General features: G+C 49.1%; 7 protein-coding genes across 19 annotated transcripts in view; 3 read left to right on the forward strand and 4 right to left on the reverse strand.

Annotated features, from left to right (window-relative positions):
- Positions 1-20,759: 20,759 nt before the first annotated feature.
- DRG2 (developmentally regulated GTP binding protein 2) lies at positions 20,760-33,652 on the reverse strand. Its single transcript, XM_084641097.1, has 13 exons — positions 33,466-33,652; positions 32,337-32,497; positions 31,727-31,816; positions 29,897-29,957; positions 28,689-28,779; positions 27,793-27,865; positions 27,545-27,635; positions 27,124-27,221; positions 26,342-26,418; positions 25,747-25,835; positions 24,097-24,155; positions 22,234-22,287; positions 20,760-22,143 (listed from the first exon to the last, which is right to left on the reverse strand). The coding sequence occupies exons 1-13, from the start codon at positions 33,527-33,529 to the stop codon at positions 22,057-22,059; spliced, it is 1,095 nt and encodes a 364-aa protein (XP_084497223.1). The 5' UTR covers positions 33,530-33,652; the 3' UTR covers positions 20,760-22,056.
- A 2,138-nt stretch (positions 33,653-35,790) lies between these two features.
- On the reverse strand, positions 35,791-47,875 carry GID4 (GID complex subunit 4 homolog). Its single transcript, XM_084641523.1, has 6 exons — positions 47,583-47,875; positions 43,573-43,632; positions 42,465-42,572; positions 41,435-41,536; positions 40,544-40,674; positions 35,791-38,580 (listed from the first exon to the last, which is right to left on the reverse strand). Exons 1-6 carry the CDS (start codon positions 47,772-47,774, stop codon positions 38,517-38,519), a joined length of 657 nt encoding a protein of 218 aa, XP_084497649.1. The 5' UTR covers positions 47,775-47,875; the 3' UTR covers positions 35,791-38,516.
- Positions 47,876-48,414: 539 nt separating this feature from the next.
- Positions 48,415-58,507, forward strand: ATPAF2 (ATP synthase mitochondrial F1 complex assembly factor 2). 2 transcript variants are annotated; one of them, XM_084642058.1, is made up of 9 exons: positions 48,526-48,654; positions 50,533-50,608; positions 51,645-51,689; positions 52,120-52,265; positions 52,899-52,996; positions 54,509-54,589; positions 55,166-55,278; positions 56,996-57,111; positions 57,770-58,507. In XM_084642058.1, exons 2-9 carry the CDS (start codon positions 50,602-50,604, stop codon positions 57,905-57,907), a joined length of 744 nt encoding a protein of 247 aa, XP_084498184.1. In that variant the 5' UTR covers positions 48,526-48,654; positions 50,533-50,601; the 3' UTR covers positions 57,908-58,507. The 2 variants fall into 2 exon arrangements, with proteins under 2 accessions (XP_084498183.1, XP_084498184.1); XM_084642057.1 differs by lacking the exon at positions 50,533-50,608 and having other exon boundaries at positions 48,415-48,654.
- A 1,535-nt stretch (positions 58,508-60,042) lies between these two features.
- DRC3 (dynein regulatory complex subunit 3) lies at positions 60,043-80,848 on the reverse strand. 3 transcript variants are annotated; one of them, XM_084640660.1, is made up of 14 exons: positions 80,653-80,848; positions 79,093-79,152; positions 78,524-78,700; positions 76,752-76,868; positions 73,788-73,954; positions 72,768-72,914; positions 72,305-72,424; positions 70,477-70,592; positions 68,841-69,012; positions 65,940-66,071; positions 64,681-64,751; positions 63,604-63,727; positions 60,591-60,722; positions 60,043-60,332 (listed from the first exon to the last, which is right to left on the reverse strand). In XM_084640660.1, the coding sequence occupies exons 3-14, from the start codon at positions 78,681-78,683 to the stop codon at positions 60,165-60,167; spliced, it is 1,626 nt and encodes a 541-aa protein (XP_084496786.1). In that variant the 5' UTR covers positions 78,684-78,700; positions 79,093-79,152; positions 80,653-80,848; the 3' UTR covers positions 60,043-60,164. The 3 variants fall into 3 exon arrangements, with proteins under 3 accessions (XP_084496786.1, XP_084496787.1, XP_084496788.1); XM_084640661.1 differs by lacking the exons at positions 68,841-69,012; positions 70,477-70,592; XM_084640662.1 differs by lacking the exons at positions 64,681-64,751; positions 65,940-66,071; positions 68,841-69,012 and having other exon boundaries at positions 70,480-70,592.
- A 506-nt stretch (positions 80,849-81,354) lies between these two features.
- TOM1L2 (target of myb1 like 2 membrane trafficking protein) lies at positions 81,355-145,842 on the forward strand. 5 transcript variants are annotated; one of them, XM_084641795.1, is made up of 16 exons: positions 81,355-81,465; positions 104,815-104,899; positions 105,676-105,754; positions 107,887-108,036; positions 112,210-112,344; positions 113,481-113,639; positions 115,641-115,757; positions 118,452-118,585; positions 122,160-122,208; positions 122,741-122,864; positions 123,725-123,842; positions 126,992-127,067; positions 129,566-129,631; positions 135,907-135,966; positions 137,695-137,731; positions 139,867-145,842. In XM_084641795.1, exons 1-16 carry the CDS (start codon positions 81,414-81,416, stop codon positions 140,013-140,015), a joined length of 1,590 nt encoding a protein of 529 aa, XP_084497921.1. In that variant the 5' UTR covers positions 81,355-81,413; the 3' UTR covers positions 140,016-145,842. The 5 variants fall into 5 exon arrangements, with proteins under 5 accessions (XP_084497921.1, XP_084497922.1, XP_084497925.1 ...); XM_084641797.1 differs by lacking the exon at positions 81,355-81,465 and adding an exon at positions 82,096-82,120; XM_084641798.1 differs by lacking the exon at positions 81,355-81,465 and adding an exon at positions 102,807-102,874.
- A 7,139-nt stretch (positions 145,843-152,981) lies between these two features.
- On the forward strand, positions 152,982-177,336 carry SREBF1 (sterol regulatory element binding transcription factor 1). Of its 4 annotated transcripts, none has more exons than XM_084642358.1 (19): positions 152,982-153,333; positions 164,840-165,271; positions 165,989-166,161; positions 166,268-166,408; positions 167,198-167,416; positions 167,824-167,938; positions 168,393-168,589; positions 169,000-169,201; positions 169,814-169,983; positions 170,888-171,149; positions 171,495-171,661; positions 172,093-172,261; positions 172,727-172,865; positions 173,204-173,313; positions 173,665-173,797; positions 174,112-174,274; positions 175,013-175,198; positions 175,412-175,523; positions 176,161-177,336. In XM_084642358.1, the coding sequence occupies exons 1-19, from the start codon at positions 153,228-153,230 to the stop codon at positions 176,382-176,384; spliced, it is 3,420 nt and encodes a 1,139-aa protein (XP_084498484.1). In that variant the 5' UTR covers positions 152,982-153,227; the 3' UTR covers positions 176,385-177,336. The 4 variants fall into 4 exon arrangements, with proteins under 4 accessions (XP_084498484.1, XP_084498485.1, XP_084498486.1 ...); XM_084642359.1 differs by having other exon boundaries at positions 165,992-166,161; XM_084642360.1 differs by having other exon boundaries at positions 152,983-153,333; positions 172,757-172,865.
- Positions 177,337-184,279: 6,943 nt separating this feature from the next.
- Positions 184,280-284,343, reverse strand: part of RAI1 (retinoic acid induced 1) — a 133,719-nt gene continuing 33,655 nt past the window's right edge. The window contains exons 2-7 of one of the 3 annotated variants that reach the window (XR_014713352.1): positions 267,737-267,836; positions 193,058-198,641; positions 188,741-188,834; positions 186,606-186,655; positions 184,639-184,980; positions 184,280-184,527 (exon numbers count right to left, since the gene is read on the reverse strand). Coding sequence is in view for 2 of the 3 variants with exons in the window: in XM_084641524.1 (XP_084497650.1) it covers positions 184,966-184,980; positions 186,606-186,655; positions 188,741-188,834; positions 193,058-198,625 (5,727 nt within the window). In the remaining variant the exon portion in view is untranslated. Of the gene's footprint in view, positions 184,981-186,605; positions 186,656-188,740; positions 188,835-193,057; positions 198,642-202,849; positions 202,982-267,736; positions 267,837-284,343 lie in introns of those variants that run through there. The other 2 variants (XM_084641524.1, XM_084641525.1) reach the window with 2 other exon arrangements.

A 284,343-nucleotide genomic window follows, 5' to 3' on the forward strand; every position in this document is an offset into this window, starting at 1 on the left:
CAGCAAACCAAGCATGTGCTTGGGGTGGCACAATTCCAGGGGCAGGATTTCGGGTGGGTTGTTTTTCTGGGTTTTCTTTCTTTTTTTGTTTTTTGCGCTTGGGGCGGTAAAAAACCTAGAGCCAGCCCTAGCCTTTCTATGTTCTGGTTGGCTCCGCCCAGGAGTTCAATTGGCCCACACGTTTCCGAAGCACCAACGCGCCATGGACAATTTAAAATAAAGGTCCAAATTTAATTCAAACTCAATTTAAATTCCATGTCCAATACCATCTTTTCTTTTTTCCTAGGGGGTGGAGGAGTGGAGAAGTAACTACACAATGGAGGTAAATCAACTCCCCTTAAAGCCAGACTGAGTTCAATTCCATCGAACCTCTCCAGCCAGCAACACCTAATATGCAAACCAAGATGCAATCACCTTGATGCTTTAGGCTGATCACAATGCAGGGCAGATAAAAGTGGCCTTTGGACTGCTTGGGTTTGAGAAGAGGACAGAGTACCCCCTTCCTGTGCTAGATGGGAGAGGAAGAGGGTGGAGGGCTATGTCAGCAGATATAGGGGACACCAGCCACTGGGCAGGGAACAGAGACTATTCCACCTTCCCCAGGTCAGATGTCGTACTGATCAATTGCTGAGAACAATAAGTGCTGCCCTGCCTTGAGAAGCAAGAGGATCATTGCCCATCGGGGCAGATTAAGGCAGGGAAACTCTAGGCCCATGCCTAGGGCCCAGCTGCTTGAGTCATGTGATCAGTTCAGACTCTCAGCTTTCATTTAAAGAAAAAATTTTGTTTCTATCCGTCATTTTAGCAAGAAAAACTAAAATGTGAACAGAGTGTAACAGACACCTGCCTGAGGCTGCAGACAGCCACTCCAACTGCTCCAAGAGACGTGAAAACTGCCCAATTCAGTTGAACTCTGTTGCCATCCTAAGAAGGGGCGGGCCACAGCAAGGAGGTGGAGCCGTAGGGGCTGGTGTGGCACGTGCCTATGGCACCAGATTGCCTTAATTCTGCCCTGGTAGTGATAACTAAAGGGGGAAAGGTCTGACAGCCTGCCTAGTCAGACACTGAGTTGTCAGCAGTGATGTGTGTGACAAGCAGGCTAAACCCAGACCAGCATATGGAGGGAAGGGAAATGCCCTCTCTGCAATCTAACAGCTCTGTTACTTTCTTGCACCTAACCATATGGAGCTTGATCCAAAGCCCACTAAAGTCAATGCAGAGATTCCCCTGGAGTCCAAGGGGCAGGGATCAGGTGAGCCATGGCTGGGGCTCAGGCTGGATTTGTTCTGCATATCCTCGCTGTGACGTTGCACTCTGTATGATTTTATGAAAGTATGATGATGAGTGGGAATATAATGTAACTAAAATATGCTTCATGCAAAAGGTCTCTTGTAAGGTATCATTACAAAGCTTCAGAGTAACAGCCGTGTTAGTCTGTATTCGCAAAAAGAAAAGGAGTACTTGTGGCACCTTAGAGACTAACCAATTTATTTGAGCATGAGCTTTCGTGAGCTACAGCTCACTTCATCGGATGCATACCGTGGAAACTGCAGCAGACTTTATATACACACAGAGAATATGAAACAATACCTCCTCCCACCCCACTGTCCTGCTGGTAATAGCTTATCTAAAATGATCATCAGGTTGGGCCATTTCCAGCACAAATCCAGGTTTTCTCACCCTCCACCCCCACACACAAATTCACTCTCCTGCTGGTGATAGCCCATCCAAAGAGAACCTGGATTTGTGCAGGAAATGGCCCAACTTGATTATCATGCACATTGTGTAAAGAGTTGTCACTTTGGATGGGCTATCACCAGCAGGAGAGTGAATTTGTGTGCGGGGGGTGGAGGGTGAGAAAACCTGGATTTGTGCTGGAAATGGCCCAACCTGATGATCACTTTAGATAAGCTATTACCAGCAGGACAGTGGGGTGGGAGGAGGTATTGTTTCATATTCTCTGTGTGTATATAAAGTCTGCTGCAGTTTCCACGGTATGCATCCGATGAAGTGAGCTGTAGCTCACGAAAGCTCATGCTCAAATAAATTGGTTAGTCTCTAAGGTGCCACAAGTACTCCTTTTCTTATTACAAAGCTTATAATCTACTGAGTGTGATCATCCTATCTGTATAAATGTATCACTCTTTTATCTGAAACTAGAAATATGAAATATAACTCTGAGGTCCTATTGTAGTTCTGCAAAGTGTGGGCCATTAATGGTGGTTTGGAATCTTAATGGCTCCCATTAACCAGGACAATTGACTGTAGATGGCTCTGTTTTATGAATGCATCCGATGAAGTGGGCTGTAGCTCACGAAAGCTTATGCTCAAATAAATCTGTTAGTCTCTAAGGTGCCATAAGGACTCCTGTTCTTTTTGCGAATACAGACTAACACGGCTGCTGCTCTGAAATCTGTTTTATTTGTAAGTCATCTTGTATGCTGGCAAGTGAGTAATGAAGTCTTACAGTCACATGTGATCATGTCACCTGAACTGGAATCCATCTTAACGTGGTGCTTTTCCATTGAGGAGGAGTGGGAACCCAGAGGGACAAAGGATTCCCACCTTATGCAAAAGATATATAAGGGGGTGGAACAGAACAAAGGGAGGGAGAACATCATGAGAAATCCCCTAGCTACCACCTGAGCTGGAACAAGGGCTGTACCAGGGGAAAGGATTGTGCCCAGACAAGGAAGGCATCCAGTCTGTGAAAGAAACTTACTGAAACATCTCTGAGGGTGGGATTTTATCTGTATTCAGTTTTATTACTGTACTAGACTTAGACTTGCGTGTTTTATTTTATTTTGCTTGGTGATTCACTTTGTTCTGTCTGTTACTACTTGGAACCTCTTAAATCCTACTTTCTGTGTTTAAGAAAAACACTTTTTACTTATTAATCAATCCAGAGTATGTATTAATAATTGGGGGGCAAACAGCTGTGCATATCTATCAGTGTTATAGAGGGCGCACAATTTGAGTTTACCCTGTATAAGCTTTATATGGGGTAAAATTGATTTATTTAGGGTTTGGACCCCATTGGGAGTTGTGCATCTGAGCGTCAAGGACAGGAACACTTCCTAAGCTGCTTTCAATTAAGCCTACAGCTGTTAGGGGATGTGGTTCAGACCTGGGTCTGGGTTTGCAGGAGGCTAGCGGGTCTGGCTCAAACCATGCAGGGCACTGAAGTGCTAAGATGACGGGGCAGGAAAGCAGGAGCAGAAGTAGTCTTGGCACATCAGTTGGGAGTTCCCAAGGGGGTTTCTGTGATCCAACCCGTCACACTCGCTCTTCTTAACAGATCCCACCCAGCAGTGGGAGACCCATTAAAATGGGGAGTGCCATGCAGAGCACTCCAACAAGGAAAGGCCCTCGATCCCTGAGGTCAGGGAAGGAAAAGGGGACTTAGACCCTCCCACCCCCCTCAGGGCTCTGGGTCCAAAGGAGCCTCTTCCCCCTACCTAAGTTGTGTTGCTAACAGGGCTGCCTCTAGTGGCCCTCTCAAACTGAGCAGAAGTTGGTGGAGGTGGCTGGGGTGAAGAGATGCATCACGCCAGGACAAGACCACTTCCCCACCTGCAATCCCCGGTAGCATTGCATTAATCAACCCTCCCCAGGCAGTTGGCTGCAGTGGAGATTAGGGGACATCAGCAGGGTATTTGGGCTGTAGGACAGAAACCACATGCTGGGCTGTCTAATCTGCTTAGCACATGGGGCTAGCTAGCAGGTGTCACAGTAAGGATACAGGGGGGACAGGCAGGGTTTACGAAGAGCTGTTTCTCACTGGATCTTTGCAGGTGTGAGAATTGGAGGACACAGGTAATTCAGAGGGATCAGAGGTCACTACAGGCCACTTTGTGATGGGCAGGGTGGGACTTGCTGGATTGACCAGTGCCTAGAGTCAGGGATAGTCAAATCAGGGTCTCTAACACCTCACTGCAGTACCACAATGATGACATTCATTAAAGGGTTAATTTAGTGCCCTAAATTGCTAGGGCACAGGGCACTGCCCTCAGGGTAGGTCCGGCAAATGAGTGTTTTCTAGCTGTAGTGATTCTACCTTGTGCTTCATAGGTGGAGGGCAGCGTCCCCCACAAACTGTGGGTGGAGGTCTGGGACCTGCTCACACCTGGAATCAGTCTCTCCATGCTGCTCGCCTAGTGGAATTTAGCTCCTCCTAGAGCAGCTGTTACTTTTCTAAATCACAGCTGGATCCTGTTCTACTTCGCCTCCAAATGCAAAACACTGATCAGTCATGCTTCTGGAATCTGATTGGCTAGAGCAGCCAGCCTAATGTTATTCCCAATAACCACCTGCTGCCGTAGCCAATGAGATTCCAGGCTCTTGAATGTGCCATAATGTATTGCATCTTATGGAACAAAACAAGCTTGCACCAGCCCATAAAAGACACAGAGCTGCCCACAGCTTTCACACCACCAACAAAAATCACACCAAAAAGTTTACATCTGACCGATGACCTCATCAGAGGCAGCCTTGACACGCGGCCTTGCAAAATGTAAATAAAAACCTGAACATCTTTTATAGCTGTGCCTGAGATCCCTCTCTGGGCACGGTCCCGGCAGCGAGCTGTTCACAGCTGACTCGTCCTCATGAAATCTTGTTCTGCACAATCCCTCGTGAAAAGGGCCGTGCCTGAGATCTACCTGATGGGATACGCGCAAAAAGAAAAGGAGTACTTGTGGCCGCTGAATTTAGCCGTATGGAGTGGAAATCCATCTCAAATAAATTGGTTAGTCTCTAAGGTGCCACAAGTCCCCCTGTTCTTTTTGCTCATGGGATAGCCGCCGTAGGCAAATACATGGGATCACGTCACCCTCTAGTGGCCAAGCTGTGTTGCCTTCTTCAAATGAGGCCCTTCCAGCTGGGTGAGGAATGCTGCCACTGGGCTTCCACGGGAATTCCAGCTACTCTTCCTTTGCAAATCCTCATGGGTGGGCTATGGGCTAGCGGAACTATTCTCCAAGGATACCAGGGACTCCTCTGCCCCATTCCCCACACCCTTCCCCCCCACAAGAAACCCACACACTGGTATAAGTCTCTAGCATCGAGCGCACAGCACAGTCTCTGCCTGCCAGGCACATAACCCCTGTGCTCTCAGTCACTGTGCTGTAACTAGGTCTGTATGCTGATGCCATCAAATATCTGTTCCTGCAGGGAAGTGCCTCATCTCCTGCGAGCAATGATTCACTTCTGGGAGACCCCGGCCACAGGGCTGTCTCCCACCTGGCTGCAGACTAGCAGGAAGCCCTTCCCCTGGGTAGCCAGGCCTAGAAGCCTTCTCCTCTAGTTCTGTCCAGTTGGATGTGATGCAGATCACTCCGTTGCTGGCTACAGCCCCCTGAGATCTGCTAGAGACCCAGCCTGAGCCAGTCAGGAAATGCTAAGACTTACCTTCAGGAATCAGAGCCACCGTGCCCCTGCCAGCCACCACGAATTACACCCCTGAGCCAGATACACAGTCCCCATAACAACTCCCGGCAAATCCACACCGCTGGAGAGCACAAAGTCAAGGGCCCATCAGGTGAGTCAAATCTGACCCCAAAACCAAGGCAACAGGAGGAAGCTAAAAGCCCACAAGGGGCTGGGATCTTAAAATGGGTCCAAGGTGAAGGGCAGGGTGAGGCCAGCTAACCTAAGGGAGCTCTTCCTGTGCTCTAGCTTCTGTCGCAGGCTGCTTTCCGCCACCACACCTGAGCTCTTAACAACTGGTGCTTCCCCTCAGAAATGCCATCTAATCCCCCCAGCTGGGCACGGCCAATGCCAGCTCGCCTGCTGAAAGGGAGCTCTGGCGTCACAGCCGGCAGGAGTAAATAACAGAGACAATGAACTCTGACAAGCCGTGCTCTCCAGCCCACGCTGGGACAGTCCAGCCATTAGCCTCCTTCTCCAGCAGCCGCACAGATGAGAGGGCTCTGGGACAGCATGGGAAGGCAGCCCTTGCTAGCCAGCCTTTCACGGCTTCTCCTTCGGGGTGCAAGGATTTCTGTTGTGCGTGAGACCAGTCCCCGGGGTAGATCAGATCAGAGGTCCCTCTCGCCGAGTATCCTGTCTCTGACAATGGTTAATGCCTGATGCTTCGGAGGCAGATGTATGCACGCCGCTCCAGGTCGCTGTGGGATAACCTAGTGCTTTTAGCGCTGCAATTGGATTCTGTCCGTGCTTGTGGCAGCTGACCCATTAGAGCTGCGAAGTGTTAACACCTGAACCAAACAGGTGAAGAGCAGCCCCCTCTGCCAGGCTTTCCTCCCCTGTGCATTCACACTGGCAAACCCTCTGGGTGACTCTCCCTCCAGCAGCAGTGACTGCATGACAGCTGATCCACACAGGAGAGAAGAATCATAGAATCATAGAATATCAGGGTTGGAAGGGACCTCAGGAGATCACCTAGTCCCACCCCCTGCTCAAAGCAGGACCAATCCCCAATTTTTGCCCCAGATCCCTAAATGCCCCCCTCAAGGATTGAACTCACAACCCTGGGTGTAGCAGGACAATGCTCAAACCACTGAGCTGAGACTTTCCCCTTTGGGCCCGGGGTGGACAGCTCCTGCAATCCCAAAGAGTTAACTCACGGGGATGGGGCATATGGCTACACTGCCCTGCCTAGGGCATTCTCGTGTCTGGCAGCTCGGCAATCCACAGCGCATGGGCTTCGACAGAGGAGTCACTCTCTGCAGTCACTAGAGCCACTTTCAACAGCTGGGAAAGGGTTAACTTACCCTGGGGTCCAGTTCTCCCTAGGGCTAACAGTGGTGGCATGCCTCGGGGTATGGTCAGCCTATGAGAGCCTGTTCTGACACTGTCGTGTCTGTATTTTGATCCCGGGGTGCTGAGTCTAACTTGGCTGGGCAACTTGGGCACCTGGGGAGTGGCAGGGGGTGGTGTATGAATGGAAGCAGAGAGAACTGGTGTCAGCCCTCGCCAGCTGGCTCCCGCGGTTTCCACTGATCTCAGTGGAATTGGTCTTTTTCTTAATAAAATTTACTCTTTATTTTTTTATTTATATCTTTGCTGCACTGACTCCAAACGCACCTCTCTTGCTTTCAAAAGTAGGAGAGACCCTGGTTTAGACTCGCTGACTAGAGAGGAGATGGGAGCCACCCCCGTAACCAGGTTGCCTGACACTTTCCATTATAAGAGATCCTGTGCACTGAATGAGGCAGGGGTCCTGGGGATAAAATCACACATGATCATGCCATTAAAGACTGTATTGTAATGCATACGCGCTAGGGGACTGAATTAAGGTTGCACAGACATAGAATCATAGAATCATAGAATATCAGGGTTGGAAGGGACCCCAGAAGGTCATCTAGTCCAACCCCCTGCTCGAAGCAGGACCAATTCCCAGTTAAATCATCCCAGCCAGGGCTTTGTCAAGCCTGACCTTAAAAACCTCTAAGGAAGGAGATTCTACCACCTCCCTAGGTAACGCATTCCAGTGTTTCACCACCCTCTTAGTGAAAAAGTTTTTCCTAATATCCAATCTAAACCTCCCCCACTGCAACTTGAGACCATTACTCCTCGTTCTGTCATCTGCTACCATTGAGAACAGTCTAGAGCCATCCTCTTTGGAACCCCCTTTCAGGTAGTTGAAAGCAGCTATCAAATCCCCCCTCATTCTTCTCTTCTGCAGGCTAAACAATCCCAGCTCCCTCAGCCTCTCCTCATAAGTCATGTGTTCCAGACCCCTAATCATTTTTGTTGCCCTTCGCTGGACTCTCTCCAATTTATCCACATCCTTCTTGAAGTGTGGGGCCCAAAACTGGACACAGTACTCCAGATGAGGCCTCACCAATGTCGAATAGAGGGGAACGATCACGTCCCTCGATCTGCTCACTATGCCCCTACTTATACATCCCAAAATGCCATTGGCCTTCTTGGCAACAAGGGCACACTGCTGACTCATATCCAGCTTCTCGTCCACTGTCACCCCTAGGTCCTTTTCCGCAGAACTGCTGCCTAGCCATTCGGTCCCTAGTCTGTAGCTGTGCATTGGGTTCTTCCGTCCTAAGTGCAGGACCCTGCACTTATCCTTATTGAACCTCATCAGATTTCTTTTGGCCCAATCCTCCAATTTGTCTAGGTCCTTCTGTATCCTATCCCTCCCCTCCAGCGTATCTACCACTCCTCCCAGTTTAGTATCATCCGCAAATTTGCTGAGAGTGCAATCCACACCATCCTCCAGATCATTTATGAAGATATTGAACAAAACCGGCCCCAGGACCGACCCTTGGGGCACTCCACTTGATACCGGCTGCCAACTAGACATGGAGCCATTGATCACTACCCGTTGAGCCCGACAATCTAGCCAGCTTTCTACCCACCTTATAGTGCATTCATCCAGCCCATACTTCCTTAACTTGCTGACAAGAATACTGTGGGAGACCGTGTCAAAAGCTTTATTAAAGTCAGGAAACAATACATCCACTGCTTTCCCTTCATCCACAGAACCAGTAATCTCATCATAAAAGGCGATTAGATTAGACAACTTAATTCTGGCATTTCCTAGCTTCTGAGTGCTTGACTTTGCAAGCTTAATAACCGTCTTTTAACATCATTTTTAACGTACTATTAATTTCGATGTATAAAAAACCAGACCATTCCTGAGCTCCGACTGCCTCTTCAAATACTTAATGTTCAGTGATCAATCAGATCACATTAACCCATTCAAACCCGCTGCCAGGAGATTCCCCACAGCTCTGCTCCCGTCAGCAACAAGAAAACCTTTCGGACTGATGGCCCTCTACCGTGAGCAGCTCCCAGGCTTCGTCTGCTGTTCAGATCTATATTTTTTCAGAGCATTTTTGCTGGGGGATTTTCCCAGGTGTGGCAAGAAACATTTTCCCTCAAGGAAGAGAGGGCATTTTCATGGTGCTGAAGATTAGGATTTTCAAAGAAACCTAAGGGAATTGCGTGCCTAGAGATTCTAACTCCCTTGGACTCTCAAAAATCCCAATAAAATGTCTCAGCTGTTGCTTAATCAGGAGACCGTTAGCAGAGAACAACAACGTTGTTGACCCTACCAGCTGATGAATTACGCTGCATATCCTGATGAATCAGTAGTTGGTGCACGCAATATCAATTCTTTCTCTCTCAACACACACACACCCCCAAAATCCCCTGTTTTAATTAGCACTCCTGTAATGGGATGGAGGAAACCATCAGTTTCCTTTTGAATTCAGAAACCTGGGCGAGGAACCAAAGGCACTGGAAGGAAAAAAGAAAGGGGGAGAGAGAAAGAAACCGTGGTAAGTGATGGAGATTGCCTTTGGCACAGCTACCCGAGCAGTTGCCATGGTTTTCCCCAGAAGAGCCACTTTGCTCACCCGTGATAAGGGCCCTCCAAGAGGGAACCAGCTGCCCAGAGATAGGGAGAGGCCGTGGGCGGCTGGCACAGCGCGAGCTCCCGGGCATGCTCCCCGCAGCTGTCTCTTTCTATGCGCACACAGAGGTTACACGTCTCTCTCAAACCCACCCACCCCTCACAGGTTAGACACCCATCCCACGCCTGTTCCCCCCATCACACACACATGCACACTTCACCCACCCCTCCCCTACGCACACACACACATGGGCTGAATGTTGCTCTTCCTCTGCTTTCTGTGGCCTTTGTAGTTTCCGTTCACACAGGAAGCTGGAGGCCCAATCCCACCAGACCCCTTAGACGCCCCTTCTCCCGGCCCTTTATAAATGTAAAGCGCTCACGTGATTTCCTAAGCTCTCCAGTTGCTTTTCCTCTGGCCTCCATCCCCACAGCACTGGGCACCTGACACACCCCAGTGATTTACCCTCCCCAGGCCCCGGCAGGAGGCACGTCTCATCCTCCCCCTTTCGTGACATCCCCTAGGGCCCAGCCCTGGTGTCACTAGGCTCCCACTCACAGCAATTGTGCTGTCACCGTGTAAGGTGCTGGGTACGATTCAGGCTCCTAGTAACTCAGATGCTGTTGTTTCCCCATCTCTAACATGCAGCCCCAGCTCCTACGTAGATTTAAAATGCTGTGGAAATGCCTCTGGGGTGAGTGCCAACTAGTTACACTAGGGGTGAGGAGTTTGACTCAGCAGGCCACATTCTGAGCTCACCGCTGTCAACCCCAAGTAACTTCATTGACTCTTCTGGAGATGCTCTGGATTTGCACCCGTGTGACTGAGATCAGAATCCGCTCCCGTGCTCTGAAGTACAAATGGTATTTCCGGGTACTCTACAGGATCAAAAGAACATCCTCCCTCTCAGCTAGCAGCCTGGAACATCCTGTTCCCAATTCCTGTAACTCGTCTTGTCCACCCAACAGCATCTCCCCAAAAATCCCCCCCACCACTTGCTAACCACAGTGCACCTCCACCCAGGAGAGTGCGTGCTACTGTTATCAGGGTAGGGGTGATAAGATGGGGGACCAAAGGGCCATTGCCCCCCAATTTTTAAACAGGAGTCCACGCTCCCCACTTTTGAGAACCTGAACTCAGCATGGGCTCAAATTTGGCCCAGTTTGGTTGCTTGGCCCCCCATTTTTGCAGTCCTTCCAGTGCCACTGAGTCAGGGCAGCAGGCCCTGATATGGAGTTAGATATGGAGTTATGATATGGAGTTAGAGGGCCCCAAGCAGCCATCTAGCAGTGTTAGAAAATGACAGGGAACGTGCCCTAGTGTAGACGGAGCCATTCCTTCCCATGGCATTAAGGCATCAGCCACATGGGACTCAAGGGATAATCTCGGCGAGGATGGAATTAGGAGTGGAATTACTCTGGCTGCTGGCCTCTGAGTCTGCTGTCCAGGTGGAGCCAATAACGACTCACCCCATGGGGACACAAGGTCCTCGGGCTGAAATTGCTGGGAGGATGATCAGGGCGAAATGGGCCTGCGTGGCAGCTGTATTTCTTCTGTACACACCTCTGGGGAGTGAGGAAGGCATAGCGCTGCAGAGGCTTCTCCCACAGCTGGCCACCTCCCTGGGGCAAAGCTTGTTGTGGTTATCATAGACACACGTGTCTGCCACGGCCCCCTTAGCAACAGGAGCTGAGACCTCATCGGGGGACGGCTTCCAGGACCCTTGGTTGAGCCTCGTGGTGGGAGTCAGCACCTACACCAGCAACGCTGATGGGTTCAGAAGTTCAGGAAACTCAATCCATGTGTGCACCTGCAGGGTGCAGCTATTTTCAGAGCTGTCTGGATCTGGCCATTTATATCAGACTAAACATGGATGGAAGCTAGATGGAGACTAGGATGGAGCACCAAGCCCCTGGAAAGCCACCAAGGCAGCCTTAAAGCTTAAACCTCTGGCTACACAGGCACTAAAGAACAATTAGAAACCCGATGGGTGCTCGGGCATAGGTTCTGGAACTAGGGGTGCTGCAGCACCCCTTGGATTGAAGTGGCTGCCATTATATACAGGGCTTACAGTTTGGGTCAGTGGCTTTCAGCACCCCCACTATACACCTTGTTCCAGCACCCCTGTGCTGTGGGAGAAGGTTTTACCCAGAGATTCCCCTATGGAGCGGGTCCACGAAGGAAAACAGCTAAAAAGTCCATTTCACGCAGAACAGTCTATTGCACAGTATTTGCATCATACTAAAGATTTAAGCTGAGGAAAGGGCTGCTGGTGGGGAGCCAGGGGTGGTTTTGGAAAGGGAACTTCCCCACTGGAGCAAACAAAAGAATGCCAGTACTCAGCACTCCTGGCTCCCTGCCCTGTACCGACTGCTGGATCTCCCTGCCTCTCCCAGGAGAGGATGTCTTGCCACTTAAATTGACAGGTGATGTTTCTTGTGTCTCCCATCCCAGTAACTGCAGATATTTGTGTTTGCCCCCAATGCAGCACAGCTTCCCCTCCTGCTCGGCCCCAAGCAAAGCCCTGCTCTTGTCTAAGTGACATCCCAGCCGGCAGCCATGGAACTGACCAGCATGGCCCAAATCTAGCATGCATTGTGACGGTGCCCCAGGATCAAATGGGAGAGATCAGGGATGGGCAGGAGAACAGTCTCTACCAGACATTTTTAGCATGTCCAAGCACAGGAGAGAGAGCCAACCATGGACAAGTCAAGTCACCCCCTCCCACCACCGCTTGGCATCACACTCAGCACAGTGGGGACAATGTTGTTGCTTGATTAGAATACCTCAGAGGTAGCAGGGAGATTGATTCATAAGGGTTTGAAGGTAGTAAGTTATAGATAGATAGATAGATAGATAGATAGATAGATAGATAGATAGATAGATAGATAGATAGATAGATAGATAGATAGATATATACGCGCTAAGTACAGTTACTGGCCACAAGATACTATGCTGAAGGGTGCCTTAGAAATACAAATAAGTGTATCAAGAAAAATGACAAGAGACAAGTGAAAGCCATGTTGGTTTATACCTGAAGGCTGGTGCCCACAGGTGTTGGAACTAGGGGTGCGGGGGGTACTGCAGCTTGAAGTGGTTTCTATCATATACAGGGTTACAGCTTGATTCAATAGCTCTCAGCACCCCTGCTGGTGCCACTCACTTGCTCCTCTCCACAGCTGTAACAAAGCTCCCCTTTAATTCAGAAGAGGGCCCAAAATTGCCTCCCAATAAATACACAGGCAAGGCCCAATCACTTGAAGTATGAAACATGCTGTGTGGGCTGCGTGCGGCTGCCGCAAGGAGGGAAAAGCCACCAAGCACACACAGAGCACAAGCAGTGCTGAGAGGCAGAGAGAAAGGAAGGAGCCTTGTAATACAGTGGAGCTTGCCTTGTCCCACCCCAGCCAGGAACTGACACATTCCCCTAACATTGTACCTTTCGCTGTAGCTGTGGTCCTTAGAGTACCTGTAACCCACACACCCAGTGGCTGCATCTATTTCTTGAATGGTTCCGAAGCTCCCCGTGTTACAGGCGCAGCCGGGTGTTGTCTCCGCTGTGTGCATCCAGGTCAATGGTTACGCGCACACACACCCCCATCGTTTGTTCGGTGTCCGCTTGCAGCGTGTTTCATGTTACACGGAGAAGAGCACACTCCCATCTTTGTCTGTGTCCTCTGGCTCCACGGAAAGGATCCTGCTGAAAGGCTCCATTCCCACCTCAATGACAAGCCAGCCGACAAGCAACATCTCAGCATGTCCTGAGCTGGTGGTTTGTGCTGCAAGTGGCTTCCCAGTCCCTAGAGGCCACTGTGTAGCCAGAGGTTACAGCCATGTGAGCAAGCTGGCAGGTTATTCAGGAGAAGTGTTCCTGCACTAACTACTGCTAACCCTCTGAATGCTAACCTGGTCCAGAGTGACAATCCAAGCAGACATCAAGGGACAAATTTTTAGCAGGTCACCAAGAAACACACCCACAAACCTTGCTAACAGTCACGTCTCACACACTCAGAGCACCCGCATGCACCCGGGTGACTTGGGTAACTGCAGGGGCAGTTCAGCATTTGCACATGCAATTACCCGAAATGTGAGTGCCCAGTACAGCCCGCACCTCCGCAGGTACCGGTTTGGACCCCTGCTGAAAATCCAGCCCTGTGTACCCTGACAGTCTTGAGAGGGAACCCGCCGTTAGGGGTTTGTCCAACACCCTCACGATGCGATAATACTGCAGCATCCCCGTGAAACATCATCAAGGCACAAGGGCAGCAAGATCGGATCATTCACTGACATGCCTGAAGTTGATGCAAGCCAGGAATCTAGGGGTTCCCTAACCTAACACCAGCTCTCACTGCCCCAGAAAGGAGAGGAGCAAAGGGGGTGCTCTCCCTCTGCCCAGCACCATTCAAGAAGTTTAAAATTACACACTCTGGCCTGGCCTGTGCCCAGGCGGAATTGGAACCTGGGGTCCAGGGAATCTAGGATATTCCCCACCACTAAGCCACCCCTCTCTGGCTTGAGCCCGACAGCCACCCTCATGAGTCTCTTTCAAACACCTAGCTGGCCCAGCTTGGAGCCAAGGGAAGGATTGCCCTGGCTAGGCAGGAGCTTGTCCAAACACTGGCTCAGATTCATTTTCCGCCCCTGCAACAGGGAAGAGGTGGGACCTGGGCACTCCTTAACCATTTCTCGGGGTGGCTCCATTAATGTGCAGATCCCCGCCCCACTGGCATGGAGGAAGGCAGGTCAGACATCTGCTGCCCACCTCCCAGCGACTGGTGGGAGCCAGGCCACGGGGAGAGGTTCCTGGGACAGGGAGGAGAAAAGCAGCTGGCGAGGAGCAGAGATTTAATGGCCAGAGGCGCCAAAGAGCAGGATTACAGCTAAGCCATCTGGCAAATGGTCATGCCAGCGAACGCCCCCACACGTACCTGCCCTCGCCTCAGCTAGCCGGGAACCAGGCCACGGGCGCAGGCTCTCGGTTTCAGGCTGTGGCCCACCACGCTGGTTCCGGGGTGGGACTCCAGCATTTTCTACAGACTTGAAGGTTTCCTTTAAGCAAAGGCTGGCCTGTGGGAGGAGACAAGCTTCTAAGGGGACAGAGCTGCAGCCGCCAGGGTGACGTGTGCTGGGGGGCATGGGGATGGCGAAAGGGTTCTGAGATGTGGGTTCAGCCAGGCCATTTGGGTGGGAAAGGCCGAGCACCTGCCTTACGAGGGACTGCACAGAAATGGGGAAGGGTGGAGGGCAGCAAAAGCAGAGATGAATGAGGCGGCCCCATAAATTAGAGACAAGCCCTTGGGCATTAGACGGGAGAGGGTTCAAGGCTGCAATGCCATGGGCAGGTGTTCAGGTTACTGCAGGCCTGAGGCCCAGCAAGCTGGCAGGTGGACGCACACAGGGGGAACAGAAGAGCTTAGGACAGTGCAGGGGGAACACTAAAGTGCCGTGACCCAAAGGCATCTGAACCTTGCCCAGTCGTGCAGCAGACTGTGTTACCCGGCCTAGAGCATCCCTGGGCCTCCGGGACAGATCCCTACAGCATCCTGAGCTGGCTCAGCCTGTCTCCATCGTTCCATGCTTCAGCCAGGACGGACATCACGCACTAACCACCCTGCCCGCCCCCAGCTGTCCATCTCCTTTGCTCCGGGCTACGCCACCCCTTCCTCCAAACCACCCGCGGCCGGGCAGAGGGTAGTTGTGACTGGGCTCCTGTGTGATACCGAGAGAAGGAGTTGTAATTCCAGCACACAAAGCCCCACAGCCCCGGCGGCTCGGCTATTGCGACGCCACTCACCTGGGTTAAGCAGCCTTGCTTGCCCACATGCCGCCAGGTGTGACAATCTACACCTTCCAGATCTGCACATCCCCTGGCTTTGCAGACATGGCGCTTTGTCAGCCTCTCCTCCAAGGAACCTCACTCCACCGGACCCAGGGGAACCACGTTTGCTGCAAGGTGGTTGCCGGCTGCTGCCGCTGCCACCCGATGCATATTTGATGACAGCTATTATTCTCATCTCCACTCATGAATGGAGAGCGGGGAGCTAACCTTTCCTGCAGAGGAGCTGGGGAACAAATGAGAGGCAAGGGGCAGCAAGCACAGTTCCCCCGACTGTGCTGACGGATAGAACTGCAGCTACCTCCAAAGAGGGAGAAGATGGGTGGGACAGAACCTGTTAACGGGGACCTATGGGGAAAAAGGAGGGAACGGTGTAGCCAAAAGAGCAGCTACCTGCCAGGGGCACTAGAAGAGGAAGCCAAACAGACTAGCGTGTCCCACTGCACCTCCTACTGGATGATGCTTGAAACAGACACAGGTTTTCGAACTACAGCGCAGGGGGATACAGGTACGTGCAGACACTCAGTACCCATCAATACCTGTCACAATGAACTAGCTTCTGTATGTCTGAGGGCCAGAGGGGAATCATTTGGGAGAACTCAGACCAATACATAAGGGCGGCTATAAAGGCAGATGTTATATTTTGCCAACATAAAATTAATCCCTCCATATGAACCAGATGTGATCTTTAAACCACTCACCGAGGGCAGGTGTTGTCCAATGGGTTTAGCACAGACCTGGCAGGCAGAAGACCTGGGTTTTTAACCCCAACAATAGCACTGACTCATTATGTGAGCTCAGGCAATTCACTCCCCCTCTCTGAGCCTCTGTTCTCCCAGCTGTATAATGGGTATGTTACCTGCCTTTATAAATAAGGCTTTGGAAGTAGCACTGGCAGATGACAGCGCTACAGAGGCATTATTATTCACTCACTCCTAGCCCTGGAGTGGTGATTCATACCAAGGGCTGAGTGACCTGTTAGCCAGTTGTGAGAACTGTTTGCATTAACAGATTGTGGTTTTTAGGTTTACGGGCTTGGAGTGTGGTGCACCAAAGGGCCTGAGTTCAAATCCCACAAAGGGCTAAGAACCTTTGCAGTTGGTTGCATTGAGACCACAAGCTCATAGACTTTCAGGACAGAAGGGACCATCATGATCATCTTGTCTGCCCTCCTGCAGGTTGCAGGCCACAGAACCTCACCCACCCACTCCAGTAATAGACCCCTAACCTCTAGCTGACTTATCGAAGTCTTCAAACCTTGATTTAAAGACTCCAAGTTACAGAGAATCCACCATTTCCTCTAATTCAAAGCAGCAAGTGCTCATCCTAGATGGTCTTCTCTGCACCTGTTCCAGTTTGAATTCATCTTTTTTAACCCTGGGAGACCTGAACTGCACACAGTATTCCAGAAAAGATCTTACAAGGGCCCTGTATAACCGTACAACCACTGCCATCTTTGCTGAAAATACCTCGCCTGACGTAGCCTAGGATTGCATTAGCCTTTTTCACGGCCGCATCACTTTGGCAGCTCATAGTAATCAACCAATACGCTCAGGTCTTTCTCCTCCGCTGTCATTTCCAGTTGATATGTCCTCTGCTTATATCAAAAAGTCTTGCTGTTAGTCTTTAAGGGCAGGACCTTGCATTGTGCATTATTAAATTTCATCCCATTTCTATTACTCCAGTTTTCAAGGTTGTCCAAATCTTCTTGTGTGATATTCCGGTCTTCCTCCATATTGGCAATACCACCCAACTTTGTGCCCTCTGCCAATTTTATTAACACCCTCCCACTTTCTGTGCCATGGTCATTAATGAAAGTGTTAAATAAGGTTGGCCCCAGGACCAAACCTGAAGGAACTCCCTTGAGATGGACAGTTCACCTTTCAGCATGATCCACTGAAGTCTCCACTTTCACCAGTTCCTTACCCATCTTTCAAGACTCGTGTTAATCCCCAACATCACCAATTTCACTAATAATTTAGTGAGGGGGGATTTGATAGCTGCTTTCAAATACTTGAGAGGGGGTTCCAAAGAGGATGGAGCTACACTGTTCTCAGTGTTACCAGATGACAGAACAAGAAGTAATAGTCTCAAGTTACAGGAAGGGAGGTTTAGGTTGGATATTAGGAAAAACTTTTTCACTAGGAGGGTGGTGAAGCACTGGAATGGGTTACCTAGGGAGGTGGTGGAATCTCCTTCCTTAGAGGTTTTTAAGGTCAGGCTTGACAAAGTCCTGGCTGGGATGATTTAGTTGAGGACTGGTCCTGCTTTGAGCAGGGGGTTGGACTAGATGACTTCCTGAAGTCCCTTCCAACCCTGATAGTCTATGATTCTATGAATTTCCCAGGTGGAAGCTGTTACACTCACACTGTCACGTAAAGAACAACAGGGACAAGGTTAAACTGGCAGTTTTGTGCTCCTCTCTCGTTAGTGAGCCTGCACCAGCTTGCACCTGCTCCAGACTAATGGAATCTGCAGTCTTAGCTCTAATGCAGTGGGTATTTATTATGTCAAGTCTTCAGAAAGCAAGGGCTTAATTGCAAATTACAATCAATAACCCCCACAGGGTGACCTCCGCATTTAAAACATGTCACCAGAAGAATTCAAAAGTATGTGAAGGCAAGCAATCCTCATCTCAGCAGCCTCCTGAGCCACCTCTGCTACAAAGGAGGTTCACAGGCCTAGCTTGGTTGGGGTGACCTTGTCACTGTTTGAACAATTAAGTTGGCACGGCAAGACCATGACTGTTCTATACTGCCCCATGCAGCACTTTCAATCTTGCCAGGATGGCAGGAGCGAAGATAGCAGAGGAGAGCCCATAGCTGTAACTGTCTCTCATTGAATTAAACAAATGTTGCTGGAGTCAAGTCCTGTTTTATTACCTTGCAAATGATTCCTGGCTAAATTAAATTATAAAAGGAGTGTTTGGCCAATCAAATGTGCCTGATTGCCTGGAACATGCACAGGCCTCTAGTTTTGAGCAGAACATGCTTCAAGCCACAACCATTTCTAGGATGACAATCTCGAGGGAGTAACTGCTGGACTGTCTAAAACTGAAATCACACTCATCAAAATATAGGGTTAGAAGGGACGTCAAGCAGTCATCAAATCCATCCCTGGATAGCGTAAACCTAAAAAATGCTGGAGTTTGTTGACTTTGCAGGGTACATAGACCATCCATCCCCTTGCGCTTTCTTCAGACGAGGTGGTTGCGAGCTGCGTTTAAAGGTATAGCTTAACTTTATGTTTGAGTTGTACTTAGTTTGACATTGGGCAGTTGTATTTTGCAGATTACGTACATACACTGGGAGACAAATGGTGGGAGCATTCTATTACAATTAATCTGCTACTCCCCTCGACTTGCTGTATGGCCTTGGGAGTCATTTAACTCTCTGGCCCTCCACGATCTCCTGTGGCAAGAGGGCTAACAATCTCTCCTTTTTGTGAAATGCCACACTTGGCCTTATAGCAACATGCAGCAGCAACTTGTGAAGTTGTATTTTAAACACACAAACCTAATCTTTCCGTGAAGCAGGTAAGGGATGTAACAGGGATCCTCTCACTCAGCCCTGAAGTGCAGCTGCTTCTGGGGTGGAACGCAGCGCTAACATCCTGTAATTGGGCAAGACACTGAGGAATACCACATCCAGTTGAAACTGCAAGGAAAGGACGCTGGGAGAGTGGAACTAGCCCTGTCATTTGGCCAGAAGAGCAGGGCTAACACCCTTCTCTTGGAAAAACAGGGTGGTGTCATTAAGCACAAATAGTAAGATTGCAGCTGTACATCTCATACAAGAGACAGCATAGAAACACAACACAGCCCTTCACTGTTACAGGGTATGAAGTTCTGCTGCTTCTAACCCGAGGGTTGTAGTTCAAATGTTCACAATTCCTCACAAGAGATTTTAAGTAAACTGCCTCATGAGTATCTACCACTCTATATGGGTACAGGCGCACAGAAGCGGAGCGTGTGCTTCCCAGCTTGGACAGACACCAGAGTGCAGCCCCAAGGGGTCCAGTCAGGTTTGGACTTAGGCCACACTATTATTTTTAATGCGCGAGGTGAAGCAGAGTTAGCCTGTGTCCGTGTACTCAAGATGAGAAGCATGTTCCCAGCTTCAGTGCAGAAATGCCCAATCCCCACTTCACAAAAGCACCTCCTTCCTCACTAAAGGTCCCACAAAATGTTCTTGGAATGTACTGGGTTTGCCTTTGATCTCCATGAGCAATAAGGTAACTAGGGGTCTGATCCAACTCCCATTGGACATCAATGGAGCCTTTCCATTTCCTTCAGCGAAAACTGCTGGATTGATGTTAAAGTGTTTGCAAGAATTTGATCTTCCCATGCAGATAATCAGGCACTTCAGGATCCCCAGTAAAGGTTCTATATGTAGATCTTCAGCCCAACATGCTCTCACCGCTGATACTAAACTGTACTGCTTGCAGCGTGTGCTGCAGTTAATCTGAAAAGATGGAAATGTACAAAAACCTATTTCCAGATGTAGCTACAGCTACCCATGCTTACCCAAGCTACTCATGCATGCAGAAGAATGAGCTGCTCTCGATCTGTTTCCATTTTCTTCCCTGCCAAGTTTAATCAAAGTTCAGCTGCTTTATACACTTGGACTATGATGGGGGGAAAAATCGTTGGCTTTCCAAACTACTAGGGAGAGCAGCTCAGTTAATTTGACAGTGGTTCCAATATTGATCCACCAGACTATTAAATTTGAGACAACCAGCTAATCTAAGACAGCTGTAATGACCAGCCTTGTGTTAACCAGGGCAAATTTGCATTTTTTTTAGATTTACAATGAGTTTTAACAAGCTATTTTGAATATTTTTGTTCCCCCTCCCTCTCCTGTTTGAGGAGGATGTACAGTTCAGTATTCTGACTATCAAGTCATGCACGGGCTTTCCTCCATTGTCCTTGTTTAGTAGTTAAACGCCAGCACAGTTAAAAATGAAACAGTTAAAAATGAAACACAAAAAGCTTTGTCCTGGCATCTTGGCCTGCACAACCTTCATGGGAAATTTAAAGGGCGAGTCAATGTGCTGGAACAGCATCCCACTCAATTAGCAGAGAGAAGTGCAGGCATTAGAAAGCCAGCTCAGGCATAATGCAGCTAATTTGGAGATTATTCTCCAGTAGCTTCTACCTCAGCCCTGATTCCCTCTGCATTCCAGCTGCGAGCAAAATCATTAACACCAAAGGTAACCTACAAAGCTCAGTGTCACCTTTTTTGGCTTGGTTCTTGTGTAATTTATCCAGCTCATGTCATCCGAGGAAGCCCTAATGCGTCCAACTCTTCTCCATCCTTAGCGCGCCCTTTGTTCACTCTTCGCAATGCCACTTTAGTCTCATTTCAGGTTTGGGTTAGCGTGTAGGTGCTGGATGGTGGTGGTAGCCTGAGAGATACAGGTCAGACTAGATATCTAGTGGGTCCCTTCTGGCCTTAAATTCTATGACACATTACCATCAGAATCCACTCCACCACACAGCTCCTTGCCACGCAGTTGGCCAAAAGGGAGGGAGAGGGATGACAAAGCAAGTGTTCCCGTGTCTGTTTCGAGGGGCAAGGGCATAATTCACATGAAATAGCCACTTTTATTTTCTTAAATAAAACACTCCCAGCCATTGCAGTTCAGGAGGAGCACGAAAGAAGAGCTTGGGGGCGGAGGAGCTAGCCATCCAACCAGGCTTCATGGTTCAGAATTCGGCATTGGAGGCTCTTGCTCATGGAAAGAAAGAGCCTGTAACTATCAGACACTATAAACCATTAGCAACAACATTAAAAAAGCATGATTAGAAAATCCAAGTTTTCTGACGGAAGATCTCCATTAAGAAGCATTATTGTTCATTTATTTTAGCCAAAAAAGGCCACAGCTTAGAATGGGATTTGAGCCTGAATAGCTATTTCTGGGGTTTAGGAGCCATGGATGCATGATTTAGAGACAAGTGGTTTCCTGACAACTATTCCTCAGGTACTGTGTCAGAAAAGGTGGAAGAAGGCGGCAAAGCAGAGGTTTCCCCCTGGGAAACTCCTAATGCCACCTCTCAGACCTGTGACATGGACGGAAATGAATCCTCACCAAGTCTTGGAGCTCTTCTAGGATGTAGCTACGGCACCTGTGGCTTGGCCACGTATCAATCCCTTTGTTAATAGGGTTGCACCTTCCAGCTCTCTCAAGAGTACTAATGGGATCAGGACACCCTACAGGCTGCGTCAGAGGGTTAAGAGGCATGGGATGTTGGTTTTAAATTTGATAGAGCGGGATGTTCAAAAGCTCAGCCTAGGGCTGTCTTGGATGTGGGAAACCCGCGGAAGCTAGAAAGGCTGTGAATTCTAGCAGCCCTCGTATTGGGCGAGTGGGGGAGGGAAAGGTTTGCTTTAATGACACTCTTACATTAAATGACAGGAATGTGCAACGAATGGCAGGTAACCTCTCTCAGTGCTGGTATCAATGGCACCAAGAGAAGAGTCACATTTGCGTGGACAAATCCACAGATTCCGATTGGCCGAGAAAGCTGCTGGCAGGTATAACAGACAGACATGTATGGAAAATCTGCAGCCGTACAGGAGGATGGAGGATTCTCATCGCATCGTAACAAATGGGTTCCATGATCCAACTTTTAGAGATGTTGTGCAAACAAGCTACCTTGCCTGAAATGTCACAAGATGGGAAACCCCTCGTCTCCCTGCTCCCCACCTGTTTATAGTGTATCCTTAGTCTCTTCTCGTCTCCAATGGAACAAGCTTCATGGAAGCCTACGTGGCTTGGAGCACATCTTCCTTTTTTTGGCTTTTATATGGTCACAATAAGTCAGTTCTGATTCTACAGCCTAGGGCAGGGTCAGGCACCAGTGAGCAGTGGCTAAGAGGGTTACTTCTTGACAATCTGGATGACATCTTCGTGCTCCATCAAATGAGTTAATCCTACTCTTTGAGGACTGTATTTTGTGCTGGTTCCCTTTAAATCAGGAGAAAGCAAGTTGAAACGTGTTAGGAGTGGACACTTCAAATACAGGCAAATCAAATTCAGAGAGTATTAGTCACTTACCCACACCAAGGCATATTTGAACTGGCTGGCTAACGTTCTGTGAATTCGATGGCACTGCAATAAGACAGAGTGTGAGACAGTCAAATGATAATGCTTCACTATATATCAGCCTCTATTCTATTCAGGTTCTTATACTGTGCCCCTCACCATGGTGTCTGAGCACCTGAGAATTAGATATGAAAACACTGTTTTTGATGATTAGCTCCAACTAATCATGTCTCCCAAGACAAGAAGTGGAGATTTTCCCCAGACTTCCAGTACCCACTGCTGTCTTCAATTAACATCTAGCCACTACAAACAGGAACACCTTGGGTCCACGCTGTTTACTGCGAAGGCAACTTCGGAGCCACATTCAAAAACGCACAAAGAGCATAAAGTAAATGTACCAGAATCATGCTTTCTCCATACAAAGTTCCCAGGAATAGCATCACAAAAGTCTCATCATTTCCATCTGCTTGTTCGCTGAACTCTATTAGGTTACCTTTGTGATGTTACATGCCACATTCTTTATAGAAATATGGTTATGATATGAATATGGCCTAAGATATATTTTATGCAAGATGGGTCTTGTAAGGTATCATTGGGAAGGTTATGATTTACTGAATGTGAATAGCCAATTTGTATGCCTGTATCATTTCTGTATCTAAAGTTAGGAATATTGACTATGTAACAATTACAACTGTGTGGGATTCAGAGTAACAGCCGTGTTAGTCTGTATTCACAAAAAGAAAAGGAGTACTTGTGGCACCTTAGAGACTAACAAATAAACGCTCAAATAAATTTGTTAGTCTCTAAGGTGCCACAAGTACTCCTTTTCTTTTTCCTAACTGTGTGGGAGACACCCACCAGACAACCGGCCATCGCAGCCTTGATGGGCCATTAGGAAGGAACAATAAGACTGTGAAGATACTAATCTCTCTCCTCCCTGAGAGGTGTCCTGGGTCGTAGCTGTGACACAACCAGGTCAGGTGGTCCTGTCACCTGGTACTAAATACCACTTTGGACACTGCTGGTACTTTTCCTCTGCAGCGGGATGGGGATCTAACAAAGGTTTTCTGCCTTAGGTAAATAGCTCACGAAAGCTTATGCTCAAATAAATGTGTTAGTCTCTAAGAGGCCACAAGTACTCCTTTTCTTTTTTCTTGAAACCAGTCTCTTTAAGATCCTAATCTTAGTATGTGTGTTGTTTTATTTGCTCAGTAATCTGCTTTGTTCTGTTTGCTATCCCTTATAATCACTTAAAATCTGCCTTTTACAGTTAATACATTTGTTTTGTATATTATTAAACCCAGTTTGTGCATCTCTCTCTTCACACTGAGGGAGAGGGCAATTTTTTATGAGCTTGCGCTGTGCAGATCTTTCTATATAGTGCAAGACAGTATTATTTTGGGTTTATTCCCCAAAGGGGGTGTGCACGTGAATGCTGGGTGAATCCTCTCACACAGAGCTGACTTCAGTCTATGTCTGCAGCTGGGTGTGGCCCTACCTGTGTGTGTATGCTGCTAGAGGCTGGAGAGCCTAATTCAGCAAAACAGAGAGAGAGAATCCAGGCTGATGGAGGAGGAAGGGCTAAGTGAAACCCCAGTACATCAGGTAGCATGCCAGAAGTGGGGGTCCAACCCGTCACAACCTTCATCACCTTTTATCTAGTAAAGTACATAACCAGAAAAGAAACATTTGTTTCTATACCTCAGTTAGACCAAGCTAAGGAATGCTAATGGGCAACAAAACAGCAACATGTGTTTTTTCATAGGACAACCTGAAATATTCAAAATCCTACCAACAGTTTGGGTAGGAAGTTTGCATTGGACTGAGTGCAGTTCTACCACCAGAGAAAGATCTTTCTTTGTGTTATTTGCTTACCACATGCTCTACAGAAGCCCCTTTCCGGAGAATAATGGCATCTGTGAAGTCCGGTCTCTCTAGAGAGAGCACAGAAAAACAAGAAGGGAAAAGATAGCATCGCTTTCCCGATCGCTGTCCTTTAACACAATCTGACAATGCATTTGATTATGTACAACTCCTTGAATCCCCCCCGGTCCCCCACGCCAGTTACACCTGACAGCAGGCTGGCATACAAATAGCCATTCACCTGAGTTATATTGCCTACTTAGCTCCATACACACTCCAGTGGCAGGAAGTACAAATTGGCTACTTACCCTGGACTTTTAAAGATCAATACAATACATTGAATCAATTCATAATCTTCAAAGACAGTACTTCCAACTTTTGATTTACTCTCTCTCTCTATACCACCCTTAACATTTAAAAGTCAAAGTCAACCATTTCCTTAGAATTCACAAACCCATCCAAGCCCAATCTTAATTCAATCCACATGACAGGACTTATCGCAACAGTAAAAGCCAAAGTCTAAACACACGTTTGAATAAAAGGGAATCACTGCTGCAGTTTCCTTGAAGATCCTAACATTTTAGGATCTAATAAGCTACCACAAAAATCTCACTGACGTTTACCCAAAATTCAAGCTTGCAGCCCTCCAATGCCAAATGCAACAACGGCCTTTACAAAGTGACAGGGAAAGTGACAGCTGTATAAGGACCCCCAGTAAGGCGTTTGGGGAGTTAAAGCCAGCTGAGGAGTGCTGCTCCTGCTCATCCTCAGCCTATGTGACACCTGTAAGCAGCTGCTTGGGAGTTCTGTCTCAGGAGGGGATGGTGCTAAGTGCCCATCCTTCCCAACTCCCCTGTGGGCTCCTAGTGGGACTGCTGAAAGAATCTAAAGGGACAAATTAACTAACCTGAAGGGAAAGGCAGAGGTGAGTCCAGACAGTGGTCCAGTCTGTAAGAAATAACTGGAACTCTGAGCTACAGAAACCCTGCATCCTGCCTAATTCAACATTTAGGGTGAGAAATTACATTTTGTAACCTGTTTCTTTAGTGAATCAAGCTTAGTTTGCGTGTTTTGTTTTATTTGCTTAGTAATCTGCTTTGTTCTGTTTGCTATCCCTTATAATCACTTAAATCTGTCTTTTGTAGTTAATAAACTTATTTCTTGTTTATAACATAACCCAGTTTGTGCAAGTCATATGGGGCGGAGGGGGAGAAGCTGTGCATCTCTCTCTCCACATTGAGGGAGAGAGCGAATTTTTATGAGCTTGCGCTGTGCAGATTTTTCTATCCAGCGCAAGACAATACACCTTTGGGTCTGCACTCCATGGGGGGCGGGCACCTGAGTGTTGGGGAAAGTCCCTTAAGTGGAGTTTTCCCAGAGCTGATCTCAGTGTCTGTGTCTTTCTGCAGCTGGGTGTGGCCCTGCCTGTGTGTGTGCTAGAGGAGGCTTAAGAGCCTTGCTCAGCAAGACAGGTTAAAGGGGGCTCAGGATGGTGGAACAGGTGGGCTCAGTGGTATCTCAGTACATCAGGTGGCACCTTGTCACACCAACTGCTCACTGACCACCAATGGGAGTTGGGCACCTAGTGCCCAACTCCCATTGGCTGTATTTCTGAAAATCTCCCCCTTGGACTCTTCTTTTGCCTGTCAGTGTTTTGCTTACGTCCTCTCTTCTTAGTGAAGATACAGGTAAGCGCCAGGTACTCCCACAGCTTCTCCAGTAAATAGTCCAGGTTCAGCTTCATTCCACAGCTGCAAAACACCATGAACATCTCGGCTTAGTGTAATTCTATTCCCCAAAGAGCAGCCCAAATTCCGTCTTACCTGGAGTCCACAAAGAAGTGTGATCGAGAAGCTTATTAAGTGCTAGATGACAAGGTGAAGCTTTCTGATGGGTCAGTATGATGAAACAGACAATGCTTTCCAAAGGTACACCACCTTCAAAGTGGCAGAGCCCATCAGTTTAACAGAACAGATAATAGAACTACTGGGAAGACCTGGTTTATTTCAACCTGGAGATGGTGCGAGGCAACTTATAGCAGATTTGCCTCTCTCTGTGGATAGAGGCCACTGAATATTTTGTTAAAAATGACAGGGTACTTGTTGAGTTTCACTCTCAGCCAGAGCACAGAGCAGCTAAGTGGTGTGCCAAGGAGCGTGCCCATCTTTGGGATAGCAAAGGAAGAGGGTATTAATGAAATGTAAACCAAGTGCAGAGCCTGTAGAAGGTGTGGATTGACAGGCTTGCAAGCTCTTACCTGATCACAACACTGTTTGGTCTCCTAGCCAGACGATCTACTTCCTCCATAGATATCTGGTCAATCTTGTTATAAACCTAAAATCAAAAGGGAAAAGAACATATCCTTTACAAAGTCAATTCAAGTGACACTGCAAGCAAATTCGATACATGCAAGTAGTTACGAGGTTCTGCAGCTTCCAGTCCTCGTAGGCACACAATAATGAGATGCTGGGGCTTGTTAAAAAATGTGGCGCTTATCAATATTGATCAAAGATTTTTGGTAAATTGTTAAAGTTCATAAGCCTCAAAATAAATGACAAGTTTTCCCATTTTAACGTTCTTTCCTTTGGGGGTCACCCTCTGGTGTTTTGTTCTTGGACCGCATTATAAAAATCCAAAACATCATCAGAAAGGGGCCCCTGAAACGAAAGGTGCATCTATAGCGCACCAAGGCTGTGCACATACAGACACCATGCTTGTTAGAGGAAATCAGCCATGGAACTTTCAGCACCAAAACACAAGTCTCTACCCCAGCTGAGAGAAAAGAGGAATGATCAGCTCTAGGTAGCCTGCCGCTATAGTCATCGGGGCCAGCCACAAGAGGGCGCTGGAATCATGTGCTAAACGAGCATACTACACAGGTACATGTGCAACAGGTTAACTAGATGTTTAATGACAAGTGGTGGTTTTCACATACAGAGTGATTCTCTCAAGGCAAGAGGTCAAGATCATTCTGTATTTAGGACCCCAATCTTATGCTGTCCCATTATACAGAAATAAGGCTGTTTCCGGGATACTCACATAAAGGCAGGGCATGTAGACTCTGTTACCGACAATCACATCGATAAACTCATCAGGAGAACAATCTTCTCTAAACAGAACCTCTGCATTGAAGATTTCTGAGGTGGCATCATTAAGGCCAAACTTCCTCTCTTGGCTAAACACACCGGACAGGCACAATGGGCTGGATTTGTTTAATCTTGTATAATGGGGGCTGCTCAGATGACACCCCCCCCACAAATTCCTCCTGCTTTTAACTTCACCGTCACCCTATTGGCATGAACACCTTGCTCTGGAATTAGTATTGAAGATACAATCCCATTCTAGTTCGAATGGGACCTTCGCCGAGTGGGCTGCTGAGGCTCTGAGGTGTGGGACGGGGGTCAAGAGAAGCGGTTTCTGGACGTTGCCCCTTTCTGGGCTCTCCTTCAAAAAAGGATACTGTACTCATGGAGGATGAGCTGCACCAGCTTCTCGGAGCACTGGGTCAGCGTGACAGTCGAGTTAAAGGAGATGCCCCCACCCTTCTTTGGCTGGATGAACAGAACAAAGAACCTTAAAACAGTCTGTAAAATGTAAAGTCCACGTTATCTGTGGCATAACAAAAGGGACAGGCATAGAGGAATTCGTGTTTCCATTGGATGAGCACACGCAAACCCATGACTGTGCAGGGCCATTGGTAAGTCTCACCTTGAAATAGATGTTTGGTTTGCATTTGTTCAGCCGGATTCCTACAGATTCCAATTCCTTTTCCAAGAGGGACCTGCGTAGACACTGCAAATTAGTCGTTGGTACACTGGACTTAGTGCAATAAGAGGAAAAAATGGTCAAAAGCTTGGCCGGCACCTTGACGTTTCCCAGCTCCAAATCACCACCCTGTGGATCTTCTCTATACCACTGACTGGGGCCCTCCCATTCAGCAAGGCCTCTAGTTGGGACCTAAGAACATGGCCATGGGAGGAGGAAGCCTCAAACAAAGACACTACCATGTAATATATTATCCTTCCCTGGAGAGGCCATATGTTGATGTTCTTCCCCTCAAGAAGCCAGAACTGAGATTCCTGGCAATCTTAGTAAATGCTGCGCCTACCTAGCCAGTAGGTATTTCTGTTGAGCACAACTAAGTCCATTGCCCAAGCCTGGGCTGCTTGCTTGGAAGCTACCAACAGGCCATCCAGCCCAGGCAATAATCTGCAGTAACAGTTATCTTGCTAGCAAAAGCAATGGCCAAAAAGCCCCAGTAGAAGTTTAAATTTAAACTGAAACACATTAATAGAGTGGCCTCATGATGCACAGATTTTGAGACGAGCCAGCTAGAGTGGAAGAACAATTTAGCAAAAATCAGCAAAGGCGGTTCATTTTGGAACGTCCATGGAGAGCAGGACTGAAGTGAGAAGATGATCCCAGGAATATTAAAGAGTAAAATTATTAGCCGACTATAGATTATATTAGGACATTAGTAAATATCTAGTGTGCTGCATACGGGGTATGCCTAGTTAGCCTCCACAGCTGGGAAGTAGCAAGCCATCGGGATTCCTTCATTGGCTTATCAGTCCAGAACTGACTAACCTGCTCCCTGTGCTCACCTCTGTACTTCGCCCTTAGTGGCATCCAGCATCATGATAACGACATCAGCGGTCCTAGCCACAGCTATCACCTGACGTCCTCTCCCTTTCCCTGCAAAGGAAGGAGATGGCGTTATCCGTGGGAAGGCAGAATAGTTAAAAGCTCCCTCGAACCAGGAACCGTCCCATGGGACTTCTTCGAAGCAAGAAAGAATTTCATTCCTGCTTTGGCTGCACTAACCTGTTGGGAAGGCGGCCAGGCTAATGCGGTCAAGGCCCATTCAGAGCTCTTGCAGGCTGAAATATGTGCTTGTTCCCAAAAGAAACACCATATTTTGAAGGCCAGTCCAATAGAAAGCACTACACAAACACACAAGGACTTGGCTTTAAGCAACCGCAGGATCCATTCCCCTAGTTGCATGGGGCTGGGATGCGACCCACTCAGCCTCTAGTGTGAGGGCATGCAGTTCTTGATGAGCAAGGACTCCTCTGCAGGCAGACAGTGGAGAAGCATTGCAATCCCATCAGACCGCCTTCTTTCCAAGAAGCAATGTGTGTGCAATTCTCTCTCTCCTCTGCACTGAAGTGAGGATACCCAGAATAGCGAAGAGGAAAACCCCGAGATCCCAGTTCAAATCAGCTAGACACACTTTCTGATCAGAAGTGAAAGGAGACGTTTATTAACCAAACTACACTCTGCTCAGAATGAAACATCAGGAGACTCCTACGAACCTCACGAGACTCCTCTTGCCACAGCTGAGCGACTGGCAGACAAAGCGAGAGGAAAGAGGTAGAATGAATTCCTGGCTCCCAAGTCAAGGAGCCACATCAGAACTCTCAGAAACACCCAGGCGATCGTAGCTGAACAATATTTCTTGCCTTGCTTAACCCTCCTCCCACACATCTCCAGTTTCTTTCTCTAGTGACCAATACCAAAGACCTCCCCTTGTACCAGGAGAACAAATGAGCAAGGCCATGATTCCCTCTGAATAGGGAGGTTTGCTTACTTCTGCTACCCACCTCCAGAACAAGCATCTTCTACAACATAATATGCCTTTTTGTAATTCAGGGACTCTTTTACAATTGTCTCCCACATTCAGGACCTCAGGTTTTAAGTCTAAGGTGTTCACACAATACATGACTAGGCTGGCAAGGTTGGTACCATTTAGAAACTCCACACAGTACTGAGAGCAATGGCATGTATTAAATTAATGTAAGAGCTAACCAACCTTGTGCAGCTCCTTCGATGATTCCAGGCAGATCCAAAAGCTGAATGTTTGCTCCTTTATACTGCAAGATAATCAGAAAGGTGGAAGATTATGAGGACCTCCACAAAACCTTTAAAACTGCTTTCCTAACACAGGCTAAGCACTCAATGTATTGTACACAAAGGGCCAAATTCTGAAATCAATGGGGCTGCACAGAGTATAGGGCAGGGCAAAACCTGGACCAGTAAGTTGAACATCCCACTGAGCTGGAAACAATTTGCAGAGTTTTTACCATGAAGCTCTTTCGCTAACCTTCTGAAAATTCCTCCTTCCACCTCAAGATACATTTTACTGCAGCAGTTAATGGCCAAAGCTACAAAAATTCTAGACCATCTTGGTTTGACTACAAAATGACAAGACTAGAGCACACTTTGGCTGTAATATAATTTTGGTCCTCTGTTCACCAAAGAAACTTGTCCACACGAGTAATAAGTTTCTTATCTGGTCCAACAGGTGAAATATTTTAATGATAAGAGCACTCTCATGGCTGGATTCAGAATTACTCAGGTGTGTATCATAGGCATAATATTACTCCTGTTAACAGAGATTCTCCTTGAAACTCAAGTGGTGAGGGTCACTTGCTTATGGAGCAGGAAGATGAGAGTTCCATTCCTGCAACGGCAGTGAAGTTTAAAATGACGACATCGTGCAGTAAATGAAGTTGCAGGTGGCCCCAGATTTGTGACAATATTTATGCTTGTTTTGACATCAATGTGTTTGTTTTAATTATTTTCACTCAGCCTGAATTTTGACCCCAAAATTTCACATTATACTAGGATGCTTTTCACTTTGGTGCCTTTTATAAATTTGCTTTACAGATGGATGTACAGGGCACAGATAGCAAAAACTCCTCAAGGATAGGAGTTGTCCTATTTGCTGTCCAAATTGATTACTGCACAGATTGCCTATTTTAAAGCTTCATTAACAACAAATCTGTCAAGGCTTCCAGCCATCTGGTCAATGGTGTCAATAGCTGTTATACAAAAAAAAAAAATCAATTGAGAATTATCTTGTTGCCTGGCCACTCAAAATGCAGAGTCAGATTCCCAGTGCATGCTGCCTGTCTCAGAGGAGCAATGCTGCCTGTAAAAGTGCCAGGCTCCACAGACCTAACTGCAAATGCTTGAGATCTTCCAAGAGTTCAAAACAGAAATCAGCTGGGAAGCAGGGACCTTTGGATACAGCTGCTTCTGAGCCCTACCATAGACCTACCTGTTTCTGAGCCCTATCATAGACATAATTAGAACACACACATCAGGAACAGCACATCCCTACATACTAAGTTGTGGGTCTTGTTGCTAACAGCTTATGATTAAGGCTATGTTTTAGTCACAGGTATTTTTAGTAAAAGTCATGGACAGGTCACGGGCCATGAATTTTTGTTTACTTCTTGTAACCTCTCCATGACTTTTACTAAAAATACCTGTGACTAAACCTTGGAACCGCAACCAATGGGAGCTGTGGGGGTGGTGCCTGCAGGTGGAGGCCGTGTGCAGAGCTGCCTGGCCACGCCTCTGCCTAGGAGCTGAGGGAGGGAGATGTTACTGTTTCTGGGGAGCCCCCCAAGGTAAGTGCCTTCACCCTGTCCCGTACCCCAACCCTCTACCCCCTCCCACACCCAAACTCCTGCTGCTGCGGGGGGAGAAAAGGCAGTGGCTCAAGACTGCCCCTGCAGCAGCCGGTGCAACTGGCCAGGCACACTGGCTGCTGCAGAAGTCACAGAAGTCTATGACTTCTGTGACAAATTCGCAGCCTTACTTATGATGTAGAATCCAGCCAAATCACACTTACTTCTATGACACCTGGAATACACGTCAGCGTTGTGAATTCATATGAGGCAGCTTCACTGGCTGTGGAGGTCATTAAGCTCAGAAATGTGGACTGAAAAGCAAGATATCATAACATGAAATACATAAACAAATGACAGCACCACTGAATATATAAAGATACATGGAAACAATGCACATCGACGACTTCTGAACTGGAATGGGGAGAAAACTACTCTAGTTTTAACAGCCATGTGCTCTTGCTATGCCGGCCATGGCAGTTTTAGAGGTGAAGAGGAATACTTGGCATGTTCTCTTGAATGTCAGTTATCAGGCTGCTTTTACAGACCTTTCATAGTGGTGTTGCTGTCAGATGGGAACAAACGAAAGGTTTTGGTATGCACCAAGTGTGCTTTGCATGCAGGGATGATGACAGACTTTCCCCAGTTTTAGCCTTCAGGTCTGGGTGCGCAAGCAACATTCTTTCCTTTCATTTTTGGAAAACAAACACTTAAGTTGTGGAAATACAGAAAAAGTCAGAAACATTAGCGGTCAGATCACAAAAGCATATTTCAAAAAACCGAAAACAAACTTAGGAACTGCACGTGCTAGAGTCAGCTCTGATAGTCACTGACCTTACCCACAGAGGGAAAGCCAATCAGTGCCACTCTGGCATCTCCAGATTTCATCACATCAAAACCTTCTCCTTTAGCAGCAGCAGATTTGGAGGGTTCTAGTAGCTGAGCTCTGTACTTGGCAAGCTTTGCCTTCAGTAGGCCAAGATGGTACTCGGTAGCTTAAACAAAATAGCAACAACAGTTATTAACCAAATAGCCTGCAACAGCATGGGAACATGGCACCTATTTCCCTCTTAGTTCAAGTGACTTGTTTCTAGTTTGGGAATTGCAGCAATTAGGACATTACTACAAATTAACATTGTAGATCAAGTTTGGTGTTTTTAACTATTTACTCTTTATGCCTGATGTGGCACAAAACACGGGAATAAAGGTAGCTCCCGCCTTAGGAGTGTCCACTCTGACAGAGAAGGGAGTGGATTCCTAGGGAGAGAAAACAACAGGGTTTTGTATTTTCTCCCCCCTTAATTCCGTTATTATAGACTCACTTCTTGTAGTGTAAGTTATGCCTTGACATTTAATCTATTCCCAGCGGCATATCAAGACACAGGTACACACCACGCACGAGGTGCAAGTGGTATTTCTGTGCCCCAACACGGCATCCTGTAGGTGTGTAGAACAGGGACCCACTCAATTCTCTGGGGTGCAAATGGAGCCCCCACAAAAGGATGAAAAAATGAGTGTAAGGGAAGAGGCTGACAGAATGCCCCCCCCCACATCCCACCCCTCCCTGCTGCCAGGCTCCCCGCACCCCACCTCTCTCCCCCCGCCTCCAGGCCTCCCCCGCACCCCACCTCTCTCCCCCCGCACCCCTCCCCTCTGCCAGCCTCCCCAGCACCCCACCTCTCTCCCCCCGCCTCATCCTGCCTCTCCCTGCTTCCGGCCCCCCCGCACCCCACCTCTCTCCCCCCGCCTCCAGGCCTCCCCCGCACCCCACCTCTCTCCCCCCGCACCCCTCCCCTCCCCGCTGCCAGCCTCCCCAGCCCCCCACCTCTCTCCCCCCGCCTCATCCTGCCTCTCCCTGCTTCCGGCCCCCCCGCACCCCACCTATCTCCCCCTGCCCTCCACTGCCAGCCCCCCACCTGTCTCCCCCCGCCGCCCCCCGACAGAAGGGCGGGCCGCCCCTGACCTTTGTTCTTCTGGGTGCGCGCGATCTCCTTCTCGATCTCCGAGATCTTCTCCAGGATGCCCATGGCGCCGGCGGGCGGGGGCGGGGGCGCAGCCGGGCTCTAGGGGCTCCGAAGCGGGCGCCGGAGGCCTAACGCGCCGCCCTCCAGCCACCCCGGCTCCTCGCCCGGAAGCTGCCGCCGGCTCGTCCGTCGCACTAATCACCCCCTCGGCGTGACGGTGTGGCGGCCGGTGCACTCACGTTCCAGTCCGGCCGGGACACGCAGCGTGCCGGCCCCCGCTGCAAGCGTTCCGGGAGCACAAACGTCCCACGCACAGTGGGCGGTGGCCCCTGGAAAGCGCCGGGTCCCCCTGATGGGCCTGGCTCCCTCTCCCTACAGAGGAGCCCCGGGGCTGGCCCTGCTCCTGCAGCACCCAGCCCTGGCTGGCCCCAGCAATCCCCTCCCGCACCATGGTTCCTGCGGGGGGAAGGGGCAGCAGCCTCACCCTGTCCTTAGCTGCCCCCAGGCCCCTTGCCCGTGCGCTGCAGCCCTCCACCGGGGGAAGGAAGAGCCCTAGCTCGGGGGGCTGTGTAAGGAGCTTGTGTGTTGCAACCCACACAAGGGGTTGGACTAGATGACCTTCTGGGGTCCCTTCCAACCCTGATATTCTATGATTCTAACCCCGCCCCCCCGCACTGTAACAGGAGGAGGCCTGTGCTCAACCCCCACTTCAGAGCCTGCACAGGCCCCCAGGAGAAGGGGGGCAGACAAACGAGGCAGGACTCATTTAACTTCCACAGCTCCTCCTGCAACCGCTCAGCCACCAGCGACACTCCTGCGACAGACAGCGCCCAGGGAAAAGGCTGCAGCAGCATTTCAGATTGCCTTGCACGAGTCGTATCCCCCCACCCTTGCTAAACCAGAAGTTTCCCCCAGTCTTCTCAAGCAGAAAGCTCAGGCTTCTGCAGTGGTTTGTCCTTTTAATGTGCAAGCCGCTTTCCTTAGATGTATCGTTCCGTTTTCCATGCCCTTAGCTACAAGGGCTCTGCGATTCTGTCCACAGATTATTTTGAGACGAGAAAGGGCCACTTTGGTTAATGATATAAAGCAGTGGTGATTTTTCATCTGTACAGTAGATAAAAGAACGGAAGGGGCATTTAAATAATTAGCACTTAAGCAGATACATCAAGGTCCCTCCACAAAACTCTTCTTACCCTAGTCTAGCAAAGAGGAACATGCTTTTTAAACAGATTAAGGCTGATGATTACAAGAGGAAAAAAAGTTGATTTCTATATTATCTATTGGGGGAATGCCACAAAATGGTAACAAATCCTACCTCCTTTCCTAATACACCAAGGTCAAAATATATACTCATGCCATAATTACCACATTGAGCCTTTAGAGCCTGTAGCAAAAGTACAGATTGAGCATGCCAGGAAAGTTGGTTACAGATATAACTACTTTGATTGTTGCTTACAATATTAAGCCTATTTAGATTTAGACTTGCCAAACATTAACCCCTATGTGTACAAGTAGCCCATTGTCAGATGTGTCCTTCAAACAACATAGCTGTACTCCAATATGAGGCTATATAAGAACTAACCTGATTATGAATGTGTTAAAATTAAGTATTTTTTAACTGCTAAGGGTTTAGATAGCATCCCATTAACACTTGGATTCAGTCACAAAGCTCTGAAACCTTAAACAGGATGCCATGGTGGGGGAAAACCAACATTTGTAGAAAAGTGACCATGGGCTTCAAGAAGATAATTTGTTAGCACAACTCCCCACAACCACTAAAGAAACAGCAAATGCAAACAGATTGATATTGTTATACTAGTCAGCAAACATGACTCCATTCCTAAGACACACACACACAAAAAACCCATCCAGGCTTTCCAGGAAAGGGAAAAAAAAATTTAAGCCAGAACAGCAAGACATGTAAACTAACCACAGAGCTGATTTTCCTGAAGTGACCATGTTCTAGGTTTGATGTGTGGTGCTGTAAGAGCTGTGTTGTCAGTATTGTACCTTTAAGGCCTGGACCACGGTGTGTGGGAGGGGTCAGCTGCTACTCTGAAACCAAGAAAGGAGGGGGCTTAGGTGCTCTGTCTAAAAAAGCTAACAAATCAGAAAGAGTTTTTCAGAGAACTTTCTCACTATAATTTGATGGTTAGCTTATTTTCTGCTTGCCATTCTATTCCAATTAAAGCCAGGGTAATTCACTTAAGACAATCAGTAGCTTATTGGATTCTCCAGCCATAAAGCTTGATCAGCAAGATGCAACTTGCTGTTCCTATAAAACAAGAATTGCTTTGATTTACAAACACACACACAAGCGCTCCTTAAAATACATTTCTTTTTAATTTGGACGTTGATAGCTCTGCAAAATACTTCTCCCAGTCCCTTTTCCACAATTAATCATAAATATACTCACTCTGCACCCACATTAGGTTTTTTGTAAAACTTTCACAAGACTCGAAGATCCACCCTCCGACTTACTCTCCCCAAGAAGTCTCACCTTGTTAGTTTTCTTTCACCACAATGCAACATAATTAAGAGCATTTCCTCTTAGCTTAAACAGTTTCAGAAGAAAAAAAACCCAAGCAAATCAAGGCTTTAGAGAATAAAAGCTTCTCCTTTCCTGAATGTAAGACAATCCTTTAACATTTTTCCATTCCTTTGCAACTTTTGGATTTCAGCTGAAATATGCTTTATGTGAGGGGGAAAGGAGCCCCTTCCATCCCAAATCCCTCTCAAAAACATCAAGTCTCAGTGGTTTAGGAAACACATTAGGAGAGCTTCCTGATTATTAGATGACTCCAGGGACCTCCTGCAACCTGGTTTCTGCATGTGGCCACCACAATGTTTAGAAAGTTAAAGCCTAACCATAATTGCCACAAAAATGTCATAGTGAGGGGTCGGGTATCAGTGACAATATTGCACACCGCTCCAGAGGCACAGAAACAACTAACGGATTAAAAGTATTTGCAAATTTAATTTTTGTTAAAAAGGGTCTAAGGAGGCATTAGCGCAGATGGGCCTGATCAGTTTTAGTTTGGAAAACTGAGAAAAATGTTCCATTCATATTTTGTGGCCAGAACCACCACCTCTGAAATAGGACAAACCCATCCCAGTGCACAGGAGTAAGCCAGCAGCCCTTGTACTGCCAAGGTGCCTTATTCAAGTCATTGTGTCATCAGAATAGCAGACCTAGACAAGACACCTCTCACCCACCCTGTCCTCTGGCTGTTATCGGAGATCATTTCAGCATTTGTCTTCTAGCCATCTTTTAACTCCATCATTGCTATCAATCAAAACCTACAAGAAGTTCCCTCATCCTTCACCTTTTTTTAATACACCAGGTGGTTTCCCATCTAACCTTTAAGATGGAAACCGACTCCTTGCCTGTTTAGGCAACTTTTCCCAAATTTGTCTTCAAGATGGGGTACAGCTAGGATAAACAGGGCAAAGCTTTGAATACTATGTCACCGAGCAGGCTAAACCGGTTCATTTTCTTAAGCAAAATAAACCAAGTTCCCAATGTAGAATATACAAAGTGAGCCCACTGAGACCTGAATGCTTTCCCATTAAGGCTTGAACAATCAGCTCAGCCTCTGCAAAATACAATACAGATACTGTGAAAAGGAAAAGTTAGTTAAAAAAAACAGCTTAGCACTCAATAAGTGAAGGGCTTTGCTTTTTGATTGCAAGTGGCAAACATTCTTAAAAAATGATCTGCTCTCTTGGAACAAATCTCCCTTTTCTTAATAGCTCCCCCCCTCCCCATAAAACAGCCAGAAAAAAGCATGGTAAGTTGTCCCACGAAAGCCCTGCACGCATAGAGCGTCATATTAAATATACAACTGATGCCAACTTTTAAAATGTCTTTAAAAAAACCTCCCCCCACACATACACGCGTACACTTTGGCACACAAGCCGTAAGTTATTTCACTTGAACGTTTCAAAGTTGTAGGACAGCCACTGTTCTTTTTGTTGTTTTTCTCGTTTTGCCTGGTATAAAGATAGCAAGCAGTGATGTTGGTGGAGCACGAAGAGTAGGTACAAATGCTAAACAGTTCACTATCATTTCTGCAATGCTGCTAAACACTTGTACCAGGATGATTTTTCCAAAGCTGCTGGTTAATTACATACATATATATAAAAACTAATGTAGACATTCACTGTTTTCAATGTGAAAACAGTAAAATGTAATTCTGAATAATTGTGCATTTGCCATAGGGTCCTTGGGAAGAGGAACCATAAAAATATTTTTTTTATTAAAAGTCTTTTTTATTTTTTTACCCTTAAGTAAAGAGCAAATATACACTTAGTAAGCAGAGCTCAGATCCACTTCTACTGAGGGCCTGGAAGTCTTTACGTTTAATCTATTCCCCGTGGCATATTGAGACAAAGGAACAGCTTGCAGCTCAGAAGTGGCTAGCGTTCCTGAGAGATCTACAGCTCCGGCTAACCTCATTAGCCAGTACGAGCTGGAGATTCATTAGGTCTTCAAGACTTGTCTGTCTCAGCCAAATGCTTCTGTAGAGGACTCTCCAGATCAGTTCTCTCCGCTAGGCAAAGCCTCGCAAATGCATCGACACGCCCAGGCTCTGGAAGCGGCAGCGCTGTCAGAGCGACAAATGTGAACGGCCACCGTTCTTTGTATTTCAACCCATACTAGGACGTAACACGAAACCAAAAGTGCTGAGCTTATGTTTTCTTATTACTCAGAGGAAAAGGTCTTGATTCCAGCTAGGACCAAACTTCCAGAAGGGGGTCAGGAGGAATTTCAGTGATAAAGAAACTAGCTGTGCAAAAAGAAAGTGCATTTAAAGGTAGCTTTAAAACCAGATTAAAGATCAAATTGCCACTTGGCAGGAGGGAGACTCCAGCTCCTGCAGCCATGCTCCTTGGATCAGATGGGCTGACATTCATGCTTTCTTTCACAAGTCCGTTGGGCAGAAGAGAAGTGCGTGTCCCCCCCACTCCAACAGGGACACATCTCTTGTGGCAGATCACGCTCTCTCCTGCCCGTGTTGTTTTCACTTGGTATCATTCTGTCCACCTGTCATCGGAACTCATAAATGGGTGCACTGTGCTCAGGGACATGAGTTAGATTCAGAGACTGATACCTGAGAGGAAGGAAAAACAGGGAAGATAATGATAAGAGACAATGAGCCATTTCCCCTTCCAACCGTTCCCTGAGCCCGGCATCCGTTCAGCTGGTTACACGTTTTAAGGATCTGACCATTCGACTTCAGAATGGAAGCAAGCTCTAAAATGTGCCTCTTCGATTGAATTCTGATTTTCAGCCCCATCACTGTGGATTGTCTACAGCTGGTTGTATTTTGCTGCAATTCACAAAACGCTTTTAAATTAACGTTGACGCATTCATTACATCCGGAGAGAAAAAGCTGCACCCGCATCAAGGGCTCTCAAACTCTTAGACTGTTCCATTCATCGCTGTGCACACTTCCCCACCCATTTGAAATCACTTAACAGCTCTGGCCGTTGCTTACTTTCCTAATATTGCTAAAAATATAGGGCTAATAGTCTTTTCAAGCTATCTAGCAAAGGAGAGGCAGCGCCTTAGGACTTGCCTGCTCACCATGGGTCCTTGGCAGAGGCTCTGCAGACTGGGAAGCACCGACCTGAATGAAACCTGACTGAAGGTTGTAACAGCAGAACTGTTAGTTACAGGAACACTCTTCACTCTCTTTTCAAAAGGTCCTCCTCCACAGATGCCTGCTTTGCAGTTGGTCCCACCCAGGGCAGATGCAGAGTGTTGAGTGCATGGAAGCTCAAGTTAGAGGAGACTAGCAGAACAAGAATTATAGGAGAGGCCAATCCTGCAGCGGTGATACTGTACTACTGTTCCCCACTCAGCCCTCCCCCCCCACCCAAACCTCTTTTACCCTAGCATGGGAGCAAGTATGTGAGAGGCTTGTGACTTGCTAATGCCGAGGACACAATCTTACCAAGCCCACAGGCAGCCTCCGCCCCACTGCTCAGGAGAGCACCTTACTCTGCCCCTTGCTAGATGCATGGTGGACCAAGGCCGCAGCAATGCAGCACAGCCGTGGCCAGCAGTTTGGCTCCGGAAAGAATCCCTTGCACGGTGGTTCCTCTATTCCGTCCTCATGAGCTACAGATTTCTCGATAGTAAAGATGGAGGGGGGCTAGCTGTTCAGGAAGCCCGCACCTGCTGTATGTGTGGAATTACTGAAGGGGTCAAGTTAGCAGCTACTCACCACCAGGCTTGACATCAGTTATTGGGATGGTGTTACCAAGATGGGGGTATTAATGTAGGGACAGCTCTACAGCCAGTAAGAAAACCCTATTCACAGTATCTAACTGTGCCCCCAAAGCCTCAGCATTGAGCAAGAGCCAAGTCCAGGAAGCAGCCATGAGCCCATGACTTTGACCTGCTCGTGAGCCCTGCAACCAAGTGACTGACACTGGGCGTCAGCACACCATGCTAACAGGGCAAGTGGGGAAGGGAAAACATTCAAAAAGTCAGTCCTGAAGAGGTTAAAAGTGAATCGCCAGCATCACAGAGACAGTATTTTAATCTCAAGATGCCGAGTGTTCTTCGCTATACTATCATGTGTAATACAAGTCATGGCTTCCTCTCAACAGCCAGCAGCTGAAGAATGAGTCACTCGTGTAGCATACAGTAAGTATGATGCCAGACAAGCAGAAGGAGGGAAAGAAAAGCTTTTGACATGTAGCAATAGCACTTAGCAGCAATTCACCAGCAGCTGCCGGATCTCTCCGCTTCAGATCTTTTGACCTTGATTTTACCGTGCTCCATGGCTAGTGACAGGTGTGTGAACGGGCAGAGCTGTCAGACAGAGCGACAAGCATGACACCACTTTTGGTGCGGGCACCTACAGCTGACCTAACCACACACCATATAGAAACTCTCTCCATGCCAGCCTGAGTTTCAGATGCCAGGGGCTGTGAGTAGGACTGGTGGAACATTGTTCTTTCATAGCACAGTAAGGTCCTACCTCCAATCCCAGGGCTGTGAAGTGATAGCCCGGACACCACTAGCATCCTTCAGCCTGAAGAAGGGAAGGAAGCTCCGCTTACCATTCTGAACTCCTGTGGTAGTAATAACCCTCTATAGATGCTGCAGACTTCTGGAAGCTGATGTAATAAAACCCAGCAAAAGAAGCTCCGCTGATGTCTTTGATCGTGTGATCTGGGACTAGGAACTGCTCCTGCACAAAAGATAACAAGGGTTTGTATTTAAAATGGGTTTGAACCTTTGCCTCCCAGAAGTCCTGGGGTGCACATCTGCACTTGTTATAAGTCAGAGGGGTCGAGCTCTGGAAATCAATAGAGAAAGATGTCAAGTGAGTATTTTGTAACTGTGAACTCATGTTAGTCATACCAGCATGGACCAAAGGGACTATTCAGCAGGTATATAGTGACCATTGTACCCTTTCAGAAGATCTCCATTACGACAGTCTTAAAGGGACATTGTCCATTTGCAACCCAATGTTTTTAAAGAGCACATTAGAAGTCATTTCAGCTTTCACCTGCCAATTTGTGGTTTGACAATCACATTTTCCTGTTTTTAAAGACAGTGGTTTTCTCCCCCTGTAACAGCATGAAAGACCCACATAAATGGGAAGGAACAGATTTAGTTACCCAGTGGAAACAACGAAATTGGCTATACAGTGCGTCAAAAAACACACAGCCCAAAAAGTCTCTCTTATTCCTTCCAGCTACCTACATGTGCTGAGTGGTGCAGAATAACTCGACAGAAGTGCCATTTTAAAGATGTTTATGTCTCTCTCAAGCAAGGATGGACAAATCCTTAGTGCTGCTACAAACACCCCCTTCCCAGAAGCTCATTCTGTATGCAGTGCCCATGCATTTCATGTTCTAAGTGTTGGCAGTTTCATACCAGCTGGCGGGGGCGGCGAGAGAGAGAGAGAGAGAGAGGAGGAAACACATCCACAGGAAGTTTTTTACCTTCCACCTCATGAAGACATAGTCCCCGTTCTTCAAATCCTCGTAATCAAAATCATCCGAGTTAAATGTTTTTGCATATTGGTAAAAGGCCTGGAATTTCCCCTGAAAGCACAGGAAAAACAAAAATCAATTCCTAGAGCACAGCTGGCTTTCAGTTAGCAGAGTTTATGAAGGGAAGAACGTGTTAGCAGGTAAGAGTCTCTGGGAACTGCACCCTGCAATGTCAGGAATAGGAATTGATGATCCAGTAGGATTTTTTGTTTTGTCTCCAGGTTTGGCAACTGCAGTGAAGATGGTAAGGGATTGCTGCTGTGACTTGCCAGCAGAGGGCCCAGTAGAAGTGGTGGCTTTTGATATGGGTGCCTGCCCTGGATCAAGGCAAGCTGGCTAGTTAGTCTGGCTTGAATCTATCACACAATAAGGCCTTACTCCAGGTGTGGTCCCATCAGCCCAGAAGATCATATCATTCGTTCTCAGGAACAGATCAGAGATTTTGGCTGGCAGCACTTGTAAAGTCTGCAAAGAAATCCTCTAGCCAAGCCACGGAAGGTCAGAACTGACATTCCTGATCTATGGGCTTGTCTACGTGGGTGATTCTTGCACGAACATAGCAGCACAGATGTCACTGCACTGCTGGAAATCACTAGTGCTGCACTTGGGTAAAGAGCGACTTTTGCCAGAGGAGCTTCCCCTAGTTTCAAACCAGCTGAGTCATGCTGGTGCCAGTCACTTTTTTCACCAGTTCAGTGTGTCCACACCAGGGCTTTGCACTGGTGCAGCAACATCAGTGAAGCTACATCAGTAGGGGTGAAAAAAAGCAAAGGAAAGAATCCCTACAGGAGAAAGCAACCAGGAGAAAAGCCAAAAGAGAACTTTCCAGGCTGTCTTTGTATATCAAGAACAAAGATACATCACAACAAAGCCTTAACTGTTTCTTCTTTAAAAAAAACCCTCCGCATATCCCCTTTAAACAGGTAATGTGTTTGGGGTGGTTTTAGATCTCTAGTTGGTTGCCAATATGTTTAATTACCCAGTGTTTACGATCGACGTCTTCATCTGCATCCCATTTCCGCGTTAAGAAGGGGTGCTTTTTACTGATTATTTCCCCTTCAAAGAAAGTGGTAAGGGTCGGGTATTCCTAGGAAGAGGGTAAAAAAGATTAAAGATTAAGGAATTTTGCCAACAAAAAAACAAAAACCCGGGCCCTATACAGGAGAGGACACACTCAGATACTGGCGAGCATTTCAGCAAAGAATGACACATCAGCACCAAACCCCCTAAAGTGGTCGGAGAGTTCGGTCTGATGTCCCCCCTCTCTCTGCTTTGCATCTTATTTTATCCCGCTCCATACACTTCTAACGGGGTGCCCCTTCCCATCTCTCTTCCATAGCTCATTTCTTCCCTTCATCTCTCCTACACTGGTCCCCTTGCCCACAATCTGTCTGCTGACTCCCCACACCTTTAATTTGCTCCTTGAGAAGGGATCAGAGGCTATGGTGAAATTAAAGAAAAAGGTGACAGATCAGCCAAAGACATACAGAAGAATTAGGCTGGATGGGCTTCCCCTGCTCGCGTACATTGAAACTATGGTCTATTTTAGAGTTTCACTGCGTGGAAATGCTTAGTAAGCTCTACAACAGTGGTGAGCCAACGTGTATCATCAGCTGAAATAAGGAGCCTGTGTCAGGAAAAGCTTGTGAGGAAAGGAATGCAGGGGTAGAACGAAACCGGACAATCTGTATGTAAAACCAGTCATCTTGCTGAATGCCTGAGAGGTCAGCTGTTAATACAGGCAGGTCCTACATGAAAGGTGTGGAAAGAAGAACTTCAGGAAGATCTGGCTTGTCTGGAGGTTTGGGGCAACAAAGATACACGCACAGCCAATTAACTGGTGATGGAAAACTCAGGGCCGCTTCAGCTCAGCCCTTACAGCGCTGCTATCAAGTTAAAACAATTTTTAATTAAGTTGCTACAAAACCATTGATATTTGGTTTACACTGTGTAAAAAAAAACAAAGGAAAGGGATGAAGGTACCCAACGGTCCTCTTAATTATGGGCTCAACCTCTCAGACCTTCATACCTTTAGCCAGAAATAGGAGAATGGAGTATAGAAAAGGAGTTTAGTAACAAGTGCTCACCTCTGTAAGGCCTTTAATCTTCAAGTATCCACAAAGATAGGAGTTTTCCATATCCACATGCTAGGATGGAGAGCACAAAATCTGTAAGTGTGTGTATCCAGGGACAAGATACCCAAGTTGGCCCAATGCCAGAGCATTTTGAGCATTGGGCCTTAAAGTCTCAGCTCTGTTAAGGATGGTACAGAACTGCATTGCCCAGGTTTGTTCATAAGTCATTTGTGCTGATCACACAGTGGTATCTGGACTCAGGAGAGAATCATTTAGAGGTATCCACTTTACCTTTTCTGAAAGCGGGCTGGGGAATGTCTCATGTGCTTTCAGCTAATTAATAATATGTTCTACTTGTATAGCACCTTCCACCCAAGGACCTCAAAATGTTTTATGAAGATGGGTAAGCATCCCCGTTTTACAGAAGGGGAAGTTGAGTTGGAAGTTAAGTGATTTGCCCAAAATCACAACACATCAACAGAGCCAGATCTTCTGATTTGTCTGTCACCTGTTCTAACCACACGCTACCAGCAATCTAGACATCTGCGAGTGACAAAAACAGAGGGAACATCCTCAAATAATCAGATCTTTCTCTCTCTCCACCTGAAACTCTAGTTTCATCCTTGGCTTTGAGGACAAAACTGTTTGTGAATCTGTCTCCCACCACTTCCATAACATGACCTACCCCAATGAGTTCTCTCTACTTATCTGGCACTAAGGCCTAGTCCCTTCTAAACAACTCCATCACTGCTGCACACAAGAGCCTTCTCTGGAACATTTGCCATCTGGAAAAGTCTGCGTGTATCTCTCTTTAAACTGTATCTAACACATACCTGTCTCCCAATGCCTTTGTTTCTCCCCCGCCCTTTTCTTGGGCTTCTGACTGAATGTTCCATTTACTCGCCATGCAGTGTCTGAACACTGGGATACTTCCATTTCTAGAAACTTCTGCTCAGAAACCCACCAATCATCAGATCAGCTCTCAAAGCCAAACAAAGAGTTTGACAAACCCAGTCATCAAAGGTAAAGATGCATCTTTCCCATCTGTAGCAAATTAAGCGCAATCTTTCACTGCGCTTATGCAGAATAATTGTAGTTAACGCTGCCTTTCAGATGACATGCAAAACATCAGTGTTTAAGCTAAAAGACTGGGTAGTCTTTGGGGGAAGAAGAGCGGTAACGAACCTGATCACCCATAGGAGGACTCCATTGATGCTAGCTGTTCCAGGTACTCTTGTGCTGTTGACAAATGTAGCACTGTACGTGAAGATTGACAGTATGGTTTAAATGCTACTCATGTCTGCTGACCTTAGGACTTTGACATTGTTCCACAACACTAACCAATGCGTCAGGCTTCATCATAGCTCTTGTTATATAAGCCTCCAGATCTTTTGCAATCCAGCTGGAAACAGAGCTGAAACATGCAGGATGTTTTATAGCAAGAGCGTAACAGATATCTGGCTTGCCACTTACACACGACCCTACATCTCGCCAGCTCTGTCCAAAGTGATCATGCCAGTGCCTACAACTAAAAATAAAGCACAGAGAAACAATCACTCTAAATAGGAATGGGAGGGCTGCAGAGACAAGTGCTCAGTTAAAGAGATCCCTGCAGCACAGCTGGGCCCAACAGCTGCTCTTGCTTCATTCTGTTCCAGTACTGATTGCTTGGATTTGCTCTAATGCCTGGTCTACACTTACAATTGATCAACCTAGCTACCTCACTGAGAGCTGTGAAGGAATCATCCCTGAGCACCGTAGTTAAGCTGACCGAGTTCCCAGTGTAGAAGGAGCTAGGCTGACAGAAGAATTCTTCTGTCAGCTTAGGATATGCCTATACTTAAACCACTACAGTGGTATGCTGCACTGTTTCACTGTAGACACTCACTACATCGATGGGAGGTTCAATCCACCTCCCTGAGTGGCAGTAGCTAGGTCAATGGAAGCATACTTCCATTGATCTAGCACTGGGGGTTTGGTCAGCTTAACTATATCTCAGGTGTGTGGATTTTTCATACCCCTAAGCAACACAGCTGGGTCGACCTAACGTTTACTATAGACCTGGCCTCAGCTACCGCTGCCTGCAGAGGGGGATTAACTACAGCACAGAAAACGCCTGTCGGTCGCAGTAGGAAGGGCCAACCCTATAGCACAAAGGCACAGCTGCAGCGCTGGAGCTGTGCTGTTGAAGTGTCAGTAGACACGGCTGTTGTTCCCTTGTCAGCAGGAGATCCAAATGCTTCAGAGCCAGGAACTAGACATGCACGGATTGTGAATCTCAGGGCTGGAGAGCTGAAGTCCCAGTGTGAGCCTCTCAGGGACAAACCACCTGTGGTGGCTGGAAAACCCGATGTCTGGGGCATCTTACGCCCAGATGACTAGTATGGAGTAGTTTCCTCCCCAGCCCTCCTCATGCAGGCTGGCCTGCCATGCAACTACCCACTCAGCCTATTACCCACCCACTCAGCCAGTCCCAGCTGCTTGCTTCTTCCTCGACTGAAGCTGAGGGAAGAGCCTCCAGACTAGCAAAGGGTTTTGTTCATTTACTACGTTCTACCCCCACTGCTCCATGAAGGATGAGGGGGAGACATCATTTGCTGAGCAGATTTGCTCTAGCTCATGCCGGGGCAATCTGGGGTGGGGGCCTGGTGGGTCCCAAGAGAGGTCTCACCTGCCTCGCCCAACTCAGAGGCTGTTCTTGTCTGTATTACAGCTGCCCTTGTGTTGCAGGCCTGGATTGGGGGAGCCACCTGCATCACCTCCACCTCACAGGTGCTGCTGGCCCCAGGTACATTTAGAGCCATGAAGACCTTCCTAGGGTGGGAAGGGTCCCTAACCTCCCCTGGACATCCACCTCACAGGCACTGCCGATGATATTTGGCCTGGGGTCCCCTCCTGATCTCTGTGAATGAAGTGTCCTACAGGCAGGGAGCTTCATGCGGAGGTCTCAGGAGGCAGTAGGTCCGGATCTGAGGAAAGGGATGCCCTGGGAGGGGGGAGTCGCATGGGTGCATGAGTGTGTGTGTTTTGGGGACAATGTAGATCCCAGTCTCTGCTAGAGAAGGTATGTGAGAGAAGGGGGTCCCTGTGGAGATCTCAGGGAGCAGGGGTCCCCACCTAAGAGAGGGACATGCTTTAAGAGCAAATATTGCATATATAAATGTTGGATCCTGATCTTGTGAAATGAGGGGATTAGGGAAAGAGGTGCCCATGGTGTCTTTGGGGGAGGGCTCTCAGGGGGCAGTGGGTGCCTGGGCTCAGGGGGGCTAAGGTGCATGGGGGTCCACACTCTGGGGGACAGGCATCATTCTAGGCCCTGGTGGGGCAGGGGTGCTCAAGAGGATCCCCAAGAGGTGCTCTAGGAGAACAGGAAGGATCTCAGGAGAAAGGACTCTAAGAGGCAAGACAGAGTACTGGGGCGGATCCCGGGGGGGCAGGCGCTCAGGAAGGTATATGAGAAGCACTCTAGGGTGAAGTGAGGGGCCCCAAAAGGGAGGATGATCCCAGGGGGCGCTCTCAGGGAGAGGAGCAGCGGGTGCTCTAGGGGGGACCCCTGTGGGGAGGACCTCAAGGGGTGCTATGGGGGGTTCCAGAGAGGGGCACGGTAGGAGGACGCAGGGAGGAACCCAGGAGGGGGCAGGGATGCTCTAGGAGGTCCCCAGAGAAGGGGTGTTCTGGGGTGTCCCCAAGGGGAGGAGCCAGGAAGGGAGGCAAGGGGCACTCTGGGGATATCCGGGGAAGACCCCAGGAGGAAGTGCGGGGGGCACTCTAGGGGGGTCCCAGGAAGGGAGCAGAGGGTGCTCTAGGGGGGCCCCCTGGGGAGGACCTGGGCGGGGGGAGGACCCCGGGAGGGGCTGCAGGGGGCGCTCTCGGGGGGGGGTGCCCCAGGGAGGGGGGACCTCTGTGGGGCCCCGGTGAGGCGGCGCGCTAGGGGGAGCCGGGGGAGGACCCAGGGAGCGGGCGCTAGGGGGAGCCCGGGGGGGGGTCCCGAGAGGCGGGGCGGGGGATCCCCGGGGGCTCACCTGCATCACCACCTCCACCTCGTAGGCGTTGCCCTTGCTGCGCTGCTGGCCGCGGAACTTGGCCCCGCTGTAGAGCAGGGAGGTGGCGACCCCGGGCTGCGCCGTGTTGATGGGGGGCGGCGGCACCAGGCTGGCGGCGGCCCCGCGGCCCCGGGCTCCCCCCGGGCAGCAGCACTCGCTCCGCACCGGCATCTCGGGGGGGTCCCCGGGCGCCAGCGTGACTCGGGCTGCGGGGAGCCGGCCCGGCCGCCTGACCGACCCGGGAACTCGCCGGCTGCCCCCGCCGCCCGCCTCAGGGCCTCCCAGCGGCGCCTCCGCGCACTCTGATTGGCCCAGCGGGCTCGGCGGGGGGCGGGGCGCCGTGCCCATTGGTCTAGTGGCGTCACGTGGGGGCGGCTGCAATGCCCCCTGGGTCTCGTAGTTTCCTGTAGGTCCGGGTGACGGTGCAGGCGGAGGGACAAAATAGCGATTATGATGCTGATTGGACGTGGGTGAGCAAGATGGCGGCGCCCAGAGGCAGGGCGGTTCGCCGAGTCGCGGGAGTGAGGGGGAGGCGGCTGTCCCTCCAGCCGCGTCCCTGCGGCCCCTGTCGGGAGCGGGAGACGGGCCCAGAGCCCTTATATGCTCTATAGGGTTGCACAGGGGATTCCGCGGGGTTCTCCCCTCCTCGCTTTGGGGCCCACTCATCCCGGCGGGGGCGCTGATCCCGGCGGGGGCGGTTCTTTTTTTTGGGGGGGGCACTGATCTCGGCCGGGGGGCTCTTGGGGGGGGCGGCGTTGACCCCGGTTGGGGGGCTTTTGGGGGTGGGCATTGATCGCAGCCTGGGGCTTTGGGGGCGGGGACGGGCATTGATCCCGGGGGGCGGTCCCGAGTCGTGAGGAGCCCAGGTCTTTAACAGGGCCGGGTCGTCCCCATCTTGCGGTTGCTCGCTGCCTCCCCAGAATGTGGCGCAGTTGTCAGCGGCTGTTCTGCGCCAGGTCGCCCCAGGCCCCACGGCTGTGCCCGGCCCCCCCTGTTGGGGGCCCGAGCCTTTCACTGCCGGGCACGGCACGGACGTACACGCCACCAACAGGTGAGGACAAAGCCGGACAGCGATCCTGCTGCACACGCGGCGGATTTCAACACGGTTATTTCCAGGTGGCAGGGACGTTCATCAGGGGTGGATTTAGCCCGTCCTAAAAGCTGGCTGTGACCACGGTTTATGAGAGGGGCCTGATCCCCTATTTACAGAGCAGGGCAGGCCCAACATTTGAAGCAGTAGTTGTGGAGACCCAGGTTTTTCAAGCCTGATGATGAACATTTATTATTCACGTATGTGCAGGCTGCTGCAGGGGCAAAAGAAAACCACAGCCCTGTCCCAGAGAGCTTGAAGTCTAATGCCTCATGCCTGTTGCTGACCGTGTGTGAGTCTGCGGCTCTGCCTGCCTAGGGCCTCACAGATGCAGCAGTTCTGTTTTAGGTTCTGCTGTGACCTCAGTCACCACAGCAGCTGAGTACCTCACATTGTTTAATTTATTCTTTCTCACAACCCCCCTGTAAGGCTGGGCAGTGCTGTGATTCCCCACTTAAAAGACAGAGAACGGAGGGACAGAGAACCTGAGGTCACACACAAAGTCTGTGGCACAGCAGCAAATCAAATCCAGGTCTCCTGAGTCCCAGGCTAACACCTCCACCACTAGTCCATCCTTCCTTAGTTGTGGAAGTGACGCTTTAAACATTTTTCCCCTGTGGTTTCAGTAGTTTGTACAAGGATGGTGAAATTTGACCCTTTGTTTCTCACAAGCCAAAACCCTGAACTTGCAATGAAATGCATGTCTTGGAGTCCCATTAAAACAGGACTAGGGAGGGTGTCTTATTGCAGGATGAAAGCTGTGGGCGCATGCTTTTATAGTCCTAACAACATGGCATTCTTTAAGTCCCTTGATCCTGCAACTGGCTTGGTCTGGGCAGACTCCCTTTGCCTTCACTGGGACTCTGGAAATCCAGGGGCCTGCGTGTGCAGTCAGATGTAGGAATGGAGCCACAGTCCAGGCCCAGTTTGTCACTACCGTAAGGGCAAGGGTTTGGAGAGGTAGCCCATTCTCCCTGCTTTGTGTGGGAAATGGGTCCAGGTGTCTGTCTATCTCTGTAAGTGGCCCAGTCCCCGTGTTAACACAGCCTCAGAACTGGATCCACAGCACAGGCACGTAGCTCCCAGTTTGGAACTTGTTTACCTGCTGTTGCTCTGCATGTCCTCAAAGAGCCGGTCTTCCTATGTTAATTTAGTACTACATTATAAAGCCAGAAGGAACCACTGTGATCATCTAGTCTGGCCTCCTGCGTAACACAGGCCCTAGGATTCCCTTGAATTCATTCATTCATTAACATTGACCGTGGTTTTTGTTTGGGACGGGGAATACTGTGGGTGTGACGGCTGTTAGTGCAGGGATCTAGCTGTGTTACGTGTGGGCGCAGTCAGGGAATTAGCAGGTGCCATTCATGCCATTTCAAAGTCTATTGGTTGTGCCTGGCAACAGTGCAGGTGCCAAATGGAAACGGCTTCTAAAACCGGGGCCCTGTAACCCGTAGCAGTAGATTTGCTATTGCACCAGATTGGCATCAGACGGGTGCAGCTGGGAGGGAGATCCTCAGTTTAAAGGCCTGGGGAAGAGCAAAGAGATCATTGCTTCCCCAGTATATTAAATTGCACGCTGCAGTATACATCTACATGAACGCAGGTTTGTGCGTTGTGGGCAATGCTCCTGGATCCAGCCAGAGAGCATTCAGGGCAGAATGACAGGCTAGCTTGTTGCTGTAATTTAGGGGCTATTCTAGACTCAGGCACATCGTCGGCTTCCGTCTGAAATCACACCCGAGGGAGCTGGTTTAAAAGCTGGCTGGATATTGGTGACCCACCTAAGCTACATGGGAGTTGTAGCTCCGGCTGATTGGAGTTGCTGCATCTCTCCAGCAGATGGAACAGCTTTGACCAGCTGAGAAAAGCTCCTGACAGGTCACTGGAACACTGGGGTGACAGCAAATGACACGTTAGTGCCGTGGTTTTTTTTTGTTTGTTTGTTTGTTTGGGGTTTTTTTGGTGGTGGGTTTAGTTAGGAACGGATCAGCTAACTGGAGAGAAAAGGGCAAGGGAGAAGAGGGGCCGGTGTGGAGGGAAGCAGGTAAAGAGACTGGGAGAGCTGGTTGGAACAGTTGATCAGCACTGGGCACAGATCGTCCAGTCAAAATTGCTGCAAATTCTCTGAGTGTCCTGCTTTGGCTTCTTCTGCCCTGATCAGCTGGAGTCTCTGGCTCCTCCTCCTTGCAGGTGTCCCCCAAGGCCACCTGGTGTAGAGAGGAGAAGCAGCATCTGGTCCTAGTGCCCCAGAGTAAACAGCATTTGAAAGCTATATGTAGAAAAAGATCAGGAGTGTGTAATATGCCGACACCGTATTCCTCTGTTCAATACATGGGACAAGGATTGCTTTTACATGGGACATGGGGGGTGGGAGGGAGGGATGGAGGCGAAGAATGGTGCTATAAGTTGGGTGTCTCCCTTCTACCTGGGCACAGTTGGCACTTAGGAAGTGGGTGGGGGGAGGGGTTAAAACTAGAATGGATGACCAAGATGTATCTCTGGGGTGACTCTTTGGCTTCAGTGGGCTCACAGCAGGGCTGAGCCTGGCTCATTACTAAGCCAAACGAGCCATAACACCCTTGTCAAGGTCATGCCCATTGCTTTGTATATGGGTGCCGCACAACAGGCGTGAGGCTACAGCTGGGCGCAGCATGCTAAGGGGAAGCAGCTGCTCTGCTTAAAGAGGGGCCCCTGGTTCATGGTGAGCCCTCTCCCAGGACAGGCCTCACACCAAAGCCCTGAGGCAGGTCCAGAGGGACTCAGGCACATGGGCTAGTTTAGAGGGACTCTGAACCAGCAAGGTTCCGAGATGGGAGGGAGGCCAGCTGTGCCATGCTCAGCACTGCCGAGGAGAGCCGGTATGTCAGATCTGCAGTGAGCGGGGATGAGGAGAGGGGCTTGACTGTTGTTCTTGCTGCTTTCTGAGTATATTAATTCCCCCCCCCCAGAAAGGAAGAGGTTTTACCAGAACGTTAGCATCTCCCAAGGCGAAGGTGAGTGCTTCTGCCAGGAGTCTGGCCGGGTGTCTGACGCGTTGCCGTTTGTGTGACAGCCGGGCACAGGGAAGGGTGGTTATGGAACGCGGGCCCTGCCTTCCGGCAGATGCTGGCCAGGCCTGGAAATCAGACCTTGAGAGCTAGCTTTGTGCCCAAACCTGGTTTGCCCTTTCCCCATTGGCTGGCAAAACCATGGGAAGGGAAATGGCTTCCAAGAATGGTTCTTGGAAATTCTTTTCTGGTAGAGCGGGGCCCCTAAGACCTTCAGTGGGGAGACTCCTGGGCCAGGTGTATCACTGGCATTGCCTGGGGATGAGTTTGCTCCCCTCAGCTTTATCTCTGAATCTGCCCCCTGCCTGGGGGTTGCATGTGAATCCCTCGTGTGCTTTACCCTGGAATCCCGCTGGGTTTCTAATCTGATCCCCAGGTGGCTTTGAAATAAACCTGGACCACAGGAAGCTGAAAACGCCCCAGGCCAAACTCTTCACTGTCCCCAGTGAGGCCCTGGCTATTGCTGTTGCTACGGAATGGGATTCCCAGCAGGACACCATCAAGTCCTACACCATGCATCTGGTGAGCGCTGTGGGCTTTGGTGGAAGGGGAGGCTCCATAGTGAGCCTTGAGGTGGGAAGGAATCTAACATGTGGTTTCACTGGGGCCACTGCTATGGACAGCCTCATCTTGGATAAAGATGGAGCATAGCATGCTGGGAGCTGTAGTCTGTGCAGGCCCCATCGCTGAGCTAAATACATAAACTAGATTGATGTATAAAGGGGCTAAGTCTAGTTTTTTTTTTACACATTCTTGGCTTTTGCCTGACCCACAGTGCTGGGGCAAAGCGCGCCTCACCTGTTAGCAGCTATTGGGTCTAACGCTAGGGTTAAAAACTTCCCCCTAACATGGGCCAAACTCCCATGTGAATGGAACCTGACTTGCAGCTGGAAATGCTTCTCATCCAGATTATTTTACCCCAAGGCCTCCAGCGTGCTCCCGTCCTGTCATAGCTCATGGGAGCACTGTGTTTATGGGCCTGATCCAAAGCTGGGAAGATTCCCGTCTCCAGTGGGCTTGGACTCATTAACCTCCCGGGCTAGGCTTTGTGTCACTATAGCTTAATCAGTCACTAGCACGATAAGGATTCTTTAGCTGTTGTCTGGGACCTTGTAAAATCAGAGCTGGCTGGTGTAACTGCCTTTTGTTTTGCAGACCACATTGTGCAACACAGCTTTGGACAACCCATCTCAGCGAAACAAAGAGCAGATAATCAGAGCAGCTGTAAAGTTCCTGGAGACAGACACTGTCTGGTAGGGGACTGTCTGGGCTTGCATTTCACTAGGGAAACCTCTGGCTTAGAAACCAGGGCAGTCTCATTGCCTTATTATGGGTTATTGCATCTTCCAGCTGGGCAGACTGGACGGGTGTCTAGAGGTTTGGAAACACATTAAGCTGGGTGACTAGTTGGCACAAATGCAGCCTTTGGGACAAATGCCCTGGCTTGAACAATGCCTCTGCCCTTCTCTTTCTGTAGAGGTGCAGCCCCGGCAATGACTCCAGTGTGTAGTATGTCCCCTTGAGCCTAGCAGCCAACGTGGATCAGAGGACGGGCCCCTTCTAAAAGGGGACCAGCACAGAGCCACTCCTTAGGGGTAGAGAAGCACAGCGCACTCATAGTGTCAACACAGTGCCACCCCCTCTCCTCCAAACTCATGAACCCCAGGGAGATTTCACCCCCTGTACGGGGGTGCCAGTTCAGCCTGGGCGTGATGGGGTTCAGCTCCATTGAGACTTTACCCTAGGCCTGAATTGCTCCCCACAAGATGTTGCTCTCTGTAAGTATTTGGCCGTGCAAGCGCCTTGGATTTAGCTATACGGAGCATGCCAGTTTCTGTGCTGGGCCTTAACACCTGGTTTGCTCTAGAATTCCTTTCTGCTGTATTTTATTTTTTCACTGAACCCATCGGCCTGCCCAGTTGAACTCCAGGAGCTCCGACTAAGGGATCAGAACTGTCTTTGGCCTTTAGGGGTATGTCTACACTGCAAAGAAAAACTTTGGTGCCGAGTCTCTGAGCCCAGATCAATTGACTTGGGCTCATGCTGCGGGGCTACAAATAGCCGTGTAGTTGCTCAAGCTGGAGCATGGGCTCTGAGACCCTCCCCCCTTGCCAGGTTTTGTGGAAGTGTTTTTTAAAACAGATAACTAACAAGTTCGTGCTTCAGGGGTCAGTGTCCCTGCTCTGACCACTGGACAGCACTTAATCCCACTGCCAATTTAGGGCCTGATCCAGTGCTCACTGAGGTCAACTACTGGCCCATTTGATAGTGGACAAGTCTATGGCCTTCCCTATGCCTCAGTTTCCCCATCTGTAAAACTGACTCGCCTTTGGTCAAAGTGCTTTGCAGCCTGTGGCTGCAGAGGTCTCTCGTGGTGTGAAGCAGAACTGTAGGCCGGCACTCCGCCCTCACGGTTATTTCAGGAGGGCACAGGCACAGACCTGGAAGTGATATCACAGCATCAGGCCCTAAATGTGGGCAGGGCTGTGGGAGCAGCATCCCTCCTTACAGGGATCAAGAGCTGGCTGGTGGTCTGTCCAGCAGAGGGCTCTGGATCCGTGGGAGGGTCGTCAATGGAAGCTCTTCCTTTCCGTAGCCGGCAGCATACGCATTGAAGCTTATGGTCGGTACCTGCTCTTCAAATACTGGACTCCCCTTGCCATCCCTGAAACAGGCTTAGCTGCCCGGTAGGTTTGCTCCACGTACTGCGTGAAGAAGGCCAATGATTTGTTGGTGAAGGTTGTTTTCTTGTTGCAATGTTCTAGCTACAGGGTGGAGGAGCCAGCCGGCCTAGTAGAACTGCAGAAGAATGAGTGGGATCCCATGATCGAGTGGGCTGAGAAAAGGTAAGAAGTCAAAGACTTTTCCCTTCTCGTTGCTAGCTGCCCTCTCTGTGGTATTCCGAGGGTGCTCGTCACTGCACTATCCGAAAACCAATCATGCTGGTGACAGTTTAGTTCACGAGCTATTCTGGGGCCAGCCCGTTGGGCTATGGAAAGAGGCACTGAGGAGGCTTTGGAGGGCAGAGACTGTACCTAAGGGGTGTCAAGTCTCCAGCAGCGAGGAGCTGCTGTTGGCCAGTCTCCAGCGTGCTGTCTTGGAGATCCTTCATGGTGTTTCTCAGCCCATTGAGGAGGAAGGGAATTAGGCTTGTAAATTCCATAAGCAAGACCAGATGTTGCTGCACATACACCATTGCACTGACTGGCTCTGTGAATGAATTAGAGCAGTGCAGTGTGGGTGGAAAATGTCCCCACATAGACCCCCCAGGGACAAAAGCAGGTATAACCCCAGCCAACATCAGTGAGGGTTGTATCTGCTTACGCCAGGGCTAAATTTAGCCAGAGTCTTGCTTCATAATGATACTGAGGCTCCCGTCTCGCCGACCAATCGTTTGTCTGGTACCATCTAACTCATTTCAGGTACAACGTGGAGATCGGCTCCTCTACTAGCATCATGGGACCCAACATCCCAGCCAGGACCAAAGACACTTTCACCAGCCATTTGGCATCTTACAACATGTGGGCACTGCAAGGTACTGAGGACGACTTATCTGGTGTGTCCATCCGTCCTGAGTACACGAAGCACCGTTAGCACATACACGCCTTTTCCTCTCTCGCAGCAGTGACCAGCACAACACAAACATTTGGGGGAAGGAAGGGAGACTTTAAATCAACAGGGGGAAAACAAAGGGGGAGTGTAGTTTAAAATAAATGAATCCAAGCTAGACCTTTAGTTCTAGCTCTGTATGGCAGGGGCTCTCTTCGTTGTACAGTGTCTTGTTGTATTAGGCCCTGATTCTCTCAGAACTGCTGATATTTATTTTTTTCCTTAACGTGACATTTTCAGGTGATTTCGGTCCAAAATTTAGGCTTTGTTACCAAGAAAAGGGGTTTGAAACCCCAAATGCACAGAAACAATTTTATGGTTTTGTGACTCCCCCTCCCTGCCCCCCAGTAAACAAAAACCCCTTGAGTTTAAATTTAAAATGTAAGAGCTGTGGTTATTGGCAGCCCAGTTGTTTTTCTCTTGTGAAACTGAAGGAGATCCAGAAAGTGAATCTGACTGGAAATGAAGGTGAAACTAACTAATCTGTTCTCATTGCTCATCCTCCTTGAAGCACAAGATGTGAATAAACAGCAAAAATGGTGAAAAGCACCCAAGACTTTAAAAAATTCTTTCAGTTCAGTGGTAAATATTTTAAAACAGATTTTTACCCCGACACGTCCCTTCTTTATTCCTTGTGTCATTCTCCTTTCAAAACAAAAGTGTTTTAAACAAAGTTGATTAGAAACAGCTTTGGAGCTGTGCTCCGGCTCCGCTCCAGCTCCAGGCAAAAACCTGCAGCTCCACTGCTCTGGAGCTGCTCCACAGACTCCGGTCCAAAGCCCTGACTAGAAACCCACCAGAATCCCTGGCTACCTCGTCAGAAGACAATGAGACACTGAATTCCTAGTAGAAAAGTGTGCTCTCTGTTCTGATTTCAGGGCCTCCTCAATCCTTCCTGCAAACATTTCTGGTCGCCTTTTGTTTACAGCTTGTGTTTAGGGTAAGGTCGGGGGTGCTTCTTTTAGTTGATTGGTTGGTATTTTGGCACATCTGTCTTCAGCTGGGGACGGCAAGGCCACAGGCACCAGCTGTTGTATTCCTGGGCAGTCAGTTGACTATCAATCCCCAATCTGGCCTTGACTCTAGCTGATCACTTAGCTCAGATTGAGCATGAATCATGCTTCGTCTCCTCCCCTTGCCCTGTACATGGCCCTAGTTTTTAGTGGCGCTCAGCACCTCCAGCTGTCACAAATGCTCATCATCTCTGCAGATCAAGCCCCTTTTTCTCTCTCTATCTTTCCTGGATGGTTGTGTGTGTTCTCTGATCTCATCCCCAGCTCTTCAGCGATAGGATGTGAGCTCTACCATTCTGCAGAAGGGAATCCTTCCAAATTTGTATCCAGTGGTGTGGCATTATTACATTACAAGGGTGTGTTTCAGAATGAGAGAAAGTGGTTTGCAGTCAGAGATGCAGCCATTTGCATCACAGTAACAATGGATCCTGAGTAGCAACAGAAATTTCATGTGTATTAACTGTGGACTTGACTCTGTCGAGTGCATTGATCCAAGGTGAGGGGGATCATCTACCCATCTGATCCTGCCGAACATGTTATGCCCTGGCTGCGCCTTCAGAAGGTGTGAAGAATCCGACATGATTTTGTATAAATACCGTGGTTCACGTTTGCTATTTTCCCCCCTCCCAGGTATAGAATATGTGATCACACAATTGAAATCTCTGATTCTGTCCATGGGACTGATTGACAGACACATTCCGGTCGAAAAAGCTGTGCTGTTGTCTCGCCTGGAGGAAGAATTCCAGGTAAAGTATGTTCCAGAGCAACCCTAGGATTCAAATAGCGATAATCTCAGCGGGAGAAGTGATCTCCTAGCACAAACGACTGGCCACAGAACTGCCTGCTATTACAGGAGACAGTCACTGCACCAGGCTGCCTCTGGTCAATACAGTATGAGTGGTCAGCCACGCAAGTCACATGAGGAACAGCCGAAGGCGCTTTGAGTCCAACCTGCTGAGGGCTGTGGATTTCTTTTGCAGAAGCTGGACTGCTCTTTTTTGGCCCTCCTCTAGCCTGCAGTGCAAAGCCAAGGAATGGTCTTGATTCTTTGTATTGGCCAGGCCTAAGCATTTTGCCAAGGACTAAGCTAATGCTAATGCGATGGTTGTGAACAGAAAAGGTTCTGTCCTTGCACCAAACCATCCTTGACCCAAAGTCCAGTGAAGTTAATGGAAGTCTGACTTGAATGAGCTTTGGATCAGGCCCTAATACGTTGCCCTCTGCAGCCCCTTTCACCTGAGGGTCTCCAAACGCAGGGCAGGCACTGGTTACTGAGGCTTTGTGCCACTCCTGGGAGGTATTATCTCTGTTTTACAGACAGAAAAGTGGAGGCCAAGACGTTCTGAAGTTCAAACCCCTTTCTAATTAACTCTTGAGTGAGCTGATTGTTCTCTCTTCTCTCAGATCCAGCATTGGGGCAACGTGGAGTGGGCCCACGACTATGACCTGTACGAGCTGCGTGCCCGCACGGCCGCTGGGACCCTCTTTGCTCACCTTTGTTCAGAGAGCTCAACTGTAAAACACAAGCTGCTTCAGGACTGAGGCTCTGGGGAGTGACGCGTCAGGCAGAGCCGGAGAACGCCCAGTACAGATTACAAATGCAGCCTGGTGAATTGGAGCCATTGGCCGGCAATCAGCACCTACCAGCGTGGTGACTTAGCACTGAGAGGGCCATGACTTTATAATGATTCCTAGCGGAGGCACTTCTTCCCTAACTTGGCTAGTGCTGGAGGGTGCCAGTGACTCTCAGCAGCCCTGACTTTTGTTACAAAGGCAGTACAGTCTGAGCTCCCTTCAGCCCCAATTCAATGCCGTGTCCCTGGCTGTAGCTCAGCCAGTGTTTATGATCACTCAGAAGGGTCTACATTCTAGCTAGTCTACATTCTACCCTCCAAGGCTCCCAACCGTGGGACCAGAACCCCAGCAAAAGGGCTTCGGTAAGGCTAGGCATACACTTTAGCATAGGTCTCATCTTGGCATCTGCCTGCCCATGGCCCACGTTTGTTGCTAAAATCCAAAGTCATATCCCTGGAGACAAGACCCAGCTGTACCTGTTCCTCGCGCAGTAATGTGCTTCTGCCCCTGTGCAAAGCTGGGCTCAATCCCAGTTTGATTAAAGGCGTCTCTTGCTAGATACTGGAAGTCAGTGCATGTGGTCAGTTATTTTGTACTTCCCCACCGCACTGTGGGATGTGCGCTGCCTCTCTGCCCAAGAGCGCCCAGACAGCAGCAGAGCCATCTGCTGGGGGGACACAGAGCCATCGCTGATTGACCTGTCTGCTCCCTCGTCTGTGTCCCTCTGCCTGAGGATCTCCATGCTCTGCTCTGTCGCAAGCACCGGCCTGCCCGCCCGCCAAGGACCAGACGGGAGCTCCCCCTTGTTTTTGGACTAATTCTAATTCCCCAACTGTCTGAGGCACTGATCCTGCAAAGGCTTATGCACATGCTCAACTCTGAACTTGGAGCAAACCCACTGACTTCAGTGGGACTCCTAATGCATAATATGTATTGAGCAGGCACGTATGACTTGTGCGATCAATGCCTATGCCTCACCCAGCAAGCCTGTGCTGTAAAGTTCTGATCTAACCTGCCAAACACCCCTGAACGTGGGGGAGAGAGGCCCCTGGGCTTTCATTTAGGCTGGTCTCTGAAGACTTCAGACTCTTAAAGGAAAAGAAAATATCAGCTGGGCAGTTGTTATGAAAACCTCCTATGAGCACGACCACCCCTGGAATCCTCATTTAGAATCAGTTTCATTTCCAGTTAACACTCGGGGGAATCAGTAGCATCAGGCATTTTCATAAGTGACCACAGACTTGGGGCCCCTTCATTTCTGGGCGCCCAACTACACATGTAGGGCTTGACCTTCCAGAGGGGCTGAGCACCCGCAGATCCGATTGATTTCAATTGGAGCCACAAGTGCTCAGCTCTGCCGAAAAGCCGGAGCCCATGTGCAGCCAGTTGGTGCCATTTCTCAGTGAGCAGGCATGGTGTTAGCAATGACCGGAGGAGAGCCTGCTCTCAAACCAGCCCAAGGGAGGACAGGGTTTTGTCAGCTGAACCAGAGCAACTTCCATCAGCCCATGGGAAGGGCTGGAAAATTTGCCAGGAAAGGAGGAGTGGAAGTCTTCGAGTATTTGGCCCTTTCCCAAACTGTGCACAGCCACATCCGTTCCACAAGCATGGGTTTCCCTTCTTCCCCCCCTTCAGTGCCCTGCCTCCAGCAAGAAAGGAGTCTGAGCTCCCTGCCAAGCAAACGGAGCAGCTGCTGCTGAGCGAGGAGGGAAATTAATGACTCGGCCCTGAGAAGCTTCTGCAGAATCATTGGTCTCCCTCCCTGCTGGTCAGAGGCCACTCCGGGCATGCTGCAGGAAGCTGCCTTAGTGTGGGGCAGAGGAAAGAGAAGGCTACCGGGAGTGCAGAGCCTCAAACCTCAGGCTTCCTGGGCCAGAAACCCACGATTGTTAGAGAGGCGGCGGTTAGGCCAATGGAGAATGTTCTCTTCCCCATCACAGCCTCGTGCCAGCTGTTGCATGACTCCTAACACTGCCTTCCAGGCATGGCCTGGTGTTGGAGAATCGCAGCTCAATCAGGGACCCAGCTGTTTGTGAGCTGGCTTTGATTTGCACCATAAGTCTCAGAGGGCTTCAAAGCAAAATTCTCAGCTCCTCTTTAAGAACTTTTTCAAACTAAACTGGTATTTTTATTTGCATATGATTTGGGGGGGGGAGGGTTCACACCCCAGGATGAAACATCCCCAATCAGTGAGTATTTACATGGGGGCTGTCAGAAATGGTGATTAACAGGTGTGCCTCACCAAGGCCTGTGTCCTAACAGGGGAGCCACTGTTGGCCTCCTCCATTTGTTCCAGGCTTTCCATGTTGTCCAGCTCCTCCTGCAGATGGTCAATGTATTGATTAATCTCTCTCACACGGTTGCGGTTTCTGCTGATCTCGTTCTTGTGAACCTAAGGAGAGTGCAATCAGACAGTGGGTCCTTGGGCTTATTTCAAATCTTCAGTCACCTGCGGTAGCCAAAGGGCCCAGCAGAAAGTTAGGAGATACCTCCCCCAGCCCTTCTGACTCCCTGCTACATTGGCTGGATCCTGGTGCCTCTCTGCCTGCTGCGCTAGGAAGAAGCTGCAGGCCCGTATGCTTTCATTGCCTTGCTGCTTGTCTTTTCCCTGAACAGGGTTTTACTCCCCAAGCCGCAGGGGTTTCCTTACCTCCTCAATCACCGAAGAGGACCAGCTATTGGCTTTGGTGATTATGTCATCCTCTCTGTTATCGATCTTCAGCAGGTGGATATCGTGGGAGGCGTTCACTGCGTTGACGATGGTGTCTTTGTCCACAAAAAGCTAGGGAGTGAAATTGACCGAGCGATGGGAGATGTGGATTTTACATATAAATGCAGCAAAAGCAGCAGGTCTCTGAACTAGATGTGGTTCAGTGCAGCACTTGGCAGCACCATCAGAGAAGAAAATAAAAGCTGTCTCTGGTACATCTCATGCTTTACCTGTTCAAAGCCCTGTACAAACTTAGCCTCACTACAGCCTTGTGTAAGGACTATTTTACAGATATGGAAACTGAGGCAGTACTGAAGTAACTTGCCAAAGGCTGCATAGCAAGCCGGTGCTGGAAGTAAACTCCTAACCCCATGCTTATTCCTCCAGACTGTGCTGCCTTCCAGCATATGGCAAGCCCATTTTGGCAGCTGTCAGTCCCAGGGAAGGCTGCATATGCTCCAGCAGGTATGGAAAATGGAAAACTGCACTCAGAAGAGGTGGCTTTAACTGGTGTCATGCACTGTGTATCTTTGTTCTGGCACCACAACTTGGAACAGAAGCAGCAGCTTCCCCCTGAGATTTTAAATGGAGAATGGCTTCTATAAACCATAATACTATCCTCCTGCAGCCAAGCCTGCCTGTTAAACCCCTGAAGATTACCTCTCTGTGGAGATGGCCAGGAGTGAGGAAAACTCAGTATGGGGCAATGGTGCAGGCTGCACTCACGGTCCATAAAGCCGGCAGCTGCCCCTGCCCCGGAGGGCTATTTTCTGAACATGTGGCACAAAAGTCACTTATTTCCTTCTGACTTTCCCTCCTTACAGCTGTCACTAGTTCTGGAGAAATAATTACCGCAACCTGTCACACCTGGTAGGCAGGGCACCAGCTCAGAGAATCTGCCATGCTAGGCTCTGAGCTGGCAGGGTGTTGGCTCAGAGGGGCCTTGGGCAAGCAGGGCACTGGCTCAAAGGGACACTGACATGCTGTTTTGGATGTGTGAATTTCCATTACAGAAGCTTCTGTGCTGAGCCAGTCCCTAAAGAGTGATAGTAAAATTGGGACTAGATGTCTCCTATGAAAACATGAGAACCCCATTCACTCCTTAAGCACCTGGAGACATTAGCAGCGATTGGAACGGATCTTAATACAAGTGGTGGAAGCCTGGATCTGTTTATTTTTCAGCTGTAATAGAAATGTTAGCGGAGCAGTACATCTGCTCAGTGCTAAAAATGTGGATTTATTTTTTTGGGGGTGGCGGTAAAGATGGGGCAACCCAGACTGACAAGTGTTAAAACTCTGGGACAGGTCAGGTGTAGTACCCACATTGGGAAGGTAGTCCTTACTACTTCAATCCCCACTCCACCAAACCCCCTCGGCTGTAAGAAACTGTCATTTGTTTAATAGCAGTAAAAGGTCCCAGCTAGAGCGACATTAAATGGAGAGCCTTCCCAGGTAAGCTTCCTGAGGGGCCAGAATCCAGAAAACTGATATCTAAGCAACATCCCACCCTGTCTGTTCATCTGAAAAACAGATCTTGCATCTGCAAACCTCTATGAAGTCTTTGCCCATAATTTTTTTCCTTTAGTTATAAACCTTGGTAAAGAGAGTTGAATAATGTAATTTTCAATGTATACAGCAGCTTTTGTTCTGATAGACTGCAACCTGCATGATGCACTACCTCCATCCACTGCCACTGAAATGCAGCCACCTGGGGCAAAGTGCAATAGCAAGGAAGGGGGAGATTTTGGCTAAGGATACCAGACGTAGCACTGCACTCTTACAAGTGCACCATGGGATCTCTGCTATTCCCGTAGAGCAGACAGGACCTTGGTTTTTGAGGTCTCAGATGAAAGACCTATGTGGAATTCAATGTATCTGCTTCAAAAGGACTGATTGATCTCTGTGGGGATATGAAACAGTAGGGCCAAATAAAACCCTAATTAAACAGGTACAACTCTACTGACTTTAAAGGAGTGACAGCCAGGTTACATTTAGCCCACAGGCTCATGGGGTTGGGAAATCTACCAGAAGCGGGAATGGAGTAGCGCACATTGCCCCAAACTCCTGCTGTGTTGGAGGGCTTAGAGATCAGCCCGAGAGAGTCATGCTGACCTGGGAGGGGACAGGGCGAGGCCAGTCAGAATAGACACCACTCCCGGGCAGCTTCCAGCAGCAGAGCTCTGGCCAGAACACAAACAGGTCTTCATCCCTGGTGGAAAGCAGTGCCATCACCATCTTCCCTCCCACATACCGGCAGAGCTGCCCTTGCAGGCCCCGGGGTGAAATTTGGCTAGCACAGCTGCTTTATGGGTACAGGTGTAAGAAAATTCTGGGCTGCAATTTTATGGTCACACACACCATAACTTTTTAACCCACGTGGCACCTTTTTATAATTGCTGCAACTTTGGGTGGCGCTATGACCCTGTGCGCCAGCTCGCAAGGCCCCTCACTCAGCTTTGGCCTGGCTGCCCCTCCGTCATGCTTGCCTTCAAAAGGCAAGGGGTCTCTTCCATGCCACTGCCATGCTTCGGAGGGGAGGCTGCATGCCTTGGAAGGAAGGAGCTGGAGCAAGGGTACGTGCTACTTGTGCAGGTGCCCAGAGGGGATCTTCATTCCTTATCAGGAAAGAAGTTGAGGGGAAGTCTGAGACAAAGCTTGTGAGACCCCAAGGGAGTATCTGCCTAGTGCCATGCTGCTGTCTGACCATGCCAAAACCACAACTTCAGCAAACTTCAGCTACAACCTGTGAACCGACAAACCACAACTTCCTTGCAGCCTTTGGGAGAGGGGTTGAAAGGAAACTACTTCTAGCTTTGGCAAGATAATTCAAAACGATATTGGGTCTCTGAAACCCAATCCTGATTGGGAACATACTGAGCTCCCTTCTTCCTCCATACTAGGGATCCCTGCTTCCTAGAAGAGCCTAAGCTGCATACACAACCGGGGGCCTCACCAGTCGAGCATCATCTGGCATCTCCTCATCAAACTCGCTCTTGACTATCTTCTCCAGCGTGTTGATTGCAATCTCCAGCAGTTTCTCGTGGTGATGATTTTCTAGATCCCGGCATTGAGCCATCGTATGGAAGAAGGTTAAGAAACAAAGAACAGTGGCATTTGACCTGCCTCTGACAGGCTGGACCTGGTGCTAACATCATCAACATCGACAGAGAATGACATTCTACATAAACAAGCACTGCTAACCCTAAAAGGGGATTGGTCCACTTCCTGTGAAGCAGGTGACCAGTAAAAACTCTGCTTGAGTTTGCATTGCAGACCCCCAAAAGGAATTGAGCTGGCTGGTGGAGAAGGTCCTGGAGTGTTCAAAAGCAATCCTTCCCCCTCACTACCCTCATTGTGTTACGTTATCCAGAGCTGATGCTGGGGGCCATTTGTACAGGAAGTTCAATGAGGCCTTTGATTGCATGTACAAAACTCCAAACATGACAAGCACTTGCACAGGGCTGAGAGTTGTGTATATAAAAATCATTTCACCTGCCACTGCAATGCAACCACTTCTGAGACGGAAGAGGGCAGCTGTTCTAGAGCACATGGCTGCACAACGATCTAGGACACAAAGAGACAGTACAGGAGTTGTTTTAGGTATTTCACCTCTTAAAATGGCAGCAATACACAGTCAGATTTACCAAGAGTTTGCTCAGAAATAGAGGTAGACTTTCAAAGGCACAAAGGGCAGCTAGGAAGGCTAACTCCCATTGACTTTCACTGAGAATTAGGTACCTAACTCTGTAATTTCATTACATCCTCATCACTAAGTTGTGTAGCAGTTCCTGTGTTGTCTTGCTGAGAATATGGCAGAAGTATTTGAACAGAGTTTGTATTTCATGAACAAGGAAATGTTCCTAAGAATTAATCAAAGCCTACAACACATTAATAAGCAACAATCCATTTCCACACAGTGAGTGCTGACTTCTGGCCCTTGCACTAATCTTGTGAAGTGAAGCAATACCTTTGCTGTGGGTCACATTTATATTACACAGAGTTCAAGGCCAGTAGACTGCCAAAAGGATATATCCCTTGGACGTTCTCAATAAATGTTGACACCTGTTCAGCAATGTTTCTTTCAAAATCCTTTATTATTTCCTTAACAGGAAAAAGAAAAGGAAAATTTACCAAGTACTCAAACACACACACACACACACACACAACACCGATCAGAACCAGGGAGGAGTCTAAAATGCAGTATACTTTTGATCTGATCCACCAGTTTTATCAGCACTGCTGGGGACTGAAGGTACCTCAGATAAATTAATTGTGCTGAAGCACCGAAAGGCATGTGCTTTTCTGCACTGGTATGCAAATCTCAGGGAAGATTAGACTCAATCCTTTTGGGAAGAGTTGATGGAGCGACGCATTTATAACAGACTCTGGGAAGTTCACTCCATCAAATCACTTCGAACCTTCTATGTACATTATGACTAGAGAACATTTTGTCTCCGATTAGAGACAGGAGTCAAAGTTTCTCATTCGGTTTATGAGGCTGCAGGCTTCTCGCCTTCTTGAAGACTTTGCCATCAGGAGCATAAGTAACAGCTGGGATTATGAGAGCTTTTGTTTAAATCCTGGAAGGTGGGTGCTGCTTCTTGCTGCCTCTCTCAAAAACGGGATAGTCTCTCAGAGCTTCTGCTTTCCCTAACATTCCTAATAAAAGGTTTAAAACATTCCAGTGCCTCAAACAGGGCATGTGAAAAGCACCTCTGATATTTCTGCAAAATCTGTCGGTAACCATTGAAATAAATAAATTAGCCCCCTCCCCATCCCAGATTTGCTAAGCATCCGGTCTGAACTCCACTACAAGCTACCATAGTCATGCTCCCAGTGGGGTGCTCAGGAAAGTGGACTAACTTGGTGTTGGGGCATGAGTGTAATTTTTCAGTCATAGCAATGATCCCTTTGAAAGAATCACACCCCTAGAACCTTGAAAAAGTGTCTTATACTAGGGGGCAGCTTCCAGAGTCAGGTCCACAACATGGCCCAATAACCTCCCGGATGACCCTTTAGCCAAAGCCGATGCCTTCATCCGCGGGAGCAGCGTGTGAATAGTAAGTTCCAATGCAACATATAAATACACTGGGTCCAATTCTCCGCTGCCTTGTGCTTCGTGTATTCACTCCTGTGCAGAGTGAGAATAAAGCCGGTGTCAGACACTACCCAGAATGATAGAGTTCTACATTCATTCTGCACAAGTGGGACTACGCAAGGGTAAGGCAACAGAGAATCAGCCCCAGTGTTCTCTATCTGAGACTTAGCAGATCTATCCGCTTGCCTTACCTCTAGCTGGTCAACCGTCTGCATTTCCAGGGTCATAAGTGTGTCCGACAGCTGACTGATGTCCTCATTGTACTTTACAAGTTTAAAGTCCGCAATCTCAAAATTACTCATGTTTTGAATGACGTCCAACTGCTAAACATAGAGAGAGATATACAATATCATTTGTGCTCACCATTCCATTGCAATTTAATTAACTGTTGTTACATATATGAGAAAACTTCTGGCTCACAATTGGCTGAAATGAAATGTAATGGCTTGCTAAGTGGCTGTGGTTTACGTACTCAGAGGTCAATAATACTGAGGTTCTCCACAATGTTAACCAACAAGATTCCACTGCAGCAAGTTGTGTGAAAATTCTAATGTATTTGCCAGTCAACAAATGACTTTTCCTAGACTTCCTACTTCAACTCACATGTAGAAAGTCCATGTCAAAGGAAAAACTATAAGCCTTATTAAGAAGTGCAGGTCTAAATCCTAATCCCTTGGAAGTCAAGGAGAATTTTGCCTGACTTCAATGGGTCCAGGATTTTGCACTCGGAAGATATGTAATAGAACATCACAAGTAATGAGTTCTTGTTACACTGAGCGACAATAAATCTTGCTCTTCAAAGTTAAATACTGACATCAGCCTCACAGCGGTCAATAATCTTAATATTGCTGAGCAATGTATATGCTAAGCAAAGGTTATTTTCAAGAAGCATCTTTGTAATAAATCTCTCCTACTGAAATCTGAGCATTAAAAATATATTTTGAAGGAGCCTAATGCACCTCACAGTTGGAGCCAATAGAAGGGGCTAAAATTAGGCAAGAACCATTGCAAGAGGGCTATGTGTAAATCAAATAAGATTATGCAGACACTGTAATGTTAAAGGGGCATTTCTTTATATAATTTAATCAAGCCAGGAGGCCCCAAGCAATTAAAACCAGGCTCCTGTTAACAACACCTGCTGCTTTAGGGCTTTGGCATAATTCTTTGCTCCTTAACCAGCTTCAGAGCAAGCTGAGCTGTCTTGCAGTTCATATAGACCTGTGTGATGGAATTATAGCTAGGCAAATGCAGCCTAGCAATGGTTTATATTTTATCACCTTCTAATCTCCTCCTACCCATTTTTAAACTGGTATTACTAAGCCTGCAAGATCCATTTATCAGCATTTCTGACTGACTGACTCCCTCTGTCACCTTGACCAGCTCACTTAGGTCAGAATTTTTCATATGCAACAAGGTGCCTACATTCAGCACCTAAATCCATATCTAAGCTTGTAAGCAGGCAGAGTTCTTATGCTGTTCTGAGAAGCACACAGACATATTGCCTAAAATCCAGACTTATCCCTATTTTGAGTGTGGATTTATTGGTAACTCAAATAAAAATGCTTTTGGGCTGGGACTGTCTTTTTGTTCTGTTTGTACAGTACCCAGCACAACGGGGTCGTGAACATATTCCTAAGTGTTCTTCCCCCAAGGTTGTTTTTCCTCCCCCCCCCCAGGATTTCCATTCAACACCTCTGAGGCCTCAACCCAACGTATACCCTGACTGGAGTTAAGTCCACTTGCTCGTCTGAGTCGGCGTTAACATACACTGTGCCTGCACACAGGATTCAAGCACTTGGTAACAGAATGACTCAGCATCCTGCCACCTTGTTACAAAGCACCTACATAAAAGCAGCCTGTTTTCAGAGGTGCTGAGCACAGGGGATCATGAGCGGCTTGTTCTGTACAGCTGACAAAGCCCTTTACCAGGGTTTAGCCAAGCTGATATTTCCATGAACTTCTAGAAACAATAACTGCCCTGCTATTTTAAATGGTTAGAAAGGGATACAGCTAGAAGCCATGACCTTGCCTTCCCCAGTGATGTGGCTGCAGCTCTCTGGAAAGCAGAGCTGGTTGGAAAATGGTATTTGCTGCCAAAATATTCAAACAAAATGAACTTTTTTTCTGTTTAAAGTTATTTCGTGGATTCTTTTTTTACAAAATGAATTGAAACCAAAATGATTTGAATAAATCATTGTTTGCAGTGTTGTTGTAGCCATCTTGGTCCCAGGCTAACGAGACAAGGAGGGTGAGGTAATATCTTTTATTGGACCAACTTCTGTTGGTGACAGACAAGCTTTCGAGGATCCCTGTTGGGAAGAAGAGCTCTGTGTAGCTCGAAAGCTTGTCTCTCTCACTAACTGACATTGGTCCAATAAAAGATATGTCACCCATCTTGTCTCTTGAATAAATAATGATCATCTTGTCAGGTTTTCCCTTTCCTTCTCCTTTTCCAGTGGAGGCAGAGTATGTGGGTATGGACCAAAAAGCAAAGATAAAATGAAAATTTCTGAATCAAAAATTTTCATTTCAGTTAGTTTCATAAACATTTTCAAAAGAAAAATTTTTGTGACCATTTTCATTTTCTTAAAAAAAAAAATCACTCATTTTTTGGTGGAAAAAAATTTCAGTTAAAAATCTTTGACAGCTCTCCTGCCACGCCTTTAAGAACCACCATTAACATGAAGACTTGTCTGTAGTAGGAAACGACTTAGTGTTATCATTATGTTGAATACACAGAGACAAGGACTGTCATGTTTAAAACCACATCAGCTGGTGTGCTTAGCCCCAGAGGCCACGTTTAACCACTTCCAGTTGATGTGATTTTAGACACACCAGTCCTTGTCTATACTGAGTGCTAAGTCATGCTCGATATTATGTTAGTTAACACAATGTCAATCCCTCCAGTGTAGACAAGCCCCTAGAAACATATACAGTAAGATCTGGGGCCAGATTCTGATTTCCCTTACTCTAGTGTAAACCTGGAGTCATTAAACTGATCTCAGTGGCGTTACGCCATACATCCCTGAGATCAGAGTCTGGCCTCTGATACACAGAAATCATTTCAAGAAATAAAAACTGTAATCAAATACCCCCTGGTTGTCATTTTCAAAATCTAGGATTATTTTTGTGCCCTGCTGTTGACTGTCCTGTATTGCTTCTTGAAGGCACTCGTAGAAGGTTGAGACTTCAGCTTGTCGCTTTTCATGCTCTTTCAGACCATAGGCAAAAAGGTTCTCACAAATTAATACAAATTTACTCTTGTATGTGAAACCAGAGTCAAGGTATATAATCTGTAATAGTTTAAATGAGTCAACACACTAAGCATGGCTGCATGATAATCAACACTGCTCCATTGTATCCAGCTACTAACAACCTAAATGCAAGGCAAAGCATCTTGACGGATAACTCCACTGAGCTGACTGACAGTTGAGGTGCTGAGCTGAGCATTTTTCACCTTGAAGGCTTGGGGCACATCATCTTTTCGCACTGGAGTTTTGCTACCTTAACTGTGTGGAGAGGGCAACATGGTGGGCACAAAAGGAAACTTCGTGTGCATTTGACCCTGACTCTTCTGCCATTCAAGTAGAACAGAGCATCTGACTCTATCTGTCTCCATAGCTGTGAGTACAGCGTTTGTAAAGTTAATAAATCCTGCTCCCGAGCCAAGAGCCAGAGCCCCACACACACAGATTTGGTAGCACCACAAAGATAATGGCCATTGTGGGGAAGGGTTGCAAGTTGCTTGGCAATGGAATGGTTTCAAAAGTCTATTATATTTAGTCTCTGATGAACTTTCCTGACAACTGTGTCTAGCAATCATAAGCAAGGTCACATGTGGGGCCTTGCTAATATTCCATTAATCTGAGCTAGAAAAGGAAAGATACAATGATCTGCTTTTTGATCATTGTCCAGGATCAGTGGTAAGAAAAATGTACTAGCCGTGAATGTGTTTGTATTGGTCCTACAGGGTTAGCGTTTCTATCTGGCAGATTGAGTTTATAAGATCAAAAGCTTGTTTCTCTGACCAATAGAAGTTGGTCCAATAAAAGACATTACCTCATCCACCTTGTCTCTCTGACATCCTGGGACTGACATGGCTCCCACAACACTGCAGATAACCAGCACGCTGTGAGATATTTGACTTGGATAATCCTGATTATTCTTACTGTGCCCTACCACTTCAACAGTAACATGACTTTAGCAATTGCTATCGCACAACTTGCTGCAGATGTAAATTAAATCTCTAGGCCATTTGAAAGGGCGGATGCATTCTGGGCTTTAAGAGACTGCAAATGCCTTGATTTCTAGAGGTTCAGAAGGCATTGGCTTTTAACAGCAAGTCTGATTCAAGTGGAGAAAAAGCAAGATGGTAATCAGAATGATGTGATTGTAAAACTCTGAAATCTCATGACTGTCAGCATTGGAAGCAAGCCTTTTATACAAATGGGATTTCCCAATTTGGGGTTTCCAGTTTGCCAATGGGACAAAGCATTTGTTTTCAGCCCTTGTATTTAATGAAATATCAGACCTTAAAACTGTCAGTGGTCTCACGGTCTAGCAGTATTTTTAAGGCACTGGTCCAAGACTGAATACAGCAAGTCTCCAATCTCAGATCAATATAGCTTTCAGTTCTGCATAAAAAGAACAGATGAAGCATCCCTGTTGATACATATCCTTGTGAACTGAAGTCATCAGCTTTTATCACTAGATTTTCTAACAGAAGGATATGTCTCCAGCAGGTCAGCCATTCCAGGGAGGTAAGCCAGCCTGGCAGCTTCTGTATCTTCTGCATACATACTCTCAAATAAGAAGGATCCATTCAGGTACTCGACGTAAGCAGCCTTTGGAGAGAATCAGTACAATAATAAAAAAAAACCAAAAAACCACAAAACCAAAAAACCCCACAAAGAGCACCAACTTTCTGCAGAACTTACGTAACACCTTGCTTCTTCTTGCAAAGTGCTAAGGAAGGTTCAGTCAGTCAGGCTGAACGGCCCACTGAAATCAATGGCACCTAAATATCTTTGAGGATCTGGGCTGACATTATTAACTCTCCAGTTCTGAATGACAGACGCCTCCTGCTATGGAATGTGAAGCTCATAACAATGGACCAGATCATTATTACTATGTAGTGGGGGGAGGTTTTTTTAGCTTTCCAAGGAAAAACACTATAAAATCATTGATAAGTCCTCTTCTGGAATTAGATTTCAGAGTAACAGCCGTGTTAGTCTGTATTCGCAAAAAGAAAAGGGAGTACTTGTGGCACCTTAGAGACTAACCAATTTATTTGAGCATAAGCTTTCGTGAGCTACAGCTCACTTCATCGGATGCATACTGTGGAAAGTGTAGAAGAAGATCTTTTTATCTTTTATACTATGTGTATGATTATCATACACATAGTAAGGAGAGTGATCACTTTAGATAAGCTATTACCAGCAGGAGAGTGGGGTGGGGGGAGGTATTTTTTCATGCTTTGTGTGTATAAAGAGATCTTCTTCTACACTTTCCACAGTATGCATCCGATGAAGTGAGCTGTAGCTCACGAAAGCTTATGCTCAAATAAATTGGTTAGTCTCTAAGGTGCCACAAGTACTCCTTTTTTCTTCTGGAATTAGACAGTGGCTCCTTCACCAAACAATGTGACAGAGCAGTTCAACTCCACTTCGTGGTCCTGCAATGTGCTATCTAAGCTACTCAGGCATAAACGGGACAGATTTTATGAGGCCCTATGCAAAGGAAGACATGAAGGGCTCCATGCAGGTTCCTCAGCACCTATGACCTTTCCTCCTTGATCCTATCTCCATGTATTCGGCACTCCTCCATGTCAATTTTAATGCACAGGGATCTATGTCATTGTGGGGGTGGCACAGGCCTCCAACAGCCACCCCGTGGAAGTGCTCCTCTGATCACCATCTGCTCCTTGCTCTGTCCATGTGCTTTGAGGGGGAGCAATGCTGATGCCAAGCAGAGTGCGTGGAACAAGCAAGTGGTGTGGAAACAAACCTGCAGCACTACCATATTGCCAGCAGATGAATGGAGGCAGGAGAGCACCACTCAGATAGCCTGAGGGTAGCTGAGGGCACCACTCTGCTCTATCCCATTCTCGCTACATACCTTGACAGTTTCCCCATTGGGATCTTGCAATCACTCGTAAGATTAAATTAATACTGCAATATTATCCATTCACTAAGTCTGAAGGGGGAAAATCACTGCACTGTGAATAATGCTAACAGCTCCATCAGATCGGATATGGTGTTAATCTAGCATGAGGCTGACAAGAAACGAAACTATGATTTACTCTGGAGCTTCCCTAGGGCCGTCATGTAGGTTTCGTTGTTCAGCCCAATGAATTATGTTCCTCCATATCATGCGTATGACATAGCAGCTTCAGTTTTCATTCAAAAGGTGAGATTTACAGACCTCAGAGATTAACACTGACTGTATTTTTATCTCAATCAATGTTAACCTCCCATTAAATCTTCTAACAGGTAAAAGAGAAGCCGTCTGGTTTTTTTGCAGTGCGGTAACAGACAGTCAGCCCCAGAGAACGTACCTTGTGGTGCTCCAACTCTTTCTGCTTAGCCTGCTCTTCCACCAGGTTAGCCAGGGCCTGAGCTTCCCCTTGCTTTAGCTCATCAATGGCATACTGATATTTTATTTCTGCAAGTTCTCGCTAGGAAATACAAACAAAGAAAACAATTGGGGTAGATTACCCTGTCTCCTAATAAATCTGGGTCAGATACAGCTCTCTGTGTAATGTACATCCAGACTGCTGTTGCTTTCCTGTGTTAGGTGTAATCTACGTCCTGTGCATATTAAAAATCAGTCCCAGGGAGGACATTTCTGATGGCTCTTATTTGTCTAGGTAGTATTTCAGTAAGACAGCAACTGAAAAAAGAATTACTCTAACCCTTTGAATGCTGGTATATTCCCAGAGTGCCAGCAAGATGAATGCTTTGGAAAGTGTGTGTCTAGTCTCCAAATGGTTAAATAAAGAGGAAGGTGGAAATACTTACTGTATTGTCATCCAGAAGCCTGAAGTCCAAGTACACCAGATCTGGAAGGTGAGCGGCAATAAACATTGAATATTGTTCATTTTCGCAGACAGGGTTCCCAGTGAGATTCAATGTGCGTAGGTTTTTAAACTTCCGGAGATAGACCACCTGTGCCAAAAGAAAGGAGATGCTGCATTCCCGCACGCCATGGGAACAACAAGCAGCAATGCCTTGAAATTCATGACATTTACCATCTCCATCCTAGCTCAGGACCTTGCTCACATCTCCATCCTTCAGAAAGAGCTGGCACAACACACTGACTGAATGTCTAAGCACAGTTACAGGTTTAAAGCAGTAGCTTCTAGCACAGTGTTGAACCATTTTATTTGAGAAAGAAACCACTTTCTATATGGTTCTTAAATATACAGTATAACTCTTATTGTGGACACACAATCTGTGGGCTTAGTGATGCAGCCTTTATATGGATGGACGATAAGCTTCCAGGGGTCTCAGACTAGTAAAACTGCCCTCCATAAAGGCCCAAGCATAACATCAAAGCACCCAAAATAAATCTTTGCCTCTGTTTTCTATTCACATAAGCTATGTTCCCTTTTTCAATTCCACTGGAGTCAACAGGAGTTTTGCCATTGATATCAATCGTAGCAAGATCTGACCCAATGAGTGAATAATCCAAAAATGGGAAAAGGTAGCTGAAATAAGTATTTCCTACTTGAATATCTTACTAGAACCTTACTTTAGACTATACAGAAAATGACACTTTCATGGAGAAGTCGCCCCTCTAAAAAGGTGTTCCGATTCAGTGAGAGGTGGCAATATAAGAATAACAGAGAGATAGAGGATATATATGTGGATATATTTGGGGAGAAAGGGATGGATGGACGGATAATGGATATATCTGGGGAGAAAGGGATGGATGGACAATGGGTATATATGGGGATGGAGGGAGGGGAAGACGGATATATGGATAGATAGATTAGAAAGGAAGGAAGGAAACACTGGCAAAAACAATGGGATTCTTACATTTTCCAAAGCAGTTAGATTATTGTTTCCTATAGAGAAGACCTGTAGTTCTTGTAGCGTGTCCAGATTCTCAATCTTAGATATTCTATTATTGTAGAGGCTCAAGTCCTGCAGTTTAATCAGAGCTTCCAGACCTTCAATGACTTCAATATTGTTGAAGGACAAATCTAGGGGAAGAAAAAAAAAAAAGAAGTCAAGCAAATTGTTTGATCTTCAACTAAATATCATTGCTTGGGGCCTGCAGTTCAGTTTGTACCTTTCATCTAATATATATATTAAGTGTTTTCCCTGGCAGTGATCAGTATTGCTGATGAAGCCCTAAGAAAGGCTCTGCATAAAACCACCACTCTTTTGGCAAAGAAGGAATAGATGCAACTTTTTGTACCACTTGTCCATGCAACTCTTAAATCAGACAGAGGAATCACTGAAGTCCTCCTCTACCCAGAAGCTGTGTGCATGACCAGCACGTGGCTCCTACCTCTTAGTGACACAGAGAGCAAGAGATGTAGAGAAGAAATCCATCTACGACTCTTATGGAAGTGCATAGCACAGGGGAACAGGTTAGGAAATGCCTAAAGAGATGCAATTCACAAGAAAATTTCTGCAACAAATTTGATAGCACCAGCTAGCTTTCTTTCCCTTAGACTGTTACCTGCATCACAAAGCCATCAGCGTAGTGGTGATGCACCTTGGGCCAACTCCTGCTCTCAGTTCATGCAACCCCAATAAAATCAGTGGAGATACACCAGGGAAGAGTTTGCCCACTGTTGCTATTTGACTCATGGATACTTTCACTCATCTTATTCTTCAAGAACATCCCATTCAGCACCTAAACTTATATAAAGATCTAGAGTAAAAATTTCAAGTGTATAAGTGGTTTAGGAGCCTACTTCCCATTTTCAACAGACTTAGACAATTGGGAGCCTACATCCCATTGACTTTCAATGAGACTTTGGCTCCGAAGTGCCTGAATCACTTTTGAAATTGGGACTTAGGCTCCTAAGTCAGTTAAGCATTTTTGAAAATGCCACCCTAAGATGAGACTTCCTAAGCCAGAAGATAGACAGAGATTCTTCAGGCAGCTTTGAAAATCTCAGTCCCCCCGACAATGTTTTCTTAAATATATATTTTTAATACTTTAGTGATAAACAAAAAGATTTTATGATATTCATGTCCTCCGACATTTGACAGTCAAATTGAGGGGCACTTCAGAGAGCTGACTATATCCCTGGGGAATGTCTCCCTTAGCAGTGTTTGAGATGGGGCATAACATCCTGTTTTCATTGTGAAGCTGCAGATGGTGAGAGACACTTTTGTTCGGAGTAGAACTGAGCTCCACTGTGTTCAAGTTCCAGCTTCTTAGAGCCGCACGATGACATCATCAGGATGGTTTTTGTTTTATTTCAAAGAGGTCGATATGCCCAAAATAACACTCTTTGGAAAGGTTTCAGAGTAGCAGCCGTGTTAGTCTGTATTTGCAAAAAGAAAAGGAGTACTTGTGGCACCTTAGAGACTAACCAATTTATTTGAGCATAAGCTTTTGTGAGCTACAGCTTACTTGTAGCTCACGAAAGCTTATGCTCAAATAAATTGGTTAGTCTCTAAGGTGCCACAAATACTCCTTTTCTTTTTACTCTTTGGAAATGGATTCCTGATACTAGTAAAGCAGCTAGATCATGAATGGAAGCTAGAGTTCTAGGACGCTACTGGCAGACTCAAAATAGTGGCCAGAGAAGGTCAGATTTCTATATCTTAAGAGTTTACTCTCTCTATATTAATTACTTGGATGCTACCAAACATAACAGGCATATCTGGCAAAATGTCCCCTACCACAATACCAGATTTATCAGGTGCATCCTCCTGAACATACCAGCAAATGACTGAGTCTGGGGTAACAGCAATGAAGGAGGTCCAAACCTCTCCTCACAGTGTCACAGCCTGGAGCGTACATTCAAGCAAAACACGCGTTGATTTACTTCAGTGGGTCTTTGCCTGAACAAGGACTGAGTAAGCAGGGCTGGGCTGAAGGCCAAGCTCCAGCTTCATCCTGGCGTACCACCACTGAAATCAATGCAGTAGTGAATCAGGCCCCAAGTCTCTTTGTCATGGGCCTGAGCCAGTGGAGCATCTCGCAACATGAGCTCGCCTAGTCTTACAGCAGTCACATTAATATTTGACTCCAAATGGCCCGCTCTGGGGCCTTACATGCCACAAAGTACAAAACAGGCTTTTGTTGGCTCAAACAACAAAGGCGCAGTCAGAGTTCATCCCTGATCAGGCCAGGCTTCTTGGGTTAAGCCAGATGGACCTCCTTCCTCCTCTGTCCCAGTTTCACTCAGAACTAGTCCCTGGAAGCAGCCAGCCCTTTTTATCCCACCTGCTGGGCCCTAATTAGTTTCTGGCTGCTCCCAGTCCTTCTAGCTGCTGGAGGTCCGATTTTCACTGGTTCCACCCGCAGCTGATCCCAGGTGGCCTTTCTTAGCAGCTCCTGGAGGTCTAAACTCTGTGCTTTTTTTCCCCAGGACACTTTCTTTGGGCAGGGTGCACCAAGGTTGCAGGGTCTTCATCTGGAGGCAACAAATACCTGGTACATCCCATCATATTTTATAACTCTTCCCCGTGCTAGCATGGGGTGATTGTTGCCAGTATCTCCTTCCAAACACCATTACAATAGAATTTAATATCTTGTGTAGGCATTTCAAAGTACAATTCCATTTCATTCTAGAAGTGTAGCATACCCAATCTACAGACACCAATTTCATTTCAACTATCAAGCAAAATACATATAACATATACTAAAAGCTGAGCCATCAATTGACAGTACCACTAACTGCCTTTTTCCAGTTATGACATGGACCTGAATCTGATCTCACTTACACCAGTGTAACTCCACTGATTTTAATGGAATTACTCGTGCTTTACACCAGTACAAGGTGAAGCCAGCCTCATACCCCTAACTCTTACCAAGCCAGATTAGGTGAACCATTGTATCCAACGCCTCTATCTTCTCAATGATGTTGTTGTCTAGCTGCAGCTTAGTCAGATTCACAAACTGCCATAGGTTATCAATCTTCAAAATATCTAAACACACCAAAAAAAAATACTGCAGTTCACATACCCCAGACTTTAGTTGCAACACACACTATATTGTACTAGTGACACATGCCCAATATTACCTCTTTGAGCAGATTATGATGGTGCACTGGTGTGTGAAGAGCACCATGGAGACTGCTAAAAGGTCCTTAGGCTAGATGAGGGTTTAGATTGAAACAACTGGAATAACCTCATTGTCTTGCACCACTGCCCACTGCTAATCAGTACTACCAGGAAGTCATTGAAGGGATGCTGACTGCAACACTGCGGTCAAGAGTGGCTTTATGGATTCACTACAAGAAGGCCTTGACCTTCACTTTGATTTCCAACTTAAAGATTGGGGCTTGGAATGAGACAGTACTTTCCTCTGAAGTTGCAGGCTACTGGTGGGTAGTGGCTAATTGTAAACAGCTACCCTATCACATTATAAAGTTACCCTGCATTCTGTAATGCTCTTCACCTGCTGAGGTTATGGAATCATTGCATGACAACAAAGCGGAACTACTATGAGAATTACAATTCAATTTTTATGCATCATATCGTCTTCTGTCTGGAGTGAAAACAAGAGTTATTGTGTTTTGATTTTTGGAGAAAATTAGATACACGAGGGCAGGCTGATATGGATTACAGCAAAAATTGGGGTCATGGTGATGGAATGCATAGGAAATTCTCATTTCCCTTCTTTTTATACTAGTGGGAGTTGAGATAAAAAGTAGAAATACAAATACAGAAGAGGAAAACCACATAAAAAACACGCTTTTAACCTCAAACAAACATGGCATGATTTTTTTTAACGTTAGGCATGCAACTGCATGTGAAAAATGTGCACACAACTGCACACTCCACTTGCAAGCAAATGCATGCACAAATCAGGAAATGGTGTGTGCAAATTACCAGAAGTCATCAATTGCACACACAGTTACCTCATTGGCATGCACACAATCATGATAACTGCATGAACAAACTAAGTGTACATTTTGCTCATCAATTTATTTTAATTTTTGTGTATTAACTTACTGCTGGTTTGACAGTACTAGGGACCAAATTCCTATATCCACATAGTAATGGGGCACACTTCTCCCACACCACCTCTAGAATGTACCTAAACCTGCAATAGGAAGGGCAAGTGGGTAATTCAGTCTCCTTCACCAATTAAATCCTTGGCCTCTTTGCTGAGCCCTTCAACAAAGCTGTCAATCAGTACCAATTGTGGTGATGGGATATTATTTTAATATAGATGCTCGTCCACTCTAAACTAGACTGTGTCCACCATAAGCTACCAAAGTGCCATCAGATGAGGACAACTTGTGGTCACGAGAAACTTAGGTTGGATTTGATTTGGCCTACCACAACAGGGCCAAGCTTGGTTGTGGCCATTAGGTGCCACCACAAGATAAATATTAAATCATAATAGTAATAATTAATAATAACAGAGCTGAGAAACTTTATAGCCCATTACCATTCAGCTAAACCATCCAGCCCCTAATATTGTAACTATTTCATATGGCTACAGCTAAAAATGTAAATTTAGTCCCTTATTATTTACATGACAAATTCCAGGCTAGTCATGATTATTTAATTACCAGTTTGTCACTTCAAACATACTACTATTATCCTTTAATTTAAAAAAATCTGATACTTACTTCTAAAATCAAGCTGTAGCTCTAAGACATCTTTATAATCAATGCCTTCCCTTTTGGCAAGCTGTCCTAATTCCTCTTGGGGCCCTTGCTCTTCCACAGCTTTTTGAAGCAGCTCTTCATCAATCACATTTGGCTCTATGGTATCGTATAACCGACTCATTTTCACACGAAACAGGCCTTCAAGAGCAGAACAAACAGTATCAGACAGTTACCTTTTTCAATGTGTTCACTGAACTGCATGCAGTATACAAAGAAACAATAGCACAGTGGGATATTCTGAGAGCCCAATCCTGCACCAATCAACTCAGACTTATTAGACTTTACTAAACAGCTACCCAGTGCAGGGCCAGAAGATTGTCAAACTCATGGGCCTAATCATGATACCATGTAGAAACCCTGCATCGAGTTTAAGGAGAAATTTCCATGCAGAAGAACTGCAACGTTGGGCACAATGGTCTCCCCACAAACATCAGTGAGCAGTTGCAACAGACTTCAATCGGAGCAGAAGAGGACCCATCCCACTACAAGGTTCTGTGGGTGAAATTCATCCTAGTGGAGAGGGCACGTACCAGGCTCTGCGTTGGGCCTCCACACAGGTGAATTTTACCTCCGAATAAGACTCGACGTACCTGTCAAGAGACGGTAGAACGTGCATGTGAGAATTACCAGTAACAGGTTTCTAAACTTTAAACGCCCATCTGACGCGGCAAATTCCGGCCTCACTCAGACTGGGGGAAGGGGAAGGAAATCTACACACGCGCGCGTGAGCCTAGCCTGCCCCCCAGCCACCTGCCCAACTGCCACCCATCCTGCCACGCAACCGTCCACTCACTTGCCCCCCAGCCACCTGCCCAACTGCCACCCATCCTGCCACGCAACCGTCCACTCACTTGCCCCCCAGCCACCTGCCCAACTGCCACCCATCCTGCCACGCAACCGTCCACTCACTTGCCCCCCAGCCACCTGCCCAATTGCCACCCATCCTGCCACGCAACCGTCCACTCACTTGCCCCCAGCCACCTGCCCAATTGCCACCCATCCTGCCACGCAACCGTCCACTCACTTACCCCCCAGCCACCTGCCCAATTGCCACCCATCCTGCCACGCAACCATCCACTCACTTGCCCCCCAGCCACCTGCCCAATTGCCACCCATCCTGCCACGCAACCGTCCACTCACTTGCCCCCAGCCACCTGCCCAATTGCCACCCATCCTGCCACGCAACCGTCCACTCACTTACCCCCCAGCCACCTGCCCAACTGCCACCCATCCTGCCACGCAACCGTCCACTCACTTGCCCCCCAGCCACCTGCCCAATTGCCACCCATCCTGCCACGCAACCGTCCACTCACTTGCCCCCCAGCCACCTGCCCAACTGCCACCCATCCTGCCACGCAACCGTCCACTCACTTGCCCCCCAGCCACCTGCCCAACTGCCACCCATCCTGCCACGCAACCGTCCACTCACTTGCCCCCCAGCCACCTGCCCAATTGCCACCCATCCTGCCACGCAACCATCCACTCACTTGCCCCCCAGCCACCTGCCCAATTGCCACCCATCCTGCCACGCAACCATCCACTCACTTGCCCCCCAGCCACCTGCCCAATTGCCACCCATCCTGCCACGCAACCGTCCACTCACTTGCCCCCCAGCCACCTGCCCAACTGCCTCCCATCCTGCCACGCAACCGTCCACTCACTTGCCCCCAGCCACCTGCCCAATTGCCACCCATCCTGCCACGCAACCATCCACTCACTTGCCCCCCAGCCACCTGCCCAATTGCCACCCATCCTGCCACGCAACCGTCCACTCACTTACCCCCCAGCCACCTGCCCAACTGCCACCCATCCTGCCACGCAACCGTCCACTCACTTGCCCCCCAGCCACCTGCCCAACTGCCACCCATCCTGCCACGCAACCATCCACTCACTTACCCCCCAGCCACCTGCCCAATTGCCACCCATCCTGCCACGCAACCGTCCACTCACTTACCCCCCAGCCACCTGCCCAACTGCCACCCATCCTGCCACGCAACCGTCCACTCACTTGCCCCCCAGCCACCTGCCCAGCCTATCCCGCAGCCACCTGTCCATTCCGCCTGCCCCACACCCGCCCGCCCATCACCCACCCAGCCTGCCACTGCCACCTCCCTAGAAGCTCGGCCCGCTCGCCAGCCAGCCGGAGCCCAAGATGCCCAGCAGGCAGAGGGCGCAGAAGCTGGCGAAGGCGGCCACGCGACCCCCCCGGGCACACAGCCCCCGGGACGCTCGGGGGCCCGGCCAGCTCGCCCCACACCGTGGGCACTAGCGCTCGCTGCTAAGGAAACCCACGCCGTTGCTAAGCGGAGTCATGTGATCTCAGGCGCTGGGCGACTCTCTCCGTCACGGGACAGACCGCGCCTGCCAATCGCAGCTCAGTTCGGCGGTTCACTTAGAAGAGCGTGTCTGAAGCTTTTACACCAATCAGAACGCAGAGAAGCAGTGTCGGCCAATCAGAACCGGCTCTAGATGTAGACGGGCTGGAGCGTCAGCGGGCTCGTGTGGCCGTTGCCCAATAGAATTGGAGGCTTAGCGGAGGGCTGTCCAATGGCGGGTATCGGTAGTGGGTGTTCCTGCCGCTCTTATGTCAGTCAACGTGTGGGGGCGGGGGTGTAACTCTGGGGCGGGGGCGCTGATTGGCGGAGGGGGCGGGGAGGCAGGGCTGCCAGTGATTGGCATGGGCTGCCCCCAATGCAGTCGGGGGAGGTGGGTGCTTTGGCCAGTGGGGGTTCGGCGGGCGGGCCGTTGACGGCGGCGGAGCTCCCGGTTGGTCAGTGAGGGTGCCGGTCAGGGCGAGGAGGAGGCCGCAGCTGGATCGGAGGCCGGGCCGGCTGTTTGTTGTCATCCCAAGATGGAGTTTCTGCTGGGGAATCCGTTCAGCACCCCGGTGGGGCAGAGCCTGGGTGAGGGGGGGCCGGGGCACAGCCGGGCCTGGGGAGGAGGGCGGGGAGCCAGGGGCCGGAGCAGTAAGTGGGGGCAGAGCCCGGCTGGGTGGGGGACGAGGGGGTAGAGCCCCAGGGGCAAGGGGGGCCGGGGGAGAGGAGGTGGGGGGCTGGGGAATAAGGGGGCGCAGAACCTGGGGGAGGGTGAGAGGGGGCTGGGGAATAAGGGGGCGCAGAACCTGGGGGAGGGTGAGAGGGGGCTGGGGAATAAGGGGGCGCAGAACCTGGGGGAGGGTGAGAGGGGGCTGGGGAATAAGGGGGCGCAGAACCTGGGGGAGGGTGAGAGGGGGCTGGGGGAGTAAGTAGGGGCAGAGCCAGGCTGGGTGCGGGAGGAGGGGGGTAGAGCTGGGGGACTAAAGGGGGCAGAGCCAAGCTGGGTGGGGGAGGAGGGTGGGTAGAGCCCGGAGGGAGGGGGCAAGGGGGCAGAGCCAAGCTGGCTGCGGGTAGGAGAGGACAGAGCCCGGGGGGGGGGCTAGAGCTGGGCGGAGGGAGGAGCCATGCCTGTGGCGGAGCTGGGGAGGGGCAGATCGACGTAAATGGGACCCCAGCCAGTGGGGTGAGGATGGACTCAGTAGGGTTAGGCTTGGTGGAGATGGGAGTCCCGCCTCAGAAAAAGGTGGGTGTTGGGGGACCCAAGCCCTGGTGGGATCTTGAGGGCCTGGCACTCTGAGGGTGAGAGCTTGTGGGGTGGGGGGAGGCGCGGGCCAGGTAGGTCTGCAGAGCCCCTGTTGAGGTGAGTGCTGGGATGCTCATGGGCCTGTTCATTACAGTGGTCCGTGTTTCCCAGGGTTGTCCCCAGGGCATGGTTTGCAAGGTACGGGTACCTTACTTCACAAACAAAATCCTGCTGAAATCCCCTTCCCCCTGTGGGGTTTCTGTTGACAGCTGAGGTACTGTACTAACAGGGATATAACAGGGCAGGGTACCCTGATGCTGCCGTGGTTCTGCAAAGGGGAACAGAAGTCTCACCTAAGGAACTTGCCCCACTTCAGTGTGTGTTTCTAAGCAACCGGTATTATGGTGTCCCAGGAAGTCAATTCCTTCCTAGACCCAAAAAACCTGTATTTAGGCTGCTGCCTCTTTCCCCTGAATATTTGCTTTGGGGGCTGTATTTTTATATACAGGGAAGGCTGCATAGTTTGGAGGCATAAGCGCAGGCTTAGAAGTCAACAAGTTTCAAGTTTTAATCCTGTCCCTGCTCTTGAATCTCTCTCTCTCTCTCTTTTTAGACCCTGGGCAGACTATGTATTTATGTGAGAGGTAGCCCAGGGTGTTCCCCTAACCCTCCTCCCAGTGTGTACACAGGTTTTACTGATGTTTTTAACCTTGGCTAGCTGGGGTCTGGGTTAAAGCCTAGGTTCTACTTTCACTTGGGCTGTGAACTTGCTCACCTTGCAGTGAGGACACAGACTGAGTGCTGATAGTCCTCCAGTGCCTTCCCACAATTCCCCTGTGTGCTCAGTAGGACAGACACGTTCTTCCACAAGTCACTGGGAAAGAATTCTAGAATGGCTTAGTTTATGGAAGCACAGCACCAGTGAGGGCACAGTAACGTGTGTAACGTGTGTGTGTAACTTTGGTGTGTGCCTGCTCACCCCTGGGCTAGACTAACCCTGGTGCTTAGACCCAGGTGCAGATCTTCAGGGAAAACCTTAGCCGTATCTACTCTGTGTTTCAGTTTCCCCATTTGTAAAATAGGGATAATACTTCTCTACCTTGCCTGGGGGTTGTGTAGATTGTGTGAGTACAAAAATGAAAATACTTTCTAAAGTGGCAGTTCTGGCCACAAAACCAGAAAGTTCCTATACTTTACCTTCCCCCTTCAGCACCCCTTATTAGAACCAAAAGATGTGATCAAACAGATAAGTCTTGCACTGTGCTTTGAAGATCACTGAATTCTGACTTTGGCAGAATACATGTATATCTGTCAAGCCAGCTGTCAATACAAACCTCCCCGAGATTGCTTTCTTCTAGATTATGGTATGAAGTGCTGAGGGTTTCTGGATATAATAATGGTGATGACAGTTAAATGTGATCTTAAAATGGATTTGCTTTGTTGTATTTATCCACCTGATAAGCATCTGCAAGGGCAGCTGTCTGCTTAGCTCCTTGGATAAGGGAGCTACAGGAAAAAATGTTAGAGAAAGGAATAGTGTCTGATCTATTTATTGTCTGATTCATTTAACATCAGTAAGTGATGCAACGGTGGCCTTCTTAAGTCTTAGTAATTTTATATAATAAAATCTGTGTTCCAGCCTTCTTTTTCTTCTGCTTCTCCATCTCTTCCTTGTAATCATGCTCAAGGCATTTAAAGCTTCTTCTTAGTTCTTTCATCCCCTTCCTGCCCCTTGTTCTCTTGGAATTAGTAATATACAGTCATTGCCTCTTCAAAGTCTCTTATGACAGCAAAGCTTTGAGTGAGCTATGTTTAAGTCAGTTATGCAGCTTTAGTGATGTGTACATACTGTAAGATTCTGTTGTATTTTAAGAATTTTCCTCCTCTTTTGGCGGAAGACCTCAGCAGATTTTGTTCTGGAAGAAAAGTTTTGCTGCCTGTCTTATAATTGCCAGGCATGCCTTTCCAAGGTAACAATACAACAAAAGCAAGACTTTCTCCCTTTTTCCGGTGTTCCGCAGTTCTGCTTGAATGAGCTTGTGAGATACAATTATTTGTTTGTTGTATTATTTATATTTCTATTGGTGATTTAAATAAACCCCCATAAATAATTTCATAGTTCCATTTGAGCATACTGTGTTGAACACCGTGTTGGTGTTTGCAGTCGAGGCCTGATGCTTTCCGTATTAGAGAACTGTAGAAAATTATGGAAGGCCGTAAGCGCATGAAGAATGTGTGTTTTCTCTGCCAGGAAGCAGTGGTGGTTCACATGAAAATTTAATTAGGAGTGTACAGAATGTCTTCAGGTAAATGTCAGGTTTGAAAAAGCAGATTTCAGAGGGGGTTTTGAAGAGCGAGGGGAGCTAATATAAAGCATTTCATCTCTCTGAAACTGGAGTGACCTTTCCAATAAACTGTTGCTTGAAGTATGGTTATGATCAGGAAAATACTATTAATTATTTGGATTACTAGGATGGGACTCTGATGGACGCAGAGGTTTAGTAATGGGGATATATAGCACCTTTCGCATCTAAATTGGCCAATCAAATTCCAGCCAAGTTCATGGTGTGTGAAAGTCATTCACATCTGATTTTTGGCAAGTCGCTTTGTTCCATTTCCAGTGGCCAAGTGTCCACTGCACAAAAACCACCACGGCTGCCACTAACTGACGACCACAATGGAAGTGTAGGGGGCGAGGCTATGGATTAGATGGGCTATAAAGAAAATGGACTGTGAAGACTGAGCTATCTTCTCATCTCTAAAAATGGTCCCTGCAGAGCAGGGCTGAGGTGTGTTGGTAGAGCGTTGTGGGGAAGCTCATTCTGCTGTTGTGATACACCTGGATGCTGTGTGTAAATTTATTTAAACAAATAATACTTGGTTCATTTAGTAATGCTTTTCATCCATACATCTCCAATGTGGGTAAGTATCATTATCCCCATTTTATACCCATGTTTTATGGGTAAATAGAAAATTACAGTGTCCCCACCAGGCTGTCAGATGACGAGGAGGTTGTGACCATCCCTTGTAGATGGGGTCCTCACCAGTTTTCTACACTTTAGTAACATTCTGCTTGGATGAATGCAGTACACTCTACACAGGGCTACTTTTGAAGATGACCTGGAAAGTTTGCTTGTTCAGAATGTGGCCTCTCACATACATACTTAACTGTGCTTCTGGCACAGAGCATAACGTTACAGCTGTTGGACTCAAAGCTATAATACCCTTTTGTGATTTCAGCTCTCTATATCACTGTCTCTTACTTCAAATTCTACTCCTGTAGTTGAGACCAGCTGAGTCAAATGAGCTGATAGTGTCTAGATTTGTAAATCTAGGACTGGTGGCAGAGTATTCTTAGTGAAAGGCGCTCGCCTGTGGAATTTACATCTTCTCATGGACTAAAAGTGCCTAAATGTGTTGACCTTCATGGAACAATGCAAAGCTTGTCTATTTATCCAGGCTTTTCTGAAGGGGCTAGGCTAAGCGTGTGGAGGGTCTCAATGGTTGCAGAATGGCTTAGTGTTGTAATATCTGTTCAGATTAATTTTAGGTAGTAAACGCAAACCTAGATTTTTATGATAGGCTCACAGAGTAAATTGGGGAAAATGGTTTTATGTAGAAGGGTGAACTCCAGGTAAATCTATACTCTGAGAATGCAAAACATTGTTTAAAAATACTGCTGACCTGAGAATGGGAAGAATACAGAAAGGTGTGTAGTAAAGTGGTGAAGATAAGAGCTTGGAGAATGGAGATGAGACTACTATTTTCCAATTGCAAGACTCCGTGTGTCCAGGTTGGGCATCCTCTCTTTAAATTGCATGCTCAGTTTTGCTTGCTCAAGAGAATCATCTTTAAAGGGTCACTGCATGATTAAAGGTTATTAAAACAAATATCTAAAACAAATGTCCTTGTGTTGCTAAACTCATTTTAGATTATTAAAACTATTGGATTAGAAGAATCTGAAGTACAGCTGACCTTTTTGTTCATGCTTCTTGTGTATTTTTTGCTCTTCATTCTACTTGCACAAGGAAATCAGTTCTATTTTCTAGATCTCCGGAACTGGTTAGATTTTTGTAAACACTGCAGGGGAATGTTTAAATCCAAATCAAATCTTGCTGTGTTGAATTTTTGTTAACTTTCTCAAGTGGAAAGGGTTGACACTGAGCAGTGATCTGTGAAATGGGCTCCTCACAGGTAGAACAAATAGGGAATGTGCCTATCCACCTTTGGAAACAATGAGGTCAATCACGTGAACTGCTTCAATCAGTCCTTTTCAACAGAGACCTAGGAGGCCTGATTGGCTGTGACCAAAAGGCCTTGCCAACCCAGGTCCAGGATAAAACTTGAATGCACAATTACAACTACCTAAAACTTGCAGTCTGACAACAATGTACTAGAAATGGAGAAGGGAGTTCTGGAGCGAAACCTCGCGCCATGCCCAGAGTAATTTTGGAAGTTGTTTTTCTAATAACCAGGACTCCAAATGTTTGGTGCTGTAGTACCTTTATGGCTGTCATGCTGCATTTATTAGTCAAACACGAACTGATTCTAAGACCTTTGCCTGAGGAAGGAGTACGGGATTGGACCCTTGCCCGGGAATCCTTTTTCAGCAGGAGGCACAGTGCTAACTATTGTGATTTACTAAATAGGATTGTTTAAGGAAGTTACAAAAGCAGTGTTTCAGCAGAGGATACAGAGGCACTTTATTGAAGCAACAGTGAAACCAGACAACCTTTCCATCGATTTTTATCAAAGCACTTGCAGTTTCCATTTCAAGGCAGTTGAGGTGATGATGAATATGGTGCAGAGAGAATCTGTAGAGCTTTTCCATAAAATGAAATATTGGTGCAGGCTTCTTGGCTCTTAACACCTTTTATTTTCTTTTTTTTTTCCCATGGGAAATATTTCGATGCTTCCTTGAAATATCCTCTAACATGTTTTGTGACAGACTTAAACGCATTTGTTCAAGAGCTATTTTTATTTTTAATAGCAAATGCAGGACTAGAAAAATGTATTATGGTGGGCAACAAAAACTAAAAAACTAGAGAAAATTAACCATGTTTCATTGTCCGTGTGTGCAATGTCTCTAAATTCCTTTCAGAGTAAATGTTTGCTTTGTTGTGGTGTAAGCGTGATAAGATTCACTCTTCAGGAAAATGCCTTTTCCCAAGGACAAAATCAGGGCTTTAAAGAGCACGTTTATCTGCTTTAATAGTAAAGTGTTCCATTCTCATGACTTATGTTGTAAACCCCCCACTCCTCCCACTCAAAAAAAAAAAAAAAAAAAGCGCCAGCATATGTCTTGGGACTTTATACAGAGGCACGTATATACTGTGCACTGTTTTGAAGGTGGATTGTCCTCCACTAGAAAATTGGAATATCTATTTAGTGTCAGAATTCTAGACACAATATATGGTACTTGAATAATCAAAAAGATACATGACTGGTCAGCCCACTGTGAATGGGATGGAGATGCTATTTTCTGTATAGGTACCTAAAATAACATGGACTACGGTCAAAACCCAGTCTTCCAGTGTTCATACAGAATTATGTTAGTCATGCAAAACACAGTCTGATGATAAAGTGCTTTTAGTTTTACAAGATTACATGGATCTGCTTTCACTTCATGATAATGTATTGTGTTGCAGAGAAAATCTCTTAGCAAAATTAATATCCTTGCTTTTAAAAGGAGCAAATAAATACTGAGTCATGAATCTGGTAGCTTAGGGAAACTACATATATGTGAGAAGCTGGATAATTACTATAATACCATTTAATACCAGATTCCTAAGGCTGGATTGATTTTTATAGTCACAAAAGCAGATTGCCACTCATGAAAGTATTAGCCTATGTGTTTTTGAGTAATGTAGTTATATCTGCTGCAGCATAGCATGCCTAAATCTATATTCCATTTGTTTCTAAATATAAACCTGTATGTACCAGGTTACAATCTGAGGATGGCCAGCTCACAGTTTGATATTGCTTTAATTCATATATCTTTAAAAGCGTGCTAAAAAATTAATGGACACCCAATGTTTGGTTTTAGTTTTTAAACCTCCCATTGATGTGTCTCTTTATTTGAAACAATTTGCTCATGGTACTATTTCTTGCTTTCTCTACATATGTGTGTGGAATGCTGAATTAAGACAACTTTTATAAAAGGAATGTTAGAATAATTTGAATTCTTAAATTGGGATCAGCTTTTAATTAAACTTTCATTGAAGGTGAATAAGGCATTTGAAATGGTGCTTGGTGATACGTCTGTAAAATGATCTCTTACTGGGAGGAAAGAAACTTTTAGGATTTGGAGAGAGTGTTGTGTCTGGTTGGGTGGTGTTGGACTGGCCAGCACTTCTGCCAGAGTCTTAGTAAGTCACCTTGGGCTAGTCACTTAATTGTGTGTGCCTTGGTTTCAGAATCTTTACAGCATATAGTTGATGAGAGGCTAAAATGTTTGTAAAGTGCTTAGAACTCATTGGAAGAAAGATTCTTATAGAAGCCCCAAGTACGAAATGTACTCGAGGGTGAGCCTGATATTACACCAAACACTAGCCACCACAAACAAAGGGATTTTTGTGACAACTGGTGCTGTGAACCTGCACAGGTCCTGCAGCACTAGCATTCAAACACAGCTTTCTGCTTGCATCCATGCAAACATCTTAGGAAGTATTACATCTCTGCATTTTAAAAACTGGTTTAATGTGGGAGGGCAAAAACCCAATTCTCTCTTAAACAGCCATGTCTGCTGTGTTTTAGTCACATACTATGCTGCTGGAAAATCTACTTTATTCCTGATTATTCTGTTTATTCGTTTCAGTTAGTCTTCCTTGAAAAGGATTCTTTTGAAACAGGCTGGTTCTTGTGCCCAAGAAAGCGTTAACCTGAATGCCTAGCTATGTCTGAACCCCTTTTCCCTTAGGAGCAGATGGTTTACTTTAGTTTAACGAGTTGCTTCTCCACGGTTCCAAATCTTTCAACCAATCGATCTCTGAGAGCAGCCTCTTTTAAAAAAACAGAACGCTACATTACGACTGTCCTGTACAATCTTGAGCAGTATGATGAGCAATGCAGGGATCAAATGCTGTAGTCAATAGTGTAGTAAAGCATCCCCAAAATCATTAGTTTATGCATTTATGCAACCCTTGAAGTGTATTTGTATCAAGACAATGCCGAGGTCAGAGTATCCACACTGGACCATATTTGCCATTGCTTCTGTAGCTTGGGAATCGGAGTAACCCAGGAACCCTCCAGAGGCTCAGCGTATGAACAGAGCCAAACTATGCCACGAGAAGCAAAGAGGAGGCTGACTAGTCACAAGCAGTGTCAGGAGACCGAGAAGACAAGTAGACATTCCAGATAAACCTGTTGTATGCTTTGGGTACAAGCTTGTAAATCTGGTTATTGTAGGGCAAGCATGTTGCAGACTGTTCTCCCATTTAGCTGTTAGACATTCTGTCCTAGAAAGAGTGACTGCCTGGGAAGAGCTAGTCTGTTCAAATTCAGGTCAGAAGATGCCATGCAAAATGAGAGCACATAACTGTTACAAACTTGATTAAAATGTTTTGCCACACTTCTAGGGTATGTCTACACTTAAAACGCTACAACGAGACAGTTGCAGCTGTGGTGCTGTAATGTTTCAGTGTAGATGCTTATCCCTCCTGTTACTGTGGGTGACCCGCCTCCCTGAGAGGTAGTAGCTAAGTTGACAGAAGAATTGTGTTAACTTGGCCACGTTGCATCCTTTATATTTTTATGGAATACATCCGCTGAGAGGAGTATAGTGAACTTTGCATTTGACAAGAATAACGGAAATAAAAAAATCATATTCATGGCATTGCTGAGTTAACATGGCAGAAGGGACCTCAACACTGACTTTTGAGTGCTTGTTTCTCAACTTTAATCTTGCATTCATTACAGCTTTCTTCATTTATTTTCCCAATGGGGTTTTTTATTTTTTTAAAGTTCCCCTCCTCCCTGCCGCCAAAAACCCAACAACTCATGATTAGACTTACAGAAATTGCAAGGTCGTAACAGCTTTGCCAGCGGAGCTTGAAGGTTCCTTTATACCTCAAAGGGTTGCAGTCCTGCAGCGCTTAGTAGTTCTGGGCCACTTTGGCTTCCCAAGCTAACAAATGCATCCTTAGGTCCCCTCGTTCATAACGGAAGCATCCTACTTGCATTCTGAGAACCAAATACTACTTTTAATGTGGAAGTATGAAAAAAAAATTTTTTTCAGCATTTGTAATTTTAAAAAGACTGATCATGGTGATTTCAAAATTGGACCTTTAAGTCTCTATGAGAACAATCCAAGAGGGAAAGTCTGAAGTCTCTACTTTCAATCATTTTTGATCTAGAAAAGCCGAAGAATGATTGTCTTTTCACCTTGTATTCGTATAACTCAAACTATTTAACTGGTTCCTTGTGGACTAAAATTTTGCCTGCTTGGTTTCAGTCCAAAGGGTTTATTTTTGGAGCTGTAGAAGATACATTGATGAGATGGTGGTTGCTGAAGATTAAAATGTAATGGCGTTAAGAATGTTAGGCAAAAGAGTTTGCACTGAGTCCTTTGTCAGTTAAGCCATCTGGAGTTTTGATTGCTTAGTATCTATGAAAGAGCACCCCTGTTGCTTGCTAAATTGCTTATCTGTATGTTAATCAGATGTTGACCCCTACATAATTTGGCTACTTGATTTTCATCTCACTATTTGGACTTTTGGGCTCTGCTAGCACATTTTGTTTATAATCTAGAAATCTGTCGTGTATCATTGTGAGCAGTTATAATCAGAGTGTTCTGGAGTATTTCCCAAGAAATCAAGTACATGGCAAGCGATGTCACAAGCAGAGGAAAAGGTCCAAGCAAGGAACAGGATACATTTGATTTATGGGTGTCATTATTTCTTGCCAGTAGGGCCTGATGTGGAATAGGCTATAATAAATAATTTGGTTGATCTCTGAACTGCCTTCTGTAACGATGACATTTTAACTTCTAAATAAAAGGGTATTTTAGGGAAAAGAAACAGCATACCACCAATATATTTTGCTAAGATTTGGGAAATACTGGTAAACATGAAATCATTTATTAACCAAGAAATTATTGTGGCAGCCATAAAATGAGTGGCTAATCAGAGTAAGATCAGTTTTTATTTACAGGCATAACGAGCAATTAAGTTTGAGCAGCTGTCAGACTTGGAAAGTGATTAAAGTTCAACAGAAAACAAAATGGGTCAGCATTCAGTTGTGATTGTTTTCTTGACAGTGCAGCTCATTAGTGTGTGTTATAGCTATATAATAAGTAAAGCAGCCTTTAAAATCTCTCTCTAATGCAGTGGCTTAACACAATGAGTGAGTGGTGAAAATCTGGTTTCCAACAAAGTTCCCTGGAAGCATTAAAATTTTTTTGATGCAGCTGGATGAGTTGGGAATTTTTGTATGGACCTCTTCTGGGAACGGGGGCAGAGTCAGGCACTGCAATGCAAGACGTTATTTGAGGAACAGACTGTGGAGTGGTCTGTGAAGTCCTTGACATCGTATAGCTCCATCCCAACAGAAAGTGATGACTTCACCCACCTATAAGACATCCTTTCTAACAGATTTTTTTATTTCATTGACCCAATCTGAAACTTTTTGTGGATTTTTTTGGTTCATAACATCTTCAGGATTTTGGCTTTTTGTCCTGATTTGGGATGGGAAACTTTTTTTTAAGTTTGAATTTCTGCAGGACTGGGAAACCATTTCCTTCCCATTTCTAATGAAAGTTGCAAAGAAATTTTCCAGATATAAAATATAGCATCCAAACTCTGTTTTGGCTTCATGGCTAAACATTGCACTGCCATATGAAACCCAAGGGTTTGGAAGCAGAATTGAAATGGTTAACCCGCGGGTCAGTAGAGACTGAGGAGCTACATTTTGAAGGCAGTACAAGAAAGGTTACATGTGAGCATCTTGTTAACCATTGTAGGATTTATGCCCAGAACTTCCTAACAAGTGTTTTGAAAATGTAACCCCTGTGCATTTGCCCTGCTAATGAGCTTGGCCTCTTCGAAGGGGCGGCTTACAACAGACTACCCCAATGGAAATGGCTTTAGTGCAAAATTATTTCTTTCACCTGATAGGGCTTCATTGAACCCAACCCCTCACTTCCATATAAAGGAAACCTTTAAAACTAGTGTTGGTGCTGTACTGTTTAAGCCACAAGAGCTTGAGTGAGGCAGAGATTGTTGCCTCTCAGCAAGGTCTACTGTGTTCTTTTTAGCGGTGTGAAGAAAGGCTATGGATTAGAGAAGCAAATTGATGCACTTCCTGGTGCATATTGCAACTTGGCTAACTCTAAAAGCTATGGATATCTGACTGCCTTGTTTTCTGCTACTTGTTGGGTAACCAGCTTCTTCCAGAGGACACTGAATTCAAGCTTTCTGATGCATAGAAATATTGGAGAGAAGAATGAGGGGAAATGTTATTGCACAATCATAGTAGTGCATGATTTGTTTGTAACGACAGCATGGGTGGGTGGAACCAGGCATATTTTTAATGGTTCCACCCATAATTATTAAGTACATTGTTTTTCTTGTCAATCTGCGGTTGTGCTATAGTTGTGAAGTAAGTCTGTTTTTATAACTAGTTTCTGTGTCGGAATGACAGTTTGCTTCTCTTTCTTACTAAGTATAATTAGTGTTTAAATTTATTTTGAACAAGTGAGAATGCAGGCAATTGACTTAAGCAGTGACCTGCAAAAAATAGAATACTGATTAGGGGTTCTGCAAGGTGAAAAAAATCCAGCAGTTTGTTGTTTGCGGCAAATAAAACTTGTTACGAGTGGGTGGGCAGGCGGGGGAGTTTTAAATATGAGAAGGTATTTTAGCCTTTGAGGCTACAGTGGTTTGGAAATTCTTAGAACAGTTCACCCATGGAAGGTAATTAGTTTAGTTTAGTTTTGTTTTATAAATATGAAAGACACATCGCTTTTAAGTACTGGAGTGAAGTCCCAAATGAGTTATTAGAACTTGCTTTATTCATGTAGTACAGAATTAGCCATCAAGCACCGATGGATTTCAGATGTAGTTCACGGACGCACTGATGGTCCATAATTTTCATAAGGGCTGCTTCTTTACCTGTAATTGTTTGAAACTAAACACCCTCCGATGAGCAAGGAGGTGACAGAACTGAACACTGACACCCATCCTCACTCTTATTTGTGCTTTTAAGCTTGTCATGTAATGTAACTAGGCTGTCAAGCTCCAGAACTTTTAAATGTAATGTAAATCCTGACCTGTGGTATATTCTCCCCTCTTCCATACCTCATGGTTTCATCTCTTTGGTCTCAAAGGTAGTAATTAGTTTACTTTGTATGCATGGTGTCAGTCCACCTGTATTTTTTAATGTATTTTAAACCAGCTTGTTTATATAGTTTTCCCTTTGCCATCCTATGAAATTTTAAGGATAATATATCCATCATTATATAGAGTATTTGTATATGCCTATTAATTGGAAAAAGGCCAGGTTGGAAGATAAATCCTTAGCTTCACCCCCTTGGAATTTTGGGCAAACAAATGTTGGAAGTTCAGTTATGTTTTCTAACAGAAGAGGAAAGTTTCATGAAAGTGAGTAAGAAGCTTATTAAGGCTTTATTGGAGCTTTAATATGGACTCTAGTGGCTTGTCTTTATTAGTAAAGACAATATTTTCTGGCTATTAAAGTACATACTGGAACAGCTTTCCAGGATTATTTTTTAAACACTTTGTGATAGATATTCAGATCTCCTGCCTTTCCTGAATCATAAATAATTTGTATATAGTCAGTCTTTGAATTAAGCCATCTTTTGTTCCCCTAAAGGGGAACGAACACCATATGGTTAAAACACCATGTGATTCACCCTTGGATAACATGAGGAATCTGGTCTGCTCAGTTATCCAAAACAGATGGACAACTGAAAACTATACAAAAAATGTTTTGGCAAACAATTGGTGGAATGTGTATACTAGCCAACCAAGATGCATGACTGTAACTTCATGACATCTGTCCACAAACACAGCTGCCTTGTTGTGGTCAGGGGAAGGAGTGAAAGTCCGCTGATGTGTCAGAATGGATTTGGATGACTAATCTGAACTCAGCAATTTGCTAAGACAATTCTATATGTATCAACCATACTACTCAGTCACAACTGTACTTTGTTGAGTAAGTCACAGCCTAGTACAGAAAAGACAGATCTGAGGGAGAACATTTTGTTATGTTTATACCATCCAGAGGGTTTTAATTTATGCTTCCTTTGTCACTTCCATCCGCAAACAAAAGATGGACGCTCAGGATGTGTTAATACTAGAGCACTGGAAGTGTTGCTTAATAGATCACGGGGGTTTGCACGCTGTAATAATGTATCAAGACATGAAGTTGTCAAAGAACTTGATTTTTAGAGGAGGGCGTAACCTGTCATTTTAAGAGTACTCTAGTTTATTGCCCTCATACAGTGAACTGGACCAGCATTACTTTCTGTATGAAAGAACACAGTAAACACCTATATTCAAGTAAATCCATAGAAGGAGAACTGTGTGTGTATACATACATATACCCGCCCCTGTCCAGAATTCTGATGGAAGGGTTCATCTGCTCTGACTTCTGACATGAGCTGGAACTCACTAGCCAATCCCGAAGTGACAGACCCTGTTGGAAAAGTGCTCAACACTTGCAGGACTTCAGAGTCATGGTGAGGTAGGAATTTTGCAGAGGTCATCCCTGAAAGAGCTCATGTAGCAGATTAGTGCAATATAGGCTGCTTTTAAAGTTCCTAGTTCAGATAAATGCCTCTGGATTTTTGAAAGTGGCTTGATGTGGCAAGGAAACATTTTCACTTGACCTAGTTCTGAAGGACAGCTATTTAGGGTACTTGGGTCAGCCTTAGCTTTAATGTGGATACGGCACGGAGGCAAGGGAAGCTTTTTATTTTCTGAAATGAGTGAAAATCCACTAGATTTCAAATGTTAAAAAAAAAAAAAAGCTACGGCCTCCTGCTTGTCCCTAGCATGAACTACGGACAGGTGTCCATAGACACACTGCATCCCACCCTCAACGAAGCATGACCTCGCCAGCAGTAATTTCAAGCTGATGGGAAGCTGCAGTGAGAAGACTGAGTAAGGATGCTCTTCCTGGCCTGGAAGCGTATTGCTCTGCTTGGGGCACAGACTCCACTTTACCCCTTGGGGCAATGCATTTAAACCATCAAGCCACACCAGAAAAACTTGTTTTTAATTACCTGTTTGGTGTGCCTAGCCTCAAATTTCAACATTCCTTAAGAACATCAGCTTTAAGTTTATTCATAAAACTGGATTGTTGGTGGCTTGAGGTGTGTGTGGTATTAATCCTGGAACCCACATTTAAATCCAGGTTCTTCACTCTCCAAGCTCTCTGGTACCTATTTATAGGTACCTCTGTAGGAAGCTGTATGGCTCCCACCAATATCTCTCTTCCTTTGCCTGTTGGAGAGAGAGCTTAATTGATAGGGGTTTTGTTTGCCATGTGTGGAAAAGAGTTTTGCATTCACTGCTGAAAGGGGTGAGGACTCTGGTCATTCTTGTTTCATGTGACAGAGTTGCTGTGTCTACGTCCAGCTCCTGTGACAGTTCTGTCTCCCACGCTCATGAGCCCTATTTCTCAACACTTTTATTGTTCTAGTGGAAGATAGCTGTCATGGGAGGTCACGGTCATGAAGGAAGAGTAGTGGTAGATAGTATTCAGAGCCCTCTGTGAAACTGGTCCGGAAACCTTAAACTGAGTTCTGCCTTGGTTGGGGAGACAGTGCAGAGCATGAAACAGCAGTTTCAAGTTTTGTACCAAATGAGCATTTCAGGGCATGATGTGAGTTCATTCTGAGATGAGTTTTGATCAAGACTAGCAGTCACAAATGCCTGGTTTGCTACCCCCCTCGTCTGTATCTTTCTCCCTGCTTTTTCTACCTTGATTCCCAGTAAGGGTGTGTTAATTGGCAGGGATGCCTACCTGCTCATCAGGTGCTGAGATCATTGACCCCTTTTGAAGGCAGCTGTTCACCTCTCCTATTCTGACTCTGTGTTGGTGAGAGGAGTCCATGTACACAGGCTGGATTTTACATAAAAGTGGCTTTCTTAAAATGCACATCTTTACAGTTTGAACGAGATCTGGCTGCCACTTTTCATCACAGTCCAAGATTGCCTTGTTGGAGCCCAGCCTATATGAGTTCATACTCCCAGGTTAGTCAGGGTTTTATACACCTGCAAACAAGCTGTGATCCTTATGGGATCTCATAAGCTAAGACATGTCAGAATAAGGTCTCTTTAATCAGCCTGACCTGGAAGTATGTCTATTTTATTCTTCCCCTTGTCTACTGAAATTGGGGTCCTAATATAGGCACAAGGCATTTTTAGTTCTATATAAATGTTAAGTTTAATTAAGTTAATTATGTAATTTAATTTGTATACTGATCCTCTTTGGCATGGATATGTAGGCTTTGCTTCTTGTCCTAACCGTCTGCTGTTAAACAAGTGCTGTGTTCTGCTCCAGAAGTGGCTGGATTTCAGTGGTAGTTAAACAGTATGCTTTATATACTGTACCTGTATCACAGGGATGTTGAAACAACTGTTCGTAAAGCATCTTGAGATCCTCTTAAGAGATGCAGTAGCAGAGCATTGTTTGTAGCAATGCACTGTTTGTTTGTAATCACAGTCTAGTGCCATATGGTGAGTAGTCTTCAAAAAGAGAATCAGACTGTTCATTGGTGAAATGACTGTTCCTAAATAATTTTAACAGACTTCTTTCAAACTTGGCATGTGGGCTAAATATTGTTAAGTTTGAGTCTTGAGCACGTGCCCATTCTTTGGCTATTTTGGTGTTTAGTAAGTCTGTGGGTTCAGTACAAACTGATGATTATTAATTCAGAATGCATGGTGCCCTGGAGACAAGACAGTCGGCCTGCCCCAAATAGCTTTCAACCCAAGCGTAGCTAAAACATGACGTAGGGTGACAGTAGGCAGGCTGCAGCAGTCCAATCCAAATCATGTTTTTTGGGCTGATCCATTTTCTTTGGAGAGCCAAGCTCAGCAGTCTTAGAACAGGGAGAGCAGAGAGAGAACGAAGTAAGCAAGGTGGCAGAGTGGAAAATGTTGGCCTTTGTTTCGCAAAGAAACTGACCTCCTTTCTGAATGACTGACTTAAAGACACCCTCAGAATTGCTCTCTGACTGTGGAATGGTGGTTTGTAGTCAGTTTTAATAGCAGCACTTTGATCAGAAATTCACATCAGCTGCAGGGAGATCTAATAGTTTTGACTTTAAAAAATAATAAGCATGGAGGAGGTAAGATTGAAGATGCAATAGAACAATTTGTTTCTTAGCCCTGGCATCCTAGTTTCCCATCTAGGTGCTTTGAATAGGACCATGTCCTGAGCTCACGGGGCATAAACTCAAATGTGCTGAGCCTCATGATGTCAAATCGTAGCACTGGAAGGGACCTTGAGAGGTTATCTAGTCCAGTCTTCTGCACTCAAGGCAGGACTAAGTATTATCTAGACCGTCTGTGACAGTGTTTGTCCAGCCTGCTCTTAAAGATCCCCAATGATGGAGGTTCCACGACCTCCCTAGGCAATTTATTCCAGTGCTTAACCACCCTGACAGTTAGGAAGTTTTTCCTAATGTCCAACCTAAACTACCCTTGCTGCAATTAAGGCCATTGTTGCTTGTCCTATCCTCAGAGGTTAAGAAGAACATTTAAGAAGAACAAATCCTCTGATTCAGCAGTGTATCTCCACTTGTGGGGTAACTTGCGTAATTCTACACTCCGTTCAGAAGACTTGTAGTCCTTGAAAGATCTCTGTGTATGCTATAAAACCATCACAACTGGCCCCAACTTGACAGCCTTTGCTTATAAGAACTGAACTGAGTAGGGGTGTGACCAGTCAGGGTTAAGGTGAGTTAGGAGAAGGTATGAAGAGGAGCCTGCCAATATTGTAGCTAGTTTTAACCATGATGACTGCTGTAATGACAGGGAGTGAAAATCAAACTGCTCAAAAGTTTAATTTGCTAAAATCAGTCTTGGATCATTTCATTAAAGCACTGCTATATCTACGACCACTGTAGACTAGAGAGTTTTGAGACCTGCTACCTTGTGAACTACCAAGGGTAGAAATCCATGCTTTATACCATTTGAAAGCCAAAAGGGGGTAGGAAACTTGATTCACTGGGGACCTGGGCTTGATTTGAAATAAGAATTTCTTTGATTTTTCATTTCTGGAACAAGGTACACCTATATGCGTTTATCTTGTGTGCACCCAGGAGTTGCTCTTTGGAATAAACCTCTTGGCTCATTTTTTAGTTTGGGATGGTGAGATTATCCATGTACAAAGAAATCCATGGATTTTTCACACCAAGGGCTTATCCAGCTGTTGTCAGAACGTAGATCTGCATAGCAGAATGTTTAGTATTCAGACGGGAGACCACACCTACATAAACACCAGTGTCCCTTTCTCTTTTGTGTTAATTTGTAAACAAGGCAGGACTTAAATGTCCTTGAGCAATAACTTGCTACCTTTGCCCAACACTGGCATTTCCACTTGCGTCTTCCAAGTGTGTTATGCAGCACAATGACTCTTGATACTTGTAGACAGACTAACTGATTGAAGGAAAGGGTGCAGTGTTCAGAGAGCTCTATCCTAGCGATTGTCTTCACTGCCAATGAAGGTGTGTTCTTAACTGGGGTTGGCTAAGATGGGTGAAAATAGCAGTGAAGATATAAATCAGCTTTTAACTCGGGTTAGCAGCTCAAGTTAAAGCCTACAGGGGAACCTGGGTTTGGACTCTAGTGGCTAACTGAGTTAAAGGCCACATTGCTTCTGACCTTAAAGTATCTGAGTCTGAGTCTTCACTGCTATTTTAACCCACGATATGAGCACGCTTTTTTTTTTCAGTGTAGACATAGCCCCACGTCAGCCTGTTGCCTCGTTTACTGCATGCTGTCACCATTCAGCTAGGGCAAGTTTCCGTAGTGCTTCCTAAGACCAGCACTTAATTCTCCAATCTAGAAACATGCATATGGTACATATATTAAATACAATTCCTATCTGAAACCAGTCTTCTCAGTTCAGATCTTGTTGAAAGTGTTCATCAAAAAACATACAGTGGCAGCTGGCATCATTATTAGCAGATGCAACAGAGAGGTCAGATTGAGTATGGAAATTGAACTACCCTCGTATTCATCAGTGGAGACCTCCCAAGTCAGGGTTAAGGTGCATTGTCAGGGCAGGGAGAGGGAAGCTTGCACTGCTGTTGCTTATGCTGTATCTGTCCTGTCTCCAGGGCTCTCCGGCCAGTACCTTTAATCTGCACTGAAATGTAGCTTTAAAACAAAAGTACTAAGGACCGAGTATGAGAGGATTGTGTAGTAGCTGACCGTTTGTGCACTCCATGTCAGCTTTCATTTGTTAGGATGCTACTGAGCAGAGCTTGAAATGAATGCTCCTCCTGAGGGCAAGCAGCTGTTGTGTCTTTGCATTTAATTAAAATAAAAGAGCACTTTCTACCTCTCCTACATAGCCTGTTCCTATGCAGTTTCTGGGCCCTATTTCTTAAGAAGAAATAATCAATTGCACAAATACAAAAAGTGGGAAATGACTGCCTGGGAAAGAATACTGCAGAAAAGAACCAGGGAGTTATAGTGGGTCACAAACTAAATGAGTCAACAATGGAATACTGTTGTGTCCCCCCCCCCCCCCCGCGCGCGAAATGAACATCATTCTGGGATGTGTTAGCAGGAGTGTTGAAAGCAAGAGACAAGAAGTGATTCTTCCACTCTACTCAGCACTTAAAAGGCCTCAACTGGAGTATTGTGACCAGTTCTGGGCACCATACTTCAGGAAAGATGGGGATAAATTGGAGAAAGTGCAGAGGAGAGCAACAAAAATGATTAAAGGTCTAGAAAACATGACTTATGACTGAAGATTGAAAAATTTGGTTTTGTTTAGTCTGGAAAAGAGAAGACTGGGGGGGGGGACATAAGTCTTCAAGTACATAAATGGTTGTCATAAAGAGGAGGGTGATAAATTGTCCTCCTTTCCCATGAAGGATGGGACAAGAAGCAACCATTGCAGCAAGGGAGATTTAGGTTAGACCAGGAGTTCTCAAATTTCATTGCACTGCAACCCCCTTCCGACAACAAAAATTACTACTCATGACCTGGGGGGGAGGGGGAGATGGGGACCAAAGTGTGAGCTCGCCCAAGCCCTGCCATCCCAGGTGGGGGGGGCTAAAGCCTGAGCCCCACCAACCCAGGTGGTGGGGCTCAGGTTTCGGCATTGGGGCTCAGGCTTCAGCTTTAGCCCTGTGTCCCAGCCAGTCTAACTCCAGCTCTGGAGACCCCATTAAAACAGGGTCATGACCCACTTTGGGGTCACAGCCCACAGTTTGAGAACTGCTGGGTTAGACGTTAGGAAAAACTTCTAACTATCAGGGTAGTTAGGCACGGGAACAAATTACCTAGGGAGGCTGTGGAATCTGCATCATTGGAGGTTTAACAGGTTAGACAATCACCTGTCAGGGATGGTCTAGATAATAATCAGTCCTGCCTCAATACAGGGGACTGGAATGGATGACCTATGGAGGTCCCTTCCTTTCCTACATTTCATGATTCTATGTCTAGCTTCATTTCCTTATGGTGACCTCATCCTGGTCATACTTGAGACAGTGGGCATAGGCTTGCCTGGTAGATGATGTCCATGAAGATTGATGCACAGGAGGCATTCTTAGTTGAGCAGCACCTTGTCTGAGTGCTGTAAAATGGGCAGCACATAGGTGATAAATTTCTGTAAAAGTGCTAACAACCCACTGAGGTAGGATGGTATTAACTGTCATTTTACAGATGGGCAAACTGCTTAACCCCTTTGCCTCCATTTCCCCAAGATGTCAGTGGCAGACTGGAATTAGAACTCCAGAATTTCTGGCTATGTCCTGTGACTGGACTTCTCTGAGATTTAATGTTCAACAGCCCTGAGCACCTTAAATGAAAGGTGCTATAGAAGTGCAAAGTATTATTCTTTCCCATCCCTGGCCCTGGGAACTAGAGACTTAAGTTAGTACAAGGTTTTTTTTGTATGTTGCCCAATAAAAGTGTCCCAGAAATTATTCACTTTTCTTCTGCCTGCTTACTTTGTCTTGTCTAGGGTGGGTATCTGAATTAAGATGCCCTGCACTCTCCCAGAGTTGTGCTGACTGTGTCTCCAAGTCCTTGTGTAAACTAATGCTAATTGACATGTGCCTCGGACCTGTTGTGGGCAGTAGGGGAGTTAATGCTTTTCTAATGCATTAGGTGCTCCTACATAAGGGAAATGTGCTATTCTTCCAGGATTCTGGCACCTGCACTAGGTGCTGGAAACAGTTTGACCCTGTCAGTATTATCAGCTATCAGTTTCCTGTCCAGTTTGAGAGGGAGTCTCAGGGAGATTCATGGTTGGCACCTATCCGTTTTTCCAGCATTTAAAACCGTTTCTAGTGTTGCTGGTTCTGCCGTTTCCCAGGCACAGGATGGGGATTCTCTTACTCGGAGAAGCATGCTGCATGACCCCTCGTTTATACTAATAGCACTGTTCTGATGTGTTTCTTGGGGAGCTGGAATCTATCCTTGCATTGTTGGAGCTACTTGTGAACATGGCTGTTTGTTTCAAGTTTTGGTGTACACGCAGCGTTAACGTAATCAAGGGAAGTGCTTTCACAACCGTTAGGTCCTCTTGTCCATGAAACGTGTGCTGCTTTTGAAGTGATTTGTGTTTAAAATCAGAATCTCAACACTCACAGTCAGAAAGTCGCAGCCTCTTCTTTGTGCTCTGAGGGGAAGAATGATCACTGAAACAGCAGGAACATACTAGCACAGTGCCACCGGAGAGAATAGTATGCCTTACATATGGGGTGTTTCTAAGCATCGGCCCTTGACATTCTTTGTAAAGAAAATCCAAAAATGTGCAAAAGAAAATTTTGTTCCCCATAGCTCTTGCTCAGTCCCTGTCCTGATGTCCGCTTTCATACTATGTGACTCAGTCAAAGGCTTGACTTCTCTTCAGAAATCATCTGGGAAAATGCTAACCCTACACATGGCAATGCCAGCAGCCAGTTCATTCCTTGATCTTGTGATAAATATTTGGCCATGGTTTATTTTGGCAAAATCTCCATGTGACACGGCTCTGTGACCTGAGAATCGTGAAATCTTTTGAAACTCTTTCTCCATTTAGTGCAGCGCTGTCTCCACTTGTTGGGTGATGTTATTGGAGGTAGCAGAGGGGTTGGCCATTCAGTTAGGGCCACCAACAATTTGATTCATGTGTTGTTTTTGTTCTCTTCGTTTTTTTGTGGCCAAGCTGGAGAAAATGGATAATGTTGTGCCCCTTTAAATGTTTGGTTACTGACGCTGACTATACTTTTATTTTACAGTTTGGATATTTACTTGGCATAATATGTGGTTCAGGGCTTCTGGTCTGTCTGTCTCTTTTTCTCTCTCTCTCTCTCTCTCTCTCTCACACACACACTGACACAGAGTTGTAATTATTTAAAAAAAACCTTCCTGAGGGATACTGATTCCAGAAACAATTAGAAGCTAATTTGTTTGTTCATCTTTCCTTAGAGAAAAACAGAATACAAGTTATTTTTGTCGTCCCTAATCCTTTGTCTGTTTCGGTGGTGGGACCCAGATTTGCTGCTGTGATGCTTTGTGAAGTGCAGCAAAGGGGTTAAGCTGCTGGAAAGAAGTCTCACAAGTATGCATCTGGTTTGTTTGAAGAACAGTATTAAACTTCAGTGAATAGAAAGCACCTTGAAATCTTAAAGAATGCTACTGTTGGTCAAAACACAGTAGGTCGTAGTCTCTGAATTCCCTCGTTGAATTGCTGGGGAATGGGAGTACTTCGTATGTGAATAGATTTTGTGCTACTTTGAACTGTACCATGAGATAAGGTTGACTGACTTTTCCGAATCTGTGTCCCATACAAAGATGGGGCTATGGCTGTTTTTGTTTTTTTCCTATTCCTCCTTGGACCTGTGGGACCCGCACAGAGATCCTTTGAGTGCCTTTCAACACTCCTTATGAGGCTGAAAGTGTCACTGTTGAGAAATGGAATGATCTCACTTTCCCTATGTTCCTCCCACTCTGGGATTGAACGAACCTCTCTTCAGCGCTTCTAACTTTGGCCACAGAATCATAGAATATCAGGGTTGGAAGGGACCTCAGGAGGTCATCTAGTTGAACCCCCTGCTCAAAGCAAGACCAATCCCCAGTTTTTGCCCCAGATCCCTAAATGGCTCCTTCAAGGATTGAACTCACAACCCTGGGTTTAGCAGGCCAATGCTCAAACCACTGAGCTATCCCTCTCCCTATGTCATGCCAGTCTATGTCATTCTTTTTTTTCAAGTTGCTACCATTGGTGGAACTGCAGTGGTGGGAATACTGGTTGCTGGCATTTTCAGCACAGTGTTATGTGGCCCTTGCTCTGAGCTGGCACTTGGTCTGTGCTAACATTGCCACGGTTACTGCTGCCAGGGGAGCTGTATCCTTGTCTCAATGGTAGGAATTTTTTGGGGAACAATGTTACCACAGATGTAGCTTTCTGGTCCAGGAAGCATAAGGCAGAATTATAGAACTGGTTCAGTCTTCTAAAAGTGAATCTACCCTGTTCAGGCAATTTTTTCCTTTGAGACAAATGGGTTTGATTTGGGGAATTTGATATAAATAATTCAAGGTGACTACAAAGGGAACAAAGGAAACTGCACTTCTGCTGTTCTTGCTGCTTTATAATGTATAAACTATGTCTGAAAGATTTATTTAGGAAAGTTTTGTTTGTGTGTTGTACTTTTTGTTGATCGGTTGGGTTTTTTGTTTTGGCCTGTTTTTTTTTTTTTGGTCAAAAATTCAGGTCTTGTTTACCCTGTTTTCCTGGAAGAATAGGAATCTAGTAGTAGGTCTGTAATTTCAGATGAGAAGGGATCTGAAGTAAAACCTGATTAATTGAAGAGGGAAAGTGATGTTTATCCAGACAGCTGAGATCGCTTTCTGTTTGTAAGCATATTTAACTCAAACATCTAACAAACAGATGGAAGAAAACTCCTCTTGTTAAAGATTCAACACTACCACCCCTTCCGTTAAGGTCTGCGTGCACTCCCAAACTACATCTCTGGGTCCTTCAAGAGACACTTTCCGCAAAATAGGGAAGGCAGGAATTTTGCATTTGACACTTCTAAGGTAAAAAAACAAGCAAGGGAAAACCCTTAGTGTACAAAAAGGAGCCAGGTCTTCCCCATGAAAAGAGAAGTATGAATTCTGACTCCACAAAAATAGGGAGGGTTGACAGAGGTGTTCAAATATAGTAAATTAGAACTTTGAATGATTAACCCCTTCTCCCATCAAAATATCACAGCTAAAGTAGGGAGTTAGCTAAGAAGATAGAGCGGGAATTAACTGACAGCCCTTCTGTGGTCTGTGGATATTGAGTAATCGAGCCCACAGGATTAATTTTTATTCCGGAAGCTTTTAGATTGGTCTCTAAATTAGGAAAAACGGTATGATATAGTCCAGAGTCAACAGGAAAATTTGTCCCTTCCTGATTTGGGGAGTGCTTAAACTTGTGTACAAAATTGAAGATAAGATGGACTATAGTAACTTAATCATGGAGAGGTGACAGAGATTTTTGTGTTGGCTTCACAGAAAAGGCGACTGATGGCTCCTTGCAGAGTGAGGATTGGACACTTAACATGGAGATCTGCGACATTATCAACGAGACAGAAGAAGGGTATGTGCATTATAGATAACTTGGGTGTTTCACACGTTTTGCTGATACTGATCTTTGTTCTTCAGCATGCTAGGTGGTGCAGTGGGCTAATAATGCACAGGTGTCCTCAGATTAAATCCCATTTTTAGGTAGCAAATGAGTTGTTCGGTCTCCTCATCCCAAACTGACACTGATCCACTTCAGCCAACCAGCACATCTCGTGGCACTTGCTAGTGTAAGACCTCTGCTCAGGAGAGTTGGAAGGTTAGAATAACATGGGATGTGGCATGTCAGGATTGAGATTCATTAGCAGAGCTCTATGTTGGCCCAGCACCAAAATGACAGCACTAGATTTTCATGGTGCAATATCTAATTCCTGGGTGTATCCAAAAAGCACATACTAAATGTGCTACAATAGGGATTATTGAGCCTGTATTTTTAGGAGACATGCTTGTAACTTCCAAGCCTCCAAATGCTGCATTGCTACCAGATCCTAACATTTGAAGAGAGGGACCTCTCTGGTATCCTCTGCCACTTCAGCACTCAGGCTGCGTTGCTTGCGCTACACAGCAGGCCTGTTCTCAATGGTATTACGCCTTTGGCCTCTTTCTGAGTGTCTGTCTGCTGTCTCGTTCATACATCGCCCTTGTATATGCATTCTCATGCTGAGCTTTCAGTGATCATAGCTGGGTTATCTAAAGTGAACGCAAGTGCTCCTGCCCTGTCAGAAAGGGTTAGGGAACACCGATGTTCCCACCTTATGAGGCGTGAAAATGATATGTTTGTTTCTCCTTCAGTCCAAAGGATGCTATCCGAGCACTGAAGAAGAGGCTGAATGGAAACAAAAATTACAGAGAGGTGATGCTGGCTCTAACGGTGAGTGGGATGAGCTGGGAAAGTGCCAAAGAAAGCTACCATAGTATCGTTTACCTTCAGAAAGGGGAACTACACAAAAATGAGGATGCTAGTTAAATGGCAATTAAAAGGAACAGTCACAAGGGTGAAATGCCTGAAAATTGCATGGAGACTATTTAAAAACACCATAATAGAGGCTCAAATTAAATGTATTCCCCAAATGAAAAAAAAAAAGCAGTAAGAAGACACTCCCTTCCCCCCCAAAAAGCCACTGTCACTAAATAGCGGAGCAAAAGAGACAGAGGCAAAAAGGTGTCCTTTAAAAATTGGAAGTCCAATCCCAGTGAGGGAAAATAGAAAGCAGCATAAACTCTGGCAAGGCAAGTATAAAAGTATAAGGCAGGCCAAGAAAGAATTTGGAGAGCAACTAGCCAAGGGCACACACAAAATTTTTACTGTTAGTTTTTAAGTACATCAGAAACAGGAAGCCTAAACTAGATCAGCATAAATTACTACATTGTGCATTTGCACAGCCCCACTAGAGCGTGAGGTAATTTGGCAGTGACCTTTCCTGCTGATCATGTCAGCAAGGCTATTGGTTGAAAAGGGCCTACTGGGTGACATGGCAGATCAGAATGTGTTTTGGTGGGTGAAACTTGCACTTCCTGAATGTAAGGGACAAATACTATTGACTAGATCAAGGCATAACGTTGTAGGTAGGTGATCTGCATGTTTCCCCTGCACCCTGCCAGCATGGTTTAGTCCTCCCTTGCTATATCCCATGCTGCTCCCTCCTTAGGATACATGGTTGCCAGTTGTACTGACCTGTGAGGTGGTTGTCACTTGTATGAAGATGACCGTTCTAAATTCTTTTTCATGCTTTACCTATCTGGCTTTGACTCAAAGTCCTAGGTTGTCATTCAGATAGCTGCCAGTTAAGGGGTTTGTTGGAGAGAATTAAAATAAGGTGCTGGTGTCCCAAGGAGTAAAATGAGACTGCTGTGTCCATCTTAATGTGGATATGGAATTATACATTGTCTTGAAAAGAGGCTGAAACCTGGACTTGCAGGCTTCAGTGCCCATGGTGTCAGGTGTGAGGACATCACTAGGAGCAGAAGCTCCTCGGCTGTGAGGTCATGGCCGTTATTAGCCATGGTTATATGTAAAAGCTGTGTGTTGTATTTCTCTCCATGTACCTCATGTTCTTCACAGAAAACAGTCAATAGCTGCTGTTCCGTGGTAATCGAATGTCTAAGTGAGAATGACTCCAGCTAAGTTATGGGGGAAATGTGGATATAGCCTGTCAAAGAATTCAAAAGCAGAGTGTTTTGAAGGATTTAACATAATTTGGCATAATACCCATGTAAAACTCTGTAACATGGATTGTAAATTGGGGTGTCCTGGTTCAGTCACATTTCAGGAGCGTGGAAAATGGGTGTCTCTAAACCTGACCCTGTGACAGGATATCCATTTGACATGTTCTTGTTGTAACAACCTATGTGCTGAAATTTGGTGTACAAACAGCATAAGTGAGCAAACTTCAGTGAAAGTGGCAGAAACTTTATTTCTTCACCTTGACAATAACAAAAGTTGGATCACAAAAGACTCGGGGGTGTTAATAATAGAGATTTATTTTATCACAAGACAAAAGGTATCCAGAAAGGAGAAGACTTTAATATGAATCACATTTTGTCAGCATCTTTTGGTGCCCAAGGCATTATTTCTAGTGATATTGTCTCATCAGCTGGATTACCCCCTCACTGACTAATGTCCAAAAGCAAAGGTCCAAAATTACCAGTGAAAATTAAAATGAGAAAGGGCTACATGTTTGATCCAATTAAACGTCAGGGTACATCTAAAGGAAAATTGCTACACTTTGGCTATTAACCAGTTGACTGGTTTGCATGGTTCCTGGTAAAGGTAACTGAACATATAAATGAATTCCTAGGGTTGTATGTAGAGGAGGAAGCTCTGTAGGTATACTGGGAATGGTGTGCAGGGGAAAGAAGCAAGAATAGGGTACTAAGCCTCCTCTTCCCCTCTCCTTCCCCCCTCTTCCCCCCAATGCTGACACTTTGTACCAGGAGGATTCTTCCTGTTGTGAACGTGATCAAGCTTTGTTCCATCAGAAGTTCTTTGTGTTTCTTGTGTAGGTATTGGAGACCTGCGTGAAAAACTGTGGTCATCGCTTCCATGTCCTAGTGGCAAACCGAGACTTCATAGATGGTGTTCTGGTGAAAATCATCTCACCCAAGAACAATCCTCCCACCATTGTACAGGATAAAGTACTAGCCCTGATTCAGGTATGCAAGTCAGCTCTTCAATTCTGTATGCTATCTCTGAGATAGGGGCTGTCTCTCTGAGCACTGTATAGTGCTGAGCATGGTGTTAGTGTTAAATGTATAATGTCAAACCCACAATGAAATTGGAGACACTAATATATGAAGTTTAGGGGCAGAACTTACCTAGGGAAAAAATGCCTTCTCAATTCTGAATACACAGGATTCTTTAAAGTCATCACTCTGGTAATGAGTGGTTTTTTTTAAAGGCAGCACATCTACTGGTTAGACGGGCGACCTAGAAGTTGATGACCTATATTCTGTTACCAACCCTAATTGACTCACTGTATGAGGTTAGATAAGTTGTTTTAGCAGCACATTCTGCTCTCAGTAAAATAAATGGGAAAACTCCTGTTGATTATTTTTTTAAATAGTGCAAGATCAATCTCTTAATCTCTCTCTGCTCCATTTCCCTGTCTGAAAATGGGACTACTTTTCCACCTTTAATAAGCCCTTTGTCCTTCTATAAGTAACATTCATCAAAAGATCTCATTTCCTCTGCTTGCTCTGCAGCAGCAGTTTACTCTCATACCATTTCCTGAACTGTCAGCTCCTTGCCCAAAGTGGTAAAGGTCAGAAGTGCACATCTGCCACTTACTTGTATGCTGCACAAAAGGGTAAACAAAGCCATGCTAATTTCATGTCCCATTAGAATTGCATGAAGAAACATTGGTGCTGGAGGAAACCTGACAGTCATAGGAAGCTTAATTTGCAAGCTTCTACTAGGCTATTGCAAACACCAGACAGTTAAAAACTCTCTATATTAAAAACGATATAAAGGTTCTGAGTTGGTTCTTGGTGGGAATAGGTTTACAGGCACATAATGCAGTTTTCAAAACATATTTTTAATTTGAGCAGGGAAATGGTCTACTGAATTTCCAGTTGTTTCTTGGGCACACCAGGTGGTACGTATTTAAAGCATATACAGGAACATAAATGAAGCCACTAACACTTACTAAATAAGATATATTTTTTTAAAACAGGAAATAAACTGGGTGGAAGACTTAGGAGTGGACTGCGTAGGAGCTTCAGGAGCCCCTTCGCCCTCCCTTCCAACCCACTGCTTCTTCCATAAATAATGCAACTTTAATAGAACTGTTTAAAAGAGACTCCTCTTAGTCCAAGTGAACCTTCAGACGTCCCCTCCCTTCGGTGGGAAAGCCGATGGGTGAGATCACAGTACAATAATCTGTATTATGTGCTATTAATAGAAACGTCTTAACACCAAAGTGTGTTTATTTCCTTACTAAGGCTTCTACAGTGGTTTTTTAGGATGCTGGCTAACTTGATGCCCAGATCCACGTCGTTTCCACCCATTAATAGAACAAGAGTGGAACAGTGGTTGCAACATTACCGTGAAGCCAGAGTCATTACTCTGTATAGTTACATATATTTATATCTGACTAGATCTAGTGCGGTGGGGTTAAAAGCCTTCATTGGTTTCGAATCCAAAATGCCTTTTGGCATAAACAGAATGGAAATTGTGAAGAGTTGCCTGCGGTTGGCTCCTCTCACAACGTCTTTGTTTTGTCAGAGGTGGTGAGTGACTTTGTTTTCTAGATTGTCTGATAATTCAGAGAAAGGGACTACAGAAGTACTTCTCCGCTCCCTGATGGGGGCACACAAACATGGAATATCCTGCATCTCATCCAGCTTTCCTCAGCTTTAAGACTCTGCTCTTCTTGTTCTGTGATCCAAGGGGTTGCTGTCTCTTCCCAGCTCCACTCTATTATAGCGTTTTAATGGCCCACACTTCCCCTCTTCTGTAGACTTATGATTTAATAATAGGGAATTTTAATGCCTATACAAGTGAGGACTAACAGCATAAGATAGAAGTATGGGAATGTTCTGTGCAAACATCTCTTGAAGCAACCCTCGCTGTTATACTCCTGTGTCTTTCCTGAGTGTGGATTGCTGCGGGATGGTGGCTTTGTGTCTCCATCTTAAAACTAGTTAGGTAGTTTGTGCCCCCTGCTGCTGTTAGGAAGCTGTTCCAGAGCCTCCCTCCTCTGATGGTTGGAAACCTTCTTCTAATTTCTAGCCTAACTTTATTCATGGCCAGGTTTATTTGTTCTTGTGCCAGCATTGTTCTTTAGCTTAAATAGCTCTTCTCCCTCCCTGGTGTTTACTCCCTGATGTATTTGTCAGCCTCATTTTGCAAGGCTAAACAAGCCAAGCTGTTTTAGTCTCCACTAATAAAATTGGCTTTCTGTTCCCCCTAATCATCCTCCCAGCCCCTCTCTGAAGATGTTACAGTTTGAATCCATTTTTCTTGAACGTGTGTGACCAGAACTGTACACAATATTCCAGATGAGTTCTTCTCAGTGCTTTCTACAATGTCATTAATAGTACAACCAGTATTACATTAACTATCCCTGTCAGTGCTGGAAATAGAGCATCCAGGTGAGCTAGGTGCTACAGTAATACAAATAATGTTGTACTGACTAAGTTGACCATAACAAGAAGGTCATGTAGTATGGCCTCTTTCGTCAACCAACAGATTTCACAACTTTTTTAATTTGTTCATATAGTGTCAATTACAACTGTATTTTGGAAATGCTTTTATAGAATATGGCTCTCGCCTGGATCAGGTGCTCACAAGTTCAAATCTAGCAGGGTTAGGGCCTGCACTATGCCACGCTGCAACTTTTGGAAATAGGAGTTCAGTGGTTCAGCTATTTGGATGTGAGGTGAACCGAAGTTCCTTCTGCCCAGCCGTGGCACTGTCCAGGTGAAAGCTGGACCCCGCAAAAAAAAAAAAAAAAAAATCAAATCAAAAGGCAAGATTTAAAGACTGGAGATGATTCAATGGGGAGGGAGATCCACACAGCCAGAACAGCACAAATGAGTGTGTCTCCTTTCTGTAGAGGTGGAGAGTTGCAGAGGAGAGGCCAGATTAGCAGGTAGAAGAGTAGGCCAGTGAAGCATGGGTGCAATTGTTTCTCCTCCTGGGGAACCAAACCATAGTAACAGCTCTGTACAGCAATGCGGTGCCCCTGGGGTGGTACTCAGAGCGTGAGTCATTCTGTGCAGTGGCTAAACAGAGCTCACCTGGGACCACTTCAGTTTCACTCTATTAATAGAAAGGCAGAGTGGAAAGTGCTATTCGATAGAAATGGGTTTAAACTGCTGCTCATGTAAATTACAAACATCAGGACAGTACAAGATTAGTTACTTCTGCAACAAGGATGCTTCTGTTGTAATTAAGGAAGCTTCTTTGAAACTGACCTTTCAAACCTGAATGGCTCTTCTCAGTTGGAGATAGTTTCTCCTGCTGAAATGGGATTGATGGAACTCCTATTGCTTCTGAACAATCAGTGCAATTAATTTACTGTAACAGTACTGGGAAGCAGAACTGTTAGCCCCCAAGAAATGATGGATTCTTCCCGAGGTATACAGGGTACTAAATACAATTTCCTAGAAATGAGCAGAGTAAGAGTGTAAGTAAAATACTTAATCTTATTTTTAATCTGTTTTATCCTTGATTGAAATGATGGCTGAAAACTTTTTTTGGGTGAAAATAGTCAAAGTATTTTTTTCAGAATATGATTACATGGTGAGCGTTCGTGGAGAACTTATTCCAATCTTACCAACATTTCTCTGAATAGCTCTCTAATTTAACAGTAATACTTTACCTTCCATGTGACTTCTTTCACGTGAAAAGCCAAGTGGACCAAACTTTTAATGAAAGTATGGTCTTTTGGAATATGACCTAAGAGATCTTTGTGTGTGCACTTACATTTTCCTTTGCCTTTATTGTGAAACATCTTTTATTACATTTCTTAGGAATTTTACTTAAATTGCTTCTGTCTCAAAGCTTATTGCAGGGCTAGAATTAAGTATGAGGGCAGATATCAACGTACCACCAAATATAACTAAATGAGTGAATTACCCACTTCTGCCTATGTAATTGTTATGTGGGACTACTATACACTGTGAATCCCCATTTATTTTCTGTTTGATGCTTGACCATCTGGGTAGAAACCCAGAATCTTTCAGATCAGCTCTAATATTGAAAGTCTCCTTTGAGCCTGAAATGCATGAATGCGTTTCTGGTTTGGCTCTGAGTCGTGTGATAGAAGGGAACTTGCAGATCATATGGAAGTCTTATGAATAATCCTGTATGTTGTTTTCCAGGCTTGGGCAGATGCATTTCGAAGTAGCCCTGATCTAACTGGAGTAGTGCATATTTATGAAGAACTCAAAAGGAAAGGGATAGAGTTTCCTATGGCAGATCTTGATGCTTTGTCTCCAATACACACACCACAGAGGGTAAGCTGCAGTGAAGGATTTTCCAGGGCCATATGAATAATTGGATACTATTCTTCTAACTTCTGCTCTTTTCCTCAGCTGTTGATTTATTAAAGTTGCCCCAAACTTTCTCAAACCTGGATGGCCTTTGTAATAGTAAAAGGGAGTGGAAAAGAATAAGGGAACTGCGTTGACAGGCTGATAAACTACTGGCATCCCCTTGAGACAAACATCAGCTCAAGAACAGAATGAATCTGAAGGAGTTTTATACACTTGTTCTGTACTGAATATTGTGATCTATCACCAAACTGCCACACAAACATAACTAATCTGCTCAGGACCAGCCCGGGCAGGATCTATTGTTGAGTTAATTATCTCTCCCCCAGAGAGGACAATTGTTTCTGTTGATGATATGGCGGAACTGCCTTCAATGAATCTTGTGCAGATGAACAAAGAAGGCCTGACTTTCAAAGGTTGCTTAGCACGCAAGCCAGTGTTCTGCATTTTGTGTACTTTTATTTTGCTTTACACAATTCATGGGGGACATCACAAGAAACCAGTAGATGTCCCCCACTTTCAAAGGTGCTAAGCAACCACAGCTCCCGTTGACTTTGTGTGAGCTGCAGGTACTCAGTACCTTGGAAAGTCAAGGCTTACAAACTCGACTCGGCTATTACTGTTGAAAAGTAAACTTGCTGATCACAAATATTCAGACTGTTCACTGTGAAACTATATGGCAATGCAGTAATATAGCTGCAAATTTAAATACACAGAAAAACAGGAAATGCACTTAGGTTGTGACAGCAAAATAAATTACCTGCAATGTGTGTGTAGCAAATGATTTTGTAAAATGTGACTTCATTTCTAGGCTACATTTCTTTCACTCTCTGACCCTTGTTTTTATTTTCTGTCTTGCCTTTCTTGTGGAGGAAAACTGGAACTAAAAGTTATGGATTGGGATAGAAGAGATGAATATAGCTTGTCAATGCTATTCCACATTTATGCTCTGATATGTCAGCTTGTATTCCATAACAAAAATTGACCTTTTCCTGAAGGTGGAGCTATGGTCTGTACTTGGGCATATTGCCTTAGGGTTGATGCAAACCAAGCACTGTCAGCATTCAGCATTTGAACCCTTTCTTTTTCTGATGTAACAGAGTGTTCCTGAAGTAGATCCAGCAGCAAATATGCATGTGTCCCAGTCCCAGCAAAAGACGAGCACGAGTTCCTATTCATCCCCATCTCCAACAACATATTCAGCTCCTCAGGCCCCACCTCTGAATGTGACTGGTCCCATCACTGCTAATTCTGAACAGGTACTGGGATAAAATTCTGGTTATTTCAAGTAAATAGATGAGTAAGGCTCTTAGCTCAGTAAATCAGCCTACTGAGCTGTCATCATAGTCATCTATTTTAATTTTTCTGAAGGTAAGTTTCAGTTGCAACCGAGACCTGGTTTTGTCTAGTGACCATTTCTCCTGTTGTGGATTGTGAAATCAATCTGCCTTTAAGGCTGTAAGAAAATTGTGACTTTTGTTGTTCAAAAGTTGTGGCCACAATTGGTTAAAGTTGCAGTTCAAGGCATGTAGCCTGCCTTCCAAAGCAGGGCAGCAGCACAGAAGAGACATCATGTGTCCTGCTTGGTTCTCGAAGGCAAGCATGACAGTGGGTGGAGTGGGCCAAATTTGAGTGGTGGTGTGACCCTGTCCAACCGGTTGCGACACCACTTGCTCAAATTACGCCTAGTCATCCTTCTGCCATGGCGGGAAGGGAGGGCAGGCCTAAAGTGATGAGTGGCTTTGCAACCTGGTTCATGGGATCGTAGCATCACTCAAATTTGCAGCAGCTGTAAAAGGTTTTAAAAGGTATTAAAAGTTGTGGTTTCCACAACAAAATGATGGGCTGCAATTTTCTTACAGCTGTATCTGTCTTGGATACACACAGTATCGATTACTGTAGTATCTGAGCATCTCAGTCTTTTAATGTATCCATCCTCCCAGCCCCTGTGTGGTAGGTATGTCTTACTGTTCCCAACTCATGAGTGGGGAACTGAGGCACAGAGAGACTAAATAACTTGAACAAGGTCACAGAGGGAGTCTGTGCCAGAACTGGGAACTGAATTTGGGGCTCTCAAGTCCCAAGCTATCACCCTAACCATTGGCCCATCCTTCCTATGAGATGCAATGAATGCAAGTCCAAAGAGGAAACGCCCTGATCCAGAGGTCATGTCTCCTTTTCCCCTCATCCATATCCATTTTGAGAGAAGAGGGTAATGTTTTATAGCATAATTCTGTTTAATTTAGCTGCTCTTCTTGTTTACTTCCATGTTTCCATCTGAGTGTTAGCACAGCTGGCTTTGTCATGGTGATGAATAACTAAGCTTGGCAGGATTTGATTTCAATCCACAAAGGTCAGTAAACGTCGATTTCAGCTGACACTGAAATCGACAGGAAAAAAAATCAATTGGTAACAGTTGGTGCGCCTGCAGGGAGAGGGTTCCCAGCCCTGCAGCAACACAGGGAGCTCTCTGCAGTCCTGCTGTCATGGGAGTGAGGGAGCAGGGCCCTGACAGCACAGCTGCAGAGGGCTCCCTGCACTGCCACAGGGCCAATGAACCCAGACTCTGCAGGTGCAAGGTGCAGGGAAGTCTGCTGTCCTGGCCTGGAGGAGCAGAGACCTCCTGGCCAAGACGGCAAGGAGGAGTTGTCCTCTGCCACTGCGGAGGCAGCCTTGCTGCTGAATGGCTCCATCCCCAGGCAGGAGCTATTCAGCAACAGGAATGTCTCCCCTACAGCCAGGAACTCCTTGTCATCCTTGTAGCTTTGGCTTGCAGTGTCTGCTCTGCCCAACCAGGACCACAGCCTTTCCCACACCTTGTGCCTTGTGATTCAATGTCACCAGCCTTTCGGCAGCACAGGGAGCCATCTGCAACCCGGCTGTCGGTGGAGCCCTAATCCCAACGCTACCACCCCTTAATTTCGAACAACTGTAAAACTTAAAATTGTTAAAAATAAAAAGTCTTAAAAATAAAACTGAATATTAATTGTTGAAATTAGAGAAAACAAAAATCGAATTCTGCCACGTCCTTCATAGCTTCTTTCTTCAGCACCGATCTGAAATGTTACTTATCTAGAGTAATCTATCTTCTTTATGATGAGATGTAGTAGCCTCTCTGTGATCTCCAATGACAAGCATCAGATTTACTGTTCCCAAGTCAAATCACAGAAGCAGGGGAGTTGCAGAGCCAGTACTTAAAAATGTTCTGCTTAACACTGAAAGGTAATATGGTCCTTGCTTTCTCTCCTCCCCAAAAATAGATTGCTCGGCTGCGTAGTGAACTGGATATTGTTCGTGGGAACACAAACGTGATGTCTGAAATGTTAACAGAAATGGTTCCTGGACAGGAGGATTCATCGGATCTTGAGTTGCTACAGGTAAGTGTGTTTTCCAGCAAATCTGTTCCTGGAGCCTGGCATGATGGGGTTTCCTTTTCCTGCGCTCCACTTCAGTTCCTTGGTTTGTCTGGTTCTGTATTGGAAGTGTGCTTGTGTCTGGACTCCTTAATTGGGCAATAGTCATGCTTTTTGGATGCTGTTGTGCAATTGAGGTATGTGATGAAATCCTCAAGGCGACTTCAGTCCTGTTCTGTGAACTTTGCTTGTTCCTTAATCTTTCGCTAATGCTGTGGTATGGAACCCGAAGAAAGAATTGAAATTGGAGGAAGGCCAATGCAATCCGTACTTCAGCAAACACTTAGGATCATCTTTATAATGGCAAAAAGACCCCAAATCCTGACAGAGCACAAACCTATTCTCTGTTCCAGGATGGATTAAATTTTACCAAGGGATACTGTCAATTCTTCGTCACTTGAAATCTTTATATCCAGACTGGATATCCCTTTCTTAAAGGTACTCTAGCTCAGCCAGAAGTTATGGGCTTGATGTAGGATACTGTTCTTTGTTCTCTGGCTTGTGCTGTGCAGGTCCAGACTAGATGATCATAATGGCCCTTCTGGCGTTAAAATCTATGAATACATTGAATCAGCAGTATTCCAGATGAGCCAGCCTTAATGGGACTAAGTTCATCTCCCAGGCTTCATGTCTTGTTCCCCAAGCCAGCAATGGCTGAGGGTGCTACTGGGGCAGTACACTCAGTTGCGGGCAGGCAGGTAGCCATTCGGCAACAGGAATGCTGAAGTAGATAAGGTCTCTGCCCTGAGAAAGTGATGAGCTGACTTTCCAGCTTCTGTCCCTGTTCGTTACTTGCCTTCTCTTCCAAAGTAGGCTATCGTCTCATCACTGGACCAGTGGAGGATGTGCCCCCACCCCACGTGGCACAATGGGAGCAAAGCAGGGAATTGCTTTCTGTGATGCACCAGAGTTCGAAATTGGTCCAAAACCTGGTCTCTCCGATGCAGCAGCAGTGTCTTGTCTCGAAGCCATCATGGCAGCTGATGGGAGACTTTACAATAGATAAGGAGCCTTTCAGCTACTAAGCCATTTGGATTGGATTGATCAAAACAAAAGCAGCTTCCAGGACACTGTGGCAGACCAAAACAGCACAGAACCATTTGTTTATATTTATAAACAAGCACGAAAATCCTGACCCAGTGTAATGCCAGTCTAGCTCTGAGGTTAGAGAAATGATCACACAGTGAAGTGTGACAGTAGTGATTCTTTATTCAGACTGGTTCTCTCCAGCTGATGCAGCCTAAATCTGGGTCACCGAGGAGAGAGACTATTTTTGACTTTAAAGATGGAAAGGTGTGAGCTGGATACTTATATGTGAAGGACTTCTTGCTTTGAGGTTTTATATCGTCGTGCTTCTTAAATAGTTCCTGACATTTTCCTCCACAATTAAATGTAAACAGCCTGCCTAAGAGCCACGACTGAGCAGAATAGATAGGGACTGTCAGCCCTATCCACTATGGCAGCAAGCAAACCTCTGAAATGTCACAATCTGCTTCTAAAGTGACTGGGATCAAAACTGACATTGGAGAACATATTCCTCAAGCTGTTAAGGCAGCTGGATTGCATGAAGTGAAATTTATCCAGAGCTTAGAATGTCAGAGCAAGCAAAGAAAACAAACACGTTTTGCTTTCATCCCAAAGGTTATGTACCAACAAGTCATCCTTGTTTAGTGCTGAATTTCCTCTCTGGGGAGGGGTGGGAGAAGAGGCGGAACATGATTTGGTTGAAAAGCTTATTCTCATTGGAGTAAAACTGGGGTCTCGCCAGTGGCATCAGGCAGCTCTCCTGACATGTCAGTTTTAACCTCTGGTCCATACAGTTGCAACCCTGTGCCCTCTGAGACTGCCAGAGGTGAAAGAATATACCCATTAATTGGTGATGGCAGAGAAAGCAGATCACTTAACTAAGGCAAACTTGTCTTTCACCTCAAGGGATATGGGTTCATCTACAGGGCACACCTCTATGCAGTCTAGCCTTTAAGGTTCTCTCCTTAATCATTCAGTGCCCTGGGTTACATCTTATCAGTGGACACGCTGACCCCGGTGAGACTCTACTATTTGGTGTTGTGTAGTACTACTATCCAGAATGTTTTAGCGTTTAGTTCTGCAATGTGTGTAGTTTGTATTTGTTTCCATAATACATGGTCACGCTTTGTGCTGTGTGCTTCCACTTTCCCAGCTGCTGGGGTGTTTCTTTTTCACTGTGTCTAGCCAAACCAGTGGCAAATACCAGTGATCACTTTCCCATGCTCCTAAGCCCGACAGGACAATACCTTTGGTGCTTTGTGCTGCTAGGCAGAAAACCTGGGTGTGTCCATTCTGGGAGGCCCTGGCTGTCGTATGCTTACTCCCAAAAATATTTATGAAAATAATCCATAGGTATTTAATTTTTTAAAAATCTTTGCCATGTATTTATGATTAAAGAAGAACTAGACACAGAATCATAAATAGGCCGTCAAGGTTTTAGGCCATGGTCCTTCTGAAATGTGTGTTCTCTTGGGTGGCATTTAATCTTCCGTAATCCACATTGCGTTGGTGCTTCTCATCTGATTGAGAATGCTGAGCCAGTGATGCATGTGGCTGAAAACAGAGCCCAAGCAAATATACTTGTTCTTCACTGGTTATTGTAATACATGCGTGTACAATTTATTTCCTTAGGAACTGAACCGAACCTGTAGAGCTATGCAACAGAGAATTGTGGAACTTATCTCCCGAGTATCCAATGAAGAAGTCACGGAGGAACTGCTGCATGTGAATGATGATTTAAATAACGTCTTCCTCAGATATGAGAGGTGGGACACCTTTTCCAGTAGTCCTATTTACTCCCACATTTTGGGTTTCCTCAGAAATGCAGGACAAATTATTAAGCAACCAATAAGATGAAATGCAAAGCAAATTGGAGGAACTGGACCAAGAAACTGGTATGAAGAATTCATATGTTCTCCATTGTGATTGGCCTTAAATTCATCCGTGTCCCCAAGAAGGCTTACAGATTCTGGTTTTAAAAGATGCTGAGATTTTTTTCATAGCCACTGAGTTTTGGTTTCTTTTAGAATTACAAAAAAGAGAACTGATTTGAATGTAGCTATGACTTCTCAAAGCACTGGGTTGTAAAAGTTGCAAATAAACGCTGGGCTCCTACCTTTTAAATTCAAAACCAGAAATGTGTTTTAAAATTAGAGACTGATTGCTGTTACATTACATATCCTACTAAATGTAGGACTCTTGGGAAAGTTTAATCCTTCCCTGAATGATTGGAGCAGGAGTCAAACCTATTAAAAAAGGGTGCTTGTCTCCCCTACTGATAACACAAGCCTTGTTTATAAAAAAAGCTTTTTAAAAATAAATTAGACTCTAGCTGTGTGATTTTGTGCTGTCACAGAAAAACTGCACATTGATGCAAAAAATCCGTATCCCCAATCCATTTCACCTAGTCTTTTGCACCAGATTCTTCACAATTTCCAAACTAGAATTGTTCCTCATGCTATGAATTGGGACAATTCAACACCTGTGAGCAGGATTTTACAAGTAGCGAAGTGTAAATGTCTCTGCTTAAGGCTCAGAATGAGACTGATTACCCGTAAAATGGTGAAACTTGAAACATTTTTCTCCATCTCGAATCTCACTGAATGGGGTTAAGCTTATTATTGTGTTTTACACCTAAAGGGCAGCTGCACAGTTAAAAAAAAGTTTGAAAAACGCAAATAAATTGCAGAGTCACTGCGTAGGTTTGACTATTTCAAGCATGTAGAAACCAGTTTATCCTCTTCCTCCTTTACCTCCATTACTCAGAGTTCAGAATTCCAGATGTTGGTTTCTGGTGCCACTGATGACATAAAATGCAGTCAGTGGATGCAAGCAGGAACTGACTTCTTGAATTTGGAGCTTGTTGGTTCACAAGAGAAAGTGGCTTGTAAATCTTAGTAGCACATATTTCTCAATACAATGGGGATGCTTTCATTTTTGGGAGCACGCAGAGTGGGGCTTGATATTTCAGAAAAGCTGAGCATGCACAGCCTCCACAGACACTTACAGAAATTTGGGCCTAAACTTCCCTCTATATTTGCTCTTAATTGACAATGTAGATTCCACTGTTAGTTTAAGAAATCTTCGCAGTTCACTCTGACATTGTCCTGCTGGCAGAAGGCCCATGGTATTGAATGAACGTGCACAGGTCCTGACTTTCGTACCGGGTGGAGAGGGTTGGAGTTTCTAATTGATCTTTATTCAGAAACAGGCTGACTTCAAAACATTTTGTTGTGTTTCATAAGGAAAGAGGGTGATAGATGGCTTTTGTAAAGGGAAATCATGCCTCGCCAATCTATTAGAATTCTGTGAGAGGGTCAACAAACGTGGACAAGGGTGATCCAGTGGATACAGCGTACTTAGACTTTCAGAAAGCCTTTGACAAGGTCCTTCACCGATGGCTCTGAAGCAAAGCAAGCAGTCATGGGATAAGATCGAATGTCCTCTCAAGGATCGATAACTGGTTAAAAGATAGGAAACAAAGAGAAGGAATAAATGGTCAGTTTTCAGAATGGAGAGAGGTAAATAGTGGTGTCCCCCAGGGGTCAATACTGGAACCAGTCCTATTCAATATATTCATAAATGATCTGGAAAAAGGGGTAAACCAGTGAGGTGGCACAATTTGCAGATGATACAAAGCTACTCAAGATAGTTAAGTGCAAAGCAGACTGAGAAGGGTTACAGTGAGATTTCACAAAACTGTGTGACGGCAACAAAATGGCAGGTGAAATTCATTGTTGACAGATGCAGAGCAATGCACATTGGAAAACATAATCCCAACTATACATATAAAATGATGGGGTCTAAATTAGTGGTTACCAGTCAAGAAAGAGATCTTGGAGTCCTTGTGATAGTTCTCTGAAAACATCCACTCAATGTGCAGCAGCAGTCAAACAAGTGAACAGAATGTTAGGAACCATTAGGAAAGAGATAGATAAGACAGAAAATATCGTATTGCCTCTATATAAATCCACTGTACGCCCACACCTTGAATGCTGCATGCAGATCTGGTTGCCTCATCTCAAAAAAGATATATTTAGAATGGGAAAAGGTACAGAGCAGGGCAACAACAGTTAGGGGTGTGGAACAGCTTCCATATGAGGAGATATTTAAAAGACTGAGATTTTTTCAGCTTGGAAAAATATAAAATCAGGTCTATAAAATCATGACTAGTGTGGATAAAGTAAATAAGGAAGTGTTATTTACTCCTTCTCATAACACACGAACTAGGGGTCCCCAAATGAAATGAATAGGCAGCAGGTTTAAAACAAACAAAAGGAAGTATTTCTTCACACAATGCACAGTCAACCTATGGAACTCATTGCCAGGAGATGCTGTGAAGGCCAAAACTATAACAGGGTTAAAAAAAGAACTAGATAAATTCATGGAGAATGGGTCCATCAGTGGCTATTAGCCAGAGTGGCTAGAGATGCAACCCCATGCTCTGAGCGTCCCTAGCTTCTGTTTGCCAGAAGCTGGGAGTGGATGACAGGGATGGATCACCTGATTATCTGCTCTGTTCATTCTCTCTGAAGCACGTGGCATTGGCCACTGCCAGAAGACAGGATACTGGGCTAGATGGACCATGGATCTGACCCAGTATGGCTGTTCTTACGTTCTTAGATCTGCATGAGGGCAACCCTAGAGAGTGGGGAAGATCCATTTTTAGTGACTGTTAAGGCTGAGTCTGGGCCACAGACATACAGCTAGTGGAAACAAATGACCCTGCCCAGTGTTTTTCCTCTAATCAATCTATTTTAGCTGAAGTGGTTTATTTTGTGCTTGGGGAGTGTCTGCCTGGGCATTGGCCCTGAGCAGCTGCTGAGAGCCTGGGAGTGTTTAGACAAGGGGACAGACCCATGAAATGTTGAGAGAGATGAGGTTTGCAGAAGCACTGAATGTACTGTAGCGTGCTCCTTGGGCAGAGCTGTGCTAGGGTGCTGCTCTGCAAAGTGGGAAATGCTTGGGGAGGGGGAGTACTCAACTCTCTGGCCAGGGGCATTACCCTTCTGGCTCCAAGTTCTCCTACCCCATTTCTTCAGAAAATCCTGTCAAGTGGCGGTTTATGAAGGGAAGCTGTGCAGCCTCCTTCACGCTGCAGACCCTGGATGTACTGGCCTCCATGTGCTGTAAGAGCCAATTAGTCAACACCATCCCTGCTGGAGCCCCGGAACACAACCTCTGTAATAGTTTTCTTTCTTCCTTCAGAGCAGCTGGGAGATCTCACCAAAAGCCCCAAAAAGCTATCTTCACTCCGACGGACATGTCCTGGCTTTGTCTTGAACTTGACTTGCTCCGAGTGCATGTGTGGGTTTGATAGTCTCTTTTGTTTTATAACAGGTTTGAACGGTACCGATCAGGCCGTTCGGCACAAAGCGCCAGTAATGGAGTAAGTATCCAGTTCACCTTCTACAGTCGTGGTGCACTCAGGAGACTTTTGCCAAACACACGCTGAGTGTCTGCGTTGTAACGCTGGCTATGGTGAAGAACGTTTCCATGACTGATTGGTATTGAATGTACAAAATGAGGTGAAAGATAGAGGCCTTGCGGGGGCTCAGCTCTTACCATTACACGGCTCCAAAGCTAAAGGGGATGAGGAAACAGAAGGCAACTTAACTAATTCTGAGGTGATAGGGGAGAAGTGAGAGATTTTTCAAGGCTGTGTTGGATGAGCTAATACCATAAAAGCAAGCCAGATGTTGAGCCTATACTGCTTTTTGGACAGTGACCCAGCCAAACAAATATCTTTTCTGTCTACTTGTGTTGCATTCATAATCTAAAAGCCTAATTAAAATACTCCCATTTGCAACAGCTTTCCACAGAGGGCTTTTTTAGGAAGCATCCATCATTCTCATTTTATTTTGTCTCTGTTATAATTGCTCGGCAGGAAGTATAACCTACCATCTTGACTGTCCCAACAGGTGCTGAGTGAAGTGACGGAGGATAATTTAATAGATCTGGGCCCTGGTTCCCCAGCTGTTGTGAGCCCAATGGTGGGGAGCACAGCACCTCCAACTTCACTTTCCTCGCAACTTGCAGGGCTTGGTAAGTACCTAATTTTTAAAGGACAGATCAGCATGGAACAGTAGCTGCATGTGACTTGTCCCGAGCCACTCCGTGGTGAGCCTGCATTTGGGTCACTGGGTTAACAAGTGCCTGTGTTTTGTTTGAGGTAGTAGTTACTGGTAACAGCCTGGTGACATTAAGAAGAGCTGTGGGTAAAAAGCATTGTCCAGCAGTTAGAACAGTGGAAAAGGAGATGGATATGGGCTTTAGTCTATCACCGATTCACTGTGTAACCTTGGGTTATTCGCTTAACCTCTGTGCTTCCATTGTCCTATCTGTAAAGTCAGGATATTACTGATTTACTTGCTCCAAAGGGATTTGAGACTTAGAAGCACTTTTACAAACTTTAATTGAAATCCTCGGATGAATGGTTCTATCCAAGGACAAATCTTGTGTTTTACAATAGATGAAAGGGCTCTTGATCTGGTCATTCCTTTTGACCTCTGCATTGGATTCCCAGCCAGTTTAACAATGGGGAGAAGCACAAGGACTAAGAACTACAGCTGAGAAGACTGGAATCCTTGCGCAAAATAGCTGTCCTCTTCTTTTGTGTCATCTGTGTCAAAACAACAAAACTGGGGGCTGGGAGGAGAGAAGGCAGCTTTATACTACTTAGGAGGTATAGTCTATATCATGGTTCTTGAGTGATGGGAAATCTCTATCCAGGCTACTCAGGGTAAAAATCCAGGCTACTCAGTGCAATATTATGGCTCTCATCTACTTTTCACTGTAACTATCCTATATTGCTGCTGATTTCTTGTGTATCCTAGGTATTCCTGACTGGTACTTGATCACAGTTCACTATTCTATTGGTCCCTTATTCTCTGTTGTTGTTGTAGACTTGGGCACAAACAGTGTCAGTGGAACACTCAGCTCCCTTCAACACTGTAACCCTCGAGACGACTTTGACATGTTTGCACAGACAAGAGGCAGTTCCTTGGCTGATCAGCGGAAGAGGTAAGTTGGCATTTGGTTTTAAATGCTCTTTGTTCCTAGGGAACAAAATTTGAGGCCTCTTCAGGTCAAAGTGATCTTATAGCTCAAATTACATGGATTTTCATCCTCTGACCTTACTTAACGTAGATTTTCTCCTGCTGGATTTCATTGGATTATTTGGTAGGTGGAGAGGTTGTTTTTATAGGCGAAGGTCCACTGTAGATTGGTTCAGTAATTTCAGGTGCTATCTTGTTTCACCTCTGAATTTCCAAGTCACCTAGAAACTTAGGAATGAAGTTGCTTAAATTCTTTTTCTACACAGTGGGTCTGGGAATTAACCTTCCCCTAAATAACCCTGAAGGTATCTGAATATGAGAGTAAATTTTGGAAGACTAGCAGTGGCTTAGGGTAAGTCTATACTGCAGTTAAAAACTCGTGGCTGGCCCATGCTACCTGCCTTGGGCTCGGGCTGCGGTGCTATTTATTTGCAGCATAGACATCTACAGTCAGCAAGGAGTGCGGGCTCTAGGATCCTGCAAGGTTGGAGGGTCCCAGAGCTTGGGCTGCAGCCAAACCAGAACGTCTGCACTGCAATTAAGTGGTCCCCGTAGCCTGAGCCCTGCGAGCCCAGTTCAGCTGGCCTGGGTCGGCTGCAGGTGTCTAATTGCAGTGTAGACATGCCCTTAGAGTCTTTCACATATAGGTCATGGCTTCAACCTGCACAGGTCTGTAAAGACCAATCGTGATCACCTGAGCCTGGGAACTGAATTACCATCTCACCCTTAGGGCTGATTCCTGCTGCTCCAGATCAAGGTATGTTGGCTGGGCAGCATGAAGAAGCTCCCACACTCTACCTAGTCTGTAGAAAACAAGACGTCCGAGGGCTGCACCTTCCCAAGCACTGAATAGGAATGATTTTTTTTAATGAAAAAGGAACCCATGCTCTTATTCTGAGAGCTTTTGATCTCTCTCATGTGAGGCTCATTAGAAGGAGACTGTCAGGTATTTTTGTTCGACGTAACCCTTCTATAAGGCCCTCCCTGGTTTCAAATTCAAATTCAAACTCCCTGGTAGCTACCCGCTGCATTCTCTCTCTGCCTGGTTTTCTCAAAAAAAAGATCCACATCAGGAGAGACCAGGCCTGGAAAATCACAGCTAGGAAGCTACAGCTCAGAGGTCCTGGAGAGCAGGAGGGCTTAAGCAGCCATAAGTACAGATGTCCATGCTGCTCCAGGAGTAATAGAAATATATTTGATCAGTTTAGCATTTTAATTTAGAGTTGCTAAATTAGCACTAAGGGTGACTGAATTCACACTGGGGTGCTAAGCCTGGGGTAAACACATCATAGTGGGATCCAGATCCAGATCCCTTACAGGGTTTCCGTTATGCCTGTTGTACTAAATGAAACGTGAAACTGCTCTTCTCAGCCTGCAACTCCATCTCCATCATATGGGAAATAATGGAGCAAAGAGCACACTGAAATCCATCATTTCAGAAGGGAGGATTATTGTACCTTCATTAGCTCTTATGCTGTTAAAAGAGAGTGAAGCAACTCCCTAGAGACTTGGCTGTAGCTTATTCTGCTGCAGAAGCAAGGTAGAGAGGTGCCACAAGGACTCCTCATTGTTAAGGCAGAGACTGTGGCTCGCCGTCCTCAGGCTGGTAGAAGCAGGCATGCCAGGGAGAGGTGTTTCACCAAGTCAGGCATGTAGCACCACCCAGTGGCTAATTTACAGGTAGGTGTTGGTATCTGCTTGAGAGAGCTGATTACTAGCCCTTGTGCATGAAGGAGAAGTGATGGTAGTGTTCCCTTAGCTAAATAACTATGGTTATGATCCTTTTCAATAGCAATTTTGCATATCTTTTTAAATACCCAGTAAACAGGCAGCAGATCTGGTGAACCGAGCTAGTATGTTTTCCTGTATCTTTGTTTCCTTATACCACTTGTTGATTACTGTGGCCACCTCCATCATGGCCTTCTCCATAACTGGTAGGACCTTCTTCCCTCCCCGTTATCTGATGAAGTCATATCTCCCCTTACCTCCACTGGCTCCCCCTTCACCACATCATGTTCATGTTTCTTGTCACCACCTTTTAAGGCTTCACAGAAACTTAACTGGTCTCTATCCAGTCCCAGCTTTTTGCGCCCCCCGCTCTACCATTGATGACAGCTTCCAAGCCCCATGTGCCTGCTTCTTCCCTATCATCTTCATGCATTCTTCTGCACTGTCCTCTGCATTTGGAATGCCCTTTCTGAGCAGACCTCCAAAGCCACCTGAAGGCTCACTTCTACCATGATAACTGTAAGAAACTTAACGATTTAAATCTCATTCTGTCTAAAAAAAAAACAAACAAACCAACCCCCAACAACCTGTTTGCTCCATTGTGCTATGTCCTAGCCTTCAGTGAGTAACTTGGTAATCATATTTGATGCCGGTCCTGCCTCCTCGCCCGCTCCCTACTCTGTCTCTTACACATCCCATGTCGCATCATATCTGAAATCTATTTGTAATCACCTCGGGTCAGAGAATGTTTTTTTTATCTGTACTGAGAGGCTCCTACTGCACTCATAAAAATGATAAAAATTGGAAAATGTTCAGCGGAGGGCAACAAAAATGATTAGGGGACTGGAACACATGACTTATGAGGAGAGGCTGAGGGAACTGGGATTGTTTAGTCTGAGGAAGAGAAGAATGAGGGGGGATTTGATAGCTGCTTTCGACTACCTGAAAGGGGGTTCCAAAGAGGACGGATCTAGACTGTTCTCAGTGGTAGCAGATGACAGAACGAGGAGTAATGGTCTCAAGTTGCAGTGGGGGAGGTTTAGGTTGGATATTAGGAAAAACTTTTTCACTAGGAGGGTGGTGAAACACTGGAATGCATTACCTAGGGAGGTGGTGGAATCTCCTTCCTGAGAAGTTTTTAAGGTCAGGCTTGACAAAGCCCTGGCTGGGATGATTTAGTTGGGGATTGGCCCTGCTTTGAGCAGGGGGTTGGACTAGATGACCTCCTGAGGTCCCTTCCAACCCTGATATTCTATGATTCTATATGCTCCATGCTAGTCTCAAATAAAACAAGTGGCAGACTAGTAGATTAGTGCTTAATGCATTTTGTTCTGGCATTCGGGGGCGGCTGGATTTGCATCAGTTCTGTTTGTTCCTTTGTTTCAGCGTGACGTATGAGGATCCGCAGGCTGTCAAAGGACTGGCATCTGCTCTGGACGTTCGAAAACAGAACACAGGAGGGGTACGTCATTGCTCTGAATTACTGCCCTCTGAAACAAGCACTCCAGCACAAAGCTGGGAGCGTGACATGCAATGCTGCATCTGTGTCTGAGTTTAACATTTCATTTGGTATCCCACCAATGATTCCGAAGGTAGCATTGTCCATTGCATTTAGTGTGGATGCCAGTGAGGGCCATGTTGAAATAAATATCAAAAGAACACGTACTTGCTTGGTAACCATTCCTAAAGAGAATTGCTACTTAATATATTCAGTATAAATAACATCACAAAAACACAGTGGGTGAATGCTTCTGTAATCTTGCAGTCTGCCTGGATGTCTAGCTTTCTGGGAGGAGCCACTGCAGAACTGAGTGGGTAACCTTCTATGAACGCTGATTAATTCTTGTCTATGAAAGTTAATATAGTTGTTCAGAAAGAACACAATCTGTCTGAAGTTATAACAAACTAGATATTAGTGACCTAGAGTGAGAGCTCACATTGGGGATGCCTTTAACTCCTTTGGCCAGTCCCATCTAGGGATGTGAGCTGAATAAAGAGCAAGTGAAATTCCCAGATATACCCCCAACCCCCTTTTAGCACTTTGTACACTCATGGTTGTCACTATAAGTCTAGTGATGGCTGAAGGAGTTCAGAGCCCCCAACCTGGCTCTGTATTGACCACTAGGGAGCATGGAAGAGCCAACGCAGCACACATCCTTCTCCATCAGCTGAGTTGCATCTTCCCATCCCATGTTGATCCCCTCTCGATTCTCTCACATGCTGGGAGGTTGCAATATATTCTGAGGCATCTGGCCAGCCCAACAAACTTTCACTCTGAGCCAGTGAGAAATGGGAATGAATGTTTGTGGGTGAGTCAGGCCAGGTGTGCCCAGCTGCTTGCTGCCACTTAGACTGTTGAGAACAGAATCTTTAATCCCTTCTTTGTTGCTGGCTCACTTTGGAATTACCAGTGGTGAGTGTTGATGTGAGACACAAGCCCTTGGCAATGGAGGCTCTATTCCGCTGGTGGCTAAGGGGTTGTTATCCTGAGCGGTCTTGTTCTTATTTTATACCTGCTTCGGGCACTGCCGCCACCTGTCACTCACACCAGCATAGATGTTACTCTGCCTGAAGGGTTGTCAGTTCAAAGGACCATGTCTTGAACTAATCTGACTGGTCAAAGTATTTGAAAGCAGTCGCTCTTCTGGACTATTGAATTTGGGCTGTGGGATATCATTACAGCTCAGATCTTCACCCTCTTTTCAAAGGTCCTGATAGCTGTACCGCATAGTCCAAAATAGCCCATTTTATGATTGGTTAACATAAGCACTGCTTGTCTGGGAGGAAGCGTAAACCCCGAATAGCTAGGAGACAAAATACACTTTACAAAATGATGCAAGGCTGTTGGGCACTGCTGGTTAGTGGTGATAAAAATGCTAATAACGTCCGAAAGTTATCAACCCCTGTTGGTGTAGTAGGAGTAAAGTTGTTGGTAGCTTCTTGTTCTCTCTAAACTAGTGCGTGGTTTAATTAGGACAAGGCTTAACTGAAGGATATTTCCCTTGTAGGTAATCCAGGGAGGGGCCAAAGTCTATTACAGCACATTCTTCTAGGACTTCTCATTTTAATGAGGTTCTCTTATGTTAAAGTTCTTCTCACCAAACTGAAGTAGTGCAGTTGTTCTCAAACGGTGTGCATGGAGAGATGGCTGGTCATAGGCAGTTGACTATCCTTGCTTCCACCTGTTAAATCACATGACGACAGCTAAAAATATATTACTTTTACCCTTCCATGTTGGGAACTGCTGTAGTTGCCAGCGAGATGTTATAGGATGGCAACTAGGAAGGGCAGTGCCCATGGGATAACCTTTGTTATCCACACTGTGGAGAAGTTGAGAAGATTGAGTGATTCCACCTCGTGATACGTTCCCCAGCCAGACTCCTGAAATGAGATGTTATGGTTTTGTTCCCCTTAAACTGTGAAGCCCTTAAAGATGTGCAGTTTGAAAGGCGCCAAACTATTTCATCCAGTTATGGTTATTTGCTCTCCCCCGGCCACTATCATCATGTCCTTTGTAAGGCTGGCGTTACCAGGCTAAGCCTGGACAGTCTCTCTGGAGACCAAGAAAAACTGGAGGAAAAATAACGTTTGCTGTGAATTATCACCTCCAGAAAGGGAAGTTCCAGAATGGCTTAAATGTAGGGATTTTTGTGAGGCCCGACAGATTTCAGAGTCACCTAGTCCACATTCCGACGACTTTTAAGAAAAATAAACGTCAGCCTCACTTAGAAATTGTGAGCTCTGTAACCTGCCCAAAGGAAGCCAAGAGGCCAGGACTCCTGTTTCTGATGTACAGATCGCACAGAAGGGAGACAGAAACAGGTGGTGTCTTTAAGTGGGTATTACCAGAAAGGACCCTATGCGTAGTATATGCTTCTGATTTACTGCTGTTGTATTATTACCTTATCACGGGTGTTGCTGTGGTTTCTTTCTTGATGGGCATTTCTGCTCTCAACGCAGAGGAGAGGTAAAGGTGGGAGCTCAGACATGGAGCCCATAGACAAGTGGCTAATTACACAAGGAATGGTGAGGATTTCACCAATTACAATGAACCCTGTTCCCCATTCCCGTTCCTTTTGTAGAATAACCATCCTGTGTTTACCTCTCACCCAACCTGCTGAACTATCACAAATCAGACAGTACAAGGATTTTATTCCACACCTGTATAATTGTCTAGGGGATGGGGAAAGTTTAATATTCAGGGGGTAGGTCTCCAAAAATTCCTTTTTATATTGCCCAGAGACCTGCAGCCCCGTAAGTCTCTTGTTGGCATCAGTTGTAGCAGTTTCTACTGTCCATCTTTACCTTCGAAACAGGGCTGGGGATCCTGTTAGTTCCTTTTACTGTCTCGATTTATATATGCAGTATCCACTTTTCAAGCATAAACACAAGCTCCATGTATTTAATTCAGGGATGGGTCATTTTCTCGGCTCCTTTTCAAACTCCTTTAATAGCAGCCAACTCCTGCGGCACTTAACTCCATGGCAAGCCCAGCACATGAAGTTTGCAGGATCAAACCTAGTTGGATTGAGTAGCATAGGAGAAGTGTACTTCTCTGTGTCTCTCTTTTTCTGCTTATTCTAAAACAAGGGAACCTGAGTGTGCTAGCTGGATTGACATGTTCCATTGGCACTGGCAAATGTCCCATTTAAGGAATATTTCCTGCATTAAGGCTTTCAGGATTGGACTTTATTGGGAGGACCTGGTGCAGGGTTTCCAACTCTGGCAGTTTTATTGTGAGTCTCATGATACTGGTGTTTTACTTACAGCATCAGGTCCTGGAGACAGCTGAGCACATGAGAATCGCAGCATGCCTTTAAATAACAGTTCTGTGCTCTGATGCTTATGATGAAAAGTTTGAAAGTGTGACCTGAGTGTACCTTTAAAGGCTCAGAAACCAGAGGAAAATAAAGAGAACGCAACAATTGTTTTAAAATAACTCATTTTTAAGTCAGTCTCGATTCAGAGGAGGGAGGAGCTGACTCATGTTTTAATGTTTGAGGTTTCAATACTGTGGTGACCTGCTTTCAAGTATAACCACACACATCTTTAGGAGGAATGGTCAAAGTCCTGACATGAGACTTATTGCGGGTTTGTAGGGGTGTGTGTGGCTTAGATTTTTTGAAGGGGCGGGAAGGGGATTTTTTTGGAAGCGGGCTGAGGCTTTTTACTATTAAACTTAAGAGCTGGGACTATCGAAAGAGCTTACAGGGGCTGGGTATCCAATTCCTACTGAAATTCAATGGGGCACCCAACTCCTGGAGGGGACTTTTGAAGATCCCAGCCTAAAGGGGACATGTTGAGAAAAAAATTAAGATCCGGAAAGTAAAGGGTATATGGCATCAGAACACATCCCTGAAATGAAACTGATGGATCCTAAATCGAAAAGTATAACACAAGCCCAGGTTTTTAAGCAAGGTGTGTGAAACTGCACGTCACCAACAACATGCATGCCAGTGCCCAGTGGAGACACAGCAATTGAGTATTTGGGCATGTACATAGCCAGTAAGGTGCCTGACTTGGTCACATTCATTTGCAAATGCCTGAGTGCGTGCTGGGTACTCTGCATGTGTCATGGGCACACTGTGTGCCCAATTGTATGCACCTAACTTTGAAATGGAACTCTGGTTCCCAGTGTTTCAGACCCACAATTACTAATATAAGCTCGAAAGAGCCGTAAAAGGAATGGCACCTGCTTCTCCGCTGATGCCTTTGGATGCAGTTCCCTGTGACGCTGGCTGGTGTGTGGAGCTGTAGCAGCCACTGATGATCTATTCCATTTTGTTAGAGGCTCATCCATTATGAATAATCCTGTGATTGAGTTAGTTCCCCGTGTTTGCTTTTCCACTGTTTACAAGTGCAGGGAAGCATGAAATTGGTGCCCCTGCTGTTCACTCCATTCAGGCCACTGCCTTATTGAAAAACCAAACACAATATCTGCTTATTGGCTTGTGGTTATTCGGCCTGGAAAAAAGGATACTGCAGCATTCATGGAGGCATACAGATTTTGGGGGGGGATCTGGCTGCCCTAGTATGAACTAGGTGCCAGTTTCTGCCCTCACAAGGTGCTCACCCTTGTTCGTATTATATCCCTAAAATAAAACAGGACTAATCATTAACTCAGTTTCTCTCAACCGGCTGTAGTTCTTAACCATATTTATTAATCCCACTTGGTAGTATTTACAGTGTAAATGGAATAATTAGCATCCTAGTCCTGAACTACTGGGTGTTCAAATTCTTTGCAAACTTTTTGTACTGTTGAGATGTGGAAAAGAGGGATGATATTGACACACCTCTCAACTGTGTCTCTACAACGTTAGGAATGTTAAAGGGGAGGGGTTTTGCCTTTTTAAAAAGCAGCCAGAGCATCATTTAAACTTTTTCATAAACCGGCACTTGACTTCTTTCCAAACTGTGACACCCTTAATTTAGGTTTAGTTCCTTCCTCTCTCTCTGTCTCCCACTCCCTTTGTGCCACCCCCCACACCGTACCCGCATGCATAAGAAATTCACTCTAGGACTCTGTGCACGCTGTTCTAGTGAACTTGGCACTATTTTCTCCTGCTTATGGTGCTAGCCCATTGGGAGCACCAAGCAGGAATATTTGGGGGGGGGCCGCCCCACACAACACACACTAATAATTAATAGGGGCCCACCTTGAGCTGCATGGGGCCCTAAGCATTTGCTGGGTCTACTTATGCCTACCACGAGCTCTGACTGAAGGTAGGGCCACAGTACTTTAGTGCACGTATTCCAGTTTCTCTCTCCTAGATTGGGACAGCTGCCAAAGTGTAATGAAGATATTGGTTTGTCTAAGTTATCTACATGCTACCTAGCAGCATGCCAGCTAGGTGCCTGTTGCATAAGTCAAAAGCTTACATCTCGTAAACCACCCACTCTACTTTAGAATTCAAAACCACCACTGTTGCCAGCAGGTCAGTGGCCCAATTGTTTAAAAAAACAAACCAGAATTCACCAAAAGCTAAAACAAACTGCTCTCCGCTGCACGTCCTAAAAGACACCAGGCTGGCAGGGGAAAGGGCAGGTTTCTCTCAATAATTAAGATACTTTGATATACTACCTTTATTGTTGGGCACTAACAAATTGGAACGCCACCACATCTGCCTGGGAGAAAGGAAGATTTGGGACTCAAATGTAACAGTGGCCTGTGTGACATGGGACAATTGAGAGGTACATCCTCTTCCCAGAGATAAAATCCTCTTTCCCTGGAGCCTGGTCTGCTCTTCCTTGTGCCACACATAAGCTAGGGAAATAAACTTTTGGTGAAAATAGCTTCAAATGTGCCCAGATGAACTCTCTCAGCCAAAGTTTTTGGATATCTTTTGGAGATCTTTATTTCCCTTAGTGGCAGGATCCCTCTTCCCACCCTCAATACACCAGGGCCAGTTGAGTCACTTCCTTCTGAAGACAATGTCAAGCTCATTGTCTGTCATTTCACTTTCACTTTTCCAGGGATTCTGTAAAGTGCTTCATACAATGTTCTGAAAAGGCTAATTCCCTGTACCCATGATGGCTTCAACTGCCTGGGCTTGCCCGACCCATAAGATGTTGCATCTTATTTACAATGTCTCGGGCACAACAAGCTGTGTTAGTGAACATATTGTACGAGTTAAATCCTCCACTGCAGTAAACACACGCAGTTACAAGTTGCAGACAATCAAGTAGCTAATTAAATTGTTTAAAATTAGGGTACGCTTTAGCTGCATGAGGGTCACTGCAGCCTTAAAAAGACAAGATTGAAGGATTCCTCTGAAATAGGTGTCTTCACACGTGGCTTAGAGCTCTACTGCTCCCATAATATATCCTATGAAGAATTTTTGATCGCCAAGCAAGGGAAGAAATGAATAGCAGCCAAGCAAGTATTGGTGTCAGTTGTATTAAATATCCAGAAAGGAATAGAATTAGCTAAACCAGTACAAGGCTGTAGTCTAACGACAAGTAGCATGAACCTTGTTGGACAGACATTCTAAGAGTATTACTGAGTTCACCTAGAGTCTCGAGGTGTCATTTCATACCTGTTTCTTTTCCAGTGGGATCCTATTGAGTAGAAACATAATTTGTGTTATTAACAACATTGCAGGGCCTTTTTAAGGGTAGAATATTGGATGTTATCAGCACTAAGGAAATGGTGTGGCAATACTTTTTGGTGGGGTCTTTATTGCTGATGAAACCACAAACAAAATCTGCCTTCAAATAATGGTGTCTAACTTTAATTCCAAGTTTCCTTGGATTTTATGGGTTGAAGATTCATCCTCTGTTCTCTTATCCCTCCTTTCTCATCTTTCCCGATTGGACATTTGGACAATAATATGGACAAATGATCTCATTAATTTTGGAAAAACCCTATGAAATCACAAAGAAATCTTAACAATCCATCCTTAGTTTTTGAACTGAAGTCTATTCTTAATGTTGCGTGAATGTTTTATAGGTTAATTCCCATTTTCTGTTTGTGTATAGACTTTTGAAAAAAATTAATTGCAATAGCTTTATAAATTACCCCCCTTTAAAACAATAGGTGCCACATAAATACATAAGAAAGAGAGACAGCAGTTTAAAACTCCTATGATGTTTTTTAAATTGCTGCTGGCTGAATAATTGCACAGCTGGGGCTCGTGTCTGAAGTCCGTAATCTCCAAAGCTATTAAACCAACTAGTCAGCTCTGCAAGACACAACTTGTTCGTGGAGGCTAGCAAGTCAAAAACTGTCTCCAGAATCTATCCTCCTGTTAATGGCCATTTTTGCAAGTTCTCAGCAACTTGGAACCACTGCCTTCAGCATCTTACATGCATGATCCAGTTTATCCTTGCAGATTAAAAATGGAGACTTGTCCTGCACAGAAATCTGGCCTGTTCCAATCTAAACTGCAAGTGTTCCTGTGGTGTTCGGGATCTCCATATCATTACTGTCAGTTACTGGGCAAACTGCATCTCTGCCTCCTCCTGGTTCTGTCAAGTGCACCCTGGCCTCAACCCTCTAGCCATCATCACCTGTCTCTGCGTAGAATCACATGATTCTCCCACTCTCAGACTGGGCCTATCTTACCAGATGTTTTACCATCATCCACACAGGGATCCTGGTAGGACTAACTTCCCTGAGCCTCTTCCATGGAGCTTTGCTCTGTCACCTTGTCCCCCCCGTCAGAGCTTCTCAGAGCTTCGTGACCTCTTCCTGGACAGCCCCTGGCAACTCACCCCCCCTTCTTTTCCTCCAAAGGCTTTAACTGTTTAGTGTTTAGTCTCTCTGCCTGAGAAAACAGCTGTGTCGCTTCGGTTAGAGCCTGCAAGCATGCCATTGTCTTCCAAGCGTGTGCTGGGGTGTCCTTATTTAGGTCTATTGTGTTACTTTCCTCTTTGCTCTTTCCACAGCCCCTCGGTTAAGTTAGATCCATACAGTCCTACAGGAACTTCTAAGAGCCCAGTGTACAAGAACTTTCCCTCGCTGACCAATCATGCTCACCATTAATACAACAGTTACATCCAAGTATCCATAACATTATTACAGATCAGATCTATGTCCATAACCATTACAAAGCAGGAAATGGTGGTTTTTATCATAATGTGTTTGAATAAGTAGGAAGAGAGCCAGAAACAATTAAGAGTCCTCTTTAGGCAAACTACCTTAGCAAGGTTCAGGGAGAATCGCCTGTGGAAGAAATATTTCGGTATAATTACTTTTGATTCTGAAGTTTATCCTGAATGTGGTCATTCTGGGTTACTTTCTCTCTGGAAGGACTGATCAAATTGGCTTCATTTGCCTGTGGGAAGACTGCAATATTTGAACCCCTTTGTTATGTTTGTTACTAACCTTAGACAATGATCAATGTCCATTAAAAACAAAAACAAAAAGCTGGGGGAGGGGGGCAACTGACAAGAATGACCCTCATTTGTCTGACTTCATTGAAACTGAAGTTAGGTATTTCAAAATATAATCCATATCCAATATTCTATCCTCAAAAGTGTTACGTGATCCAGATTAGAGCCATCAGTCCACACTGATGGCTCTAATATGTAATCGGAAAGTTCTCACATCTGGTCACATTCTCCATAATCTTTGTTTTGGTTTTGTTAGCCTCACGGTTCATAATTGACCTTTAAGTGTTGCTTTATTTGCATGCTATTTGTATTTTGTTGCTTTTTCAGTGCATCTTACAGCTTATTTTGTGGTTTTTTTGTTTTGTTTTTTCCATCTTATTTCTGGCATTTTCCATCATTCTGTGGCCATGATTGTGGATGTATTTTGGTTTTGCCTGCCTTGCTGTATCTCTCGCTGCACTCCATAGATCCCCGTTGCACAGTCCTCTGTCATGGATGACATTGAGGAGTGGCTCAGTACCGACTTGGTGAGACTTGACTTTTTATATTTCGTTTTTCATGTAGGAAGTAGGACTTGTGCATATGCGTAACTTTTAATGCAAGCTATTGTTGCTCCTCTGTGGTTACCCATACGGGGAGGGAATGACACCTTATAAAGCATATATTTGGTTTTTTTCCCCAGGGAAGGAAATAAATAAGTAATGAGCTGCTGTTGTATTTTCACTTCTCCTTTCTCAGTGTCACAGAGGTGGTATGATTGTCAGGAATTTGGATTTAAGGAACCCAATGAGGGAAAGCATTTAAGCACCTGCTGAAGTCCACCTTTATTTAACACAGTATTTTTAAGCACATGCTTAAGGCCTATTGAAGTCATTGGGATGTAAGCACATAACTTAATTTTAAATCTATGCTCAAGTGCTATGCTGAATAGTTGGACTGCTGAATTGTGGCCTAAGTTCCTTACAGTTAAACAGGAAATCTTACCTGTCTCCGTTTAAACTGGTGTGAAGAAGGGGGAGTTTCTCTGCTGATTTTTACTTTTCCCTATTTTGACAAGTGCTTAGTTCAGCCTCCAGTTCCCCAGTTCAAGGGAGCCCAAAGTACGTGACTAGGCCTTGTCACGGAATACTTCAAGGAAGTAACATCAGTACGGCTCAGTTGTTGGACACGGTAGAGCAAGTTATAGCATTATACACTAAGCCCTGGCTATGTGCTCATTAAAAAAACTTCTGTACAATAGAATGTTGTTTACACCTTACATGATGCTTAATCTTCAAAGTGTTAATCTTCCCAAAACCCTGGTAAGGCAGGTGGTATTCCCGTTTTACAGATGGGGAAAGTGAGGCAGAGAAGTTACTCCTCACTTCCAAAGGAGACTAGATTTTGGGGGGTTTAAAATACTTGACAGTGTCATTTTTTTTCATGTGGTAATTATTTGAAAATTATGCCACCTAAGTTGGGATTTATTACAGTTTCCTTATTTAATAATTGTGAATTCTCAAATCCTGGTGAAACACATGCTAGATGTCTGAAGGTAAAAATGTACTAAACTTATGGCATGTTAACCTTTGCTACTTCTCCTGGACAACACACTAGCTTCCTATCACTTTATTTCAGCCTACCCATCTTATTCTTGTCTACATTCATGGCATCACCTGCTTTACAATCAGCTTTTTTTTTTTTTTCTTCTCAATCATGAATTCTAAATCCAAAATGAACCATCCATTTTATTCAGGAAAAATACAGTCACTAAACATTTCACTGGGGGTTTCTATATCATTTGATTAAGCTTTTAAATAAGATGCACTATTAACGAAAGCCACAGCCATGATGTCCTAAAGGAATTGTAAAGAGATGAGGTGGCATCTCCTTTAGCTATTCACTTTTGTATCAGGTTATGACTTCTCTTGATAAGAAAAGGTCTGCTGTCTTGGAACTGGAGAAGATGGAGATTACCTGACTGTCACTCAGGTCTAATGGGGAGTGCACTGATAATGGATGTCGCCAATAATCAATAGCACCATCATTTGGACTATTTCTCTTGTTCTGCAACACAGAGAAATACTGGGTCGTTCGTCTGCCTCCTGTCATGAGCACGATGTGACTCATCTAGGTCATCTTGCTCAAATAGTAACTGTGGTTAAGCAAAGGGGCAGAGGCAGTGAATGGTATGGGTTACTTGTAAACATGCTTAGGCTGAAACTGAAAGAGAAGTGAAGTACGTGTTCATACTTGTTTCTTTGTTCCAACTGCAGAAAGGAGAAGAACTGGAAGAAGGCGTGACAAGTGAAGGTAAGCAGAGAAGTCCCTGGCTTTCAGAGCGGTCTCAGTCCAGTGCCTTAGAGTAGAATATCCATATTGCTCTCTTCTGATACAGTCACCCAGCAGAGATCCTCTTCCGATCCACCAAACTCTTGGTAGCTGATGTTCCATAGTGTATCCTTCTGGAGCATCTTCACTGAAATGGGAAGTGGTGGAGAATTTCAGGAGGGATCTTCAAAAAACCCACTTGTTTGTGCTGGTTACCCTGGTAGGGTTCTGTGCTTCACTTCATCTTCACTGTATTTGTGTAGTGCCTCTGTAGCAACATACGAGCCAGTGAACTCTCTAAGCACTTAGAAATGATTGTCCTCTGTTTATTTCAGGATGGGACGTTTCTATTCCCAGTCTCCAGGACTCTTTTCTCTCGCCCACCCTGCCTCCTGGTGGAAGAAACTGAGTTTTCTCTTCCTTTTCATCTCACCACTTTCCCCTTTTAGTTCCAATCTCCCTTCTGCTGACCTAGCTGCCATGTGGCACTTCCCTGGCAGATGGGCGTAACCTTGTATATTTATCCTTCCTGCCTCTAGCAGGAGTGATCAGGCACCTTGAGCAGCTTTTATTAGTTACTTTTAGAAAAACAGATTAATCAAGAGCTGTGTTAACATCCCAAGTGAGCATCTTAAAATGAGCTGTTTAAAAGGGTTAAATCATGAACACAGAAAGCTCCTATTTTAGCCTCATTAACAGAAAAAATAATTCTGCAAAAGCAGCCGCGCTGGCTTCGAGGAGCAGGAGAAGGCAGGCAGACAGCAGACAAGAGAGCTATCTTTTAATTAAAAAAAAAAAAAAAACCAACGCAGTAGCCATATCCTAGCAGTAAGACATGTTGGGGCATATTCTATTGGCTCTGTGTGGGTAGATGCCATGCTTTCAGGGTGTTAATCCTGATGTAAACAGTGCATCTGATTTCTGAACTTTAACGAGACACCACAGTTAACGTATAGGTTGAGGGGTCAACGAAACATGCCCCGGCATGTCATAGAGCTGTAACGAGCTATGCATTATATAGTGCTCAGAAAAAAACAAGCCCAAGAAAATGCGCTCCAAGTTTCAACTCTTTTTTTCCCCCTTGCTGTGATTTTTTCACTTTCCCTGGACGTGCCCCACTTGTACTGTGTGTTCCCAGACTTTGTTCCTGCCCAACATGCCCATACGTGTTGCTCAGAAACCAATCCTGGCACATAGTGTGCCTATGCGCTTTGCTTAGTATGAGTGTGAGAGAGAGCAAAGCTCACTTAAGGGATTCCAAACACCATGAGAATGGTGCGGGAACCTAGCAAATATTGAAAGGTATGACTCAGATACCATCCATTGGAGTGTGGGGAATGGTCATTTCCTCCTCCTTTCCCCACCCACCAGAATAGCACTTGATGGTATTTCTCCCTATGTTCGGGATCGCACCCTTGACTGGCATTTGAGTGTTGATCCACTCTGCTGACTAAACTGTATTACTGTGATGCTTCTTTCTTAGGCCCTCTGTACCCTCGTGAGGAAGTCATATTTGTGCATGTGGCTTGTGTCTATGAACGGTTGGCCCAAGGGATTGACAGTGGGGACAGAGCATGGGTTCTCAACCTAGGGCTCGTAACCCCATATTGACAGCATTCCCCCTCCCATGTAGCAAGGTGGGAGGAGGTCGTTCCAAAGTGGCAAAAATTGAGACCCACTGGTAGAGAGCCTTTCACTTTTGTCAGCGGTTCAAATCTATCCCAGGTTGGATTTGACCGTAAGTTATTACCGTCAGATAGCTGTACCGGGGGCCTTGTGTGAAATGAGTTTGGGTCTCTGTGCTAGGTCTGGTAGTGAATTCTCTGGTGTGGATACCTGTGCTCTGGGAACTGGACTAGCTGCTCACCTTGTTGGCAAGCTCAGCAAAGGGGTAAGAGGTTTTGATGGCCCATGGAGACAACTCTTATCCCTTGCGGGGTCACGGATGGAACACACTGGGGCAGGGGGCAGCATGAGGAAGCTTTCAGTGATACTGCATATGCTCCGCCGGTCCTGTGCATGCCCAGAGAACAGTCAACGCACTGTTAGATTCGTGCAGAGGACGATCCCTGGTTCGACCCTAACTCTGATTCTTCTCCATGTTTTTTGCGTTGCAGAGTTCGACAAATTTTTAGAAGAACGAGCCAAAGCTGCCGAGACACTCCCAAATTTACCTTCTCCTCCGCTGGAGGCCCCCACTCCTCCTACGAATCCTTCAGGCAGGAAGAAGCAGGAACGCTCAGAGGATGCCCTCTTCGCACTGTAAAGATCGCTCTTGGCTACCTTCTCCGTGCTCTGCAGAAGAATGTCTCTGTACAGCCACATTGTCCTTTCACAGTTCTTGGCTAACCATGACCCCCTTGCCATCCTGGTTTCATCAACTGCTTCTCTTGCTTATCTCTAAAACACTCTCTCCCCCCCCACCCCCCAGCTGACTTTTGTATTAAAGGCCAGCTCTGCTCCTACCAGACCACAGTTCTCCAGCACTAGCTTAACCTCCCCCCACCCCCATTCCCATCCAAGCTGCATAAGAGCAGCTCTTAATGCCGAAAACTCCTTTAAAAACGCATGAGTATTTCTTTACCTTGTTGATCTGAAAGTGTAGTGAGAGCGGCCTTGCCTTTGATTTACATAGGGACCATCCCCTTCTGCGGGTAGGTGCTTCCGAATAGGCTGGTCTGAGTGTCAATCTGCATGTAATTGCCTGAAATGGAATGGAGATGTATTTTAATTTTAGATACAGATGTCAAGGTATCCGCTTCTAATAGGTTTAGACAGCAAAGAACAACAGCTTTTTCCCTTTCAACATGTACTTCACAAGTTAAAATTCTCCTCCTCCCCTCCCCCCATCCCCTAGTACCACATGGCAGTTGCTGTTCTCTACTCTGTGGTGCTTCCAGTGTGTAGTCTCATGGGATTTTTTTTCTCTGCGTTGACCTAAGCTTCCTCTGATTTGAAAGCAATTTGTTAGTTTTGTCCAGCAGTGCTGTGAATAGGAGAATGCTGGGATAAATGGCTATTGTAACACTAGAGATCATATGAAGTATTTCACTCACTGAGGGAGCTTTTCCCCTATAGTGTTTTGTCTAGAATGTGTGCCTTTTCAAACCGGTTACATTTCTCCCTAGCTTGAGAATACTTCTCCAGTCATTAGCTCTGATGCTAAGCAGGCTCTGCCTTCATCTCCTCAACTGTTTGAATGACATCCATGCGAATGGATGGGACTGAAAAACGTAATGGGTGAGACTGGCCACACTGGAGGGGCATGTTTGCTGAATGTCCCTGGTATGCCCTCTAGCACTGGAGGGGTAAAAACAGAAATGTTGTTAAGAGGTAGGTCATCAGAAAAAGGGGCCAGAGCTGTGATTGCTTGTAGGAGACTTCCTAGGCAAATGGATACGGGGGGAAAGATTTTAACCGGCACTTTGGCTGTGGAGATGCAGATATTGGAGATGCAGCTCTTTATTTTCCTGCTGGAAGGTTTGGGCTCAAACACTGGCTGGCTGCGGTCGTATTGTATGTCATGTGAAATAAATGTGGAGTGCCCTTTGCAGTCTCTGCCTCCTTACAACCACCTAGTGCTAAGAGGCGACTGCCCCCACCCCTTTTGCCTGCATGCTTGGATTCTGTTCCCTTTGCTTGTCAGAGGAATAAACTAACTATGCTGTCCTCCTGAAGCACTGGCAGCCCAGGGACCGGCATTTCCAGTATAGTCCTAAGCTGCTCTCCCTCACGCCCGCCCCCTCTCTCATACCCTGGACAGATTCCCGGGTAGCAAGCCAGTGGAGCAAGATGGAACAATAGAGGTGAGAGTCCATACACTTCACAGCCGAGGTAACAGAAGTGCTGTTTCTAGAACGCTGTTTCTCCCAACTCACTAGTCGTTGTTCCTGAGGGCATGAGAATTTTTAGGCGGTGAACTGCTTCGTTTTGATTCCGCATGGCATGACTTCCCTGCGTACTGCTATGTGTGCATCACTTTCACCAACTCCTCTCCCCTGTGCCAGCTCCCTGAACGTTTATCTGAATTGGTTTTCTTCTGGTCAGTCTCCATTAGCCTGCATGTGTAGGGTACTTCAGGGTTTGGCTAGGCCGTGATATAGCGTGGTCCGTCCCCTAATGGCCCACTGCAGCGTGTTAGTCTTTTAGAGAGACAACCCCAAAGCAGAATTGTCCATGTTGACTCTAAACAAATGTAGCTTGCCACTAGGGGCAGACCTCGGGACCTTAGAGCATCAGTTATAGAGGGGAGGGGGAAGTGCCATCTCAGCCTGCGTTTGTTAGGATCTCTGAAACAGGCCAGCTGGGGACGGGGCTGTTCAACAGTGAGTCTTGGAAGAGGAGCAAAGCAGGAAGTTGCAAGAGAATTGTTGGGGGGGCGGGTGAGGGGATTGAGAGCGGGGTTGTCAGTGATGGCAGCTGAAGGAATGTGACTTGTAAGTCTTGTTGGATAGAAGGCCAGGCAACATGTGACTGGTGAATGGGCTGCCGAGAAGGACTATACCAGCTTGCTCAAAGACTTTGGGGGAGTGTGCGGTATGATCTCCAGTCATCCAAACATGCGTGGTTTCCCGCCCTTTCATTCTCCAGCAGCCGCCTCGGCCCTCCCTTGCCCCAGGCAGCTCTCTCTTCCACTCCCCCTTTTTCTCTCTGCCCCTCTCCTTCCATTGCTTCACTCACCCTTGGTTCATTCCTCTTCGTTTAGGGGCTGAGATTGTCCTTCCAAACCCCTGCACTGGTCTAATGTTCCTTCCCTGCTTGGATGTGCCTGTTCTCAGCCAGCCCTGTGCTGTGGAGAATGTACGCCTGCCTGCGAGTGGATTCAAAGCTGGTGCCAGGACATGGAGATGGCTTGATTGAAGCAGGGGGAATGAAACCACCCTTTGCCTCTTCTCTGCCACCCCACCCCCAGCTTAAATTCTGTGGCCTGGGGGCAGCTGTGAGGGCTAGATGTGCTGTGCTCAGGTAGAAATCTGGGTCTTATACAGAACTTGAGTTACCTGAGGAGGGGAGGACCAATGGGATGGGATCACTGTGAGGCTTGGAGACAAGCTTGGCATCATGTGATATTGCCATTGGAGATCTCTTGTGGAGTCCTCTTCCCCTAGAGAAAGACAGGTAATCTGCCTGTAGTTGTCCCTGACCTGCAGGGAAAGAAGGGGTTAAACCCCCTCTCCTCTCTACCATGCATAAACTAGAGTTGCTTCCTGGGAAAGAGACTGGTCCCTTGGGCAAGATCTTGTAGAGCTGCTACTTGGCTGACTGCAGTCTCTGATAGGGGGAAAAAATAAAATGGAACGAAACCGGTGAGGCTGAGTGGAAATATGCTGCTGGTTGCTGAGAGTCAAAGGGTCTCTGAGCTGTGCTTCTAACCTTACGAACCTCAGTCTCTGTGCATTCCCCTTTACCATCTGGTATGATCAGGGAGGCAGACATGACATTGGTTTCAAAGGGTAGCAGGTGTTGTAAGCGAACGTCCGTTAGCTAATGGAGTGGGCTAGACATTAGCTAGGAAAACACCCCACCTTGGGAGAAATGAGCGCACATGCTAGAGGAGATTGCGGCTAGTGAGTTCCGTTAACTTGTCGTCATGCTCAGTCTTGCTTCTGGTCGGACCTTTGATAGATTATTTAATTAAGAACCACCAGTTCTCTTGTGCGCATTCACCCCCCACCCCCTAAGGAGCCCTGCTATCCAGGCAGGTCAGATCTGGAGCCTAAAACACTGGGGCCCGGCTCAGCGTGCTGAGCACTCGTGAGGGCTGTAGAAGTCAAAAGGAGCTACGAGAGCCCAGAACATTAGCCCATGGCCTCCGTTGTAAACGTCAGAGCTACTGCTGGAGCTTTCTAATGTCCTGCAACAGGATCTCCCATCTTCTCCGCTCTGTTCCTTATGATTTGCAAGAATGGGAGCAGTTGAATCACTCTGAGGAAAGGAATGGCTTGTTCCATTTGTCCTTGGAAGATGGTTACCTCAATTACTCTTCCACCCCTTTATTGTAAATGCTTCCTCTACACGAGTGAGGAGAGAACTGAGACAGCTCTGGTATTCGTGGGTGAAGGGGAAGGATGTGTCAGAGGAGAGCAACATGGCTCAGCAGAAAGCCTTTCTCATCGTGCTTAAATATCACAGCTACATACTCAGTGACACTAAATTAACATTGGGATCCGTTGCAAGTTCTAATGATACTTTATTCTAGGTTCTAGTATTTATTTTGTCAAGATATGCTTTCCAATGTGTTTAACATCTTCTGTCAACTCCTTGTGTGCTGGGATGTAAAAAATGAATTTTCTATTGAAATATACCTCTTTTGGGTTTTGGTTTTAAATGTTGTGTGTAGATTTCAGGTGCATCTTTGGCGAGTGTAATAGATAACAATGTGCTGTACAGACTTTTGGGATATTTAACACGTATGCAAGGTTCAAGGGAGAAAAAGAGCTCATAAAAACTTAGCGTGGCCTCTCTTAAAGGGCAGAGCATATGTATGCTAAGTGGTCCGAGTTGGACCATCATGTAGCCTCCAATGTCCCTTTCTCCTGCCAACTTTACTAACCCTGTCCCCCAAATTACATTGACCAAATCAGCTCGGGTACCAGCATTTCAGGTTTGTTTTTACACTTCCAGGCAGAGGGAGTTTTTAAGGAATGAAACTAGCTGTTTCCACCTTAAATGGAGGCCTTTACCCAGCCAGACCCAGTGAAGAGACTTGGTTTCCTCCAGTGGTGTAGCCGTAGATCTAGACTGGGGCTTCCAAATGCCCAGAGGGAGTTAATTACCCAACTTCTCTTGGATTTTAATGGGAGTTGTGCACCTCCTCGACTCCTTTGAAAGCCCCAGACAATGTGACCTGTATCTGCTGCTTCCCATTCGCTACTCTTCCGTTTCCATCAGTTAGGATGGTACATATGGTGGTGGAAGATGGGAGCAGATTTGCTCTCATACCATTTTCTGTCTTTTTTTTTTTTTTTTTTTGGCCTTGTAAATTCTAGGGCCTCCTGTGTTGCTGGGATGTGTTGTGGGCCAGGGTGACGCTGGTTGGCTCCATCCCTGGGCTGAGCTGATCGAGCTTGGTCTGTATTTGTGTACCTCCTCAGTACCAACCCCAAGGCTTGAGGAGGCTGCCCTGGGGGGAAAAACAAAACTCAGGACAGTTTTTTTCCATGGAAATAATGAAGAAGCAATTGGTGGGTAAATCATATTCTTCTTGCAGGTAACCCTTCAACTGCCATAGGCATCCTGTTGGCATCTTCCCACTGCCTTTGTCTGACAGGCCCAGTAGAAGAATGCTGGCAGAAAACCCCTTCCTGCATGCATTTATGAGCACTCCGGTGCTGCTACCATCCACTTAATAACCCTCTCCTGTCCCTTTCTAACTGACCCCTGTAGAATCAGTTTGCCCCCGTGTTCACCATTCACAACTTCCCACACATAGCGGGTTGTCCAGATCACAACATGCCCTTTGATATGGGACTTAAAAACCTTTCCACTCTCATCCCTGCCTCACACAAGCAGCTGCAGCAATTGCCCTATCCATCTGGGCTAAGTGCAAGGCTCCGTTTGACTGCGAGCTGGCTTTGGTCCCAACTGGTGATTTACCCACCCATTGCTCCCTCCTTCTGTCTCCACCTAGTCAGTGGCAAGCATATGCCAAATGCACCCCTCCTCCCCCGCTCTGTGTTTTTATAAGTGTGAGTTCTTCCTCATTCTGTAATGTTGTTATGAGCTACCATTAACACTACAAATGTAACCTGTGTAATAGCATCTCTCTGTATATTAAAGCTGTAGGCTTTCCAGATAAAAGTGGATAATATTTATTTACTGAAGATATTGGGTATTTTTTTGTTTGGGGGAGGGGGTAGGGAAAGGGGACTTAACTGTTTAAAAATATTGACTATGTAAAAACAGAAGAAACACACACTAAATGTGTTGCTGTCTTTCTGTAGAAAGCCAGTGCGTTTACGTAAGGATGATCCAAGTGTATTAATCTACTACCATCAATTAACTTACAGAAATCATCTCTCTAGTTTGGCTCTTGCATGTGCAATACTCCAATAAAAGCACTACTAGTGTGAACCGCACCGTGATGGCTTTGAGTCTGTGTCTTAGATACACCTGGTGTCTTGCTTTCCTTGCCTCCTGCTTTTCCTAACCAGACCGCTGATACATTTATTTTTGTCCATAGCTACCTTGAGTTGCTCATCAGCCCACCAAGACTCAACATATTTCCAGTGTTCCTTTCACATGATGCTCGTTATACAAAGCCGTCTTTCAGGTATCTTGAGCACTAAGTCTCAGACTTGACCCACTTTTAAAATTGTCCACTGGTGGGAGATGTTCTCTGCCTTTGTGTTGAGGTGGATCTAGTTCCTGTGGGGTGGTGTTGGATTGACAACCTGGAAACCAAAGGTCCCTGTCCACAGAACTGGTATAATATGGACGACAGCAATGCAGGCTTCTCCTCGCTGCCCAGCCCCAACCCTGACCTATAGGAGAGCATGAGTAGAATGGAGATTGAAATCCACACATCCTTGGCATCTGAAACTGACTGCAAATTGGTGCCGGTTGTGTTGGTGACGCCTGTCCACCTAGTTCCAAACAACACACTCATTTCATAGGGACCACTGAATGGTCCTCAGATGATCACTCATAGACAATCTGATTTGGTGACCTAGTAGCAAGAGGGCATTATTAATCCCTCATCCATCTGGTTCCTTTTGGGTGCCGTGGATTCTAGGTAGACCCCTTCTTATAATGAGTCTTCTACCTTGGCACCCCAGAACTCACAATGCAAATGCTATCAGACACCTATTCTGGGCACTTCCCCTGCTGGCTGTGCAGGATCAGTAAACTGCTGAAAAAGCTGGCTCCCTAGAGCTGCATCCACTTGTCCCCTCCTGTGGTGGTTGACAGCATACTCGGCACAGGAGTAAATGGAAGAGTAATTACTTTGCTAGTGTAGCACTAGAAATGCCATGAAATACGTTTTCCAAATGCAAACAGGCAGGGAAAGAAAGTGTGCTGTCTAGTTCCCAAGAGGAAAGTAAAAATAGGAGTGAGTAGTTTAAAAACCACCTGTTTAAAATTGTTTTTAAAAAAAAGTATAGCGGTTGCTAACTTGACCTGTTCTGAGAATTAAGCATTTCCCTTCATAATAGCTGCAGGGTGGCTTTCAAAGCAGCTGAATGAAAGTGAAACAGGCAAACTTTGAGATACCGCAAATAAAGCTGAAGTGAAGGTCAGGGCTGATTTTTAACCCACATCCTCCACTAGTTAGATCAAGAGTAGGTGAGTGGTGCTAATAACTGACGCCTTTGACAGTAAGCTTGTCCCTACTAAAGAACTGAAATTTCAATGGTTGTTTCAAACTCCTCTATTCTACTGCCAGAAAGGTGTTTAGAGATGATGTGCCCCACACGGCCAATCCACAGTTGGTCCCATCACCTTTCCAAACATTGCACTGGTTTGTTTACTGTTAGTCAGATCATGTGCCTGACTCTTTGTGTGTCAAACGCTCTGGCAGGAGGTGGTGTGTCCAGTTCTATTCAGGACAAAGGGGCACAGCTACCGTTGGCCTGACAGAGCAGAAATGGCATGAAAGGCACGAAGTTGTAAATTCCCCAAACAACAAATGTTGGACTTGCGGTAGCGTGTTTTAGAATGCAAAACAAACGTCAGCAGGACGCTATGCCTGGGTGGAGAATACAGCCCTGTAGGAAGTACAGGGGTCTAACAGCCCTTCGTTCTGAAGACCTGGGTTCGAATCCCTATGTGTATTACAGATGGCCATGAGGGGTGCCATCCTATCCCCATCTGACTGCCTGGCTAAGTGAAGCATGCTTGATAGTCACTGCTCAGGAGAGGCCCACAGTGGGATGCATGGTGGGAGGGAGGAGGGAGTACCCATGGCAACTGAGTCAGTTTGCACTACATATTTTGATTGTGTACATTCTCCTGTAAAAGAAAAGGCACCAAGGCTGTTCTAACAAGGGATACTGTAGATCAGGACTGAGGTGCATTAGCAAAGCCCTCTAGGGAGTTCAGGCCTGCAGCATAGGGATGCTGTATATTGAGGAGCTGTATGGGGGCCCAGAACAGGAATAGCAGGGTGTGCTCCAGGCCAGAAGAGTACCCAGAAGTTACCTACTACAGGACAGGCCCAACAAAGAAAACAACAGAACGCCACTAGCCATCACCTTCAGCCCCCAACTAAAACCTCTCCAACGCATCATCAAGGATCTACAACCTATCCTGAAGGACGACCCATCACTCATACAGATCTTGGGAGACAGGCCAGTCCTTGCTTACAGACAGCTCCCCAACCTGAAGCAAATACTCACCAGCAACCACACAACAAAAACACTAACCCAGGAACTTATCCTTGTAACAAATTCCGTTGCCAACTGTCCACGTATCTATTCAGGGGACACCATCATAGGGCCTAATCGCATCAGCCACACTATCAGAGGCTTGTTCACCTGCACATCTGCCAATGTGATATATGCCATCATGTGCCAGCAGTACCCTTCTGCCATGTACGTTGGTCAAACTGGACAGTGTCTATGTAAAAGAATGAACGGACACAAATCAGACATCAAGAATTATAACATTCAAAAACCAGTCGGAGAACACGTCAATCTCTCTGGTCACTCAATTACAGACCTAAAAGTGGCAATTCTTCAACAAAAAAACTTCAAAAAACAGACTCCAACAAGAGACTGCTGAATTGGAATTAATTTGCAAACTGGACACCATTAACTTAGGCTTGAATAAAGACTGGGAGTGGATGGGTCATTACACAAAGTAAAACTATTTCCCCATGTTTATTCCCCCACCCCCACCCCCGCTGTTCCTCAGACGTTCTTGTCAACTGCTGGAAATGGCCCACCTCGATTATCACTACAAAAGGTTGGTGTTGTTTTTTCTCTCCTGCTGGTAATAGCTCACCTTACCTGATGGCTCTGGTTACAGTGTGTATGGTGTAACACCCATTGTTTCATGTTCTCTGTGTATATAAAATCTCCCCACTGTATTTTCCACTGCAGGCATCCCATGAAGTGAGCTGTAGCTCACCAAAGCTCACGCTCAAATAAATTGGTCAGTCCCTAAGGTGCCCCAAGTCCTCCTGTTCTACAGAGCGTCTCATACCGCGCTCAGCCCTGGAGCATCTGAGCGCCTTTGGGCTGTGCATTAAGCCACGGGACTGACATCTGGCCCCTGGTGTTTGCTCTCACATCCTGCCCCCCCAGTGCCTGGCTTGGGGGGGGGGGGGTGTCAGTCCTTGATGCCCCTCAAAGTGGCTTCTCTAACCCTGTCAAAGCAAGCGCAGGCCTGAGCAGCTGGGCCCTGGGCTGGCTTGTTTCCCCAGCCAGCCCACTCAGGAACAGGGAGGGTGACCCTGAGCCACGTGCTGCTCCAGCCCCCGGGGGATTGGCATGACGTAATCGCAGCCCGACCGGAGCTGTGATGCAAACTCACCCCACTCGGGCCGGGCTCGCCCATTGGCTGCTTCCCACTGGTTCTACAGGCGGGGTTTCCCTGCTTCTCAACCAAACTATAGCTGGGGAGTCCCACCCCTGCTTGTAGCCCATTGGGCGCCTGAAACCTGTCCCCTCCTCGTTTAACCCCTTCTTCTCCGCCTGAGTTGGTAATGTTTTACCCTGGACCCTCACAAAGCTTGTGTGGGTCTAAATAACCATGCAATAGGCCGCCTCCGCATTAGAAGGGGCTGAGCCCTGCAAGACTCTGCTTCTGCAGAGCAGGGAGCTTTCTGAGGGGCAGGAAAAAATAAATACTTTTCATTGCAATTCCTCATGGTGGAGAACCACTGTATATTTTGTGTGTGGACCAGTAAATGTTCATGACCATCTTTTTTTAAGGCAGAGAACTCCTGGATCTTATTAACACCACCAGATCTTTCCCCTGTGCTGTGTAAGTCAGAGATTAGCCTGAAAAGCTCTTACCGCCCCCCGACATACATTTCAGGAACAGTAAGAGATTCTCTGAAAGAGAGCATAAGAACAGCCATACTGGGTCAGCACAATGGTCCATCTGGCCCAGTGTCCTGTATCCAACAGTGGCCACCGCCAGAGCTTCAGGGGGAGTGTACAGAACAGAGCGTTTGGAGTACTCCATCCCTGTCTTCCCCTCCTGTAGTCAGGCTTAGGGTCACTCCAAGCATGGGGTTGCATTGCTGACTATCTTGGCAAGTACCCATCGATGGACCTTTGCCATAAAGACAGGTTTCAGAGTAACAGCCGTGTTAGTCTGTATTCGCAAAAAGAAAAGGAGTACTTGTGGCTTATGCTCAAATAAATTGGTTAGTCTCTACGGTGCCACAAGTACTCCTTTTCTCTTTGCCATAAATTCATCTAGTTTTGGCCTTCCCAACATCCCATGGCAATGAGTTCCACAGGTTGTGAAGTATGTGGAAAAGTACTTACTTTTGTTTGTATTAAACCTGCTGCTTATTAATTTCCTTGGGTGACAATTGTTTTTTGTATTGTGGGAAAGGACACATAACTTTTTTCCCCACACCATTCATGCTTTTACAGACCTCCATCACGTCTACCGCCCTTCACTGTCTCATCTAAGCTTACAACCCTCATTTTCTTAGCCTCTCCTCATATGGAAGCGGTTCCATACCCTTGATCATCAGAGAAGTGAAAAGCTATTACGTGATGCTCACTACTGTGCTTTTTGCCCAAGGGGCTGAAGCAGAGGAATTAGTGTGGTCTAGACTTTAGAGCAGAGAGGTGAATTGGAACTCCTGGGTTCTATTCTCATCTCTGCCACGGACCTTTGGTAAATCCTCTAACCGCTCTGTGCTTCAGAGTCAAGCCTCTGCTGAAAGGTGCTGTAGAAATAAAGGGTATTCAGTGAGCTACATCCATTTCAGTGAGCTACATCCATTCTTTGGCAGGAGTACATCATGTATTGCTTGTGTTTAAAACATAGAACTAACTGAAAGATACTGTCTGGATTGGAGACAGGCCCACACCTGCAAGTTTCTATCTCTGTGCATTAATATCATTAGTTTACCGCTAGCTTTAGACGGTATTCGAGGGCTAGGAGCACCAGCCTGGCTGCTCATTACCAACAGGGAGTGAGGGTGCATGGAGGGATGCGAGCTAGTTACCCGTCTTTCAGAGGCAGGTGGCTGTTCTTGGACACTTTTCACTGAATGACTGATGGTTTGTTTCATAACTGGGAACAATGGCCCTGCCTGAAAGATACTTCTGAATTCCTTTGACATGGTTTTGGGTGAAAGCATCTGTTATGTACAGGAAGGTCAGCCTGATTATGTGAGCCATATCCAATAGCAGCAATGAGGTAAGTCGCAGAATAGTAAACACTACCTGATTTCATTCCAGTCATTGAAATAGGCAGAGACTTGTGACACGTGCCTATGAAAAACCTTTCCAGTTCTGCCACCCCCAGACCTTCCTGCAAGGCATGGTGTGAATGCCTAGAGCCCTGCACAGATACAAAATGTGTATCCGCATCCAATCTGCAACCAAGATGTGCAGGTATCTGTGGATTTGCAGGGCTCTAGATATAAAATTTGGATCTGGATCGATCTGCAAACATAGTCCACGGGCATCTGCAGATATAAAGCGGACATCAGTAGATTGGCAGGGCTCTCTGTCACCGACCTGATATAATCTTATTAGATGATTACACCAGGATAACCACACCTCAGAAACACAGCCCTGGGCCTGTTCAGGAGAGTTCTGCTTTCCCTGTTCACCACCACCTCTTGCTTCAGAACAACTCTCCTTCCCACGGGTTCTCGCTCGTAGGTGTATCTGAGCGTTAACTTCTGCAGAGTCTCTCAGACAAGCTTTGCGGAGGCTAATTGTGCTGTCTTCCTGGGCCGTTGCCTCCATGAATTCAGACTCCCCTTCGTGATAACACCAGGTATTTCTTTGAGATTGCCACCTAGCTGGCCCCCACTGTCCCTAATCCTCCTCTTCCAGGCATTTGGAGTCCTGCAGCTCCTCTTTATCCTCCTTGTTAAGCCTGCTAGCTGTCTGTGAGCGGGGAGTTGTACCAGCAAATCATGCTGCAGAGCTGTGCAAAAACCCTAGAGTTAGGTTGCCACCCTGCAATCGATCTCTCTTAGGAGAGGGCCGCACATGGCAAAAATAAATAGTCCCTAGAAGGCAGGCATGCCTGGGGAAGGCTTTACTTTCTTCTGGGTCTCTTTCCTCGCAGCAGTTCTATCGAAAGCAGACATAAACTTTCTCGAGGATGAGACGGAAAAGGACAAGCCCTTGCTACAGACTCAACAGTGGGATCATTTCTTCTCCCCAAACGCCAGGCCTCCTGAATGCTGCCCCCCCCCCCCCGTGGCAGACAGAAGGGGGGTAGCAATTCCAGCGTGGTTTTTTTTTCCTAGTAAAAGGCTCCTGCACCGTACGCGAGGCAGCCTGTGGCTGCCCCCAGCTCACCCCCCGGGGCTGTTTGCTGCGGAAAACGGTGGGTGAGACGGACAGAATAGACCGGGATAGGGAAGCTGCCTGCAGAAGCAGAGGGGGCTGCCTGGAATCGTATATCCCCGACGTAGCCTTGCACCTCGGCTCGCTACGACTGGCAGGGGACCGCCGCTTGCATCTTTTCCCCCTTTCGGAGCCTCTGCGCTGCAGCCACAGAGATTAGACAAGCATCAGCCACGCGGCGCGGTTTTTTACTGGCAATGCAGCCGCACTGCAATGTATATCGGGGGAAGAGTAATTTTACCCCGGTGAAAAGAAAGAAACGCAGCGCCAAACCCCCAGGCCATGAAATTCCGGGCGTGCTGGGTCCTGCGCCCCGCTCCCCCGGACGGGGCGCCCCCGCTGGTCGCCCCGCGGACGCTGCTCGGTGCATGGGGGAGAGGAGGCTCGGGAAGCGCCGCTGCTCTCCCTCCGGCGGGACACAGGTCCCGCGCCCCATTGCACGCGGCCGCCAGAAACCCCGCAGCAGCCCTGCCCCTTGCATCCAAAATCCAAACCCCAATCCCGCCGCTGCAATGGGCCTCTTCCTCCTGGGGCACCCCCGCGCCTGCTCCCCTCCCGCAACTGTGCCTCGCGGCTGCCGGCTCCCTTTCTGGCCGGCAGCCGGGGGAGGGGCAAGGGTGCGCCCGCCCTAAAAGGCTGTGGCTGTCAATCAGGCAGCGGAGGCGGAGCCAGAAGCTGCGGCTCCGCCCCCCCTGCCCTCCCCAGTAGCAGGTTTGAGCACAGTTCAATTGAGCAACTTTTTCCCCCCCCCCGCCCGTCCCCAGCCCCAGCCATGGAGGTGGGGGCCGCGGGCAGGCTGCGGACGCTGCCCATAAGTTGGGCTGCTCGTGTTTGCTGCTGAGTGGCTTGTTTCCATGGGCTTCTCCGGGGGAAGGATTTGTTAGCAGGAAAGGAAAGGGGGGGAAGCCCCCAGAGCCCAGCAGCACCCGCCAAAGTGACCCCCCCCAGCCAGGGGGGGACACTGCCCTGCAGAGCCGACAATGACCAGCCTCGGCTTTGATGACACTTCTCTGGACAGCCTGGACCCCTCCTTGACTCTCCAGGAATCCAGCGAGATCGCCACCGCCCTGCTGAGCGACATCGACGGTGGGTAGCGGCCGGGCAGAGCTGGGGCCCAGGAGTGGGCATGGCTGGCGGGGGGGCAGCGCCTGGGGCAATGGACAGCTGGGTCCTGACCCAAGTCCCTGCTGAATGGCGGCTCAGCCCAGGCCTGGGGGCAGGGAGGAGCCGGGAGGGGGTGTATGGGGGCTGAAGGCTCCTGTGAACCCCGGGCGCCTGGCTTAGGCAGGGGGGCTGGGTTTCATTTCAGTGCTTTTTACACTTCGGCGTGGTGGGGGTGGGAGGGTTTCTTTGGTCCCCTCCCCCCAGTCCTGCATCTTGGCCCCTTCTAGCCCCGTGGCTCTGCGTTTCTAAGCTCCGGGATGAAGCCGCTCACGTCGCACACGTGTGTGTATGCGAGAGGGGCAGCGATCCGCAGGCGGGCACCGCATTTCCGGGGTTCTCTTCTCCCTCGCTTGGGTGGGGGGCTGGGTGCATGGGTGGGGGCGGGGAGTTTCTGTGATTTCCGATCACGCTGGGGGCTCCCCATGTAATTACTCCCTGATAGATTTTGATTTTAGGAGCCTGCTGCTGTCCCCGGCTGCAATTGGGGTGCACGCTCGGGGAGGGGTGCAGCCGGCTGCAATTGGGGTGCACGCTCGGGGGGCTCTAGCCGGCTGCAATTGGGGTGCACGCTCGGGGGAGGGGGGGCTGCAGCCGGCCGTGCTGGGCCCGGCTCGGAAGCCAGGCCCGCTAATAATAAACCCAGCCCGGTCCCCAGGGGCGGGGACGCTCCTCGGGTGGCTCCGGGCTCCGGCTCCGCGACCGCCGCTGTGCGGAGTGGTTGCTCCCCAAGCCCCGCCCCCTTTGCTCCCCGGGGGCGCTGACGTCAGCGGGAGGGTTACTCTCGGTCATTTCCCTCTTGCCGAGGAGAGTTCAGGCGCGAGCGCGCGGCCGGCCTGCAGGCGGCGGCGGGGGCGTGGCCCGAGGGCTGGGGGGGCGTGGCCCGAGGGCTGGGGGGCGTGGCCCGTGCCCCCAGGCCGGGCATCCATCGCTGCCTCCCTCCAGGGAGCAGCCCTGCCCCTGAGCCCCTCTCTCTGCCCGCTCTGCGCAGTGCCCACTGGCTTCCCAGAGAGCCCCCCCCCCCGCTGGAGACCGGGGGCACAGTGCAATGGGCAGCCCCCCAGCAGGGCCGTGGGGAACCCTGGTGGGTGGTGGGGACCTCGAGCGGGACGTTCGGTCACTGGCCCCTGTGCCCGGGATGCTTTGGGCAGCCTAAAGGCGCCTGGCAGAGCTCAGCGCGGCGGGTTCGAAATGCAGCATCACCGGTTCGCCCCGCACCCTGCTCCTTTGCGAGCCCAGGTGGGTCCCGCGAAAGGCAGCTTGCAGCCTCCCCAGCCGTCGTGACACCTCAGGAGGCTCTGCTGTGGTTCGGGCTGCCCAAGGGTCTCCGTCAGAGCCTGCGGTTCATATGGGTCTTGTTTATTTCGGGAGAGCCCAAGAACGGGTCCCATCGTGCTAGGCACTCTCGGGAGCGTTCGCCTCGGGAGCTGCGGCTCTCCAGGCCTGGACTGTGTCTGGATTAGATTTGATGTCATGCCATTTTTTGTGTTCAGGGACAGTGGGGATGAGGGGGCACATTTGGGCAGGGAGAACCCCCAAAGTAATCATGGGTGGGTGGAAGGGCCGGATCCAAAGCCCAGTCTGGGCAATGGGAGGCGTTCCGGTGACTTTGGATCAGGCCCTAAGTGAGCTTGGTTTAACAGAGATGACATTCGTGTGCTTCTGCACGCTCAACCCATCCTTTCCGATGTTCGTCAGTCCAGGAGTGTCGTCGCATTCTGGTTTTGTGAGTGATCTGAAGCACCTGGTTCACTTCCAGCAGGCGCTGCATGTCTAGCTAGTCAGAAGGTGCATTTTGTGGCTCAGAGGGGCACCTGTGGCAAGCTGCTGGAGCTTGTGAGGTGCTTAGGGCAGCTAGCTGTGGAGAGAGGCATGCATGCGGGTGTTGGACTTGTCAGCTGAGTTTGTCAGTGGTGGAAGGCAATTTCTTTTTCTGCCTCCCCAAATTAAAAGCAAACAAACTGGAAGATAACCTGCGAAGAGGGCGCTTTAATCAAGCAGTCAAAGGCAGGAGGAGATCAATGGCTGGAAGACACTGGACTAATCCAAAGTGCAGATAAGGGGCACCTTTTTAACAGTGAGGGTAAACAGCTGGCCAAGGGAAGTGGTTGCCTCTCTGTCACTTGGCTTCTGTGGGTGAAATTCTGCCTCTGTTGGAGTTTTGCCATCGATTTCAATGGGGCCTGGGGCTTCACCTTTTAACTCCAGGGTGGATGTCTTTCCAGAAGACTCACTCTAATTCAACCACAAGTTTAACGGGTTTGATGCAGGAATCTCTGCGTGGAATTGTCCGCCCTGCGTTCTGCCAGAGGTCAGGTTAGATGATCACTGCGATCCCTCTGGGCTTTAAAATTGGTGGAAAAGTGACAGTTAAATGCAATCTGAAGTCTGTGCGGTCTGTCACTCAAGTGGAGGATTGCTCAGAGCTAAACCTTCTGCCGTGTTGCCTGGCTGGTAGTTTATATTCTCTGAACGAATAACAAAGAGCAATACATTAAGGGTTACATTTAACGTTGGAAAGAACGTGGTGAGTGTGTGGCTAATGTGGCAAAGTTTTAAGGTTGCTCTGGCAATATTAACTCCTACCATCATCAGCCTTCTGGGGGGTTAATTTCACAGCTTAATGATGCAATCATGCTGGCTTTTTACATTGACTATCCTTGAGAAGAAGATTAGTAAAAGGCAGTTATGTTATATGGTCTATGTACTGCACATCCATGGGGTCCAAGCTGTGGAGCGGAGAGCCAGAGGAGAGGGAGCTTTGGATCTGGCATTTGTGGTCCAGACCCACCTCCAGTTCATTGCATTCTATTAGACAGTAAAACCTGCCTTCATTAACCACGCAAAGGACCTCCTGCCCCCCCATTCCCTGCCGTATAGTCAGAGGTTTGGGGCATGTGCCCTTTTGCAAAAGCTGGAGCAGGTGTACGCTCACTATGGCCCTGATCCTGCAAGCTGCTGCACCTGGGCAGACCCTGACCCGCTTGCTGAGTCAATGGGGGCTCTGGCTGAGGGTGTACTGCGCTGACCTTTTTTGAAAGGGGTGCTTGCGTGGGTTCCCTGAGCACTGTGAATAGGTCACCCCTGGGGCCCTGCTCCTACGGCAAAGCTCCCGCTCCGTGGCGTAGGCTCAGGCAGGTGACCTCCAGCATTCCAAACATCAGAAGATTTCCCCCCCCTCCCACCTCCTCCAATCAGTGTGAGAGCTGGGGAAAGGCAGGGGCTGTTCAGTGGGTTCCTTCCCGCCCCCCGGCCCTGTGCACGCTTTGTCACGTATGAAACGGGCACTTTTGTATTCGCTCATATGTGAGTCATGTATGCCCAGCACCAGCCTCACCCCATTGATTGAGTGCATTCAAGGGGCCCTGTTGTTCTGGGCACTGCAGTGAAAGGCAGCCCCCGCCCACGGAGCTAGCAGGCTGACTAGGGCCGAGCCATGTCGCTTGGGTGGCATTCATAAATACAATGAACCCTGCCGAGAGGCCACCCGTCCTGCCTGGGCAGCTCCCATGAGGATCCCTTCTCCCCATGATCCACTCCCGGCATCTTCCTTAGGAGAGCCCCTTGCTGTGCACACCCCCTGCCTCAGCCCCTTAAGACTGTCGTTGCTTTCGGCCCCTCCCTGCCCCATGGAAGCTGCTGGCAGGACATCTGACGCAACCATCCTGCAGCGTTATGCGCTGCTGTGCCAGTCGCCTCCGTGCATCTCCTCACTAACCAGCCTGTCTTGGGGGTTCTCCCCAAGCTCCAGCAGAGCTGCTCAGAGATGGGGACAGGTTGTTTCTGCCAGTGCCGATAGGAGCTGTGCTCACCTGCAAGCTTGGCTTGCTCTGAGGTAGCCTGGCGTGGTTCCTCCAAGCAATGAGTAATCCCGAAGGGTTGGCTGCTGTGGCTGTGGGCTGGGTAGGCCCCACTGGAATTAGGGGGAGCCCTGCTGAGAGTGTGGAGAGCCCTTGATGTGAAGCTGGAGCAGGCAAGGGCTCTTGCCATCAACGCAACGGCAGGACTCGGGGACAGAACGGTAGAGGAGCGGGCTGACCTTTGCAAGGACTTGGGCAGCATTGCATTGTGGAGTCAGGAGCCCGGGTTGACTGCCACTGCCTTGCTGTGTGATCGTGGGCTAGTCACTCCCACTCACCTTTGCAAATCCCCTTGAGAGCTGCACAGGGAAAAGCACTTAGGGCCTGATTTTCAAAGGTGCTGAGCCCCCAGTGCTCCGCTTGATGGCCGTAGGAGACCTGGACACTCAGCATCTGTGGAAATCACTGAGTGCCAGGTGGTTACCTCACTCCCAGGGGAATGATGGGTGCATCATCAGCCTCTTCCGATGCCGTGAAGAATTGGGAGCTGGCCCAGAGACAGTGAACCCCAGCCTGGCACCCGTGGGCCTTGCAGGGGGCTGCATTTGCTCTTTTCCCTGGGGGGGGGGTGATTGGTGGAGCAGAACTCACTCTCCCCTTGTGTCAAGCTGACATCCCGGCATTCACCAACGTGGGTACGATGCCCAGATCTGTTTTAGACGAGAGATTGACAACAATCTCTGAAAAGAAAACGTGCCCTCCTGCTGCCCGGTGAAGTCAGAAGGTAACTTCCGATCAACTGCAATTCAACCATGGACTTTGTCCCAGGGCAAAGGGCTTGCCCTGTTTCAGAAATGCTGCACAGCTGGTGCTGTTATCTCCAGGAGCAAAGTGTGACTTAATTCCTGGCAGGGCTTCAGTTTTGATGCAGATGTCAGCGGTGTGCTTTTAGTCCCATGCCATGGGCCAGATCCCCATTAGGTCAGTTGCATTCTGTCTGTTATATTCCTCCCCTCTTCTGTTTTTAGTGCGCTGCAGTGTCCTTTACTCCCTGTTCTAAACTGTTGCTGTGCGCGGTTAGTAGCTGCCATGTTTTGCTCCAGAGGTGGCTGCATTTTGGTGATGCTAGGGAGAATGCCATTCCTGGTTATAAATAGCTTGTTGGATGCAAGGTGCTTTGGCAGTGTAAGACTATCCCATTGCACATGCTCCCATTCCATGGCTGGCTGGGATGATACACGTTCCCAAGGGGGGACGAAAGACAAGGGGGAATGAGGATAAAAGGGTGGGGAAGAGCTAAAGTGTCTGAACTAGGCTATTTTGCCATCCATGCCCTTTACCCCTAATCCTCACAGCACAGCAATGTGGGGGCTGGGGCTCCACTTGGGATCCTGGACAGAGCAGTGTGGTATTTGGTGGGCAGAAATGAGGCATTGTGGGTATCTTCGGAGGAGTCCGGCTGCATTTCTCCTGGGTCCTGGTCACCTGTTGAGAGAGGAGTGGGGCATGAGCACACAGGCGGTCGAGATGGGTGGCTCAGGCCAGGGAGCTGAGCAGAGAAGGGTCAGAGCTACCTGAGTACGAGGGAACCCTGCCGAACAAACAGGTTTTATCTGACCCTCGAATGGCGCGAGGACTTGCCCCTTTGGTCCAGTGTCATTCCCTATGGCCTTTGGTTCCACGCAGTCGGTATCGGCACCCTCTGGATTGTGTTTTCCTTGCTCTGATGCAACAATAAAGAATTTCTCTGTTGTGGAGTCAGCCATTCCCCCCACCTGCTTCCCCCCCCCCCAGCTGGGGTGACCTAGGTTCTCCTGCCCAGTCAGACGTGCCACGCAGTGCCCTCGCTGGATGTGGAATGCCCGCCGACCGCACGGAAAGCTTAGGGTGACCATATTTTCCCAAAGGGAAAAAGGGACACTCCACAAACCTCCCTGCTTAGCCAGTGTGGCATTGGGGGAAGGACCCGTTTGGGAAACGGATGTGGCCACGCGCCCAGGCTATGTCCCCTTGCCCCGCACGGAGATGGGGCACCCAGCTTCTAGCCCTGATGATTGGCGTTGGCTTGAAAGACACGGGGCCAAATGCCTTTGCCCCGAGCGGGCAGGGTCTGCCCTCCGCTCTACCCACTGTCTGATCCCCGAGCCGTGAGACCGGAGGCAAGATCCTGGGATCCGCCCTCGCTAAGGGGGTGGGGGGTGCAGCTGTGTCAGATGGAAGGAGAGAAACAAGGCACTGCAAGGCAGCATCCTTCAAAAGCGCCTGGCTCCCAAGGGGTTAACTGTGAATGACCGAGAGTAACCCCGGCTGGCAGCGCCGGGGTTAAGGCAAACGGCCTGGAGTAACCCAGCGCCATTCACCTTGGAGGCTGCGCGGGGAGGCCCAGGCTGTCTGGGGGCGGTTGGCAGGGCCGGATAGCGAGGCCAGGCAGGCAGGCGCCGATTGGCGGAGAGGGATCACCTCATGCAAGGGCCGTGATTCACAATTCCACCCGCACTCCTTCCCCGACGGCTGGGGAGGCGGGACAGAGCGGGCGGGAGGCTCACGGGTTTGAAATAACCACACACCGCCCCGCTGCCCAGACTCTGCCACCCTTCTCCCTCCAGCCGGCTGGGCTGATCTGGGCTCGTGGGCCCCGCGGGCGCCTGGCCTGTCCCTGGGCCGCGGCTGGGATGGAGTGCACTTTCGAAGGTATCTCCCCCCCCCCACGCGCACACACTGCTTATTCGGTGCATATGGATTTCCAGATGTGCAGTCTGCTTCCCCCCCCCACCCCTCCCACCAGATGTGCACCCGCCTTGTGGGGAGACTGAGGCAGGGCATGTGGGCAAGTGTCCCCCTCCCACCCCCGCAGCGGGCGAGGGTCTGTTTGGGGCGGAGGCTGAAATCTCTCCTGCTTGGTTCCCTTGAATGCTGCCCTGTCAGGACAGGAGCCTGGGCCGACCGGAGAGCTGGGGACCCCCTTCTGTGGGGTGCAGCCCATTGTTGGTCTGCAGTGCTTGCTGAGCCCAGCCATCCCGGCAGAACTCCAGAGCCGCTGGCGTGGAGTCACAGCAGCGCCTGGCCCTGTCCTTTTGGAAGTTGCATTGAGGAGGGGGAGGGAGGATCGCGCAATTCTACCGGCGGCTGAGTCTGGGGAGTGTGGGGTGAGCGAGTGGTGGGAGAGGTGGGGAACTACTCACCTGTAATGAGTGACAGCCTGTCTCCTGCAGCATCCACTCACTCAGGGACTTTACTGGGCTGCAGGCTGTTGTATTTTGCCTGAGTCTGTCACTTTCCTTCCAGCAGCCCCCAATCCATGTCCCCTCTGCCCTCACACCTGCTTCCTGAGCTCTCCTCTCTCGCTCCGTTTGGAAAAAGACATTTACAGCGTCCCTATAAAGAGGAATAAACGTGTTTGTAGAAGGGTGGAGTGGGGGGCCGTTACCCGGCAATTCTTCAGTGACCACCTGGAAATGCTCCGTGCAAGACCTCTGAATTATGCCACAAAACCCTGGTGAAGGCCACATTGGAAATAGACAGACTGCATGCTCCATAGTGTGTGTCTGTGTGTGTGTGAGAGAGAGAGAGATTGCATTATAAGTATCTAATCACACTATGTGATCTCAAATAGACCATAACCCCTACTGTGTGCTTCCTAGCCATGCATGCTGTGTATTGTGTTATAATTGTATAATGCTGCTCTGTGCAGATATACAGACTCAGAGTGCAGCTGTTTACTACCTGCACTGAGGTTCTGCCCAGCACTATACAGGTATGATCACAGCAGGGACAGAAGTTACCCAAGCAGTGCTAAGCTCTGGCATAGCGTTACAAATCTGGCCTGATTGCAGCTGTGGCCTTTTTGTGTAGCAGGGAGATGTGAGCAGCGATCTCATGCGGCGGGGGGGAGCTAACGTAGAGGTCGGAGCAGGGGCCTGGGACCCAGGACATCTGGCTTTTGCTGACATGGTTCATAAACTGAAGCAAGTCACCTCAGCCAACATTTCCAGCCTGGTTCTGGGTGTCTCCAATTTTGGGAGCCTCAGACGACAACCACTCCGTGCCTCAGTTTCCCCATGCACATGGTGAGGACAGCGATAGCGACCTATCTGGTGGCTGAGCTGGAAGTATCAGTTGGGTAAAAGCCAGCAGAGAAGGCACCAGGGCAGTGCACAATGTTATTAATGGCTGGAGCTAATTGGAGCAAAGCCTTAGGTGTCGGAAAGCTGGGTTCCGATGGAGATAGGCCACTGGCTCAGCGTGTGACCGGGGACCATCTCCCCGTGCCGCACTCGTAAAATGTGGTGAAACAAACCAGCAGCTACTGCTGCGCGGGAGTGGAGTCGTCCAAGGTGAACAGATGCCACGAGAGAGCCCACGTGGCCTTGCTGGCTGCAGCTTTCTCCTTTCCCTGCTGATGCCTGCCCATCTGGTTTCAAGGAACAGCTTAGACCAGGGGTGGCCAACCTGAGCGTGAGAAGGAGCCAGAATTTACCAATGGACATTGCCAAAGAGCCACTGTAATATGTCAGCCGCCCCCCATCAGCTCCCCCTGCCCCGCTCCCGGCGCCTCCTGCCCACCGGCAGCCCCACCCAATCAGCACCTCCCACTCCCTGCCCACACCTCCCGATCAGCTGTTTCCTGGGGTGCAGGAGGCTCGGGGTGGAGAGTGAGGGCAGTGCAGGCTCAGGGGAGGGGGCGGGAAGGGGTGGAGTGGGGGCAGGGCCTGTGGCAGAGCCAGGGGTTGAGCAGCGAGCACCCCCTGGCACGCTGGGAAGTTGGCGCCTGTCGCTCCGGCCCCGGAGTCGGTGCCAATACAAGGAGCCGCATAGTAACGTCTGAAGAGCCGCATGCGGCTCCGGAGGCCCAGGTTGGCCACCCCTGGCTTAGACTCTGCCTCCTGCAGCCAGCAGAGCAGGTTCCAGCCCCCGGCCCCTGTGGCAGCCTTGTCTAGGTTGGGAGGGAGGGGCGGCTCCCAGGGTCTGGGGGAAGAACGTAGCTCTCGAACTCAGGTTTGCTCTGGACGTCCAGAGTGTGCGTTTCTCGCACACCTGCCAGAGGCTAGAATAGCGTCGTCGTGGATTCTGCCCCTTTCCCACCTGATGGCTGGGTGTCGTGATGGAGTAGCCCCCCCGCCCTCCCAAAATGTTGGCCCGGAAACTCTGCCATGGCAAATGAATGTGAGCACCGAGGGCTGCGTTTACCTGATGGGGAGCCCTGTCCCCTGCTTAGTTGGAGCAGCCTCAGGGCGGTCTAGACAGGAGGGTTGCCGGCCCTCTCACACTGCAGGTCATGAGCTCATGCTGTGGGCACCAATCCTGGTCCCTGCCCCACACTCCCTCTGCAGAAACCAGGACGCCAGGCTCCATGGATCAGGGAGAACTAGGGCAGCCTGCAGGAGACAGCAATACATAATGGGATGGGCCCAGCTGACTGGAGACATCTCCTCTGCTCCGTGCCTGGGCTGTGAGTTTCCTTTCTGGAGGTACAGGATTGACATGGCTCAGACCCGGATTCTCCCCGCCACCTCCTAACCGCCTGCAGCTCCCCAGCGCTGTCTGCAGAGTGGGCCTGGCCCCCAGGTGCTTTGCTCCAGTGTCGGTGTCATCAGGACATGGGGTCACAGCTGAATTTACACCAGAGAAATCTGCGACAGGGGCACTGAGCAGCCAATTGTGGGGCTGGGGAAAGGAGAGGGGCGGGGGTTGGGTTTTTTTAGTTGGTCAAAAAAGCCTCTGGAAACCTGAAGCAAAGCCCAGAAGGGGCTGTAAGTAGCAGGAAGCATTGACTCAGCCTTCCATATCTACAGGAGAGGGGGGGTGATGGCTGCTGGGCTGGGACACGCGCGACCTGGGTTCAATTCCCTGCTTTGCTGTAGACTCCTTGGGTGAGTCACTGAATTGCTCCGTGCCTTGGTTTCCCCTCTGTACACCGGGACCAGGACGATAATCTTGCTTTTCCCCTTCCCGTTGTTGGTTTGTAAGCTCCGTGGGGCTGGAGAGCAGAGCTCTGTCTCTCGTCGTGTGTACGTAGAGCCCCTCAGCCAATGGGCTGTATTGACTGTATGTGCTACTGTAATACAGAAAACAATAATAACCCTGCCCCATCTGCAGCCCGCGCAGGACTGGGCCTGCAGCCCCTGCTCCAGCCCACGCAGGGGGGCTGCCCCTCCCTTGGGGGCTTGTCAACAGCCCAGGTCGTCTCACTCCTGTTCATTGTTTTCTTGCCATTCAGCCTGAGGGTCCCGTTAGTTCCCCTGCAGGTTGCGATGGGGTAGAAGCCAGGCCCAGCTCCCTTGCTCGCCTGCGTAGCCCCCTGTGAAGCCAGGGCAGCAGCCCACATGAGGAAGGGCTGCAGGATCGGGCCCTCTGGGGTCCGGCTGGTCATGGAGCAGCCGTAAGAGGAGGGGTGAGATTTTAGATCCTCCCCATTGCAGCTCCCTGTGTCTCCCACTTCTTGGCTGTATCCCGAAGGGTCTCCCCGTGGCGGCTGGTCTTCAGGCTCCCCCTACTGGCAGATGCCATTGTCACACCCACAGCTGAGATGCCAAGGACGGTACCTGGCTCCCCTGGGCTGGAGCGCTGTGCGTGGGTGGTGTGTACAGGGCTCAGGCGGGCTGGGCTGGACCCAGCAGGGCTGAAGGCTTTCGGTCCAGCCTGCCATGCTGGGCTGTCATTTTACCCCCTCGAATTCCACACACACACACACACACACACACACACACACACACAGAGTCCTGTGTGTGGCACTGATGCTGCAGCTGGGGGCAGTTGATGATGGGGACTTTGGCAGCCTGGCCCTGCAGCCACCCATGAGGAGCCCCTTGAGGAGCCCGGCCTTCACCCCCACACGCCGTCACTGAGCGCTGGCGGCTGGGACCCCGATGGGCAGGCCGGGACGGAGGGAGCTTTAAAGCAAAGATGCCGGAGGCCAAAGGCAGCCTGAAGCCGTTGAATACAGAGGGATGACTGAACCGGGGCTGTGTGTCTCAACACGCCCTGCTCTGCCCATCCCAGAGCAGCCTGCTTGCCCTGCTGGGCGTGAGTGTGGGCAACCCCTGGGCATGAGTGCGGGCAACCCCTGGGCGGGAGGGTGGGCATGCCCCTGCTGTCACATTCAGTAGCCAGCGGAGGGTGCGAATGGGAACGCTGAGCACGCACTGTAAGACACAGCCTTTGGCCCCGGTTGCTGGTTCGGTCCAGCCCAGCAGGCAGTGACTGGGTCCTTGGGTGGTGGTGCCCCTCCCCACCGCTGAGATGAGTTTGCAGAGGTTCAGCCCAGTTCCTAAATGACAAAACCCATGGCTGGCACAAACACCAGGTTCAGCGGCGAGGCCAGGGTCCAGCAGGTCTTGGAGTTAGGTCATCTGTGCCAGCCCTGAGGCTCAGCTGCTGGGGCAGCATGGGGGAGCTGGCCTGGCTGGGGATACAAGGACGCCAGGTTCCCAAGGCCATTTAATCCAGCACCAGCGTCTACCCTGCTGGCAGTCTAATAACCGAGCTGGGTCTGGTTGCAATGTGGGCAGCCCTCACCCCGCAGGGTGTGTGGATCCCCATCCCTGCCAGCAAGCCCTGTAGTCAGGGGGACGTAGATCTCTGTGGTACGTGGGATCCCTCTCACTGCTGGGCCGGCTTGGGGTGTTTTCCAGACATGCTCCAGCTGATCAACACCCAGGACAATGAGTTCCCGGGCCTGTTTGACTCTTCATTCGACGCACCTGCCGCCCCGATGCCAGAGGCCAGCACGCCTGTGGGGCTGCCGTCCACAGCCGGCTCTCTCGACAGCTACCTGGGGCCCAGCCAGGCGCTCCCCTCCGCTCCCATGAGCATGTACCAGGTGCCCCCGCCACTGCAGAGCATCTCACCGCAGCCCCAGCTGAGGGCTGGGCCAGGCCTGACGGTGGCTCCTTCACCGGCGTCGGACATCAAGGAGGAGCCCATGGCGCTGTCTGCCAGCCAGCCCCAGCCTCCGCCCCAGCCGCAGCAGGGGGTGATGACAGCCCAGAGCTTCGTCCCGGCTTCCCAAGGCCAGTTCACTGCACAGCCCTTGCTGGGATACCAGAATCAGCACGGCTTCACTGGTGAGGCTCAGGATGGGGGGAGGGCCCCTTGAGGTGGGGCTGGGTCCCACTGAGCTCCCCCCTGTCTCCAGTGGGACCCCGAACTGGCCCTGAAAAGGCTGTAGTCTAGGGGCCAGCACTGGAGTGGAATCAGCTCCTGTAGATGCTGCGCTGTCCCCCACACAGGCCCATAGCTAATGCTGTAAGGGGTTAATTTAAAGGGCCGCTGTCAAGTAATTTAGACCTAATCTTTTGGCCTCAATTTTTTTCTACCCTGGGTGGGAATGTCCTTTTGGGTCTTTAAAAACATGAATTTATAAACCAAATTTTTCGTTTTTGTTTTGAAAAAAAGACGTGGGAGCCAGTGTTTATATAGGACCTATAATATTGTCACCTCTGCTACTGCCAGGGGAGCCAGCATGCAGAGTGCAAGCTGAGCACCAGTAATGGGGCCCTGAGGGGGATATCCCTGTGGGGGGGTCTGCTCAATGGGGAAAGGGCAAAATAGGTGGGAAGCGAGGGCTGTTTTCAAGGGTGTGATCAGCTCTGGCTGGACCCCTGGCAGAGTGTGGGGCGTGATGGGTGATTAACGTTCTCTGGAGCATCCTGAGTGAGGAAAGCAGAGGAGCTGGGCCCTTGGTCTGCCTGGCTGATGCAGGATCGTGGGCAGGCTGGGCCCCTGGAGTGTGGGGAGCAAGCTCCACGCTGCGTCTAACTCGCTCTCCTTTCTGCTCTCAGCAGTGCAGCCTGGAGGGGCTCCCCAGTCCCCGGCCAGCCTCCCTCACTCCTCTCCGCAGATGCAGCCCGTCACCCTTCAGGCTCACGTCCAGAACATCTCGCCCCAGCAGCTGCTGGCCGCGGCCACCCCCGGCACCTCCCAAGCTGTCTCCTCCCAGATCCAGCAAGTCCCGGTAAGCTGGGGCCAGGAGCGTGGACAGGCAGCAGGAGATCCAGGCACTCCTGCTCCCCGAACTGGGGATGTGGGGCTGCAGCACTAACCCTCTACCCACCCTACAGGTCCTGCTGCAGCCCCACTTCTTCAAGGCTGAGTCCCTGTTCCTGACAGCTGTGAAGACGGACGTCTCTGGGGCAAAGACCTCCAGCCACACTTCGCTGGCCACCACGGCGGCCGTCCAGTCTGCCCCGCTGCAGGTCCCGGTAAGTGAAACCCTCAGGGGTCCCTGTGTGTGAGTCTCCCCCACAAACCCAAGTCTCCAAGCTGGATCTGCTGCTTGGCCTCAGGCCTGGGGTGAGAGCCAGTCAGCGGGGAGCTGGGAACAGACCCAGGGCTCCTGACTCCTGGACCCTTCCTCTATGTCCTCCCTTGGTGCGCAGCCAGGGCCTGGGACTGCCAGCCCCTCCAAGACAGAGCCGCTGGCATGGCTCATGGCACATCCCCCACCCCGCCATCTGCAGTCCCCCGCTAAATGTGGAACCTTCCCTGGAGACCAGTAGGGGCTCGGCCAGTTAAAGCCATAGATAATATCTGGGACGGGGGTCAAGGCATCGGCCAATCGCAAAAGCAAAGCTCAGGTCCCAGCCCAAAGGGGACGAGCTCGGTGGGTCTCAGCAAGCTCCACATCTCAAAACTAAAATGGAGCTGGACGCGATCAAATGTCAGCCCCAGAGTGGTTCATGGGTGGGAATGTCAGGAGGGGGCTGCGGGTTAGGATTGGGGGCAGCAGCAGAGCAGGGGGGCAGTGCTGGATTGGCAGGGGCTGCGGGTTGGATTGGGGGAAGCAGCAGAGCTGGTGGGGGTGGGGTGCAGTGGAGCCCAGGGCTGGAACAGCAGGGCAGGGGGCTGCTGTGGGTCAGGAGCCAGGCGTCCTGGCAGAGCTGTGGGGGGAGCTGCCTGGGGTAGGCGGAGGGGCTCTTTCCTCCCCCCCACCCTGGCAGGGTGGGCATACTCCTTTCTCTGGCCGGTCCCAACGCCCTGCTCTCTCGCAGACCCTGGTGAGCGGAGGCACCATCCTAGCCACGGTGCCACTGATGGTGGATGCCGATAAGCTGCCCATTAACCGGCTGGTGGCCAGCGGGAAGCCAGCCTTTGTGCAGAACAAAGGCGAGAAGCGCACCGCACACAATGCCATCGAGAAGCGCTACCGCTCCTCCATCAACGACAGGATCATGGAGCTCAAGGACCTGGTGGTGGGCTCGGAGGCCAAGGTACCTGGGCAGCGGTGGGGCCTGTGGCGGCAGGGGGTGTCTGTCCCAAGACAGAAGCGCTCTGGTTCCCCGCTCCTTCCAGCTGCTGGGTTCTAGGAGGTGCTGCAGGCCGGGAGTGAGGGGCATCAGCAGAGCGGGCTGGGGGTACGGTGGGGCAGGGGCTGAAGGGACTCCTGCCTGTCCCTGCACTGCCTGGGTCTGGCGGCCATGTCCCCTGGTGCTACCATGACCCAGGCATGGCCGGTGGGTTGAGTTCTTCTGCAGGGACAGCACCTGACAGCGGTCGGCACGGGGGCGGGGGGAGGGCAGCATTGCCAGGGGCCACTCTAGACCTTCTCCCCGGGGTTGGCTGCGTCCGGCGGTGGGGGGAAGCTGTACCTGAGCGGCCGTGTCCCTCTCTCGGGCAGATGAACAAGTCGGCCATTCTGAGGAAGGCGATCGACTACATCCGCTTCCTGCGGCAGAGCAACCAGAAGCTGAAGCAGGAGAACGTGGCCCTCAGGATGGCCGCCCAGAAGAACAGTGAGTGCGGGGTGGCTCTCCCAGCTGGAGGGCCGGGAGGAGGGTTTGGGAGTTGAGGGACTTGGGAGTTGAACCCAGGTTATGCCACAAGTGAAGCGAGTTTGGTGGGTCTGAGCCTAGCCCCAGCAGAGGCCCAGGACTGCAGTAGCAGGTGTGAAGTGTCACGGGGGAGGCCGCTGGGCGGGGGGACTGCGTGAGGGCTGGCAGCGGGGAGATGAGGTATGGTGGCACTGTAGGGGAGAGGGGCAGTGGAGGGGTGCTGTGGGACAGGCCAGGCAGAGGGGCAGTGGTCGGGGAGGATGCTGTGGGGAACTGCCCAGCCTGGGGTGATGAATGCCCCAGGAGCCCAAGCCCATTGGAGAGTGGCACAAGATCTCCAAAGCCACAGGGCTGGGTCAGCCGCTTGTGGGGAGCTGTAAGCGGCAGCTTGTCCTCATGGCCCCTCTGCTTTCAGAGTCCCTGAAGGACCTGGTGTCCACGTGCCGCGGGAAGCCGGACGTGCCCATGGAGGAGATCAAGCCAGAGATGATGGACATGCTGACGCCCCCGCCCTCAGATGTGGGCTCCCCCTCCCACAGCAGCCCCCTCTCGCTGAGCAGTGGGAGCAGCAGCGACTCAGAGCCCGACAGCCCGCTGTTCGAGGAGACCAAGGTCCCGTGGCGGGGGGCGCTGGGCTGGGCAGGAGGCGGCTCTGGCGGGACCCCCGCCTGGAGCCAGGGGCTGGCGGGTGCCCATGCGGAGCTAGGGACAGTGGGGTCAAACACCTGACCCAGGGGCGAGCCCTAGCCAGGCTGCTTGCAGACAGTCCTTTGGCCTGGTCCATTACCCAGCCGGCAGACGTGGAGGCTCCTGTCGGATGCCAGGGCGTTTGGGGCAGGCCCAGCTTGGCTTGCCCTGGGTGAGGAGGTGACAGATCTGTGCAGCGCAGCCTGGCTCCCAACCTTTTAGGCATAGCTGGGTGCCTTTCACCTTCACGCCCTGATGCGCTCCGTGGGTGTCACCGGAGCAGACCCACCACCTGTAGCAAGGACTCACGCCCACCTCTGTGCTTGGGCTTTCAGGGGAAGGAGGAGCAGCAGCTGTCCACCGGCAGCCTGGGGATGCTGGATCGCTCGCGCATGGCTCTCTGCGCCTTCGTCTTCCTCTGCCTCTCCTTCAACCCCCTGGCCTCCCTGCTGCGGGGCACCAGCCCCGAGGGCGCCCCAGAGAGCAGGGCCTTCCCAGGCCCTGGCAGGACCATAATGGGCAAGCCGGATTCCATAGGTAAGTGCTGGGAGCAGCAAGCGGCCAGGCGCTTGGCCAGGGGATTTAGTGCTAGAGAGTGGCAATCAGGGCCAGAACCCCCAGGCCAGGTGGCTGGGGCCATCAGGGCCAGGCCGGAGGGGAGCAGGGGGCTGGGTGTCTGGGGCCATTGGGGCCAGGCCAGAGGGGAGCAGGGGGCTGGGTGTCTGGGGCCATTGGGGCCAGGCCAGAGGGGAGCAGGGGGCTGGGTGGCTGGGGCGATTGGGACCAGGCCGGAGGGTAGCAGGTGGCTGGGGCGATTGGGGCCAGGCTAGAGGGGAGCAGGGGGCTGGGTGGTTGGGGCCATCGGGGCCAGGCTGGAGGGGAGCAGGGGGCCGGGTGGCTGGGGCAATTGGGGCCTACCCAGAGGGTAGAGGGGCCTGAGTGCAGTCACGTGTCCAGGGCACTGGGAGGAGCAGCCAGTGCTGGCGGGGGGCCCTGTGTGTGGGGTGGGGCCCAATGGGCTGTGACACTCCCTGCTGAGTGATGCGGCCCGTAGCGTGGGGGACACTCCGGTCCATTGGTGGGGCCAGAGCTAGCTGTGACGTGTTGCTAACGCCGTCCCCGCCGGCTCTCTCTGCGCCCTGTGCCCAGACGAGGCCTCAGGCTGGCCCACCCTGATCTTCTGGCTGCTCAACGTGCTGGTCGTGCTGGGAGCCTTCGTCCGGCTCTTCATCTACGGTGAGCCTGTCACCCGCCCCCACTCGGAGTCGTCCATCCTCTTCTGGAGGCACCGCAAGCAGGCAGACCTGGACCTGGCCCGGGTAAGGAGCAGCACTGGCTGGCTGCGCCCTGGGAAGGGGGCTCCGGGCTCCCATTGCCTCAGGGCAGGACCCAGCCCGGAGCCTTATGCATCCACCCCAGGTTGGCCCTGGTTTGATTTCTCCTTCCTACTCACTAGGCGATCAGCAGCTCCTAACAGCCAAAGCCCCGCCTCTCCCTGCCCCCCTGGCCCAGCCCCACCCCCAATTCCTGCCAGACAAAGCCCCGCCCCTCCCTGCCCACCTGGCCCAGCCCCGCCCCCAATTCCTGCCAGGAAAAGCCCCGCCCCTCCCTGCCCACCTGGCCCAGCCCCGCCCCCAATTCCTGCCAGGAAAAGCCCCGCCCCTCCCTGCCCACCTGGCCCAGCCCCGCCCCCAATTCCTGCCAGGAAAAGCCCCGCCCCTCCCTGCCCACCTGGCCCAGCCCCGCCCCCAATTCCTGCCAGGAAAAGCCCCGCCCCTCCCTGCCCACCTGGCCCAGCCCCGCCCCCAATTCCTGCCAGGAAAAGCCCTGCCCCTCCCTGCCCACCTGGCCCAGCCCCGCCCCCAATTCCTGCCAGGAAAAGCCCCTCCCCACCCTGCCCACCTGGCCCAGCCCCGCCCCCAATTCCTGCCAGGAAAAGCCCCACCCCACCCTGCCCACCTGGCCCAGCCCCGCCCCCAATTCCTGCCAGGAAAAGCCCCACCCTGCCCACCTGGCAAGGCCCTACCCTCAATTGCCGCAAGGCAAAGCTCTGCCCCTCCCTGTCCACCTGGCACAGCCCTTCCCTGGCCCTGCTCACTTGCCATGCCCTGCTCCCAACTTCCCAGGAAAAGCCCTGCCCTGCCAGAGGCCTGATATTCAGGAGGGGGATTCCCCACCCCGCAGGCCGTGCGTTAACACCCTGCATCCTCTCCGTGTTGCCAGGGGGACTTTGCTCAGGCCTCCCAGCACCTGTGGACAGGCCTGAAGGCCCTGGGCCGCCCGCTCCCCACCTCCAACTTCGACCTGGCCTGCAGCCTCATGTGGAACCTCATCCGCCACCTGCTGCAGCGTCTCTGGGTGGGGCGCTGGCTGGCTGGGCGGGCGGGCGGCTTCCGGCGGGACAGCGAGCTGAAGGCTGACGTGCGCAAGAGCGCCCGCGATGCCGCCCTGGTCTACCACAAGTTGCATCAGCTGCACATGACAGGTAGGGGGCACCTGCGGGCCTTGAGGGGGCTGTGATTACTGGGGGTTGGGCCAGAGGGATCCGGTCCCCCTTGGCGGCTGGAGGGGGGATTTGGGTTGAATATGTGGTTGCCCCATCCCTGAGCAGGTGCTGTGCCAGCCTTTCACTCAGCTGTGCCTGTGCCCCTCAGCCCCGCCCCGCAGCTCCCCGCCCCACCCCCCGCTATTCCAGCCCGTGCCGTGCACGGGGGAGTGGCACGAGCTCTCCAGCTGCTACCCCCCTTCCTCCCGCTCGCTCTGCGGGTGACCTGAGCCCGGTGTGAGCCCCCCAGTGCCAGGCTGATGTCCCACATCCCCTCGCCCGCAGGGAAGCACGTCGGGGGCCATCTCTCCGGCATCAACATGGCGCTGAGCGCCGTCAACCTGGCTGAGTGCGCCAGCAACACCGTCTCCGTGGCGACGCTGGCCGAGATCTATGTGGCCGCCGCGCTCCGCGTGAAGACCAGCCTTCACCGGCGTGTCCACTTCCTGGCGGTAAGGATGGCTCGGGGGTGGGGCTTGGCTCAGGGGAGGCGGGGCTCCTCCATGCCCCGCCCTCCCAGATTGCGAACACCAGCCCAGACCCACCCGCTGGGCTCCTTCTAGAGGGGACGCTACAGGAAGCATTCCCCGCAGTCAGAAACCCTCCTACTGCTTGGGGCTGCCTGGGGCCCATCTAGCCTGGCACCCCAGCACCACCTGCCAGGAACCTATCCAGCCTGGTAGCCGCACTGGGCCCATGCAGCTTGGTATCGCCCCTCCCTACCTTCCTGCTGCCTCAGACCCACCCCTAGAGCTGGCTGCCAGCTCTGGCCATGGCACTCTGCCCAGACAGCACCATCCTGCCTGGCTGCCCCTGGGGCCATGCAGCCTGGGCTCGGCCCCATCTCTCCCAGAGGGGCTGAGCCGTGTCTCTGCCCTCGCAGCGCCCCTTCCTGTGCAGCGCCCGGCAGGTGTCCCTGTCGCACAGCGGCACCGTGCCCCCGGCCATGCAGTGGCTGTGCCACCCTGTGGGCCATCGCTTCTTCGTCGATGGAGACTGGTCTCTGAAGGGCACCCCGAGGGACAGTATCTACAGCTCCACCAGCAACCTAGGTACCTGTCTCCCCACGTCTCACTGCCCAGCTCCGTCTCTGCGTGGCACCAGACGAGGACTGTGCCCGCATTCCCCATACTCAGCTCTGCCGATGCCCCCAATCCTGACCCACAGCTGCACCCGGGGTTCACCTGCGGCTCTGCCGACGCCCCTCGCCCCTGAGGCATAGACGCTGTGGCCTCTGTCTCCAGGAAAAGTGGGTCTCCGTCAGTTGACCTAAAGTGGGCCCTTGCCTGCCCTGCCCTTGGCATCAGGGTTGCTGGGCGCCCTGCCAGGCTCCAGCCTGCCCCTGGCCTTTATTAACACCGTGGTGCCTGGACCCCTGTGCAGCTCTGTGCCTGGCAAGGGCTTTGGGGTCTGGAGACCCAGCGTTTGGGCTCCAGTGCCCATGGTGGACACAGGGCCCCTCAGCTGGCTCCTCCCCCTAGCCAGGACGCTCATCCTCCCCCCAACCCAACTAACAGGCCTCCCTTGGCGCTTCCCATGGGGCCCAGTGGACCCCCTGGCTCAGGTGACCCAGCTGTTCCGTGAGCACCTGCTGGAGAAGGCCCTGTGCTGTGTAGCCATGCCGGACCCCAACCCGCCAGCGGCCCACAGAGAAAGGTAAGTACCAGCCGTGGGGCCCAGAGCAGGGATGCACCCAGCCTGCCAGCTCCTGGCTTCCTCCCAGCCTGCAGCACCCTGCCAGCGACCACTCAGTCCCCGTCCTGCAGGGATGTGGCCCAAGCACCCACCTGAGGGTCATGCCTGGTGGTCCCTCCCGCCAATGGCATTGCGCCCCCAGCAGGGCCCTGAGCACCTCGTCCCTGCTGCCAGCCCTCATCACCCAAGGCCCAGCTGCGCCCCGCAGCACCTCAAATTTCTGGGGTGGGGGCTGGGACCCAGGATGGTTCGCTCTCCTGGCAGCCGTCCCTAACTGCTCCTCTTCCCCTCGGCCCCAGGGAGTTCTCCGATGCCCTGGAGTACTTGCAGCTGCTGAACGGCTGCTCGGACACCGCCGGCACCCCCAGCTGCACCCTCTCCATCAGCTCCGGCATGGCAGCCAGCACAGGTGAGGCCATCGCTGACCGGTGCGGATGGGGGCAGGGGAGAGGGGCCCGGAGCCTGGCACGTGGCCTGGGGCCTGCCGCTGAGAGGAAGGGCCATAGCTGCAGTTGGGGCTCTGCATGGGCAACTTCCAGGAGCACGCGGCACCCGGGGTGTCCAGGCCAAGGTGGGCGTAGTGACCTAGCGGGGCTGTGAAAGGTACTGGCTGGAGATCCAAGGTGGGGCAAGTGGGTATGGGATTGGGGTGGGGGGCATCTGGGGGTGGGGGGGTGGGGGTCGGCCAGGGCAGGCGAGTGTCTGTTCCTCGCCGTGATAGGCTGGCTGATGCCATCGGTCCTGTGTACCCCGCTCACAGGCAGTGACCCCGTTGCCAAGTGGTGGGCGTCCATCGTCGCTGTGGCGATTCACTGGCTGCAGGGGGACGATGAGGCGGCCGAACGGCTGTACCCACTGGTGGAGACCATGCCGAGGGCCCTGCAGGTGTCAGAGTGAGTGTCTGCAGGGGTGAGGGGGTGCATCGCTGGGATGGGAACGGCACCCCCTTGGCACAGCGCTGAGCTCTGCAAGGGAAATGGGCCAGGGATCTCGGGGTTGGGGGGGTGACAGTGTCATGTGATCAGCTGGGCAGTCACATGATCTCCAAAAGGGGGTGCCCATTGCATCTCAGGGAGCCAGCTTTGGGGGTGAGGCCAAGAGACGGGGCAGCATTGAACAGGGGTCGGTTATCCCTGCCCCACCCCTCAGTGGTGGGAGACCCCAGCTGGGGGTACCATGATGACCGTTTCCCTCTCCGCTCATGTAGGAAGACCCTGCCCAGGGCTGCACTGCACTCCTTTAAGGCCGTGCGGGCCCTGCTGGGGAAGCAGGACAGCAGCCAGGCCAGCCTGGGCCAGTGCGAGAAAGCCAGCGGCTACCTGCGGGACAGCCTGGGTCTCAGCTCGCCCGCCACTGGCACCCTTGACAAGGTGAGTCCCTGGCCTGTTCCCTGTGGCCTCGGTAGGGGGGTGGGTGTGACCACGGACTGTTCTCAGCCGTGTAACCGGACTCTCCCCTAACATGCACTGCATCCACTAAAAGACAGCCACCTCTGGGGCGAAGCACACAGCGCTCCAGGAAGCAGGTGCCGTATGCAGCGGAGCCATCTGGCTCCCTCAGGTCATGCATCCAGACGTCCCTGGGGCCCGGCACACCGGACACACACCTCTGCAGGAAGGGACCATCCAGAGGGGCGCAGCGCAGTGGCCGCAGCTGTGGTGCATTGTAGTTGCATTGCATGTGTGAGAATAGGTGTGCAATGCCCCTGCAGTGCAGCCCAGATGGGGCTTCTTCCAGCACCGAGCACCAGCCAGCAGCAAGGGGCCAGGGCAGCGGTGCCCCTGCTGGGCACTGGAGAGGGCTGCTGTCCAGCACCAAGCACCGGCCCTGGCAGACCCCAGGGAGACACCCCCAAACTGTAATTCCCTCGCACCAGCCATGGCCTCTCAACGGGGCATCACCGTAGCCACCAAGGAATTTGTAAAGGTGGGACCCAGATGGGCCAACCTGCTCCATGGCACCATGGTGGGAGGGTGGGGGAGGGTCAGGCCCAATCTCCCTGGGCCACGCCTGCTCCCGGTAGTGTCTCTGTGGGTGCAGCCCTGGGTGGCATCTGTGTCCCACACAGTCTGTCCCTCCCCCTCACTGGCGCCTCTCTCTCCCCCCAGGCAGTTCAGCTCCTCCTGTGCGATCTGCTCCTGGTGACCCGCACCAACGTGTGGCAGCAGCAGATGAATGTGAGCCAGCACCTGAGCTGTGTCTACCAGGCCTCGGCCCTCGAGCTGCGGGGCTTCCAGCAGGATCTGAGTAGCCTGCGGCGCCTGGCCCAGGCCTTCCGGCCAGCCATGCGCCGGGTGAGCCCTGGGGTGAGGGGCTTGCGGGGGGGGGGGGGGTCTGCTTCCCCACTCTGCTGAGCACATGCTTCCCACCGTGATCTGAGGTCCCGTGGCTGGCATTGTGCCAGAGCATGGGGATGGGGTCAAAGTCCTGGGGTGCAGACTCTCCCTGGGGGCTGGGCGGGCGCAGGGCTGTCCAGAGGCTGACTGTCTATGTGGGCTGCTCCCCAGGTGTTCCTGCATGAAGCCACTGCCAGGCTGATGGCCAGAGCCAGCCCCACCAGGACCCACCAGCTGCTGGACCGCAGCCTGCGCAGGAGAGGGGCTCAGAGCAGCAAAGAAGGTGAAGGGGGAGCCTGTGGCCCAGGTGGTCTGGAGGCAGCAGGGGGAAGGGTGCCCAGATTGCCTTCTGCCCCCCAATCTGGGGGGCTCTGCTGGGCTAGCAGGGACCAGGGCATGTGCCCAGCCCTGCCCTGGGGCTAGGAGGAGGATGCAGCCTCCATGGCCCTGTCTGCCCTGGGACTGCCAAGCGGTGCCAGCCGGGGGGCTGTATGGCCGCCCCTTATGAGAGGGGTTGAGACCCAGCAGCTCATGACATGGAGAAGTCCCACCAGGTTAGGGCATGGGTGGGACTGGCGGGCTGGGCTGAGGGCTGCGTGCCCCAGTGGCAGCAGATGGACCCAATTCAGCCTACTTTGTGCAGGGCTGCGGGGGGCCAGCCCCAGGCCAGTCCAGGGTGTAGGGATCAGCAAGGTTCCCCAGTGTGTGGCTGGCAGGGCTCACGCTCGAACAGGTGCTGGGACCCCGGGGGCGAGGGGCAGGACCAATCCCCCCGTCCGTCTTTGCACGTCCCCCTCTGCAACGGGCGCGTGATCGTGGACTGGGCCTTCCCCTGCACGGCCCTGTCCCTCCTCTTGGGCCCCTCTGTCCATGCTGGCGGCCAGCACTGAACCAGCTGGGCCCTCTGTTTGCTCTTGCAGCCGGCGAGCCGGAGAGCCACCCCACCCCACGGGAGCACGCTGAGGCCCTGCTGCTGGCTTGCTGCTACCTCCCGCCCAGCTTCCTCTCTGCGCCAGGCCAGCGTGTGGGCATGCTGGCCGAGGCCGCCCGCACCCTGGAGAAGCTTGGCGACAAACGGACACTCCATGACTGCCAGCAGATGATCATCAAACTGGGCAGCGGCACCACGGTCACCACCGGATAGCGCTGTGGCCAGAGAGCCGTGGACAGTGGGGATGGGAAGGCCACTGCTCCGATGGGACTGATCCAGTAATACCTGGCCCAGCTTGAGCTGCTCCATCAGGGCTGCTGTGCTGTGTCGTGGGCAATGTGTCTCTGCTTAATTGGCAGGAGTGTTAGTCATTACTGCTGGGAGGGGCTGGGAGCCAGGACTCCTGGGTTCTATTCCTGACTCTCTTCTCTGACCCTGGGCAAATCACCCACACGTGCCTCAGTTTCCCCACAGGTGTAATACACTTCCCTACCTCAGGGCGGTGCTGGCTGCCAAGGGGTGACACTGTGGACGAGGGGCTGCCTGGGAGCAGAGATGCTGTCTTGGCAGGAGGGAGGGGCGGGTGCTCCGTTGGTACGGTTTGACAGGCCGTGGGTGCCATGGGCTGGGCCCAAAGAGCCTCCAGCCCCTCCCCTGTGCTAGGGCCTGGAGTCCCAGCGGATCTCCTGCCTCACTCTCCAGCACGGCCCCCCACCCTGCCCCCTGCCCTGCCCCCGGTCTCCCTGCAATGCTGGGCACTGGGGTCCTCTAGTGGCACCTTCTCAGTATTGCATCATTGGTCCATTTCTCCAGCCCTTCTCCCTCGCCGCTGCTGCCCCTGCCTCTCCCCCACCGCCCGCCCTAGAGGTCCCCGGGGGAAGGCCTCTGGCCCCCTCCAGCAGCAGCTGGCAGTGCCTGCCCCGGTCGTGCACAGTGCTGGTGCTGGGCGTCAACTGCGGGGGCTGCAGGGAAAGAGAAGAGGGCAGGGCTGGGGTGGGGGGTGGCCCTGGCAGCGGTGCCTGCCCGGAGCCTGTGGGTGGCCATGTCCCAGGGCTCACAACGTTGCCCCCCGCCCTGCCCTGGCACCTTTGCCTGCGTTTCCTTTTTAAAGGTCATTTTCATAGTTGGAGAGTTTTGTACAGACGATTAAAGCTGCTTATTTATAGCTGTGCCTGTACTGGATTGGGGGGGCTGTACCCGACGCCCCAACCTGGGACGGTCACAGAGTGCAGCCTCGGCAGGGGGTGGCCATGGTATCACCACCTCTCCCCTGCAGCTTCCCGCTGGGGTGTGGTTCATCCAACCCATTGCCTGACCATGCAATAAACGAGCATCAGGAGGGCCCAGCTGCAGCTGCTGCACCTCAGGGGAGCCAGGTTCTGCCCTCTGTCTCCCCACTTCCCCCCACCGCCACCTCTGGTGACCCAGCCTGGGTGCAAGGATTGTCTGGCCTGGGCCTCTCCTGGAGGGGCAAGAGCATGGACCCCACAAGAAGTCCCTGTGCCCATGGCTCAGGCCAGCAGCTCCCAGGGCTCTAGTCAGCCAGGGCCTGCTCCTGCTGGCTCAGGGCCAAGCACTCGGAGCTGCCCCCCCCCCCCCCCCAGCAATGGAGCATTTGGCCTTTTCACGTTGCCGTGGAAATCTCGGGCCAAATCCCACCGGGTGCCTGGCGGGATGCAGTGTGAGTGTCAATTCCCAAGTGCTGGTTGCCAATATGGCCCCTCTTGCTGCAGAAATTGGGGGACCCCATCTCTGCCCCTACATTTCAGCTGAACACAGGCTGACCCTGCTCCCTTTGCCTGGCTTCGTAGCTTGCTCCGCACAGCGGCCTCCAGAGCACAGCCTGTCCCAGCTGGCTCCCATCACAGCCTAAGTGGCGCCCTGAGAGCCAGCAGCCTGGGAGGGCCTAGAGGAGCTGCTCGGCTTTGGGGGGGAGTCTCCAGACCCCACAGTTGGTTCTAAGTAGAGTCACCGTGGTCATAGTCCACCCTCCTCCAGCTGGGAAAAGGGTCTTGGGCAGGCCAGGACTCCTGGGTTCTATTGCCTGGCTGCATGACCTATGGTATCACTTCCCATTGCTGGGCCTCAGTTTCCCTGGCTAGGGCTGGAGAGACGTGCTGTGGCACAGGGATCTACCTGTGATGCACAGGAGGAGGCCAGGGGCATGGATTCCCCCTGGGCCTGGGCTGTGATGGGGAGAGGGGAGGCCAAGGCATCATTACAGGACGGCCAGGGGCTAGCACCAGCCCAGCACTTGCCCCAAGGCTCAGAGTCCTGTAGGGTGGCTCAGAGTTGGACCTTTTGCTGTGTTCTGGCTGGACCCCTGGGCCCCAGGCCGTCAGCACCCGGCAGAGCAGCCTGGGCCAGGCTAGGGGGGGGCGTGTGGTGCTAGGAGGAGGCCGACCCCAGGCATGAGAAGGGGGGTGGGGGGGTGTGGTTATGGTCTGTGTCCCCACATCAGGGACAGGGTCTCTTCTGGGGGGGGGGTGGAGGGGGGCACATCACTCCCGTGTGAGCCTCATCCGTATGAGCTAAGTGGGGGCCCACATGGATGTTTGATACTGGACCCCTTCCCGCTTGCCTGGCTCTACTGCTGCCCTACCCTACCGCCCCCCCACGGCCTGGAGCTGAGCGCCCCGAACCGTCACGCCTCCCACCCCACAGCCAAGCGTCCCACTGGGCCTCCAACGCCTGGACCCGCCCCCTGGAGCAGAGCCTCGGCCAGCCCTGGCCACTCCACCGGGGCACGCCCAGGGTGGGCAGAGAAGAGCCGTGTGCCCCACTGCAAGGGCTGCAGCGCCAGGTTTCTGCCAGAGGCCCTGGCACAAATTGGCTGAGCGATGTTGGGGGGGGGGGCGCAATGCTGGAGCCCGTAACACACAGGGTGGGCGAGGTGGTCCCAGGGCAGCAGCCCTGAGCCGGGGGAGCAGGAGCTTCTTAGACTCCGGGGTCGGGTCCCAGGAAGTGGTGGCAGCCCCTTTGTGTGAGCTGTTTAGGGGTGGCTGTGGCCAAGGCCAGGTTAGGGGACACTCCCACAGCGGGCTGGGCATGGCTAAAAGGGCCTAGTCGGCTCACCCATGCCCCACCCACGAGAGGCCGCTGGTTTGTGTAACTGCAAGAGCACCGCGGGCACTGAGTGGCCCCCGCTCAGGGCAGCGCTGGCCAGTGAGCCAATGCTTTGGCTCAGCCCCATGCGTGTGCACACACAAACACACCCCCTCCCCACCCTGCGCACCAGCCCAGCACCACAGGGCTGGGGGGCTGCCTCTCAGCCTGCAGGCCCCAGGGACTAGGCATGGGGATGGGCTCCCTGCCTCTAGCCAGACAGGAAAGTGGAGCCACGGGCATGGGCCCTGCAGGTGCAGCCAAACATCGCGAGCCTGGCTGCCTACCTATGGTGTGGGATTAACCCCCCGCCGCCCCCCAAGCCTATGGGGTGGGGGCTTATGTGACCCTCAGACCACTGTAGGCAGGCGCCTGCCCCATATGCCCAGCACAAAGACGGGGGCACCAGTGCAGGGCCTATCCTCAGGCTTCAGCTGGGCTGATGCTTTGTGGGGGGCGGGGGGCAGGACTCTGGCTGGCACTGCGGTGGAGTGCCCCAGCAGGGCCTATGTCTGTGCAGCACCTGGTGCAATGGGGCCTCCCTGCTGCTCCCCTAATTCTGTCAGTGCCAAGTGCTCTGGTGTGGCACATAGCTCCCCCCACCGGGGGGGGCATCACTCTCCACACTGGCTCTCCAGCCCCTTACTTCCCGCCTGCCCCCAATCCACTTGGCGCCTTGCACCGGCCCACCTACCGCATGACCCTGCCCAGTCAGGGCAACCAGGCCAGATCTGGCAGCGCTGGGACCTCAGGGGAGCTGTTTCCAACACCGTGTTAGGCAGAGCGGCGGTGCCCACGAGCAGCAGGATACCCCCTGCCAACCCAGCAGCCGGGAGGGGGGCAGCGCGGGGAGGAGGCGACCCGGCAGCCCAGGCTCTGACAGTGCCTGGTACGTGGCCAGCTCTATCGGGCAGCGATGCAGCCGCAAGCAAAGCCGGCAGAGGATGTGGCTCAGCATCTCTCAGTGGTTTGAGCATTGGCCTGCTAAACCCAGGGTTGTGAGTTCAATCCTTGAGGGGGCCATTTGGGATCTGGGGCAAAAATTGGTGATTGGTCCTGCTTTGAGCAGGGGGTTGGACTAGATGACCTCCTGAGGTCCCTTCCAACCCTGAGATTCTATGATCTCTGGACAGTGAGGCTCCGCAGCTGTGAGCAAGGCAGGAGATGGTACGAAAGGCCAGCTTCCCCCAGCCATTAGGCCACGCGAATTCATGGCAGCAGGTGGCAGAGGGGGTCTGGAGGCTGCCTGCAGGGTGGCTTTGGGGCTCCCCCCTGGCACGGAGGGACTACCATGGCAGAGGGCAGGGCGGTGTCTGCGTGAGCTAATGACACCTGGCCAGACATGGCTGGCAGTGTTGGCGGGAGGAGACCTGAGGGGACACTGGGCCAGGGCAGATGCGAGAAGGGGCTCCAAGCCCAGAAGCTGGACCATGCCAGGCTGAAACAAGGGGAGCCAGTGGAGCGTGGGAGATGACATGGTCAGGCCAGGAGCAAGGCTGGGTTTTGTGGAGGTTGGCGAGGCCCCAGGAGGAGGATGCAGCAGTCAAGTGTGGGACGCGGACAGGGAGCTTTGACTCGCTGGGCCGAAAGAGACAGGCAGCCTTGCAGAAAGCAGAACTGAACCAGGGCACCAGCCAGCTGCTGGGGTGAGCAAGACCCATCCCCTGCAGGCTGGCCATGCAGCATGAAGACAGGTTACCAGCCTCGCTAGCCAATGGGGGCTGAGCCATTCTGCCAGGGCCCCTGAAGAAGGGCCAAGGAGGAGGAAAGGAACTAGTAAAGGCAGGCCAGAACTCCATTTGCTCATGTTATCCTGGGGATGTGTGTGCACTGGGGGGAGAGAGGGGGGGCTTCCTAAGAATAAACGCTCCCCGCTGGGGATGGGAGGTCAGTGAGAACCACTGCTGGCGCCAAAAGGCCCAACAGGAAATCACTGTTGCAACCTGCATTCTCTCCCTCAGCTGCTGCCAGGGGAGGAGGGTCGGCGGGAGAAACACAGGCTACGACTGGACGTCCACATACTTCCAAAACAATTGTTGTATCTTTATTGACGTTCTGAATGCAATGACCTGTTTTTTACTCTTAAGGAAAATAAACATCTTTTAGAAACAGCTTGTTACACACAATCTTCAGTGTGAAGCAATATACTAATAAGTACACTAGTCTGAACATTTACAGTCTTCATATATATTATATATATGTATATGTATACATATATATACACTATATAATGAGGCAATATATAATACACACGATTTACCATTTTACAGTCATATGTACAAGATGCCACTAAAAATAGCCAGGATTTCAGGCAATGGTGCCAGGGACACAGTTTTTTTCCCATGGCCCGTGGCAAGCTTCTGAAACAACAGACATTTCTTGGCCAGCAAACATTGAGGGCGAGGTGAGTGGTGGTGAGATGGCGAGCCAAGCATGGCAGCATGAAACGCGCACAGTACAACCACCAGACAGGTTACAATGGGTGAATTGGCTTTGCTTGGGCATGGCCCTGGTTGGGGAGGGGTCCAGATTCTTGTCTGGCGCAATGCAGCAATTGCTTAGGCTGCAGGAGGGGGGTGGCGTTGCTCACATCCAACCACGTGTGATTCCAAGCCGAGTGTGATGTTAAACATCAATAATTTCTATATATATGTAAGTAGAACCTCAGCGTTACAAACGCAGCAGGAACGGAGGGTGTTCATAACTCTGAAATGTTCGTAACTCGGAACAAAACGTTCTGGTTGTTCCTTCCAGTGTTTACAACTGAACAGTGACTGAATAGAGCTTTGAAACTACTATGCAGAAGAAAAATGGCACTTTCCCTTTCGTTTTTGAGTAGTTTACGTTTAACACAGCACTGCACTGGAGTTGCTTTTTTGTTTTGTTTGGTCTCAGCTGCTGCCTGATTGCGTACTTCCGGTTCCAAACGGGGTGGCTGGTTGCCCGGTCAGTTCATTACTCTGGCGTTCGTAACTCTGAGGTTCTACAGCAATTCGTTTTCAGACGGGCTCATTCCTTCTGGCGTACGTCAGCATGGCCAAGATGCCATCCAACACACTCGGACAAATACCAACCCAAACTGCCTTTGACCCCTTTAAACTGTGCGTGCGGCTCTAGTTCGTGTCCCTACGTTTCTGACTATCATGGATTTGATTTTGGAAATCTCCCGGTAAGTCGTCTCATTGGTGTCAATTGGCCAACACACCCAAGGGCTGGGAAGGTCTAGTTCTGCGCTAGTGGGCTGTTTCTGTCCCGTTCAGCCCACTCCGTTTACTAACCCTCCAGCCTCTGTGATGGAGACAGCATTCCCGCAAGAACAAAGAATGGGCTGTGACATCATGGAGTGAATCAGCTAAGTGGCAAAGGGGCCAGGTCACGGTTACACAAGTGTCTCTGCAACCAGCAATGCTGGGGAACCAAAGATACGGGGCACCTGTATGCCCATTTAATGGGGCAGGGGAGTGTGTGCGCACAGGGGAAGGGACTGGTAAATTCTTACAGCTCTAAATGGTTGCTGGCTGCTCACCGAGGGCGATTCTAACGAGGGGCGCTCGAAGGTCGCCTGGTTGGGCGTGTGCGAGTTCAGGACTCACTCGTTTTAAAAAAGGACGGGAGCAAAGCTAGAACTGCTTCCAGCCCCAGCTGCCTCCAGCTGGAGCCCACTTAGCCAGCCCCGGGGGTCACCCAGCCCAGCAACGAGAGAGGGCACTGCAGACCCCATCACCTCTCCCGCCACATGGGACTGTTTCTAAGAGCATGCCAGCGGCTGTTTGGGCCAGCTCAGGCTAGAGCTGCTCAGCGACTGAACTGTCTGCTCCGCTGACAGCTCATCACAGGGCCCTTCACCCGCCAGAGCTCCCGCCGGTGCCGGGCCACAAGGGGCGGCTGTTGTGAAAAATGCTGGGGGGGGGGTCTGAGTGGCCCGGAAGTCCAGTTTTCAGCACATCGGAGAGATGGGAGCTTGGCCCTGGTGTGACCCACAGGGCAAGGTGCTGGGTGGGTGAAGGTGGCCTCTCAGCCACGTACCAAGCCAGGCCAGCCCTGCGGAGAGGGTGAGATCTGACAAATCCCTGCCCAGCAGGGTGACGAGGACTAGCACCAAAATCCACATCTGCTCCTTAAAACCCAGCTGCCAGCACCTTGGTCACTCTGTGGTTCCTGGTTATGACAAGGACGCACTCTTATCTAGCCCAAGCAGCGGGGAAAGGGCCGCCCTAAAGCTCCCCAGCACACATGGCGGGGGAGGAGGGAGGGATTGCGACTCTTGCATGGCACACAGCAGCTGCAGGCAGCATTGGGTACAGAGGGAAGGATGGCGTGCTGGGTTGCTGAAGCCAGCAGCCAGGGCAGGGTCCAGACTGGTCTAATGGAGAAGTATTGCTTGTCACTCCCTGCCCAAGCTGCTGCGGGTGCGTACAGGGCTCCCCCTAGAGCGACACACCCCAGTACACAAGTCCCGTCCAGAGGCAGCGGGGGCAGGAGGGAGGCGCTGAAGGCCCAGAGACAACGCAGGAAGGTGGGGTTGAGATCATTCTAATGAGCCCCAACTCCCTTTTCCCGTCCAGAAACAGCCCAGCCTTCAGTGTGGCTGCAGCAGGGGAACCTCCAAGGGCCAAAACCGCGTTTCCGCCTCCCCAAGCACACGCCAACTTCCGCCCCCCAGCGTCTCCCGCAGCAGCCTCTGCCAGTCGGCCCCCGCCTGCCCCCACGCCCCACCCCCGGGGCTCACGGCAGGGGACCGGGGCTGCAAATGAAAAACCAAACCAAAAGAGCAAAGTGTTGTTTCAAACATCAGGCCATTTTTTTTCTCATGTCGAGCACATATATACAGACAGACACCATGAGGTTTGCTGAAGGCAACATCTCAGATCAGATCAGAGTGAGATATGGAGGACTGGAAAGCTCCCATAGTCCAGCTGTTCCAGAGTAAGACAACATCATCAGTAACCCTTTTACACTGTACTCCCACCCCGCCCCAGCCCACCCCCACCCCACCCCACCCCTGTGCAGCTAATGTAGTTCTGAAACATAGTCTGTATTTGCCATGGGTTTTGTTATTTGCATCATCTGGGACCGGGTCAGAGAAGCCACCGTCCACGCGCCGCCTTCGTTCTCTGGTCAAGGGAGTCCCACCGCAGCAGGTATACCCAGAATCCACTTCAAGGGGAGGTGCTGAAAATGCTCCAGGCCGGGATTTACCTGGGGCCTTGTCCCAGGTGAAAGATGTTACTATCAGTGTCAGTTACAGGTCCTAAAGGGGAGAGGAGGAAAAACCTGGAACTGAATTTCTTTGCCCACTGGCTCCGGGGTAGAGTTCAGAGGGGGGAAGGAGAAAAACGTGGAAATGCTTTTACGTGCCCACCTGGAATGGCTCTGGATAGAGTTCCAAGAAGACCCTGGAGCTAGATCTCCATGCCCATCCGGAATGGCTCTGGTAGCGTGTTGCGGGGAGCAGAAGGGTAGAAGTAGAACCTGGAACTGGCTTCCCACCTGGCCTGTATTCTGGGTGCTCCCCCGTCCCAGGGAAACACTATTGCACGGGGGAATGGACGCAGATGGGTACATTCTGCACTTTCGTCCTTGCCTTTCCCTGTGGGGTCTTGTCGTTGGCAGCCACCGGTGAGACAAGCACCAAGGAGCCTCTGCGGTGACCTGGGCCTGGCGGCGGGGCGACTTCCCGGCAGATGGATTATAACGGCTGCCTCTGCAAAAGAAACCAAACAGGTTAATGGATCGGCAGCCGAAAGGTTAACTTGCTGCTCTGGGGGGCCCAGCCCCGCCAAGGAGGAGGGGGAATGGTGTTGCCTTCCGGCTGACCTGGCTGAATTCCAGGCCTGGCTTTGCCAGCATGCAGGGAACAGTGTGGCATGAGGCAGCCGGAGGTGGCTGCTGACAGCTCGAGGACTCCCTGGGTTCACCCTGCCCCTGGCACTGCTCACCTGCGCCGGGCACAGGGCAAAATAACAGCACTCTGAAGCCCGTCAGCTGGACAGACAGAACAGCCACCACCGGGGGGCAGCAAGACTCATCTCTTAGCAACCTGCCCTCCTCTGGCTTGTCCCTCTGGATTCAGTGCCACACTAGCCATCTGCTGGCTTGCGGGTATCCTGCCCTCCCCAACCTCCCTTTCCCTTCAGAGTCTTCCAGAGAAAGGGACACGTGCATCTCCCCCTGCTGCTGACCTGTCCTTCCCACGCTGGGACAGGTGTCCTCTTCGCCACTGGTCCTGAACCAGAGGAACTGCCTTGCTTCCTGACACTCCAGCCTCAGCTATACACTCTGCAACTTCAGTTTAACAAATCCGCTAGCGGGAGCCCTTTCGTCTACGGGGTGCTATGCATTCCCCCCAGGGCCACAGCCCCTGGCTTCCCTCCCTGGGCATCAGCAAGGCACGTGGGTGCCCAGAGCAGCTACCAGACCCATCTGTACATTTCTTCCTACTCATCAGACCAGCTGGTGATGACTTGCCCGGTCTTGTCCTGACTGGATTACAAATGACAGCTGGGCCTGGCCCAACCTGCCGCCCCCCCGATCCAAAACACTCAGCCCTCAAGCTGTGGGCATGTTCCCAGTCTGGATCCTGGTTGCGCAGCCCTGACCTCCAGTCTAATTGCCTGTAATAAGGTGCACATGCTGTAGCTGGGGAAAGAGAGAGGCAGGAAGTGCTTTTACCGCTGATTACATTACCGGGCCCCTGGTCAGCATTTGGAAACGAGCTCTTTGAGGGAAGACAAAGCCCTTTAGTCCCAGCCCGTCTCCTGTTGCTGTGTGGGGAGGTGGTGGCAGCAGCAGTGACAAGCCCTCCAACGCTCCCGCTTCAACCTCACTTTGTTCCCTGCTTGCTTATGCCAGGCAGAACGCCAACAGGCGCAAACAGCTCAGGCCGCCGGCGGAGCAGGAATCTAGAGGCAGCTTGACGCGGTTTCTCTGGGAGCTGGAAGGGAAATCAGGGGGTGCATTTCCCCAGGAGGGCAACAGAGGTCTGGGACGAGTTGCCAGAGGCTGAAGCCAACAGAGCAGGATAAATAGGCTTCAGAGGGAGCTGAGATTTGGGGGCAGGAGAGGATGGTGACACGGCCAGAGTGCAGAGGTGGCTTGGAGGCCAGGCGGGATAGGCAGGCCGTTGGGTTTGATTCCTGCTCCATAGGGCTGGCCACGAGCTCAGCCCCTGGGCTGGGAGGGCGGCCGCAGGGCTACCCTAGCCAGCCCCTGCTCCCCTCAGCCTGCTGGGATGGGAGCTGTGCAGGGGAACATACAGAATTGCAGCGGTTGTGGCCAGGGAAGCCAGGAGGAGAGGACAGATTCCTGGGTGGGGGGCTCTGGGCTCACCTTATGTTTGGGACATTTCAGAGAGAAGTTCTCTTCAGTTAATGAGCAACCTGCGAATGGAAAGGAGAGCCCTACTTTAGAGGGTGCGGGTGAGGCAGCCGTGTGTCCCCCACAGCCTCCCACAACCACCCACTTCCACCCGCCATTAGCCCGGGGGCTGAGTTCTCTGAGCTGGAGGCAGTGGTGGAGCTGTGAAGCCTTCTCCCTACCCCTGCCGATTTCCCCCTTCTCACAGGCCTTGTCCTGCAGTGGAGAGGACCGAATGGGACTCACTCTAGTGTCCATAACTGCTCCTCCTCCAGCAGCCAGAGGGGCCGCTCCTGACTGATGGGAAGCCCGGCTTACGTCAGCCAAGCCCGGCAGGGGCTGTGCCAGGCCCCCCACGGCTCACCAGGACTCCTCAGCCTGGACCTGCAGCACCCACAGAGCTGTGCCTCAGCTCCTCAGCTTGGACCTACTCTTGAAGCCCTGGAACCGGGCTCTGCTCTGCTCCCCCACTCCCACCATTGCCCCTTGGCCCCAAGCTCGGGTCTCTCCTGCCAGCCGCACTTCGCTGCGCTAAATGAGCAATGAGGTTTCATGTGGCCAAGTTTCTGCCAAAGGGCTGAGCTGAGACTGGCCAAACTTATTCCCCTGGTGGCTTGAGCGGGATTTGACGCAGGCCGTCCAGAGGGTCAAGTCTGGGGAGATCTTGCTCGGTGGAGATGGTCCCGCCCCATCCCAGCCTGGCACATGTGCCTGGGTGACTTCTGCGGGAGCTGGCGCTAGCTGCGAACAGGGCTGGCAGCTCTTCCAGGCCTCTCCTCTCTGCGGGAAAGCTACCAGTACCAGTGGATGGCTCCAAGGCTGACAGTACCGCAGTGCATGCTGTAAAAGAGGCTGGGGCTGCTCACAGCCTCCTCCAGCTCGACAGCTCCCCGGCGAGGCCGCCAGGAGGACAGGACACAGAGAGACAGGGGATGGGGAATAACACTTGTGGCTGCTTTGATTTGAAAGCGCTTTCCCAACACCAGGCCCCACCCTGGGTCTCCTGCAGAGATCTACAGGGCTGACTCTGGCCCCTTTACCTTAACTGCTTACTGCCCACAACGTCTCCGTGCAGCGGGGTCCTGACCCCCATGGATAAACTGAGACACCGCATGTGTCTGGGACTCAACCCAGTCCCCCAGGGAGCGGATGGCAGGGATGGGATCAGAAGTGCCCCCCTCAGCCCAGCACCCCACACTGCTCTTTTCCTTTCACTCTCACCCTTCATTCCTTCTTGCCTTTCTCACCCTGCCTTTCTGAGGGAGGCTCCAAGACTGGCCGTGGCAAAGTGCCCGCAGTGCCACGCTGAAATTACTTTGAAGACTGTGTCAGTGTTTTTTGACTGCCACATAAATACCGTCCCATCTCTCTGGCGCACGTGCATGGCAAACTGACACTTGGTGGTAACAAAATCGATTGCAGGGGCATGCAGACAATAACACCCTTGGTCCTGGCCTATTAAAAAGGCTTTTCCCTTCTCTGGAGCCTTCCCGATACAGATCACCAGTAACTCTGGCACCGAGAATGAATGGGAGGTACCATTACACCCTTTCACAAAGGGGGAAGCTAAAACCCAGTGAGATTGAGTAACTTGCCCAAGGACATACAACATATCTACGGTGGAGGCAGGAGGAGAATGCAGGAGACCTGACTCCCAGCCCCCTTGTTCTAACCACATAGTGCCACCCTGTGAATGATCAACAACATGATATAATACAAACTCATTAGACCAGCTGTGGTTCCTGTGAAGGGGGGACTAGGCCTGGAATAGGAGGCGCGCTGGTCAGAATTGGTGGTGCATTGGCGACCTGCTGAGGGAACTCAGAGGCGGAGGGCCAGGTCTGAAGTGCATTGGGGAGCACACACAGAGCTGGGTGCAATGTGCTCGTGCCTCTCGCTTATGAACCCCCAAATCACATGGAGCGTTAACACTCAGAAAGGGCGTCTCCGAGCCAGCCAAAATGGAGGCTTATTCCCCATCTTGTATGACTCTCCTCATGCATGGGACTTGGGAATCGCGCCAGGAGCAAGCAAACGCTGGGGAGCAGGAAGTTGAGGTCCTTCAAGCCCTCTTGACCCAAATCCCTCCTCTCCTAAACAAGCCTTACCTGTGTCGATGGCACATGCGTAATGATAGGTTTGGGCACATCCCTTGTGGCAGCACCCAATGGTTGCTCCTGCTTGTTGGCAACTAGAGCATCTCTTTAAATCCACCAGTGGGGCAGGGGGAAAAAGAGAGAGAGAATCCAGTGAGGTCCAGCAAAGTAAATCCCAGATACAGCAACTAGCTAGTCCCCTGACAGCCACAGAACGGCCAGGAAAAGCTGGCAGTTTCACATCCCCACCAGGTTCAGATTTACCCCATTCATTCCTCAGCCCCACAAAGCCTGGTTGAGTCCTAATAGCTTTACCAAACTCATTCACTTCCCCATGACGGTGAGGTGTAATCCTTACTTCTACTGGGGATTTGGCAACAGAGCATGCTTCCATTGCTCCCACTGTCCCTGGGATAGCACTGCTGCCTCTTTTCCACCCACTGCAGTTCAAGAATTCTGTCCCAGTTACCACAACCACTAACTGGTGAGCCTGTGGAATGGACACAGCCTTTAACCTGTCCTCTCCAAGGCCTACCACTGAGTTTTGTTAACCACCCCATTTCCGTTGACCGTACCCAGAATTGCAGACCAAAGAACACCGTAACCAGACCCAAATTTGAATGCTTAGAGGCTGTGGCAACCATTTATGTTCTAAAAGGGCATTAGCCCAGTGCGGTGTTGGGATGGGGTGGGGCTAATGCAACCCAACTGTGTGTCAGGGGAGACAAATCCTCTTATTGCGGTGGGACAAAACACTCTTCCGATGACTGCCCAATGAACTTGCTTGATGTAGAACAACAGTCAAAATACTTTGCCCTCCTGGTGTGTTCCACCAGAGGATCTCCAAGTGGTTCCCAAATATTCATTAATCCTCACAACCCCCTTGTGGGCTAGGTAAGTGTCATCCTCTCCATTTTACAGAGGCACCCACAGGTGGAGTGACCTGTCCAAGGCTGCCCAGTGAGTCAGGGACAGAGCTGGGTCTAGAATCCCAGCTCTTCATGTGCTCCAGTCTCCAGCTCGCCCTGTGCTGCATGCGAAACGTATATGGATTTTGGGTGTCGTCCTCTTTCTGAACCATTCTGGGAACACGAGCTGTCCCTTACAAGGCCTGGTACAACTCGGAGTCTGTGTATGCTACACAGCATCAAACGGCAGTGCTGGAGAACACCCAGCCAGGGACCTGCAGGTGGAAGGGTCAGGAGAGAGAGGGCACCTTGCACTGAGCAACCTGCAGAGGCCCAGAGGGAAGGGTGCAAGTGGAGCTGAGCCCAGAAGGGGAAGATTAAAACCCTGGAACTGTGGGGAATTGACTGTTTGGATCCACCCTCCTCATGCTAACTGATACCAGTTCCTAGCCATGACATGGGGTTCACTGCATTAGCATATCCTCGGGCCACATCCGCTCACTCATGCCAGCCTGCTCTACAGCAGAGCTTGAGAGCAGAATTGGCCCTTTGCCTCTCCCCCGTCCTGGGTCTCAGCAATTCCAAGGTACATCGCTTACAACAGTACAAGTGCGAGGTGCAGGTGAATGAGGGTCCAAGATGAGGAACGGCTGAGCAATTTCTACAGACCCACCCCTTTAGGGACTTTGCAGCTGGGGATAGAGGGCGAATGGATGTTTAAAATGTTCCAACCCTGATTAGTTCATAAAGCTATTTAAATAACAGTAATGACATGCTGTAAAAACACAGCAGAACGCCATATAACATGCCATTATCTGCACCCAGTGATACCTCTCTACTCTCTGAGGGCCAGATCCTCGGCTGTCATCAATCAGGTTAGCTTCGCTGAAGTCAATGGAGCTATGCCGAGTGACACCAGCTGAGGATCTGGCCCTGATTGGCTCTCCTTTGCCCGGCAGGTTCTGATGATGAATTATTACCAGTTCAGTGTCCCCACTGCTGAGCATGGTGCTTCAGAGACACAGAAGAGGGCACAGAAGAGATCCCTGCCCGGAGAAGCTAATAATCACTGTGCTTTTGAGCTTGTCTATTCTGCTTGTGAAACGGTGTGTGTACGAATGAGGAGACGCACTTAGGTACAGGTGTAAATGCGCCAGACAGCGTAAATGGCCCAGGCTAAGGGACATTGTAAGAACAGTCCACTGTGGCATATCCACTGACAGCCTCAAACTACTTGGTGTTTTGGTAAAACCATGGATTTACAGACTTTCAGCTGAACAAGGGCCAGTATGATCCTCTAATCTGACCTCCTGCATAGCCCAGACCAGACAACGTCACCCACTATCCCCTGCATCCAATTTTGGCGGAGCTAGAAGGGTGTTTTTTTTAAAAGAAAAACAACAAGTATTGATTGACGGGCTTGCAGCAGCCATCACATTGGCAATGGAGAAGCCATCACATTCCCTAGGTAAACTGTCCCAGTGGTTAATTACCCCTGCGTCTTATTTGCATTAGATCCTTTTGGCACAGAAAAGGAAAGGCGTAGAAGTGAAGGAAGAAGGGTCCCTTTGCCCCCTACTCTGCCCGTCACTGTGGAATCTGGCCAGGCAGCTTCTGTTTCTTCATCCCATTTCCCCTTCCCCTTCCATCCCTGTTCCTAGCTAGCATTGCACCTCTGAGACGCAAGCCAAGCTGGTTGCAGTAAAGGTGGAACAGTTTGCTTCCAGCAGATCTCAGAGTCCCCACGGGTGATGGATCTCCACAATTTTATGGGAACATGGAGGGTCACCTTCCCGCACAAAGAAAGTTTAATTTAAGGCCAAAATAGGCATCTTGGGTGGGATTTTCAAAGGAGCATGTGTCTCACCGAAAGTCAATGGGACTTGTGCAAATACATCACTTGGGTGCTTTGGAGAATCTCGCCCCCCGTTTTCAGCTTCTGCCCAGGCCTGAGGCATGGTTACAGGATACCTGTCGCCACACAAACCCCATTTACGCCAGTGCATTATTTTTGATTTCCTGGGAGCAACATTTCTTAAGACAATTGGCAGGTTTTCATTGTTGCTCCTCGGGCTTTTTATTAACGCACTGTTAACGCATTGTTGTCTAACTGTACCGGGGTGCTGCTGCTTACTGTGGGTGCAACACCACAGGAACCGCAGGGGGGGCAAGGGATGGGTGGCATGGGACACTGTTCTGCCGCCCATCGAGACCTCGCTATGCCCCTGGGGCACAGCGGGTATGTAACCAGAGCAGTGGAGGCTGGTGAGATGAAGGTGAACATGCTAAAGTGCCATTTGGAGCCAGTCGACAGCAGCACGTAAGGATCATGTCTCTGACTCAAAACGAGGTAGGTATTGGCTCTTCCTAATAAGACTCAGCTGGTGAATGTTTAAATCCCCTTTTCCCTCCATCTTCCTCTTCTATTTATTAACACTGTGGGAAGTCTAGGGACGCCAAGGAAAGCCCAATACAGGGCCAAACCCTGCAGTCGTTACCCAGGCTGACTTCCCACTGGAGTTGGCAGGATGTGGCCCCAAATGAATACTAAAGAGATACGGCTGCTCATTAATTGGCGTTCCGGTTTCCAATGGCTTCCCACCAGAGGGCACGTGGCATTTCGCTGGTGAAAAGGGCCCTGCGTTTCGCTGGTGAAAAGGGCCCTATGGGGGTTTTTAATTGCCCTATTTGAAAGTCGGCTGCGTTCTGTTGGGATGGCTAGAGAATGGGCTCTATTTGGGACGAGCATCAAATGCCCAGAAGAACAGCAACACGTCATGGGGCTCAGTGCAGGGGTAACAGGGTGAAAATGTTCTGGCCTGCGAGATACAGATGATCTAATGGTCCCATCTGGCCTTAACATTCTATGAGCCCCGACAGGGTCCCGCTAGCCTTCAGTCCAATACCAGAAAGGGCATTATCTGTTTGCTCCTGCATTCAAACGGGGGGACACCCAGAGCAGGGGCATTTAGAAGGACGCCCTGCCTAGGCGGGGCGCTAGCTATCCCGAGGGCCTAATCGTGTCAGGTGCAGTGCACCCTTTGCTCCAGCTGAGGGGGCTCGACACCTTGCAGGATACAACTGCGAGGCGCCCGGGGTTGGAAATCTGAGCCTGCCTCTCAGGCAGCCCCATGTGCACTGGAATTCCTTTCCTAGGATGGCCTCCGAAAGGGCTACACCTCGACTCCCCCTGCCAGTGACTGCAAAGAATGTGGTTAGACTTGTTTGGAGGATACGATCCTTATGTCTTATGGCAAGGCTCCCCCCCACCCAGCCCCAAACACAATCACAGCTGTGGGGTTGACATGCCCTCTCTGATCTGGGCAATCCTGGACTTTTGCTAACGGGAGGCGGATGTGTAGGGCTGGTGAGCGGGTGCGCACGTTCCAAATGGCCCTTTAGCCTAAGGAGAGGCTCTTACCACTTCAGCAGCCACCTTTATCGCCTCCTGTAGCCCATACAGCTTCCCTGCAACCAGGTAAACCCCAGCGGTCCATATAGCACAGGCTTCGTGAACCCAGTGCTCCTGCGTGTCTCCCACTGGCTCCTGAGACGGGGACTCGGCTTTGTTGCACTCGTGCCGTCTGGGCTTCTCTGCCGCCTCCTCTCCCTCTGTCCTCTCATCACAGCAGTAACAGCTTTGTAGTTTCCTAAACATCCCCCTGGAACTCGACCGGAGAGCGCTCTGTTTCGCTGAGTCAGCAGCACTGTCCAGCCTTGGCGGCTTCCCACTGATTGTACTCGTTGTACAATTATTATCTGTCGTTTTGAGCGTTCTCTCTGCCGGCGAAGGCACGGGAGCCTCTTCGCTCGGCCCCTCCACTTTAATCTTGTCTTTCAGCCTCGATTTCTTTTTCGGCAGGCAGTGCTCCGGGTAATACGGCCCGCAGAGATCCCCCAGGTCTTTGTAATTGGCTGGGTTCCGGCAGAGGCAGCAGACCAGACAGGCTGCGTTGAGGGCCTTGGACACCACTGGGCCCAGGTGCATTGCGGAAGATAAAGGCAGCGCCGCTTTGGGCTGCAGGGAGGCCCCGCCGGGAAGCAGGGCCTGGGCCGAGGACGAAGGCTGCTGCTCCTTGTGGAGCCTGGCCTCCTCCCCGGCTGAGTTGATGACGGTGCAGGTGGTGGTGAACTCGTTGCGCTTCTCCACCCGCACGTAGGGGGAGAAGGGCGGCGCTCGGCTGTCCGTCCGCAGCCGCTTGCACGAGATGTACTTGAGCCTGATTTCGGGCTCCGCGGGGTTAAGCAGTGGGGCCTGCTGCTGCCGCTTCGCCCTGCTTTTACACCTGGCGGCCACGTTCTTGGCCTTGCTGCGGGTGTGCCGTTTCCTTTGTCTCTTGGAGTAGCCATTGTAGCTGGAGTGGTTCGCTCGCTGCTTCTGCACCCGGGTTTGGGTCTGGGAGCTTCTCCCCTCGGGGGGTTCATTCTTGGCCAAGTCTTTGTCCTCGGTCTTCGGCTTCTTCCCGTCCCGTTGTCCGTCTTCCCCGTTCCCCAGCGCGTCCCCCGCGCCTGCCCGCTCTCTGGCCGTCAGAAGCAGAGCAGGGGCGAGATGCGCCCGCCTGTCCAAGGGGTTTTTGGCCACGCTGAAGGCTGCTGCTTTCCCTTTTCGGTTCCTCTTCTTGGGCAGCAGGCTGATGCTCTTCGCAGCCATGCTGCTGCCGTTGTGCTGCGCTGTCTCGGGAGATGAATAGGCCTCACCCTTGAAACAGTCAGAGGACAGTTTCTTACTGTTCATTAGTTTTCCTTTTAAGGGTCTGTTGTTCGAATTTCTGCATAATTGCTCTGCTACTGAAGCGGCAGGAGCCTTTTGTGCCATGCCCTGGTTTAATGGCCCCGCTTCTCCCACCGCTGGGGTTACACTTGCATTCTTTAAGGCCCGCTCCTTCTCCACGCCGGCAGGGCTCAGAGGATTACTGTGTGCAGTAGCGGCGGCCGTTTTGCATGCAAACTTCTTTAAATTCGGTGAGGTGATCTTCTGCACAATGGCCTCCAGCTTCAGGCCCCTGCCTTTCCTCGGGGGCAGCACTTTTGTCTTCATGGCCCCCTGAAATGCCGCCCGAGAGGTGATTTTAATACAGACATTGGGGGGTTCTTTAGCTGGAGGGGGCGTCAAGGCTGCTTCGCAGGAGCTCTTTGTGGGCAGTTTAGCTCTCGCCTTTTTGGTTGACGGCATCCTTTTAAAGAGATTGGGGGAGGCTTCGGGCTTCTCCTCTTTTGCGCTGCTGCTGCTGCTCCTTAAAACTAAATTTCTCTTTTTGGTAGGGATAGGGGACACGAAGGTGGATTTTCTCTTCAGCGAATGCAGCGGCCGCTCAGACAGTTTGCTGCCCGTTCCAGGCCCGGATTTGGAGAGTTTCATTCTTTTGCCCACCTTCCCTTCTTTGTGTGGCCCCCCTGGGGGTGTGATCTTGAAGGTGGGGGGTAGATGGTTGTTTGAAAGGAGCTTCTTGGGTGTTTTACAGTTTTTGAGCCTGACATCTGCAGTCCTCTTCTCCCTTCTCCTTTTTGTGTAGGCCTCCTGTGTCTTGGTCCTAGACCGCAGGATCATGGATCTCTGGTCCTTCACCTCTGCGTCTTGGGGCTCTAGGCCTTTAGCCTTTTGGCCAATAAAGTCCTCGTTCTGCACCAAGTTTGGGACCAGGAGAGAAGTGGGTTCACTGGGATTTTGAACAACTTTTGGGGCCGGTCTTCCAGTGCGTTTCCTGGCTTTGAAAGCAACTCTCTGCTTCATGCCACAAACTGGTTTCTTCCCTAACTTTTCTTGATGGGGCAACACCTTCAGTCCTTCCAGTGGGGCTGGCGTCCTGGGCTCACTCAAGGCAGTGAAAGAGCGGGTACACATCCGAGCTGGCAAGCCTTCAGTTGGAAACCTAGGAGTCTGGCCATGGGCATTTTTGCTTGTTGTTTCCATCTGGCCATCTGGCTCTACACGTGTGTTGGCCACCATGCCAGCTGCCTGGATGTCTTTGAACGGGCTTGGTACTGGTTTGCTGGATTCCTCTCCTTCTGACAACCTGGAATGGACCCTCTTGCTGCGAAGAGTCTTGCCCCTCGAGATCGACTCTGATTTTGCCAGCAAATTTTCTGGTAGTATTTGCTTCTTTACCTTAACGGACAAGGTCGTTTCGGTCTCTGTCTTCTCCTGGAGGACGCTTTCACCTACTGTTGTGTCCTCCTCAGGTTTTATGTGAGGCAGAGAAGATTCAAACCAACTTTTCACCTTGGTTTCAGTGCCAACTGCCGGGCCCAAGAGGATAACAGACTGTCCAGACAAACGAGAGGAGGGAGCTGAATCTTCTTTCTCCACTGTGCTTACAGTTTCTTCTGCTGATACCGGCACATCCTTGGAGGAGAGCACCGCAGCATTCTCAGGAGGTTTAGGTGGGGATGTATCGTAGATCACAGACTTCTGCTCTGAACTAGCCAGCTCACACAGAGATGAATATTCTTCTGGTTCCAAATCAGACTCCTTCAGATCTGGAGATGATATCATCGGGATTTCGCTGAAGTCCCCACCTGAACAGCAGTGCCTGGTATCCTCCAGCCACCTCTCACTATCTGCTTTGGTGGCCTCATCATACGTCAAAGTGTCTTCCTCCCCCATCTGCTGCTGGCTGAAGTCCTCGGCTTGTTCATTCTTGGCTGATTGTTCACCGTCACATATATCCATGCAGCAGACATTTTTTTTCTCTTTGCAAGACCCAGCCAATTTGCTGTGGAACAAACCCTTGGAAAGATCTGATGATTGTAGACATGGCCCAAGCTCCTTCCACCTCAGGCATGATTCACTGATGCTTTCATCTGGCCAGTCAAAATGCTCCATGGTGTTTTCGGAACCCACTGAGTTGGCCGTGGTGTTTGAATAGCAGCTGTAACTGGCGGCCTCAGAACTGGAAGTAGCAGCTGGGATACTGGGTTTGGAATTATACGCCAGGGAACTGGTGACTTTAAGAGCATTCTTTGTTTCAGTTGTTGTAAACTCCACTTGGGCATTCTCATAAACCTCTTCGCTGAAATCCTTACTGTTGTTTCCCCCAGAGGCTTTGTTTAATTTCAGGGGTTCGGTGTGTGTACCCGAGTCACCGTGGTTGGACCATGTGCTCTTAACCATTGAGTCCAGACCCGTTCTGTGATTTTCTACATGGAAGGGGGATTTTGCAGGGTCTTTGTTTAAAGTGGGGGAGTTGGCCCAGGCTTTGTCTGCCTTCTCGTTGATAGCGTCCTGTAGCACAATGATTTCGGAAGCCAGCTCCTCCTGAGACAGCGCACTCAGAAGCAGCCTTGGGCACTCCCTTTCATTGGTCATGTACTTGGTGAATGTTTCCAAGGGCAGGTTAGCATGAATACTCTGGAAAGAATCATCGGACTTCGTGGACATGTCGTCTGGAGAAGTCACTGAGCAGGTAGAGACCGACTCGGGCTTGGCCTTGGAGTTGCTGTTGACCCTTGCTGGACTGCGGCTTTGACTGCAATAAAGGAAATTTCTCTCTAGTTGATCTTCAGACCCGCTCAGATAATCGGCATCCTGAGCTTCAGCATGTACTGACTGAGGGGTGCTAAGGGGGTCCGATAGGGGGGTGCCTACCTGCTCGGCAGAATACGTGCTGCTCTCTGGACTACAGTGTTGGCCTTTGAGCTGTTCTGGGGTCCTAGGAGGGTTTTTGATGCCTTTTTTCTGGGGCACTGCTGATTTTGAAAGGAGAAGCTGCTGGACAGTGTTGGAAATATTCTCGACTTGCGAGGTGAGCGCAGTTAGACTTTGCAAACTGAGATCAGACAGGAGGTTTTCAGGGATCTTCTCCTTCTGCAAGTTTTTGCAGTTCCCAGACTGAGCATCTGGACTCGTCCCATCTGTTGGAGAAGGATTCAATAAAGGCATGAAATGGCTGTGGTCAGTGATGCCGGCAGCGAAAGACCCTGTGCTGAGAGATTGCTGGCTGTATTGGAAATTCTCCAGGTTTGGCATCAGAGGAGATGGAGTGGAGCTATAGGATGGAGACCTACCAACAGAACGAGCTGGAGAATGACTTGAGCTAGGACTAAATGTCTGGTAATATTGCTCTGGCGTCCTCACAGGAGCATCAGTCTGGCAATAGGTCTGGCCTGGCTGGTTATAATGTTGGTACTTTGCTAGGTTTTGATAGTGAAGTGTTTCCTGGGCATGATGCCTTCCTTGCAAGGGCGGCTGTTGTTGCTGCTGCTGCTGGTCGTAGCTAATTCGGTTTGCCTGATAGCCGTGCAGGTTCTGTACTCGCTGCCCAGATGCCAGGTTCGCAGCACCTCCAAGAGGCCGCTCGTGCTGTTGGCTGGAGGGCGCGATGCAGCTTTTATACGAATGAGCTGCCTGGCTCCCTCCTGGGACGGAGGAGTACGTCGAAGAGGCTGGGAACTGGGACTGGGAGTGCTGGGTGAAGTGGCCGGTCTGGGAAAAGGACATGGGTGAGGAGACGTCATTTTGGATCTTCTGCCTTTGCAGCTTGGGATATGTCAAGGCAGGCGGCTGCGGCTGCTGCGGCAGGTGCAAGGAATGAGTTCGGAACGGAAGCTGAGCCGTTTGCTCGTGGTACTGCCTGCTGCCGGCGGGAGCCGGGCTCTTTTTCATCAAGTTTTCCTCATACTTCGCCACTCCTCCAGCTAAGGATTGCTGCTGAGCTCCCCAGGTCTGCAGGCTCTCCTCCCCAGAATAGCGGGCCGGGTACGGGCTGTTCTCTTGGACTGCGTAATTCGAAAAGGCCGGCCGGCCTTGCAGCTGCTGGCCAGGCAATTGCTTATTTCCCCTGTGATATTTCTCCGCGGCGCTGTTCTCGTACCCTGGGTAAGGCAGCTGCTGCTGACTGTAGTACTCCTTCGCCACCAGCCTCTGACGCTCGCAGTTCGGCCCTGCCTGACTTTGATGCCTGTAATTCTCCAGGCGTGATGTGTCTTGTGAAGTCTGCTGGTAGTTCTGCTGGTTGCCATGGAAACCACACCTTTCTCGAAAGGACTGCATGGCTGGGGCTTGTTATCTGTGAAGAGAGAGAGAGCGAGAGAGAGGAGAGGATTCAAATGAAGCATTTTCTTTTACCTTGGGTTTGGGAAGGAGGGGTGGGGACATTATTTTGTTGTTTGTTTAAAAGCCGGTGCGAGACTTCGGAGATTTGTGCCTGTATTGCGGCTGTTGTTTTGCAATGCAGGCCTCCCGACTGTGCGCTACAGTCAAACCTCCCCTCCCTCCCCCCCGCCTTTAAAGGAAAACAAAACAACAACAAAACAAAAATCCCAATGACGATTCCTTTCCCCCCTTCTCTCTCCCTTACCAGCTGCAGTCTATTGACACCCTCTGGTTCAGGAACACTGAGCCCATCCTGCCAGCCCCAGCATCCCTGTGGGCTCAGATCTGCCAAGGACGGCAACCAATGCAGGCAGCGTCTGGATGGGGCTTGAATGGTGTGAGGTTGCTCAGTGTTTCACGCACCTGTTTTCCCATCCCTCTCTGCCCCTCGAGTGCTGGCAATCACTTAGCAAAACGATCCTCCCTCCTTTCCCCCCACACCCTCCCTTGGGATTTCAGGATCCTGTAATCCGGTTACAATGCCTCGTTTTTTTTAAAAATTATTAATCATTATTGTTGTGTTATTATTTGACCTATCAGCACTGAGGACAGAAACACAGGCTCTGCTATGGAAAGTCATTTCAACTTCCTGGTTCTGCTTCTCTGCCCCCCCCAATCAATAACCTCCTCAATTGGTGTGATACCATCTGGAATCTGTCTGCCCCTTGAAGCAGACGTCTATCAGAAGAGCAGTGAGGCACAGCCATCATAAAACGTCCCTGGTTCCTATCCCCAATTCTGTTAGGAAAGGGGCAGTACCTGCCTCATGTCTTCCATCTTCTACGTAGATAAACAGATAACGTGTGGTGAACAAGACAATGCATGCTAACGAAAGGGTAAAGGTATGTCCGCGTGGACATTAAGGGCTCGATCCTGTGAGGTGCACAGAGGGGGTGTAGCAAGGAGCAGGCCCCACCAGCTTCTTTCTAGCTTGCTTTCACTGGAGGGGCCCGGGGTGAGGATTTACTGCTGGCTCATCTGCACCTTGCGCAGCACCAGAGAAAACCGAATAGCGCGAGTGGTGCGTGAAATCCCCTTGGTAAGGGATACCGCTGCCTCTCCCACCCCAAACCACCCTCACAGCTTCCTCTATTGCTCTATCCCCCTGTCGCTGGGGCCAGGCGCAGGTATATTCCCACACTGGAAATCACACGATCTATCCACATTAGAGAAGGGTTCTGGTCATGCAGGTTTCCTTCTGACTCCTTCCAGGGGGAGCTAATAAAGGCAGTGGGATGTGACCAGAGAGGTCCCTCTAAGGGGATGCGGTCACAGCACAGTTAACCCAGGCTCTTACCTGGGGTTTTAGCCCCAACCCCCTACCATCCACACACCATCTGACCTGGGTTTCAAGGTGCTTTAAAGCCGGGCTGCCTGACGTGGCTGGAGGTACAGGGGAGAGCGCAGGCTCTGGTTTAACTCGGGCTGAAACACACCCACTTTGCAGCGAGGATGTATGCGAGAGCTTGATAGTCCTCCAATGCCTTCCCACAATTCCCCTCCAAGGAGGGGACCAGTTCTCCCACAACTGACGGCATGGATTGGGAAAGAATCCTGGAGTGTCTCAGCACAAAGAACCGGGGATGCGCCCCAGACACACACACACGGGCAAGTGCAGAAAAGGAGCAGGGGACGCTCACACCACCCAGGCTAGAAGAACCCGGGCCAATTACCTGAGCTAACTGCGCTGTAAAGACGTTTCCTACAACAGGTGAGAAAGGCCTGCAGATCGAGCTCTGTCCCCAGAGATGAGAGGAGGAGGAGACGGAAAGAATGAGGAATGCCTTAGCTGTGTGAAAATGGGGAGTCCTCCACGTGAGTTAGAAGGGTTGGTCTGACTCCCCTGGGAAGCACAAAAGGGAGGAGACACCTGGGGGCGACCCACTTGATTGCTCTAACAGTGAGGCAGCATCCCCATTCTTGTTGATTGACTGGCCCTAAACACAAGCACCGTGAATGCTTGTGGGGGGCCCATATCCTGGCCAGCCAGCCTGCTTTCCCCACCAGGAGTGGTGACAGAAGGGGCCAGTGCCCCATCCTAGGAGCTGGGGTGGGGCACACCGAAAGGCCAGCCCAAGTTGCTCTTCATACCGCTCCCATTCTCTGAGGAGCACTCTCTCTCTCTCCCTTCTGTCCTCTCTCTGTGTTTATTAAGGAAATGACTTTAACACAGGGAACGGCCTCTCGCCCGAGTTCCCCACTTCGATTCCGGCTCTGGTTGGTGCATCTAACACATTACACCAGACACCTGCTGAGAGAGTCAAACCAGAGCTGTGCTCAGAGGCGGGATTTTTTTCTCTCTCTGTTTTTTGACACGGGTGTCTCTCTCTCGGTGCAGATCTGAGCCGTCATCTGCTCATTTCTCTAAAGACTTCATGCTGGCTGTTAAAAACAAACCACCCCCACACCGACCCACACGCACCCCCCCAACACATAAAAACACGCATTAAAACATGTGCATGCATGCACCCCCCCACATGCAGTCAGACATGCATGCATGCACCCAGGCACACAATTTCATTCCAGTCTCATAACAACCGCAGATACAAATCCCCATCACAACGGCCCCTGCAGCACGTAGCCCATGAAACAAGGTTACCCCCTCCCCTTTGCACCTTCTCCAGCACGACCATAAAATCCCCACATTCCGTGCGGCCCCATCCAGGGAAGGTTGCGCCCCCCTCGTTCCGTTGCATCGGGCGGCATATTTACGAGGCCAGAATGTGCAAAACTCTGCTTAGGTCTAAATGAAGCTGCCTGCACCTTTGTCTGTTGAGCCTTGTCTATCTGCACAAATTACATTTCTGCTTTTATTAGTCCCAGATTGCTCTCATTTCCTGCTGAGTGTCCTGTGGATATCATTAACATTTCAGCACCTTTTATTTATTTATTTTGAAAACCAAAGCCTCTGAAAGACATGACCAAAAAACGCTATTAAAAGCTACTAAGAAAGGTGGCATTGCTAATTTCCCCTTGCCGTCACCCTTCCCCAGCACCCTGTTATTCCACTCCCCCTCCCACTGAATGGAATGCTGGCTCCGCTTAATTGAGCTCTTCTGTATTACAGCTGGATTTCCCAATGTGCACAAGCAGCTGGATGCGGTTAAAGCATATATCTCGGAGAAAAGACAATTCGATTAAAATACTGTGACCCTTGTGCTAAAGTCACCGGACGCAGAAATCGTGGCTTAACATTCCCCTGTCCCACCAAAGGGGCTGGGGGGAAGGAATCGGGGAACAAAAGAACACAAATGAAAGAGAGGCCCTGGGGACACGAGGGGCAGGGAGAAAACGAAAGGGTGGAAAGGGCCCAAAAGCTACACAAGGAAGTCGGTTTGAAAAATGAAAGCAGCTTGAAAAAACACTGGGCTGTTGCTTTAATGGAAGGCTCCTTCCTTTCTCTTTGATTATTAATTATTATTACTTTTCCAAAGAGCCCAGGCAATGCCAGGCTGAGATAATGACACCGTTTGGCTGTGGGGGAAAGAGGGACGTGACATTAGCACAGAGAGAGGGGAATGAACCGGGGGAGATGGTGAGGGAAGGATCCAATTAGAATCAAAGTGGGTTTGGGTCACGGTGACATTTCCACTGAACCGATCCTCCGCTGGAAATGCACCAGGCTGCATGAGGACTCTCGTGTGAGGGATGCTACCTCTCTGGATTTGTCCCTTACCCACCAACCTCCAAAAGCAATAGTCTGTGAAGCCCCTGGAGCCAGCGAGGAAAGAGAAGGCCTGAAGCAGCCTAGCAGTGGGAACTGATTAGCAATGGGGAGAATGTACGACAGCAGCCACCTCCCGACAATAGCTCCTCCAACAATTGATGGCCCTGACTATCTGTGCTTCCCAGACTATAGGCTCCCCTCTCCCAGCCCCACACATTGGCCAACACTGAGCATTAAGGGCCCAATGTATCTCTGATGTAACTCCTTGGATTTCCAGGGGGACCCCTAATTCCGCTGATACTCACACCGTAGTATTAGGCCCTGTTTGGATTATGCAACGCCTTGGTGGCACAACTGGGTTGAAACCCGCTTTGGTTCCGCAGTGTAGACAGGGCCGAGTTTTGCTACAGATGCTAAGCTAAAACCTGGCTTTCAAAACCTGGTTATAAACTCACCTGGGCCCATCCACTCCGGCTGTGCAAACCACACGATCATGCAGGTCAGCCACATAGCCAAAGTCAGCGAAGCGCGGTTGTTTAGCCTGTTAGCCAGGCCCTTCAAGACAGTGCAGCAGCATGCAGCATTCCAGGTCAGCGTGCCCTGCTGCATAACAGCCGGGGAGAGGGTTGTGTCAGGGTGACACAAATACCCTACGGCTTCATGCCATAAAGCGTCTTCCCTCACTCTCCCCTGGACTGAAAGAATCCGAATGCAGAGATAAGCAACAGCAGGGGGGAGAGGCGGATTCAGAGTTATGGGCAAGGGAGAAAGCTGCTTTCAGAGCAGACCTGAAAAGCGAAAGAGTCAATGAGGCCAAGATGATAAAAGGGGGCTGTTGCAGAGACTGTGCGAGGGGACAGGGAGGAGGCTGTGATGTACACTGGCTACAGCAAAACCACAGAGGGTTTTAAAAACAAGGCCGATGAGCTGGTTCAGGTCAATGGGACTTTCGCCCCCACTTCAGCAGGAGCAGGATTTAGCCCAAGGGAAGCAAGGCAAATAAAATCAACAGAAGCCATGGGCCAAAGCTGTGGGTGGATTTCCTCCTGAGTACATCTTAGGGGGAGCCCATCAGCACAAGGAAAACACCCACACAACCCAGGCTATTCCCCCTGGATCCTCTGCTAGGCTTGTTACACACAAGGCTGCATTCTGCTCTCTGTTACCTGGGACAAATCCAGAATTCCTCCCCCCATGCCCAATTCTGCTCCCAGTGAGTCCGGTGTAAATCCAGAGGAGCTCTGTTTGAATGAGTTCAGTGCTCGAGATTTATGCAGTACTGAGCACAGAGTTTGGCCCGTTTCCTTTGCTCCCACGTGCTGGGGATCCTGACCTGGGACACTCTGGATCAGATCCATTCCCACAGTCTGCGCTGGCTCCGGTGCGTCAGACATTCCATCCCCCGGCACCTCAGCCCCCACGGCTCCAGAGCAGCGAGACCTTGGCAGTAGGCAGTTGCCATGGGGACAACCTCTTATCTGACCAGTGGTTCGGACAATCACACTGTGCAGTGCAGGAGATGCTATTCAGCTGCCTAGAGCCCCTCCCCCACACCGACTCACAACTCTGACCCGTGGGACTCTCACAGAGGGAGATCCCCCAGAAAGTAGATTTCACAGCCAGGGGAAAACCGCGATCACTGTGGAGGGGAACATTATTTGCCCGTGATTTTTACCCGACTCCTCTGAAAAGAAGTCAGTGGAGATGAAAATGCTGGAAAAACCTTTGCAGAAATCTATGTTGTTAAAAATAATATATAAATGTTGCTTTCCTGGAATGATCTCAGAGACCAAAAGTGCATCAATAACGTACAAAAGCTTTGCCCTTCACAACCCCTCTGAGACAGGGGAATGTTGTTACCTCCCATTTTACAGGTGGGGAAACTGAGGCACATATTAGGCCCTGGAGGGGATGTAGGTAGCTTCCTGCAACACTCACCAGCAAGCCCCTTTGATGAGGCCATCTTTCCTCAGCTGCAAGGAGGGATGGTGTGGCAGGGGAGCTTTTGAGGGCAACGCTCACAGAGTAAGCTGGGAAGGATGTTGCAATGGGCAGATACTGGAGGACATGGCTGGAGAACAGAGCCTGTGAAAGTAGCTCTGCTTCATCTTGGAAGGGGTAAGGGAGAGGGGAGAGAGTCAGCTGCTCTAGCAACAATCCCGCTGAAAAAAGGAGATCCATAAATACAATCCGTTTACTACAGCGGCGGACCCTACAGAAACTGTTTTAACACCGTGAGTCTTACAGACGTTGAAAATGATTACTTGTGCCTCAGAGCTCCTGTACATCTCCCTGTTCTGCCCCGGTCAGATGGCGTCTGCGCTTGTTGGATTGGTCCCAGTCTCTCTCTTTAGAGAGTTGCGTGCAAGGGCAGCTGAATATTCCTGCTCATGAATATTAAGGAGCAGGCAAGACTGGCATGATAAGCAGTGAGGAGGGGAACTCCTCATGTCCACCTGAAGCACCAGTGCCCTGCGTAAGCTGACCAAGAGTGACCCTCAGTGCCCCAGTTAAGACGTGATTTTATTCTTCATGTTAGCTCAAATCAAGGCCTTGCCCTTCCACAGGCTGGCCATCCTGTTACAAAGAGCTACCTGGAGAGACTACATGACTGACACACGGATATAGGAGCCCTATGGAGTCCCCATTGTCATTCTGGAGAACAAACTCCTGGCAGTGTGTATCTCTTCTCTGTGGCCGCTGGAAAGAGAGACCTGGAGACAAGCTTCGGTCAGATCACATGTGAAATGCGTTTACTGTACTCCCTCGCTCTCTTTTACCCCCCAAACTGTGCACACAAATTCAGCACTGCTAATGATCCCTGGTCAGGAGGGCTGGCCCAGCAAGCAGAAGGAGCAGAGTTGCAGGTGCTTTTAGGATGGGTTGTCACAGCTTTGCACGGGCTCAGGACTGGGACAGCTGGCCATGCCTCAGGTCGGGCTTGAAGTGCATGGTGGGCAGGCCTGTGCGGGAGTGTCTGGCTGCATCTGCGGAGCACTGGCAAAGCTGTTTGGGAGAAGAGGGGAAACATGCACAGGACTTGCTCCCCAGCCAGCCGTCCCCCGAACAAACATTAAACAGGAATTCACTTTCCTCGCTCCCACCCCACAGAAGGAGGCAGATGAAGGGTCTGATCCTACGAAGCACTGCCATCAGCAGGACTGGAGGGTGCTCAGCCCCACCCAAGAGAGGCAGAGCAGCCTGCAGGATTGGTTCTGAAATGCAGTTCCCAGCATCCCTGCTACCCACGACAGAGCCAGCCCCTCCTTCCCTTCCAAGAGGTCTCTTACGTCCCCTTGCTAGCAGATTCCCAGCCTGTGCTGTAAGGTTGGACTTAGCCAGCCTAGGTCTGTCTCTTCTCAGCAGGTGCAGCTTTGACACAGCTCCCTTCCCTCACCTCTTTCCCTCGGGTCAGATGCTCTGTCTCTCCTTGTGGCCTGGCTAGCGTGGCACTTAACAGATGCTCCAGCCTGATGCAGGCTGGCCTCAAGTCAAGCTGTCTACAGCAGCAAGGTTTAACATTCTCTCCCGGGCTGACTCCTAGGGGCCCCTCCACCTTCAGGCTCCCAGGTGCTCCCCCTTGGAGACTGCTCAATGCCCTATTCTCCAGGATCCCAGCTTTCAATTAAGAAGAAGTTTCTAGCCCAGCCCCGTGATCACAATCACAAAGGAAATCAATAGGCGGCTGTCTCATTGAGTCTGCAGCCAGACAGACTGAAACAATAGCACTGAGGAGAGGTGGGAACGGCCTCTCAGCTTAACCTCCACAGCCTAGTTCAGACTGTTGAACCAGCAGACCCAGCTTGCCAGGGTTGTGACTGAGTGTATGTCTACACTGAAAAAATAAACCAAAAAAACCCCACCGTGACACTGAGTCTCAGAGCCTGGGTCAATTGACTTGGGTTCATGGGGCCCGGGCTATGGGGCTAAGAACAGCTGTGTAGACATTCCCACTCAGGTGGAGTCTGGCAAGGGAGGAGGGTCTCAGAGCCGAGTGGGGACGCCTACAAGTGGGGAGGCTATTTTTAGCCCGGCAGCCTCTGCCCCAGTGAGCCCGGCTCTGAGACAGGGCGCCACAGGTTTTTCTTTGCAGTGTAGACATACCCAGAAAGCCCATCCAAACAACAACCCCCATGCACCAGCCGTGCACACCCAGGAGTGGTTCCAGGCCACAGCCCACTCCTGCGGAAGGGGATATTTTCTGAGGGCACAGAGCGAATCACCGGCAGGGGGCATTCGTTTGTCAGAAAAGCAATAGGAAAGCAGTTCTGATGAGCATGAGAAGTAGAGGTGGGACCCAGCATATTAGACCCAGCAGCACTGGCCGGCTCCAAAGGGAAATGAGGAGTACTCTTTGGCAAGAATGGTGCACAGGAAGGGAAAGGAGAAAAGCAGGGGCTCCACGGAGGAGCCCCTTAGGCAGAGGAAAAGCTCCAGGTACTGCCCACTACCACCTTTTCATGCAGGTGACAAACAAATGCCGGCGAATGGCAACTTGCTATTTTGGAGGGGCACTTTCTGGAGGGTCCCCACACATTTTCCTGCTGAGTAGGAGATTCCACTCCAACGCCCCTCCAGAGATCAGAGGCACGCTTACCTGTTTGTCAAATATGACACACGAGTGCTGTTGGTCAGCGGGCTAGACATTCCCCACAAGAGAACAATGAACCCCTCCTCTCTCTCTCTCTCTCTCTCTCTCTCTGAGGATCTCAAAGCACTTTACACCACTCCATGACTTATGTCTCACAGCCCTTCCCCCAGCGAGAATGTCAGGCTTGTCCCCATTTTACAGAGGGGAAAATGGAGGCACAGTGCGGGGTCAGGGACACTCCCGAGATCCTACAGTCCTATTTTCTAACTAAAAGACCTATTTATACAGCCTGCTGCCCCCCTGTAACTTCACTTCAGTTTTCACCTCTCCATTTTGGAGGGGGATAAGAACATGAACTAGAATTAAAACACCCACTTGATGCAGGGTTGGAAACGTGAAGGATGAAAGTCAATCACTAGTCAAATACACTACAATCCTTCACTTCCTTTCACAGTGACACACCACTTGTCATCAGCAACACCCTTGCGAGTGGTCCACAGCTGACCCCTCTCTTATGCTAGGAAAGAGAGGTGGGTCCAGAACTTGGGCTGGAAGAGGGGGTCAAGTGCTCCACAGATGGAAAAGGTCAGAGAGCCTCAGCCGTTCCCAGCAGGCGACCTGCTTAATTCAACGCCCATCTCAAGAGAAACACTGCATACTCTGTGCATACCAGGCCCTTCAAGTGCCCCAGACAAGGGGTTTAGGCTGTCGGGCCGGCCAAGCGAGCTGGAGCCATGTGGTGGCGTTGAGGTGTCACAACACAGCTGTGCAGACGCTCGGGGCAGTGAACGCCAGCTGCTCAGAGGCACTGAGCCTTCGGCCGCCGTTTGTGATGGTTTTCTGATGCCCGCTCGGGGGGAAGACAAAGGCACAGAACTCTGCAGACGAAGGCCCTGATCCAAAGCCCTCTGAAGCCAGGGGAACTCTCTGCACGGACGTCAGCATGCTGAATGAGAGAACGGAGGCTCAGGGACTTCAGACTCCGACGTCACTCTCTCTGCTCCGGGGAGGGGCGGCTACCAGGAACGGCACACGTTTCCACTGACAATGCCGCCAGCTCCTTTGGACGTTGTCACTCACCCCTCCAGCCACTGCAGTCCTGGGCTGCTCCAATCCTCTGCCAGCTCCCTGCCCCCCTCCAAGCCTGTCTCCTGCTTCCAATTCTCTAAGGGTCTGGTCCTGAGAGAGGCCGAGCGCCTGCAGCTTCCACTGACGTGGGAGTGCTCAGCTCCCCGTAGGCCCAGGCCCTCGCTGCTACCCCGCAGCTGCTCCAGCCTGTTCTCTCAGTCTCTGGTTGCGCGCTCTTCGGGTGATGTGACATCAGCTAGGTCTTGCAAACTAAAAATAACCAGTGCTGTTGCGTGGTAATAATCTGGGGAAAGCACTGTCATCACCACTCCCTGACTGCTCCAAAGCCCCCATCCCCAGAGCTCTCCAGATGGAGCGTTACAAAATGCAGCCCCCTTGCTAAGCAGCCACCCTGGGATGCCAGCTGTCAAGGCACCTAGGCAGCAGGCTGCTGACCATCAAGCCTAGATCCTGGGTCTGCCCACCCTATGCCAGGGTAGCAGGGTCTGCCCACTCCCCCCCCACTCTAGCCCCACTGGGGAGAGAGCAGCAGCAGAGGGGGGCAGGTTTCCCATTGCAGCCCGATCATCCTTTGCACGGGGAGCTGTGAAAGCGCCTGGCAGCCCAGGAGCTGCAGGCTGGAGATGCCCCGAACCACACTCTGGCAGGCTGCCACACCGCAAACTGCTGCGCGTAATTTGATTATTAAGGCTGGAGGAGAGAGGGGGGTCGGGGGAGATCAGAAATTGCCCAGCCCCCGCCGGCCGTCGGGCTATACTGCGCCGTGCTAAGGCGGGGGCCCTGCTCCAGCTGGCAGAGGACAAAGCTAATTGCGCAGCCTCTCTCCGCTCGTGGGCACTGAAATGAAGCCGGCCCTGCGCCCAGTAATTAGGCTGCGACGCAGGGATGAAGTCTGTTATCAGCCTCCGAGTGAGGGCTGCGCTGTGACACCCCCCCCCCCAGCTGTGTGTACCCCCTGGGTGGGAGATCTGGGCGGATGGGTGCTTCCATCCCCAGGGGGTGGCTTGTGTGTGTGTGTGGTGGGGGGGGGCCTCCTGGCACCCATGGGGTTCAGGCACCCGTGGCTGGAATCTGAGCGTGGGGGAGGTGGCAGCCAGGCGGCTGCTTGCGACAGCTGTTCCCTTGGCGTGCTAGACAGGCAGCATGCCCTGAGCTGCCGGTGGGGAGTGGCAGGAAATCCGCAGGACTCCCCCGGGGCCAGGTAAAACTTCCCGGGGCTCATTTCTGCTCTTCACAGCCCGCCCGCCCTCTCATCTTGCCTCTGCATCGGCACCCAAAGCCCCTCTCCCTGCCTGGGGTAGCCTGGTGCAAGGTCACCCAGCAATCTCGCCATTGCAGGGACACAGGGTGGGAGAGGAGCAAGGCAGCCCCAGACTCCTGCCTCCCCCCATCAGTATTAATTAGAGCAGAGGGGGAAGGATTCTTAAGCCACCATCAACAAGCCACAGCAACCTAGCCCCTTGGCTCCGTGGGCATGCACAGGGACCCGGGGAAGGGGGGGGAGGCGGCTGGGCTAAGGGGACCCCCTCCCCCCAGTGGGGAGGAGGCAAGAGAAAGCAGCTCTCCTCCCCAGCCTCCATCATTCATCTTCCCCGATTCCCTGCTGTACACTCCCTCGGAAATCAGCCGAGTGAAGCAGCTGTTCCTTGCACACTTCACTTGACCACAGATGATGATAAATGAGGCTGGGGCTGTGCCGAGAATGGGCGCGTGGGGGAGGGGGGACTCGCCGCGGCCACTTGCAGCCCCCCTCGCTCCCTCCCACGCGCGCTCCCCCCAGCTAGCGGGGGATGCCCCTAGGCAGGTTCCTCCTAGTTCAGCAAAGGGCGCGGCGTGAGGGGCTGGAGCCTGCCCCACACGACACCGATGGCACCGGCTGCAAGCCAGCGGCAACACCGAGCCCCGGCGTGCTCCGGGAACCGTGGCGCGAGGGGATCGCCCGGGGCTCGGCCCTGCAGGGCGCAGCGGTGCCGCCTGCAAGGTGCCCTGTGAGGCGACCATACTGGCTCCAGCCCAGCGGTCCATCTAGCTCCGTCGCCTGGCTCTGACCATGCCAGAGCCCTGTGCCTGGGAGCTCCGCACATGGGGCTCCATTGTGCATCACTGCAGGCAGGCAGAGCTACTGCTCTGTCCCCTCCCTCCAGCTCCTCCTCCTCCTCCTCCAGGCTCCACCTTTGAAGCCCCCCCCTTCCCACCCTCTTAAAGGCTCTGGGTCGAGCCTCCCCTCCCCGAAAGCGCTAATGCCTGGGTCCCCGCTGAGCCCCTCCTCCCCCTTGCATGCATGCCCCTACCCTTGTTACCTATTAACAATTGTAAATAATGGATCTCTTTCCTCCAGCCGCCTGCAACCAGGAGAGGTGGCGGCGGGGCAGATGGAGATTGCTGAAGGGTGCTAATGATCAGGTGGCACTCGGCGGTGGCATGCAGGGCTCTTGGGGCGCTCAACCTCCTAGTTAGCAGCAGGGCTGGCGCTCTCCCCGGGGGGCTTTGCTGCTGTCAGGTTTTTTAATGCTGGAAGCAGTGCTCTGAATTCAAGAGGGAGGCCTGGGAATGCTCAGTAACTTCCCGGCCAGACAATGCCTCCTCCCTTCCCCACTGGGGCATCTTCCTTCCTTTGATGTAATACATTATGCTGTCCACTGCAGCTTCTGCCCACTTCCTGGGTCTAGCTAGTCCTAGAGGCTTGTTGCTCTTGGCATTTATGTTCACACTCATCCCTGTACTCATGTTGAAACCTCAGCATAGCTCCCCCTTACTCCCTCCCTTTGGTCCCCAGCCTGGAGACTCCACTCCTCCCAATCTAGGAATTTCAAAAGAAAACACGGGCTGGGAATATGGATAATGACTCAACGTTTCTTCCTACCACCCAGGATCTGACCCTCCTCTTGCAGGCACCGCTAATGCACCACTGACTTACACCAGACTCCAGCCCCACGTCCGTTTGAATCAGAGCGTTCTCACTCTTTTGCTTTTGGAGAACGGCTCAGTTGCTGGCTGTGGGTTTTTTTTCCCCTAACGCAGCTCTGGTGCATTCAGTCTCACACCAGATGTGGAGGAGAAATAGCCTGGGTGTATTAATCCCTGTAACTTCCCCTCCCTCCTTCTGTTTTTGATTCTTTCTTCCTTAATTTTTGCTTTCAATTCTCTACCCTTCCCAAGCAACTTTTAAAAAACAAAACAAAACAACCGGCAGCCCTTAATTATGTCACAGGTCAAAAGGGCAAAGGTCCGTCCTTTTCACCTCCTCTCCAGGCCAAAATAGCCAATGGAATTACAAACCAGTGTGGGGAGGCATGTTACGCTGAACTCCAGCCATGAGACTATTGGGAAGATCCTGGGTTCTAAAACCCTGAGCAAGTCTCCTGACTCCCCAGTGCTTCAGTGAAATGCCAGCTGGCAAGCTCAGTTCAAAAAAAGCCAGGAACCTCTCTGCAAACCAGATGCTCAACCTGAGCTGAGCATTCCCAGGCAAGAGATTGGTACAGCAGGGAAGGATGCACTGTCGCAGAATGCATAGCCCAGACTTAATATGTAGGGAGGAAGAACTCTTGTTTATTACTTCTCCCACCAATCCCCCTTCCCCTGGATTGACATCAACCTTGAGAGGCTTGCAGGGGAACGGCAAACAAGCCGATCGTTATGCAGAAAATGGGACTAAGGTTAACAAGGGACTTGGCACTTCAGCATCTGCACCTAAATCTTTTCAGCGCTCTGCCTGAAGCTTGTGACGCAGGCAGACAAAAGCAAGGACAGCTGAAATGATATACTGACCCTCTGGCCTTCACGTCTCTCACTGTGCCTAGGTATTGCAGCAGGTTCAGGGAACTGATTTCAGATTAGTAGCCACTGGAGGGACAATGCAATGCCTAATGAAAGATAGTGCCTCATATACTCAGTACTGACATGATGACCTTCTCTTAACCGATCGGATGGACTTCACAAGTACTGTCAATCTCTAGTTTGTAAGTGTTCACACTAACAAGACTGACGCGAAATTGTGGCATGGGAAGACTTAAAGACCCAGTGTTATGAGTTGTCTGTTCTCAGCCTGCCCCAAGTGGAGGAAGAGAGGTGGTGTATTGCAATTCATTCACAGGGGTGCCCACAATGCACCAGACAAAAGCATTGGCAGTGACTGAATGCAGCCTCCTGTGTAAGTCATATGCACTGAGGACCTTATCATGGTCCCAATCAAAGAACAGTTCCATAGGTGGACAGAATGGTACACGTCTCTGTGTAAGCTCCAGAGCTTCTCTCTCTCACCAACAGAAGCTGGTCCAATAAAAGATATGACCTCACCCACCTTGTCTCTCTAATATCCTGGGACCAACATGGCTACAGCAACACTGCATATGTCCCTACCGTCACACATCTGCTTGGCTGGTCTTGGCCCTTTCTGCGTACATACTGGCTTATGCAGCCTGCACTGCAGCCCACGACACTGCATCCCGATTGCTACCATGAGCGAGCTACTGAGGTTAAATCTAGCACAGGTACGTCTACATGAGCTGTACATTACACTTCTGGCTACAGATCCTTAGGCCCTGGCGGAGCCCTCCATTGCCTCGAAAGAGCACCCGGCTTCTTCTTTCAACACCACCCCTCATGGCCCCATGCCGCATCAACCATGCTTCACAGGAGGATCGGACGGGGTCCCTCCAAAGCCCAGCATTGCTGATCCTTAAGAAGTCCCTATGGCACTTTTGTTCATCACCCTGAAGGAGAAAACCTCCACCAGTTTTGTACAGGACCCCACTAGATATGTTGCCTTTTGTGTGAATTTCACGTGGAGTTCTTGGGCTCCTACCAGGTGGCATGGGCGTTGAGCACACACTCAACGGAAACTCCTGGGAGCTGAAACGGGGGTCCGTCTCACCACTCTAGATCTGAAAACGGGGAGTCCTAGTGAAAATGCTGACACAACTTTAACAATATATTGCCTGAAAGTCACCCACCGCCATGATAAGCTTTGGATAACCCTCCGCTGTTGCTCGGAGCAAAGCGATGGGCCATCCCGATGGAAAGCATTTACCTTTTCTTCTTCTTTTTTTTTTAAATATATTTTCTGTCTTATAGACTGTGACTTTCCTTCCTTCAAAAGAACTATGAGATTCCAAAGTAGTTTAAATATAAAAGAAAACATCCCAACAACCTTGTATCTTAAAAGAACCAAATCATTTTCAATGCTTCTTTATAGTATCATTCTGTTTTAAATTACATACAGTTCATTTGCTCATTTCTAGTTAACCTATACCTCTCTCTCATCCACCATTTTCAAGCCATTACTGGGCAAGACCTTATAAAATTTTAGGTGCACGCAAAATCCACAACATATTTAATCATGGAATTAACTCCTTTGCTTATGCAATCACAGTAAATGTCCTGTAAGTAAACAACACATAAGAGTTATCTGATCACAGCTTGCCAGCAGAAATATTGGTCCGGGCCTAATAGGAGAGAGGAATGGTCTTGTGAAGCACAGGTGTGTTTGTGTGTGTGTGTCTAGATTCTAGTCCCAGCTTTGTCATGGACCTCCTCAGGCAAGTCACTGCCTCTCTGCCTCACTTTTCCCATCAGTGAAATGGGGATAGTAATACCTACCAAGGAAGGGTGCTGGGAGACCAAATTCACTGCAACTTGTAACAAGCATTAAGTGCTCTTATTATTATTAAAGCTTTTTTACCCGGCCTCTCACTGTAGCGCATACGGTGTATGGATCACAGAGTCTTCTCTGCCTGCTCTGATAATGGTGAATTGCTCTAGGATATTTAGTGCTCTGCTCTCATGCAACTTGTTGGAGAGGCCTCCTCCAACAGAAACAGTGAAGTAGGGTGTGAAATGCCCTTTTACCAGCACTCTAATCGGATAAGCTGCCTCGCTGAAACTATAGAAACAAAAAAGGCTGTTTCATTATCATGAGGCCAGCTTGGAGGAAAGGAACCACCAGAGCTCATGGGCCAAATTCTGCAGTGATGGAAACTGCGTGGTTAGTGTCAATCAGTGTTAGCCAGAACCTCAACGGATTTGGCTTCGAGTGGGTGTGCAAAACAAGGACAGCTGACCTGCCAAGGGGGCAGATGAGGGTGTGGGGGGGAGAGCAAGGAAAGCAAGAGAAGTGTGTAGGAGAAGGTGAGCAGCTCTTCGGTTTACAACCTCCTTTGGCCCCTTGTGGCTGTCATGTGCTCTTAGGAGCCAACGTCCCAGTGACTAAGTGCCCATGGTGCTTCTGAAAATGGGATTTAGCCATCTAAGTCACTTAGGCCGTGCAACTCTGAGCGGAGCAATGCCAAGACACCTATAAAAATCTGGGCCACAGTAACTCCATTGACTGTTTAGGCTCGAGATTTACATCTGTGTAACTGAGGACAGAATCTGGCTCCTTACTGTGTATATCACCCTCATTCTGCATACCCACTGAATGTCAAATGCATTTGGTTTTACCCTGCTTCACCATTTCCATCCACCTTCTGACCCACTTACACCCACTGTGTAAGTTGCACCATTGTTTACATTGCTTCTGAAGTCAGCTCTGAGGCGTCCATGGGATATGCTCTTGCTCCGTGCTGACTCTGGGCTCCAAGGGGACCATGCTTGAAATACTGGTTCTGTCTGTTTGACGGAGGAAATTAACCTTTTAGGAGTAAAGATCAAATCACTCCTTTGCTCTGTTTATGGATCACACTGCTTTGTAAGCAGCTTCCTCCTTTTCCGGGCCTAAGCACCTACCAGGGCCTTTAGTTCTGCCTTCATTTGCATTTGAGCGTGTCTTGCGGTTTGCTGGCTAGAGCTTTCAAGTCTTGTCTGAGGAAGCTCTTATGCTCTGTCTACCAATACCCTGGGCTCCACACTGTTGGAAACTCCATGCTCTGTCTGGATGATGTGTTAAATAAAAACCGGAGACAACTGAAATCCCGGTAAAGACTTAGGCAGAGAGGAGAGGGTTAACCCTTGGGGTGCCAGCCCTCGGGCTTTGCTGATTCGAAGCACTGTTTCCTAACTCCCAGGGGCGGGATTAAAAGCATTCTGTGATCCCACCAGATGATATAAACGAACAGGGTTGTGCCAGGTCATTATTTGCCTTGAGGCCTATGGCAGGAAGCAGCAGGGGCGATTCAGCAAGTGGTGTTCTTTCCACTGAACCAATGCCCAGGCTGTGCAGTTGGAGGTGGTCTCAGATAAGGTTCTGGCCACTTGCGGTGACTGGAGAGCCTAGGGCATTTTTCATAAGTGTGGGTGTCTCAGTGTCTGACCAAACTCCACCTCCAGTCGTTGTGAAATGCCTGATTCAAATTCTACCAGCTGTTAACTGGACACTTCCTCTCCTAAACTGATGTGGAGCGTTGCTGGGAATTGGAGAACAGCTGCTGCGTAACCCCCTTGTGGGTGAAATGTTACCTATGTGCTGGATTCCCTCCCTGTTGCTCCAGGGTGCGGAGTCCAGTCCTAAGCCGTCAATGTCTGTAAAGCACTGCAAGATCCCAGTGCTGTAGAAAGTCTAAGAGTTCACGCTGACCCTAAAAAGGAACTGCTCCAGTTGCACATCTCCACCAACTTCTCAGTAAGAGAAACACCTTGTAAAAATCTAGAATTAGGGGCTACGAGGATGATGCTACCTACACGGGGCACCAGAAGATAAATGGATATGGTGTAAACAACACGAGCTTGTTGGCACTCTTCCAGGGAAGAGAGACCTCCCATTGGTGTCACTGGGAGCAAGACTGGGCACCAAGGGTTCAATTCTGACCCCTGCACCATCTCCAATCCCAAGATTTGCCAAAGCAACTCCCGCATACAAAACTGAGAAGCCACGGGACTGCCCGTCTTCCCACCCCAATGTGCCCCCTACTTGGAGAAGTGGGGAGACAGAGATGGATTCATGTTCCTGGGAGATTCCCCAACAACAGAAGAATCTCCAGCTGCTGTTTTATACCACCAGAGGAGCCCAAAGGGGCCTTACTCTAGGCGGAGGATCAAGTCTCCACATGGGTCCAATGAGGAAATAGAGCCAGAGGGGAGATTCTCCCACACTTTGCATGTAACTTAGCTAACATCTGTAGAGGTTGGAGGTATTTTCAGATGGAATGAGGCAAGGAGCCTAAATAAACCTACTCTTCCCTTGTCTGTGTTAGACAAATATTTGTCCAGAAATCAAAGGACGATTCCTTTAAAAAGACAGAGGAGGCTCTGTTCATTCCTGCCCTCCCTGAACCTTGCTTAGGTCAAGTCTGTGCCCAGTTGTTGTTCTGCTCAACACTAACCCAAACAGACACGCCTTATCTCTCCTCTCTAACCCCTGCAGAAATGTTTACACCTCAACAAGGTCACCCCTTAGCCACTCCTTTTCCAAGAAAGAGAGACCAGCGGCCTGATTCTGCTCTCATGCTGCCATTCCCCGATGGACCTCAGTGGGGTTACATCCTCACTTACACCACCGCAAGATCAGAATATCTTAGCATGCTGGCAGCTCTGTGCCATGTCTCTGGTCCTTCTATTATATCATTTATTTGGATGGTGCATCCCCCATGCAAAGCATCATAGAACAATTGCGACAGGGAGCAAGCACCCTAATCAGTGACTGGCAAGAGAAGGCTGTTAAACTGCGTTTATAGTTTAAGGCTTAATCACCAATTATGGCCCCAGCATTATTTCAATAAGGACCCCAAAAAAAGTCAATAAGGGAGGTCTTAGGGTGAGATTTACCCCTATCAGCGTTAGGCTGATGGGGACAATAGCCTCCCATCCCCACCCCGCCCCCGACGCTGAGATCTTGGGATATTCCAGTGCCAATTTCTTTTCTTTCCGGGCTTCTCTGCACTGAAAATGTTACAGCGGCACAGCTGCGCGGCTGTAGCATTTCAGTGTAGACACTACCTACACTGACAGGAGGGGTTGTCCTGTTGGCGTAGGTAATTCATCTCCCCGAGAGGTGGTAGCTAGGTTGACAGAAGAATTCTTCCATCAACCTAGTGCTGTCTACACGGGGTGGTAGGTTGGTATAGCTGTGTCTCATAGGAGTGTGGATTTTTCTCACCCTGAGAGATGTCGCTGTTACACCAATGTAAAATTCCAGCGTGGACCAAACCTCTGTTTCTCTAATGTCTGGAGCAGATTCGACAGACATGGCTCCAGTCCCCAGTCTTGTACCTACCTCTGCTGCCTTCACTCCCATCTCTGCTTTCATCCTTGCAAATCCCTGAGCGGGAATCCTGCCCCCACAAAGTCAGTGGCAAAACTCCCACGGACTTTGATGTGGCCAGGACTTCACCCCATGCCATCTCCATTCCCTTCCTCGATCACTGGGTGTATCTACTGCTGCTTTTCCTTCTAGTCCCCTATGTAGCCATTGCAAACCCGGGAAAGATGGCAGCCTCTCCCCGCAAACTGAGACATGAACCAGTCAGGAGTAGGAGGTGAGCTAGGAAAGGAGGGTTCTACCGGAGCATGGCTCAGGGGTGGGATTCTTTCAGGGGAGGGGGCAAAGCACTGGTAATTACGTTAAACTTGGAAAGATCCTGGGAGGGTGCAGTGGTGGATGACGTCGACGATACAGCGGACAAAGAGAGAAAAATGTGGGGCAGGCAGCTATTGAACTGGAAGGGGGCTGATGGCAGAGGAGATGGTGGGAGGTGGAAATGGGACACGGAGTTACAGGTGAATTAATGGAGAATGAAGAGTCAGCGAGCAAGGCAGAAGTGGGAGTCCTGTATCTGTTTGATCTTTATTCCATTGATAACCCAAAGATCAGAAGGGCACCCAGAGCTCCAAACAGGGCCTCACAGATCCCTCAGTCAGAGCTAGAACGATTTCCTCCAAATAATATTGGATGGGTCTCTCTGTGTATCCCCGTAGTATGCTAGCTTTCTAGTGTTGCTGCTGCTAAGCACTACACAAAGGGCTCAGACTTTTTAGTCAAGGGCAGTGTGGTTGAGTGGTTAGAGCAGGAAATTGACATTCAGGACTCCTGGCTTCTAGTCCCAGCTGTGAAACTGACACCATGTGACCTTATGCAAATCAACCTCACTGTGCCTCCATTTCCGCGTCTGTAAAATGGGAGTTAATACTACCCATGCCAGAGGGCTACTCTCTGGCTTAATGAACTAAAGTTGTAAAGTGCTTTGAGATCCTGGGATGAAAGTTGCTATGGAAGGGCAAAGAATTACTATGATTCCTCTCTTTGCAGCATACGGCCAGGCTGGATAGAGCCCTCTTCCACATGCACCATCTCCACCCTCCTCACTGCCAACCCGTTTCAGTGGCCTGACTGTGCAAGATACTGATCCTCATGGAACATTTCTAGTGCGCTCACCTCCCTTCTGAGGAGCTGCTGCTTGCAAAGCACTCACTGTCTTTCGGAGGCATGCCAGTTCTGTTTCCACGCAAGCAACTTCCCACTTCTGATGTTCGTCTCCCTGAACTTTTGGAAGAATCTTGCATGGTATCAGAGTACTTGCATGAAAAATAAGCTCTTTGAGGAATAGGCCATGGTCTGTCTGTTCTGTGTTTATATAGTGCCCAACACAACAGGACCCCAGTCCCTGACTGGGCTCTCAGGTGCTGTCACAATACAACTCACCACTAATAGTGGAAAATTATAGAGATGGGCCAGGACCCAACCCATGGGCCCAGATGGCGCAGTTTGGATCTATCGCCAGTCAATTGTACCCACAGCTTTCTCCTTATCCATAATTGGATCTTAGATCAATGGGATTCAGGAATGACATTCTCCCAGGGACGTGCTGGAAACTGCTCCCACTCTTTGAGACATTCAGAGCTAGGTTGAACACAGAGCACTGCCTGAGAGGCCTTCCCCCATCTAACTTTTATGGGTCAAATTCTGCTCTTGTTTTCAGCAGTGGAAATCCAAAGTAACATTACTGAGTTCCAGCAGGCATGCTCCAGACTTATGCCGCTGTAGCTGAAGCCAGAATGTAGCCTTTGGACTCCATGAGGAGCATTCCCCAGATCTGCCCCGATACATGCCTGTATCACTTTCCTCATGAAGACCATGCACCTGATTCCTCTCACTGTGGATTTCAGAGTAGCCAGGTCTGCGTTATACTGATGTAAGTGAAATCAGTCCCCAGGCCCAGCTCTGTAGTTTCCTGGTCCTTCTCTCAATCACTCCTTGGTTACAGTCTCTTTACATTAACTTCTCCCATTTCCAAAGAGGTTTTAATCGGATGGAAGTCTGGGACTGCACATGGTATTTTGTCATTCTTCAGGCATCCTCATTTTTGCTCATCTATACAAGCCCTGGCCTGATTTTCTTCAATATTTCTTCTCCTTCCTCAGGGAAATTTCTCTCTCCCATTCCAGGATCCATCCTTTTTCTCTCCTTTGTGAACATGGAGGCGAAGAATTCATTTAATTTTTTTTTTTAAGCAACGATTACCTCTTTTTGCCAATAAATTACCCTTTCCAACTCGTAGGGGCCCCTGCTGTCTCCTTCTCTGACCTCTTGTTTCTTGTGTACTTGGAAAAGGTCTCATTATTTATCTCAACCTTTTGTGCAATTCTCCCTTCAATCTGCACATTTGCTTTTCTTATCATTATTTCACTCTCTTAATTTCTGTCAGTAACCTCCTCTGTTACCTCATGTCTCACATCACACACGGCACCCTGTCTGAAACTTGATTGCTTTTTGCTCTCCCTGGCTCAGTCCATACTGGATTTTTCAAAACACAGCCACACACACACAACCTGTTCTGTGCTTTTTTCTCCCTCCCCACTGATGTGCAGCAGGATTTATGTCCACAATTCCCAATAGTATTATTAAGTATTACCCACATAACCTCCTCCACCCTCTCCCACGTATCAATGTGAGACCAGACCACCCCAGAGTGTATTTATTGCTTGATGTTATACCATAACCCTTTGGGCATAAACGGATTTACCTTTGAACACTCTCCATTTCCCCTCTGTGTCCTTTTCGCTTTATTTCAATCAATTTCACCTGAGCGTTCTTTCAAAATGGCTCTGCTGAAATTCAAGGGCTCAAATCCTGCTCTCGGTTACATCACTGTAAATTCAGAGTAACATATGGAAATCAATGGAGTTACTCCTGATTTACACCAGTGGAACTAAGAGCAGGATTTGGTCCAAGGTCTTCATTCTTTCCCTGACCTCCCTTTCTTTTCTGTGCATTAAAATGGACCAGAACCAAAATCCAAGAACTTTGTATCTCCCAGACCTCCCTCTCTTAAAAGTCTAATGAGTTCATAATCACATCCCCCATCGGTCCCCTCACAGCCCTCTAGTCACATTGCTAGGATACGTAAAATCAAGGAGAGAGTTATTCCCTGCCTCACTTTCCTGTTTAGTTTTGGGTTTTTTAAACATATTGTGCCCAGTTTTCAACAGCCTTCTGAAAATGCCGCCCCCAGCCTCTGTACGTGCAGGCAGTTAACAGGGCCTCCGTGCGTCGAGATCAGGCAGACACACGTCCGGATTTTCACATGCTGTTCCTTGTGGGCATAGGGGAGCGCTCCTGCACATTTCAGTAGCAATTGCTTTTGGTACCTTTCACAATCAGGCACCCAACTCCCATTTGGACCATTGAAAAGGTCCCCTTTAGCGAGTGCATTTTCAGAGGGTCTCTTCAAACGTTGTGTAAGGGAGCTGCCTTGCACTGTATCCACAAAATGAATCTGAGGCCAAGTCAAGCAAATCTGGAGCCCCCAGCAAAACCATTTGATTTATGTTCCTTATATAGTCCCTCCCGAGGCATCAAATGTTTGGATTCCCCTACACCTCCATCTGGCTCACCCTTGACCTGAGCCCCCCGCCACAGCGGGAGGTTTGGCAGCCTGTCTCAGCCGGGTCTGCTGATCAGAGTAAATGCATCTTAAGTGAAGTGTGTTGTAGACCCGGATGCTTTCCCCTGAGTACATAGTCCTTCAAAACAGTCTCCTGGCTCCTGCAGAATAGAGACCATCTCTAGAAACAAAAAGAGGCAAATGCCCCTCTGATCAACCCATGTGACGCATGGTGTTCTGCAAATCATGCTGCGTTCGCTGCATTTCCTTCTTCCAGCGTTTGGAAATTGCGGAGACTATCCTTCACCGACTAAGGAAAACCACCCCCACCACCCCCCCCGGCCTTTCTTTCTCCTCCTCTCACCCGTTGGAGGCTGAGCTTTGGCGTCTGCTGGCAGACAGGTCTGTACGCCAGAGATGTATTCAGCTGTACTGCTGCCAGGAGAGCCCTCTAAGTCATCTCCCTGAGAGGAGCAGACAGCTCTGTAATGAAGCGTAATGCTCTGACGCTCCCATGAATGACACTGGCCAACACCAGCGGAGTCTCAGCAGCTTATCAAAGCCTCATTTTTCTTTTTCCCTGTTAGGAAAAAAATTAACATAAACCCCCCTTTAGAGCAGTTATCGCTTGTGTAACAAAAGAGGCATTTCTTTAATAGAGCCCCCCGCCCCGCCCGATGCTACACGCAGCCCTTCCTGTGTGCAGCCAGGCCAACGGCTGGCTCACTGACTCCAAGCCTTTGGCCATGGGGAGGGGGAAGCTGGGGCAGAGAAGACAGGAAAACTAAAGGAGGCAGAGAGCGGGGAGGGGTGAAGGTGGGTGATCAGGGGAAGAAGGCAAAGGAGAAGGGAGATAGAGAAGAGGGTCAGAGCTAGAGCTGCCTGCACTGCCGGCCATGGTGGCAATGAAAGGAGGTGGTTCTAGGAAGCAATTTCCTCCCCTTGCCCGGAGAGGGAGGGGATGGAGGACAGCTCTTGGCAGTGCTTGGCAGGCCATTGGAAGGAGTAGGCGGCTGCCTCGCAGGGAAATATTCCCCCGCCCCCCCCTGCATCTCTCTCTCGCTGACAGGCTCAGCGGTGGAGTCAGTTACTCTCCAACCCTCCAGTCCTAGCCGGTGCTTCCCCAGCCCCTCTGCAGCCAGATGCAATCCTCACTGTGCATGCTGCCCCTTGGGCGTGCTGCACCCCCAAACCGTTCTGCTCCCCCCTTTCCCTGGAGACAGTGTAATGAAAAGACCAGGCATGGATGGGCGGGGGGAAGGATTCAGCTGGGGGAGCTCAGGGGAAATGTTACCACAGGCTTAACCTATTTCACAGCACGCCAAGCAGGAATCCCAGGGAAGGAAATTAAGGTCTGATATGTGGTCAATTATTTCGGTATTATACATTCCCTCTCTGAATCCTGAAGACAAATACTCCTGCAGGTTAACTAGGAGAGCAGGTTTCCAAAAGGCCGTCTTCTCTTGCCCGTTTATTGACTCTGTCAATCATCCCAACCAAGGACCCTAACCTCTACCTGCCTGTAAAATCTCGGCTGTTCCTTTTGTTCCTGCTGGGGGAAAAAAGGGGGGAGTGTGAGGGGGAATTTGGGGCAGGGAACTTCCAAAAGGGATGATTAAGGAGTTAATCTGCCTGAGATAGATAACGAGCTTAGAGCCGCTGGTATTTTACTGTCCAAGTTTGGATTCAGTGCGTCTTAAACACTGGCTGGAATGTACTTAGATATGACCAAAGTACATGTCCCCCTGGGGAATTACTAGGCTGCCAATTAGATTTGCTTCCTAGATTCACTCATCCCCTCACAAGCTTCTTCAGAGGAAGAAAATTGCTGCCCGTCCCCAGAGATGAACGGAGGAGGAGGTGGCGAGAGAGAGGAATGGCTTAGCCCGCTGCTATACATACGCACAATCAGCTACGCTGCTTTCCTTATGAATGAATAAATCAAGGCTACTCGGATGCAACTTGCGGGACTGAACAGCTGAGTGGTGCTCTGGATGCCGTGGGCAGGCTGGGCAAGCTAGACCTGGGGCTTTTCGGGGCCTACGTCCCTTTTCCTGTGCTGTGAAAGGGAGAGAACAATTATGGAATTGAAGCAGAGCCAGCTGACCTTTTGACTTTGACAGGTATTAGATACGCTGTGGTCAAAGTGTAGTCGCTGCAGGAGGGGGAGGGAGGGAGGTGACGGGGGACGTCTGGTGCCAGGCAGACTTGCTCAAAAGACAAGCCGCTGTGACACGGAAGTGGCTGATTCCCAGGAGTAAAGGAATCCTAACAGTGAGTCACTCTGAGAGGCCTGTTTCTATGTGCTTTGATTTCCTGCCTATTACAGAGAGCTCTAAGTGCACACGAGCTCTGCCGCTCAGCTGTAGGAAAGTCAGCATTAATAATAATTATACATGTGCAGGACAATAGACAGACAGACAAAATAGATCCAAACCTCTGGAGGCTTCACAAGCTAGCCCTGGATCCAAATCAGAATGCGATTGCTGGTTCCTCTGTGATTGCTAGAAAGGGCTAGGTTCCTCCCAAAGGAAGGAAGAGGGCCACAGAGTCAGAATGGGAATCTGGTCTCGTCTCTAATACAGATTTAACCCAATGTGCTCATGGCTGTGGTTCTTGGCGCCCAGAAAAATCCAAGTGCTTCCAAATACAATGCAAATTAACCAAAAGAGACTCCCCACCTGGACTGGAGCAGTCTACCCCTCTCTATAGGCCCTCACACTGGAGCATAAGGTTGTATAGTACGCAGATGCAGACCCATGGACACTGCTAATTAAAGTCTCCGGCGGAGAGTGCATGGGTAACGCCGACAGACCCCGGTCGTCGGTGGGCAGGATTGAACTGGGGACCTCTAGAACTTAGTGCATGAGCCTCTACCGCATGAGCTAAAAGGCAACTTCCTGTTAGCTAAGGCTGTAGAGCAGACTCATTTCACTCTCTCTAAGTGGTCTTGGTGCCACTAGAGAGGACAGAACCCCACCCCCAGAAGGCGAGTGGGTTACACACACGCCCCCTGCAGTGAAGCACCCACCGGGACACTAACTCAAAGAAAAACCAGAAGATAAAGCCCCTTCGGGCAAAACCTGACCAAAGAGAGGCGCTATACTCCATGCTCTGAAGGCTGACGAATTCTGGCGAAGTGACGGGGAAAGCGAATGTCAGAGTGAAGGACCCAATGCTGAAAAAGCCCAGCCATTTAAATGGGGGGAACCTCTATTGAGAATACACCAGCTGACATCAGTTGCCACGGCAGTGCAGAAGAAAGAAGCAAGGACCCAAACCATAATATACCAGAAGATATAGATATATGCAGCAGGACCTCAGTAATTGGTACTCATGGCTAGGAGACTTACTGCAAATGACTAGGATTTGCGAGTTGGCAAGTAAGTGGAGAAATACAATCTAAAAAGGAAAATTCAAATAAGCAATAAGAAAAATAAGCAATAAAAAGCAAAGATTTTCCATCACAAAAGATCATTTGTTCATTTATTTTCACTACTATAGTCTAGTTTTCATTATTTATGATACTCCGTGGTGAACTGGCAATGTGCTGGAGTCTATTTAGTAAAAGTAATGAAGTTTGGGGATTATGAGACCTCATTACAGCGCTGGCTTGGCCATTAAATCTTTTCTGAGCAGTGGAGAGACAGATATTTTGGGGTAAAAACAAGAGAGCATGTGCATCAGCCTTACAGAAAGCAATATTCACACACACAGACAGCCAACGCAAAGAGACGCTGAACAACATAATCTGAGCCATTTATGCAATTGGCCCTACGTGATGTAAGCCAAGCTACTCAAAGTATGGTACGTATGTTATAAAACTCTTCGAGCTAGCGAGATGCTCTCTGTCTCTTGGAACATCTGTCTTCCCTAGTCTAGTTCTCTGCCCTTCTCTTTGCTATCAAGACATGATCTTCCCACTGACTTCAAAGTGGGCAAGATCAGCCCGAATTCAGCACCCCGGAGGCTGGCACCAGCAGCCGCTACAATGGCGAGCAGACTTAAGGCTAAGTGATTGGTATTATATGTAGCACCTCGAGGAGCCGATCAGGGATCATGGCCCCTCTGTGCTAGGCACTACACAAATGTACAACAAAAGGACAGACCCTGTGCCCCACGGCTTTCAGCGTAAGATGAGAGATGACAGGTGGATACAGCAAACTGACGAGGGTATACTGACGATGCAGATGAGCCCAAGGTAACAGTGAGATTATGATGATTAGTGGAACAAGCCGTAGCCTCAGCGTATCAGCAATCTCGGACTATGTTCACTGGAGTCCCGCAGAGCTCAGCATATGGCCGCTCTAGGCAGGTCAGCTCAGCTCTGTCCATTTGGTCACACACTTTCACCACGCTTTTTTGCCCCTCCCTTGTTCCAGTTCTAATTGTTGCTGGGCCCAATCCTGAAAGTCCCGAGTTAAGCTCTGATCCAACAGGGCAACTCACGTGCTTAAAGCGACACACAGGCTTAAGCTCCGTCCACACTATGAGCTAGGGGGAACTTCCCCTGCTCATGTCCGTGGTCACACAGGTAGTGGCAGCAGAGACACGGCTGAGCTGCGCCGAGGACAAACCCACCTGACAACAGCGGGTATGTACTCAGCACAGCTACACTGCTATTTATACTCACTCTCTCTCCCATTCAGCTACCGTGAGCATGTGTGCACGAGCCGGGGACTCGCCCCCCAGGTCGGAGTGCAGGCAGCCGAAGAGAGGCTTTCACAGATAGTTGCATAGATCAAATCTGCAACCACAAAACAGGTGGACTTTTAAGTATGCAGTCAGCTCACAGCTATCTACTTATCCTGGCCTCATCGCCATAGCAACTGAGTGCTGCACAGTCATTAATGGATTTTATCCTCCCAGTGCCCCGGTGAGGTAGGGAAGTGCTACCCCTATTGTACAGATGGGAAACTGAGGCACAGGGAGATTAAGCAATTTGCCCTGTCATATAGGGAACCTGTGGGTGAGCCAGGAATTGGTCCCCAGTGCCATTAGACCATCCTTCCTGCCAAAACTTTAGTCATGTAAAAGGGGTCAGGAAAGGAAAGAGCGATGGTATTGTAGTTTAAGGCACTAGACTGGGACTCAGGAGATCTGGGTTCATTTCTTAGCTCTACTACAGATTTCCTGGGTGACTTTGGGCAAATCACTAAGACTAGGTCTACAATACGGAGGTTAGGCTGACACAGTCCCCTGGTGCAGACACAATGTACACAAACAGGAGTATTTCTGCTGGCACTCTTCTGTTGGCATAACTGTGCCTACCCAAGGGGTTTTGTCAGTGTAGCTATGGCACTTGGAGAGTGGCTTTCCCACACCTCTGACCGACACAGCCATGCTAATTTAATCATTAATCTCTATGTACCTCTGTTTCCCATCTGTAAAATGTAGATAATTATCCTACCTTTTGTCAGTCTTGTGTATATAGATTATGAACTTTTTGTGACAAGTACTGTCTCTTACTACAGATAAGTACAGTCCCCGGGAACAACGGCACTTTCATCACAAATGGGGCCTCTAGCTGTCACTGTCATACAAAACAACAATGATCTAGCCGTCAAAGCAAGGAATCTGAAGACAAGCTTCTAATCCAGACTCCGCCACTGACTTGCTATGTGGCCTTGAGCATGTCACGTAACCTCTCTGTGCCTAATCTTATCCCTCTGTAAAATGAGTATAACAATACATCCCTCCCTCATGGGTATGCTGTAAAGCTTCTTTCATTACAGCCCCTTGAAGCTCTCAGATTAAAGGAAATACGTAAATACGAAATATTACCATTGTATTATACACTCACAACGATACACACAGTAGCAGGTGGCAATAAAACGTCATGTCTCCAGGATCCGGACGATATACTCCCCATGTATATAAATACACGTATATAATTTACTACAGAGAGAGCTTGTATGGGCCACATTTGCTAACTCTCTGATTAGTTTCTCTGATTGTTTTCCAATCAAGTGAACATGTACCAGGAACACCAGCATGTGTCTTGCTGGGCCTGTCTAGTCGTCGTCATTCACTGCTGGAATACGCTGTTGTGATTTAAAGTTGTTGGAACATCAGCTTAAGATGCAGAGTGTCTTGGTAACAGTTGCTATGTAAAACATTCTGAGGTAGAATTTACTGTCACAGTTAATAATAGATGAAGGTTTTAGAATTTTTGATGCTTTACATTTTAAGCCGTTTGATTTTTAATGTTTCAGAAAAAGGGGGGGGGGGAGGAAAAAAAAGGCAGAAGTGGAACCGCAGCATGCGGTAAACACACTGAATCTTAAGACAACAATTGTAGGGGTCCATTTCTCCACAGCTACACACGTCTCACTCACATTAATGCTGGCGAGCATCACCTGTGCTCAGTAGTTGGAGAACAGATTAGTGGGCCAAATCCTGCCTCTGGTTGCTCCCACAGAAAAAGCCCCATTCAGGTACCGTAGGGCAGAATTTGGCTTAAAGGGTCAAATTCATCCCTGGTGTAACCGCAGCGAGATCTTCAGGGCTTGATTCTGATTTCATTTACCCCAGCATGAATCAGTGGAGTTACTAAACCAGTGTAAAACTGGTGAGTGAGGAGAATCAAGCCTGTAAGTGTTTTAATTGCCCACAAGGCAAAACTTTCTTTCCCCTATGACATCTTTTATCTTTGTGCCTCTAATTCTGTAGGCACCCTTGTGGGTGTTTTTCAGTGGGAGGACTGCTTCTGTCATTTATTTACGTGGTGCTTTTAGGTTCTCTCCCCTCTTGCAGGTGTATTTCAAGTAGCCTCCTGAAACAGAACGGGTCTGTGCGCCTGTGGTGGCGTGCTGTTGTGCTCTGTTGATTAGAAACACTGTGCCAAAGAAAAGAAGATAAGGTTTTATTTTGCCTTTCGAGATGCTGCTGTGTGTCTTACAAGATCCACTGACACCTCTTCAAGGGAGAGTGCTGTGCTGGGGGGGCAGGTTCTGATCTCAGCTACCCCGGTGCAAACCGGGTGTAGCTCCACGGAATCCAGCGAAGTTACTCCAGACTTACACCTGTGAAACTGAGATGCAAAACTAGCCTGATCAGGAAACAATACAAAGTCCATATTACTGGTCAAAAGCTGAAATCTTTACTTGGTTTTTACTCTCTCCCTTCTCAGGCAAAAGTCTCATTTCGATCAGTGAAAGAAATCCTGAAATCCTTACTTAGTTCTCACTCAGGATAAAACTCCTTTTGGGCTAAATCCTACAGTCTTTATCTGTTTTTTCTTGGTCCTCATTCAGGCTAATTGCCATTGACTTCAATGGCAGTTTGGCCTGAGAAAGCATTCAATAAAACCTGAGTAAAGACCTCAGGATTTGGCATCAAACATATTCTCAATTTTCTTTCCTTTTTAAAAAAACAAACAAAACAAACACACCGGTTAATATTCAGGCTGAATCTTGGGGGCAAATTAACTCCTGGAGTCACTTAGTCGATTGACTGAAGTGAAGTTACACCAGGGATACATTTGGCTCTTTGTTTTTAAGAGTCTGTGGCGCTTCTTGCTCACCTGGAGCTATAAATCCTGGTGCATCGCAACTGGCTGCTGCGAAACCCTTTATGTGACCACAAATATTAAATCCTTGAAGGATCAGGATGGCTTCAGGAAGGGAATAATTAGTGGGAGCGGAGGAACTCTAATGACATACTCTTGCTGCTTTGGCACAGATCTCATTGGTAATTAGAGCGAGGCAGGAAATTTAGAAAACTTTTGATAAAACCTAGGGAACAAATTATGAAAAACGTTTTCTGTTTTCCAACCAGCCCTACCAGTAATAATGAGCGAAGGTAATACAAGGATTGGCCCGACTGAAGGCAGGGGCAAAGCTCCCTGGAGTTCAGCGGCACCAGAATTTGCCAATTGTGACATACAAAACAAAGTGAAATGATGATGCAGGCTCAAGCACTAGTTTGGGAATCAAGACAGCTACGTTATATTTGCGGCTCTATTACAGACTTCCCGAGTGACCGTTGGCAAGTCTCTTAACTCGCCTAAGCCTCGATCTCTCCCTCTGAAATATGTATAGTATTTCCCCTCCACGTTGAGACTTGCATCATTAATGTTTGTGAAGCACATTGAGAGCCGTGGATTTCAGGTGCTACCACATGCAAAGGCAAAGTAGGATTGTTCTACAAACCACAATTGTTTGCTGGTTTCCATGAGGCCTCAGCAGTGTAGGAGGATCTGTGCCTATACATGTTCTGCCATGGCTGAATACTGATGTGGGATGCACTGTTGCAGGCAGCTCTTACAGACACCCTGGTGAGTTCTTTGGCTGCTTCTCCAGAGCTTGTGATCTTACATTATCTACAGGAGATGGATTTTCAACTGAAAGGGCCAAGTTCCACCCTTGACTGAACCAGGTGTATTACTCCCATTGAAGTCAACCTGGAGGACTGGTCAACATCATCATCTGCAGGAGATCATCACCTGGAAAACGGGACTCTGACAGGTACATTTCCACCTGGATGGTGCACTGCAACCAGCCGTGAGTCAGTTGGAAATGCCTGGTGGCTCATTCGAACACGTATCCGTCTACAGTTAACGGGAGCTCCCTTGAGCATCCAAGGGCACAAAGTTGGCTTTACATGTTTGCATTCAACTTACTGGCAACGCCACATTACCGGTCATCACTGACAGCAACATTAAAGTCAAGTGAGAACTGACTTGCAGTCTTTGCCACTGCGTGCCACACCTGCAGAGGTCACCACCAGCAAGATGGCGAATGTGCAGCAGGTTCACATAAGCCAGCTTTTGGTCCTAATTTTCTGTCACAGTATCCAATTTTACATGCACAACTGGCTGCCCCTCCAGAAGTACTTATGGATTTGTTGGGACATTTATAAAGGGAGGTGGAGCACTTGGCCACTAAACAGGTGGGTGCAAATGTAGAATCTATATGCACAAAACAGGTACTCACCCAGTTTTCTGGATGCAATCAATTGCCTGAGCAAAATCAGAAGCTGGCTGAAAATTTGGCCCTGTTGTTTATTTACAGTTTATGAATTTGGACACAAGTGCAACTTCCAGGACTGTCTGGGAGCAAAACAGGCGCTGCTTTTGCTTTTTGCCCTTTCAGAAAGTGGCCCGACATTTTCAGCTATGAATAATATGTATGTCCTCAGCCCTCGGTTACTCTTACCTAATTGCGGTATTTGGAATTCCTGTGAGCACCAAGCTGAATATGTACCCACTGATGTCTCAATTAAGGATGGCATACTGCATACAGCACGATTTGCATATACACAGCCTATACAAGGTATAGTTTCCTTATAAAACTTCTTTGACAGATAAGGTATCTTGCCTTAATGAGGAGAATATTCTACAAAGATCCATTACTAATGGGCTTTAGTACGGTTAGGAACTGGAAGCAAACTCCGACCACAAATGATCAACCAAAACCAACTTTATTATTTGTCTGGTTCTCACCGATCTCTTGAATTCAATTAAAGATCTTGCCTCCACTCTATTTCCTTTTTGGTCATCCTGCGACTGTTTTTTTTTTTTTTTTTAGGATTTCTTGACATTCAGAGCTCACATATTACATTATCCTATTCCCTCCATTTCTCAACTGCATATTAATAGCACATTTTCTAGCTTCTCTTTATAACCATCTCAAGTATCATCCCTCCATTGTCTCAGAATCTGGCTTTCCAGCACAGGATCCCTCCCATTAGCTTTGTATCTGTTGTTGCATATTAACCTCTGCTGCATGCAGTTCACTACCGTACCCGCCGCGCCAAAGCTTCCATTCTCTCATGTCCCCCAAAGTCTCAGGTTCCCAGGTTCTCCTCCCTTCTTGTTTTGTTTTCTAGCTGAACAACAGACCCCACACTCAAGGCTTTATTTGGGAACCTTTTCGAGAATACACCGTGGTGTAAGCAGATTGCGGTCTTTGCAGGAAAAGTATTTCCAAGCCCCAAGGAGACTTTGAAACATAATGCTTTGTCAGTAAGGGTATGCAATTCCACCAAGTGGAACCGAAACCTCATGAGTAAACTCGAGAGGGACAATTCCATCAACACTCTAAACAGGACATCAGGCTACAAACATTACATCATCACAACAAACCCACCATGCGGTCACCCTCAAAAAGCCCAGCTCACACAGCAGCTGGTTCTTTGAATGTCCTGCTTTCATAGGAGCCCAACACTTCCCAGGACAGGGACTAATTGGCTGACTCTCTCCTCAGTGGGAACAGGAGTCAAGTGTATCTCCCATGGTCTCATGCTGGGGAGACAAACTAAGTAACTATAGCTGATGTCTCTAGCCCAAGAGGAGCATTCCTCTTGGATGGCTGATATCAGGGTGGTCTGCCAGTCTGAGCTATTTTGTAAGTCCTTCTCTCCATTAGGACTTCAGTGCCTAAAGCTTTCCACATGGAATCACAGGTGTTGAGGTCTTTAGGAGCATAACCCCCAAAGGGTCAATGGATCACTGTTGTAAGCCACTGCTCTCTGACAGAGAACACTGGCTGTAGACGCTACTGTAGCCTTAGGCCTGTGGAAGGGGCCGTTGAGCAGTTCCGCTACCACTCCATGAAATGTGTGTGTGGAAAATCCACAATCCCAACCGCACTGGGCCCTTTGCATCTAGCCAGCCAAGGTGCAGGAGGAGAGGATCTACTCTTACAGATGTAACATGTGTGAAAGTATGTGCATTCATGTCACATGTAGCATGTCTTTTCCAGCTCACTGCTATTACACAGCAATGCTGGTACAAACGGAAAGGACTGAGCATTGCCCCTGGGTGCCTTCCGCTCTGCTCTGCAAGCCAGAAACAGAGCAAGCTTTCCTCTTTTCTAGCCTCCAGCCCTTTCTTGCAGGCACTGTATATGTACAGCTGTCAGGTGGGTATTACAAAGGGAAAAGTGCAATGGGCTAGTGACGGATCAGATCATGCCAGACGCAGGTAAAACTGCTGCAGAGGTGAGAGCATTCCACCTGTTACCAAACACACACACGCTCCCCCCGGGCTTGAAGATACTTGACCCCACATCGGATCCTGAGCATATGGCGCTCCGGTAAACGGTATGTATTAGGTATCTATATATAGCTCTCTCTAGTCCCTGAGGGTACCTCTGTCTGCAGAGGGTGCCTCATTAGCCTTTCTGATTCAGGAGATTTGGTGATGCTAATTTACAGAGCTCAGTGTCTCTGCCCTAGACAACCTATAATACAAATATAGGTGCACGGAGTCCCAGGGCACTGTCAAAATGTATTAATAGAAAAAAATAAGCAACAAAAATAAACTACACAAAAGGCTACAGGCCTACTCAAGCAAAACTCCCAACTTCAATAGGGGTTTTGCCTGGGCATGGACTGAGTTATGGCTGAAGAATTTTGACCTAGTTCATTGAAATTACACACATTTTCCTTCCCTCCTTCCCCATCTCCACGTGACCTTAAGATGGAAAAGGCTGATGGTTACAGTCGGTCCATCCATGAGCAATTAGTTCCAGAAGCATGAGGTACTTTTCTCTCTACATGCAATTCTACGGTTAGGAATGTGGAGTCAGGTCAAAGTGAATGACTTGGGGGTGAAATCTTGCCCTGCTGATGGTGATGGGAGTCTTGCCCCTGTTTCTTGTTTTCACAGATAAACAGCTGTGTTCTGTATTGCTGCAGGTAACAGTGCTACCAAGAGATTCCAGGGGACATCCTGAATCAAGAGAGGAGCCCGAGCAGCTTCTTTGCCAAGCCCCAACAAGCGGCTGTCCCTAGCATTACAAGATTTGAAATTGCTGAGGCCTTGGGGGAATGGTCTAAGCAAAAGAAAGACTACCAGTCAGGAACTGCTCCGTTCTCGTTCCACGTCTGCTGGGCACCCTGTCTGTGGTCTTGAGCAAGTCACTGCCTCAGTTTACCCATCTGTAACAGGAAGATAACAATACTCGGTGGGCATTTAAGAGCTCTGCGCACACTGAAAATGGAGAGCCCATGTAAGAGCTAAATATGATGTTCCAGGCCAGGTTTAGTTCTGGTCGCCCCCAGAGGAAGGCAGCTTCCTTTCCCCTATTGAACCAGCCTGCTCTCCTTGGCCATACAGATAGGTCAGCCCAAAATACAGGGGTGCCTGAGAGGATACAGAATAAAAGAGAAAGTGTAGGGAATCCCAGAGAAGACACTTCCCCAAAAACCGTCCGGCTGTTTCTATCTGGGAGGTGTGATGTGGGCACAGGGGTGTGAGTCAGGAACTCCGGCATGCTAGGAACTCCGGCATCACTCCCTCGCTCTGTGCCTCAGTTTCCCCACAGGCAAAATGGAAAAGATAATACGTCCCTCCTGTGCGGGTTTCATGTCTATAAAGCACACTGAGACTCACTGATGGGAGGTGCTAGAGACATGTAATATCTTATCATGTGTTTAAAAAAAAACCCCATCAGTTACAGCGTCTGCTATACTGTGGGTGTAGAGCAAGCATCAGCTTTGGGAAACCGTGGGGAGGGGAGGCTTCTCCCGAACTGAGAAGGAGATTGATACGCCTCCCCCTCCCCCCCGAGAAATAAAATGATTGCTCCTTCCATGGGAACCTCTCTCTATCCATCCAAATACATGCATTAGCCCTGGCGCTTGCAGGGTGGCTGGAATGAATGCACGTACATACCTCTGCCTCAGCATGCGTGTTTGCTCTTCTCTTCCTCGGCTGTGATTGATTAAAGGATCAGGGACATCTGAGAATGGAGGCAGCCACAGCAGCAGCGGCTCCCTTTAGACTTGAAGAGCTTCCTTGCCTGCTGCTTGCTGCTGCCGTTGGCTGTCAGGCAGCTTTTAATCAAGGTTTGCTTATATCTGCAAAGGCCTTTCCCAGAGGGATGAAGGGGGGGGGGGGGGGGAGGAGGGGAAGAGTGCATTAACATGCCAGCCACCCTTCCTCCCCCTCTCCTTTGTTTATTGAGAGGGTCAGTGTTTGGAAATGCATAATAGGGATGGGGAAAGAGGTTGCCGTGAGGTGATGGGGGGAACTGGCTAGGGGAGAGGAGCATCTAGCTAAATAGTGGCATATCCCTGCTCTCTGCCCCCACTGAGCTTGGGGGATAAATAGGCTAGTTAGGGTATTGGACGGAAGGGTGACGTATTTATCTGATGAGGAAACAAGAGCCCAGATCCTGTTGGCCCTTACTCAGGGAATCAAACTACTCCTCCACTTCAATATGGGCTGTGCCTGATAGGGGAACTGAGGAAGGACCTAAAGGTTTGGCTCAGTGAGGGCTGGAAAAAGTCCAGACTGTGGTTACACCGTATGGAAGGAGCATGGTCTAGTGGTTAGAGCAGGGAGCTGGGACGCCTGGGTTCTAGTCCGATGACTTGCTGTGCGACGGTGGGCAAGGCAGACTCTGGGCCTCGGTTTACCATCCTGTAGAATGAGAATAATGCTAGCTTGCCTTGAAGGGGCGCTGGTGAGAATCGAGACCGCGGGAAGAAAGGGCCTCTATTACAAAGCAGCAGTCTTACTCTATAGTTAGAGCTGGCAGCTCAGGACACCACAGAGGAAACGGGCCACAGAAGGCAAATTACTCTCCCGTTCAGACTCCTTAGGTGAGTAACCCTTAGCACCCCTCCATAGGCAGAGGGAGGGGCCTTTTCAAAGTGCTCAACAGGCTCTATCTAATTGGCGCTCCCAACCCCTGTTTACTGATGGGGAAATTGAGGCAGGGCTGTGCAGCAACATGCTCCAATTCCCAGAGGGAGTTAGTGGCAGAGCCAGGATAAGAACACAGACGCTCAGCCCTGCGCCCGCTCTCCATGGAGACACCTCAGACAGGTTGTTCCCAATAAAAGCAGGGGACTCAGGACTGCCATGTCTCTTTACACAGCATGGAAGCAACCTACTCAGGAACAAACCGGGGGGGGGGGGGGGGGCAGCACGTTTTCCAGGAATGGCAGCGTGGTTGTGACCCCCCTGCCCTGGCAGGGAAGCCATTTCCAGCTGGAGGTCAATGGAGCGGGGTGCTCCCACCCAAGATAGGGCCCGCTAAGTCTAGTGGCATCATCACATGCTTGGGGGGGGGGGCCCATTTAGAACAAGCCCTTGCAGTAAGTGCTGGGATCTAAGGCTAAACTGGCAGTGGGGAGATGGCAGAACACTGTCCGGATGGGAGGGGCACGAAGGCAGAATGCCACCTGCGGAAGGAACCATCTCATTGCTAACGTGAGTGGGCCCGTCGGTGCCGGAGTCTGTCCCCGGAGCTGGGCTGTGCAGGTTAGCACTGCTAGGGGCCAGTCTGCCGCTTCGTGGAGCTGCTACGGCCTCCCCACGGGATTATTGTGGGACGTGGCACCCCCTCTGATCCCTCCTTCCATATAAGTGCAGAGCTGGGGCCCAGCCCAGGCCTTCTCCTTCCTCCAGCGCGGCTGTGAGGGAGGGCCAGACAGGGCTCTCTCACCTGAAGCTGTGAAGGGGGTTGGCAGACTCGCCGTTAATGCCGTGGGTTCTAGCTCCTCAAAAGGCTCACACGGAGCAGGGGAGCTGAACCCACATGGGTGATGGGGACAGGGTCTGCTGGTTCCACCTGGCCAGCAGAAGCTTCAAGGGCAGAGCAGCAGGGAGCAAACCAGGAGGCCCCTCGAAAGTCAGGAGCAGGTGAGCTGGGCTGGAAACAGGAGCATTTCCATGTGTGTGGCTCATCCATGTTTAGCCCTAACTGCAATCTCATTTCGCCCTCCCCGGCGATGACTGGCATAAGGAGTGAGCTAGATCTCAGGGATGACAGAATGTGCCCGGCCAAATCTTTTCCTGGTGTAGCTCCTGACTGTGCTGTAGCTCCCCAAGGGATGACTTGGGCCCATTATCCCACATAATATCCTGCACCGTAAAAAGGATCCCTGCGCACCAGCTAAAACAACCACCTCACACCTCTTCTTCCTGATTCCCAGCCCTGGAGGCAGGCCCCAGATCACCCCGGACCCCTTCCCACCCTGTAATCCCAGGGCAAGCCATGCATCTTTCTACGGGTTGCCAATTCCCCTTCCCCATCTCACCAGCTATGAGCCCCTCCTCCCCTTTTGCCTCCGGCAGTGCCCAAAGCAGCATGGACTGGCATATTCATCAAGCCGTCTTAAGCTGCTCATTCTGAAGCAAGCCTCTGCCGTCTGCTCTGTGCCACCCCTTTCCACAGCAGCATCCCTCTCCGCCCCTCCCATGTCAGCTGCTGTAACTATGCAGCAGGCTGACGCCCGGGAGGCTCCTGGAATCAGGTAGCAAGGATGCGCTAAAACCAGCTTCTGCCTCTGTGGGTGGATTGTGTCAGAATCCATGATGCTCTCAGCAAGGAGCCAGGGAATCTGTCACTCCTCAGCCCACTCCTCTCTCTCTCTCACACACACACCCCCCACCCCAAACTCGCTGCTTTGGTTTCTTGCTATTTATCTGCGGATTTGGAAAGCTCCCGTCACATACACAGCCCCGGCTCGTGCTCGTTTTCTGCTTGCGCTTGCATTAATAACCCTCTGTGATTTATTTGTTGGGGAAATCCAGCATCACCTCCCTCTCAACTATCTGTTCCCTGGCTCTACACAGCCAATAACTCCCCTGCCTGGGAATTTATTCTCTTCCTTCTCGGCTTGTCTGGGGGACTGATCCTGCTGCTGCTGGCGTCAACGGGAGCAGGATCTGCCCCCGTAATTGTCTGGGGCTGGCACTGTTGCATATTCGCAACGGGCCAGAGCCTGCAAACATGGGCACGCAGGAATGGTCCTGACATAAGCGAGCCGTCCCGGGAGAGTCAGTGAATAAGGAATGCCGGCTCAGGCTCAAAGCACCACCCCCCTTTTTACCTCAGCCTGCAGCTCTGAGACCTTTGCCAGACGTCCATCCCACCCATCCAGGAATTTCACATGTAAATCACTGATAACCCCATTCCTGCAACAAGACAGCAACAAGGTTCCTCAGCCCCTGAGTTCAAACCTTTGACTTTATCTTCCATGACCCTCTAGGGTACTTTCTACGCTTCCTTTAACACACTGCACAACAGCAGTCTTAACTCTCTCTCTCTTTCACACACACACACACACACACACACACACACACACCACGTGGTTCTTATTAATTCCTACTCATTTTGTTTTTTTAACTGCCAGGTCTGGAGCAACGGCTCGGCCCCCAAAGGGAACGTCTGTCAGCCTGCATCGCTCTCACCTCTGCTTCTCCGAGGCGCCCGCGGGCTGGCAGTGGGGCTGACAAAAACAACAGGACCGAAACCAAAGGAAGTCATGCACGGAAGCTAAAACAAGGGGGCAGATTAGCTGCTCATCCAGCCTGCTGCTTTCCCGGGCTTGCGTTTGAGACAGAAACGAACCCAAATAATCTGGGGACGAAGAAACTCCCCCCAAAGTGTTCAAATACCAAACCCGTGACCGAAACCTTCCAGCCCATTTCTTTTCTTCTGCCTGGTTTATCCTGACAAACGGCTCCAGAAGGGCAGGTTATCATCCACCCTACCCCACATGCCCAAATGAACACAGGAATTTTTCTCAGCTGCTCTTCTAGTGCATCACTTCAGTTCTCCATGTTGTCCTATTGCTTGGCTAATGACCTGCTAAAAGTATTATGCGAAAAATCCCACTCTTAGCCAGCCATTAAACTGGTTAGGACCAGCAGGTCATGCTTTATTGCCTTAATAACTGAGTTTATGAAAGGTCGCCTCATAACTGATAACATGCATAATTTTTGTAACTTAATTAATGCTGCTAATATAGTGAAGTCTCCATCAGTAGCTGTTGCAGCAGCTGTACCGTTTGCATACAGATCGCAGATTGTTAACGTTACCCAAACCAGATTGCAGCCTGCCTTTCTCACCAATGGAAGGCATACAAAACCTTGGCCTGACTCGAAACTGACCTAATCTCAGCACTTACAGCAAAGATGCCATGTAACTTCTCACTTCAGCTGCCCCCTTACCAACTGGTCCTTTCAAAAGGACCACGGGGCAATTTGGGTTTGGCAAGTGGCTTCTGTCTTTTTCTTTCATTCATGCAAGCAAACCTTCCAAATGTAAATCAAATCTCAGGGCCTGATTCTATCCTCCTTGTTCCTGCTAAGCAGTATCTTCCTCACAAGAGCCCCAATGAGTAATAACAGGACTTCTTGTGAGTAAGGTACTATTCCAACGTGAGTGTGGGTGTCAGAAGCAGGTCCTTTATGTTTGACACCTCTTGGGCCAAATACTGCCTTAAATCAGGAGTAACTCCACTGACTTCAGCAGAGTTTTAACCAGTGACTTCAAGAAGCATTTTGCCTGAGTAAGGACCGAGGGCCTGATTCTCCTCTTATACTGGTGTAAATGAGAAGTAATTCCATTAAGGCAATGAAATGTCATGGGTGCGCAAGTGACGTAAGAGGCAAATCAGGTCCTGAGTAAAAATGAGTAAGCCCAGAGCAAGGACTCTAGGGTTCAATCATATGCCTGACTAAGGGCTGCAGGATCTGGTCTCTAGTTTACTTTTAATTTCTCTTGGTTGCTCAATAAAATCAAGATCCTGGGGGCCAGATCCTCAGCTGGTGTAGATGGGTGTAGCTCTAGTGTAGTAAATGGAGCTATACTGGTTTACGCTACTGGGGGATCTCACTTGCTATCTTTCTCCTTAGTGTTTCACACTGGTAAGTACCAGAATGCATTTTTCTCATTTTAAAAAAAGAAATCAACTTTTCCTCATCAGCTCCTAGCGCCTGCACACCTGGAGACCTGGAACCCACGTTAGGAAGAGTCTGACTGCCGGAAGCTGGAACTGGACGACTGGGGATGGATCACTTGACAATTTCCCTGTTCTGTTCATTCCCTCCGAAGCATCTGGCATTGGCCACTGTCAGAGCCAGGATACTGGGCTAGCTGGACCATTGGTCTGACTCAGCATGGCCATTTTTACGTTCTGATGTTAATACGCTGGCAATTCTAGGCACTTTCCACTGAGCATGTAACTGTGGCCAGCCTTTGCAAAAGAACGTAAATAGAAAACCAGGTGCAACCAATGTGCAATTCACTGGTATGCAGCAATGGGCAAATATGGTGATCTGCAAATCTGAGGCACTACAGCAAGTGCATCTAAGTCGGCAAGAGCTAGCTTCTTTAGCGCGTCTGCTTAGTTTTGCAAATTATTTCATGCTGGCTGAAAAAAGCCAATATGTCTGCTGCTACAGTTACACTGCAATAATTGTTCTGAGCCGGTTGTCACACTGTCAGAAAGGCACCAGCTACTGCGGAAAAACTCGGCTTGCTTTAAAGGCGTCTGTATTCCTTCGTAGCAAATTAAGTTTTCCAAGGAAGCTGGAGGAATCCTCAAGCCTTTTTGCTTTTGTTTTTTAAAAAGAGGTGCACAAGAATCTGTTATTGCACAATCGCCTCCGCTCCGAAACACCCGCACACACATGCGGAGTCGTCCCCCAGGGAGCAGAAGCTTTGCCCATATTCTATACAATGATCCTGCAGAACGAGGCTATGATCTTTCATCAATCATTGCCTGAGCAGTCATGCGCACACTCACACACGCCCACCAGAGTGTGCACATTGCAAGTACAAATTTTGCAGCCCTTTTTTTTCCAAAGGGACAAAGCCACCTGGTGTAATTTCCCTGGTTCTGGTGAGAAACGTAGTTAGAGATATGTATAGGCACCGGCGGTGGGGAAAGCAAATGAACCCAGATCCTCAAATTCAACTCAAAGGGTACCTGGGATTGGTTGATTGCTGCAGGCTTCTCATCGTACTGTCCAAAGTATTTTCTGTCTGAGCTACCGTATCTCCAATCACACACAGCATGCACTGTGCAAATCGGGGAGATGCAAAGGCTGCATATCAATCATAGCGAACGCTCACATGAATACCATTATCTGCTCCAAAGTTACAGCACCTCCTCCCATCGCTGATCCTCATTAGCAACATCATCTCCCCCACCCTGCTCTCTCCCCGCCTCCCCTCCATCACCCCTAAGTCACAAGCCACTTGCTCGCTTCTCAAGAAGCCTCGCAAAGAAGGTTGAGCGCTAGCGTTTAAGCAGAGTTAAATTGTGGCTCTGTACTTACACAGCTGACGTGGCCATCTAGGACTGCCGCTGGGGGAGGCAATTAGACAAGGCTGAGGCCCGCCCCGCGCTCCCCCAGTGTGGGAAGCGGAACCTCGCTGCGTAGGATTCCTAGCACCATCCTTGCTCACCTAGCGGGCTGAAAGCAGGATCCAGGTGCACAGTCTTTGAGAGTGCAGTGCGGTCTGCGTCGGCAAACAGGCGAGTTCCGTGACTCTCAAATGCCTGGGTTATCACTTTCCTCTAATAACCAATAAAAGGCACTAGCCTCAGAATAGAAATGGGAGTGCAAAGCAACAGCAAGAACACCACAACTTCTCTCTCGGAAAAAACCCCAACCCCAACAGCTATTTGCTCATTCCATCACCTCCCATGTATTGACGGGTGTCTGCGCGGAGATCCTTGCTCTCTATTCTGTTCTGTTTCGGTTCTGGCACCACTCTAATCACGCTGCTAGCTGAATGCCTGCTGTCTCGGGGTGTGCATGTCTGTGTATATTCCAAGGGGAAAGCTCAGCTTTAATAGCTGATCCAGGATCTTTCCTGTCAGGCGGCTAATTATTATAGCAAGAAGGAGTGAGAAAAAGAGAGAGGAAGACAAGGAACCTGGTTCTAATCTTACTTGCACTGGTTTTACAGCAGAGTAACTCTGTTGACACTAGGGGAGTTACTCCTGATTTACTCTGGTGTGAGTGAGATCAGGATCAGACCTACGGTTGGAGAGGAGGGAGAGAGCTGGTTCCCCATTTTAGAGAAGGAAAACGATTTCAGTCTAGGAGACTCCCCAATACTTGGGGAAACTTGGCACCCCTGACATCCCTCCATCTCTCCCATTCCCCTTTATTTGTTGATCTGTCTGCATCCATATATCCGCGAATACCAATTATGGTTTGGGAGAATGTATATCTGAGATGTGCAAACACAAAAGGCAGGAAATAAAAGTCATCTCTTACTGAAGAGGAGAGGTAACCATGACTACCTGGGACCTCATTTAAAACTGTGCCGGCCGCAGGCTAAGAGGCAACACTTCCTATTGTCATACGCATTTACGGAAAGCTTTGAAAATGCTAAACCCCTGGAAACCATCTGGGAAGTAAGAATAAAAATGAGAAAGAGGGAAAAAAGAGAAAAGAGATTGATTTCTGTTGGGTTCTTATTTCCCTACGCAGGAAAGCAAGCAAGCTTGAGGTTCAAATGAAAAACTTTGGAGGAAAACAGGAGCTGATCATTAGGTTTCTTCCCTCCATCCCCAAGGTGGGGAGGGACCAGGATAATACACATGTTCAGAAAAATAAGCTTATGCTAAAGAAGGGCTTGAGGGTTTAAGGTACTGGGAATAAATTCTCTGACAATTTAGCCCTCTTTTCCTGTTTGTGACGGGATCCTGATGGCCACAAATGCATTCATTGTTTGTATTTGCCAAATGGTTTCGATGAACAATTTTCCGCCTATGGGGTGGTTTGCAAACTGTTTGCTAGCTGTTATTCGTGGCGTCCGATTGGTCACCTTCATCACGTTGCATGGTTTCTGCTCCCCGATAGGATAACCGACAGTTTTGGAACAGGAGAATAACAAATGGCGAACAGTGAGTAATGACTACTCTTCTTCGCTCATGTGAATGGGGCATTCATACGAGATGAAACTCATTCCTGTGCAGAGGGCCTGCAGAGAGACCAGGCACGACTGAAGTCCTTCGGAAGCCCTCAAAATAGGCAGGGCCTCTAGACTGGGGTGAATTTCACCCAGGGAGAACAGCCCTTTCCCAAACTAATCCATCTGCATCAGTGCTCACAAACAGGTCCCTGATCCTGTGCGGTGCTGAGCTCTTTGGCCGCAAACAAGCGAAGCAATCATCATTGCTGCCAGCTCTTGTGATTTTATCACAAGTCTTGTGATACTTGATGGTTCTCCAATAGCCCCAGCTCCAGGAGCGCAGGGGACAAGGCAGAATCTTGGCTTTCATTTAAAACAATCAAACATACAAAAAACAAATAAAAGGTAAATTTCTAGCTCTCATGGCTGTGGAGTTAATGCTGGAAAACGTGAAGCCCAAAGGCTCAAAAACCAGAAGGCAAATAAAAGGACCTTGAAGTCTCTCTCTCTTTTTTTTTTTTATAAGCTTCTGATTTTTAAGGCAAATTCATTATTTTGGAAGCCGGGCTCATGATTTCTGCATGCTTCAGGCTGGCAGTACTGACATGTGTGTGCTTAAGTTTAAGCAGTGGCACTGAACTCAGTGGGACCACTCACTTGGAGTTAAACATGAGCTTAAGCGCTTTGCTGGATTCGGGTCCGAGTGCTCGGCACCTTGCAGGATTGAGCAGCTAGCAGGGGAAACAGAAAGGGGACCACAAACATGGGGAGAATAATTCATTCAGAATCTGAATGAATGTTCACGATCCGGCAGCGTTCGACCGGCTCTAGTTTAAAGTTTCCCATTGCCCGCAGGCTACAGACACAGTGCCTTGCTCTGTGCAGGGGAAAATCCACGGCAGTCTTCATTTATCCCCAGCCCCTACACTTCTACAGGCCTCAAGATACGGCACCCCTTATGGCCTCATCCAGCGCCCACTCAAGTGAATGGATGGACTCCCATTGGCTCCAATCGGCCTCAGCAAAACCTAGTGGGAAGAGCATTCACCAGGTCTAAACGCCTTCTGCCATTTCTGATCCCAGACGGGACAATATCATCTAGTATCCGTTGGAAAGGAAGGAGCTCTGAGGATGGGCCCAGTGCTTCAGCACTGCTACGAGAATTTCCCCACAACTGTGTGCTCCCCCTTCTTCTAATATAACCTTGCTGTTCTTTTAAAACCTCAGGGAACTGCAGACCTCTTGAAAGTGAGCACAAGCAGACAGCAATCAGGTTTCTCCTACACAGCTCTGCTAATGGATCTTAGCACCCCAACACACACACACACAGACGCTTCTAGATTTTGGGAAGCCTTGGAGCAGACTAGCTACTGGGCCAAAGTTTGGGATGCTTTTGTGATCTGGATGAATGTCCCCTGGAAACAACAGACCTCATCCTCATTTACACTAATAACACTTTAGCGTAAATAAGAATCAGGCTCTAGTGAGAAATACCAAGTTTCCACGGATCCATGATAAGGGTTAAGAGGATGAACACAGAGTGGCCATATGTAGACTAGGAAAATACAGGAGATCTTTTTTAAAATGTTAGCTCACACCTTTAAACTAACGTATTTTAAATGCTAGTGGAGACAGGACAAGTTGTGTTTGAACACGTGTTAGCTGCTGCTGGGCGACCTTGAGGGGCGCCTAGGTCACCCATGACTTCTAATGTGTATTTACACATGACCTGCCCTGTCTACACATGGGTTTGCTAACATGTCTTTAAAAACAACCTCCTTTCCTAGTCTAGACAGACCTTGTGACACAACATGCACTGCCCCTCAGACATCTTACTTTCATAGATATTAAGGTCAGAAGGGATCATTATGATCATCTAGTCTGACCTCCTGCACAACGCAGGCCACAGAATTTCACCCACCACTCCTACAAAAAAAATAACCTCACACCTATATCTGTGCTACTGAAGTCCTCAAATCGTAGTTTAAAGACTTCAAGGAGCAGAGAATCCTCCAGCAAGTGACCCGTGCCCCATGCTACAGAGGAAGGCGAAAAACCTCCAGGGCCTCTTCCAATCTGCCCTGGAGGAAAATTCCTTCCCGACCCCAAATATGGCGATCAGCTAAACCCTGAGCATATGGGCAAGATTCATCAGCCAGATACTACAGAAAAACTTCAGGCAGTTATCAACTGACTGATTCACCTACTTTCCCACTTCGCTCTGACAGAAGAAACTCTCAGCTGTCACATAACAGGGATGCCATTCACCAACATCCTTAGGCCTAAACACAGTACAAAGTGCCCTGTGATCGAGGCTCTTGTATGCCAGGAACTGGGTTTTTAGCCAAGCCCGTGCACACAGTGAAACTTGCTAGTTTTCGTTGCCCAAGTGGGCATTTGTAGCGCCTGGCCTGGTAGTCAAAAATGTTCTTCCCTGAGGGTAACGGTCAGAATTTCCTGCTCCACCAAGCCTGAGTCCAGCCACTTCTCTCAGAGATGAATCTCCCGATCCAGTCACTAATGTAGATATTATTTTTTAAAAACTTCCCGCCTTTGTTCCCTTCATCTTTCTCAAAAATCGTTTGATGCGTGTGTCATTCATTGCCTTCCTGAAGAGTCCCGAGCTGGTCCTGTAGCTCGGCTGCATGGTTCAGGCCATGCTGTGAATGCTATGAGAGCAGGCTGCCTGGACTGGTTTCCTCTTTACCTGAAACAATCAGCGCACTGGTAGGGTTGTCACCTTGGAGAGGATAAACGAACAGATGTTTCTGTGAACCTGGAAAATACTGGAGGTGCCCAGAAGTCTCCATCCAGATAATAAAGATCACAGCACTGACCCTATTCCTTACAGTATTTTATATATTGTGTGTGAGACACAGATTTGCCTGTATACATGGAAATGTAATATCACACATGCAAAGAGGATATCAACATTAGCCTGTGTCAAGAGACACCAGATAGGAATAAAAGGAACAGTCCCTTAAAAATCTATAATGAGCCAACGTGGTCTAGTGTTTACTATAAAAACACGAAGGATGACATAGCTAGAGAAGTATAATCCTCATGCAGCCATTTATTCGCTGTTTGGCAACAAAGAAAATTATTGATCATCTTGTTTCAAAAACAACCTATGTGTAAAACTGGACAGGAAAGTGATTCCAATGGCCAGAGCAGGGAACCGGGGATCAGGACACCTGGGTTCTATTTGAGACTCTGCTACCAACTGGATGTGGGGAAAGACACTTTGATCGCTTCATGCCTCAGTTTCCCCAACCCATAGAATACTTACTGATCAGGGGACTGAGAGACCTAATCCACAGATATCAGCAAAATGCTCTAAGATGTGGGGTGAAAAGGGCTAGAGAGAATGGCAAAGCTCTTTGGGGCAAGGGCTGCATTTTTGTTCTGTGTCTGTACAGTGCCTAGCGCAGTGAGGCCCTGGTTCAGGACTGGGGGTCCTAGGCACTACTGCAATACAAATAAATAAATAATAATAAATAGACACTCATTTAAAGAGAAGGAATGTCACCGAGAACCACCCGCTGCTTTTCAAGCGAGCTGTTTTGGTAACAAGGATAACAGAGAAGATGGGGGTCTTGGATTCTGGGTTGCTGGCTGCAGGGGTGGGCATGGCAGCAGAAGAGACTCAGAGATTCCAAGGCCAGAAGAGATCACTGTGATCATCTAGTCCAAACCTCCTGCATATCATAGGCCAGAGAGCGCCCTCAAAATAATTCCTAGAGCAGAGCTTTTACAGAAACATCCCATCTGGATTGAAACACGGTCAGTGATGAAGAATCCACCATGACCCTTGGTAAATTGTTCCAAGGGTTAATTACTCTCAGTGTTAATAATTTACGCCTTATTTCCTGTCTGAATTTGTCCATTTTCAGCTCCCAGCCATTGGCTCATGCGATACCTCTCTCTGCCAGATTGAAGAGCCCATTATCAAATATTTGTTCCCATGCAGGTACTTACAGATGGTAATCAAGTCACCCCTTAACATTCTCTGGTATCCGTTCCAATTTGCTTGGGATTGCACAAGGGAAAACCCCAAGAGAGCATACTTGCTAGTGAGAGGAGGATAAAGATACCTTGTAACTTCTTAGGGCACCAAGACGAAGGGCCATCTCTGTGACGGAGGTATAAATCCAGAGAAACCCATTGACTCCAGTGGATTTCCTTGTGGTTAGTCTGGTGTAACAGAGCAGAATTTAGCTCAAAGCATTTACTGAAGGAAGTTTAGATTTTTCTGCTGCCTAAACCTAGCTTCTGCCAACAGCAACCTTATTCTACCCAGGGGTCTATTACTGTCTTTTGAGGGGATGGTCTTGCAAGGTTTCAAACTGACTAGTCAACTTGCTTTTATCCCTTAGGTTGGCACCCCTTGGTCAGCCATCCCACCCACCCCACCCGCTTTGCTGAGGGTTTCCTGGAGAGATTTCACCTAGGACCACACAAACTGGATTCTTCCCCTCCAGGCAGGCACCCAAGACAGGAATTATGGTCTGTACAAAAGACAATGACAGTGAATCTTGTTACTGGCTTTTCAGCAAACGTAATTCCTTTTTATTAGAAAATTAAAGGGTATGAAAAGCTTTCCAAAGCTGAAGAGCTGAAATGTGCTTTCATAAAATATGCGGGGTCTGATCAAACGGATTAGCTTGTCTGCCTTTCTCCCCCCCCCCTTATTTTTATTCTAACAAAAAAGGTGATGCTTTTTGCCAAAATATTGACTCCTTGTTTGGCCAGCTAACACGTCACCACTCTGTTAAAAAGGAAACCGACCGCGACTAGAGAATGAGGAAGATAGCAAGGCAGAGTGGAAATTCTTTTATCTAGCAGCTTTAGGGTAAATGTTGGTCCACCTTAGCTCCCTGAATTTCTGCTCTGGGATAACTACACAGGTCGGATTTTTTAAGCTAAATAAAATTCCGAAGGACAATTTCCCCTCTTCATCTTGATAATCCAAGGTTTCAGGTGAAGGCTGACAACAGCTACTCCAAATCCAAGCAACAAGGAGGCAGGCAATTACAGAGAGAAAGATAGGTAAAGAGAGGCAATTACAGTGAGAAAGATCTAGATTACCCCCTAGCCATCTCACAAAAAGCAACTATTAATAACCTCCTAGGCAGTCCTCTCCCACAGAGAACTCCTTGATCCCCTCCCATTCCTTGGCAGAAATCACGAACAAGGGTCTCTCTCTTGTTAATGGGGCGACCCAGAGCTCTCTGGAGAATCTTTATATACAAAAGGTGATGAGTGCCTGGAAGCTGGAGTCATTAGAAACTGGGTAACTAAGGTAACCCGAGGAATCTAATTTTCTTTTCTTTAATGTTTTTCTCTCCTGTTCTCTCCTTTTTCCAATGGTCAGATTCACACTTCCAGGTTTGGAAGTTTAAAGATTTCTTCTTCCTCGCTCTCTTTGTTTGGGTGTCTGTGTAACTCCCATTAATAACACTGCCCTGCTTTTCTACAGGCTAATGGGAATGGCATGCAAGTGCTGTCCATGTGTCTGATAAGTGGATATTATAAACAGAAGATGGTGCATACGCAGTGCTCCAGTCTCTCACCTTTCAAGGGCAATACATTACTCACCATCCTTCCATAAACAACAACAACACTGGATCTTTTTCCCCCTCCCTTTCACAGGAACAGGCTAGTTTTGCCTAAACTTTGCTCTGTACATTTCCCCAAAGCAACCCAGGGACTGTAGTACAACCAATGCAGGACAAACACAATCACGGCACAGGGAGGGTTTAAACTGAATTGGTACTGACTGCAAACATCATGAACAAAAACACCATGAAAGGATCTTCATATTTGCTCGGATTCTAAAAATGCGGCTACTTGGCCTTCCTCCGCGCCTGCCACCCAGCAGTAACAAATTAAGCCTCACAAAATCCCGCCTGTTACAGATGGGGAAAGTGAGGCAGGACGAGGTGATGTGACTTCCCCAAGATCGTGACTGTGAGCTGATGGCGGAATCGGAGATTTGAACCCAGGAGTCCTGAGTCCTAGGCCCTCGTTCTAACCATTAGACAAGGATTGCAGAGAAGCAGCTCATTTGGGGGAAGGGCTCGGAGCCAGTGTGACCAGAGAAAAGCGGGTACTGCATCTGCCCGCACGGGTGGGCTGTCGTAATGAGTGATGCCCCGGGCTCACGGGCAGGGTAGGGTGGAGGGTGAGGCTGCTCTCCCTTTGTCTGGACTGAAGGTGAGTGGGTCGGTCTGTGTGGTAAGCTGGCTGGCTGCCTGCCACCAGCGCCTGAGAAACAGCACTAGCTGCCGTGGCATGCATCCCAAAGACAGTCTGTAGGTCAAGCAGAGCCAATGACAATTTCCCTTCTGATGGAGGCTCTCCCGGACACTCCTTCTCCCCATCACTGCAATAAACAGGCCCCTGGCCTCTCCTCTCAGCCCCCCAAGCCACTGGCACCCACAAGTGAAGCAGCATTCAGAGGAGGCGAGGACGGGCTAGCCTGGCATGGAATGCAACACAGGGACTGAAATAAAAGACAGCAGGAAACTAACCTAACCTAGGGAGCCGATTTGATCCTGCAGCAGGGAGAGCTGGGGAGGGAGGGAGGAAGGAAGGAAGTGGGGGTGGAGGGACCACAGCATGCACTAGCGAGACAGAGGGTCACGTCCCAGCCAGAGAGGTTTTATCCCCAAGCCCTGCAGACCCCCCCTTTTGGTGCATAATACCCATGTCATTGTCCTGAGTTACTACCGGTACAGCCACTGGGGTGGCAGGGGGACAACCCCTCCCCCCGCACTCTGCGATGCCCCCCTCGGCCTGGCTGGAGAATTAATGCACGCTCACTCCTGGGTGCCCTCAACTTTTTTATTTGTATGCGGAGGCACCACTGTGGCTTGCTAAGCAAACGTGCCACAAATGAGAGATTGGATTTTCATTTACACCCGGGATTCATTTCCCCTGCTTCCCCGGAGCTGACCTGTCCGGTCCCCCTCCCTTTCCCCTTCTCTTTCTCAAGCAGGGGTGTGCATGTGACTCCTTCTCGCTCACCATTACTACAGGAAGAGCGGGAACGTTACAGCCTCAGCGTTCAGCCCTGCTACAAATCAGGGTCAGCCAGCAGCGCTGTTAGACAGAGTCTCACCGTACGTGCTTCTGATCTTAATATCTTCCTGAGCACACTTAATGGGGACAGGGAGGAGAGATCGGTGCAGCCATGGAGAGACTCATTCCAGCTGCTAATCCAGAGGTTGCTGCCCTCCACTCAGTCTCCATCACAACCACTCCAGCTCGGGGCCACACGCGCATTTTCCACATTAGCTGTGTCTTGCCAGAGCCTTCAACTCACATCGCGATCACCACTGCATCGCGGCAGAAAGGCTCTGAGCCATGGTCCCCGGGAGGCTGGGAGCACGAGCAGCGAGTTAGCGCAGTAACCTCTCGCCGCTGGCAAACCCCGAGTTCTACTCTGGGCTATGTCCTGACCTACTCCCCCATTTTCACACATGACGCTTTCCCCTACATCCTGCAGAGGGTTAAAGCTGGCGGTGCTGGGGAGGGAGAGAGGGGAAACTTCTGAAGGGCTCTGGGATTATTTTTCAGCTTCAGTGCCTACGGGGTTGGTCTGACTTTACCTTCACATCTGCAAATGTGGTTAAAAGTTTGTTGATCCTATTTTTAGAGCCTTTCACCACATGCAATTTCTCCACCGTGAGACAGGAAATGCTGATGAGGTCGTTCAAAATGTAGCTTATTTCTCCTCTCCAAATGGTCTCTGAACTGGTTCGATCGGTTCATTATTGCAACATTCTCTTGGCCTCCCTCCCGTTGCTAGCACCCCTCGTCCCGCCCCCGCCCTTTTAAAATTTTTTTTGTTTTAATTCAAAAACGTGGTGCCAGCGGAGGTGAAGGGACTCTGCCCGGCCTGCCCTGGTAAGGTGTGAGCTCAGCGAGGTACAGTGTAAAGTTTCACACTGCCAGAATCTGTCCGCCGTGAATAACGGAGCCAATGTTAGGGAGCCACGTCATGGCGCAGACAAAAAAAACGTGCTCGGAACATGAGCGCGAGATCACACTGGGAGCTAAGCTGAGACCACCCAACCCAGTTCAAAGGACTCCAGCCAAGTGTCTAAAGGTGGAGAGATCCTGCCTCCCGGAAGCCGTTTAAGGTCTTGCCCACTCTGGGAGCTGCAGTCCTACTTAAACACAGCAGCTGCGAGCAGGCCTCTAGCATGGTTTCCCTGACCACTGCAGACAGGAACTTCTTTTTATTGGAGAACCTGTCTAGCCAACCCACACGCCAGATGATCTGCCATGGTTCTAACGCTGTTCTCAGGCCAAAACTCCCTGTCCATGGTGGTCAAGGAAACCGTCATGGAACTGTGTTTAACCAAGCATGAGGCTGCTCTGAGTGTGCAGATGGAGGTAGAGTAACCTACAGCAGAGGTTCTCTGCTTTTTCCAAGTTACAAAGGGAAAAGTGGCAGGATTCCCATCCCAGCTAGCCACACAGGAAGGCTAGACCTCCAGGTTGAGAACCCATCTACTGGCTAAAGCAGAGGACTTGGAGTCATAGGTGCCAACTCCGTGGGTGCTCCGGGGCTGGAGAACCCACGGGGAAAAATTGGTGGGTGCTCTGCACCCACTGGCCGCCAAGCTCCCCGCCCCGCATCACCTCACCTCCGCCTCCTCCCCTGAGCGTGCCACTTCCCCGCTTCTCCTCCCAGTGCTTGCCACTGCGAAACAGCTGTTTTGTGGCATAACAAGCTCTGGGAGGGAGTGGGAACGCGGCACGCTCAGGGGAAGAGGCGGGGCCGGGGTGGAGATTTGTGAAAGGGGTTGGAATGGGGGCGGGGCAGGAGGGGGCGGGACAGGGGTGGAGTCGGGGCGGGGGGGGGGTCGAGCTCCCACCGGCAGCAGCAGAAGTCGGCACCTATGCTTGGAGTCAGGTGTCTATCAATGACTCCGGCGCCGGCTCACAGTATAACATTATGCAAATCATTTAATCTCCCTGTGCCTCAGTTTACCTATCTGTAACATGAAGAGACTACTAATTTACCTTTGTCTAGCTCTTTGAGATTCTCCGATGCGAGGTGCTAGCTGGGCCAGATCCTGCAAGGCACTCAGGTCCAGGTCCTCCCAGTTATTTAGGCTTTTTAGCTTCTATAGAAATCAGTGGGAGCTGGGCTCCTAAGTCCCTTTGTGGGTCTGGCCCTCAGTGCCTCTTGAAAGGAGCTGAGCGTGCTCAGCTTACATGGAATGACTCGGCTCTAGAAGGGCAAAGGCCAAGTTCTGCAGCCTTCCATCGGCCCAAGCTCACGCTGGCATCAGTGGGCAATTGTCTTGATTAAGGATTGCATAATTCGGCCCTGCTTTCATAGTACTACTGTCGTTAATAATAAATGATTCCCAGTAGAAACTGAGAGCCCGCCTGCCGTCCGTACTCCCTTCTGCTGCCTTTCACAGCCCTGTCTCCCCCATGCCTGGCTCTGCACCATCTCGACAGATAGCAAACAAGGCTCATGCTATATGGTATAGTACCTGCTGTTTGAATGTCAACACCTCATTTGTATGTCTTGATTGGCCCTTATCAGCCATGCTGTGCTACACCTGATTGCTGGCTGTCATCAAGGGGTGTCGTGGCAGCCTTCAGATGATAATTTTATTTAATTGGCCCTCCATTCAAAGCAAAAAAAAAAAAACCAACAAAAACAAAAGAAAAAACCCAACCCTTTGTTTTGAAACATTAAAAGACAGCACGTTAATAATAATAATGCTAATACATAGGCTGGTATGTCGGGAACCCATCAGTGCGGCTGGGGGAGGAAATCCTTTTCCGCAGCCTCGTTAGGGAATGGCTGGCTAACAGCAATGGCTGTACCCTCCCATGAGTTATGAGATCGTTTGCCCACCTGTGAATTCAATAAATTCCCTCTCCCTCCCGGACCATTACGCAGCTCTCCGTTTATGTCATGCTTGCCTGTGCCTCTTCCCTCTCACGTTCTAGCAAGTCACTGAGGCTGAAATTTCAATTAAGGAAGAGAAATAATTACCCATCGCTCCATATTTTCCTCTAAAATGGTAGCCAATGCCAGTAAACCAAGTCATCACTTCCTGTTGCATCCTGGCATGTAAGAAGGGGCTGGTACGCGTGACATTTACAGGGAGATTTCCAGTCTACAGGCTCCTTGCCAGCGGTGACCACTTTAAAAATAAAGGAAACAAGAGGGGGCAGAGCTATCTGGCTGTGGGAGGCACTTGGAAAAAGAAGGACGTTTACTCTCTTTGAAAGAGCAGGAACAGCCTGAGCCAGAGTCCCCGTCTTCCCACCATTCCCACCACTTAAACTCGCCTTCTTCCTTGTTCCTGCCGCCTACGCCATAAGTTACCCCTTTGGTCCCCTTGTCACAATCTCCCCAACTGCAGACTCCCACTGTTCTCACTGTAGTGGACCCTTTGTTCTGTGTCAGAGGCTCTCCGCTCATCTGAATGGCACTGCACATGGAGTTTTCTATAGCCCCATGGCAGAATTACTCAAAGACACAGTCCCCAGGAGGCTGGGAGCATGGGCAATGGGTTAGCACCCGGGCCTTTCCCGTCTGAACACCCTGAGTTCTATGCCTGGGCTAGGTCACAAGTGATAACGAGTTGGCTGTTCTGATCTTAGTCCCTATTTATTCACATCAGGGAATCTTCACACAATTTCTGCTCATGAAAACGGGAATTGTAGGGGGTTGCTGAAGGTCAAGATTGAGATGCACTGGCAGAGCCCACTGTGGCTTTCAGGATTAGAGGCTCAGGGATGCTGCAGATTAGGATTGAGGCAGAGTAACAGCGCTTTGGGAGGATGCGGGGTCAGATTAACAAGGGCTGTCACAGGTCAGGACGGAGATGCACTGGCCAAGGTGGGAGTCGTATGTGAGGGGGAGACTCAGGCCAATGTGATTATCTGAAGAACTTTGTATTCACTCACCAACGTGTGTTCCCTGGAACGTGTTATACTGCAGAATGTTTTGCAGGAGCAAGAAATGAGGGACACCAAGAACAGGACAAGGCGGGCCTTGGGGAAGCTCCTCAGATCTTTTCTAACGGGTGCAAACCCCATCAGTCAGGATGGCTCATATCCCAGAATTTCTTTTAACATTTCCCCACAGTTGAGACCTTGTAGCATACAAATGTACTTGTTGTACTTTAGAAACAGACTGCACACAGCTTCAGTCTCCCACATAACAAGCATTGTGGTAGGACCGCACAACCATCTACCGAAGTGAAATGTTCCTCTAGGAACTGAGCGGCTGAACATGAGCTCCCAGTGTGATTCTTGGATGCATAAACAGGGACTCTCAAGTAGGGACTGGTTATTTTACCTCTGTATTTAGCACTGGGGCAACCATTGCTGGAATACTGTGTCCAGTTCTGACATCCACCATTCAAGAAGGATGTTGAAAAACTGGAGAGGATTCAGAGAAGCGCCACAAGAATGATTAGAGGATTAGAAAACCTGCCTTACAGTGGTAGACCTAAGGAGCTCAATCTATAGCTTAATGAAGAGAAGGTTTATGGGCGACCTGATCACAGTCCTTGGTTAAACAATCGCAAAAAAAATAGTTACTAACCTTTTCATAACTGTTGTTCTTCAGGATGTGTCGGACATGTCCATTCCAGTGTAGGTGTGCGCACCCCAAGCACAGTTGCCAGGATTTTTCCCCCTAATGGCATCCATTGTATCAACTCCAGCACCCTCTGATGCCGCACACTCATAGCGCCAATATAAAGGGCCCTGCCAACCCTGCTGCCCTTCAGTTTCTTCTTGCCAACTGCCTCTGAAAAGAGGAGACGGAGGGTGGGTTTTGGAATGGATATGTCGTGTGCAACACATCTCGAAGAACAACAGTTATGCAAAGGCTAGTGACCGTCTTCTTCGAGGGCTTATACTTGTCCAGTCCAATGGAGGTCACTCACAAGCAGTGGTCCAGGAAGTGGGTTCAGAGTTCAAGGACATGCTGACAGCAAGGCTGTGCAGCCGAAACCGGCCTTGTCTCTACCCTGCTGTGTAATGGCATAGTGAGTTGTGGATGGGTGAATCGAAGACCAGGTTGCTGCTCTGCAGATGTCCTGAATCGGGACTTGTGCTAGGAAAGAGGCAGAGGAGGAGGCCTGAGACCTGGCGGAGTGAGCCGTTAGATTAGCTGGGATGCTCGCAGGTTTGTAACATGCCCGGATACAAGAAGTAAGCCATGATGAGATTCTTTGTGCCGAGCTGGGGAGACCTTTCGTTCTTTCCACTACTGCTAGGAACAGCTGAGTGGATCTGCAGGAAGGTCTGGTTCTTCATCAGTAGAAAGCCAGGGCCTGCCTAACATTCAACGAATGGAGGCGCTGCTCCTCTCTAGTTGCCTGCGGTTTAGGGTAGAATACTGGCAGCGAGACTGCTTGGCTGCAGTGGAATTGTGAGACCACCTTTGGGAGGAATGACGGGTGAGGTGGTAACTGGACTTTGCCCTTGAAGAACACCATATGTGGGGGCTGGCCGAAGCGAAGACTACCAGGAAGGCCACTTTCCAGGAAAGGCGTAACAGTGAACACGTTGCTAGTGGCTCGACCAGGGACCCCGTACGCTTTGCCAGGACAAGGTTCAGGTGGGGGAATGGGATCTCTAACTTGCTGGTACACTCTCTCCAGTCCTTTGAGAAAAAAACACTTGGAGAAAGGTTTCAGAGTAGCAGCCGTGTTAGTCTGTATGCGCAAAAAGGAAAGGAGCCTTGGAAATGGAAAGGAGGAAGCACCTTAGAGACTAACACATTTATTTGAGCATAAGCTTTCATGAGCTACAGCTCACTTCATCGGATGCATTCAGTGGAGAAAGACTGCCTGAGCAATGTGGGATTCTAGCAACCGTCACAGGAGGTAAGAAGGAACTGAAGGGGAGCGGCCCTTTATACTGGCTCTATGAGCATGCGACCCCACAGGGGGCGCTGGAGGTGACCCAGCGGATACCACTAGGGGAAAAAAAATCCTGGCAACTGTGCTCGGGATGCGCACAGACCTACACTGGAATGGACATGTGCAAGCACTTGAAGAAGAACAAAGAGTAACTATTAACGGAATGCTGTCGGACTGGAGGGAGGCCTCAGGTGGGGTTCCACAGGGATCTGTTCTGGGTCCGGTGTCATTTAACATCTTTATTGATGACCTGGATATAGGAAGAGAGAGCATCCTGAACAAATCTGCAGATGACACAAAGCTGGGGGGAGGAAGGGAGCATTACCAACACTTTGGAGGATAGAGATAAAATTCAGGGGGATCTTGATAAATTGAAGAACTGGGCTATAAACAACAAAATGAAATTCAACAAAGACAAATGGAAGGAGATACACTTAGGGAAGAAAAACCAACGGCACAAATACAGAAGGGGGGGAAACTGGCTTGGCAGTAGCACTGCTGAGAAGGATCTGGGAGTTGTAGTGGATCACAACCTTAACATGAGTCAGCAACGTGATGCTGTTGCAAAAAAAAAAAAAAGAAAAGAAAAAGAAAAGAAAAGAAAAGAAAAGAAAAAAAGAGCAAATACAATTTTGGGTTGCATTAACAGAGGCATGGCATACAAGTCAGGGGAGGCAATAGTACCGTTCTACTCAGCATTGGTTAGGCCTCAGCTGGAGGACTTTGTCCAATTTTTGGTCACCAATGTATAAAAAGGATATAGAAAAACTGGAAAGGATCCAGAGGCGAGCAACAAAGATGATGGAAGGGATGGAATGCAAGCCATACAAGCAAAAGCTGAAGGAACTGGGTATGTTTAGTGTGGAAAAGAGGAGATTAAGGGGGGGGAAGACGTGATAGCAGTCTTCCAATACTTGAAAGGCTGCCATAACAAAGATGGAGTAAAGCTGTTCTCTCTTGCCACAGAAGGCAGGGCAAGAGGCAATGGGTTCAAACTACAGCATGGCAGATTTAGATGAAAGCTCAGGAAAAACGTCCTAACTAAGAACACTAGGACAACGGAACAGACTGCCTAGGGAGGGTGTGGATGCTCCTTCACTGCAGGTTTTCAGAAAGAGGCTGGAGCCATCTGTCTTTGATGGTTTAGACACAACAAATCCTGCATCCTGGCAGGGGATTAGACTAGATGACTTTTGGGTCCCCGCTAACCCTATGATTCCAAGTATCTACCTGAGGAACAAATATTTCCTAATGGGCTCTTCCATCTAGCAGAGAAAGGGAGCTGGAAGATGAAGCTACACCAAGTCAGACTGGAAAAAAGGTGTCAAGTTTTCACAGTGAGAGTAATTAACTATTGGAACAATTTACCAAGGGTCATGGTAGCTTCTCCATCACTGGCAACTCTTAAATCAAGATGGGATCTGCTCTAAGAATTATTTTGGGGAAGTTTTATGGCCTGCGTTATGCAGCAGGTCAGACTGGATGGTCTCTTCTGACTTTGGAATCTATGAAGCTATAACAAAACCCCGCAAAACTCTCCCCTATGGAAAACTATTGCCACGGTGGAGGAATACTGGAAACAGCTGTAATTGGCCCCACCACACATTCTTTTTTTCTCTTCTAAACTACTACATGTCCCTACACCAAAAGACCTACCGCCGCCAAAAAAAAACTACACACCCAGGTAACCTAAGCTGTACAGTGTGCGTACAGAAGAGGACTAGAAAGAAGCCCCATATGACGATCTTTATTTTTAATCACACAGAGAGTCACACGGAACCGTTGTTCCAGCAACACTGGCCCTGATTCTCATCACGCTGACATCAAAACTGCAACGGCACAGGACCCAGCACTGAAAAAGCAATTAACACGAACTGGCTAAGCCCACATACTGTGATGACGCTCTAGACACACGACAGACAGATCGATATGGATATGTTAGTGCCTGGCAACGTCACTGAAATCTGCCTGTGACATCCTGTACTACAGTAGCTGTTACCCGAGTGAATAATAATCACGCTTTGCACTTCTACATCTGAGGATCTCAACATGATTTGCAAATATTCACGTTGCCACACTATCATCTCAGTATCGCCAACCCCAAGCCTTCAAAAATCGTGAGTCAGGCCCAAAGCCAAAGGACAAGATTGGCTCAAAAATCGTGAGATTTTATTAAACTATAATACATGTTGTGTTCTTTTTATTTGTCTTCTGTTTTTTCCAGCTCTTGGGGTTTTCCACCTTTTTCCTGCAACCTTAAAGGCTAGAAAAATTTTTTTAAATGAAAGCTGAGATGCTAATGTAATCACCCGACTCCAGAAGCTGGGAATTTAATAAAAACATTGTGAGATATCATAAGACAGCAATAAAGTCATGACAGTTGGCAACACTTTTAAGGACTATGATGCAGATTATCCCCCATTTTACAGCCAGGAAAACTGAAGCACAGAACGGTTAAGTAATTTGCCCAAGACCACCCAAAAAATTTCTGTGGGAAAGTCAGGCACTGTACGTAGGGCTCCTGGCTGCTCTAAACCACATCATCATCCTTCTTCCCTGGGAAGAGAGAGCAAGGAGAGACCACAAGTCTCTAAGGAATTCCTGCAATGTTAGACCCCAGCCTGGGACTTCATGGCTCACAGTCGCCAGAGTTATTTTGCAACCGATTCCGTGTGCATTATGTGTACTGCATATGCGTTCAAAATTATAATACAGTGGCTTTTAAAACCCCATCTAAATGCAAATCTAATTAAGTTTTCCCTTGTCTGTTTGGCCAGCCAAACTGCAGAAACTAGTTTAACCAAAACACTGTTTGACTGAGTTTAAATACGGTTCCTTAACACCAGTTAAAACGTGTAGGAGACCTAAATTACATGGCAGCCGCAGCGCACAGCCATTCATGTCCCTACAAATAGATACGTTCCTTTCCTTACCACTGCAGCTAAGTGGAGCACAGTCTTTACGCCCCCCCTTCAAATGATAATTTATGACCCCTGACCCACTTACCCCTTCTAAATCAACCTGATCAATAGAGAAATCAGACAATCCTTTTAAGGAAAGAGCCCATCTGATCCTTCCAGCTAATGATCTCTGCTCTTCTTACGGCTGTTTGCAGATATGTGGCATAGGCTGCTGAGGAGGGGGAAAAGGAAACGGTTCTGAAAGCCATAGGGCCAAATGCACCTCTCATTTACACCCAAAGTAAACTGGAAATGACGCCACTGAAATCAATTGAATCATTTCTGATTTACATGGGTGTAACTGAGAGGAGAAACTAGCCGATTCCTTCATGAAAATGAGCACATAAGCTCCTCTCCCTGATCTATGAGGTGCTGTTCTGAACACTCCTGCAAACCTTATCTCAAATGCCAACTGCTGAGCCGCAGATTGCCTGAAAACGTTTGCTCCTAAAATCTGCCTCCTAATCAATCTCTCAGTCCCTCCTGCAAACAGTTGTGAACTTTCCCTTCCAGGACCCACAAATGTCTCTTATCTTGGGCTCATTCATCCCTGCTCCTCCTGCAAATTGAAATCTCTCCTGATGGCTTTGCATCATGTCCCCTTGCAAAGAAAACCCAGCAAAACAAAAACAAACCAGCATCAACAGAATCCCGTCACCAGCTGGGCTGCAGCTCTTGGTGTCTACAGCTGCACCTTAAAGACCTCCCAGAGGGCCTGGCACTACGACTTTCTGCTTTGGATTTTATACAGGGAGATCTAACAGGAGAGCATCTCTTTCAAAGTAAGACCATTGGTATGCTATGTCCTCACAGCCCAAGTGACAGTAACTGCAAACCCTGTTCCCTCCTGGGACCCTTTTATATCTCTTTGTCTCTTTACCAAAAGGTTACAAGAACATCTACATTCTGCCCACATATTAACTAAGGCGGTTTGTTAAAGGGGAAAAAAAATGTACAGTGCAATACATCCACTTCAGAACATTAAAAAAAAAAAAGGAAATTTACACAACAGAGCCTCTGTATGACTTCACTGTCCACCCTGATGTTTATATTTAAGGAGTAGGGTTAACCAGCTAATATGGAAGCATCACAGAACTCTTTACATCTTCACAGTAAATCAGCTCCTGAAACGACTGCACTGAGTATGGCCCCTACTTCTTTACATGCATGGGGTTTTTTTACATTTATTGCACAGCTAGGAAACCAGCCAGAGGAATTTTCCCCCCCTCTTTCTATTGAATACATACTCCATCCATTTCTCTGCCCGAGGTGTTCGGGTAGGGATTTCACTTATAATGCAGGCAATATATACAACCACAGGAGAGCCCAGTTAATCTGTGAACCTCCTATAATTCATCTCTCAAATGCTGGAAATGGAGCTTGAACCTGGTGGGTGCTGGGTACTCATTCAGCGTTTGATTCGGCACCATTGAAGTCAGTGGGGGTTTGCCATGCACTTAAATGGGAACTTGTCCCTATCCCCTCCGCAAGAATCACTCCTGCAAGGTGCTAAAGGCTCTCAATCCTTACTGAAATCAGCTGGAGTTGAGGGAGTGATGCAGCATTCAGTATCTCTCAGGATTGAGCGCAGAATGTACATTCAGAGCCCAAGCCACTACTGACTTGACCTAAATCCTGCCCCTAGTTTCAATGGGGTATACAGCTCTTCACTTCCTGTTTTGTTTAGCAGTGTTGTCATGAGCTTTTAAACGGTGTCTGTTTCCACTCAAGAAGCAGATGCATTTAAGCAGTGGGGTAACTGTCTCTTGCACGTGAAAAGTTTCTGAAGTGGTGGCCTTTTGGTGTGAAAGGCGCTGTATAAAAGTTACAGCAGCATTCAGCCAAAGGAAACAGGCACGTTCACAAAATCCTACAGGGTATCACTTTGCTGTACTATATCCTGCGTGCCCAAGGAGCAAAGATAAAGGGAGGGAAGATGTTTCTACAGTATTATTACAGGACTAGCTTAATTTTCATATGGAACATCAATAAAACCGCTTAAATGCCTCACTTTGGCCTCTATTGCGATGAATCTATGATTCCTTAGTCCTTTGCTTTGCTTCTTAGATTGTAACCTCTCTGGGTCAGGGCACTTTGTATGTGTTTGTACAGTACCTGGCACAACGCGGCCCCCATCCTCACTGGGGCCTCACAGCACTGCTGCAATAGAACAATAATAACAAACGGCCCCAACGCACAGAAAAGGTATCTACAACAACCCGTATCGAACTGCAGCCATTATACCCTTTCTCTGGCTTTAGAAGGGAGATGACTCTATCGGGCCATGTTATTAACATCGCAGGGGAAATTTTTTTCCTCACTACCAAGTAGGTGCCCAGACTGATTTCAAGTAGATCTATCTCTACACTCCTACTGAAGCCTCCTCACTTAACTCTAATTTACACCCCGAACTCCAAAATCCAGCGTCATCATATCTGAGCCGGACCAGACTGGATCCTTTCATGGGCATCAGTTCTGCAAGGCCTTCATTTCTCTTTTCCTTCTCTTTCAGTGATTGCTTTATTTCTCCCTACTTTCTTTCCTCTTCTCTTGGTCTTCTCCCTTTGCCTGTATCTTCACTTATCTCTTGTCCCATTTTCTCTTCATCTCCTTGCTTGGTTTCACTTCACTCCCCCCCCCCCCACATTAGTCCTTGCTCAGAAGCCAGATAACAGATAGAGAGGGTGCTAACACCAAACAGTCTTAAAATCTTACACAACATAATACAGGGCAGGACTGTTCTGTGGATATCACAATAGTCACAGTGAATTACAAGGTATTAGAGGACTCTACTGTTGTGTATCTCATCTAGAAATAGTCATGGTGAAGGACATGGAATTATAGGACTATACGTTTCTCAGGTGCATACAGCAACAGTCCTGGTGACGGGCCATAGTATTACAGACTATACTGTTCTAGAGATCATCTAGCAATAGTCATGGTGAAGGACATGGTTTTATAGGACTATGCAGTTCTGTAACTTATATCGTAACAGCCATGGTGAAGGTCACACTCTTTGGTGAATACAGTTTCCTGTGGCCCATATCTCAACAGTCATGGGGAGGGATACAGTATTACAGGATTAAATCATGACCCTCCCCCCATCACAGCAATAAGCCAGGTATTAGCCAGTCAATAGGCAGAACCATTTTTAAAACAATTATTCTTGTCTGCTGAATGTAGCGTTAAATTTTCATTTGCATGAATGCCTTGTCTACACGGGGACCTGGACTGGAATAGCTCTTTCAGATCAGCTCCCCATTCTGGACAGAAGTGACTTTTATTCTGGAATAGAGTCCACATGCGGCCCTACAGGGAGCTATTCCGGAATAGCTTATTCCGCCATAGGGATTCTGGCCAATTTCCCTTTGTAGATAAGGCCTAAGGGCACTGCCCTGCCAATGGAATTTACACTCACTTTAAGGCCCCTTTACACTACCAGAGTAATGGAAAGGGGCTGTTGTTTAAAATACATGACAATTGTGTGTACATGACAGTTGTGTGTATATACATCTCCTCACTGTATTTTCCACTGAATGCATCCGATGAAGTGAGCTGTAGCTCACGAAAGTTTATGCTCAAATAAATTTGTGAGTCTCTGAGGTGCCACAAGTCCTCCTTTTCTTTTTGCGAATACAGACTAACACGGCTGCTACTCTGAAACCTGACAATTGGGCGCACAATATTTAAACTTTTCCCAATATCCAATAGCTGGGACTACACAAACACAGGTAGTGAGAGCAACAGCAAGTTCTAGCCATTACCGTAAATGCAGCAAAAAAAGGTATCCCCTGGTGAGACATCAAGCAGTGACTAACAATGGAAATGCAATTAAAGAGAAGGAAACAAAGTCTGACTCTAAGAAAGTAAAAAATAACCCCCAAAACTTAAGGGTTTTTCTTGAAGATGATATTCCAAATTAAAATGAAACCAGCCCTGTTTTCTGAGCGTAAAACCTGGGGCTAACCAGAGTTTAGCCTCTTTGCACCAGGACTGAATTTGAACCACATTTAAAAGGCATGCCCCTACACTCCTGAAAAAAACAAAACTCCCATTGAACTCAATGGGAGTTCTTTTTGCATCAGGACTGGAGGGTTAGGTCCAGGTCCCTTAATGTAACACATACACACACACACGATTTTTGCTTTGCCCTGCCACTTGGGTATAATGCAGCCACCACAAATGGATCTGAATAACTCTTGTTTCAAATAAGGCAGTACTTCAGCATATTCCTACATACCAAACCCTACACAGTAAGCCAAATTAATCTCCAATGTATCTCCACTGACTTCAACAGAAGGATTTGGCTCGTTCTTTAAATATAACTATGTATAATCTTTTTATATATAACCAAATGCAACTAAAGGATAGATCTATAGATATCTATCTTTTGGTAGTATTTTAATATGGCACCATGCGTTTTTTATTTCTTTTATGCTTGTGATTAGATTAAATAGATAGATAATCTATCTATTTTCTATATCCATCCATCTAGGTATATGATAAGAATTTGTCCACTCCCGAACTTCTTGTAGGCAAGTGGGATATAAGCAAGAATGTCTCAATCAAGACATAATCATTTTAATTAGTGGGTGGATCATTTTCTGGGCTGATCTCCTTGGGGACAACAAAAAGGAAAGAATCTCCTTTAAGATTTCCATTTGCCTTGCTGCTCTGGTCCTCCCCTTTCCACTAGGGTATCTTCAATCTCGAACGCTGCATAAAAGGAAAAACTCCTTGATATTTTGCCTTGACTTTTGCTAAGGCTGGGACACATCAGAGGGACCTGAGGTTTTGGGTTTTTTTTAAACGTTCAAGATCACCTTTTCCATGGGGCAGGGGGGTGTAGAGAGCAGAAAGGAGAAACATTTTTTCCCCAGCTGTGATGCAAAGGCTGTTGACACCTTCCTTGCAGCCTGGCTGTTCCCCAAGGGCAGGTAGTTGAAAGGTTCACCTACATCAAGTCATAAGTAATGCAGCAGGAAGCTCAAGCATATTGCAGGCAGGGAGCACACATAACTAGGGTCCAGCATCACATCCTTCGCAATTGCTGCTTATCCTGCATCCTCCTCCTATTCCAGGGGTCCGGAGTATAAGACAACATCTCTCTCTCTTTAAGTGAAAGTGTGATGCGGGAACTTCACAGGCACGGACTGACTGTAATTACTGCCTGCCTGCTGCAAAGGCTCGCTCTTCCCTTCCCACTCTTCTCACTTGTTTTCTTCTGTGAAGCAGAGTGCAAGCCTTCAGAGAGTACTGCTGCTGGAAAAGATTGGGACTGACAGAACATCAAGATTCCACTGGCTTTTAGTGATCACTTTCATGGGGGTGGGAGGGAAGGCAGGGAGAGCAGTGTATGTCCTGGTCCAGTGCCAGAAGCTTGGCTACCTCCAACGCCCCTCTCCCTGTTTCAACCAGGAAGATGCACTTAAACCACAAGAAGCCTTCTCCTCTCGGCCTCAGCCTGCTTGTGCTTTTCTGACGCGCTCAAGACGCTAGGGGAGGCGAGCGAGTGGAAAGTAGCAAAAGGGGAAATTATTCTTCTTGTCCAAACAGTCTGCCCTTCTGTGGGATTTTCCTCAAAAGTTCTCAAAGGGTTTGACAAACGTGTATTGCTGACCTCAGGCCAAATTAGGTGCTACAATGCCCATTTGACAGATGGGGAAACTGAGATACAGAGCGACCAAACAAGTAGCTCAAGATCACCCAGAGAGTCAGTGGCCAGGCCAGGAACAGAAGGCATGAGTTTAGACGCCTCCTCTCCCTGCATTAACCATAAGAGACACTGGGGCCAAACTCTGGACTCATTAAAGTCAACAGGAGTTTAGCCATTGACTCAAATTTGGCCTTAATCAGAAGACAATCAAAAGCTGAAGAGCTGTTGAAGGACAAGTTCTCGTAGCTCACATGCCTACACAATCCCCCCAGGCGACGTCAGGCAGGTGCCCAACGAGAGGTTTTCCTATACTGGAGATCAATAGGGATGACACAAAAGTGGAGTTCCTGCTTATGTGTCAAAGGCCGATCAAATGCTCTGCTAGCCTCTTCCCCTCCAGGACAGAACCAGCACCTTCCCTCTTTATCTTACGTTCTAACAGCGAGAGGTTACAGCAGAGGATTGGGAGCCAGGACTCCTGGGTTCTCCTCGTGGCTCTGTCACTAGTTCAGTATGTGACCTTGGGCAAGTTTTTAACCCCTCTGAGCCTCAGCATACCCCCACCTACACAATGAGTAGAACTCTAATAGGGAGGCTGAGAGATTCAGGGAATGTCTACACATACAGCGCTGCAGTACATCTGGTGGAGATGCTCTAGGCTTACGGGAGTCAGCTCTCCTGTCGGCATCATAAAAGCCCCTCCGCGAGAGGCGGTAGCTACGTTGGTGGGGGAAGTGCTGTCCACACCGGCGTGTATATTGGTGTAACTTGTCTCTCTCGGAGGGGGTGGTTTATTCACACCCCTGAGCAACATAAGTTAAGCCGACATAAGCTGCAGTGTAAACATAGCTTTAGTCTTTGCCAAATGCTTTGAGATTGTCACATGACAGGCGCTAAGTGGTATTATTTTGTACAGCAGTGCCTGAAATTAAACCCAACTCCACAACTGTGACACCCTGTAATGGAAGGACAGGAACCAATGATATAGAATCTGCAGCTTCTGATGCATCACTGTCCATGTCAATATGCAATTTTTTAAGTGAGCCAAAGTCTAGGTTAACTGCTTTCCCTTCATTCTAAACCTACTTATCAATGGTATTCCTAAGGCAGCATTTATGGATCAACCTTTCCCCTTCTCCCTGTATTATGTAAGTCTGCAGCCTTGCAAATTGCAAATACCACAGAACAAGAGCCCACTGCTCTCCTGATTTTTAAATCTACATCTTAATTGTAGCTGCAAAAGGTTTCTAGCAGTGGGAGAGGAACAAAAGCGGAGTGAGCCAGTAGGGCTTAAGAACTGGCACACCTAGCAGCCTTATCAGGCAAGCCCCTCTGCCACACAAAACCCGACCAGCCTAGTAATTGCGTTCTGCATTGCTGCTCAGGAGATGCCAGTTCAGCTCCCAGACCTGACCTCGTTTTTACCCAGAGTGGCAAAGGGGATGCAAATGCTACGGAGACTCAGTAGCAACCTCTGGCTGATTAAGGAGCAGCATTACTAGGCATCTTAGGGGATCCCGTTGTACACTCCTCGTTGGCCAAGTTGGCTGCCAAGCAGTGCCTGGGTGAGGGACACCAGGAGCACGGGGGGAAAGGACAGAATCACACCGGCGTGACAAGGATACTCTCAGAAGACCCCTTAAATTAATCCAAACAAATGTATGACCACTCAGCAAAAGAGATCCTGCATGTGCTCACAGCAAGGACAGGAGTGGTGGCTATGGTTCTTCAAGGGGCCCGCCAATCCCCTACAGACAACTCCCCCAAAAAGGGGCAGATATTATTATATGGGAGGAAGAGATCACAGTGAGAAAGGAAACAGTGAACTGAGTCCTACATTATGGGCTAGCTCCTCTCTCTCCTCCCCTCCCGCCCCCGCTCCAGCTGTGACTGAGCTCTGCTCAGTGCAGAACCTGAGAAGGGGGCAAAGGTGGCTGTACCCCAACTTTTTGCCCCCACTTCCAATCCTGGGGCTGGCCCAGGGCCAGTTTGGCTGTTGACACAACTTTAGAGCAGTCTCAGGGCTGCTACAGTTTGCTTGCAGGTGGAATAGCCCCGGGACGGCGGCACAACTCCAGCCTCACTCCCATTCCCCAGTCGCACCCCGACATGCCTCCCATGCTGGCAGTTGGCCATGCCAGCTCTAAGCCACTGGTGAATTCCTGAATGCAAGGGGAATCCTCAGCTGGCTTAGGAGTACTTTAAGTCTGCTTTGCACTGCTCCCCTGGGGAAAAGCAGACTTGGTGAGGCTGCGGATCCGACCCTATGTGCCCAATAGAAGCTTTGCTCCTACTTGGGTCCCAGCTCCTACAGTCCCCTAGGCACAGCAGTAGAGGCAAGGCTGTGGGCATATAGCTGGTGTACGTGTCAATTTCCCTCTTGAGTCGCATCATAGTTACCCTGACCTCAGTGACGATACTCTGTATTTACACCACTATAACTGAGATCAGAACCTGGCCCTAAGTGTCCCACGCAGCCCGAAGGATACTCAGACACGGGGGCGGGGAGGAGGGAAGGGGGAGAAAGAGAGAGCCTAATTTTAACCCTTTGAATCCCAGAGGTATTTTACCAGGGGGGGTCTCTTAGCTGAACGTGGTGCGTCAATCAGAAAACACCAAGCCTACCCAGACTGCAGATTGCCTGCATACTTGGGCCACTTACACTGCGGAGATGCCCTGGCTGTGTACAGGGGCAGCTTGCCTGCCAGGGGTCAAAGTGGGGGGGTTTAAAAATAGCACGTCTCTCTCACACACCAAAAGAAAACCCCAACCCAGACTGAGGCAGGAACAACAAAAGCAGTGATCAGTAAAGACTATCCCAAGAGGCTGTAAGTTCTTCAATTAGAGCTCTCATTATAGGCCTGGAAACTCCACTCTCTTCTGTACAGCTAACACACTTTTATTTTCTCCTTTTAAAGAAAAAAGGGGGGAGGCGAAAGAGGAGGAACGCTGCATCTTTAATGCAGCAGACAGGTCTGCTGAGATTCACTTGGGCTCTTATTTTGACTTTCATCTAAAAGAGCTGCCCTGGGAATCCATTAAGTCCAATTTAAATCGACTCTCCGCCCCCCTGCTTTCTCCCCGCCCTGCTCACACCCCCTCCCCCCCCAGACTCTGCTCCCCTTGGAAACAAACAAATAAAACAAGCAAGGGGGGGCCAGGCAGAGCCTTGCAGGAATGGGTTTCTTTTATGTTGAAAGACGTGCTCCAAGGAGGTCACCCCTCCCAAGGCACTTAACAGATCTTTATTGCGGCACAAAAATAAAATCCAGGAGAACGGTGGCCACACTTGGATAAGGTCTCAGTATTAGTGTCTCAGCCACCACCTTTCTCTGCCTGATAAGGTTTCAAAGGTCAGGCTTGACAAAGCCCTGGCTGGGATGATTTAATTGGGGATGGGTCCTGCTTTTGAGCAGGGGTTTGGACTAGATGACCTCCAGAGGTCCCTTCCAACCCTGATATTCTATGATTCTAAAGTCCATGGGCTCATGCTATACTTTTGCTTCCTAATTTTCACATATGATTTCTCTCTCTTCTGGATTTTATTTATTTATTTATAATTACTGTGAGCTGGCTTTGTTACAATATCAGCTGGTAAAGTTTGAATGGATATGATTCCGTGTACCACTTCAGTTCGGTTTTCCTCTGCTAGCTCGACAGTTGCAAAAATCATTCTTTGCATTCCAAAAATCAAATTCCATTCCACGCAAACGCAAGCCCCCGTGAGCTGCTCCGTAATGATAGAGAATGGACAGCCCCCCTCGGCTGTCATGTACTACCCGGTCATTCAAGCACTGCTTCTGTAGTATAAACGCTTTTCCAACCCCCCGCGCCATACGCACACATTCTGCATTGCATCCTATTCATGTGTTTTCAATCATTGCCATTTCTTTATTTAAAACAAAAGCTCGCTCGCTCCGTCTCTCCCTCACACACATTCTGAAAAGTGAAATCTCTATAAGGGGGCTGTGAGTTGGTTGTTTGGGTTGTTTTTTTAATGACAATGGACGGTTTTTGTATAAATTTGCCATGGGAAAGGAGGAGCAGGAGAGCATGTGAAAGTCTCACGGAGGGGGTTTCCGAACACCCGGCCAGATGTGCAAATCCTGGGATTACTCATATCTCGGCTAGAACAATTTTTTCTGGCAGTCGCGCCTGATACACACCAAATCAACGAAAGACAACAAATCAAATCAGGGTTTGCACACAAAGACAACAGCAATGATTGTGGGACATTGGGGCTCATCAGTGTTGGAACTTTTTAAAGTAGAAAAACATGCACATGAATAACTCCAACACTAAACAAACCCTCCTTGACAGACCTCACTCCCATATTCATCTACAAACTCCAGCTTTTATTATTATTTCAACTTCCAAAAAGTGGGGGTTGAGACTAGCAAAATGAAGAAATCTCTGTCGTACACACACACACACACACACACACACACACACACAAATATTCGTATCTTTTGTTCAGACACCCGTTACCAATAAAGCCACTTGAAATTTGCAACAAATTCAACCCCCTTTTTTAATTATAGAAAAAAACAAACAAACCAAACCCCAAACACTGCAAGCAGGACACAGACAAACTCTGCGACGCCAGAAACGTACGGTGTAGCCTCAATTGGAAAGGGCAGCAAGTTACACGAGAGAAAAATAAATCAGGGGAAAGCGCTGCAAATTCCCAAAGAACGTTCTGCAGACCCTCCAGTAAAGAAAGGCACAAAGATATAGCTTGTAACAATACCTGCAATGTTTCTTGTTCTCCTCTCTCTCTCTCTTTCACTCTCTCGTGCTGTCTCTCTCTCTCCTCCTCCTCTTCCAGAACACAGTAGCCAGATTAGATCCTTAGGAAAAAAAAAAGTGAGAAATAGCACAATTCTTTTTTTTTTTTTTTGCTTTCCTTCTCAGCAACCCTTCTAAGCTCCTTCAGTAGCCATTATTCATGGACCACTAGGGGATATAAGGTAATTAGAAACGGCCCTATAGCAGCATCCAGCCTGAAAATTTAATGCCAGTGGTAGGAGTGGTTGGGGGGTTTGGCTGCAGGCTGCTACACCAGACAGGAGGGTGCTTTGGTGGAGCTAGGGAAGAGGTGAGGGTTGGGGGTGGCGGGGAAGGAAACGGAGGGAGGGCGGTTTGTCCGATCTCTCGATAGAGGCGTCCAGTCGTTGGGCAGGATGGCCAGAGCTGCAGAGGGGCTAGTGACAGTGTGTGTCTTTTTATTATTATTATGATTGCTGAGTGGTAGGCAGGCTTGCCTTGCCTTGCCTGTGTGATCTATGCGAGGTTTGTGTGTGTGTGAGTGTGTGCGTGTGTTTGTGCCAGGAATAGCAATCAGCAACAGAAGCACCACACAGAGCAAAAATGCCATCATGCAGGGTCAACAGAAAGCTGCAGACATTATTATTTTTCTTTTTTTTTTTTTTTGGCTTAATCCTCTAGAGGGGGGAGAGAGGGAAGGAGGAAGGAGGTTGCTGGTTCCTTTATAGTTTTTCATTTTTCTTTCCTCAGTCTCAAGTGGTCACATTAACAACAAAAAAACAAAAACAAAAACACCCACCCACCAAAACATCCCAGTTCTGAACTAAGCCTGCATCAGAGAGATACAGAACAGTCTTGGGGTCTGAGGCTGTGTTTCATTTTTGAATGCAATGATCAGATAGGTGGACGTGGAAGGTAGCTGGGAAAAGAAAGAGCGAGGCAGAGAGGGGGGCGGAGAAATGAGAACAAATCACACCTGCAGCTGTCTCTGTTCTGCGTAGCCAGCTGCAGCCAAGGCAGTGACTGACAGGAAAAATACAGAAGCTCGGACTCCAAGCTTTGTGCATCTGTTGGGATTTAGGTGGACGGTGGCTGGCAAATTAGATCTGACGGCAGCTAATCTCCTTGCATGGTTGTTTTAGGTTTTGTGTTTGGAACGAGGGAAGGGGAACATTAACAAAGAGCAATCCCTCCCTATGCACCTCTTCTAAATGAAAAATCATGAGAAAAACAAGGATGTTAGGCACTGCCAGGTTAAAAGAAATCAAAGAGCCCTACCCCTCGCCTAGAGGAAGCTCAGCGGCCCTATGAAAAGTTTCAAAACCAGAGGAATCACCATGACACTGCAGACCACTGGTCCGCAAAGCCAGGTGTTCTGCTTCCAAGTGCCCCATGCTCGATGCCCCCGGAGGAGGTTGTAAAACCCTCTTAATACAGTTCTTGGGGTAATACTTGCCCATGGGGAGAGTGGGAACTTCTGCCTGACCCCAGCTGGTGATCAGACTATGCCCTGAAGTATGAGGATTGATATCCCCTTCTGCAAAAGCTACTCTAATTTTTTTAACCTTACTAAGTTACTCGCCTCAATGATCTCCCATGGCAGCAAGTTTCCTGGGTTAATCGTACATTATGAAAAAGAGTATTCACTGGGATCCATTTCCAGTCTGTTGGCTTTTAATTTCACATGGAACCCCCTGTTGTTGAATTATGGGGTAGAGTACATAGGAGCCTTCTTTTCACTATTAATTTTTGTATATATTCAGAGGTCAAACAATAAATAAAGATCAAGCCTCATAAGAAAACCAAGGTTTGACTATTCGTCTTCCATGAAGTCCATCGTCATTCAAAATATCTCCTCCTTCACCCAATTTGGCACTGTTCTTCTCCCAGCTGTCTTCTCCTCCTCCAAGCTCTCTCCTAGCTCCAGACCCAGTTTGGCTGGTGTATTCCCTAACATAATATACTATAACAAATCTGTGGTCACTTAGGACTTCACAAGTGTCACACTGCTGTACACCCCAGCCAGTCAGAACTTCAAGGCAGTAGCAGAACTCGCACTCAGATCCTCTTAATCGAAAAAACACAAATCCCTTCCTACCACTGGACCTGAAAGAAAATCTCCTTTAGCACTTAGCAGCAGAGGGGCTAGGACCCATAGCTGAACAGTTTTGATTCCACTTGATTCATTTCTTATCATTTCTCTTTAAATCATAGGCTCTGTTCTGCACATTTCCTCTTCAACGCCGGTTTACACCTAACCTCACAAAGTTTACGTTCTGTTCTGTTATCATTACTCAGTCTGGATTTCTGTTTTCTGAGGGATACTTGGCTTGAATCAACCCTTGTACCTTGCCATCTTGCTGTACTGTTTACTTCTGGTCCTTTTGATTTCTTATTTGTAGGGAATATTCAGCCCTTTTCTGACTCCAATCAAGTATCTTATGCAGTCTCCAAGCTAAGCCTATGGATTTTCATTTCCTAACTTTGTCCTACAGGCTGTTTTCCACTAGCTTCCTCATTTTGAAAAAAATCCTCACAGCATTAATTCTTGGTATGATTGCATCTGCAAGGATGTTGGAACTTAATTATCTGTGGTCACTGTTATCTGTGGCCCAGTCACACCTTAGTTCTTGGCCCAACTCCTGTGCATGACTCAGAATTAGGTCAAGAATCATCTCTCCTCTTCCAGAACAAGCTGTTCCATGAACCAATAACTCATTATCTTGAGAAACTGTTTCTCCAAATCATGTCCTCATGTGACATTCCGTTTATATTCAGTTAGCTAAAGGCACCCATTTTTACTGTTTTGACTGGAGTTTGTTCACTCCGTGACTTCTCACAGCACTCGGTTTTCACCACCCATGTTCTGATCCAGAGGCTGAAGGCACAACTCACTATTTTCGTGACCTGCAAATTATACCTACAGGGATTCAGCCTCATGACTACACATCCCCCCCTCCCCCCAACAGACTACATGGCCTCATTTGTGTAGCTCTAATACACACACCTATGTGTCCAAACCTATCTTTCCTGGAGAGCTAGGAATTACATCAGCCCAAGGGTTATTCTCATCACATATTTCAGAAATGCCAGATAACGTCCAAGTCTTCTTCCCGTGCAGGCTGGTACAACTTCCCCTTTTGCATTTAAGCCTCTCACACTGCTCTATCACCCTTTGTCATCTTTATTTGTAACAATCTGCCCATTTCCCACAACTCTTTTTGCCAAACCGTTACCTTATTGGATGGCTCCCCCTGGACACTGTCCTCCAACCATAGTCACTGCCTTATTTCTCTGCCATCCATAGCAGATTTCCTTGTCCAGCATGAGTACGCCTCAGCACTTGCTTCTCATTTAAATAACTTTAATTTTCTTCATTTGTCAGCAGCCAAGCTCTCATTGGATTCCAGTGGAGACTTTCTGCACAACCTGTCCCTTCCTCAAAGACGTTCCCCTATGTCTAATCAACTCAGATCCTGCACTCCAGCTTCAGCCTAGCTGGGGCTACAAGGAACCAGAAGCGCATCAGAGGAAGCCACTGTAGAGGCTTTGGACTTCAACAGTCCTCACCAGAATGATCTAAATTTAGTTTCCAGGACTTCCCTTCTGCAGTTCCTTATGCCACTGCTGCTGACATACACTGTGATCACTGGCTCCTCCCCAGTCATTCACCTGAGAGTGCGCAGGATGGGATGTAAAAGGCTACGGGCCTGACGCTCCTCTCACTTACGCCAGTTGTACACCACTGACTTGAATGGGGTTACTCCGGATTTACACCATGATAAGTGAGCGGCGCATCAGGCCGTATCTATACGCCTTGGGAGAGCAGACACCCTTACATATGGTAATCAGCTGTCTTTATGAGCCTTACAATCGTTGTCACACACTCAGCTAATGATCCAACCTCCTGTGACCACAGCCTGTCCACTTAGCACAACCAGGTCCCCTTCTCCCAGAAGGGCTGCATTGGTGGGGGAGGAGTGATTATTTGTCTCAAAGGGTCTGTTATAATGGAAACCATCTCTCCATTCCTCCTTGGTCTCCTTCTGCCTTGACCCAGGCTTCCTTGAGTGGAGTTCTGTTCTGAGTCAGTACCTCGTTTCCATGGAAAGACTGAATAGCAGAGTTCTCCCAGTGGTTTATTAGAATTCCTTTTACTTCAACGGAGAGTCTAGAGTGGAGTAAAAGGCTTTAATGTGGGGCTAATGGAGCCCCTGGGAAATCCAGGAAGGAAATCTCCCCTGGAAAAGAAGAGGCATGAAGGGAGGGAGGGGAACTTTCCAGATAAATTCCTGGACAGGTTGAAATTTTTGCAGAACCCATCTCAGGCAGCAAGAAATGGAAATGAATGTTTGTTTTATTTTTAACAGATGTTACAAAAGACCTGCCAGTAATTCAGCGAACGATGCAAAACCTAGATCCCACTCACTTTTCCCTGCATGCCTCCCATCTCCTCCCTCTCCCTAGTCTTCTTATTTGCATTTAGCAGATTTTTTTTGTTTTTTAAAGGTAAGCAATAAAATAACAATCTTAAGCCATTTAATTTCCCCTCTCCCCAAGGTTTCGGTTTAGATCCTTGGTCCAAGCAGCTATTAATTGTTTTTAATAAATTTCACTGTGTCCTCACATTTTAAGAAACCACGTACTTCCCCACTTTGGCAGTTCACTTCTTTTCCTTTTCCCTCGTCTGTTTCTATGTGCCATGTTCTCAGCGCTGCAGCTTTCAGCGCGGCAAAGCGTTATGATGATAATCACACCTACACTGCTACCTGAGGATCTGAAAGCATTTCACGAACACTGGCAAAGTAAGACTCACAAAACTCCTATGGGGGGGAGGGATAAGGATTATTTGCCCCATTTAAAGACAGGGGAGGATGAAGCACAGGGAGATTATACCTAAGATAATACAGCAAGTCAGTGGCACATCCATGATTTAAAACCAGGGATGAGCCTGTTCTAGCCTCTTTACACCTCATAAAAGGGTCTGAGAGGCATAAAGGGCCCCTAAAAGACCTGTCTCCTGCCACAGGAGGATTCACTGCGCAATACAGCCATAAGGCCCTCTGAAGACCCCACCCCCCACCCCCATAAGCCTTGGCATAAGGGTACACTGAGGGCAGGGCCGCAGCCCACAGTGCTGTGGAGATTCTGGGCAGCCTCCTATAACTTCGACAGGCCCCTAGCGCTGTCTAAGTTGCGCTGGCAACCTCTCCAGCCACCTTGTTCCTCTCTCCCCCAGCTGCAGCACAGAATGTCAGCCCAAGGCTCCCGCCTCCCATTCCTGGGCTCTAACCACAAGACCATCCTCTCCCCTAACTCTCCTTACAAAGCACTGGGTAAGGGAGTACTTTAGAGGGAAGGTTCTCTCTCCCTCTCATGGGTACATATTAAAACACAAAGCACTTTGTTAGCACAGCGCTTAGGGGTTGCAGGTGCCTCTGCACTGAGCTCCTGAACATGAGAGTTTAATACCCAACACTTGCACACTGGAAAACCATGATGCAAAGCTACGGCTCTCCACTCCTCATCATATTTAGTGTCATCAGCAAGTTTGCAGATGGCACTAAACTAGGAGGAGTGGTAGATACGCTGGAGGGTAGGGATATGATACAGAGGGACCTAGACAAATTAGAGGATTGGGCCAAAAGAAATCTGATGAGGTTCAACAAGGACAAGTGCAGAGTCCTGCACTTAGGACGGAAGAATCCCATGCACTGGTACAGACTAAGGACCAAGTGGCTAGGCAGCAGTTCTGCAGAAAAGGACCTAGGGGTTACAGTGGACGAGAAGCTGGATATGAGTCAACAGTGTGCCCTTGTTGCCAAGAAGGCCAATGGCATTTTGGGATGTATATGTAGGGGCATTGCCAGCAGATTGAGGGACGTGATCGTTCCCCTCTATTCGGCATTGGTGAGGCCTCATCTGGAGTACTGTGTCCAGTTTTGGGCCCCACACTACAAGGAGGATGTGGAAAAATTGGAAAGAATCCAGCAGAGGGCAACAAAAATGATTAGGGGGCTGGAACACATGACTTATGAGGAGAGGCTGAGGGAACTGAGATTATTTAGTCTGCGGAAGAGAAGAATGAGGGGGGATTTGATAGCTGCTTTCAACTACCTGAAAGGGGGTTCCAAAGAGGATGGCTCTAGACTGCTCTCAGTGGTGGCAGATGAGAGAACAAGGAGTAATGGTCTCAAGTTGCAGTGGGGGAGGTTTAGGTTGGATATTAGGAAAAACTTTTTCATTAGGAAGGTGGTGAAGCACTGGAATGGGTTACCTAGGAAGGTGGTAGAATCTCCTTCCTTAGAGGTTTTTAAGGTCAGACTTGACAAAGCCCTGGCTGGGATGATTTAGTTGAGGACTGGTCCTGCTTTGAGCATGAGGTTGGACTAAGGTCCCTTCCAACCCTAATCTTCTATGATATTCCTTACCGGAACATTACTGGAGAGAACAAACACACAGAAAACCTGCCGCACAACTAACTCTGCCCCTACAAGGATAGGTCTACACTACGAGTTTGTCGGATTTAGCAGTGTTAAATTGAATTAACCCTGCACCCGTCCACACAACAAAGCCATTTTTTTTGACATAAAGGGCTCTTAAAACTGATTTCTGTACTCCTCCCCAATGAGGGGATTAGTACTGAAATCGACATCGCCGTTTCGAATTAGGATTAGTGTGGATGCAACTCGAAGGTATTGGCCTCCGGGAGCTATCCCACAGTGCACCACTGTGACCGCTCTGGACAGAACTCTGAACTCGGATGCACTGGCCAGGTGTACAGGAAAAGCCCCGGGAGCTTTCGAATCTCATTTCCTGTTTGGCCAGGCGAGCTCATCAGCACAGGTGACCATGCAGTCCCAGAATCAAAAAAGAGCTCCAGCATGGACCGAATGGGAGGTACTGGATCTGATCGCTGTATGGGGAGAGGAATCCGCGCTATCAGAACTATGTTCCAAAAGACAAAATGCCAAAACATTTCAAAAAATCTCTGAGGCCATGAGGGACAGAGGGTACAGCAGGGACGCAACACAGTGCTGTGTGAAACTTAAGGAGCTCAGACAAGCATACCAGAAAACCAAAGAATCAAACGGACACTCCGGGACAGAGCCCCAGACATGCCGCTTCTACACTGAGATGCATGCAACTCTAGGGGGGGCCACCACCACTACCCAACTCCTGTCCGTGGACTCCGATGATGGGGTACTCTTTGCCATGCCTGAGGATTTTGTGGACGAGGAAGATGAGGAGGAGGACGACGAGCTTGAGGAAAACACACAGCACACCGTTCTCCCCGACAGCCAGGATCTTTTTATCACCCTGACTGAAATACCCTCCCAACCCAATGAAGCCGGAGAAGGGACTTCTGGTGAGTGTACCTTTTAAAATATAATACATGTTCTAAAAGCAAGCGTTTTTTAATGATTAAGTAGCCCTGAGGACTTGGGATGCATTCGTGGCCAGTACAGGTACTGGAAAAGTCTGTTAACGTGTCTGGGGATGGAGCGGAAATCCTCCAGGGACATCTCCATGAAGCTCTCCTGGAGGTACTCTAAAAGCCTTTGCAGAAGGTTTCTGGGGAGAGCAGCTTTATTCCATCCTCCATGGTAGGACACTTTACCATGCTATGCTAGTAGCAAGTAATCTGGTATCATTACATGGCAGCGTATGGTCCTGGTGTTTGCTGGCATTCAAGCAACATCCATTCTTTATCTTTCTGTGTTATCCTCAGGAGAGTGATATCGTTCATGGTAACATGGTTGAAATAGGGGAATTTAATTAAGGGGACATTCAGAGGTGGCCATTCCTACTGGGCTGTTTGCCTGTGGCTGAAAAGAAATTCTTCCCACAGTTAGCCACGTGGTGGGGGGGAGGGCATTGGCGCTGAACTGTTTGCTTTTGGCTAGCAGGGATCTTCCCTGATACCAGCCACGTGGTGGGGTGAGGGCTAAAGCAATCATCCCAGAGAACTGAATTGTGGGGGAGAGTTAGTTTGGTTTCTGCTGCTGCACATTAACAGGAAAACCATAGCACTAAATGGCCAACTCAATGTGCTTTGCTTGGTATGGGTGAGGAGGGCGCTGCTGTTATGAAGGTTACAGAAGACGAAAGACTATGGCTTACCATGGCCGCCTGCAAGCCGAATTCTGTTGCCCGGCACTGCGTGTGTGATCTCTAACACCAAAGCCTCAGGCACTCAACATAAGATGCATAATGCAACCTTGTACCAAAATCACATGTGCTACGTAATGTGAATAGTGTTGTTCACTGTGAAAGAGTATAGCCATTGTTCTGTAAAAATGTATCTTTTTAAATACTTCACTCCCTTTTTTTCCCTCTAGCAGCTGCAAATGTTTCAGGCCTCCCTCCTCCGTCCCAAAGGCTCTCTCAGATAAGGTGGCGAAAAAAACACACGCGCGATGAAATGTTCTCTGAGCTCATGCAGTCGTCCGGCACTGACAGAGCTCAGCAGAATGTGTGGAGGGACACAGTAGCACAGTACAGGAAAGTGGCCGATGAACGTGAGGACAGGAGGGATGATCGAGATGAGAGGTGGCGGCAGGAAGATCAGAGGAGGCAGGAGGCCACGCTGGGGCTACTGAGGGATCAAACGGACATGCTCCGGCATCTGGTGGAGGTTCATGAACGGCAGCAGGATCACGGACTGCCGCTGCAGCCCCTGCGTAACCGCCCTCCCTCCTCCCTAAGTTCCATCGCCTCCTAACCCAGACGCCCAAGAACGCAGGTGGCGGGGAGGCTCCGGGCACCCAACCACTCCACCCCAGTGGACAGCCCAAACAACAGAAGGCTGGCATTCAAGAAGTTTTGATGTGGCCTTTTCCTTCCCTCCTACCCTCCTCCCACACCCTACCCAGGCTACCTTGTGAGTTATCTCCCTATTTTTATAATCAATTAATAAAGAATACATGATTTTTAAAAGATAGTGACTTTATTTCCTTTGCAAGCAAGCTGTGATCGAAGGGGGGAGGGCAGGTGGCTTACAGAGAATTTAGAGGCAACCAAGGGGGCAGGGTTTCATCGAGGAGAAACAAACAGAAGTGTCACACAGTACCCTGGCCAGTCATGAAACTGGCTTTCAAAGCTTCTCTGATGCGCAGCGTGCCCAGCTGTGCTCTTCTAACTGCCCTCGTGTCTGGCTGCTTGTATTCAGCAGCCAGGCAATTTGCATCAACCTCCCACCCCGCCATAAACGTCTCCCCTTTACTCTCACAAGAGATTGTGGAGCACACAGCAAGCAGCAATAACAATGGGAATATGGGTTTCGCTGAGGTCTGAGCGAGTCAGTAAACTGCGCCAGTGACCCTTTAAACGTCCAAATGCACATTCTACCACCATTCTGCACTTGCTCAGCCTGCAGTTGAACAGCTCCTGACTACTGTCCAGGCTGCCTGTGTACGGCTTCATGAGCCATGGCATTAAGGGGTAGGCTGGGTCCCCAAGGATAACAAGGATAGGCATTTCAATATCCCCAACAACTATTTTCTGGTCTGGGAAGTAAATCCCTTCCTGCAGCCATTTAAACAGACCAGAGTTCCTGAAGACGCGAGCGTCATGAACCTTTCCCAGCCATCCCACATTGATGTTGGTGAAATGTCCCTTGTGATCCATCAGTGCTTGCAGCACCATTGAAAAGTGCCCCTTGCAGTTTATGTACTGGCTGCCCTGGTGGTCCGTTCCCAAGACAGGGATATGGGTTCCGTCTGTCGCCCCACCACAGTTAGGGAATCCCATTGCAGCAAAGCCATCCACTATGACCTGCACATTTCCCAGAGTCACTACCTTTGACAGCAGCAGCTCAATGATTGCATTGGCTACTTGCATCACAGCAGCCCCCACAGTAGGTTTGCCCACTCCAAATTGATTACCGACTGACCGGTAGCTGTCTGCCATTGCAAGCTTCCACAGGGCTATCGCTACTCACTTGTGAACTGTGAGGGCTGCTCTCATCTTGGCATTCTTGCACTTCAGGGCAGGGAAAAGCAAATCACAAAGTTCCATGAAAGTGCCCTTATGCATGCAAAAGTTTCGGAGCCACTGGGAATCGTCCCAAACCTGCAACACTATGCGGTCCCACCACTCTGTACTTGTTTCCCGGGCCCAGAATCAGCGTTCCACAGCATGAGCCTGCCCCAGTAACACCATGATCTCCAAATTGCTGGGGATGGCAGTTTTAGAGAAATCTGTGTTCATGTCCTCATCACCGCGCTGCCGTCACCTCCTCGCCTGGTTTTTCAGGTGCTGGTTCTGCATAAACCGCATGATAATGTGCGAGGTGTTTACAACGGTCATAACTGCTGCGGTGAGCTGAACGGGCTCCATGCTTGCCATGCTATGGCATCTGCTCGGGCAATCCAGGGAAAAGGGCGCAAAATGACTGTCTGCTGTTGCTTTCACGGAGGGAGGGAGGGTTGACTGATGACATTTACCCATAACCACCCGCGACAAATTTCTGGCCCCATCAGGTGTTGGGAGCTCAGCCCACAATTCCAGTGGGCAGCGGGGACTGCGGGAACTGTGGGATAGTTACCCACAGTGCACCACTTGGAATGTCGACGCTTGCCACGGTACTGTGGACACACACCGCCGAAATAATGTGCTTAGTGTGGACGCATGCACTCGACTTTATACAGTCTGTTCCCAAAAATTGACTTCTGTAAAATCGGAGTACTTTCGTAGTGTAGACATGGCCCAAGAGGAGCTGGGAACATCAGTGTATCTTACCCCTCCCAAAGCCTTTTGCCGATTGCGATCTCTACCGCACAGCACGAATTACTCCCCAAAGCAACGGCGTGATGTACATTAAGAGTTGCATTGCAGTGTATGAGTAAGGCCCTGATTTGGAGCTGTGGTGGACACCAAGAAAATGGCTTCAGACCTTTCCAAACGTGTACAGCCTTAAACCTGTCACTGTGTCACTGGTGCAGCACTGAATATTGCCCATTCTGGTCCTTGGGCCAGGTTAATTTTCTGGGGAGGCAATTTTGAACCTGATTGTCAACTGAACAGAGTCCCGGTAGAGGCATTTGAGAATAGGTATGATAACAGTCATGACTTTTGCTGCACGTGAGATGGCAAGAAACAGCATTATGCACACAATGGAGTCTGAAGTTCTGAGATCTAGAGAGGTTATGGAAGGGGGACCTCCAGAAATCATGGTCAGATGAGATGAAGGCCTAGATAGGAAAACAAGTTCTAATTGTGCTGTTATTTACATGGGTGCAGGTTCCTAGAAGTTTGGCAGCTAGCACTGAAACTATTTGTTAACATTTTAAATAAATAAGAAACCAGAATGCCAGTTTTTTGGTTAACGTTTGGGGGAAATAAAAGAAAGAAAAAGAAAAAGAAAAACCGCTATGACCCCTGTCCTCCCTTCATGAATCCAGTCTTTAGCAAAGCAGGTTCGGAAATGACACTATGTACACCTACCAAGTTCTTTCCACCACAAGTTGATAAGCCCCATATCAACTTCACATATCCAGTGCATATATGGATAATGGATTTCAGCATTTCTCAGCACATGGTAAACTCCCACATAGTGCTGGGAAAAGCTCTGAGGACTTCTACAGATTTTAGTCACAGGAGGGTGGGGGCTTGCTTTTCAAAGCAAGATTCGGTACACAGAAGGGCAGAAAACCCAGAGGACAGCTCTGTCTAACTCATTTCTCATGAGTTTTAATGCTGAAGTTGCACTCGTGTCCCATTGAATGTCTGGGTTCAGTATCTTCATTTGGGAATGGAGGGTCATCATAAAGCTTAGCAATGAAAGGACCAACATTTTCCATTTCCAGCTAATTATAAAACCTCCGTCTGTTGGATTTCTAGATTGAAAATAGAAACGATGTACATTCCCCAGGTGACTTAGGGAAATTTGCTGCTACCTTTGTGCCTTCTCTCTGTCACCAACTTGGGCCATCCAGGTAGTGATCCCGCAAAAGCTAATTGTAGCCAAGGTTTATATGTTCTCTAAGTTTGACCCTCGTTACATTGCAGTGGGATACGTGTCCATATTTTGTATGTACTGTAGCGGCCTCATATTTGTGTGGATCACAAGAGTCTGAATTTATAAAAACAAAAATAAAAAGAGAACCACCACAAGGGAGCACGTTCATTTCACAAGCCGGGTCAGCTCCACGTGTGAAACGTGAATTTGGGGCATCGCACATGTGGCTTACTGTTAAAGGGAAATCCGTTCATGGGATGTTGGTACAGCTGTCCTTTCATGGAAAGTGCTTTTAAGGGGTTAGGATTTTCTAGCTGGTTTGCTTTTAATGCATGGTAGAAGGCACCGTCACTAAATCTCGTTTGTATAGGGGCTGATCTTCAGAGGCATTGAACGCCCACCTCCGGCTGGGTGTAAAGATCACTCAGCACCTCACAGGATCAAGCCCCAGCAGAGTAAGGGATTGAAACTAGTACTCAGCTACCTCCTTTTGTTGTTGTTGATTTCAAACCAGAACAAAACCTGTCCTACAGCTTCTATTTCTGGACCCCTCCTGGGACGATCACCCTCCGTTCTCAGCCCGCCTCAGAATATAAATGGTTTTGCAAGATGCTTGAGTCCTTCTGAGGCGATGCAGCTGGCGCTGTGCAGGCTTGAGGGCTGCTGCTTCCACAAAACCAGCAGCTTTCATCAGGGGCAGAGAGAGGCAATTGTTGTTTTCCTTCACTTCTCCCTACAAAATGGAGAGGAATTGATTCTAGAAGGAAATCTCTTTTGTTCTAACCCCCTCACTGTAACCAGATCTCCTCACATTTCGGTACGGGAGCCTGAGCTGATCACAGAGTGTTTATTTCTCCTCTTGGTGCCAGATTGTCATATTCTCACAACGCTCAAAGAGGGAAAAGGAGGAGAGGGAAAGGGAGGTATGTCATATAAAGCTTGTTTACCTTGGAGCCAACCATGAGGGGCGTACCTTGTTAATGAGGAAAAGCTGTGAGGAACAGCTTTCAAATTCGCAGCATCATACCATCCCCCCACAACTCACAAACTGCCCCTCATTATCAAGGTGCCCCCATGTTACACCCCATTTACCTCACTCTGGCACAGTCTTGCCATTATGGGTGTATCAGTTTGTTTGCAGAAATGCTGATTCACAGAGCATAACTGGTAACAGCCTGGAAGCAAAGGAAGCCACACAACCCCTCTAGGTACAGTCGTCTACCTGATCAGCGTCTGAACCCGAGTAATCCCTGCTGAATCCCCTTCTCCCAACCACCCCAGCCTTCTCCAGGTGCCTTCACACTGGTGTCCAGCCACAATACTTGTGTGCGAAGTTACTGCAGATTAATCCACTTTGTGCTTATGTAACACCTTTTAATCCAGGGGCTCATCATTCTTAGAAAGGTTTATTACATCTTACAACCCCCCAGAGGGGTAGCTCAATAATTCTGACCCCATTTTTAGAAAGGAAAAACTGAAGTGCAAAGATTTGCCCAAGATCACACAGCACAGGTCAGTTGCAAATCTAGGACTAGAACCCAGCTGTCTCCGTTTCCCAGCTCTAGCCACGAGCCCATACTCCCTCCATTCTTGTCTCTTTCTTCTGGTGCAGAAGAAGCTCTATCAGGGGCCCTACCCTGGCTTGACATGTATAAACTTCAAAAACATGTCACGGTCAATGAAATGTGATAGGAGTGGCTGTGACAACATGATGACTCTTATCAGCGTCTTAATTCCACCACACCTACTTTAAGATTTGCCTGGAGCCCAATTCACCTGACACTGTGCTCCTGTCAGATCTCACACGTTAAATGGCCTCAGTCCTTGGATGGGAGGTTGGCGCAGGAAGTGGGTCTAGTGTTTCCATACAGCGGGTGGCTCTCTACCCTCTGAGGATACAGCGAATCAGTTGTACGAGCTGCTGCCTTCTGGAAGGCCCAAGGACCTTGTTATCAAAGATCCGATGACAATTTTCCTAAGACGAGGAGTGTTAACCTCAAGTTGTGGCTACGTTCCAATTCAAGTATGTACATTCTACCCACTTAAATTCACCCTGCATTGCCAATTGCATGCAGTGTCATTCCGCCCTTCCTCCCCTTGGGGCCACACTTCACCCCAGAGTTGGCTGTATTTCAGTGACGGATGCAGTGACCCATATACATAAGCTGTAAAATGCTGTAGGACCTTGTGGGTTGAACGGCACTACGTAAATACAAGATATTACACACTCAGCCGTGCAACTTCTATATTGCACAAGTGCAGGCCGCTAAGCAGGGCTCTATTCAGGCTCGATCCTGCACACCGCAGGGGACACAAATATGCACCTCTGAGCAGAAGGCAAACAGGGATGAGCAGGGCAGTGAACACGGGGCACCAGATCCTGCTTTGGTGAAATTGCTGCTCTGTAGCAGCCTAGCTACTCCTGCCTGATAACAGGCAGGGGGCTATAAAGGGAAGTGCATAATAATCATTGGACAGGCCCCCAAGACAGCCTCCATTCTACAGGCATATTCTTGCGTTCCCACGATCATGCATCAGTGTGGGAATTCATGCATGCATGTGCCACAGTGCACCCGCTCAGTAACATATCCAGCTGTGCACATGCCGATGATCACACACCTGGCCACGCACCTCCGCAGGCACTCCCCCATTTAAGTCCCATTTATCCGGCAGCATGAAGAAATCTGCTGCCTCCGCTCTCCAGTTTCAGCCCCCCACCCCCCTTCGGCTCCCTGCACTGAAGAGGAGGAACCTGCAGGTGAGGGTGCAGAGGGAGGAGATCCTGGCTGACCACTCAGCAGCAGGCCCTGGTATAGGAGGGAATGGGAGCAGCAGCAGCGGCTGGAGCTGATCAGCTGTCAGCAGGCCTGCCTGCCCTGGCTCAGCCAAAACCCAGAATAAATTTTGAATAAATTTACATATGCAAGTGTAAAATCCCCAAATGGGCACCCCAGTGCCACCAGTGACCCACACACAAATGAATCCGCTTCCTACCAATATGCCGTGAATTCTCCATCCTCCCTCTGCCATTATTCCCACTCCGTTTGGTCAATACACCTGTCTCCTTGCACTCCTTCAGTCCTACCCCGAGTTCTCCCCTTCCGCCCACCGGTGCTCCTTGTCCTCCTCCACTCACCCCAACCCCTCACACACCCGCTAGGCTGGCAGCTTTCTTTCCTACCCTCCCTCTCTGCTTATGCTGCAGGCTGCTAGTGCTCCCTTGCCCCGTCTCTGCTTCTCTGGTGGGACCTCAGGGCAGGGGTCTCCCTGGCTGACTGGCAGGGGAAGGAGGAAAGGGAGTTTCAGCCACTGGTGGCACCCGCCCTGGCACCCAGTCAAGAGCCAGAGTCGCAGCAGGGGGAACAGGGAAAGGAACCCACAAGAGCTGGAGGTTAGGCAGGTCTAGATGCCAGAGCGTGGCTGCCGGGCATTGTGGCTGGAGGCCCTGGCACTTCAGTGCTTCATAAACTTTAAGCCTGATCGCAAGCCCCCTCTGACATACCCGCTGTCTGCCCACACCCCACCCCATCTTCACCCGTCGCCGAGCAGAGGAGCGGGCTTGCAGAGCACTGGAGATTTATGCCTAGTGCTTAGCCCAGTCCCCGCAGGCATCCTCCACTTATAAGGGCCATGCATGACCAAGGCCATGGTGTTCTTCCACGACGGCATCTCTAAAGAAAAGAGCCCTGATAAAAACAACGTGCAAAGGGCACTCCAGCAGCAGCAGACGCGGAGACAGAAAACGGAGTTGAAGGCTTTGCATTAATCCTATCAAATACCATCCTTTTTCATCCATTTCGAGTCAGGGCAAGATGAGGTTCCTACACTCTCCTAGCAAAACCGCAGAGGATGACACGGGGGCCTGTCTCTTGCATTGCAAGCCGAGTGTGTCAAGCAATTAGCAAGTAATCAGGAATTCAGACACAGTGGACAGGACTGGGTCCCTCAAAAGACAGAAGGCAGCAGCAGGAGCAAGCCCCATCAGGGAGTTTTCAGGTCAGGCAGGGAAGGCAGCAGAGAGAGCAGGAGTTGTCGGTGAGACATCTGCAGCGAGAGCAGACAGCTACAGTGGCAGCAGAGTCTGCTAGCATAAACCATCTCATGTTTAGCTTGTGCTGTAGCTAAGAGGCCCCAGGCATTCAAGCATAGAATTTCCCTCACTCATTTCCAACGTCAACGAGGAGCTAGGCCAACTGCAAAGCGTAGGTCCTAAGGCTTTCTCCTAGACGTTGCATTCTGGGACACCGGAGATTCCCTGGATATTACCTCTCTCCACCCCTTAGCTGTATCCTTCACCTTTACACCAAAAACCAATGTTACTGCCCGAGGCTCCCTACTCCAAACACACACTGGATTTCACTCAAAATCCTCACTCAGGGCCAAATCCTGCTCTCCTGGACGTCGGCTGCAAAATGTCGACCCACTGCTGTGGGAGCAAGAGCAGGCTCTAAGCATTGATGAAAACAGGACAATCCTAACTTCATGAAAATGATCCCATTTCAAATCTCACGTTTCCCTGGTTGATTCTCCTTATTTAGGCATAGTAAAATCTGGCCAAACAAACATTGGTACAGCGAGTAAATGCTGCCATTTTATGGTAATCTAGGGCTGGGCCCAATCTCACCCCT

The sequence above is a fragment of the Lepidochelys olivacea genome, assembly GCF_965140295.1.
Source record: "Lepidochelys olivacea isolate rLepOli2 genome assembly, chromosome: 10".
Taxonomy (NCBI): Eukaryota; Metazoa; Chordata; order Testudines; family Cheloniidae; genus Lepidochelys; species Lepidochelys olivacea.

Bases quoted from the DNA above. Each gene is read 5' to 3' on its own strand.
- DRG2 (XM_084641097.1), bottom strand. From the start codon at position 33,529: ATGGGCATCCTGGAGAAGATCTCGGAGATCGAGAAGGAGATCGCGCGC. The intron at 29,958-31,726 runs GTAAGTGTGATT...ATTATCTTGCAG, and splicing joins GTATTCCAGGTGTCATAGAA to TATAAAGGAGCAAACATTCA. The intron at 24,156-25,746 runs GTAAGCAAAACA...TGCTCTCTCTAG, and splicing joins CTTCACTAAGAAGAGAGGAC to AGAGACCGGACTTCACAGAT.
- GID4 (XM_084641523.1), bottom strand. From the start codon at position 47,774: ATGCCGGTGCGGAGCGAGTGCTGCTGCCCGGGGGGAGCCCGGGGCCGC. The intron at 43,633-47,582 runs GTGAGCCCCCGG...TCTCCATCCTAG, and splicing joins AGGTGGAGGTGGTGATGCAG to CATGTGGATATGGAAAACTC. The intron at 38,581-40,543 runs GTAAGCGGAGCT...CCTTCCTCTCAG, and splicing joins TACCACAGGAGTTCAGAATG to GTATCAGTCTCTGAATCTAA.
- ATPAF2 (XM_084642057.1), top strand. From the start codon at position 48,525: ATGTGGCGCAGTTGTCAGCGGCTGTTCTGCGCCAGGTCGCCCCAGGCC. The intron at 54,590-55,165 runs GTAAGAAGTCAA...AACTCATTTCAG, and splicing joins ATCGAGTGGGCTGAGAAAAG to GTACAACGTGGAGATCGGCT. The intron at 55,279-56,995 runs GTACTGAGGACG...CCCCCCTCCCAG, and splicing joins CAACATGTGGGCACTGCAAG to GTATAGAATATGTGATCACA.
- DRC3 (XM_084640660.1), bottom strand. From the start codon at position 78,683: ATGAGTCGGTTATACGATACCATAGAGCCAAATGTGATTGATGAAGAG. The intron at 72,915-73,787 runs GTAAGAATCCCA...CTTTTGGCACAG, and splicing joins ATCTAACTGCTTTGGAAAAT to GTGGTCTATCTCCGGAAGTT. The intron at 60,333-60,590 runs GTAAGGAAACCC...CACTCTCCTTAG, and splicing joins CCTCTTCGGTGATTGAGGAG to GTTCACAAGAACGAGATCAG.
- TOM1L2 (XM_084641795.1), top strand. From the start codon at position 81,414: ATGGAGTTTCTGCTGGGGAATCCGTTCAGCACCCCGGTGGGGCAGAGC. The intron at 115,758-118,451 runs GTAAGTGTGTTT...TTATTTCCTTAG, and splicing joins CGGATCTTGAGTTGCTACAG to GAACTGAACCGAACCTGTAG. The intron at 123,843-126,991 runs GTAAGTTGGCAT...CCTTTGTTTCAG, and splicing joins TTGGCTGATCAGCGGAAGAG to CGTGACGTATGAGGATCCGC.
- SREBF1 (XM_084642358.1), top strand. From the start codon at position 153,228: ATGACCAGCCTCGGCTTTGATGACACTTCTCTGGACAGCCTGGACCCC. The intron at 167,939-168,392 runs GTGAGTGCGGGG...CTCTGCTTTCAG, and splicing joins GATGGCCGCCCAGAAGAACA to AGTCCCTGAAGGACCTGGTG. The intron at 171,150-171,494 runs GTAGGGGGCACC...CCTCGCCCGCAG, and splicing joins GCATCAGCTGCACATGACAG to GGAAGCACGTCGGGGGCCAT.